Here is a 288,358-nt window from a genome sequence, read left to right on the forward strand (position 1 = left end):
TTAAAAACTAGACACCCCAAGGCATCTGAAATGCTGGTATTTTAACCCTTTGCATGCACTAATTTTACCACCACCCTTAGTGAAACTTTATGGTAGTAATTTTTTTTTGTATTTTTTTCACACGTGTTGGACTTCAGGTATAAATCTATCGCTCCTGGTGTATGTCCGTGTCAAACAACACCCCAATATGTGTTCAGTAACATCTCCTGAGCGCAGTGATACCCCACATGCATGGGTTTGTAGGGTTATTTGGGAAGTAAAATGCCGCCTTTGTGAGGTGTGTATTTTTTGCCATTTAGACATCTGCCCCATGTCCCATATTTGGGACATCTTTGAACCCGGCCAATTCAATTTACCCCATCAAATCATATATTTTTTAATACTAGACACCCTATGGGCATTTGTAATGCCAATATTTTAACTCTTTCCATGCTGGAATTTTTGTAAAGATAAAGAATTTTAGGACTTGCTTATTAAAAACTTTTTTTTTTTTTTTTTTTTTTTTGGTGACAGTGGGGATTTTTACATGTTACCATATTTTTTTTAATTTTTTTTTAAACATTTTTGACCAATTTTTTTTTTTTTTTTTATTACTAATCACTCTCAATAGTGAGCTGGGCTCCATTGACCTTGCATGGTTGGATGCAGTACCTGCATTCAACCTGCAGGAGGAGCTCGAGAGTTCTCAAGAGGGTCTGGATAGACCCTCTGTGAACTAAGATCTATCGTTAATGCCATCCTGTGAATGACGGCAACGTCATTCACAGGATGGCACTTGTGGTTGCTCCTCGGAGCAATCACAAGGCGATCGGGGGTCGGGGGTAGTGTTGCTACATGCCTCGATACTGAGGCATGTCAGCAACACAGTTTATGCTTAGGAAGCGATTCCGATCGCTTCCTAAGCAGTTTTAGCCGGGCGCCGCCGCGATCTTTGATGATCGGTGCGGCGGCGGCCATTTTTCTTCCGGGGAGGGCTGCCGAGGGCTGCCCTCCCCGGATCCACGGTCAGCCTCACTTGTGAGGCTTCCGTGGATGCTGCAAAGCCGCCGATCGCGGCGAAAACGCCGCGATCGCGGCAATGCAGCTATTTAACGGCAGCCCGTACATGTACGGGCATTGTCGTTAACCCGTTGCACGGCAACCCCGTACATGTACGGGGATTGTCGTTAAGGGGTTAAGGAAGATGTATTTATCTTCAGGTTAACTGGGATATAGGACACAACACACCATTCCTCTTATCAGGGCCAGACTGGGAATGAAAAGCAGCCCTGGAAATATTTGGACACCAGCCCCATGTGTTGTATCGCGTGGTCGAGCTCTTGTACCCACACACCACACCCCTTTTACACGCCTATCTGAGCTACACTATTTACCATCCAAATAGCTATAAATCATTCTTTTAAAAACTATATTAAATTGTTGCTTTACGACAACAGAATACCACATTATTATTAAAATCACAGGAACCAAAACTGTTAAAATGCCCAAATAAGTACCTGGGAATGGACAGAATGTTAACTCCTCGGCATCCATGTGTGCTGGATAAAGATGACATCAGTGCTAGGCAGATGTATGAGATAGAATCTTATGTGATGAGATTGGGAGTACATCAGTACACTAAAAAAAAAGCAATGATACACCTGAAGCCACAATTTAGTGCTACTATTCCTTTTCAATAAAATATGCAGATTGAAATAGAGTAAATAACATAAAACCTTTACTTTTCCTCTCACTGATTTTTGGGCCTAGAATGTTTTGTTCTCTGAAGTGTTATATTTATTCCTACAGTCAAGTGCCAGGAAATAGATGACCAAATACACACCAGGACAGGCTCTGCCACACCGACACCCAAACACACACACCAGGACAGGCTCTGACAGCCTGAACCCAAACACACACCAGGACATGCTCTGCTACACCGACACACTAGCACACACACCCCAGGACAGGCTCTGTTACACCAACACCCAAACACACACACACCAGGACAGGCTCTGCCACACTGACACCCAAGCACACACACACCAGGACAGGCTCTGCCACACCGACACCCAAACACACACACACACCAGGACAGGCTCTGCCACACCAACACCCAAACACACACACCAGGACAGGCTCTGCCACACCAACACCCAAACACACACACCAGGACAGGCTCTGCCACAACAACACCCAAACATACGTACCAGGACAGGCTCTGGCACACTGAAGCATAAACAATGTATTTTCTACACTGCTTTGTCATTGTTGCCCCCACCCTTTTTGTATTGGCTAATGTGATGCCCAACCACCCTCTTGTCTATTGATGCCCCCACTGCCATGTGTATTACCCCCAGCCACCCCCTATTGATTTTGTAATGCCACAACCCAGCTACTCCTCTTTTGTATTATTTAATTTTTTGTTCCAAGGCAATTCCTCCCCAACTCCCTTGAATATGGGTCCACTTTTCTATAACCCCTAACAATTTTTTTGGTAATACTTACATTTTTGTGGGGGGTTTTTCCTGCTGTCCTCCCTGTCAGGAGGAACTCTTCTGTGAGCCCACCCCCTTGAATGTCACATCTTAAAAGGGGCGGGAAGAAGAGCTGAGGCACTGCTGACACCGGGCGGTGCGGTGTGTGCATGTAGGCCACTTTAACTTTATTAGGCTTATAGACCTGCTGCTAATTTCATAAGTGATTTTCACTGTCCACTCTGCTGCCACCAAAAGAGTGCTTGGATGTCTCTTGTTGCCCTTACATGGGGGACTTAGAAGTGGGAGGGTTATATAGGGTTCTGTTTATTGCTATTATTATTTAATATTTTGTTTTACACTGCAGAGATGGAGGGGTGGGGCGCCGCATGGAATTGGGACATGCCTCCCCAAAGGGTTTCTTAAGACATTGTATCCCCTGTAACCCAGTGTGCAAGTGGGCATAGATGCCCCAAAGTCCATTTGAGTTATTTCAACCCCCATCTCACTGGGTATAAGGTGGGGTAAGGTGTAGCAATGCCATGGGGTATGTGCCTCTATTTGCTATTTTTTATACATTTTCACCCCCTGTCCTAAGCAGATAGTGATCATTTACAAATATAACTAAATTGTCCTTAAGACAGTGTATCAGAAGCGAGAGCCAATCAAAAACATGGCAGTAAAATGAGGTGAATACAATAAAAAAAGAAAATGATTTGACTCATTATTATGAGTCCAAATATAACTTAACTTTTAATTAATTAAATAACTAAAAAGCTTGATATGCCTATAAGATTATTACAAAATTACATGGGTGATTTTTGTTTTTAGCTATTTACTCTTCAGCATCAAGTTATCACATTGATAATAAAAATTTGGAGTACATTTATTGAAGAATTTACATATTATAATGAGTTTTAGTTTGTGATAATTGATTTTTCTTCCAATTCCAGATGTGAATTGGCTTTAGTATATTTGTGACTTGCACTTTTGCCAACTCGTGCAGGTTTGCTGCTGCACATAAAGACAGCGCTGCTTTTGTTTATACAATACAACTCAAAAATAGATATCATTTCTTTATGTAAACACTTACTGGCTGTGAAACTGGAAGAAAATCCATCATTTTCTTCCAGCACATTTTGCTTTTCTTTAGCAACATATCACCCTGCATTCAAATCTCTCTTATAAGTATGGGTCTTTGTATGTATATTAAATTCAAAGATGTTCTAAACATAGAAACGGACAGGCATCACAAATTATTCTTAAACAGAAGTTATTCAACAATGAGAGTTAAAGTTAGAAATCACATTTATAAATAACTATTGCCTAGTCCAACTAACATACCTTTTTTGTTAAATTACCCAACCCATGACCATTTTAGAAAGTGTTCTTGGATTTCTTCAAAAACTGTAATATCGCATGATAAAACCCTTAGGCATCACCACTGGAAAGATAATATTGCTTTTGGTTCATTAGCCTTTTTTAATTGGTCTGCCTAAGATATTTAACCCAGTGGGGAGTAATTCTGATGGTCTTAAATAATTCAGATTTATGAAGTGGAATTATTTAAGTACCCAAGAATTCTTTAAATTTTCTGTCTTCCTGTAGGAACCAGTTGAGATGAAGATATACCCGCTTTAACTAGTTATGAATTAACTATTCGACATATCTATAAGAAAGTGTTTGGGTACTCACAGTTTTCAGTTGCAATAGTAAATTTTGTTATGAAATAATGCTATTTGTTTGAACTAGGATACAATCTGGATCTTTTTGACCAATGATCTTGTTAACAATACAAATTATTATTTATGAACATTTGTGTTATATTTCATTACATAATAATCACAGTAGTTATTTCTGTTTTCAAATGGCTTTATGCATATATTTGTGTTTACCAGTGGAATCCCTTATTTTTAAACCCCTTAAGGACCAGGCTGTTTTTTAACTTTTGTACCCTTTGGGACCAAGGCTGTTTTAACACTTTTGTGGTGCTCGGGTTTAGATGTAATTTTCTCCTCACTCATTTAGTGTACCCACACAAGTTATATTGTTTTTTTTTCAGGACAAGAAGGGTTTTAGTCAGATATCATTTTTGATCATATTATCTATGATATAAAAATAATAATAAAATATGATGAAAAAATTGAAAAAAAAAACAAATTTTCTGACTTTTACCTGAAAAAGGCTAATAAAAAAACTGCTAAATAGATTCTACTATTTGTCCTGAATTCATAAATAGCCAATGTTTTTATGTTTTTTTTGCTTTTTTCTGCAAGTTATTTGTCACGGACCAGGTAGCCCAGGTGCAGAGGATACTACAGATGGGCGGAAAGAAAGGTAGCCCTCTGGATGGGGCGCACTCAATCAGGTCTGAGTGCTGCAGAGTGACAAGGGCGGCCACTGGTGGTTGGCAAAGAAATGAGCCGCACAGAGTGTAAAGAATTCCAGACAGCGAAGGGTGAAACATTACATTATTGGGCAATAAGTACAAGTAGCGTTTTGCTATTTCAAAACCATTTTTTTCCAAAGCTGCTCATTCTGCCCCATGTTCTATTTCGGGGCATCTTTGAAGCTGGCCAATGCAACTAGACACCTCATGGTATTTCAAATGCTGGTATTTTAACCATTTCCATGCACTAATTCTACCACCAGCCTTTGTTAAACTTTGTAGTAGTAATTTATTTTGTGTTTTGTCACTTGTTTTCCATAAAAACAGCTAACTGACCCCAAACCCTTGAACGTTATATATATATATATATATATATATATATATATATATATACACACTTCATAATTGTCTTTCAAACTGAAACAAAAAACTGTTGAGCCTCAATAGCAGTGATAAATTTAACAATTACTATACAGAAGGTTGTTTGTGTTGATGTTATTTAAAAAAAATAATCTTTTTGGGGTAAACAAATCATACACCTTTAATAGCAATGATGAATTATACAATTACAATGATAAATTATACAATTATACAAAACACATAAAAAGACAGGTTTATTTATTTATTTCATAAGAAATAACCGATTTGGTAATGTGCTTCGGAGATATCTGAAAAGGCCAACAATTTGTTTCCAATGCATGCTCCTTCTGATAGACTGAGCTAATAGAGGTTAAAGCACCTAAGAAGTGAAGCAATGCCAAAGAAATTTGCAACCTGTAGTGCTCCATAATTGCATGTAAATTAGGATAGAAAAAATTAAGAAAGCTTTGCAATTAACATTGCTTATTTACTTGAGCTGCAATTTGTAACAGCTGTTAAATCAGAAACCTCTGGTCCTGAAATTCTACTTAGATTGGTTAAACTCAACAATAGTAGTTTCTGATTTATCGCTTCTTAACGCATTGTTTAAGCATTTATAAAAGGTCATTTATTACATGATGCTGCCTAACACATTGCCAATTTTTCAATTATTTTATATGCATTTGTAATAAAATGTGCATGAAATTGTGCAGTGACCTCCAAAGGAAAACATGGTTTGCCTGTACAAACTATTTCAGACAGCTAAATAAATTGAATACGGATTTATACATACGCCCAATTTTGGAATTAAAAAAAGAAAGTATATTTGCACTTAATATACCATGACAAATGCAGTGATGTATCTAGAGTATTTCCCACCCAGGGTGAATCCTATATTTGGCACAATTTTGTATACTACTTTATCCCAGCTTTTTTCTTCCCTTTCTGCACCCCCAGGACTTGCTTAGTTTTTCCCCGATGGCGTTTCCCTAGTGGGGTGTTTTCATGAGGGGACTCACAATGGCACTCTCCAGACTCTTTGCCATCTTTGCCCCAAACAGTTTTTTGTGCCATCTTTATCAGTGCCCCAAGCAGCTTATCTGTGCTATCGTTGTCCCCAAACAGCTTGTCAGAACCCCAAAACAGCTTGTTTGTGCCATCGGTGTCACTGAGCAGCTTTCCAGTACCCCCAAATTGTCTGTGCTATCTTTGTCCCCACACAGCTTGTTTGTGCCATCTTTGCCCAAGACAGCTTTTCTGTGCCATCTTTTTTTCCCAAAAAGCTTGCCAGTGTCCCGTTAGCTTGCCTGTACTATATTTTCCCTGAACAGCTGGCCTGTGCCATCTTTGTCCCCAAACAGCTTGCCAGTGCCCCAAACAGGTTTTCTGTACCATGATTGTCCCCAAAAAGCTTGTCAGTGCCCCCAGACAGCTTTCCTGTCTCATCTTTGCCCAGAACAGCTTGTAACTATCCCCCAAACAGCCTGCCAGTACCATCTGTGCCCTCAAACAACATGCCTGTGCATATTTGCATATTTAGTCATTTATAACAGTGAATTGATGGATTCTAAATATACCAAAATATAAAAACACATTTGTAGCAATTAGAATAAATATTTCTGTAGTGAAAATGGGTATTGTCCAAAGTTTGTCCCATAACCGCTCTTGTCATAATGTGGTAGGCAACTTAGCAAGGCTTCCATTCAACATGGATGATCAGCTAAGCATTCCAAAATATTGTTTAATAAATATCATTCCATTCAGTATCTCCATAAGTGTAATATATTAGCTGCCACAAAACAAAACAACCTCTTCAACTGGCCTGTTTATAGCTTCCATGGGATGCATTACAAGGTGCCTAACGTCATATACCAGTGTTCTGCAGTGAGGGCAGATGAGGTAAAGTGGCGTGTGCCTATCATCCGCAAATGTCTGAATGCCCTACAGCTGCTGCACCTCTTTGACCATCCAACTCTTTTTTTAAAAAAATTCTATAATGAAAGGTGAGTTTCATTTTGAAAAAAAAAAAGTCTCACGAATGTCGTTTGAGCCGTACAACCAGGAAACAAAATGTGTTGCCTGAAAACAAACGCAGCAAAAAGAAGCAAAAACTTTTGTCCGAAGTGTTTTTGCTCACCGCGCACATGTCTAGTAAATATCTCCCTGCATGTGCTGTATTTTATATCAGAATTGTTTACCTAAAGGTAATTTAGTGCATAGACCCATAGATGCACTGTGGCTGGAAATTGAAACAAGATTCAGGGAGCCTCTAACACCAAGATGATATAAAAGTTGACAAATGAGAACATATAACTGCATACAGGTTCTCGATGCTGCCATCTGTTGACCTGGCTGGCTATGCACACAGCACTCAACACATTACACTTTCTTATCAACGAGTCCATTGCGCAAATAATTCTGAACTGGTGTACAAATTGATAACTAGGCATTCACATATTATGTAGGCAACACTTCCACTGTCTGTATATTATTTTCCTAAGGATGATGATGATGTTATTATTTCCATAACACTACCAAACCATTAACATTTTTGATACCTCACAACAGCAATCTTTGTGCTCTCTTGTTTGGTTAATAATAACTTCTTTCTAAATCAATCTACTTAACTTTATATCTGTTCTATTCTACTTGTAGAATTGCCTTCGTAATCAAGGCCACTACAACATATCATGACCCTATACAAGGTGAACGGCTAATCACACATCTCTAGTGTGATGTTCTAGCTGTGTTACTTTTGTCTTGAAATATTGTCTGATAGACTGCACAACTCTGCACTGCCACCCGGTGGTTTGATTCATTTTATTTTCCATTTTAGATTTTTGTCAAAGACATCAATGAACATAAATATATATTATTATTTGTATTCTAAAACCAAAAGGCAATATAACATAGATCAACGTTCTAGAAAGAAGTGGATTGCTTAGAAGTGTTAAAGGTCATCTATACTGCAAACAATATAATCCAAATATATAACTTTGGTAGCAGTGCTCTGTGTAGAGTGCATTCTTTGAGTCACAATTGTGAATTAAGTGACAGTTGACCAACCACCATAGTCAAATGTAAACAATGGGTTAGCGAATATTAATCGTTGTTATGGCCTTGTGCTTGAGTAAGTTCCTTTGTATGAACTCTGCGACATCACCATGAACATAATCGTAACAGGCACATTGTCACGATCAACCTCGACTGTGGGTGCTCCAGTGCCCACTACATACAGGGTCTCCCTCCTGGATCATGCAACGCTATCTGATGAAGGTAGGCCATAGGTCCAGGTCTATAGGTCCTCCCTACGACAGGCAATGGCCCACCCATCAGGAAACTCTTAAAGGCACCATGACTCAGTTCCAGGAAAAGCATGCCCAGAGGCAAGCACCACCCTATTTAACTGTGGACAGGTGCTCAGCTGTATAGTGTACCTGCACCAGCATTCTGTCCTGCTTCAACCTGCTTTCCCTATCCAGTGACCCTACAGCCTGAATACCTGCTCCTCTTACCTGTTAACCTGTTTACTTGCCTGGGATCCCTACCTGTTCGTTTGGACTTCACTGTAATGATCTTCACCTATTTCGATTGTGGTTTGTCCCTTTGCTGCTAGACCTCAGTTGCTGACCTTCTGGCCTGACTTGACCTTGCCTTTTGGACTACCCTTGTGCTCCTGTGACCCGATTCTCGCTCACGTTCTCATGTTCTTTCACATTCTTTTACACTCTCTCTTACGCTCTTCTCATTCTCTCCCTATCTCCCTATCTCTTATGATGACTGCTTCCATGTCCCTGTCTTCTTTTCTGCAGCTCTGCTTCTTCTCCTGATTCTTCTACTTCTTCTGTCTTCTTTCTTCTGTCTCAGAGGGTTTCAGCAAAAGGGCGGAGACTCCAGGCACACCCTCTCCCCTGATTTGAAGAACAGGGGAGAGGCTGTCCCCGTGGCACTGCCCCTTTGTAGAAGTACTCCAAGAAGCTAGAATAATGCGGATGAATCATGAGAGAGTGTCAGGTAGCTTGAGTGAGGAGAAGAGACAATCACACATTTTGTTTCTGAATTTAGTTCAAACTGAAAGCGCTTGAAACAAAATTCACTGTCCAAAAATGAAACTAAAAATGTGTCTGAATAGTTTTTGGTCCATTTGCACAGGTCTAATAATTATTATGTAGTATATGGTTGTGATCATTAGCACCTTTCTGTACTTTTTGTTAATTCTTATGCACTATTTCTTAAACATTTTTCCAGCACACAAACACCTGTCATCGATACTTAACTTTGTATTAAATTCTGGCGTTCAGTACAGAATTGTTGTTGTGTAACTGTGAAATATGTTAAATCAAACTCTTGAAGTAGTAGGGAACATTAGCTAATAAAAACACTTAAAATGTCTTTCCATAAATGTGCTACAGGCAGTAAGGTAAGATGGAAAGTCCTTGTACATGATTATTTCATTTGATGCAAACAAAGCCACTCAGAATCTAAGCTACCCAATCATAGGACTAACCTGAGCTACAAAAGACAAGGGTCTAACTATACGATCTCTCTCTGTTTTGCAAAACTGAGTTTCTAAATAAAGGTGTTGTTCCACTTAGACATTAGTAATTGAGCTCTTGTAGCATTGTAACTAAATATTGCTTAGCAGATTTGCCCATTTACTCTTTCCTTTCAAGCCTTAATAACATAAACGCCACACAGACGTTATTTGTTTCTATTTCTGTTGAATGAAACGAAGGGTATGTTATAACAAGATGTTTCAGTTGGGGATCTTATCCCCATATAATATTCCAATGTTCCTGGTGTCCAAATCGGGACACCTGTATTGGGGGGTGACTACAGGTAGGATCAGATGTGAGGGTTGGCAGGGTCAGAGGAGTGGGAACTGCAATAGAAGTCAGATTTTATAGCTTCTTTGGCCTGTCCGAGGAGATCAGAGAATTTCATCAACCAGCCCATGATACCTTCTACCCACAAATGCGGGGCAGCCGTGCAGGGTAGCCAATGCCAGATGATTATTTTTATGCATTGACATCACATTATATGTCATGTAACCTATTAGCCAACATATAATATGGGGCACAAAATAATATTACATGTACCACACTGCACATGAGTGGAAAAACCAGAACATGTACTACCAGACCAGGCTCCTCAAAGTATGGCTTACATTTATCTTTGTTTCTATACTGGATGCCTAATACTGTGTACTCCTCTGCATACTGGACTTCCCCTCTCGTCAGTAGACTACTAATGGGTTGTGACATTGCTGGCTCTGCACTGTGTTTATCGGGTAAAAGATGAACCTACTGTAGAGGCTCCTTTCTGCTATTGTCTGACAGTCCCTCTCATTAATGACAGGCAGCACAGTTTATGATAAGAGTGGTGAGGTACAGGCGGCTACAAATAAAACAAGTCTATTACAGGATGAATGCTCAGGGCCTCCTACCACTCCAGGGCCTTAGAGCATGTGTTCCATGTGCCCCATGATAAACCTAGCCCTGAGGCCAGTTATGCAGGACAACAGAACTATGCCCAAAAAGCTGTTCCTCAAAAAGGGGGAAACTTAAGAGGTATGCGAAATCTTGTTCTAGTTGTAAAGTATGCTAAGAACTATTTAATTCTATAAATTCTAATAACATTAAAGTTAATGTTTTTATTTTATTGCATTTTTTTTCTCCATTAAGGACATTATATTTTATAGCTGCTAATGTATACCTTTTAATAATGATGCTACTTTTAAGAAGGTACCATTCAGAAAATGGTGCTGACATTTCCTGACCCTAATTTAGGTAACTTTATTATTCTAAAATTAATCTATTATAGAATTTTATAATAATCCCAGTAAGAAAAAATGGTGCCAAATAAAATTACCATTCTTTATTAAATCCAACCATTTCTCCCTCTCACAGAATCTTTCTTTTTATGTGCTAAGGATAGTTTTGGCAGTTGTGTTTTTTTATTATATTGGTCTAATGCATAAGGAAGACTATTATACAATAAAAGTGGAGAAGAAATAATATGGTAGATATCAGGGGGTTGGAATGTTATTAAGGCTCAGGGGTTTTGGGATCAGAAAAGGGATTGTTTAGATATTTGGGAGGTGCCTGTACCAAGACTTGTGTTCTGAGAAAAGAGAATGTTCCTTATTGGTCTATGACACACATATGACATGCAAGGAATACTCGAAGACCATGTGGCAGTACTCAAAATATCACAGGCAAAGCTAGGTTTCAAAAAGATCTAAAATCATGATGCCCAGGTGTCCCTGTCACTCCACTGTCCTATGCTTCTGGAAGGGGGAAGTGATATGTCTGTTCTACATCATACATAACATCATACACTAACACACACCCACTCTAACACCATACACTAACACATACACAGACTCTTCCACTCTTTTTCCTCTCACTGCCACCACTAACCCTAGGGTCACACCTGACACTCTGACACACACGCACTAACATACACACCAACTGCTAACACACAAACTCGCACTCATGCATAGTAACAGCAAAGCTCCCACACACACTATCACCTTACATACAGACAATTTCTTCTCTCCCTCTCTCAATCTCACAGCTTTGCATCCCTCTTCCTCCATCTTACCTCACGCAGCACATAAGACAATATTTATTTGTCCCTGTCCAAATAGCTATCTCTTGCATCAAGCAATCAATCATTGGTAAGAAACATCACCTCAGAGAGAGGGCATTCTGCTGCAGCTCTGGAACTGCATCATCTACTGACGACCATCATAAGGCAAGGATCCTTCAGACTGAGGTGTTTATATAGGAACCGGAAGTGCAGATTCAAATTTGCCGGTATCAGGATTTGCGGCCATCTTGAGTGTGGTGTAATCTCCCATCATATACACCTGTAGTTTGGGAATTCGCCACTCAAGCGCTGAAGCAGGTTGCCGTGCAGAAGGAGGTCTCTTTCTAATGCGCGGCTCTTCAGAGGACTGTAGCGGTGGACGAAAAGAGGAGGTGGTCTCCCTCTCCTCCACTGTGGCAGCTGCGCCGTTAGTCATGCGGTAGAGGGAGGTCTCCCTCTCCTCCACGGTGGCTGCTGCTGAGGCGGCAGTTGTGCGGTGAAGGGGGGTCTCCTTCTCCTCCATGGTGGCTGCTGCTGAAGCGGTAGTTGTGCTGTGGAGGGGGGTCTCCCTCTCCTCTGTGGCGGCTGCCGCTGCGGTTGAGGGGAGAGAGGAGGTCTCCATCTCCTGAGTGGTGGCAGGTAGGTAACACTAAATAAATTAAATGAGTTTAAATAACATTTACTGAACAGATATGGTATAGCATAATTCCTATCACTATATACTGAGTCAGACATTGAGGGTGGTACAGCGTAACTTCCATCACTATACACTGATCCAGACATTGACGGTAGTGCCGCATAACCCCTACAATTATGCACTAATCCAGACATTGACATGGTAGGCCTCTGCCCATAAAACAGCCTGCATGTGCCACCGCTGCCCCTTTAGCAAAAAAGACCATTTGTTACACAAATATTATGACCTAGGTACAAAAGATCAACATTGTAAGTTCTTGATATGGTTGTCACCTAAATGAGACTACAAAAAAACTGTGAAAAATGATCCAGCAGGGAAAAATGTGTCCTGACCTCCAGTACTCAAAGGTGAGACACTTAAGTGGATATGATGCTAGTAGTGTCCTTTTACGTTAAAGTGTTACTTTAATTACAAAAACTGTATTACAACAGTGTTGCATACTTTATACTGAAGTTGGATGTTTGTATGACATATTATTAAAAAATTAATATACTAAGTATGCTTAGTATATATTTATTTCGCACTTTTTTGAAAAAGTGAAATAAGCAAATTCAGAGAGTTTTATATATTTATCTCTATTGCTCCAATACATCTTCTGATGCACCTTATCATCTAACTGCAACTATAAATGCTAATGGTTTGTAATCACCTCATTACCTAATTGTCTTTATAGTATACTGTCAATGCATCTGACATAATGAGCGTGGTGTTGAAAATGTCTTCATTATAAGTAGATTGCTTCACACTGGAATTAGTAAGGTAAGTAATTAGAATGAATGTAAGTACAGAGAAAAAAGGCCAAAAGCACATCCGCAGCTGTCCCTAATCCACAAATTTCTTTTAATTTAACCTCTTCATGATGAAGGAATTTTTACACTTAAGGACATAGGCATTTCTGCACTGTCAACATTTCTGCATTTCCCCCTTTCTTATTTTCTTCTTTTAACCATATTTATCTATGTATTAGTATCTTAGTATTAAAACAATATACATAGTGAAACAGTTGTTTTACAGTTTTACCAATTATAAATTGTACAAAGCTAGTGCAAATGAGAAATAAGAATGTACAAAATATATTCATATACCTGTCATGTGTTTGGCTAGGAAAACATAGGCCAAATCCATTGGCTTGGAAATGAATTTATTTATTATAAAATATGTGCTTATTTTTTCCAAATCTGGTATTCAGAGGCTGTTAGTTCAACAGTGCTTGCAGACCCTAAAACTGCAACATAAAGCAATATGTTTCTGGTAAGTAGACAACTCAGTGTATTACGCTATGGTTATTTCCACTAATCTCATCTAAGGTTAGCAGTAAAAAAAAAAAAAAACACTTTGCAATGCTATTTTGGATGTCTTGAATACAGAATATGCCCGTCTGCAGACACTAACATCAATTTGTGTTCTAAAATATGTCTCGAGTATAACAATACCCACATGCATAGATTTGTCATGTTTGGGGGAAGCTATGGGGCCAAAATTGGAATAGGGTTGAGTATGAGTTTTTGTACGTTCCTGCGGGAACAGGGCCCTCCATTCCTCTTGTATCTGTATGTCTACTGCTGTACTGTACTTGTCGTTATCTATAACATTTTCATCTTTGTACAGCACTGCGGAATCCAGTGGCGGAACTACTGGGGTCGCAGGGGTCACGACTGCGACCGGGCCCTGGAGTTCTGCCAGTCAGGGGGGCCCAAGGGGTGCCGAGCGGTTGCTGAAAACGACCGCTCGGCACCTCTTGGGCCCCCCTGACTGACAGAAATCCAGGACTCCTCTGCTCCCCGCCGCTGCTGACGCCGCCGCCACCTGCCTCAGCGCTGCCCAGAGTGCAGTGTTGGGAGCTCAGTAGTGAAGCGCCGGCACCCAAGACAAACGCCTCACGTTCCCAACACAGGAGTTGACGGTAAGTGACCTACAAAGGGGGTAGGGAGGGAGTGGGTAGATCGTGAGAAGGGGGGGTAGGGAGGAAGAGGGTAGATCGTGAGAAGGGGGGGTAGGGAGGGAGAGGGTAGCTCGTGAGAAGGGGGGTAGGGAGGGAGAGGGGAGATAGTGAGAAGAGGGGGTAGGGAGGGAGAGGGGAGATAGTGAGAAAGGGATAGATGGGTTTGGGGGGGCCTTAACAGATTCTCGCACCGGGGCCCTGAGGTTTCTAGTTACGCCCCTGGCGGAATCTAATACTTTTTTCACCATTTTATTTTTAACTTTTTTTAAATATTTTTTTTTTTTTGCACCATAACTAGAGAACCCAAGGATCTCTTTTGAAACAGGGAAACTTCTGATGACATCACTGAAGGCTTTTCCTTTCTGTCACTCAAGTACACAGTGCTCATAGAGCCTGTCACAGAGCTTGCAGCTATCTTCCTGTCACTGATGACACTGTGATCAGGATGAAGGACTATACAGCCCCGCTCTCCTGATTACACTGAAAAGCGTTATCAGCAGCAGGAAAACCTTCTAGGAGACCCTTAGTGTATCTGTCAAAGTGATGGGATCTCCCGGGATGTCTCCAGAAAAGGAAATGCCTGAATGGAAGTTCAGGCATTTAAATCTCCTGAATGTGAAAGTGCTCACTTTGAGTGCTGTCACATTTCATCAATCAGCTCGGGGGCATAACATTTGTCCCCAGCTAGCAGAGATCACACCAGGCTGTCGATTGACAGCTTGATCTCGTGTTCATGATCAGGGATTTAGGCCTGCCAATGCTTAAAGTGACAGGATGTAATATTTCCATCTCTGGCATCAATTGATGGTATTTGAGACATACTATTAAGTCCATCCTTAGGAAGCAGTTAAGTAACCTGGGTGACACTTTTGTAAAGAGCTGTTAATGAACAACCCATAATGCTCAGCAAAAGTTTGGTAATTTAAAACTTAGTTTTAACCAGAGCATACATTTAAACAAGAAGGTTACAGAACAAAGATCTAAGGTTATACTTGTAGATATGAAAATGTGAGTTACCTTTGACGTTAAAAATCCTTGAATATAAGAGAAATCATGAATATGCAATCAGAAAACAATTTTAGGGCCTTATAACCATCTCTGTCAATTACAGCTGACATGTACAGTGATGCTGTCTTGGTATCTGACAGTGATTATACCTTTCGGTGATATAGTGCCTATATTATGGCTGAGATGTTTACAAATAGAAGTGTGATAGCACATTCACTAAGAATGCGGGAGATTTTAGTCAGGGAAACAGTCTGCTTCTTTATGTAGCTAGGCATGTTGAAAGCTCTTGGAAATGGAAAACTATTAAGAAACATTCAATACCGTAAAGCTAGTTTGTACTACAAGTCTGTTTGAGCTTTGAGCAGCAATGCGAATGACAATTACATAGGAAATACAAGTATGATTTTACTTAAGTACAATTATAATTGATGGGATAAATATTCTAATTTGTTTATGCTACTTCAATTTTCTCCAGAAAAAAAACATATAAAATCTAAAAAAGTAAAACTAAAAATATTTAAAGCATCAGCTGGTTATAAGATATTCTATAATTTAAAATTATGAAGCACACGGGGATATAACATACTCGCAATTACACAAATACAGTATGTTTATGTTGTAATAAGTAGGCAGCAGTATGATGTCACATTCCTCTGCATTATGTCATCGGTGCACCACCACTTCATAGTTAGCTTATACAACATCCATGCCATCCCTTACACTGTGCCTACATAATGACTGTCCCAGATACTGCTGGAGATAGCCAGAAAGATAGGACAGTTGACATAGGAAGTTATTATACCTGTGGCTTTGTCAAGACTTCACTGATTTCACTGAAAAGTATAGTGAAAAGAAACACAATTTTTCCGATGTGCAAAAAGTATATGAAATTTCAGTGATCGTTTTTTTATATCCATCATGTTTTCTGAAAGTTTTAAAAAAACTTAAGTGCTCCAACACTAAATTATTTGGACTATCTACAGCAATAGCAGGTTTTCTGCAGATGGGTTAGAACTCAAAGACTATTTGCTTTCATCTCTAGACCTGTTGAAGTGGAAACTGTGCAATTTTCTCAGTGATCATCTTGCATCACTTCTGGCTACAGGACATCTGTTCTGTAAAATGGTGTTATAAACGACTACAATTTTGATGTAACGTAAAAACTTGGCAATCGTAAAATAATAGTCTATTTGAAAAGTGGTGCAATTTAAAAATGGTAAACTAAATGCTTTAAAATCTCATTTTAGACTGCTTTATGAAATTATACCGATCAGGCTTTGTATGTCAGTGATATATTTTTCTGGTGGAAAGGCCTATTTGGGAAAAAAAAATAATGTGTATTTTAGTAAACAAATACACAAACCGTACAAAAGCAAATTAATGTTTGAAGATTGATGGTATATATATATACATCTGAAGTCTCCATTTGTAAATACTAACTCCTACCAATTGGCTGAGACAGGCCCTGTAAGAAGTCTCTACTCCTGGCTTACCCTGCTGTTGCTCATTGTACCAGGTTTCAGCAACCACCACTAGACCCACATAATCACTTGTTACCAATGCAGTAACTTATTCCCTAAACTCCGGGCATTTGTACACACCACTACCAAACTACTATTTTTGAACCTATGTGTCACAACATGTTGTGGTTTAGCTTTTTCTGTAACTATGCTGATCTCACCGTTGCTTTCCCAACTTCTCAAAGCTAAGCCCTGTGTTGAACCTACACCAGCTACCCCTTTAATGCTAAAGTTTAAAAACTACTCCCAGCTCTCTTACCATCTTCTCCTTCTGTCTGGTGAGACCACTACAAAACATTAGTGTAATCTACAAATACACCTACTTACCTCTGAAGATGCTGTTGGTGAAACATGTGAATCAGGATGTACAGATTCCATAGGGGTGTATGGCCTCAGCAGGGGTCGGCCAGACAGCTGGGGTAGCTGGAGTAACAGCTCCAATTAAAAATTGTAATTGTATGGGAACATTTGGTCCTCCATGACCTAAAAAATCTCCTTATGTTGGGGATCTTGTAGAAAGTAATTTGTTGGATTTTTTTCCTCCCGACAATGGTATGTAACTCTACAAATTTGAAGATATTTTTCAAATATATGTTTTTTTTTAATGTTCTCGATTTTTAATATATTTTCCATACTAAATGATGAACTATACATATAAAAATGGTCTTATAGCCACAAAAAATCATGCACTTGTATAACAGATTCCCACTAACAGTTTATTTATTTTATTATTGCCATCAATTTCTGTACACAGATCTTCCACATTATTGGATTGCTGATCACCTCAATCAACTCTTATCCACATCACCCCTTCTACCAACACTATGCAGAGCCACCAAAAAGGGGGTAGCCCAGTACTAGTGTACCAGCCCGTCCAGGCCCCCCCTGCTTAAACAACTGGAGCGCCCAGGAGTCCTGTTCCTGAATATCCCAGCCGGGAAAGAACAAGGTAACACGAAAGTCATTGTTGGGGAAAATAGGGAGAGAGGGAGATTTTTAAAATCTGCTCTAAGTAGTTATCCCAGGGAGATGGGCAGTGGGTCACTGTACCCAGAATGTTTGGTAGACTGTTCTTGTATGTGTTCTTGAGGGCCAACATTTTTTATATCCTCAAGGCAGTTTACAGACCCTAGTTAAATATTCTGGGTAACCTCCTTTTTTCATTTTACCCTTCTTTCTATACCCATGATTACGTTTTTGCCTTTTAATAAAATGTCTATTTGTTACTAGCATTACTGTCCTATATACATTTGCTAATCCTTACTAAAGATCAAAATGTATTTACAACTGTTTGTATATGTTACAAATGTTTATAAAGATACATTATATAGATTATTTTTCCAGTGCTCTCTTAATTAATCTGATGATTTTGTGAAGTTATTTTAGGGATAACATTGTCTGAATACATATTGGGGGAAAAAAACATCTTTCAAGATATACCACGTTATTAATATTTGTTTCACCAAGCTACATTTTACAGAACATTGACAAAAGTTAATTGCATGGATATATTGTTCCAGAGTTAAACTGGCCAAATATATATTAGGGCATTAACTTGATTCAAAAGCTTGTCAGTAACTGACCATTTTCTCTGTGCATAATTAATATAGTGGAGTGTAAATAAACAGCATCAAACAAGCTTAAAAACACTTCCCAGTATGACTGGCGAGACATAAGTTTGCACTTTAAAAGAATAGCCTGACCTCACAAATGCTCTTTTGGCTAAATGTACACAAATTCACAGAGATATATGAGAACCTTCTCAGAAGAGATGCTATTATAGCAAGGGGAAGGGCACCTCGATATTAATGCTCATATGGGCACAAAAGTGAGTTATCCACATACTTTTAGTCATGTACCCATTGTACAGCACTACGGAATTTGATGGCGCTATATAAAACAATAAATAATAATAATAAAAATAATCATGTAGTGTATATGACTATTTCCCTTTAGAAAAAGAGCTTTGCCTCTATTAGTAGAATTTATATGACCATATCTGTCTTGTGCATGGATTAAATAGAATAGGTCCACCATTAAATGCATTTAATTTAAAGGAAAACTTCTTTAGTTCAACATTCTGAACACATTTAGACTCTTGTGTCCCTTTAATGGTCTTACAGCAGTACACTATCGCACCATTGTCTTTTTTATACAGAAAATAACCTACATGCCACCTATTATTGTGCGCCCCAATAATTAAATTGCAGAGGGATCTCCTCCACTCCATAGATATCTATCATGTGTGGCATAGTACAGCTTGCCTGTAGCGGTTTAACTAAGGTCTTGACCATCCAGGGAATGCACCCACAAGGGACCTTAGGCTTCTAGGGGAAAAATAAAAGGTCTTGACCACCTTGGCCAAGATACAACGCACGACAACATTATTTGACACCAAAATTTGGAATACGTCACCTAGGTAACCTATTTAAACCTAGAACACTAATTGTTTAGATGTTAAAACAATATTCTTGATATGCCAACCCCTTTCCAGATTACATTTTGTTTAAAATAATAATAATTAATATTATTATTGTTATTATTATTGCTTTTATTATCTGTCCTTGTTGGAAATGTCTGAACAGAAAGCTTGATAACGTAACGTCGTATATAGAACCGCATTCCAAGATTCCAGCAACTGAAGAGGTTCCTTACTTCCCTCTGAAGTTACTTCCCTTCATAGATGGTTTTGGCAAAGAATGATGAGGCCCTGTGTTTAACACATAAAACAGAAAATTGTGAAGTACAAAAAAACACAAAAAAACAATAAAGCCCAACATCAGTGGGAACTTGTATCTTTCCTAACTGTGTAGCTGAGATTCAGCCCAGTGAACACAAGAAGTGTGTATTACAAATCTAAAAGCTACACCATCCAGGAATCAACAACAACAAACGAGGGAGAAGAAGAAGCTATTTCGCTACAAGCTTCCTAATGACCACATATTTTCAGCCGCAGCAGGTTTCTGCTTGTTCCCTGCAGGAACATGACAAATGAGGGCTGTTTAATATTTTGCCTGAACAGTTTTTCCTTTCAGAAAACTATTTGCAATGCGATAATGAGAGGAGCAGAGCGGCAAAGAGCAGCATTTTGTAAGGCTGACTACCTTTCTAGGACATAACATCTTATATATATATATATATTTTTTTTTTGTTTACCTAAAGTGAATTATGTGGTTAATATGATTAACTGAGCTTATTTCGCTGTTATCATTTTTGCTAAGAAGTTAAATGCTTTTTTTTCTCAGTGTGACTTTCATCCCTGCTAAATATAGCAGACAATAAATCCAGAGTCAAGGCAGATAAATCCAGAGTCAAGGCAGATACATAAAGAAACGTGATATTGTTGGTTGCTAATTGGAGGAGGATGGCATTTAGTTTTATTTTTTTTTCCATTTTGTGGACACTACATCTGCATTTTGTTTAAGGACCCTAACATGTAACATGTTTTATAATAAAAAGGGGATGTTTTTAATATTTTATAGACGTAGGCAGATCTGTCATATTTTCCTTAATCTGATATTTTATAGTTTAATACATAATATTATAAATCTATGTAATGATGCTTATAGATGAACATTAGCATTATAAACCCATTGTATCTATATACGATGCTAGTTTGGTTTATGTTTAGTGAGTATGCATTTTGCTTTAAAAGTCTAGTCATTGCCAGGATTAGAAACCACATTTTTCAAAGATGTCGCAGAGTAGCCTTGGGTTGTCTCAGAAATCCACCATTTTTTTACAGACCAGGAAACCTAGAAAAATCTATAAATTATTGCTTCCAGTAAAACAAACTATCCATGCAATAAGAGTAATAATTTAAAAATGATTAGGATTTTCAGGGGTTTTAAGTGCATTCATAACCTTAAATGACCCATTAATTCTTTTTATTTGGTGGCAATAAAACACACATGCACATCAAATTGATTAATAACAAGAATGTATAAATATGTAAACTTAATGATACACCAATAATAAATAAAACAATGATAATTTATTAGCCGCCAACTACTTATGTGTCCTCATCTCCTTTTCCACAGCTCCGCTTTTTGTCTTGCCTCTTCTTGTTTTTTTTATTCTGCCTTCTGTGTTGTCCAGGCCTCCTGCATCAATTCTGCAACAATGACAGAGCCTCCACGCACACCCTTTTACCTGACTGGAAGAATGGGGGAGAGCCTAGCCCCATGGGGCACAAGGTGGCTCTGCCCATTTAGGGAAGTGCTCCAAGAGACCAGAATAATGGCGATAGATTCGTGGAGAAAGAGAAGTGTTCTCAGACAGGTGGTTCAAGAACACTAATTTCTTGCATGTGTTGAAGAACTTTCCACCTTTTACCACCACCAACAAAATGGCATTATGAACAGAAAGATTACATCTCTTCCTAAAAAAAACTTTGTCACAGTAACATTATTATAAGGTACAATCTTGTTTAGAGTGCATAATGTTAATATATGCATTGGAGAACTAGGGTTATACAATAGGTTTTTTGTAAGAAGCTCAACCGCTATAAAATTAGCACTAGTCTTGCGGGGTTTATCAGAAATAGAAGGCACAGCCGAAAAAGAAAAAGCAATAATAGTATAAAGAGACAAATACTTTAAAGGTCAGTTCACCAAAGCCAGAAGAAATCTTTATGTCACATAGTGGTTGCATATAGTTCCGTATGTAATTTGCAATATTTGGGTTATAAAAAGACCAGTGGAATTGGTAAAAGTAACACTCCTATTTTATTCAAAGCATTTGACCTTAATACACTAGAACGCACTATAGTTAAAAGCTACCATTTGATCAAACCATATTGGAGCTTCCTACAACACCAACTTCAAAAGTCACAGGGGGGGATCAGAATAGGAGGGTAATAAAATAAAGATAGAAATTTAAACATCTTGTTTAGATGACCCTTAGATTGAAACATATCTCCTATTACCTATAAACTGATGCAATGGCATAATCACCAAGAATATTTCATTGATTGCTATGGTAAAGTGGTTATAGGACCACTTTAAAAACATTGCACCAGAATGTCTTTTAACCTCTACTATATAAGTCAAGAAAGTTCAGAGATTATATATATATATATATATATATATATATATATATATATATGTATACAGTATTTCAAAAAAGTAAGAGTACACCCCTCACATTTTTGTAAATATTTTATTACATCTTTTCATGTGACAACATTGAAGAAATGAAACTCTGCTACAATGTAAAGTAGTAAGTGTACAGCCTGTATAACAGTGTAAATTTGGTTTTCCCATCAAAATAACTCAACACATAACCATTAATGTCTAGACTTCGGCAACAAAAGTGAGTACACCCCTAAGTGGAAATGTCCAAATTAGGCCCAATTAGCCATTTCCTCTCCCGGTGTGTTGTGACTCGTTAGTGTTACAAGGTTTCAGGTGTGAATAGGGAGCAGGTGTGTTAAATTTGGTGTTATCGCTCTCATACTCTCTGGTCACTGGAAGTTCAACATGGAACCTCATGGCAAAGAACTCTCTGATCTGAAAAAAAGAATTGTTGCTCTACATAAAGATGGCCTAGACTATAAGAAGATTGACAAGACCCTGAAACTGCAGCACAGTGGGCAAGACGATACAGCGGTTTCACAGGACAGGTTCTACTCAGAACAGGCCTTGCTATGGTCGACCAAAGAAGTTGAGTGCACGTGCCTAGCGTCATATCCAGAGGTTGTCTGGGAAATAGATGTTTGAGTGCTGCCAGCATTGCTGCAGAGGTTGAAGTGGTGGGGGGGTCAGTCTGTCAGTGCTCAGACCATACGCCGCACACTGCATCAAAATGGTCTGCATGGCTGTCGTCCCAGAAGACGCACAAGATGATGCACAAGGAAGCCTGCAAACAGTTTGCTGAAGACAAGCAAACTAAGGACATGGATTACTGGAACCATGTCCTGTGGTCCGATGAGACCAAGATAAACTAATTTGGTTCAGATGGTGTCAAGCGTGTGTGGCGGCAACCAGGTGAGGGGTACAGAGACAAGTGTGTCTTGCCTACAGTAAGCATGGTGGTGGGGGTGTCATGGTCTGGGCCTACATGAGCGCTGCCAGCACTGGGAAGCTACAGTTCATTGAGGGAACCATTAATGCCAACATGTACTGTAATATACTGAAGCAGAGCATGATCCCCTTTCTTCGGAGACTGGGCTGCAGGGCAGTATTGCAACATGATAACAACCCCAAACACACCTCCAAACTTGCTATAGAAGCTGAGGGTAAAGGTGATGGACCGGGCAAGCATGTCTCCAGACCTAAACCCTATTGAGCATCAGTGGGGCATCCTCAAACGGAAGATGGGGGAGCGCAAGGTCTCTTACATCCACCAGCTCCGTGATGTCGTCATGGAGGAGTGGAGGAGGACTCCATTGGCAACCTGTGAAGCTCTGGTGAACTCCATGCCCAAGAGGGTTAAGGCAGTGCTGGAAAATAATGGTGGTCACACAAAATATTGACACTTTGGGCCCGATTTGGAGATTTCCACTTAGGGATGTACTTACTTTTGTTGCCAAGGTTTAGACATTAATGGCTGTGTGTTGAGTTATTTGGATGGGAAAACCAAATTTACACTGTTATACAGGCTGTACACTCACTACTTTACATTGTAGTTGTCACATGAAAAGATATAATAAAATATTTTCAAAAATGTGAGGGGTTTTTGACCTTCACCTGTCTGATGCCCATGTCAGCCTTTGGTGAGGCTGATCTCACTCCTGTCTCATTGTAAAATATTCTAATACATTTTCTAACCTCAATTAAGAAATGGACCATATATAATTATTAGTATAGGCAATAGTCAAAGATATGTAATTATTGTTCATAAATAAATGATAATTAAGATATATTAAAAGGTTTCAATTATAAGCTTCAAGGTTTCCTTGACCTTAAATATAGAATGAAGGATTTGCTGAACATGCAGTCTATAGATAGGATGGTAACTTGCTAATGCATGGTATAGTTGTAACTCTAAAAGGGCATTACAATATACGTACAGCGACCACCTAAAATAGGGTTTGGGCGTGTAAGACCTAAGTGAACATGTTTGAACACCTAATTAGGTGAAGACCAATAGACTGACATCATTTTCAAATGATATATAAGCTTGGTGTAAGAGAGGCATGGAGGAGAGGTAGAGGAGAGATGTACTTGCCATCCACAGACTCTTCACGTCCCAACACTCCCTCCCTCCATCCTCAGGAATGCATAGGACAGATGCCATCAACTAAATTCCTTTCCAAGGTTTTGTAAGACTTGTTTCGTATTATTTTTGTTATCTTCTTTTTATATTCTTCTTTTATTTTTGTTCGTATTAAATGTTTTACCTTTGTTTGCATCTAAGTGACTCTGCCTATTTTTGACGCACATACATTTATATGTGATCCAATTATTTGAAGTTTGTATTGGCCATATATATATATTTTCTTACACTCATCCAGCAGATTTGATGTCTGATCTTGTGTCTCCTTGTTACTGAGTTCCTAAATCCAAAATTGGTATTACACAGATGATGTACATTATGTTCTTTCCACTATTAATTATGAAGCAATTCATGGTGTGTATTGTAATGATGCCTCCCCAGCTACTAATATATAATTATTCTGCTCATTTCTATGCAGCTGGGGAAAAGCTATGTTATATCCTAAGATATATTGCACCAAAATTCTAAGGATGTCCCAAACATGCATTTTAAAATAATTATTTTTACCATGCAAGAAATTATGAAGTCGTCACTAATACATGGCAATTATTTCTACAGTCAGTGAAAATCAAACTAATTACAATCAGTCCTTATGTGATTTACAGTGTAGTAATCTCTTTTTACGCTTGTTGTGTCTTTCATGTGTTCTTGAAAGCAAAGAACTGGTCATTAAGAATGAGTAGTGAGGCTAGAGTTTTTCAAATACCCCATTCATCTTCATTCGGAGTGAATAAATACTACTGCTGGCTGTTCATTGACCACTATCATTGTTTTGTTATTGATTGGCATAGCTTTTCTTCTGATTAATGAAAGAATATTGCAGAAAAAAGCATATTTGTGTATAGAATATATCTACATATAATTAATGTTCTCTATAACTGGTAGGCGAATCCTTTCAACATATTGACTGTGTGTATCTGAATTTTATGCATTACTTTTTATTTTGGAAATTCATTATTCTGTTTTTTTCATATAATTTTATTAAAAGGATAAGAAAGGGGTGTCATATCAGACTTTACATGGAACTGGTCATCACCGGAAGAACTAGTAATTACTTAACACTAAACCGGACTTCTCGATTACAACATTTCATACAATACAGTATATATATATATATATATATATATATATATATACTGTATATGTATATATATATATATATATATATATATATACATACATACATATATATGCGTACATATATAATTGACCAGGAAATCCATAGTGGATGATAATACCCTACAAAACTTTCTATCGGAGTCTCTAAGGAAAGGATAGAGTTATCTTTACAAATGTTACCTCCGGTGCTTCCTCGGGCAGGGGAGCTGAGACGTAGTCCTCGCGTTCAGCCCCCTGCTCGTCATGACGACATGTCCGCCGTCTGCGCTGTCATGACTATTCATGTACTGGTCTTAAAGGGACCTTTTTCTATTTTCCCCCTCCCCCTGATTAGGTGGGTAGGAGAGTTTAGAAGCCTGGAGGGACATTTAAACCCTTAGTTTGTATTTCACATTGCCTGTGAAAACTAGCGTTTTGATTATCTCTGAACCTTTTGGCTTTGAAGTTTGCTTGTTCCTGACTACAGCTGTTTGCCGCCTACCCTGAACCATGCTACCTGACCCTGACTACTCTTTTACCTGACCCTTGTTTATTGTCTATTTGTTCCTGACTTTGGCTTGGCTCCTGACCGCTATTGGTTCTGGTTCTGCTCTACGCTGCCAAGCAATTCTGTTGCCCACTGTATTCATCATTCAGCCTCTTCGGTTGATGAGTTTCCTGTTGACCGCTAGGAGCAGCCTTATCCAGTTTCTGCAGCAAACAGCATTGTTAGATTCAAATTCATCCCACTAGTTAGAATTTCTGTAGGTTTAGCTGAGAGGGAGTACAATTATGTATTAACGGAAGATGGAGATGGAAGTTTGTCTTATGACTTATTTTCCCACTGCTGGAAATAGCATGTTTTCTTACTTACTTTCCATTTGTAAATAATGAGGTACTGAATAAGACAATGACAGCGTTTGACATTCCCTACCCGAAAAACTCCAATAGGTGGCACTATTGTATATGAAATGTATTTTAGGGTGCACACAAAAAAACAAACAAAAAACCCTCAAAATTATTTAGAAATTACTGTTAGAGAAGTTTCCTAGAACCACTAGTGTCATCTTCTCTGAAATGTCATCAGACACAACATCAATGAAGAGCAAGGGAGAGTTCTTATGAATTATGGAGCATTCTGCAGCAACCAAAGTGGTCAACGGAGAAGCACTTGATAATCTGCCCAGGGAGAATATATTTATTGGGTGACATAACAAATGGGTTGGAAGAGAAAAGCAATTAATAAATACACAGATCTACAACAGTTTAGAAGTTCTGGAGGGCTGAAAAGAATTAAACAACATGTTCAGGAGAACAGCAACTATAAATTACTGACAAAGGTTGCACAACATCCCAAGGCAACGTGCAGGATTAATGGCTATGTAATAGACCTCTGTAGACTGAGTGGAAATAGAATTGAGCATTAGTAGTAACACTGTAAACAGAAGTTGTGTTGATAGTATCTTACATATATACAGTACGTAGCAGTGTATAGTGCTGTTATAGTATGGACAGGTTATCCTGAATGTTAACCTAACGTAATTATTATCCAAGGCCTAGACTGGCCATATTTCAAGATTCAATTCCTTCTCTATTAAGTACTGTGTATTGTGGCATTTCGAAACTCAAAACACATCGTTGGGACATTTTATATAAACTTTCACTGTATTAACTATGATCACCCAGTAAGGACTGCATTGGAATCCTACTGTCAGTCCACACAGGAAGTATTCACTTGTTTCCGGTACTCTATTTAAATTGTTTATGTCTCTAGTACTAGAGATTGTTTACAATTGTTTACAATTGTGCAACATCTGTAAAGATATGATCTCAAATATTTTGTTTAACCCTTTGCAATGTGATGTTGAATGTTGAATTTAACATAGATTGGTAGAAGGCTTCCCAAAGTTCCTGTTAATCTAAAAGTTAAATGGGCCTCTAAATGTTCATTCAAACAATTTGGTCACCCCTAAAATGCAACATTTATATAAAAATTGTGATAGCAGCTCCAAACAAGTGAAGAAAACCTGAAGGATCCCGGCTAGAAAAAGAACAATCAAATCAGTGGGTATAAGTAGCTCAGAATGTATTATGAGAGTGTTGTATGCCTGATTGATTTAGGTCATGGTATTTGTCAATCTTTTTTTTTTTCCAGGCAAAGTCATTACTGGGTACTGATCTGCCATGATACTGTAATATTTTACCTGATTACTTTTGTGCGCTGGCTGTTATATGCCATCCATTATCCCATGTATATTAAATGCAGGTGTTTTTATAATCACAGAAATAGGAAGGTGTGGGCTGCTCTGAATATAAATAGGTATTTCATATCATTATCTCACTTCTAAACCAGAAACCTTTCAGTGTGCAAATCAAGCTAAAGAGAGGAGACAATAAAATAATGTCTGCAGGGAGAATGTTCTGTAAAGGATACAAAAGACACAAATTGCTAAAGAAGGATAATCTTTAAATCCAGTTTAGCTCCCTCTAAACCTCTCTGCTAACTTTTTATACATCTGAAATGTTCTTAAGTCTATTAAATTACTTAGATTTAAGTGGAGGAAGACTGAACTGATGATATAAATTGAACAGCAGTGCATTGTGCAGATGTAGTGGTGTTTGGAAAAAATAAAAGTTTCATCAGTTTAACAGACTGTTGATATAGCATTGAAATGAGAGCTAATGTAACCTTGTGGCATATGATTCATTTTAAATATATTTTCCTAATATATAATACATTTTAATCCCACCACTAGCAGAGATGGATTATCCAGCTGGATAGTGCATGCTGTGTGAGCTGTTCTATGAGTAAATTAAGAGGTATCGTAAGAAAAGGTATAGCTGTGATGTTTGTCCACATAGTAAGGAAGAAATAAAATAATAGGTATATAAGTGCATACCATATAATTAGCCACCTTTCTGTATTTCACAAATATTTGACCACTATTGCAAAATGACAGAGAATGCACAGCTACAGTGCCAAGAAAAAGTAAGTGAATTTCCAGTATTTATATATAAATGTGTCGTAAAATATAATATGATCTCCCTCTAATAAGTTTTAATTATTAACACCCAACTTTCTGTATTGTTCTTGTCTATATTTCATACATTCATACATTCACAGTGAGTATTGGAAAAAGTATGTGAACTCCTAGGCTAATCACTTTAACAAAAGCTAATTGGAGTTAGGAGTTAGCAAACCTGTAGTCCAATCAATGAAATGTAACTGGAGGTGTATTTTAGAGCTACTTTGACATAAAAAATACAATAAAACATTTTGGGTTTGCTATTCTAAAGAACCATCTGCTCATGTTAACCATGCCTCAAAAAAAATAAATCTCAGAGGTCTGTTCATACAGACCTCATGTTTCATTGCAGTCTCTCTAGGCCAGTTTGATCTGAAGACATATCCTGGCATTCAGCCTTACTTGCCAGCAGTAGGGAAGATGCAGCCACCATAGTGAATAGAAACTAAATGCTGATCAAATGACCCAACAACGAATTAAATTAAAACTTTTAATATCAATCCCCAAAGGTGTTGTGATGCTAATAGATATAGGCACTTTTTACCTATTAACATTACAACATTTTAAGGGATTCATATTAAAAGTTAAGTTAACTTTAATGTAATTTGTTGTTAGGTGACTTGACGCATTAGAAGGGAGCAGTGAAACACAAGGTCTGTTCATCCCTTTATTTTGGGTCGGTTAGAGGGAGATCCATGATGAACAGACATCAGGCTCCCACCACAGGACCAAGGTAAAACATCGGATGAAAGGGGGAAAGATAGATAGAGCAGTTAGTAAGAAAATTTAGGTATAAAGAGAAAGCTATAAGGCAGGGATAATGAGGGAAATAAAGGAAAGAGATTGAGAGAAGGGAAGATAATGAGGAAGAAGAGAGATGAGGAAAAAGGGAGAGATAATGGGAAAGAGTAGTGATGATAGTATAAAATAAATCATAAGACAACGAAGAGATAAAGACAAATATATAGGGGATATTTTGGTTTTTCTGTGGGAATTTTTGCCCATTCATCCAGTAGAGCATTTGTGAGGTCAGGCACTGATGTTGGACAATAGAAGGGCATGGAGAGATAGAAGGGGATGATAATAAGAAAGGAGAGATAGAGAGAAAGGGGAGAGATAAGAAGGGTGGAGATAACGAGAAAGGGAGTGATAAAGAGAGAGAAGAGATTCAAGAGAAAATGGAGATAAGAGATAAAGAGAATGGAAGAGATAATGAGAAAGGAAAGTGAAAACGGTGTAGTAAGAAAAAGAGGCGGGTAGTTAAAGGGTGGAAAGACAAAGAAAACAAAGAGAAAGACAAAGGAAGGGAAGCAATAAAGAGAAAGGGGGATTATAGATAAAGATGAGGAGAGATAATGAGAAGAAGGATCAAAGGGAAAAGGAGAGTTAGAGAAAGAATGATGATAAAGAGAAATGGTAGAGATAAAGAAAATGGGAGAGAATGGGGAAAAAGAGATAAAGAGGTGGGGATATAAACAAAAAGGGTTGGGATAGGTGAAAGGGTGAAGTAAAGTTGAAGAGTAGGTGAGATAATTAGAACAAGGATTAAAGGGAAGAGGAGGGATAAAGAAAACAAGGGAGATAAAGAGAAAGGGGAGAGACAAAGAAACATTAAATAAGTTATGGTGGGTAAAGGTGATGGAAAACCCTTCCACTTAAAATTAAGACACCAGACAAGCCAGAAGGCTTGTTTCTCCCTCAGAAATCTCATGGTGCTTCCAGAACCACAAGGGATTCTGGGTAGGTGCATGCAAATAAGGTCAACAATAATCGCCTTTTGCCTCTATATCCACTTTATACATGGATCCTTAGAAAGTATAAATATAGATATAGTGGATATAGAGGCAAAAGGTGATTATTGTTGACCTTATTTGCATTCGCGTACCTAGAATCCCTTGTGGTTGTGGCAGCAGCATGAGGTTTCTGAGGCAAAAACAAGCCTTCTGGCTTGTCTGGGATTCAAAATGCTTTTTAGCACACACTTTTTAATTTGTTGGGTTTGTTTTTTTTTACTAATCTCACTGATTAGTGGGCTGGGCTCCACAAGGCTATCGGGGTAGGGGGGTTGTGTTGCTACATGCCTCGATATCGAGGCATGTCAGCAACACCGTTTATTCCTAAACTGTTTTAGCCTGCCACCGCCGCGATCTTTGATGATCAGTGGCGCGGCGGGCATTATTCTTGTGCGGCGGGCATTTTTCTTGTGGGGAGGGCGATGCAGCTGTTTAAAAGCAGCCCGTACATGTACGGGCTTTGTCGTTATCACATTGCACTGCAAGCCCGTACATGTACGGCTTTTGTCCTTAAGGGGTTAAACTCTTTGTTTAGGACCTATAGAAGACCTATACATTGAATATGTTTTAGGTTTTAATTTTAAGTATTCTAGATGTAATGTTTTGTATCTTATTCTTATAGATATAATCCAATAATCTCACTCTTTTTGGATGAAAATTCATAACATGTACATTAAGGGTTACTCTTTTTTATTCTGCTATCATCTCCCTTTTTCTATCTACCCTCTTATTTTCCTGCCATAATTTGTTCGGGCTCCACACTTATATACATACGTAAAATATTTGCCCAACAAAAACTAAAACACAAGTTTTCCATACTGGTTATCCCCCAATATTATTGGTATTATTACCATGCATACAAAAAATGCAAGTATTCTGAGTCTGTGACTCTATACCTTCTTAATCTATTTCATGGCTGAAGTGCACAGTGCCTTTTTTTCCGGATATTCTGTTTTCATGTTGCATCTATTTCCATTAGTTAAATATAATTTGCTATGTCAGTGATATCTATTCTTAAATATATTTATACAAATTACAAACCAAAAAAATACAAATATGAGTACATTATTTAACATACCTCTTTCGTCACTATCATTGCTAAGGTGCTTCATACATTGATGCATAATGCCGTATTAAAAATAATTATTACCAAAAATATAATATATAAAAGCCAAGAGTACCCTTAAAGATTCTTGTTAGTTTCAGCTGTTCAGTACATGTGTATTACTTGGATTATACAAATTTAGCATTCAAAATTAGTACAGTTACTTAAAAGTGAAATTACAAAAGTACTAAAACAGTGTCCTCTTCATATTTTTCATACCAACAAAAAAGGGGGCCTTTAATTATATATCCACTCTCATAGTTTTAACTCTCACTGGGGTTTGAATAGCCTAAATACTGACATCAAATAGCCATTAATCGATTTATATTTATATAAATAATACAAATAATCTGCTGTTTTGTTCAATGTCTCCAGTACTGATTTAAAGGATCTTGTCTGGTATTAAAAAATAAATCTTTTGAAACAATAACGTAGCGGAAAATGTTCTTGCTGCTTCCATTTGTTATTGTTTTAAACCAAAATTAGTGAATGACATCTTCAGCAGATTTATCAGACAGAGCTCGCTTTGTCCTGTGGGCACATAATCAGCTTTTATACAGATTTTGAGACCAATTTCTTGAAATTAATCTAATAAGAAATTTTGGTTTACCTTGTGTAAGGTCTTCAGATATCTCATATATTCATATGTTTATTTTCTATAAGATATCCCCTCCAGTTTGCAGAGTTAGCATGGTCTATACCCTTCTTGTTTTGTTTTCCATATAGTCTAGTCCTTCCCGTTTTTCCTCATTACTTTTGACTCTCTCCTAATAGCAACATTTCTCCTCTGATTTCTTCAAAATAGATTTTTAATTGTTTTTTGTTGTTCTAATTGAAGTTCAAGACAAGATCTGAAGAACTATCCATAAGCACTCCTGTTTCTGAAGTAGTAATGCTGGAGTATTCATAGAATCCAAGTTCTTTGCTGCTATAGGAAAAATAGGAAATTGATCTTTTTTTCATTTTTAATGAATTTATTTTTCTTTTTCTTTTAGCCTTTTTGTTTAATTTCAATAGCTATTTTAATAAATAACGATTCATTGTGTTGCCGTGGATATTGTTTCCTATTATTTGTTCTGTAGTGGCCAATACAGCAAATATGTTAGTTCATAAATCACTGGCCTTTTCTTTACCTTATGTATATATTTCTAAATGGCATCATAAGGTATTTGCATACACCAGTTTGTCTATAGATCATAATATTCCTCTCCAACAACAAAATATACCAGTCTGTTAGGCCTATGGAAAATCCTTTACCGTGTCACTGTTCTGATTCTTATGATAGATTTCGCCCTCAAAGTTTAAATTTCATTAGTAGAACATTCTTTGAGCAATATAAATGTATAAATTATCTGAGAGAATCACTGCTTTTTCCTATGATGGAGCAGGGTAGAGTCCTCTATGGCACTACTATTAATTTGTTTGGTGATTTTCAGTTTCTTTATATATTCTATTGCTGTGCTAAGCTTAAATTTATAGATAATATCAAGCAATCAACCAAAGTCAATATGCTCCTCTCCAACAGTGATATAATTAAGTCAAATTCTAATGAAAGCATTACATAAAGCTCTTACTGCTAAAATACGGTGATAAAGCTTCCTCAGTTATTATATTAATTTATAGTTATTTATAAAACAGGCACTTGCTTATGTCCTACCATAATATAAATAAAGCCAAGTTAAATGTACTCAACTGATGTTTGTAGATAGTAATAGTGGGATATAAGTTCTAATAGCAGGCAGTCTTCTTGAAAAAATATAAACTAGAGTCCATACAATCCATTCTAACAATGGGGCAGTACAGAGATCACTCCCAGGACCTATTTATACCCAGGACTGTATCTATAACAAGGGGACATCCTCTACGGCTGGAGGAAAGAAGGTTTCTACACCAGCACAGACGGGGGTTCTTTACAGTAAGAGCGGTGAGACTATGGAACTCTCTGCCAGAGGAAGTGGTAATGGTAAACTCAATAAAAGAGTTTAAAAGGAGCCTGGACGTGTTTCTTGAAAGCAATAATATTACAAGTTATGGATAGTAGATTAATAGGGACAGAACGTTGATCCAGGGATTTATTCTGATTGCCATATTTGGAGTCGGGAAGGAATTTTCCCCCTGGTATGGGGCAATTGGCATCTGCTTCATAAGGGTTTTTTGCCTTCCTCTGGATCAACACGGTAGGGACACAATATGTATATAGGTTGAACTTGATGGACTTTGGTCTTTTTTCAACCTTATGAACTATGTAACAATATAAAAAAAGAATTCCAATTTATTAGATAAGAGAGAAATCTGCGTGCTTTTGCACCAACTTACGTTTCCTTTGTTTTTGTGATATCCAAAATACCTGCTGTAAGTATATAATCTAGCTATTTCCATCTACAGCCCGTCGATAATGATTCTCCTCACATATGTAAAAGTTACCCTCTCAGCCACTCTATGCCTCAGCGGTACTGCCCGCTACTTTCTCCTGTGGCTAATCCTCAGCCGCCTGAGTATCCTGGCCCATAAGATGATAGTAAAGAGAAGATGAAGAACAAGAACATGCAAAAGTGGTAAGCAGAAGTGAAAGTGGCCGTCAGAGAAGGAAAGGAAACATTTAATGTTAGAGAAAATAAGTGAGTATGAGAGTGTGAAACCATGAATGAGAGTCAATGAGAGTGAATGTGGGCACCGGGCAATGCATATCTGAATTATAAATGCCCCCGATATCCGACCAAATTAAATAGGCAGGGAATGAAATTAGTTGCCCAAAAACCATCTTCATGTTAAATTGTTACATTTGTATCACGCTTTAGAAATAAATAGCTTTCATAGGGTTTGTTAAATTATATTTTCTGGTAGACATCTCAGCAATCTAGTAAGACTTATTAACCATATATTAATTCACAAAATGAGAAGGGAATAAAACAGATGCTAACAGTGAAAATGTGTTTTAAATGTAACCTATTCTATTCTGAAGAGATTCTGTTGAATTCTATTCATATGTAAAAAAAATTTAAAGTGTATAAGATGTGGACCCACTAGATGTAAGTAGTGTAGGTAGTGATTTTTCCATTTTACTTTTCAAATCTGGTCATCCTGCACCCATGTCCTATTTAGGACATCTTCAAAACCGGACAATTCAATTCACTCCCATCAAACCATATATTTTTGAAAACTATACACTCCAGGCTATTTCATATGCTGGTATTTTAACACTTTCCATGCACTTATTATACCATCAAAGTTTGTGGTCATAAATTACTACAGGCTTGAGAAAGACCTGTGTCGAAACGTTGCCTGTGTGAAATAAACTTACCTTACCATTTGAGTGCTTCTTTATTTTGGATTTATTGAAGGACTTGGTGGTACCCTGGCTCGTGCACCATCTCACAACCGAGTGCTGTATTCCACCCTTTGTTTCTGTGTAATTTACTGTGTGATTTATTCACACAAAATGCATTTCAGGTATGAATTTACAGCTCCTGGTATATGTCACTGCAAAACAACCCCTCAATATGTGTTCAGCTACATATTCTGAGTACAGTGATACTACATGCAAAAAGTTGCATGTCGGGTTGTTTGGGGCTAACAGGCAAAATTTGGGACATACACCTTTCAGTTTTTAAATTTTGACATCTGGTTGTCCTGCGCCAAATTTGGGAATTGCTCATAAAAATAAAAAAAAAATTACAGTTTTTATACATTATCTTATGGTGTCACAGTGACATCAATGAGGTATTTTTTTAATTGTATTACATTTTTATTTATGTTTTACTTTTTTAAATTTTTAATTGACCTGAATGGTTGGCTGTAGTACCTGTAGTCAACCTGCAGAGGGTTTCAGGAGGGTCTGCATTTCAGCAACATTGACTGTTGATTGCTTTTTTAACTCTTTTAACGCAGCCGGACACCACCATATTAAAAATGACAAATGTAATCCTTCCTGAGAGCGACCACACGGGGCCCCTACAACTTTTTGGTATTGTTGAATGTCTTAATATTGAAACACTGCAGCAATGCTGTTTGAGTGAAGAAAGGGATCTTTGATTGCTTTCTAAGCTCATTTAACTCTGTGTCATGCTGGTGAGATAGCTCAGTCTGTAAATGCCCCTAACTATAGAGTCTGTTCAAACTTCAGGGTTGTAGGTTCAGATCATGGCAGAGACAACTCTGTTCATCATCCATCTGATATAATAATAGCTGTTATTCAGTTGCCAATTTGGTTAATTCCAAGAGCGTGTGCTAAAAAGCGTTTTGAATCCCACTGGGAGAATATATAAATACAGGGACTTCATTAATCATTAAGAGGTTGAAGCCATATATATATACATATACTCTAACATTATATACACACACACACACACACACACACACACACACACACACACACACACACACACACTGACTCTAAGGTTCCTCTCTCTCCATCTAACCTCATGGAGACCTGTCTCCAATGTAGCTCGTACCCGCGCTGCTGCCTCTCTACTACATAATGTGCATTACATGACCCCGCTTGGAGCCTTGGTTACTGTGCACAGGGCCGGCCTTTGGGGTGTGCGACCTGTGCGACCACACTCCGGGGGGGCGCCGCCGCGCGGTACGCTGCCGCCAGTAGCGTACCTAGCGGGGGGGCGGTCCGCACCGGGTGCCGCTCATCAGGGGGGCACCCGGCACCCCTCCAGAGACGGACAGTAATGTCCGCCGCTGGAGGAGCAGGCTCGCAAGGGAGCGGTATCGGAGGTCTTTAACAGACCTCCGGCTCCCTTGAATCACTCAAGGGAGCCGGAGGTCTGTTAAAGACCTCCGATACCGCTCCCTTGTGATCCGCGCGGCAACAGCTGCTGTGCGCCGGGGTTTGTTGTCAGATCCCGGCGCACAACACTGAAGCCGCGCCCACCGCTGTCCGTGCACTCTGACCCGGAAGAAGACAGAAGAACTGAAGAAGAGAAGGAAGAGGAGCTGTAAGGAGAAAAGAGGAAAGGTAGGAAAACATTCAGTGAGAGTGGATTGGTATATATGTGTGTGGATTAGTATATATGTGTGTGGATTAGTATATATGTGTGTGGATTGGTATATATGTGTGGATTGGTATATATGTGTGGATTAGTATATATGTGTGGATTGGTGTATATGTGTGGATTGGTGTATATGTGTGAATTGGTATATGTGTGGATTGGTATATATGTGTGAATTGGTATATGTGTGGATTGGTATATGTGTGGATTGGTATATGTGTGGATTAGTATATATGTGTGGATTGGTATATATGTGTGAATTGGTATATGTGTGGATTGGTATATGTGTGGATTTGTATGTGTGTGGATTGGTATGTGTGTGGATTGGTAAATGTGGATTAGTGTATATGTGTGGATTAGTATATATATATGTGTGGATTAGTATATATATGTGTGGATTGGTATATATATGTGTGGATTAGTATATATATGTGTGGATTGGTATATATGTGTGGATTGGTATATGTGTGGATTGGTATGTGTGTGGATTGGTGTATATGTGTGGATTGGTGTATACGTGTGGATTGGTGTATACGTGTGGATTGGTAAGTGTGTGAGAGTGATGGGTGTTATGCTGTACCATTTCCAATGTCTTTTTCATGCTCTAAAAGTACATCATAACTCCCATCACTCTATACTGTTCCATACAGTGGCAGAGCTGGGAGGCAGAGGCCTTGCACCCCCACCGCAGGACTCCTGAAAGGTAAGTGAACTTCAAAGAGGGAAAGGGTAGATAGTTAGGAGGGGGTAGATAGGGAGAAGGGAGTGAGACAGGGGAAAGGGGGTAGATAGGGAGAAGGGAGTGAGAAGGGGTAGATAGGGCAATCATACTCCTATCATGCCAAGTCTGCGAGTACATCCTGGAATCTGGGTATGCCTGGGCATGATAGGAATGTGATTGCTGTTAATTATATATATATATATATATATATATATATATATATATATAATATTGTTATTTAATTGTTTTGTCCTATTTTGGTGTGTTACTTACTTTAAATAAAAGTGTTAGATTTTTTTATGGTGTGGGGGGGTCATATTCGGTTTTGGCCAGGTAAATGCTGCACTTTCGGTTACAGTCCAGAATTCGTTTCGGTGCATCCCTACTACTAAGCCAGACAATGAAGTGGTAGGCCTACACCACATCAATGTTTATTTAGTATTTAGTGATTGGGGTTTTGTTACAAGTTTTGTTACAAGTTTTTATTCCTTTCTTTTTTTGGGATGGGGGGGCGCCAGAGGAGTAGTCCGCACAGGGCGCCAGAACACCTAAGGCCGGCTCTGACTGTGCACATGGCTGCCTTGCACCTGTGGCACCTGCCTCAGCACCCCCTTGCTGGCTGGGAAGCCTGGCTCCCTTGCTCTTCAGCTTTAACATCACCTTATTTTAAGATAAGATGCTGTATGTTGATATTGCTCTTACTGAGCTATGGGTAAGCGTTAATAAATTATGAATTAAAAAAACCTAGTTTATTCTCCAGTCTCAATAAGCTACTGTTCCTTTAGGTTATCAGAAATATTTCTGTATTTTCCAAGTTGATGCAGTAAATGCTGATGCATCTCTTTAGAGATGAGAGCAGTTAAAATTGTCATGCTATCAAGTTTAGGCTAGCACATAAGACACTGATAGCATTGAAAGACACAAGATGAATCACTGCGGTTTGAATCCAATTTATTTAGACACTCTGCCACTGCTGAGTTATTTATTACTGTCATTACATGCTGTTAGTTCAATTAAATGTAAAAAGCCAATTTCTTTTCATTTTCTCTACAATTCCCTTATTTCCATCAGAACAAGAACCACAAACAGTTCTTCAGTTATTCTTAAAGAATTCTTTAAAAAAGCTGTTATATAGTTTTCATTTATTGTATTGGTGTTTCATCACCTAAATATATAAGTAAAATAAGAAATGTATTCTTTTTCTATACATTAGAGCACAGAATGCAGTATTATGTTAATTTTAACATCATTTCTGTTTAATCATTAACAATTTCCCAGGGACATTAACATGCAGATGTAATCAGCCGTTTATTTACCATCATGTGAACACAAAGTACAACAGTTTAACCCCTTCAGTCCCAAGGTGTTTTGGTACGTTACGTCCCAGAACTTTTTTGCCATTTTTATCACATGTGGGTTATATTGAGAGTCCCCTTTTCTATGTTTGATGTACCCACACACAATATGCATCCTTTCATTCGGAACAAATAGAGCTGCCATTTTTTTTGTTGCAATTTTCAGAGATTCTATTCTGTTGAACAATGATCAAACTTAAATTCAGCAACATCCACTGATTACAGACATACCCCACATACATGTTTTTTTAAAACTTTTTTTCACATTCAATAAAGCTCTTTAGGACGTACAGGTATGTCCAAACTTTTGTGCAGGGACTTCTCACTGCCGCTTAGCAGCTGAAAAGGGTTAGATCAAATGTCCTCTTTCATATGTGCTCAGAGTAATTGCTGGATATTACAGTGTTCTACTTTTTCTCAACTATACCATGACCTTAGAGTGGTTCCATGGCTCCTTTGGTCAGGGGGGAATAGAGGTTTGTCTATGGGGTTTATCATTCTGATCCAGTGGAGCAATTTCAAGGCTGATTCTCTCCAGGAGCTAGTTTGAGGTAGGCAACTACTAGAATGCCAATGATCTAATCAGGGGAATGTTAATTACCCAGTAGAAATAAGGGGTCATGGCTCTTGCAATAGTGTAAATAAGATGAAAAAGAGCCCTAGGTGACTCTATGGGCTCAATCGGGCCCAGCTCTATTAACTGGTGATGGAGCCACCCTGATTGGTCGGGGCACTCCAAGACAGACTTTGTGTTTACTGCAATGTAACCAATGCACCTGGCCCAGGTGCTAGTACGTTAAACATTTGACTGCTATAGCACCAGAAGATTGAAGAATGTAAATTGTATATGTAGATAAAACATGTTTTCCACTGTAGCTCAGTGTTGGGAGAGTCTGAAAAGATTGTTAAGGAAGAATCCAGGCAAATAATGTTTTGTGTGAAAGTAGAGACTCTTGAGAAAAGTGTGAAATACAGCTAGTTTTTCTTCAGGAAATGTAATTCAGCTTGCACACCACTGAAAAATCTGTTCCATAGCCTAGGAGTGGTTAGGCAGGGAAAGAGGGGGTACAAAAGTAATCACAGGTGCATCATCCGCAGATGTGTTCCTGACAAAGGTCACTAAGATGACACCACAAACCAAGCACACCTGAATGCCCCCATTATGCTGCCACTAAATCCTTCAGTGATGGTCTACCCATAGGGACCTCATGTACAAACAGGCAAGATATGGGACATAAAGAACTGTTGTTCCATTCCCCTTCTGGCAGCAGAATAGGAGACAACCTAGCACTTATCCGGGACATAATCTATTACATCAACGAGATCGCTTTTGTTTACTTAGTGAGCTCATGGTTAAAGTTTTGCAAAGGCTTAGATTGGGGGAGATGTTCCGCGCGTACTTTAGGATGACCAGACGTCCCCGGTTTCTGGGGACCGTCCCCAGATTGAGCACACTGTCCCCGGACATGACCATGGATGCAGGGCAGGATTAATGTTCACTTCCACAGGTGCCCTGCTGCTTACCTTATAGGAAGCAGGAGCCCAGCAAAGTCACATGGCTTTACATCATGTCACATGACTCTGCTCCATGCCTGCTTTCCCTGGGAGGGCAAGAGAAGTTGTTCGCATGGATCTGCACTTCAGGTAAGGAGGTGGGGGAGGGTGTATGAATGAGCATGCGTGATGGAGGGAATGATTAGTATCTGTGAATGAGGGAATGAATAATTCGTATAATTATTACTTATATAAATATGATTGTTAACAGCAATCACACTCCTATCATGCCCAGGCATACCCAGATTCCAGCATGATAGGATAGATTGGCATGATAGGAGTGTGATTGCTATATTAAATATATGATTGCTGTTAACAATCATCCCTAGTGTCGGTGTGGCAGTACCTGTCCTGGTGTGTTTGGGTGTCTGTGTGCAGTGCCTGTCCTGGTGTGTGTGTGTCGGTGTAGCAGTGCCTATTTATCTCTGGATAAATAAAAATTATTCTATTTATTCCTACAGTAAGTAAAGTGCCAGGAAATAGATGCCCAAATACACACCAGGACAGGCTCTGCCACACTGCCACACAAACACACCAGGACAGGCTCTGCCACACCGACACCCAAAACAAACACACCAGGACAGGTTCTGCCACACTGACAACCAAACACACACACACCAAGCGAACTCCCTGTGCTCTGTAGAGCCACTCCGCAGAGCCACTTATTGCACTTTTATGGAACATAGCTTGTCTACCTAGCACCACCTAGAACACATTAGGAGCATCCATGCATCCCACCCCCATGTCTATAAATGCACTTAGTACACCTAAGCCATGTTGCTTGCCCGAAGACTGTAAAAACTTTTTTGCCTTTAAAAGATAATGTCTTATATCCCTGGCAAAGCATTTATTTTAACCAGCTAATTAAGTTTAACTAAATTCATTGATCTGGAGGTACAGTAATCCAATGTATTGATAACTCTCCATAAGATTAATTGCATTAGTGTAAGCATTTATGTGGTTGTAGTGGAAGGGAATTTGTACATAAAGGAATGCCTCTCTCAGGCAATGAACGCCAAGCAACAGAGGCTAAAAGCAAGGAGAAACAAGCCAAGCTGGCTGCATAAAACACTGGCAATTCATCTTTCCGAGTGACACTTTGAAGCCTAATTATTGTTCAGCATTAAAATTAACATAAATAACAACATTGGAGCCTCACTCCAGGAATAATTGATACTTTTTCTCTCTCTGGGGAGTTGTGCTTTTGTTGTTTATAGAATAATATGAATGTGGGATTCCCAACCGAGAAGAAGCCTTTGTACAGCTCAGATTAAAGTCTTGAATCAGGTTTCCCATTAGGCTGTTTTACATTCTGCATTTTGATATTGCTCCTGCATCTCAGCAGGGTAACCAAGTACACATATCCATTTTGTTACAAGAAAAAGAGCTATGGCTGGGAGGTTATAAGGAAATCATGTGTTTTCGACAAAAGATTAACCCTTTTGACAATACACATCTATTGTATTCGTAATAGACAACAAAAGAAAATAAGATTTATATTTTAGGTCCTCAGAGCATGTTTGCTTTTTTAGCATATTTCTTCAAATGTGCAGTCTACTGCTTAGTATTTGACCTAGTATCTCAAAACACATCTGTCCAAGTATCTCAACGGCTAATGGCCTACATCTTTTTCTTACTGTACACAAGATTTTCCGGCCACAGAAACAGACTATGGGCTAAAATGTCCATTGTATAAAACCGCAACAAAATGTTTATCTTTATAATTTTTATGTGCTTGTCACAATGGGGGGCTGTCATAAAGGAACAGTACTTTGTGAACTCCCGCTAAGCAGAGATCATGTGGTGTACTTATCTAGTAGACCTCAGCCCAGATATTGTTTTTTCTGCCTCACTTACCAACTTATGCCCCATGATGAGCAGCAGTTTGTATATAATTTGGCAAAGAGCATTACCTCAGTGTATGTATGAAGTAGCTCCAGTAGCATCCAGCTAGGCCACTGTTCGCCAAATCTCCTTAAGGTTCTTCTATAAAAGTCTGCTCTAGTGCACAAACGAATCTTAGAGTTTTACATCCCATAGACAGGGTCGCCCTGAGGCAGATGCACAGCACCCAGGCGGCAGGGAGCAGAGCAGACAGGGGGCGAAGAGCGGTTATCACCAGCATAACTCACATCACTATATACTGTGCCGGACATTAATGGTGATAACCGCTCTTCACCCCCTCTCTTCTCTGCTCCCTGCCGCTTGGGCGCTGTGCACCTGTCTATGGGATCTAAAGCTCGCTGGATGCTCCAGTAGGATCCAGCAGCATCCAGCTAGGCCACTGTTTGCCAAATCTCTTTAAGGTTCTTCTATAAAAGTCTGCACTAGTGCACAAATGAACCTTAGAGTTTTAGATCCCATAGACAGGGTCGCCCTGAGGCAGGTGTACAGCGCCCAGGCGGCAGGGAGCAGAGAAGAGAGGGGGCGAAGATCGGTTATCACCATTAATGTCCGGCACAGTATATAGTGATGTGAGTTATGCTGTACTACCGTCTGTGTCTGTCTTGCTATATAACAAGGAATACACTGTACCACTCTGTGTCTATATAATGACTAAATAATAATGAGTTATACTGTTTTCACTTTCCTCAAAATAACCTCTTAAAAAAATATAGTGGGGAGGGCACAATTTTCTGTTCTTGCCTCGGGTGCAAAAGGAGCTAGCTTGGCGGCTTCTTTAAAGTCAAAGGTGCGGATGTCACTGACATATTCAGTGTAAAACTGTTGGGGGGAAATGTCACTTACAAGTTGTTTGTGTTGAAAAATGTCCCTGACAACCAGTTTAGGAACAAAGATGGCATTGGTACGTTGTTTGGTGACAAAGGTGGCACTGTAGGAAGTGAGTAACATGTTACATGGTAAAGTTGGGGGCCCAAAGAAGTGTAGTGGTCATCATAGAAAATATGGTAGTTAGGGTGTTATGTTGGTTAAGGGGGGAGTTAGAAATATAGCCACACTCACCTGGGGGTGCCAAAAGAAAATTGCACTTAAAAATCAGTGACCCTAGGCTTGACTCTGCCATGGATCCAGTTTACCATCAACCAAATTATCTATTATTGTCCTGTCCCATATGGCTATGCCCCCCAGCTTGCTAAATTGTGATTAAACTGTGACTTCTAATAATAACAAATCATTTATTGTAATGTGATAAAGAATTTGCAGTAGGTGCATTTTGGTGACATCACAGCAGCTTCCAGAGACTACAGAGAGCTATCTTTTAAAAAGACAGGCAGTGAGAATCCGCCTGTGTAAAGAATGAGACAGACAAACAAAACAGCACAGAGTAAATTATATACACAAGCACACACACACACACACAGAGAGCCTAAAAGAACTGACTGGAAGTTCATAGCTCAGTGTTATAAGATTTCATCGTCATGACACTTTCGCTACCTAAATAAAGTATGGTAATTTCATCAAAAAGTGCAACCTCAGACTGGGGTCCTTGTAGTGCTACCTCAGGTCTGCTTTAATTCACCAAATAAACACAGGTTCTATATTTTAAGACAATCTAGAATTTATAATATTTAGATTGTGATGGCAATTGTATAGTACGATATTGTATATTAAATTCATTTTTATTTTCTCCTGTGAGTTTTAGGCTGTTTGTTATTCAAGTGGGCCTCTCTTTCCATTTCTGATTTCTACATCTTAGAATTATTTATACAGTGCCACATTGTGAAGAAAACTAGCATCAAACTTCCTCCAATATGAAAAGTATATATAAGTGCCATACTGCAGTGAATCAAATGTCACACTTTGCTTAACATTTTCTAAACGTTTGCCTTACAAAACCTTATAGACATCCTTCACACCAAGAATGTAATTACTGTGCTTTTTAAAAAAGTTCATTTTATTATTCATCATAATAAACACATATGGTAAGGTCTAAACAACACTTTTTTTGTTGCAAAAACAATATTTTGATGAAAACAGAAACATTACAAATATAATTCCAAGTGAACTGAATCAGCATTCTAATATTAAATTAGTTGTGCTACCTCCACCTCCCGAGTAGGAAGTTTTTTGTTCTGTACACAAGTTTTTTTAGTTTATGATACTGTACCATCGACATTCAGTAGCTATCACAATGTAATTATATAGATGCCAATAATGCAAGGCACAAAGGGTTCCACAAAAAATCCCTGGCAGTCATATAGCGCTATCTAAGGTGTATTATACCTTCCATTTTACCATTTAGTGCAAGTGTCTGGAAGTAAACTGGTTAAAACAAAATGTTATAACATGTTATCACAAGCCTTCTTGGCATTTCCTGCCTTCATCAGAGCTTTAATTGCCCTGGCTCTCATCTCTAATTCGAGCAGCTCCAACTGCTGAGCAGAAGGCTGAATGTCTTCTGCAAGCACCGTCACCGAGGCAGACTGCTCCTCTTCAATTACTGGTTCAGCCAGCCCCAGGATTTCATTCACACTTTTTTCAATGTCCTTCACAAGGTCATCCTGCTGTCCAGCTGCTTTAGGGACAGCCACGGCAGGTGTCTCATGTGCTCGTTCCTCCGAGCCTGCCCCTTCAATATCACTGTCAAACGTATCAGCATTTATGCTGATTGCATCACAGTCTTCTCCCCTGCCTGAAAGAAAGCAGCAGAAAATATCAGGCATATTTTAGAAATCAGGAACTCCTCTGCAGAAATTGCTGCATGGTGTGAAATGTAGAGTCCTGAAATTCAAGTATTTTGCATTATGGCTACTTACTGAAACATAACACCGATCTAACCACAAATTCACCAAAACAAGGCTGACTTGATACATGATGTTGATAAGAGCACGAGGCTTTCTGCCAAACAGAAACATAAATTTGACAGCAGATAAGAACCATTCGACCCATCTAGTCTGCACATTTTACCTGATGTACAGACTTATACTTAATGTAATGCCGCTACCCTTTAACTTTTAAAACCCATGGTGGTAGGAGTGGATACTTCATTATGGACAATGCCTTGGTATATGCACTAGAAATATGCAAGGTCTTAAGTTTCTACAGTCACATTTCACCAGTTGTATAGATCACACGGTTGCTTTTATAGTGGAGGAGAACCATAAAGCTAGGTTTAGTTTAGTTCTATGATTGATTGCGTATATGTTCATTGTGGAGCATGATATTCCTGATCTGAATACTAAAAAAAAAACTGCCTAAATACTGAATTTTTGAAGCCATAACTTTTTGTAAAATTAAAAATCTTTAGCTTCAAAAGGGCGACTTACATAGAGGCAGCTGATCCATTTGTTCTTTTCCATTCTAAAAAAGACAAGATGTCCCAGATCTTCATAAACTCTTCATACCATTAGTTCTACACTATATTTTCTGGTTTAGTTCTCTAGAGGTAGGTCTTGAGTATTCCTTTTGTTTTCTCAGATAGCAAGCAAAAGTTTTAATATGGAACACAATATACTTACTTACTAAGGTGCTGTTAAGCACATGAAGTCTAATTTATCAAGCACAATACATATTGGTTTTAAACTGCTGCAGAGACATTATTCAGATTCTGAAGGAGAAGAAAGTTGGCATGCATTCATTTGAATAATTATTCCACCCTTTTTCTGCAACCTGATATTACCAAGGTAAACAACATAATATTAAATGCTAGCACCATATAATTATTAGCTCATAAATCAGTACGACTTTTAATATCCTTGGGAAACCTGCATCCATAATGGGGTGTTCAAGCCTCCCACAAGCTAATCACAACTTGTGCTTGTTTGTAAATATATTGTGGGTTTAACTCTTTATTTAATTCTGCCTCCACACAAATCATATTCATAGAAAACTGACAATATTTCATTTAAGAATTAGTAATATGCCTCAATTAAGGTAAGGTCAATTAAGGTAAGGGTATTGGTGTCCGAGGGGATGCAGTTGTGCTAAATAAGTTCATGGTATATAGGAGAAGAGATAAGGAAGATTATATGCACTTGTTGAATCCCCAGTAGTCTGTTAATTAAAGAGACACTCCAGCCATCATATGCACTTAAGTGCATTTAACTGTGTGGGCCCTTTTACATTTTTGTTTTGTTCTTATTGCAAATGCATGGGGGAGCCTGCACAATCATGTGCATCTGTCCCTTTCCCAACCCCCCAGCTATTTTCTGTGTAGAAGGAGAGGTACAACGGTGTTAAAATATAATTATTCTCACTAATGGTAGGTATCTGTTAATGCCTTCTTTGGTGTAAATGTGAAGTCACTAGAACCATTAGCTCATCGACTGTTGTGGAGCTACAATGTACATAAGCCATAAGATGTGCATCAGGAGACCCACCGCTTCGCTGCTTCTGTTGGAAAGCATCTTACCAGTCTGGTTAACCTACGAATTACTTGCCTGTTTTTGAGTCTGTATCATCTATACCTGCATTATCCTTCAACGAAGTAGTGGAATCTACATTGTTGTCATATCTGTTATAAAAATAAAAAATAAAAGAGAAGAATGGTTTTCAAATTTTCAAAATTTAAGTGTTCTAGCTATAGGAGTCTATTTGCTAAAATGCTTGATCATTATCTGCAACATAGCAGGGTTTCCCAGAAAAGAACCATATGCATACTTGAAACGTTTAACACTATACATTACGCATAGTCAACTCTTTACTTCTCACAAGTGAAGCTTGGGATTGCCCTTTATATAGAACACTGAAGCAGGGCAGTTGCTTTAGTGTTAACTAAAGAGGGAGCTTGTTAAAGAGCTGAACATTTTAAACTCTCAGATATCAATATTTATTATGAACGGCACACCCCAGTGAGCTTCTGCTAGCAACCGTCAGTGTAATGGCACTGAAAGCAGTGTAGGTACGTACAAATACAGAAGTGGCAAAAAGGGTATTTAAACAGTTTGTCTGTGACAGGACTGTGGCATCCTATGTATGTTTAAATTCCCTTACCAGGTTTTAGCTCTGATATCTCTTGAGTTACACATCTCAAATGACACAAACCGTGGAATTAGCCAAATAACAAGGACAAGATGGTGGTTTGAGTGGCCCTATCTACTAGAATAGCCTTAGCCAAGTTACAATGCCTAGTGAGGTCGCCCATCTCAAAGTATAAGAAAATGGACAGTCTATTTATACAAAAGATCATGGTATTGATTCTCTGGCTCTCCAACCCTATTCTCTGCACTTAAGCCTGGTAATTCCCTCTGATTATCCTATTGGAGAGCAGGTCTAGTTCGGAGAGCTTGTACTCAGGAGGTACGAGATACAAAACACCAGAGATGCAATATCAACAACTAGTAACTGCAGGCTAAACAACAAAAGCGGTTTCCAGGGGCTTTATTGTGTGCTAGTAGCATGCCTGCATAAGACCAAGGATAACCTAGAACACTGGTTCACACGCAAATAAAATGTTCGCTCCACCCCAAACCATATGAATGTATGGTGCAAAGAGGTGGCTTTCCAATGCATGTGCCTCGCAAGCCCCAGAAGCACTAGCGACATGTGTACAGACTGCAAAACACCCTCCTTATCGCCAACATTACAAGAACTATAATTTCCATCACAAGCAAAATAGGCAATAACCCACACAAGATGCCATTACTTGCACGCAAACTGAGATGGAATAGAGAAAACACGACCATCTGCTTTTCAGGTCCCTAGAGTGTTATTTCCAGACCACCATTCCATCCTTTAAAGCCTGTAGCAGACATATCATTTGCAGTAATAGAGAAGGAAAGCAGGGTGAAGAAGTTCTACAATGCCATCTAGTGACAGATATGAAAGCACAACTGAATTTTTGCATTTGCTACACAAGAGTTTTCTGGAAATGTAAGAATTCAAGAAAAAAAAACCAAAATAAATATGAAAATATAATAAAAAGAGTTAATGATTTTCATGGTATCCCAGGGAGAGAAGATGTAATAAGGGCCCAATTTCAGGGAGACGAGTAACTGCTGCAAATCCTCCAACCCCTGTATAACATTGCAACACTGGCCTTTGAGGCCCTTTTCCTCATCGCATTTGCCCTAGCACACATCCAGTAATACAAAAGTATGAGTAGTTATGGTAATGTAACCAGAAGTTGTTGGCTCTGAATGGGAGTAGTAGCATTCAGGTAAGATATTTTAGGGATTGAGAACGGATGTATATGGCCAAGCGTGATCTATGTGAAAGTGTGGTGTGGGTGTCATTCAGAGTACTGTGTATTTTATGAGCGCGTGTTATTTATTTTAAACTACTAAATGCCTTAGTTTAACTGAGAGTAGCATCTGCGTTTGCACATAGTCTGTTATTTTAGATTATATACACTTGTTGTGCTCCCAGTACTCTTAATAAAATGGACGCTCCAGCCATCATATTAGGTATATATTTGTTTGTTTTAGGTTTGTTGTTGTTTTTTTATAAAACATGCTCACATTGGTTTGCACAGGTTCCTGGTCTCCCCAAACTGCCTATACTATGCCTTGCCATCACAGCGGCCACAACATGCTGTACCCAGCACAACACGTGCTTCTGAGTGGAACACTGGGATATGGTCAATATCCTGCCACTCAGTAGGAAGGATGGTGGTTGCACAGGTAGGCACTAGGACATTGCCCTGGGTCAGACCTAGTGCAGCAACTGGTATTAATACACCATCGCCCAGAGGCCACCGCTTCCAGGAACATCTTTACTACACAGCACATATGTATATATTGCATTTCCTTCATTTACTTAGGATTTTTATAGTTTGATTTAAAAAAAACAACCAAATATGTAAATTTAAATGTTCCAGAAACACATCAGTACTGGGACTATGTTGATTGCCATGCCAAATAAATCTAAATGTCTAAATGTGCCATGTTTGCGCCATAATGGCCCCCTATGGCTTAAATAACATCACGGTCAACTCCCAGCAAACTGAACAGTGAACCTGGTGGTCTTTTAATACTTACTGAGCAGTTAAATCTGTTCCAGTCTTCACATGTGGATCACATTCATCTTCAGTGGCAGAATCTATACCTTGCTCACCTATGAACAAATAAGAGTTTTGAGATAGAAATCCTAAGAATATGTTGAAATGCCTTTCTTCTAATTACAGGATTTTTTGAATATGAATACAAGAAGAGTGTCAGTTTACCATTGCCTGTAATTATAAGCATTTGGTAGAGAAAATGTTGGTCTCACCTCGCTCTGAGATGAAGCACTTTATCTTAACAAGGAATCAGTGCTTAGTGAATGGAACACTTTGCTGATAATGTTTGTCTCTCTTTAGAGACAACTATGTTGATATTTCATACTATGTTTTGGGTTTTCTTACAGTCTCACAAAGATACTGGCTTTAGGGTTACAAAAATGTGCATGTGGATTTCAAAAAAATGCTTACAAAAAATAAATAAAAAAGCTTACAAACTCTTATAAATTTACTGATATATTAAAAGTGCCAACATTTATATAGGCTGAACTTCAAATGTTTAAATTATAATTTACATTTCTATATGTGTTGGTGGTATAAATAGGACAGGCAACATTGCCTCTATCTCAACCTCCTAGTAGATTGTAAGCTTGCAAAAGCAGCGTCCTCTCTTTCTGTCTTATGTGTGTTCGGGTTATCAACTTTAATAGTTGTAGTTATTGTGCTATAGGATCTGATGGCACTCTATAAATATAACTCAATAATTGTATATTAATACCTTCAAGAATTTTAAAAAGCTTCTTCTCCGACAACAGTTGCAGTTGCTCCAGACACAGCTGTTTGATCTCATCAAGTGAATAGTCCTAAAATAAGAGAAGGTAGGTTAAAAAAATACAATGCATAAATATAAATGAAATCATATCCATTCAAGTGCCAAGGAGATGAGCTCAGCAGTTTTCACAACCAAGGCTAAATAGATTTTACAAGTTACTAGTACCTTTAGTAGGTCAGGGAGCATCTTCTGTAGCTTCTTCTCTCCAACCACACGAAAGCACTGCTGAAGCATCTCCTTCTTGTCAGATATGTAAAAGCTAATAGGTTTAAGTGGCACATTCAGGTCTAGGCCTCCTTCCTCTATGTCACTCAAGTCATCGGCTTCATTCGCATTGTCGCCAGTAGGCAGGTGAGGGCTTTCTGCATCCTGAAAAGGTAAGGTCAACACATAAATGGGTTATGTGACTTCAAAGTACATATGAAAATGTAACTGGGGCGCTGCTGCATCAGTACTAAAGGAACAGTTTGTACGAAAAGTAGATAGCTATTGTAAGATTTTTTTTGTCACAGAGTCTTTCCTTCCTCTATATTGTAATCAATGTTTTTTTGCAACGTATTCTTGAGTTGTCCAAATTCTGAAAAATATTTTTACTTAGTTACCTCTATTTATGTTTAGATACATTGTGGCCAATCGTCCCTCTAAGGCTAAGCTGTGCGCACATATACTTTTTACAAGCGCACAACGGAAATGTACGGAAAAAGTTACTGGGGCTGGTCATCCAATTGTAAATGTGGCCGCAGCAGCAAAAGAGATACCAATGACTGCACAGATCTCTTCTCACTATGCGCCAGTCAGCGGCGCACTGGATATAAAACATCATATCTGGCACGGCACTGACCAGCAGACGCACAGAACAATTCACCACAGACTGCCAAATGCAGAAATATGATTGTATGAATATGAAGGGAGTGTGCTAAGGGAAGATGATGGAAATAAGGCTAGGTGGGTATGGAGATAATGAAAAGTTATGTTAGGTGGCATAAAGATGGAGGGCATCGCAATATGGGGCAACGATGGAAGGGAATGGAAATTTTGGTGGTTGGGGGATAATGATTGTTGTGAAAGCTGTGAATGAATTATGATGGGGAGTGGTTTGATGATGGTCAGGGACTTACACATACATATACACACATGGGTTCACTCCATCACCTTTAGCCAGGCATGTCCAAAGTCCGGCCTGCGGGCGAATTGTGGCCCGCGTTCCGGACTCATAAGGCTCCACAGATAAGTTGCCCAAATATAGATTTTTTTTTTTTTTTAATATTAAAGGCAACGTGATTTAACACCTGTTTAGATTTGTCATCCAAGTCACAAAATTAAAAGTATGCCGTTTTCAATAAACTTTGCATAAAATAGTTAATTTGCATTTAATTTTAATGGTTCAAAGAATGTCAGGCAAAATGGTCGGCCCTCGCACATGTTCACTTCATCAAATCTGGCACTCTTCGAAAAAAGTTTGGACATGCCTGCCTTAAGCAAACATAATCTTACAACAAACACCCCCACCCAATCTAACACCTTACATGTACATACACATACGCATTCTTACAACATACATGTATACATATATACACAGCAATTTTAACACCATACACCAGGGGTTGGCAAAAATATAGGAGCCAGCTTGTTTTTCCTCTCCAATCATATTTTTTTTTAAGCTATTACCCTCTGGCCTGTATTAAAAGGATGTTTATTGGGGCAATGCGACATAAAACACAGCTTTCTTCAGTGCTGCAGTTAACCTTTCATGACAAGGGGTATTTTACACCATAAAGACTTAAGCTTATATGTTTAACCATTATTCTTACTCTTACACACAAACACCATACAGACACACGCTAACACCTTATGCTCATAAACACTAACAATGTGCAGCAACACACACACACACTAACATTCCAAACTAATGTAAACAATGCTAACACCATACCCTAATAGACACACTGTAACATACACAGCACCATACATGCTAACACCACATTCTTATACACATGCACATGCTATCCAACACTTACACATACATAGACACACCCACTCTAACACCTTGCACATAATATATATTGGCAAGAAAAAGTGAACCCTTTAGAATTACCAGCATTTATATATAAATTTGTCTAAGTTACAATAATGAACAAACACAATCTGTTTTAATTGATAACACACAAATTATTGTATGATTCATGTCCATATTGAATACATTGTTAAAACATTAACAGTGTGGGTTGAAAAAGGTATGTGAACCCCTAAGCTAATAACTTTAACAAAAGAGTCAGTAGTTATGAATTAAACAGGATTGCAGGGGTGTTTTAGAGCTTCTTTGACATTTTAAAAAAATGGGTTTGCTATTCTCAAGAACAATCTACTGATGTGAACCATGCCTCACAAAAAAAAATCTTAGAAGACCTACAATTAAGAATTGCTGATTTGCATAAAGCTGGAAAGGGTTACAAAGTAATCTCAAACAGTTCATCAGTCCATAATTAGATAAATTGTTTCAAAGTAAACATGATTTAGTACTGTAGCTACTCTCCCAAGAAGTGGGCGCACATCCAAGATAACTCTAAGGGGTAGATCAGATCACATTAATGAACAATTAACGCACAAAAAACAGGTAATTCCAAATGTAATTCCATTGTATACACACGTTCGTGGACACTAGGGAAACATTCATTGATGTTTTATTTAATCGGACAACAGTTATCAAAGTTATCTGGAAACAATTTTCATTCTCGCAAGATGGCAGCATGTTCTTTAAAAAAAAAATAAACAAAGTTTATTTTTCCAAAGTTTCCAAGACGGTCTTTCCAGACCAACTGAGAACTCTGGTTCCCCTTGCAGGTTGAATACAGGTACCGCATTCAACCATGCAAGTCAATCAAGCCCAGCTTTCTAATCAGAATGTGATTAGTAAAATATTTTTTAAAAAGGTGGTAACATTTAAAAAACATTATGCAGTGATGTCACCATCAGGGGAACCATCCAGTTCCAGCAAAATGTAAAAAAATAAAGTTTATTATTATTATGAGCAAGTGCTAAAATTAATGCTGTGCCTTCCCAAAAATCCGACATGGAAAGAGTTAAAATACTAACATTTCAAATACCCAAAGGGTGTCTAGTTTTTTTAAAAAAAATGGTTTGATGGAGTATATTGGAGTGGCTGGGTTCAAATATAGGGCATAGGCACAGACTGACCAAAATGGGAAAAAAGCACACATTCCAAATGTGGCCTTCAGCCCCCAAACACCAGACAAACCCATGAATGGGGGGTATCGCTGTACTTGGGAGATGTTGCTGAACACATATTGGGGTGTTTGACAGTGACATATACCAGGGGTAGTAAATTTATACCTGAAGTACGTGTGTGAAAAAAAACCACAAAACGTTCCACCATAAATTTTGACAAAACTGGTGGTAAAATTAGAGCATGGAATAAGTTAAAAGACCAGCATTTAAAATACCCTGAGATGTCTAGTTTTCAAAAATATATGGATTCGATGGGGCAAATTGAACTGACCGGCTTCAAAGATGTCCCAAATAGGACATGGTGGCAGAAGGACCATATGTCAAAGCTCCAAGTTAAAAAATGTGCACTTCCCAAATGTGGGGTTTTACCTCCCAAACAACCCGACAAGCCCATGTATGTGGGGTATCACTGTACTCTGGAGATGCTGCTGAACACATATTGGGGTGTTTGAAAGTGACATATACCAAGAGCTATAAATTCATACCTGAAGAACAAATTGTGTGAAAAAAAATACAATAAAAACTACCACAAACTTTGGCAAAGGCTGGTGGTAGAATTAGTGCATGGAAATAGTTACAATACCTGCATCGGAAATAGCTTGGGGTGTCAAGTCTTTAAAAACATATGGTAAATTGCATTGGCCGGCTTCAATACCACCTGGGGCAGAATGACCAGATTTGGAAAAAAAAATGGTTTTGAAATAGCAAAACTCTACTTGTACTTATTGCCCAATAACTTAAAAGCATTGGATATTTCTAAACTCAGGACAAATAGTTGAATCTATTTAGCAGATTTTTTATTAGCTTTTGCAGATTAATAAAAGATTTTTCAAATGAAAAATTGGAAAAAAGCACCTTCTCTCACTTTTTTCTTATTTTTTTTATAGGAAATTAGATGGTATGATCCAATGAAAGCCCTTCTTGTCCTGAAAAATAACAATATATAACTTGTGTGGGTTCACTAAGTGGGTGAGGAGAAAATTACATCTAAATATGAGCACCGCAAAAAAGCCTAAGGTCCCAAGGAGGACCGCCTTCTCATCACCAGTCAGGCCATGAGTGGTCTTATCACCATAACAACTGATGAAATAGTCCATCCTCTCTGGTTGCTATGGTAGTAAGTCCACTTTTCAGACTTTAAGCCTAACTTTTTGGGGTTTTTTCATACCGAACCCTTCCATAGGCCTTATATAACAGATTTTACCTGTTGACTTTGCTCTGTGCTCCTTCTCTTTCTCTCCACATGTGCCCCAGTTTCACAAGAGTCTGACCTTCTCCTCTTCTTCTTTTCTTTAGAGCTTTTCTTCCCACCAGTCATGACAGCGTAAAATGGAGAACTGTATGTTTGAATCTAGAACTGTATGCGGTATGGATACAGTGCAGACAATGAAATAAATGGTTACTGACAGCACCTGTAAACAGCCACATAAACACTTTATTCTCAAAGGTGTAACCAGGCAGATCCCAACTCACCTAACAGCTCTGCTATAACGTACTCCCTCGTAGGACCACAACAGCTGCAGCTGCTGACCAATCAGAGTCCTAGAAACGCAAACACGTTCTACGGCGCAGAGTTAAAAACATTCAGGGCAAACTGGACGCTGGCGCTGACAACGGCGTCATTATGTGAGAAGCCCGTAGACCTTCGTCCGTTTTGGTCTTCAGATAAAGCTCATCTGGCGTTGAACTCTGTAAATCGCGTTAGGGGCACGTTTACGTATGCTCCTCCGTAGACGGTATTGCCTCTAGCGTTTAGAACATAGCTCCAAACGTAACAGCGGTTGCTTAAAGCGTCGGGCGCGAGGACACGTATACGTAAAAGGTGAAGCTAAAGTAGACATGCCTTATGAGGGCGCATGCATGGTGACTCTTAGGAGTCTGGTTGTTATGCATGCATTAAAATGTTTTTATTTATATCTATTTTTTTGCAATCGTCTGTATTGTGAAATAAATGTCAGTATTTTTAATTTAGGTGTTTTAATTGCGTACATCCCTAATCATGGCCTAGCTTTTACCCATATATTTAAAGGGAACCACCATGAAGACGTTTTGGGGGGTGCATAGTCTCAGGAGGTCTTGCAGCTGATTAAGCAACATACTTGTCTTTAAATCTAAAATGAGTTAATAGATTATAACCTATAGTGTTCCTTTTTTATTGTTTTCTATAGCACCATCATATTCTATGGCTCTGTACAACGCGTAAACAGGACATACGTAGTATATAACATAATTGGACTTACAGAAACAATAGGAGACAAAGGGTCTGCTCAAAAAGCTTACAATCTATAGACCCAGTGCAGGAGGAATCCATTATGGGGGACTTTAGGTTAACACTCAAACTGCCGATGCATGCTACTTCTAAAGCTAGGGAAGATGTCCCTATTATAAGTCAACAACTGCACGGAAAGCCATGGTCCCCTCTTCTGTTCTGCTACTCTGAGAGGGTAAGGTGACCTCAGAGATGGAATTATTGCTGCACGAGACCAGATGGGTTCAGTAGAGAAGGGCTGTGCACCGTGAGAGAAAACGAATTGATAAACTTAACTTGTGAGTCCAGTGATAGCAGTCCAAGCAGTGAGCATTTTGGCTGCATAGTGCTTAATGCAATAGGTAAGAAAACTTTGAAGAAATCACTCTGATTTATACAGGGCCAGCCAAGAGCCACCACAATCAGACTCTGTTCCAGACCCTAAAGGTTCTAGAGTGGCTTCAGCTTGTGGTGCTTCCATCTGAGAAGACTTATCTGCCACCTCAGGAGTCTAAGCGACAGCCCCTTTCTTCTCAGCTGCCACTGCCACTCAGGAGGCTGATGGAGTTCCTGCAGCCTCACCAGGCTTTTTGTATGAGGAGCAGCAGAAGCTCACAGGGTTTGGACCTTCATGATATACAGTGAAGCCACCACTCTCACCTCAACAATAACTTTAGTAGATAGAACCCAAAAAATAGATAGCAGGGTCCTGTAGACATAGCAGGCTTCTCGCTAGACATAACAAGCCCAAAAAGTTCCAATTTTGATTAATCCATCCATCCATATAATGTTCCAGAACTCTTGAGAAGCTTCCAGATGCTTGTTGGCAAACTCTCTGGAAGTATTCAAGTTCTTCTACAGAGTTTTCTATTCTGCCATGCATTCCTGGTTTCTCAAGTATCCAACAGTAATTGAGTACCATGGTCTTTGAACACCTCACCCTAATAATAATAGGCTGAGTATACCAAGGAGGGTGCATGAAGCACAAGTACTTTGTCACAACTGAGGCTTGCATGCTTGATTACCTAGCACTTAAATATAATAGACACCTCATATGTACCAGTATTACTACAACCCACAAAAACATCTGACCAATCAATGTGAAAGAAAGTGCAACAATGCAGAACTGGTTTTTTTTCATAGAACTGCAAATTATCACAATAGCTTCCCATGGGGAGAATTTACACTTTGAAAAAGAGGTGGTGAGTGCCTCGAAACATTTGTATTGAGGTTCGCTCGTGTGAATAAAGCTGTGATAGTTTCACAAGACAACCTGTGCGTCTTTCTATCGTGATGTATATTTCAGTCAAGAGGGAACAGCGGCTATTACTGATGGATACAGATTCCAGTCCTTTGCATTATGACCCTAACCTGTGGAACTGCAAATTATTTTGGATGTCTTATAATGAATCGGACTTAATCTGAAGCAAACTGCCTGAATTTCTTTAAAAGCAATACAATCAACAACAAGGTTTAGATTTTTTCCTTATCAGTAACACTATAACATCACAAGTTCAAGAAGTACGCAAACTACAATCAGTGCAAAAAAATTTATTTGCGGCCAATTTAAACTTTAAGACAAGACAAATGTTCATTATGTCAGCATTCATTCCACAGCATTAGCTTCAATGTATTTATTGTACAGTGTAGTAAGAAAACACTATGTGTCTCAGGAATAGGGTTTTTTTCCCCCCCTTTAGCAGTAGAAAAAAAAATGATTTACACTATATTTAAAAGGAGCCTGCAGCACTCATTAACTTTGGCTGGTTCCGCGACAGACATGTATTTCTTGATCTGCGAATTGACGCCAAGGGACTTTGCTAACTGTACAGCATTTTCATCATCGCTGATCAGTGTACCAAGAGCCACCAGCAGACGGAAAGCCGCTTCAGGGTCTTCCACAACTTCCATAACCGTACTGATGGCTGATAAACATTGGGCCTTTCCCTCCAAGTCGTTAATTTTATGTAAACATATGGCGTAGTTAAGCAACAACGTGGCTAGAGCAGTGTGGATATTCTTATTGTTTACTGCTTTCAGTTCTATCGCTTTAGTGATTACGGTGTCTCTATGGGATATCATTAGTCGCGTTCCCGGATCGTAGGAGAAACTGTTACATAATGTCCGCAGGGCTAGAAGCTGGTTGGCTTGTCTGCCGCCGGGATGCATGAACTTGAAGAGGTAGTTGCTAAACTGACTGCCTTCTTTTTCACTGCAGAACATTTCATTCACAGTGCGATTCTTCATGGACAAACGAAGAACATCTAAGGCTGGAAATACAATATCTGAAAAGGAAGAATACGTACAACAGGTTTTAGACCGGGGGACAATATGTATAACTGACATACTACTTAATGTTTTTAAAAAAAAAACAAAAAAAAAAACACATTCTTCCGCAGACTCTCATTAAGATGATGAAGACATAAGGAGTCAGGGTGCACGGTAGAGGACTGCACTGGGAGGCGGGTTCTGCGGGACCCGCCAAAAAACTTGCGGGCGGTCTTGCTGGGGCTGCGGGCGGTCAGGCACTGTACCTGCGGGTCCCGGTAATCCCGCAAGGCTGCCTTCTTGCTGCTCCCTTACAGTGTCTCCTAGCTTGCTCCGCCCAGGAACAAAACAGTGTCACGTGATGTGACGTCACTTCCTGTGACTCCACCTTGTTCCCGGGCGGAGCAAGAGAAGAGACGCCGCGAGGGAACAACTCGAGGGCAGCCGCGCGGGAAATCAGGTAAGGAGGCGGGCATGATTGGCCACAAATGTGGCGGGAGCGGAACACCCACATTGCGGGAGCGGGATTAAAAAAGTAGTCCCGTGCAGGGCTCTAGTGCTCGGTCTAGTAGAACATATCCAAATGGCTAATACAGAGCTGCCTGAAAAGGACTGTTTATAGAAAAAGAAAACAGCACAATACTTTTTAAATCTTACATTTACCTATAGGCAATACCAAAAATGGTATTTATAGAGTGCCATGACATGAACATAGTTCATAGACAACATATATATCGTACCTTCTGGCCAATTAACGGCTCTCCACAAAGTGTCTAGTTGTTGCGCTGTGGCTACTTCTCCTGATGGATTAATCACCACAGATAGGAGTTTTTCAAGTCGCATTAAATCTTCTTCAGACATCTTATGTTGCTCAGGAGCAGAGTGGTTTAGTTCTTTCAGTTTACCTACGAAGGCACAGAAAACAAAGGTCTACATACCTATACTCACAGCATGTTGACATGTCAATTTATTTTAATCAGTTAATTTTGTTTACATGCATTTCTTGGAAGACAAAGGGCATTGGTAAGAGGCAATGATGCATGGAAGACTTTTGACTCTCTTCTGCAACAAATTTGTGTCAGCAGTCGCTTTTTATTCACTAGATTTAGTATTGTGTCCCTGAATTGCCACTATTTATTTAATAGCAAATGATTAACAGTGGCGCAGTTCAGTTTATTCCAATGTATACTGAGGCGTTCTTGTACTGCGTCTTCCCTTGACCCAACGGTCAGTAGCAGCCGCCCTTCGCGATCCCAGCATCCATAGCGATGCTGGATTGCGCATCATCGATGACATACCTGGTACATGCAGGTCTGTGGGTGACACCCAACCAGGAAGTACCAGGTACGTCACCGTTACGGAAGGGGTTAATGAGATAAATGATGCAATCAGATCAATACCTCGAGTGAAACCACTAAGGGTTGTACAACATGAATGTTACTTTACGCTAAAGCCGCAAGTTAAAAATAAATGAATGTTGTTGGCATTTAGGTGAAAATGCTTAATGTGCCACTGAATTGGATGCAAGTACAGTCACCAGACCATCACCTAATTAACTGTAAATGATTCTTTATAATCCTACTTTTATTCAATATATTTTATTAAATAGATGGATGTCCACCCAACCTTTGATACACTGGTGCCAGCACTCTTGACTGCATTAGCAGACATCCATTCTGGTGGAATACGAGGTGTGCGTAAAAGAAAAGGTACCAGTGTACCAGTTGTAGCCAGAGAGAGAGAGAGTAGCTTGTAAGGGGTTAAGGTAAGTCAACTAATTTAATTGATGGACAGTAAAGCAAACAGAACATTCTAGGGAATGACGCTTTAAAAATAGATAAATCATAGCAAAAAAAAAAAAATCATGGGTCCTCGGACGCTCACCTGAAATTTGAGATGGGTTTGCTTGATCAAAAGTGAGAGGGTCTTTCTTTGGGAAGTAAATATTTGGAGTCTGAGCAGCTAATGATCGATAGGCGTTCTGTCCTGCAGAGGATTGTAAAAGAAGTCAGAAAGTTAATGTGATGACCCGCTTGCTTAAAAGCAATCATGTTGTGATAGAGTATAAAATTGCACAGCAGAAGCAATTTTATGCTTTTTTCCCCCCACACTACGTGTGTGAAGTTAAACTGCATTTCAAATTGAAGTGTCAGTCTGCAATTACGATTTGCTGTTCCGGTGTAGCCTCAAGTAATGATGGCTCTGTGATTGCCAGGTGACAGGAACGTGCTTTTTTTTTTTTTTACCTGTAAATGGATCCGATGCTCCAGCTGAACGAGCAGACTGCATCCCTGAGCCAGGTACATAGCGGCTACCACCTGTAAGACAGATATTCCAGACAACCAGAGTATTAAAGCATTATACATTAAAGCAAATGCATCCACTGTAAGAATTGTAGTTTGTGGGCACTGAAGTGATATGAAGCTTTGCTGCAGACACTGAATAGTGTATTAAACATTTGTTAGTTCTAGAAGAGCTAATCTGTATTCTCCATGGACTCAATAGAGATACTTGGCTGCAAGGGTTCAACTCACTGACATCACCACTGATTACAATGGGCCAAGCTTAGAGAGTTTCTCTTCCAAGGGCCAAGTACACTTGTTAGAGGAGATACAAACAATCCCGCTACTTTAACTATTATACAGGTGCAGCCCTTTTCCTTCTTGAAGAACAACCTTGCAGAGGTCGTGCCTTTAACAGTAAAGTAACGTTGAGAGGGAACAGCGCTTGAGTTTGCAGATAGCAAATATTTTATTTTAACTACACACACACACTGTTTAATAAATGAATTCCATGGTGATCTGGAAGATTTATTTTGGCTACTCTGAGCTTTTGCTCTTTCTTGGTGATACGCTGTAACGCGGTGAACGATGGAAAATAAGAATCACGTGTATTGCTATTTCACTTGCATGTTCTCTTTGCGCAGAACGATCTCAGCGTGTCCCTGCCATCACGCGAGTTAAAGTATTTCCTCTCTGGATATCTAAAGGCAAACTAGATGCTTTCTGTTTTTAGAGAGCTTGCTGGAATACCTGTAAACGGGTCAGCTCCAGAAACCGGACCGGGTGAGCTTCCTGGGATGTAACGACCTCCACCTACAAAAGGATAAAAAGGTATTAGCCGTAAACAAACCTGGCCTTTTCTCTGAAACTGCAGCCACAAATATAGGTGGTTTTCCATTTATGTCAGAAGGGGAAAAGGCTGCAATACCGCTAAACTCGGTATTGTAGCACTAAATAAAACAATTTTTTATTTTTTTTTATATACTCACACCCTTAGCACGGTCATAATGAATCGGCTAAGTGCAGGGTTTAAGTTCAGCGGAACACATTTTGCCTGTCGGTATGCACTTGCAGTATACCCACTACTAGCCAACTTCAGTGTTGGCTTGCAGGATAGTTCCAGGAGTTCTAATGAACACCCCGTGTGCACGCTCAGAAAGAGCTCCCTTTGATTTCAACGGGAAAGCTTTCCTGGCGCTGAATGGGTATTTCAAGCAGATAAAAGTGGCATGAAACCCGGCGCTCTGTGGGGACATTGCACTACACCTTTGGAATGGCAGCTTCTCCATAAAGTACTATTTTAATACAGACTATGCATTCTTCATTGGGGAGGGGGGTTATTTGTGACACTAGACTGTCCCTTTATGTTTAGAATATTCCATAGTTATTACCATTGCTATTAGCTGTACACTCTCTCCAAAGTGATTAATTCTGGATATTATTACTGTGGAACAACAGAGCAAAAACGGGTCATTTAACATTTACCTGTGAACGGATCAGCAAAGCCAGTTTGCGGAGATGCTATTGTTTGTCCACTGGAGTTGTCAATGATAAATTTTGCTACTTGATCTAAGAACATGGGATTCAAATCATTCTTCTGCAGGAAATTGTATGCAACGAGCCAGGGGTCTTCTGTTACATTATATGGCAGCTTATAAGAAGGTCCACTTTCATTCACATCAATTGTGAATACGTAGTCATATTCCTTGAATAGAAAGTAGTTAAAGGGAAAATATTTAATAAATACAATGGCTACATAATATTGTTAATAAATGGCACTGCAGATGCCATTTTGTCCATGAACTCTAAACACTTTGTTGCTTCACAATACATCTACGTGGAACTTTTTATACAATGGACTTTGTAAACAACAAAAAAAGAATAGGATTAGGTGGACAAAGCATTCAACAGCGGAAGGAATGTTTAATTGTGGTATTGATTTTGCCAATGGAACAGATGCTGACAGAATAAAAGGCCTATTCGCTTCACAAAATACTTTCTGGTCCCATAAAGGAGATCACAAAATGCCTGCACACCTTTCCTTCAAACAGGACTCTCCCAGAGGTTTGCTGTGTTGCACCTGATGATCCGACTACATCCCCAATTTTCATCCAGCGTCCTTCACTAATGCTCCACTGGTAGGCCTCAACTTTGCCATCTACATTAATGAGCCGAGTCTGTCCATCTTTAGTACCTGGTAACGCAAAAAGAAAAAGTCATTAAGGCACAGATTAATAAAATGGGAAAAAGCAAAGAGGGAAATACACTGCAATTCAGAAACAGGAAGTTCTACTTACCGAGAGCTTCTTTTCCCTGTCAATCCCTGGTGACACAAGGATAGACTCCTCCTCCGTACCTGATAGGGCAGGACTCCAAACTTTAAAAGGGCCCTCCCCTCCTACTAACACCAGTGAATATCAAAGACCACACAGGCAAAGAAATCTGATGCAACAAAGTTTATTGAAAAGAAGGGAGGGAACAAAAATGTGTCACCAGGGATTGACAGGGAAAAGAAGCTCTCGGTAAGTAGAACTTCCTGTTTCCCTGCCATCCCAGGTGACACAAGGATAGATTTACCAAAGAAGAAGGGCGGGCAAACTAAGGAGACAAAACAGCCTCAAGGACCTTCCGACCGAAAAGAGAGTCCTCCTGAGCCATATGGTCGAGACGGTAATGCTGCACAAAAGCGTGGAGAGTCCGCCAAGTAGCCGCCTTGCAGATCTGGTCAGGCGAAAGGCAACATCTTTCAGCCCAGGAAGTGGAGACCGCCCTAGTAGAGTGGGCACGGATCCCCACAGGAGCAGGTTGGCCGGCTGCAGAATATGCCAAGTTGATGGTTGCAACAATCCACTTGGCGATGGAAGACTTGGAGATACTGATGCCCCTGTTGGGCCCTGAAGAGGCCACGAATAAACGAGAGGACTTACGCAGGGGTAGAGTCCGTTCCAAATAGATGGTGAGGCATCTCTTCAGATCCAGAGTGTGAAGAACTTCTTCTTCAGCCGAGCCAGGATCAGGAAAAAAAGGTAGGCAACACAATCTCCTGGTTCTTGTGGAAAGCCGACTGAACCTTGGGTGCAAATTCAGGTGGCAGAGAGAGAACCACCTTATCCGGGAAAAAACGGAGAAACGGTTCCTTCGTAGACAAAGCCTGGAGTTCACAAATCCGACGAGCGGAAGTAATGGCTACTAAGAAGGCCGTCTTCAGCGATAATAGATACAGGGAAACCAACTGAAGAGGCTCAAAAGGAGGTAATGTGAGTCTTCGAAGGACGAGATTCAGGTCCCACGGAACCATCCTGGTGACTGAACGAGGACGTATCCTGACGATGGCCTTGGCAAAACGTCTGATCACAGGCAGAGATATAAGCTCGAACCCGAGGAGAGCACTGATGGCAGAAATCTGTACCCGGATCGTAGAAGGCTGAAGGCCACAGTCGAATCCTTCCTGGAGGAAATCCAGAATAGAGGCAGAGGAACAGGAAGTTGGCGAAATCCCCTTGGAACCACACCAACTGTGAAATCTCTTCCAGATCTTAATGTATCGCAGAGAGGTAACCTTCTTTCTACTCTGCAGAAGAGTCTCAGCCACATGACAAGAAAAACCTTGCGCTCTCAGCAGTCCGCGTTCAATCTCCAGGCCGTCAGGTGGAACACGGCAGGGTTTGGGTGTAGGAATGGACCCTGATGTAGAAGGTCTTTCCAAGCTGGGAGCTTCAGAGGGGGAGAGAGACCTAGAGCGATCAAGTCGGAATACCAGACTCGCTTCGGCCAGTCTGGTGCTATCAGGATCACAGAGGCGTGGTCCTTCTTGATCTTCTGCAGGACCCTGGAGATTAGGGCAAACGGAGGGAAAACGTATGCGAGACGGAAATCCCATTCCTGTGAGAAGGCATCTATTGCCAAGGGATGATCCTGAGGCCTGAGGGAAAAGAAGACCGGAACCTGAGCATTGTCTCTGGAAGCCATTAGGTCGATCTCGGGCAAGCCCCACCTTTGGACGATTAGATTGAAGGCTCACGGATGCAGAGCCCACTCGCCGCTTAGCACAGGAGTTCTGCTCAGGAAATCTGCTTGAGAATTCAAAGTTCCTCTGAGGTGAACGGCGGACAGAGTCATGTGATGGGCCTCTGCCCAAAAGGAAATCCTGAGCGATATACGGAGAAGTTGAGGACTTCTTGTGCCCCCTTGTCTGTTGACATAGGCTACCACTGCTTGATTGTCGGAACGAAGCAAAATGTCCTTGCCGGCGAGCAGATGCTCCCAGTGATGCAGAGCTTTTTCTACTGCAAGTAACTCCAGACAGTTTGAGGGAAGAAGTGTTGTAGCTGGAGACCAGAGACCCTGCACAAACAGGTCTTGATACGTAGCTCCCCATCCCTTGATGCTGGCGTCGGTGGTGAGAAGTACCTTGGAGACAAGAGACCATCTTTTCCCGGCTGCAAGGACGTTCCGTTGGAGCCACCAGGAGAGGGAAGCTCTGACCTGCGGAGGAAGACAGACACGCCTGTCCAGAGCCAAGGGGGTGTCTTCTAGATGGTTGAGGACAAATCTCTGAAGTATTCTCATGTGGGCCAGAGCCCAGGGCACTGCATAATTTGCGGAGACCATCTTGCCCAGCAGGGACATACATAACCGTAAGGGGCTGCGGTGCGCAGAGCGAATTCTGCGTACTAGGAATCGAATCCCCTCTATTCTGGCAGTCGGAAGGAAAGCCTTCCCGGAGCAGGAATCCAGGCGAAGACCCAGGAACACTAGATGTTGAGAGGGAATGGTGCAGGATTTGTCCCAGTTCAGAATCCAGCCGAGACTTTGTAATGTGTTGACCACCGTGGAAAGATGAACCCGAAGAATCTGCGCCGACCGGGCATGGATAAGCCAATCGTCCAGATAAGGAATGACTTAGATACCCTGAACACGGAGATGGGCCGCCACGACTGCCAAGAGTTTTGTGAAAACTCTTGGTGCTGCTGACAAACCGAATGGCAGGGCTTGAAACTGGAAATGCTGGACAGTTGAACCCCGAGGAATCGCCACTCTCAGGAAACGTTGATGAGACGGATGGATGGGAACGTGGAAATATGCATCCTTTAGGTCTAATGAAGCCATGAAGTCGTTGAGGCATAAGGTGTCGAGGGTGGATCTCACTGTTTCCATCTTGAACCTGATGAACTGGAGGTGACGGTTCAAAAAACGCAAGTCTATGATTAAGCGAAGGCCACCCGGTTTCTTGGGGACCAGAAAAACCGGAGAATAAACCCCCTGGCCTTGTTCTGGCCAAGGAACAGGAACCAGGACAATGATGTCTGTCAACTGATGAATGGTGGAAAACAGGACCGACCGCTTCACCTGGTCTGGAGGAAGGTGGGAGATCAAAAAATGGTCCGAAGGTCTGGTCCGGAATTGAAGTTGATAGCCGTGCGATACAACGGCTCTCACCCAGGGGTCTCGGGTGAGTGAGAACCAACTGTCGGTGAAAAAACGAAGTCTTCCTCCCACCGGAATGGAGAAGGCGTCATGCAGCGTTCTTGGGGTCTTGAAACGCTTTGGGGAAGGCGATCCTGTCAAATCTCCCCCTTCCCCGAGGGAATCTGCCTCGAAAGTTTTGCTCTCTAGACGAGGGGTTGAATCTAGAACTATGGCCTCTAGATTGTCCCGGGAAAAAAGGCCGAAAGGACTGCCGTCTTTTCGAAGGAGGCTTTCGCTGAGGCATCCAATGCTTGTCCCCTGTGGTCTTCTCCAAAAGGGACTCCAGCTCTTCCCCAAATAAAGTCTTGCCCTTAAAAGGGATATTAAGAAGCCTGTTCTTAGAGGCATTATCCGCCGCCCAGGCCTTAAGCCACAAGGCTCTTCTAGCTGCCACCGAAAGCGCCGAAGCTCTGGCTGTCATTCTGATGTTTTCGATTGAAGCATCACAGAGAAAATCCACGGCCAATCTCACGGCAGCAACATTCTTGAGGATAGTCTCCCTGGAGGTTTTGGCAGCAATATCCTCTTCGATCTGGGAGAGCCAAATCTTGACAGCTCTGGAAACTGAGGCAGAAGCAATTCCAGGTTTAAAGGCCGCAGCCGAAGCCTCGAAAGATTTCTTAACTGCAGCTTCGGCTTTCTTTTCCATGTGGTCAGAAAAATGAGAGCCATCCTCAAGGGGCAGAGTAGTCTTTCTGGAGACCTTCATAACAGCAGTATCCACCAGCGGGGTAGCGCAAAAATCAGCAAAGTTCTCATCAAAGGGAAACATGCGTTTAACCCGTCTGGACATGTTAACCCTCCTTTCCGGGTGGTTCCATTCCTGCTCGATAACGTCAGAAAGTGCAGGATGAACAGGGAACGAGGCAGACTGCTTGGAGAAGCTGGCACCAAAGAAAGAGTCATTTTTCTGGGTGGAGGCCTCCTCCAAATGCATAGCTGACCTCACAGCAGAAATCAAAGTCTCAATTTCCTCCACCGGGAACAAAAAAGAACTTTCCTCCCGGATCTCTCCTTCCTCTGAGGAACCTTCCTCTACCTCAGGATAATCAAACTCAGAGTCTGAGAACAAAGGCTGACGCCCCAGGAGAGCAGGGTCTTGTACCGCGGGAAGGTGATGATAGGCAGGAACAGGAACAGGAACCGTCTGACGGAAGGCAGAGAAGGTAGACTGCATCTCCTCTTTAAGCCAGACCAAAAATTCCCTACCCCCAGACGGCTCAGAATCCGCTACAGATCTCAGGCAAGCGGAGCAGAGTTTCTTCCTTGAATCCTGCAAAGCCTTGTGACACCCGGAGCATTGGGCATGTTTAGACTTCATAACAGCTTTCTTGGGCTTGTCCTCAACAGAGGGCGGCTCAGAATTATCAGGGGCCGACATGATGAAAGATGCAACAGCACCTGACCAAAAGAAGCAGCAGGAACACACACAGCATTCAAATAGCTTACCTTCCATATATACAGTGAAAAAGGAGCTGAAATTAGGCTGGAATCTGCAACAGCAGAGAGTTTGGCGCCAAATTTTCAAATTCTGACCAAAACGAGGCTTGGAATGCACAACCAGAAGTGCAGAAGCCCAATCGGAAGACAGCAGACACCATATTGGCCGAAGCCAGTAAGCCGCAACAGCGGCATCTAGTGGCTGAAACACAGACCGGCAGGCGTCCCCGGCTATAGGAGGTGCTGGCAACCTGCTGGCATCTCCGTACACACGGCCGGTGGAGCTGCCGCTAACCGCCAGGACGGCGGCCAGGATCACCTGCCGGGACGCCGGTACAGCCGAACACCGCCGGGGTGCCGGCACCGCCGCGATCACCGTGACGACGGCGCCGCCGGGGGCCGCGATAACCACCGGGACGACGGAGCCACCGCGGCCGCGAACACCTCCGAGACGACGCCGCCGCCGCGGCCGCGAACACCGCCGGGACGACGGCGCCGCCGCCGCGAACACCGCCGGGACGACGGCGCCGCCGCCGCGAACACCGCCGGGACGACGGCGCCGCCGCCGCGAACACCGCCGGGACGACGGCGCCGCCGCCGCGGCCGCGAACACCGCCGGGACGACGGTGCCGCCGCGGCCGAGATCATCGCCGGAACAAGCGCTGGGCGACGCAGCACCAGCCATCAGGCTGAGGTGCAAGGTATCCCCCAGGAATGGGGGCTTAGCCCGGGGAAACGGCTCAACCTAGAGCCTAGAAAATAATAAAAAGGTAGACGAGTCCCCTACCTGGTAGGGCAGGAAAAAACACTGGTGTTAGTAGGAGGGGAGGGCCCTTTTAAAGTTTGGAGTCCTGCCCTATCAGGTACGGAGGAGGAGTCTATCCTTGTGTTACCTGGGATGGCAGGGAAAAACATATACTAGATGAGGAATTACCAGGTTCAGTCAGATGTTCTTTTCCAGGAAGCTCCTCTATCTTAATGTCACCAAGATCTCCTGTTTTAGGATCAATTGTGGCTTGGGAGAGTTCATCTTCAAACACTTGTATTTCCTCTGGGCTGGCTGTGCGGTCTAGGGACTCTGTAAATACTCGGATTATGCCGTCACTTTAAAAAAAATGAAACGTATAAAAAATTACTGATTTACAATTACAGGTGAAACAATTCTTTTTAAAGTACTCATTTACACGTGTAGTGACACAATAGCAGATCTTGCTAAAAACACATTCTAAATATCAGCAACATAGCGTCACACACAGTCACCATAACACTCAACATGGATGGCAATGTAAGGCACCAATTGCCAAAAATTAGTTTAAGAATGTCCCAGTATTTTTTAAATAATGGATACCTTGCCCCGATAACAACGTCTCCATTATCCAGGATGCAGCAGCACCACACTGACTGGGCAGGGAGACGGATTGTCTGAAAACACTCTCCTTTCCTCCAGATCCGAACTGATCTGTCTTCTCCTGTAGTCACAAAATCTGGACAGAAGGATTACAGAGGATCAACAACAAAGCGGCGGGACACAAAAGTGGTAAAAATGGTAAATGTTTTATGGGTTTCGTGCATATTGCTTACTATTTCCTCTCACTTGCAACAGAAACCATTTACCTTTATGCCATGGTTCGGAAATATGAACTAAAAAAGCAAACCCAAAATGCTATCGACATTAGGGGGTACCCATGACGTTCAAGTCTTAATCTGCATAGTTTCAGACAAGTTAAAAGAACATTCACACATAATATGTTTCTAAATATGTATCTTCAACAAACAAACCGTCAACTGCCTTTGAGGCGTCTGCTCACACTTAATGCGGCTGTAAAAAGTGAGCAAGAGTAACTATCTCCCAACCCAAAAAATTACGTTTTTAAAACCCCATGTAGCAAGAACACATAAAATATCTGTTTACCTTGTGAATTTGGAAAGATACATATGCTATATATGTAATTCGTATGACCATAATAGACTTGTAGGCACTCCCCGGAGATTAACCATCGTCTAATGGTGGCATCGTTGGCACAGGAAAGGAACTCAGTGTCGCTTAGAATGGCCAGTCCTCTGACACAGTCTTCATGCCCTTAATATCACATTAAAAAAAGGTTATGCCTTAAAAGTATAAACCAATACATATCTAAATCATCTGCATCTAAGCTCCCTTACAGGCAAGATCCTTCTGCCATGGGAGAAAACCATAAAGGCCAGCCAGATGCTGTCACTAAAAATTTACATCTGGGGAGGTATAAACCAGGTATTCCAATACATCCAAAAATAACTTCGAAAGCGGAAAGACTATAAAGAGTTTACATACCAAGGAATGTATTTTCACACCTCCCTGCTTTCCACAGCTTAATAGATTTGTCAGCTGATCCGGTCAACATCAGACCCTGCTCTGGTAAAATCTTCACTGCCCAGACAGCAGCGGTATGACCCTACAGCATAAATACATAAAAAAAATAAATCCCACACAATAAAGTCACCTATGCAGCTTTCAGCAAATTTGATACAAATTACAATCAAATGATTAAAACTGTTACTTTGTTTTGTTTTTTTGTCAAATCTCACCAAGGGTAGAATAACCATTGCAAATTCCATTCCACTGTATACACATAAGGCAGATATATATATATATATATATATATATATATATCCCTTATTTCACATTAATAAAGACCATTAAATAGTTTACCAAGTATAGGTTTGCCTTAAATTACTGCTTTAGCGAGACACAAGGCAGGCGGATAGCATTTGTCTAAGCCATTGGAAACCTGTTAAGCCTGCCCACCCTAATTAATTTATATTTATATATATATTTATATTTATATATATAAGCAATATTTTAAGTGTCAAAATTACAATACACGATTAGCCCATGTCATGGCAACAATCAGCAATATGGAGCAAGTTCACTGAATACCATATTCCCGAGCGGAGCCCTACCTGTAAGGTCATCATGCACTTCTCATTGAGCCAGACCTTTCCAGTCGTGTCCCACGATCCACTCAGCAATGTGCCAAACTTTCCGGAAGAAAGACTACAAACTGCAAGATAACAACAAAATGGAAACAAAATAGCTATTACAGAGGAAAAGCGGTAATGGCGCTCACGGCCTTAACTTTATGAAGTGGAGCATTAAGTGCAAAAAATCAACTTTCACAAAGAGGATATGTTTTGAATAATTCTATTTCAATGCGGAGCAATCAAGAAGGACTATTCTCCATTGGACATAAATCTACCTATAGCAGTATTTTACTACAATGTGTGAAGTTAGCCAATCAAAAGGGGACAGCTAAACACTTTTTCTCTGCTGACTGAAGTTTTGGTTTCTGTTGGCTTTTGTGATATTTTATAGAATGTAACCCCAACAGAAAGGGTAGAGAAAATGCAAACACACTTAAACATAGCGAAACCTACCTGTGTTCTTGTGGCCTTTCAACACATAGAGAGGATTCACACTATCCAGACTAAATACACAGATGTTGTGATCGTTCCCCCCTGTAGCGATCAATCCCCGTGGGTAGATTTCACTCGGAGGTATGATGCACACACAGGAGACAAAGTTGGTGTGTCCACTCATGCGGTGTATTTCGTTGAAACCCCTGTGAGGGCTAAATGGGTAAAGATAACTATTAGGTTAACTATACACGTCACAATACAGCCAAATAAGATGACCACACCAGAACATGGCTCAAAGTCTGTTACCGGTTACCTGAAAATCTAAAGGCTTAATACTAAGCTCTGTCACTTTGATTTAACTGTGCCAATCTAAATTATGGGCTAAACCCTCATAAAGCAGTACTTTACTAACAGTAAATATTATCAATTTTGACAGCCCGCGAGCCTAATTAGGAAAGTACTATATGTAATAAGACAACAGGTAAACATGTTCCTCAAGGGTTCTCGAGCAACGTTCTAATCAGTGAAACTTCTATTGCCTTCGTCATCTAGATCCTCACACCAAAAGCCAAGCATAGCGGAGCCAGTGTCATGGTCTGGGGATGACATGACACATGTACATGGATAACCGGTCATTGTCGAAGGAACCACAAACTCTGCTTTTGTATTCCACACGACATTGTAAGATCATCAGTTTGTAAGTTAATGTGGAACTAGGTCACACAGAAAGACAATGATGAGAAATACTCACGTAAGTACGCATCACCATGGTCAAAGAATACAAAGGTTTAGGCATGGCTTAGTCCAGGGCTCGACAAATCCCAGGCGCCAGGTCGCCATGGCGACAGAGAATTTTGTCCTGGCGCCTAGGTTTTGTCAGCCTCTTACATCCAGAAAAAATTGTGGATGTAAGAGGCTGAGTCACCACACGGGGGTGCTGCTGCTGCTGTCTGCCCAGGAGTCTGGGCAGACAGCACAGCCACTCCGAGCCCGCCCCCGAGTCTGAGATCACTCCCACAGAGTGAGCATGTAGGCTGCAAAACCAGCAATCGCGTTTTCAGCTGCCACAGGCAGCTTCAGGGAAGGAGGTTGTGTGTTGATTGGGTCCCCACACAAGTGTGGGGACCTGACACAACACCCCCCTGCTGCCTGATCCCTCCATGAGAGCGACAGTGCAGCGTTAACCCCTTCAATGCCGCGATTGCGGCATTTAGGGGTTAATTCCCGTTTTGTATGGGGCTCTGCTGCTGGTGGTCTGCCTGGAAGCCCAGGCAGACCAGCAACAGCAAAAACGAGCCCCCACAAGCCCTTTGATGATTCCTGTAGGCATGAAAGCCTACAGCAGTCATCAGAGACTCCCCCCTGCAATGGCTGTTCTATAGACCAGCAATTGAGTCCCAGCTGCCAGAGGCAGCTTCAGTGACAGGGGGAGAGGGTTCTTTGGTCTCCCCATGAGTGTGGAGACCAGCCCCAACACCCCCCTGCTGCCTGATCGCTCCCTGGGAGCGACAGTGCAGCGTTAACCCCTTCAATGCCACAATTGTGTATGACACATTCGTGGCATTGCAGGGGTTAACATTTGTCCCCACAAGCTTGTGGGGACTAAATATCAGTCAATGCTGTGCTCCAATGGAACATCAGCATTGAAAGGGTTAAAAAAATAATAATAATTAAAATGAAAGTCCAGGATGCTTCCAGGTCAAATGCTGTGAGTTTAGTAAGTAGGCTGATGATGATCAGATCACTCCTAACCAACTGTTAGTTTAAAAAAATCTTGGCTCCTAACTTTTTTACCTGGCGCCTAGAGTCACAACAAATTTGTCAAGCCCTGGCTTAGTCAAAGTACAGACCTACAGCTCAATAGGTTAAAGCAGTTCTGCGTGGAAGAACGGGCCAAACTTTCTCCATAGGACCATGAGAGACTGATCATTAACTACACCAACTGCCTGAATGCAGTCACTGCTTTGAATTATGATGTAAGCATAAATGTGCTTGAGGGAATAATTATTTTCTCAATAAAGGACAAATATCTAAATTATGTGTTCTTTCTTCTCTCAGGTTCACAGTTATCCAAGGTATGCAATCACACAGAAAAAAAATCAGAGGTGGCAAATACTTTTTCGAGTTTAGGGTTTAACAGAAATAGCAAAAATGCTCAGACTACTTATGTCCTAACAAGATTATGCTTTGGAAATTTGGGGAAAAATGTCCTTATTAACTAATGGAACGGTCCAATCAGCAGGAACATTCACACGGATGTTATGGTGACAACACCACTTGGCAAATGGAAAAAGGATTCTGATGAACTGTGGAAACCGTCAGATCTAATAAGCAGTATCCACAATAACAAAGAAAGATGACTTGCCCGTCTTGCCCAAAACGCCCATGCCATCTCAAGAGCCCACATTAAGAATAGAGACAAGAAGCCATACACATCAATTATAAATAGAGCCTGGTGGCAGCATTCATGAGCACTCCCATCGAGAGACAAAACAATGGAACTCATTTCATATATTATTAAGAAAACAAGCAAGTGCTTGGACTAATATATATATATGGACATTCTGTACCCGAATGTGAAAATATAGAGCGCTGTACATTATAACGCCAGCCTGCATAAGAAATTCTGACATATGATCACATGGGGAGTCATCATGACCAGCTTCCAGCTATACTGTTACAAAGGATAGTGATCACATCCATGCTAATATAGAAGAAGGGGGCAGAAATAACTATATTATACATTTTTTGCTGGATTTGGTAACATTATTACGACCTGCTCTTGATAGGTTGCAAACTATTAGGAGGTCTAGGTGAACTGAGTATAGACAAGGAGCAGCTTGGACAAGGAAGAGTGCAGCAAGAGTCACATATGGATATAGAAGTCAGCAGACATTTCCAGACTGGGAGAACAGGTGGATTCTATGCAGAATGCAGGTGGTGGGCTGTTAAAGGGACAGACTGTATGCTTCTGTGAACAAGTGGGTTCTATAGCCAGTGTTACAAGCTAGAATATACCGTATTTGCTTGAATATAAGACAAGGTTTTTTTCAGAGCGAATGCTCTGAGAAATACCCCTTGTCTTATAATCAAGGTCATCTTCTAATCAGACCTCAAATGACTATGAGACTAAGATCCAGATCCCCCGCAGCGCTCCTCGATCCTCCTGTCTGGTAACCTCAGCTGCTGCCGGCACTTACACCGGGTGTCTATCACCGAGCGCCGGCGAAAGTGCCGGCAGCAGCAGAGGCTGTGTACGCGCGTCGCGCATACCTTCCCCGGCTGCCAGAGAGGAGAATTCCCCGCAGCGCTGCGGGGAATTCTCTTTTCTCCCAGCCGGCGAACGTCCGTTCGATGAACGCAGACAACACCAGGGGTTGGGGGGGGGGGAGTGTTGTATGGGTGTCATAAGGATTTTCTGGAGGCAGAGTGCCCCATATGCCTTTTAACCCCTGTATGCCACTCTGCCTCCAGAAATGCCTTATACCCTCTATATGCCACTCTGTCTCATGATATGTATTTTAACCCCCTATATGACAGAGTATAAGGCATATCAGGGAGGCAGAGTGGCATAGAGGGGGTTAAAAGGCATATCAAAGAGGCAGAGTGGCATATAGGGGGGTATAAGGCATATCAGGGAGGTAGAGTGGCATATTGGGGGGTATAAGGAATATCAGGGAGGTAGAGTGGCATATTGGGGGGTATAAGGCATATCAGGGAGGTAGAGTGGCATATAGGAGGGTATAAGGCATAGAGAGGCATATAGGGGATATAAGGCATATCAGAGAGGCAGAGTGGCAAGCCTGGGGGCACATGTGTATAACTGGGGGGCATGTTGGCAAATAAATACAAAAATATATATTTTTCTCAATCATAGCTTTTATTAAATATGAAAAAATAGTTTACATGAATGAAGAAAAACTATTTCCCTATAGAGTCGTCTTATATTGAGGCGTTTTCTTTTCCCCCTAAATATTCAGATTTTGGGGGGGTCGTTTTATAATCGAGTGATAGGCCAGAGTTGGATAAACCAACATATAAAACACGTTGCAGCTGTCAATGACCCCCTTGGTTATTGAGCAGTGAGACACTGGTAGATTAATACTATTCCTGAGTAATTTGGGTTAGGGGTCGAGAATACATTGCCCACCCCTTTCATAATACATCTCTATCAGTGACGACTTTTGTGCTACTTAATGGCACATCTTCTAGTTGTGCGCTTAGAGAAGTACCTTAATGGAGGGATGTAGGAGTCTATAGATCCTGATAAAGGTGCTTCTCTAGAAGACGCACCTGTTTCACGCCACCGGTCCCCTCTCTAGACAGCGAGGTCCGAACAACACGAACCGCTCTTACCTGTCCGGTGCCCAGAGGCGCGCGCTCCTGTCACGTGACACCGACACGAACCCATCTCCCGAAGGTATCGGGCAACGTACGAGCCCCCTGACATCCTGTTCGTGTCCAGGGATGGAACAGCGCAGCCGGTAACAACCGTCACCTACTGCACCGTCCTGCGCCATGACACAGCAACCAGCCGCTAAGCGACGGAAGTGATGCGACGGAAGGCAAAGCCCACGGACCACAGGAAGTGACGGAACTGTCTGTCCTCCCTGCGAGAGAGAATAAAGTAGTCTCGCTTCCGGGTTTACTGGCGTAAACTCCCGACAATGTCATATCCAGAACAGTAATCCCAATAGCGAATATAGTGGTTTCCACCGTGTAAACTTTTACATGTCACTAGAGGCCTTCCACAAACACTGCAGTATGGTGACGGGTGTTATCTGCGTCACGTAACCTGTTATTTCGAAACAAGCTGCTTAGCAAACATCCCAATGAATGTAAAATCCTTCATTCCGTCCAATTGGCCAGTATCTGACAGACCCCCGGCGTTTCACCGTCCGTGCGTGATGTCATTGCTGCCTCCGGCCCTGTCCAATCGGCTTACATGTATTAACAGTTCCCTAGCGTTCAATTGACACATGGAAAGCTGAGCTGTCGGTTGGGTGATGTAAGCACGTGACCAGGCGTTGCTAAGAGACCGATAGAACTAAGGAAGCGGAGGAACCTGGAGGTGGCTGAAGGTGGTATGTGATGTGTTTATAGCATTCGAAATAATACATCGATAGAAAATGACAGGCGACGTGTATGTAGTTGATACTTGTGTCTTAAAGGCGTACAAGGGTAAACCCTTTTACTTGGAAAGGTCTCCTGGGAGCTGTAGAATTTGACGTTAGGGCACCTCCAGAACTGCTGGGATGAAACTTTGGGACCAGGAAAGTCTCCAAGGTCTCAGAGGGCAATATCCTTCTGATAAGGAGATAAAATCACATTTAAATCGGTCCTGTGTAGAATGTTCCAGCACTGCTCCATATAGCAATCACCGGAAATGTCCTCTCCACTGATCCAATTTAGATCCTTTGAACATGTGGAAAAAGCAATAAAGAAACGGTTGTGTGCGTATCCAGTAAAAAGTGCTTTATTAAACTAATACACAGATCTGTGAGTCGGAAGCGTGTTGGCATGTTAGTGGTCAGCTTGGGATCTGTTTGCAGTAGAATTGACCTATTTGTGTTTCTCTGAGTTTATTTTAGTAATGGGAAAGGGAGACTGCTCCTTAAATTGTGTCCAGTGTGACAGTTTGCAAGTGCTGCTGTGATCGTATAAGACTGCTTATAATAGAACTTCCTTATTTACCTAAAATTGGCTCATTTGTATAATTGTAATGTTTCTCCACAGATTGATCAGTAGACATAATGAGCAACCAGCGGCCCCCTTCTGCTCGCCCTAGCTCAAGGAGCGGGGTCGGCTCTATACCGAACAGGCCTCCAAGTGGAATCCGTCCTCTCCCCACCGCAAGTAGGATGGCAACTGGAGTGAGTATCCATAGTTGCTGAAAATTTAATGTTATCAAAGTCTTTCTTATTGTAGGTACTTTATTGCTTACTTACTTTGGTTAGTGGTAGTAGCGTCAGTAATTTGCTTTTCCTTTCCCTTAGGTGCTGCCCACTACTGCCAGGCCTGGGACACGCGGTGGTCCGGTTGCTGCAGGTGTTCTGTCTGCTCAGATAAAGGTAGCAGATCGCCCCGTTACCCAGCAAGGCTTGAGTGGAATGAAAACTGGAATGAAAGGTAGTTGACTGCTCCAGCATTACCACCTTTTTTTTTTTGCTGACACTTTGTCCCTCCTGTTACATTAACATTTCACTATAATTTCCTCTCTTCTTTCCTCTGCCCCTTCGCTATAAATGAAACCAATGCACGAATCACTGATCTGCAAGAGAATGCAGCGTGTAAAGATTATATTGCTGAAAACACTGTCACTAAAAGCAGACACGTTTTAGCTTTATTTCAGATCTAATAAGAATGCAAAATATGACCCAGTTTAAAAATACTTTGAATAGATGACTTCTTATAGTAGATGTAATCCACTGTGCTGTTACGATCACCTATCTTTTTGCAAAGGTCTTAGTGACGGTTAGACAAAAATTATTTGGGTGCCATAACTAAAAAGTGGTCTTGTGACCATGGTAACCAAATGAAGAGTCCAGTGGTTGATTGTTGGTGATAAGATCACTTTTGCACCACAATTTCTTTTTATATAAGGCTAGGTTTCCACTTGGGTTTTTTTTTTTGCAAAAACGCCCATAATAACGCCAATTCAGCTACACAGCGTTTTATTAGTGAAAAAACGCTGCGGCCAGATGTTAGCTGTTCTTCAATAGGAAATCGCACAATGCCATATCCACTTGGCGTTTTTCTGTTTGGCGTTTTTTCAGTCCTCTGTGGCATTTTACTGCTTTTTTGGGCTCTGTGGCAGTTTTTCAAAATCGCAGCACATTGACACTGGCATTTTTTGCAAGGAAATCTTGGCGTTTTTCTCCAATAGAAGTCTATGGGAGAGAAAAAAAACGCCATGAAAACGCCATGTGGGTTTTGCCTTGGTGTTTTTTATGGCGTTTTTCCACAGTTACAATGCAGAGGATGGACCCAGTATCTGTGTGTCTTACGAGAAATAGGCTGGAAACAAACAGTTTCACACAAAACAAAGTTCATATTGAATTTTACACCATTTGGAACAAACATGCCATTACAAACAAACAAACCCGACGCATTAACTGGATCCTGCGTGCCAAAAGCAACAGCAAACATTTGCACCATCATTTGGGGCCAATCTTCCTAGAGGAGCAGACATTCGGAATAAAGCATGCCTTACAAACCACAGAAAAGAGAAAAAAGGGTCCGCCGGGGCATGTTTAAGTAGAACTCTACCAAGTAAATGACATCAGGAGGGGGCAGATACTTGCCATTTATCCTAATCCCTTTTAGCTGGGTGAAAATTCTAACTGGTCAAAAAAAGCAATTTCCACAGAAAGGCTAAAACGCCAGAAAAAACGCCAAAACGCAGGAGAATGCAGTGGCAGTTCTCTTGGCGTTTTTCATCAAGAAAATAACCCAAGACAAAAACCCAAGTGGAAACCTAGCCTTAAACTGCCCTTATGTCAATCTTGCCTTGAGGTTTGTTTTAAAGGAGACATTGTATCGTCAAGAAACCCTTCACAGGCCTGATTTTATTAATATTTTTGGAGGTGTATAAAAACTAAAAAGGATACATTTTTCATGTATTTTGTTAAATGTGAAACATTGCTTAATTTTGTGAATATTCCATATGAGTTTTACAGTCTGTATTCTAAATGTTTTTCTCTGGTATTATTTCCAGGTCCCCAAAGACAGATTTTGGATAAATCCTATTTCCTTGGCCTTCTTCGGTATGTTTATGAAAACTAGTACTCGAATACATAAATATGGTTTGACCTTGTTAGTGCTTTCATCACTATAGCGATGAATCAGTTGGCTTGCAAGACCATAGTTTTTTACAATATTATTGAAATAGTTTCAGTAGTCAAAAGTGCCACTTGACACAGTGTATGTTCAGTTCTGTTGTATCTTCTCAACTTCATTGTTAATCACAATGAATAACCAGAAAGATAGTGAGGAAAAACACATGATTGTTTAATAGACTAATTGAGTGGGTTTACATCTGTAGTTTATTCACATATGTATGTAATATGGTCTCAGTAATTGTTCTATATTTGCGTCATCTATTCCTGATTGCTTTTGTTAATTGCTTTTTGAATGTGTGTGTATTCCAGGAGCAAAGTCAGTGAGCTTACTGCAGAAATGAGCAAACTGAAAAAAGAGATTGACACATATAACCAGGAAAACTCTGTATATCTTTCCTACGAGAAAAGGTAAATCACGTATTTTATGCAATATGTTTATTTGATCGTTTTACACGTGATTACAAAATGTGGAAAGAACCCCCGCTGCACTGTGGTGATGAGATATGGTAGCTTTTGGATTTGTGCCTTTAGATTGCTTTTTCTATCTTTTGAATATTATTCACACCCAAAGAATCCCCTGGATCTATTACATTCTTAAAACAACATTGTGAAGTGTTCTTAGTCTCATATTGTCATTTTGGCTGTCCTTTAAAATTCACCAAAAAACTGTGACAGCTTTACTCAACTGAGCAAGGTGTATTTTCACAGTACCTAGAGCCAATGGGAAAAACATTAAAATAACATTGAAAAGCAAGCCAGGCTTGCCACACCAATATGGCACTGTGGCCCATGATATGCCTTTTAACCCTCTATATGCCACTGTGCCCCATGGTATGCCTTTTGACCCCCTATGTGCCACTCTGCCTCCAGAAATGCCTTATACCCCTATATCCCATTCTGGCATTTAGGGGGTTAAAATGCATATTATGGGGCAGAGTGGCATATAGGGAGGTATAAGGCATTCCAGGAGGCAGAGTGGCATTAAGGGAGTTAAAAGGCATTGTATAGAGCACTCTGCCTCCAGAAATGCCTTATACCCCTATATGCCACTCTGGCATTTAGGGGGTTAAAAGGCATATTATGGGGCAGAGTGGCATATAGGGAGGTATAAGGCATTTCAGGAGGCAGAGTGCACTATTAAATGCCCCCTTAACGCCACTCTGCCTCCTGAAATGCCTTATACCTCCCTATATGCCACTCTGCCCCATAATATGCCTTTTAACCCCCTAAGTGCCAGAGTGGCATATAGGGGTATAAGGCATTCCAGAAATGCCCTACACACACACACACACACACACACACACACACACACACACACACACACACACACACACACTTACACTTACCGGTGCTTCCAATTTCCTGCTGTATTGCCGGGGCAGCGGGTTGACGTCTCATTCCGCGGCAGCCGGAAGGAGGTGGAGTTGGCAGCGGGGGTTGTGTGTGGGGGGGGGGCGACGACAGGAGGATCCAGGTCCCCTGCAGCGGTGCGGGGGATCTGGATCTTAGTCTCATAATCAGACCTCTATTTGAGGTCTGATTAGAAGACGACCCCGATTATAAGACGAGGGGTATTTTTCAGAGCATTTGCTCTGAAAAAAACCTCGTCTTATAATCGAGCAAATACGGTATATATATATATATATATATATACACACACACACACTTGGAAGTACAACTGCCATGATACTGTATAAAATAAAATATTAAAAAAAACATCCTATTATTTCTACATCCCAGTGAAATCATTTTTTTTATTTTATGATTGATAGTCCTTTATACTGTCACATTTGTACATTTCCAGATATTTGTAGGTTCTTAATATTTGCTTATTATATTTGTAGAGCTGAAGCACTTGCTCTTGAAATCAAGGAACAACAAGGACAGCTGGCAGACTATAACATGGTACAGTTACTTTTGTAATTACAATTGTTAGAAACAAAATGCTAGAAGCAGAGGACTGCATTGGGATTTGCGGGACTTGCGGGCGGTCTTGCTGGTGTTACGGGCGGGAGGTCAGGCACTGTACCTGCTGGTCCCGGTAATCCCGCGCAGTCCCGCAAGGCTGCCTTCACGCTGCTCCCTCACAGCATCTCTTCTCTTGCTCCGCCCAGGAACCAAGCGAAGTCACGTGATGTGACGTCACTTCCCGTGACTCTGCTTTATATTGCAGCATTTATAGCCTGATACATACATAATTAATTAAAATGTATTTGTTTGGGAAACCCTCAAAGAGTATCTGTTACCTTTTTAAAGTCTTACATTTTACAGTTCAGTATACTTAATAAATGTATATAGTACATGTGTGTTAAGACACACACATGCACATACACATAATATATATATATATATATATATATATATATATACACCTTCCTTATTTATATATCATTTTCAGTGATATAATCTTCCTGTTCTCAGGATCCACATGATTATTCGGCCTATTTGGTGTTTCTAAAAAAAATGTCACTGGTCCCATCTCTATTGGGTCTTTTAAGCAGGTTTTATACTGATAATGGGAAAAATACACTGATTTGAAAAAAAAATATTGAAGCTGTGTTCTGCTCAAATTTCAAAGACATTGCCCTGTCCCAAACATCATCAAATTAGAAGCAACAGTGGACTGGGCCCGGGCTTCTTTGGAGCCATTAAAAAATCCATCCCTCCCTGGCCAACAGGAGGCTTGGGCTTTACTGAACTTCCTCCATGGAGGGACATGGTCCAGAACCAATAAGGAGTAGGGGCAACCAAAAGCCCAAGACGCACCACTCCCACCAAAAAAAGGCTTACACCCTTACACAAGGCTTACACAAAAACAATACAAAAAAGTGCATGTGCCATAAAATTAAATGAATGACCATAAAGGCTCCATCCTACAGGCTCGTATTAGCTATAGATATTTGAATAAATATAGTTAGTGAAACCAAAACCTCTGTAGATGACCTCACTCTTTTTTTGGCAGTAACTAAAATGTAAATTTTGTAAAAATGCTATAATAAAAAATGAAAGCTACAATTTATATTTTAGCTGGTGGACAAGCTGAATACCAACACTGATATGGAAGAAGTATTGAATGATTATAATATGGTGAGTAGAATGTATCAAGTGTAGTTAGTGTTTGCTTAAACACTGACCAATGTAACTTTGGTAGCTTGGAATATTTACATTTTTGTTTAAAAAGATTTGAGGACTAAACTGTCGATATCTCCATTCTGACCACTTCCAGATAAGATCTGTGAATGGACCACAACTGTAGTTCTGAACTAATTTAGTCTCTGCAGCACAATGAATTTAATGTTTCTATGCCTGAATGCAAGATGCCCCAAAAAATATATATTTCGAAATATTTACATTTAAGATCAAATATGAATTCTACATAAATAAAATAATAATCTCTTCTGTTGTTCTGGAATTTCAATTTATTGAAACTTTACAAATACATACTTTATAATATTGCATATAAGCTATAAGAAAGTGTTTTTTTTTTTTTTATTGTTTAGACCTTTTTAAAAAATATTTTGCCAATAAATACAGCAAACAGCTGGATTTTATTTTTAAATAATAGTTATCATGTTCTTGTAGCTAAAATCCCAGAATGATCGAGAAGAACAAAGCATAGACGTTATCTTCACGGAACGAAAAGCGTAAGTAGTAGTAGAGCCTTAAATCTTTATGATCGCTCAGTTTTCATTTCTTTTCTTTTGTAACTTGAAGGTGTGTTATTGACAGTAAGGTATTTACTGTGTACGGAGTCCTACTTAAAAGACTTGTGCCTATAGCAGGAGTTTGGGTGAATTGGTTAAACTTCCCACTCTGGGGTTAGTGCAAATATCCTGCACTAGGTGGCGCCAAATCATCCATCAAGCAACATGGGATTGATAATTACACAAATTTGAGAGTCCTTTTTATAATGGTATCTTATTAGAATGATTGGCTTTTCTTTTAATGGAGTTATGGAACATGTGTGATATATAAACATTATAGGTGCCGATAAAACATTAATGACACTCTCTAATATGTTGAGCAGATAACCCTTAGCAGTCATGTTTTAAGAAGTTATTCGGTTGCTCTGGCCATAACCAGTGCCTACTTTTGTTTGTCAAAAGTTCCTAGCAAAACATGATGAATGAGGCAAAATTTTAATTAATTAGGGAATTACTTTTGGGAAAGTTTTTTTTTTTATTTGCCATTCAGCTACTCTTTACAAACATGGTAAGTGAAAAAGAATAGGTGTAATTATTGAGGAAAATGTGGTTTTCTAATGGACACAAATTTATAGGTTCCGTGAAATAATTCTCGTGTATTTTTCCGTAAGTACAACCTCTTTTGTTTACATTTTTGAAAAACATATGAATTTCTTCTAAACAGGACTCATCCTGTTTTTTCCACTTTCTTTAGCACTTTTCGGTGCTTTTGCACTATCCGCTCTCAATGCTGCTGGTTTTAGTCCTCGTCCTTCCACACATGGCTTCTATTTGTTAGAGTAGAAGGAAGGAACTTCCCAGAGTGTAATAATAAACAATCACACTTGGCTCAGGTGACGATATAGAAATGCTTAACATGCGGAACAAATACAAAAGATTCCCATTGTTTAATATATTAAACTTTTTGCTATATTTCCTTTTGTCGGTGGGCAAATGCATCTTTAGATATTCGATTTTTCTGAAACAATCCGGAGATTGCCTACGCTGTAAAAACCATTGAAACAAACAGGAAACAAAACTTAATTAGTAATAACTGGTAACACGTATTTAAATAGCATGTCCAGAATGCTAAAATGCTTACGTACTATGATATTTATACCCTATACATTAGTATACCTTTTAAATGGAAACACACGCTATATATTTACATTGTAAATAAGAATTTTGGAGCGTTCTTCTTAACTATTTGCTGTTGCGATGCGTTCGTCAATGTATTTGTCTTCAATAAATCCATCGTCTTCTTCCACAAACGAATGCGTTTGCTCAAAAATCACTATGGTTTTGTCGGCGTCCATGTTTTTGTCAACTGTGCTGATATCTTCATCAACATTAAACTCTTCTTCAAACATGTAGGGCTCTTCTTCCTTCAAGCGGTGATGATTGTAACTTAACAGGTAGTCGTACCACCTCGGAAACTTAATGGCAAATAATATCAATAACGAGGTAATGATGCCAACAATCAGCACCCCCACTAGGAACCTCCAGGTGTTCCCTGTGGAGAGAGAATGATGTAACATCGGGTGATCTCATTCACATACTTATACATCATGAAGTGATATTTTCTAACAGTCTCAGTGTACGTAGACAGATTAGTCTAACGTTGGCTTAAAATTATTATTATTTTATTAAATCCCATAGCGCTGTACAAAATCAAATGTATTGATACATGTTTCAATTTAGTGTAAAATAAATGTGATGGAGCATTGTTCTGGTTTCGATTTTTTGACGGCCAGCATGCATAAAGGTAGCTTTCTGTGTATGCAGTGCGTTTGGTTTCTACAGACTTCCAGCGACATACCTTTCTTTGGCGGACTGGAAGTTCCGTTGAACGTTGTAGCCAAAAGAGCTGAAGTCAAAGCTGGTGCAGAGGTCACAGAGCCGTTCATGCTGCCAGTGCAGTTAAGCTGGTCGCTCGCTACGTCTTTTAGTGCCTTGATCGTGAGGTTTTGCATGCTTTGAGGTGTGGCACATAGAGTGGAGGCCTCGTTTTCTACAAAAGCAACACACTAGCAGATACTATGTCAAAAGTATTATTTATAGTCAGCAGAATTTAACTAATGAGTTACTAAGTAGATATACTCAGCTTGCCTTATCTGAGCCTCTGTTATACGTCCCACGTCTGGTGAAATAAGCTCAGTGTTTGTGGTTTAAAGTAACATTATCAACTCTAGACTCATTATGCACTCAGCTTGCCTCATGCTGTGAACTAGGTTTTCTACATGTTTATACATAAGCATTGCATATGCCCTGGAAAAAATGCCGTTGACGATATCTCTAATGGCACCTCATGGTATTCATTTTTATGTTCATTCATCAACCAGTGAATAACATTCATTCCCGGCTTACCAAGTATCACCAGGTCTTCATTCAGCCACGCTGACAAATTGAGCAGGGAGCAGTCACAATTCCATGGATTCCCATACAACCTGACTTTTATAGTACGGTTCAGTGTCTTTAGTGCCTGCGTTATATCCATGCCAGATATTTGGTTGGAGCTGAGATCTAAGATGTTCAGGTTTTCCAACCCGTCAAATGACCTTTCGCCAATATTATGAATTGAGTTATTTCTGAGTAGTAAAGCTTCAAGTTTGGAAAGTCCGGAAAAGAATTTGTCAGGGATGCCAGTGATATTGTTGTCACTAAGGTTTAGCTCCGTTAAATTGGGATAGTTGTTTAAAGCTTGTCGGTCGCACTCATCTAAGCTGATCTGTTTTTGAGCCAGGTTGAGAACGGTGGTATTCCTATCAAGATTCGTAGGAATTGATTTGTCCTCATGGGTAGAGCATTCTGAAATCTATGGATACAAATCAATGTTCATTCATTCTACGGAACATAACCATTTTATTTATATCACTGCTTTACCTTAACTGTTAAGAAATACTGTGTTTTATTGTGATGTGTATACAATATTTCAGTCCTCCACCACCTACCCAAGCTTTACCTAATTCCAGAGCTCCTTTTTTAAGTACCATATTACCCCTTTTTGCCAAAATAGTACCCTCCAATGTACAACTTTATGCTGTGCATCCTCTGTACCCTCTATACATTTTTCTTGGCAAATACCATTATATTTTGGAACCGGAGAGCTACCCTTTTGTTTATACTCTTTTCTGTCCAAGCACTGATACGTTGGACCAATGTTTCATGTAGGCATGTTCTTGAACTGTGTCGAGTGGACATAACATCAATGTTAATGTCTTTAGCTGGATGATTATGGGAATGCACGACCATAGCTCACAAGCATTAATAAACTAGATTAGCGAATGCTGTCGGACGACACATTAACATGGCCAACCACTATTTAGTAGTCTATTACAACCATCTTCAGTGGAAAAGTTTTGATGAGAATCTTATATATATATTATATTTTAGACTGCCTGCTAGTATCGTTGGAATGGCTTAGAGTGCGGGAGTGATAGAGGATCGACCTAGATTTTCACACCAAAACAATTACATGCGTTACTTACATTTGTCATTTGGGCAGCAATGCTTCCTATACAGCTCATCAGCAGGAGGATGTTCATATTCACAGCCTAATAAAGAAATGAAAGCTTGTAGGGTCCACACACAGTGATAGGAAGATACATGGAAAATATGTACTAATGCTGCTTTACAGATCACAGGTGAAATCTTATATATATATATATATATATATATATATATATATATATATATCGCACTGTGTAATTGTAATAATTTGAGAGCGATTTATATGTAAATTTATAGAAGAAAAAAATGGAAATCTGTCAAATAATAAAAAGAAATCAAAGAGAGATCTTTACTTTAAAAATACAATTTGCAGAACTAGAGGGCATGATTTATAGTTAGGGTATGGAAACATGGGGGTAATGTGGGGGAAAAAAAAAAACTACTTTACTAAAAGGGTAGTAGACATCTGGAGTGACTGTCCAGCAGCGTAACAGTGTGTGTATAGACTTCTCCTACAGAGCTAAAGAAAAGCGATTCGAAAAGGACAGATCAGATGGTCCAATTAGCTTTTTCATCACTGTGTTTATATCTGTGTATCGGATGATTTTAGTTTTACGGTTAAAGTAAATCTTTTGTTTGTTTTTAGTTATTAATATTTATATAGTCACCACTGGATGCTTCATTGGCTCCGGTCTGGCTGGTGTAATGTTTGAAAAGTGATCTTGGCGACATAACAACCAATGCACTTTTCCAGGTGGATTATGGTGATAATAGAAATTCTATACTAGAAATTATAACTTAACCATTATGTTCTCTACAACTATTAAAAATAAATACATTTATTTTATTCAGAGCAACCAAATAAATACATTATTTTATTCAGGGCAACCAAATAAGTCTGCCTTATTAAGCCTTATTTATAATCTATTCATCAGCCAGGTGCCACTTTATTAATTATAATAATATAAGAAAATATATTTGAAGTGGACATTTCTCCCTCCATGTCTCACAAACACTCTTTCTAGATGTGTAGGAAATTTAGCACGTCTCAATGTTACTTTGATTTAGCATTATTATACTTTTTGTGAAGTTTTATTCCTGTCTACGTGTTTTAGTTGTTTTACTATTTGCTATGACACAATCACAGCTAGTTCACACCGGCCCTACCCTTAAGTCACACAATAAATAATTGCTCTTTAGTTTGTTGACTTTGCTATAACTGTTTTATAGCTTTTATTAAAATTCCACCTAGCTAGCCTTGAAGGTTTGCACTCTACTTTAAGTAGTTTCCACAGCTAATAAGATCCTCCTTGAAGGGGTCTCGTCAGTGTACCCTGTGTGTAACCCTGGTGCCTTAAATGTATCAGGTGTCTGGGGGCCAGAGCCCTCTGCAATGTCACTGTTCGTGAAGGAGCTTTAGCAGATTCTGGCCGATCCTCTAAACGCAGCTTCCAAATTAGACTAGAGGAATGCCAGAGAATTTTTGCATTTTGGCTCAATTTGAGTCTTTGTAAGGTTTAGTAAATTACCACCATTGACTCAGAACATTCTGTGGGAAGATGAATGTCAAGCATGGTGATGTACTATGGGCTTGATCCAAAGGCACTGCGGTTTCATTGAAGTCCAATTCTGGACCTATATATACCGGTGTGTGTGTGTGTGTTTGTGTTTGTGTGTGTATATATATATATATATATATATATATATATATATATATATATACAAAAACAGTATATGACATTACACTTATTCATATAGCGCCAGTAGATTCCGAGTCAGAATATTTTAAAATCACCAGCAATGGCAAACTGGTACAAAAGGAGAAGAGGGCTATGCTAGTGCAAGCTTACAATATACATAATATCTATAGCCATACATATAGATACTTCAGCAAAAATCCATTCTTGCCAGGAAGGTATCCTCTGAAAGATCACCCAATAAAAAAAACATATAGTTTTATGTTTTACCTTCTTCTAGATATATATGTGTGTGTGTGTGTGTGTGTGTGTGTGTGTGTGTGTGTGTGTATATACACTTACAGACATACTGACACTTGTTTGAATAGCAGTAGAATAAGCAAATGCTTTATATCAAGTAGAAAAGGGTATCTTTACATCTATATTACATATTTTGATAAATAAGGGCATTAGACCCTAGATGGTCCCTTGCCTTTTATGCAATACCATTGTATTTCTGCATGCATTTGTAAAGCCATTTGTGCGCTCGCTACTACTTCCAAAAGGAATGAGTTTTGAGTCAGACTTTGCTTAGTGAAACCAGCTCCGGAGATAAGGGATCAAGCAGCCAAGCAAGTTCATGCTTTTCTATTTTTTCAGCGAATGGATCCAAGACAAAATCAAGGCTCACAAATGAATATCTTGACAGACAGATAGGAAATAACATTTGCATGCGATCTAAGTATTAAAATCACTATCATTCAGTGTCTTACCTTTTGGATGATTTCTCGCCTCAGCTCGACGTGTTATTTGTATATCGAGGCTCAACCCTGTACATAGACAAGGAGGATAGCAGCAACGGAGCGACACCTTGTTCTGCATTAACCTTTGTACTCGGCAACAGGTGGTTACACTTATTTAGCAAAAGATTGACTAGTTTCTTCTATTGCTATGCTGACCTTAATGCAATAAGCTGCCAATAAGGAAGCATGGGAACAGCATGATTAGATCTTTTGTTTCCTGACCTCGCAAACACAAATTGGGTTAGTTGCACCAAAGTTTATTATCATGTATTTTTGAAAATCGAGTGTATGAGATGTATCTCCTAAGCTGTGTTGTCTAATATAGATTTCATTTGCTGGGCGGTTAGGTGTTTATCAAGAGGTTTCTACAACCGTTTTTATATAGTAAGCCTCAAGTATTAAGCCAGTATCACAACCTCATGCTGACGAGTCCCATTAAGGACGAAACAGCTGTCCATGAGTGGTGATCTGGCTAATGCACCTCTTACCAGAGCTTTGTCTAAAGGCTTATACAGCTGGCAATTACTTTCAAGGGATCCATGTATAAAGTGGATATAGAGACAAAGGTGATTATTGTTGACCTTATTTGCATGCGCTTACCCAGAATCCCTTGTGGTTGTGGCAGCACCATGAGATTTCTGAGGGAAAAACAAGCCTTCTGGTGTTGCTGAGTGTTTATTAATGCTTCTACTACCCCCTTTTATAGTAAGGTGGATAGATATTACTGTATTTGCTCCATATATTTGAAAGTATCTGTCCTTAATCAAAAATCTGCCGCTTCTGTATTTAGATGGAAACTGTAGCGAATTATAAGCCACTTATTTACCCATACACATTTGAATTTTCAAGGCTGTATCTGCAAAAATGTACGCTACTTGCTAAAACACTTGCCCAAACCTTGCACATGAACCATCAAAAAAACAGTCTCGTAATTTTAGGACAATTTTATACGTTTCCCAGAGCAACAATGGAGTAGTGGACAGATTTCATTATTTTATTGAAATATAATAGAACATTCATGTTTTGTTACATACACAATGCTGTAACAGCAGAGTTGGCAGCAGAGTAGTGCTTCCCCGCTGTATCATGTATGTAAGAGCACAAAATAATTTGTTCGGAGACTACCGTTTCTGATGTAGTATAATTTGAAGCATGTGAAAACAATAATAAAGTGACAGCGACACAGTATGCCAAACATTAGGTTTATTTAGCATCTGTTCCTTCATCTAAATGTTATGTTTATGCTGCAATAGCTGAAAGAAGGCACATTTCCTCCTTGTCAGTAGGGAATAAGACTATCAGGTTTTACTCATCTTTTTAGCACAACAAATTCTATAAAGTCCATTGCATCGTAAAATGATATTAAAGTTATATGTAAACCTTACAAACATATGAACCCTATTTGAAGTTCATTACAAGTACGAATGTGTTCCAGTTGAAGGCCCTGTCTATTGGTTACTGTAGTGTAGTTCATGGTTTCTCAAATCAATAATTAAAAGGAGAACTGCCATATTGGAGATAAAAACCATGATTGATTGTAGAACTAAATATCTTCTATCGCCCACGTTAGACAATTTTTAAGGGATGTTTTTTTCCTTTTATATAGTTTTAATGCCTAGCTCTCATTTCCACCAGAGGCATAACCATAGCACAAATGAAATAATAACATGTCTATTGCTATTTAAGAGAAGAAGCACAAATAGATATAAGAACAAGGAGCAGGGGTAATCAGTAATGTGAACTTTCCCCTTGAATGGTGTCCATCTCTCCAATGTAAGCATCGAATGGTTTGCATATGAAAAAGCTGGTTGAGAAGATAAACATATGGTTTATTGCCTGTATAATAACGCACGTCTAGGACATTCCTCATACTCTACTAAAAATAAAGAGTGTTTGTATACGTTTTTCAATGCATGTGAAGGACAGACTGTCTACACGTTGTTTGAATTGTTGTCTAATTTAGCATTTTAATACATATTTAATGTCTCCTTTACTTTTATCCTTGACTGTCACGTCAGTTTTGTTTCTTGTTTTTAAATATATTTAATCACTTTTTTCATCATCTAAAAATATGACGTAATATACTCAGCTGCCTTAATAATTAGTTGACATATTTGATCTCATTGTTCTACAGGAAAGAAGCTCACATTCGCAGGGTGGAAGAAGATATTGACAACGAGAAACAAGCAGCTGAGGGTATAATCAGAAACTTGTCTGAGGAAAAACAGTCCATGTACCTTGACATGAAAGTAAAGAATGAACAGCTCTTAAAGGTGAGGGTGGTTCCCTGAAACCTTCAGTAAACAGAGGATTTCTGTTTTACATGTTGTTCCCTCTCAGGAGACACGTACTAGAGGACTGCATCGGGATGACTGGCCCAGCGGGACCCGTCAAAGAACTTGCCGGTGTGGGCGGTTTCTCGGGTGTTGTGGGCAGGAGCAGGTGGTCAGACACTGTACCTGCGGGTCCCAGTAATCCCATGCACTCCCGCAAGGCTGCCTTTGCGTTGCTCACACACAGCATATCTTCTCTTGTTCTGCCCAGGAACCGAGCGAGAAGAGACGCTGTGTGCGAGCAACGCGAAGGCAGCCCTGCAAGAGTGCGTGGGAAATCTGCAGTTTAGGTAAGAGGAGTTTAAGAATGAGTGAATGAATGTTTGTGAATGATGTTTGCAGGAGCGGGCGGGATTGGACACATATGTTGCAGGAGTGGGCGGGATTGGACACATATGTTACGGGAGTGGGCGGGATTGGACACATATGTTGCGGAAGTGGAATACAGACATTGCGGGAGCGGGCGGTAATGGTCAGAAATTCAGCGGGCTCTAACACATACCAGTGACTCAAGCACTTGGCATAGCCAACATGAGTGTCCATTCCATGGCTATGTAGTCATGGAAGAATAATGGTGCGTAGGACAGAATTGGCCTAATGAAATACAGGGGATTAGAAAAGACTTCGCTCCAAGCATTCGTGTAGAACTCAGGTGTCATTTCTCTAATAGAAAGGAATCAAATAAGCAAAACAAGGTTTGCTGAGAGTGTCTGAGTTGTTTGAGTGTAGTTATTTAAATATAGTTCTGTTCGTAAAGATAGTAATGGCCCAGTTTATGTACATCCAATGTAAAACATCATCTATATATATATATATTTATTAATCTTATCTTCTGTAACCCGTGTCCCTCTTTTGGTTTTCAGTTGTCCTACATATTCTGTTTTCATCCTTTTGCTGTGAATGTAATTGTGGGATTTTTTCCAGTCTCCATTTTAGCTAACCTTTTTTGCTTTTTTTATAAATTTATTTATTTGTTTGGGTTTTTTTTTTACAGATTCTTGTATTTTTTTGTAATTTGTCTGCTCCCCGTAACCCTATATTGGCAAATCTACAATTCTTATCTTAACAGTTCATAGTGTGGCCTTTTTTGTAATGAAGGCTATTGAAAATATTAAATGCTTTTTTCAGAGAATTTCATATTCATTCTCACAAGAAAACAGTTTGATTGTATCGTAAACTAATTTGGTGAATTTCTTTATCCTCAGGAGCTAGATATTCAGCAAAATGAACTGGATTCGCTCAACGCAAAAAAACAGGCTCTGGAGAATGTAAGTACTCACAGTATAGTGTGAGCTTTTCTTAACAAAATTATATATATATACACCGGTGTGTGTGTGTGTGTGTGTGTGTGTGTGTGTGTGTGTGTGTGTGTGTGTGTGTATATATATATATATATATATATATATATATATATATATATATATATATATATAAATATGACACTTGCACATTATATCATGCTGATAAGGTTATGGAAATGAATGCACAATGAGAAGTGGGTGATATGTTACACCTGCCTTACCTCCCATTTATCATACACAGATGCTTAATTTAACCCCTTGATTCTGTGTGACAACTCTACTCACCGATGTAATGGATACGTTAGGACAAATTTATGGCTCTGTCCTCTGCAAGTTGCATAGAGGCAGATAAACTACTCTGTTTTATGGACACAGTGAGGAAGGGTGACATGGCACTAGAGAGCACACTTTGTACACTATAATTGTGCAAGTAGAAAACGTTATTGGTACATGAGCTAACATTGTAATGGGGGGTAAAATGCGAATATATATTTTAGTAGCTGACTTGAGGTAAGTTTTACATAATGGCACAAATATTAATTCTTAGATACACTACATATCCAAAATACAACAAATATGCATAAGGGTTCGGATAAAACTGCAGCCTCCACCGAGTATACTTGAATGTGTGTATGTTTAAGTATATAACATATACTGTACGTGTTATACTACATAGTTATAGCATTACAGCGTGCCCACATATCATATATATTACGTCGGAAAAATACACAGTAAAATGCTGAAATGTGAAAAGGCCGTCAACCTTGAAAGGTTAAAAAAAACAAAACATACTTAACTGTCAGCAGATTATGGCAATAACATTTTTGAATAATCCACCCAGTGCAAATAATATTGCGTAACCATGGCCAGTTAAGTTTGTTTGTTATCATTGTAACCTGTCATTATGTATACCGTCCAAACTTTTGTATGCATTTGTACCTTATTTACTTTGGAACTTATTATGAACAGAAAAATGTTCCCTTGGCCCCTGTCACGTGTCATATTTTTCAAGATGTTTACTTTTTGCTACCACCAAAGTTTTTAGAGTATTGTGGACATCAGCCAGCCGTTTCAGTCTGACTAGATTCTTTCTGTGTTCCTTGCGTGGGTTTTCTATGCATTCCCTTTTGGTGACTATGCATCGGGCTGGAGTGGATATCGTGTATTTAACCTGTTCTCAGGCACTCTGTGATTATTGTATTGATCATGTTTTGGTATCCCCACATTTAAAGTTGTCAGCTTCCCGTGGCACTGTCTTTCTATCCTCAATTGATCTGTGTCCCTCCTACTGCTTAGTACCAGGATTTCTGATTACAAAAGCCTCTGATTTGTTAGGAAGCACTATATTGATTCCATAATTTAATACTGTTGTTTTTCTTTTTTCCCCAGGATGTTGCACATTCACATGTTAAGCAAGAGGCAGTCCATTTGTACGAGAAGCTTTTTGAGTTAGAGTCTCGACGGGACCAAACTATTGCTGAGGATAAAAGCATGGGATCGCCACAAGAAGAAAGAGAGAAGTTACTTAAACAGGTGATTTATATTACATTTCGGTAGGTTCATCTTTGAATAGAATAAAATCATAATGGCATTGAAGGTCTTGAACAAACATAACTGACATAGGTTAAGTAAAAGATTTCCAATAATTTGGGCCTGGTCACACCACTTGTCTTGTTTTAACATTCCCTAGATTCATTGTCTTTTGAGTATTATACAGATTGCTTTCATCAAGGCAACAAGAAGAGTTTATTGTACAACAAAACACATTTGGAGTAATAATTTTCGAAAGTGTCTTTAACTAATACTTTTGCTTACATTTATTTTTTAAGGTGAAAGAAGACAATCTGGAAATAGCAAGCATGGAGCGACAGTGAGTACCATATTAATTAAAACAAATAAAAAGTTTGACAAAATATATACCCTCGTTCCTTCCCACTACCTACAGTTACATTTCATATTGCAGGTGTCTATTTCAAATGAAGTGAATCGCACTTACTGATTATCAGTATTGGGAATAAGCCGTATAACTGATACAACTTAATTTCTAATATATAGTAGTGTTTCTATTCATGGTCAACCAGCAGGTGGACACAATGCTAGTATTTTATCTTAAACTCTGCTCATCAAATTGCACTTATATTTTAAATGTCCTTATTTCAAGGTTAACCGATATGAAGGAAAAGGCTAAGCATCTCAGTGAAGAACTAGGAAGGCTAGATATGGACTTGGAAGAGCACCAAGGTATATTTCTTTTGGTTTATCGCTAACAACTCTGAAAACAACTGCTACTTTAGGCTTTCTGTTAGTTTTCACAAAAATACATGTTTTGTTGTTGTTTGTTTTTTGATTATAGTTAAAGGCCAAGTTCTCCAAATTAAAATAAATTCCCAATAATGGTTAAAATGTATAAATGGTCTAAGCAGGTGAGCCATTCACATAATAGAATAGACCTGATCTATGGGTGTTTAAGTGGAGTATGGAGATACATAGATGAGAAACATGAAAGACAATGACAAAAGTTAGGTATGTAGGTGGCAGGTGTCTCTTTAAATGTTTTTGGCCTATTTGTTCTCTATTAGTTGTTTCTAATGCCCTTTTTAATCAGTATTTTTTGTCATGCTAGGCTTGCATAGGATACAAATTGAAGAAGTCTTAGTTACTATCTGCTTCCTCAGAATAGATCATGTCTCCCATTCTTTCTTAAATGAAAAATTGCATGCTCATTTGTCATTTCCTGTTGTATTTAATTTGGAATGCTTCTGTTTGCTTTATGGATTAATATTTAGAAGGTAAGAGGGCAAAGCAAAATACCATTTCATAGCCTGCCCATATTTTCCTGTAAAAAAAACATCAACCCCATTTGGTCCTTGGTCTTGCATGTTTAAATACCCTCATTGTATTTACCTTCGCCGCTTCTGTTGGAAAGCTCTTCTATTTATTCACCACCCTCGGAATGAAGTAATGACACCTAAGCCCCTTTGCTTCTAGGCTTAGGCTACAACCTTTTGTCCTAACATCTCTTCATTTTAAATACCCTTCCCTCCTGTACTTTGTTAAATATCTTTATATGTTTTATAAAGTTTCTGTCGAATCCCTCTCTTTGTCAGGAGAGTTTGCAGGAGGGTTGTGGTTTCAGCTCCTGAAGCAGGAAAAGCATGACCATGTATATTTAAATCAATGAGATTTCTTTACCCATTGAATTATGCGTTGTACAGAGACAACTGAGCCCTCAGGACAAACTTGCCAATGTTGGTCCTTCAAACCACAACTCTCCTGCTAACTCTCCCTTTAGTAAATAAACCCCATTGAGATCCTTTGCTCTTTCCTGATCACTTTCGTCCTGCAGAGCATTTACAGTAGTAGTTGTTCTTCTATGTCTGTATCCTTCCAAAGATTGGGGTCTTCAGAACTGTACACCTTAATCTATGTGAGATCTGTAAAGTGGCACAACCACCTCTCTCCTTCTGCTCCATCACCCTGCTTGTATTACCTGCCCACCTTTAACATTATACAGGAATGACCAAAACAGTAGGTACATCATGTACATGCTTGGCGTACTTAGGTTCCTCTGGGGAAGGGCTTTCTATAACCTTACCTATATTCTGAATAATGTGTAAGTGCTGAATTCCTTTTTTTTACATTAAAATACTATTTTAAAATATCACTAAGTATTATTGTTGCTAATTACCATAGAGTTGGAGATTTGTGGAAAATATGCTCAGTCCCTTCTAGAAATGGTCTAATGCATTGCATAAAGACACTGCTCAATCATATAAATCTGTGACATCTCCATTTCTAAAATACAGCAAAAATATTGTCCTCTATGTGACGTTTTTTTGGAAATCATTATGCAAAATGTATTTTATTTAGATTTACTTGCGTGTGTTGTAAGCATAAAATAGAACACCTATATTATTAGTTCAACATGTGAACATGTATATATGGCATGGGAAGTAGTATGTAGAAAGGATGCTTAAGCTAAGATAGGACCAATGAGAACCACTGGAATAGCACATGCTGTAAAACACTTAATTCAGTGCAGCTCAACACAAGCTGAGCACAGAATCAGAGCCGTTAATATAGTCAAAAAATATATATTTATTTATTTTTTTTGAGGTGAGGAAGAGCTGTAGATTTTTTTTTTCATATTTTCTATATAGAAGAAGGGAAGCCAGTAAGACATCCTACAGCTGCAAGGAAATCCAAGCCACGGCTCCCATTGGAATGTGTCTTATTGTTTTATTCTCAAGATTAAGGGAAGAGGATGCGGATGCAATCAAAATCTAGTGGCAAATGCCTTGTCAGCAACTATTTGTCTTTCATTTTTTAAGTGATTTTGAAGAGCCTATCCATATATATATACACATAACTTATGTAATGGTATTTCTCATGCTACCCCATGCCTCAAGTATTAAGCCAGTATCACAACCTCACGCTGACGAGTCCGTGAGTGGTGATCTGGTTACTGCACCTCTTCCCAAATTTTGTCTAAAGGCTTTCTTATACAGCAGGCAATATATCCATGTATAAAGTGGATATAGAGGCAAAAGGTGATCATTGTTGACGTTATTTGCATGCGCCTACCCAGAATCCCTTGTGGTTGTTGCAGCACCATGAGATTTCTGAGGGGAAAAAAGCCTTCTGGCTTTTTAATAATGTTTAATAATACTTCTACTACCTCTTAAATTTAAATGGAAGGGTTTTCCATAACCTTTACCCACCATAACTTATGTAATGGTGTGTGTATATATATATATATATATATATATATATTTTTTTTTTTAATACATATTTGGTATATATATATTTAGTAGCAAGGAAGCAAAAACTACCCTCAAATACAAGGCCAGATTTCTCACACGTTCAGTTTTGCCTCTGTGACACAAGATTGCCTGTTTTGACCAGAAGTCTGGCAAAAACCTTTTGAACCTTCTGTACATGAGAAGTTGATTAGGTTAGAATCTTTACATTTTATTAGGAAGTATTTCAAATTTTGTAAACACCCAGTGTGTATAGGTGAATAAGCAGAGGTATCAGTATTTGAAATGTAATAAAATTGAATTTTGAATTTAATTAGATCCTTGTGTCTTCTAATGCTTTTTTTTTCCCTTTGAGTATGGTGCAAAGAACTTCTTTTTGCAGGGTTTAATTTCTTTATTGTTGTTAATTTATTATATGGATCTGCTTTTACAGGTGAGAAGAAACAAAAATACATGGAGTTGAGGAAGAGAGAAGAGAGCATGGACAGTAAGTGTCTAGTGTTTTCTTACCCCCCAGATGCATGAATATTTGCCTCTTAATGGACATATACATTCCATTTATGTATAGACTGTTTTTTATAAGAATATAAATATATATTGCATTCTTTCTATTTTCTTTCTTTCTATTCATTTGAAGCTGGTTTCTTAGTAGTCGTCTCTGCACAATGCGCTCAACTGTAAGGTTTCCTCTAAGAGCTGTGATTTTCTATTTCTAAATGTTCTCTGTTTCCTGCATTTTTTTTACATACACTATTCACTTTGTATATGGTTTAACCGAACACAATAAACCAAAATCAGTTAATGGAAATACAATGAATAGTGTCCTTTTGTTTCTGTATCTTAGATTGTTAGCTTGCAATACCTCACGGATCTGAGTGCATTATACCTATGTACCATGTAAAGTGTAAATTATTGGTGCTTTATGAAGAAATTCAAATATTGGATATATCAGACAATCAGTAGTTATATTGGATGTGATATCAGACATTTGTCAGAAGTTCATGCATTAGTGTTGATATGAGAGTTCATGTAACAGCGTATTTTTTTCTGTTTACTTACTTACATTAAACACCATAGTGCCAACTTTGTAGTGTGGAGGGCCACATTTAATTGGGAATCACATTCCATTTACATTTATTGATAGGGAGGGAGATTACATTTAAAATAAAGCAGAGGAAAAGCTATGCATTCTTCCAAAAAAAAAAATTAAAAGCCGTACTGCAAAATGTATTTATTCCTCCATGATCTGAAATTTCTTGCCGCTGATTAGCTGCTTAAGCTGTCCATCAGCACTAAAGCACTTAAAATGAAATCAGTAGCAGGAAAGTGCACCCATTAAATGTATGGGAAGTGCGTTATGCAGCGTTATTATTATTATTATATTTTATTTATATAGCGCCAACAATTTATGCAGCGCTTAATACAATACATATATTCAAGGGGTATCGACAAGACGAGAATTGACAGACTAAGACAAACCGATACATTAGGTGGAGAGAGCCCCGCTCGCAAGCTTACAATCTTGAGCCATCGCTGGATATGGCTGGAGGCATTTAGCTGGGGCGGAGGGGCGAATGCATTAAGAAGGATTCTGCAGACTGTGCTTTGTTAAGAGCATAAATCTTATTAACCCTTTAAAAGTGGGGGCTCAAGAAATATCACCTACCTGCGACACTGGTCTAGTTTCCATATTTGTTCTCCTAAATATTTAGGTGACAGCTGTATAAACCATTTACATTTTACCTAAGGGAGCCTTTTTTGTCTGCAAAAGCAATTCATAGTTGCCTAGCTTAAGGCAAGCAGTTCATCCCACCAAGTGATTGAATGCAGAAAAATAATATTTTTTTTCAATTTGTACAATTATTTCCCCAATGTATGCCAAAGTAAATAATAAAAGTAATGAAAACAACAGCCCTCATGTTATTTGTTAATGCAAAGTGTATAACGTCTGCTTGTGATGGGAACATGGCTACCAAGTGGCTCATCACCCAATCGCCATCCCCACTACACACAGAAAAACTAAAATGAATTGCAGTTGGGGGCTAAAGGATGCTACTGTGTACAGGATGCATGTGTGGCACATTGGGTCCACTTTCCCAACCATGTTATCCATAAATGGTTGGCAAGGGATAATAGCATTTTAAAAAGGTTTCTTTTGCGTAATATATTTTGTAGGCGGACTAAGATTTGTACATATTCTATAGCTTTATCTATTGAATACCCCTTGAAAAAGGAGAACCGAAACGGCGTAGGGGAAGTGGTGGACAATATGGGTAAGGAGCATATCGCTCTTAGAACAGTATTTATATCATTGTATTGAACTGTAGACTTTGCATTGATGTCGTTAGTGCTTTATATATTTATCAAGTGAAGAGGTGCACTCCATAGTGAGTATTATTAATTATGCACTTTTTGAGGGTTATATATTTGATAGATGCACTCTATATAGAGTAATATTCAATTATATCCAAATGACTCAGCACTTTATGATTCTTATGTCGATTTATATGCACTTGAGACACTTTATATAACATACAGCCATATTTCCTCCATGTGCTCTGATTTTCTTCTTTAAATCTCTGTTGTCTATATAATGAAATACTTTATATATGTTTTTTACTAATTTTTTGTACAATAATAAAACAATATATTTTATAAAAGGGCTTTTGCAGAACTCTTTTCTTGCTTAGTGTACAAAGTTTATAGGAGTTGCCCCCCTTTTGAGGATGTGATCCTTATACATGCCACAATATTTATAACATTATGTTATTTGTGAATAGTGTGGTTGGATTCTTTTGTGTTATAGCTTTATCTATTCAGTCTGCTGCTATAGGTTTATACTTATATATTCATACTCTTTTAGGTTTTTTCGAAACTTTTGAAGAAAACAAGAATCGGGAGCTCGAGAGGAAGACTGATCTAGAGGCAAACAATGTGACTCTACTGGAACACATGAGCAGGGTCAGTTTTCTGGTTCTCTCCTTGTGAGCAACAAGGGCAAACGATATTAAACCATATATGAATAAAAAAAAAAAGTGAACAAAGTGCGCAGAAAAGGATTAAGTACTAAATAATCAATATAATATCAAAATTGTGTCAACCAATATATACATAAATACATACAATAAACACCTGGTGACTGTGCTACCTTCACACCCAATCAGTGTGAATATAAAGTGAAAAATTAAAAAGAATAAAATATAATAGTAATGTGTGTGGATACTACCTATAGCGGTTATGGAGAAAAATGTTCTTCAAAGAAGGATCTCACATGAAAAATATGAAAAACAAAGTAATAGTGTAATATGTAATAACTTAAAATAAAAAACAGAAAGTTGGTAATGCTCTTACATTTGGTGGGGCTTCCCCAAGCCCATATATATATGCGCATTTTCAAAACGAGTGCCCCTCCAAAAGTATGACTCCTTGGGATTAGTACACAGAAGTCAAAGTTGGGGATCGTGGAAATCTTTTAGAAATCTTTAATATAGCTTCTTCACGGGTTCATAAGGCAAAAGTGGAATATAAAATCAAACGGGAAACGGTAGTTCTTTCTCTCCGCAGTCTTTCTGATGCCCAATCACGGCGTCCCGCGTTCTATTATCGTTAAACCAGCGGCTTTGGAGAAACTCCTGGCTCTTCCTGATGCTGTCAGCACGTATGACGCGTTTCGCCTGTAAGGCTTCCTCTGATACCTGAAACTGACAATTCGTGTTCTTTATAAAGGGATCAGGGTGTTGAAGTTGATAATTACTTAAGTGTCTTCATTCAACTCTTCACTGTCTTTTATTGTTTAGTCCCAATAAACATACAGTGGCAAATGTCCAAATGCGTTAAATCAAAACATAAATACATAAAATACATAGAGATATATTGTAGAAAACATAATTTATCATAAATATATTGATTCCCATAAAAAAATATGTCTAAAACCATATTTTCGCAATACATCATAATATCTGCATATATACATATAGATACCATTCAATTAAATATTAAAATGAATAAATAATTTAGATGAATAGTTACAAAATGATTGTTATCCGATCGTACACAAAACCATAATAATATCTTACAATCCTGTAATTAAATGTCCCTTTTGTATTTGTGTTTATATTACTTACAAAAATGTACTTGTAGGCTAAAAACATAATAAAAAGTCAATAATCATTGGATACAAACTATTCCTTGCGTGTCTATGTCAAATCGCAACATATACTCAGAAAAAGTGACACAATTCAAAATCATAATTGAACCCATTAGGTATTAATGTTTTTAGAGCATAGATCCACTTAATTTCTTCTTTTCCTTGGAGATGGCCATAAAATTGAGATGTTTAGGGTCACCGTTATGGTGTGTTGCGAAATGCATTGGCACACTGTGATTCTGGGTACGATTTTTGAATGTTCCTTATGTGTTCTTCTATCCTTATATGCAGTGCTCTCATCGTACGCCCTACATACTGTAAACCACAAGGGCAATTTAGAACGTATATAACATTCTTTGTATGACAAGTTAATGTATGTTTAATGTTATACCGTTGTTTGGTTGTGGATTAAAAAAAACGGTTAGATAAATGATATAATCTGCTTTTCTTAGCCTATTTCCAGGTTTATCTTTGTTTTCGATTGCCATTATCTCTTCCCCACATCATTGTATTACAGGATTGTAGATGTTAGTAACTTTACAGAGTCTTTTTCTTTCTTTGTTGTTGATTGCCATTATCTCTTCCCCATATCGTTATATTACAGGATTGTAGATGTTAGTAACTTTACAGAGTGTTCTTCTTTCTTTGTTTTTGATTGAAATAATCTCTTCCCCACATCATTGTATTACAGGATTGTAGATGTTAGTAACTTTACAGAGTGTTCTTCTTTCTTTGTTTTTGATTGCCATTATCTCTTCCCCATATCGTTATATTACAGGATTGTAGATGTTAGTAACTTTACAGAGTAACTGCCACTCTTTTTTGTTTCAAAAGGGAAGCTGTTATTTTTGGAGCGCCCCCTCAGATTATGTAAAAGGGGAGTTATTTACTGCACCCGGACCACATTACATGATTGCTTTTCATTGAGAATGTGTATGGTTGCCTATGATGTATCAAAATAGATTTATCCAATAAATCCCAAGCATGCCCTCAATGCACAGCATTCTTTGAATAGTCCACTATGTCCCTAGCACTATTGTAAATAATACATAAAAGGTGATTAAACTGACATTAAATGGAAACCCCATTTCTCAGAATGTTTGATCCATATGTGTAATAGAAGTTAAACAAGAATAGTGCAGAATGCAAAAGAAATAAAACTACTAGAAATACCCAATCCAGTGATAGACCTTGGGATCCAAATAAAGTCATTTTTTTTTTGGCCAAAATGTTAGGGGATCCCACATAGCACTTGCCTTTTTGCTCCTGTTCTATATGCTATTTTATCTCTTCTTTATTGAGCTGGGGTAGTATATATTTATCCCCCCATTATATAATTTTATTTATATTGAAAACTTTTACATTTTGAACATACAACTGTATTGTTTTATTCTTATGTGAGCAGACATTACTCTGATTTAACATTTAACATGGTTTGGCTGTGTGGGAGCAACTTTTTGTAGAGTGCACTTTTCTCGGATTTAACACATAATATAAAAATATAATTTGTATTGGTATTACAATAGCATTTCTGTTATGCAGAATTTGAATAGAATGAAGCAAATCTCATCAGTGACTGCTCAGGACCTTAAGATTATCCAAGAAGACCTTAATTTTAAGGAGACTGAGATGAACAAATCGCAGAGTACTGCCAAAAATCTAACATCTGGTAAGTGATATCTATTCCTGATCAAATGCATTGGCTTTTTTTTATTATACTTTAAATCAAATATTATCAATATAATATCAAATACTTTATTTACTACTAAGCATCACCAGTTAGTCTAAACTGCCTGATTCAAAACCTAGAAACAAAAAATAAGGTTATTCCAGCCTTCAACTTTACCAAGAAATATCTGATCAAAACATAAAGTCAGTCTCTCTTATTGGTTTAAATAGTAATTAAATATAACATAAATGTTTACATTATCAGCTAAGAATACCATTAGAATGGCATTAAGGCTTTTTAAATAAGATGCAGGTATGCTATAAACATCATAGTGTTTAGGTTTATTATAGGCAATCATATGATTTCAGTGCGTCATTAGATATAGGCTTTTACGGATTTACCAATAGAAGAAATGAAGTGACATTACGGCAAGCTGATGTTGGAAAAACTCACCGCTTAAGCCTATTTCTGTTGCAGTTCCCTTACTCAAAATACATACTAGCGAGTGATCAAAGTTACACGACCTCTTAGGAATGTAGTTAATACTGTACATTTGTAAAAAAACATTCATATCTGCTCCAACAATTCAATTTAAACCCGCATGATTGCCCACTAAGAAAAAAAATGAATCCTGGCTATGTCTAATGCAAGTTATGCAATGGTAGATTTAAAAAAAAAAAAAGCCATCAGCACGGCTGTTGAAGAAAGAGGAAACGACTACGAGTAAACAAGATCACTGATGCTATTGTTTTAGATATTTTTCCTTGGGTCAAGAAGTTTGGTCTCAGGCTGCGCTGTTTTGTACACACACCTTCTGCTATTTCACAGCATATCTAAAGGAACTGGGCTGTATCCTCTTCCTGATTAGAATTATTATTTATTTATTTTCTTCTGCAGCAATGTCTTCAGTGTGTTCGTAAGAGTAACATAAATTATAGCTCGCACACATTACTTTTACCCATTCCGCCTAGAAGTGATCTTTACCTGTCTCTAGAAAGAAAATGTGAGCCAATGGAGAGACAGATCCTACATTTAGTCGGATGATTCTGTGATAGTATAATGTATGTAAAGGTGCCGTTCCACCTACTGCTCTAGATGTCCACGGATAAAAGGTATAAATAATGTTAATGCTGTCCTACTTTTTAATGGTGAGGGCCACCTATGGTGATATAGTAGAGCCGTGCGTTTGTTTGTTTTCCAGATTAGCTTCCTGGATACAAACAAATAATTACAATAATTGTAAGAAATAATACACAATAGGAGCCCTATAATGGAAAAAAAACGTGTTTTTGCTTATGTTTTTGTTTTAGAGAGTCAACGTTTGCAACAAGATCTCCAGAAAGTAGAGCAACTAGAATCAAAAATAAATAATGAACTAACATCCCTGAAGGAAAATATTAAGCAAATGTCGGAAGATTTAGCAACATACAGTAATCTGGATGGTCTAAGAGCATCCGCAGAAGAGAAGAAAAAGGTAAAGGAGTGTGTTTAGCCAATATAACGAGTTTATATGTATTTGCATGATTGCTTATCCATGCTTTCTAACCAACAAATGGCAGATGATAACTCCGATTGATGATCGGTGAGAACAAGGGAGAAGGGGCTTTTGTGTCGGCCAGTGAGATATGTGAAAGATTTTATTACAGTGATTGTTCACAGTGTTCCTGAAAGCTTCTATTTTTATTGTTATATTAATGTGTTTAGGGTGGTTCTGTCCAAAGTTTATTGTGCAGAAAAGAGGTTATTCAGGTAATAAAAAGTCGTGAACAGACTGGAAATTCAGAGTTGCAACGGAGGTTAGGTATCTCCCCCCTCTTTCTCTCTCCTCCTCTTTCTCGTCCCTCTTCTTTCTCTTTACCTTTTTGCCCTACCTCTCCTTTTTCGCTTAAATTTTTTCCCCTTTAGCTTTGATAAACTCTCACTATATCTCCTTTTTTATTTATCTCATCTCTTCCATTTCATGTTATCTCTCCTCTGATTTCACTTTCTCTCTCCCCACTTCTCATTATCTCTCCGCTTCTCATTATCCCTCCTACTTTTTATTATATCTTCTCTTTCTCCCCATCCCTCTCCTTGCTCATTATCTCTTTCCTCCTCTTTATCTCAATCTCTCTTCCTTTTCTTTATCTATCCCCTTTGTTACATATCTCCTCTTTCCCAGTAACTTAAATACGCAGTGGTACACATTTTTTCACACACTCTTACATTTGCATAGACTTACACAGATGCACACATGCTCACTAACATGCACTTATATATACACATCTATGGTCACACACCCTTACACATCCATGCTCACACACCCTTACACATCCATGCTCACACACAAGTATTCACATACATATACATGCTCACACACAAACATACATACATGCATGCATGCTCACAAACACTTATACACTTTCCCTCCTACCCTCACTCACCCTCCACAGCTCAACAGTAGATTTTCTTTGCTGTTCACACATTGTGACCTTGTGTTACGTGGCAATGCTCTTTTCCTTTCTCCATGGCCAGTATACCACTGATGCTAAGTGCTGGGATATGGCATTACATGCAAGTGCTCAGCATTAGTGTTGGGCCATTTAGAGGGAGATCCCTTGGGGACTTATAGCCCTTAATAGAGACTCTGGGGCTAAAGTATTTCTTAGCCCCAGAGTCTCCATTCGGGGCTATGACTTGGGGCTTCAGCCCCGGTAGCCCCCCAATGACGCCCCTGGTTTGAAGAGTGCAGGATTACTTTCCCTCATTGCACGTTTGTAATTAAGCAGCTCTTCAGTAGGGAGAGATCTCCTGATTCTTTGGCCTGAGGTTAAGGGTGCTTTTTCCTCCCACAAAGCAGGGGAAACAAAGATTCACACTGGTTACAAAGTACCCCATCTTTTTTTAAAACATTAATCATAAAAGCAAATTCTTCTGGGTTTTTTTCTTACTTCTTCCAGAAACTTCAAGAAGACAAAAAAAGCTTAACCTTGCGCAAAGACACCTTTAAGAAAACACTGGAGCAGTTGAATTCTGAATACGAAAAACTGAAGACTCAGCTCCAGGAGAATGAAACCCATTCTCAGGTATTCAGTGATCAATATCAAGAGCATATTCTACATTGATATAGAGCATATCTCTATCATAAGATATAGAGCATTATACATTGTAGGGGGGAAATATAACACCTGGTTATGCAATACAACCTATATTAAAAATATTAACGTATGTTACCAAATATTGTTTAATTGTTGTTTTTTTAAATTATGTTTTGAGAAAGTAATTCTGTTACAATGTCTTTAACCTTGTTGATTTTGAAGTGTGTGACTGGGTTGTCATGAGGAAAAATGAAAATTTCTATGCAAGCACTGAGGTGATGGGAGGATGATAGTGAGAGATCTGGGAGCCAGTCTTGGTGCATTGTTGTGACATGAGTAGCATTTGAATGGTTAAACCACTGTTTGATACAAGCAGTTAACTTGGTAAAAATGCTGGTGATTAAAGAATAAATTGCTTTGTTCGTATATTTCCCCTTGGTCTAATGAATTTTAATTTTATGTTTTCAGCTAACAAACCTGGAAAGAAAATGGCAACACCATGAGCAAAATAATTTTGTGATGAAAGAATGTATCCTTCTTAATATAAACAGCAGTGTTGATCACCACACTGATGAACAATGTTATCAAGACCAGTCGGAATTACTTTTACAGTTGGCAAATGCATCTGCTGCCATTTATATATCTTGTAGTATGCGTACAAGTCCAGTTAGTTGCCATTAATCATTTAACAGCATTTTTAGTTTACATTTAATATTTTTGAAGCACATGGGCTAATGTATAGGATTCATGTCATAAATGAGGGATAAGGTGTTCTTAATGAGCTTTCTTTTGTATTGTCTCCTTTCTTCCTTTCCCCTCTTTTGTCTGTTTGTAACATTTATCAAAGTACTTCACTTATCCTGTTTGCCCCCTTGGATTGCCCTCTTTTTACCTCCATTCTGCTCGTATCCTGACACTTGCATGATGTCAAAACAGCAGAAGAACCACTTTCAATTGAAATCTTTGCCTGTGTGTTACTGCACTGCTTTTGGTCATATTTAAAGGTACAAATGAGTCACTAGGGGTTAACCTAATTCATTACCATTGGATAAGGTTTGCCACATTGTTTGAACTGCTTGCTGTGTAGATGCTGGTGTGAGCATCCAGTCTATCCTTTTTGCCATGGAATTATACAATGGAGTTTGATCTCCCCAGCTAGCCACTCTCCCGCACCTGCCGGGTCTAGGCCTACTTGGCCCAGGCTACAATACACCACTGAAAACAGGGAACATAAAGTTAAGGGCTTTGTTTCAGGCTAAAGGCAAACTCAACAAACTCAGAATGTTAAGAAACAAAATAGTAACATATAATGGAAGAGATCAGGGAACCCAAGGAACAGAAAGCAAATCAACACAGTCAGATGATTTAGTGGGCAGACACTGAGGCTTTATATATGTCCACCTTCATCAAGAACACAAATTGTCATGAACTGTCATCTTTCTTTCCTTGACTTCTTGTTACAGTTATAGCTGCAAAGAGCCAGGAGAGCGACTACAAGCAAGTGATGAATACTGTCTCTAAACAGATTGCAGAATACAATAAAACTCTTATAGACACTCTGCAGAACTTTAGAAAGTAAATCCAGGCCGTGGCGACCAACCAGCAAATATCCAGACATACTGTCCACAAAACGAAGCTATAATCACATTTGTCATTGTATCATGGAAAATAAAATTCTTAAATATTTTTATTGAGCAGTGTTCGTGTGATCATTCAGAAGTGCTTTTTCAGTAGCTTCGCTGAAATAATATTTTTATAACTAAAGAATGCAATTTAGACCAGTGCCTGCACAAGTTACCACCACTTTCCACACTTTGACCATCCATCTGATGGATCCGGGTTTTTGTAAAATGCAAAGATACCAAATTATCAAGTAAGAATCGTGTCAGGCCTGTGCGCAGGCAGAGATCAAGACTAAGACAAAGGTGTACATAACTGTAAAGTAACAGCTGCGCATCAACAAATGTGTACAGCCCGGTAAACTTTATTTCAGGAATGTATTTCTATGCAAAATTACCTAACCACAAATGTTATTTGGAAAAGGAAAAGTTTTTTTATTTTTTTAAATTAAAGTGTTATTTGTAATTATGAAAAATTAATTACAAAGTCCAGATACAAGTTGGTTGAAACAAACATTTCATACTGAACAGATGGACCTAAATGATCTGTATCGGTGCCCCAGATTTTGCAGAACTTAGTGTTAACTTAACACAAAGGGTTAATGATGTAGGACAGACTGAGCCACAAAGTAACATCGCTTAACTAGAAGGGGAAAGTGTATTTGCCAAAATGCTTGTTAGGTGTGGATGATGAGAGGGATTTGATCACAGGCGGGGTGTGACAGGAAAAGGTGTGAAGGAGGCAGGGGTGATCACACAGTAGGGAGGGGAGAAGTGACATGTCACAGGAACAACACACCTACAGCAAAGGGTGGAACGGACAATAACGGGCTTTAGCATTGAAATAATCATGTTACTGTCATAGCTTTGAACCACATGCCAAATCTGAAAATAATTATACAAATTGATGATTAAAAGGAATTAACTTGAAAAACTGCTGCAGCACCGGGGAGTGTGGAAGCACCCACCAGGGGGGGTGTGGAAAGTAACATTTTTTAGGAGAATAATGATCTGTATTTGGCAACCTGTCATTCTCATCAATTTACTGTTTTGTCCTTGAACCTATTTAGTACCAGGATACAATACAACATCAGATGGTTATGAAACATGCAGTGTTATATAGGCAATGTACTAAATATATAAAAGGACCGTGTTTTTTTAAATAATTTCTTGTTAATGATACAGCAGGATCGGTATTTTGTGACTGTGGAGTAGGGCAGAGAATGTATTTAAAGAGGAGGAAGGCAGATCAGGAAGCTCATTTGGAGCCCACTTCCCCACTGGACAGAAGCACAATTCATTGACTTTTCTAAAGTGTCAGAGTATACTCCATTTTTTTTATACGATGTGCAGTAACATAATTGCCATAGTTTGACAAGTTGACTTTTTTTTCTAAATAACAAAAATATGATTTTTTACAATAATTATATAAAAAAACTATAAAAAGATATAATAAGCTAATGATAAAATGATATATTGAAGTATAGAAGTGTGATTAGACTGACTGTTTTCTAATACAATATTTTTAAATACGATGTGTTAAAATTAATTGTGGAATCTGCTGATTATAGTGTTACTTTGAAAGTAGTCAGACCCCTGAATTATCAAGATATCCTGTTAAATTGAGGACTTGCTGGAGTCCCCCTCAATTTCCTAAGAGATTGTAAGTTTTGCAAAAGCATGATTTTCTCCTTCTGTACCAGCATACTGGATCAATATGTCTTATATTTGTTTATTTTATTAGTAATTTTGTATATTGTCATCACTATAACTCTCTGTATGACTTCACTTAATGAAGTAATGAAAGCGCTTTTTATTATCTCAGAAAAACCAACTGAAAAGCCTAATTGAGCTCACGCTGGCATACACACCATAGTCCCCTCAGTAACTGCAATAGGAGAAAATGGATCTGTAATCTGTTGATCTCTCCATGCAGAGGGTGCAGAGCTGCTGTGGATGATTCACTAGAGACCACTGGATCCAAAATTTGCAGGAATGAGCCCAATGATACATTCATTAGACCCATACACAGCCCAAGTAGCAACCGCTTTCTAGGAAATACCAATCATGCCTAGTATGAAATCCTTTCCATGTTCTTTCCATGTTCTGTCGCATGTTGCCAGCCCACCCCCATTACATTATTAACTAGCTATTGTAGTTTCCCTTTCTATTCTCTTCATCACACACAGATGTAGGCACGTAGTCATATATTTCAAACATGCATCATGGCTAAGTGCCAGCAAGACTCATCTTTCCAGCTCCTCACACACCTGACACAGCACTGCTTCATCCTGTTGAAAGTGACCTTTGGGATATCCTGATGCCCGTGATTGCAGCTGCTGTAGGAGACAATGATTGTTGGAAGAAAGGAAGAAAAAAATGAAATGGTAAAGACCCTCTTACATACATAAAACCTCACACAATTAACAAAACTGTTACTGTAACTGCTGTGTGGCTGCTTTTGCACTACAGAGAACTTCAGAATCAGTATGTATGTCATCCTTCTCCTGATCTTTGCCTATACCTTACCATGTTTCTTTTATGTTTATTTATATATTTTTTATATATATTTTTATTATGTTAAACATTATTGGTTTATAAGTGATCCAAAAAAAAAATATATATATATATATAATAAGATGGAAATAATAACAAAGTAGAGTAACACATTGTAGGGTTTATAATATTTATCAATGCTTGACCTTGATTTCATGACCAATGGCAACAGTCATGCAACAGCAAAAACATTTCATGAAACATGGCCAAAAACTGTTATATTTGCCTTGGTGTAGGACCAAACCAACAACATAGGCGATCAAATGAGAGACCCAATTCACCTCTTACCAGAATAGCTTCAAGGGTTCCTCTACCAGCCATCTGCAGGTACAAAGTACGAAGCACGGTTGCGGACATGAAATCTCGTGAGACTCCAAGACATGTTTGTTTCTATACTAACATACACCTGGAAGTCTCCTACAACTGCAATATGTGCCATGACATTGTCTCTGTACTAGCAACTCTGCTCAATTAGGTCCTAATACCACATACAGTGCTGTGAAAAAGTATTTACACCTTACCACTTTCTTCTGCTTTTGGTTACACAAAGACAATGTGAGTAAACACAACATGCAGCTTTTAACCCCATAAGAACAATGCATTGTGAGCCCATACATGTACGGGCTTTGTCATGAAGGGTTAAAGATCATTTCAATGTATTGAGGGTAAAAAGTTAATCAAAACCTATATCACCCATGTGGAAAAACAATCCCCCCCCCTAAATCTAATAATTGGCTGTGTCACCTTTAGTGGCAACAACTGCAATCAACGTCAGTGATATGTAGGTATGCAATAACTGTCAATGAGTCCTTTACGTCGCTGTGGAGGAATTTTGGCTCACTCTTCTTGGCAGAATCCTTTTCATTCACTTGCATTGGAGGGTTTTTGAGCATGAACTGCCTTTGTAAGATCATGCCACAGCATCTTGATAGGATTCAAGTAAGGACTAGAACTAGGCCACTTCAAACCTTTGCTTTGTTCTTTTGAGCCATTAAGAGGTGGACTTGCATTCGTGCTTCAGATCATTGCCCTGCCGCATAACCCAACTGTGCTTAAGCGTTAGGTCACAAACTGATGGATGGTCAGTCTCCTTCAGGATTTTATGGTAGACAGCAGAATTCATGGTTTCATCAATTATGGCAAGTTGCCTAGGTCCTGAAGCAGCAAAGCTGCCCCAGACATCACACTACCACCACCGTGTTCGACTGTTGGTATGATGTTCTTTTTGTGGAATGCTGTGTTAGCTTTACGGCAGATGTAATTATAGAAATGTCTTCCAAAAAGTCCCTTTTGACTCAGTCCACAGAATATTACCTAATAAAAGTTTCGGAGTCATCAAGATGTTTTTTTGGAAAATGTGAGACAAGTCTTTGTGTTCTTTTTGGTTTCTATCTAATTGGAGAATTACGAATACAGATATTACCTGAGGCAAGTCAGGCCTGCAGTTCTTCACGTTAGTCTCGGTTGGTTCTTTTGTGGCCTGGATAAGTCATTGATGTACTCTTGGAGGAATTTTGGTAAGCAAGACACTCCAGGGATGGTTCACCACTGTTCCAAGTTTTCCCCACTAGAGTCCCACAACCATAGAAATGGCTTCGTAACTCCCCCCCCAAGAGTGTGTGATTAGTTGATATGGCAAGTAGTTTGTGTGCATTCCAAAGAAGGTATTCATTGATGTTCATCTTGGTATAATGTACTGCCCACTGCCAAAATAAAGGTGATGTATCTACATAATGTCACTTCTTGCAAATACATAGATTTCCATGTCTGATTTTGAAGTTAATATGGTATTAGGAGGGTGTTTGCTTTCTTACATAGTTTTGCCAGTCGTAATGATAATTTGCCAGATACGTTCTTATATGCTATATAACGTGCTTGACATTAAAACAACAAAACAATTACACTTGTTGTAAGCACTACATTCATCAGTAAACAATGGGAATCTTTGCCTTTTCAGTAATATTTGTCAGTAATAATTTGTCAGTAATAATTTCAACGTGTGCTTCATCTTACAGCAGCCCCCCCCCAAAAAAAAAATGATCGGAAAATATTTGTGGACAATGATTCCCACCTACCCACAATAAGTGCTACAGAATGAGAACGACAGGATGACAGAAATGCATAGAGCGAAAGATTTTTTTTAACTTCCCTTTGTGGAAGACTACAGTCAACGATTCACCCAGATCGATTAATGACTCTACAAACATAGATCATTAGTGTCCAGTACAACACCCCTCAGTCTGGGCTACACATTGTATGTTCTGCCAGGACTGCTGATACAAAAATGCCTTAAAGATCCTGCCTTTCACATCCTAATCTACAAAGGAAACAGGAAAAAGGAACTTAAACTCCCAGTGCTTAGACAGCAGCGAGACAGTTGTAGACTAGTGTCCATGGGAAAGCAGGAAAAAAGGACTGTGCACTAAAGCACCACTATAACTCTACAGGATAGGAAAAAAATAGGGGAGAAATATTATGTGAGCTCTACACCGACTCTATGAACTGCCGTGGAAACTGGATGGATGTATTTTGGAAAGCATGGATTTTTTAGCATATTATTTGCTTTTCATTTGCAAATTTCTGATTTCAGGTAAGTTTGAAATTCTGTTGTCAATGTAGGCCCTTAGAAAATGTATACAGATGTTATAAAAATACTGCCCTTATCTGTACACATATATATATATATATATATACTTACGAAACTAGTGATTGGCATGAAAAATGTTATCCATGACATTAGCTTTATATTATGCCGAGTAAATGTGACATTTCTTGTAGGAAAAACTAAGTATGGTTGGCTCTTCATAATACATAGTTATGCATAGTTAATGCAACTGACTGATACAAAGTTTTTCCTTCTCACTACAACTTAACGCTTAGTGAATAAACCTCACTGACTCGATGTTCGAGTAACACATTTCTATACAATGACTGTTTTTTTTTTACATGTCAGGAGAGGAGGAGTTACGCCTATTTTTATTCTTTATGTTCCTTCTCCTAATAATTTATTTTTTCCACTTAAAGGCAAACAATGAGCTTATGACGCTTAAGACTGATACAAACTGGGCAAGGGGGAGATGAAGACACTCCCTGAGGCTTGGGTGTAAATGTGAAAGTATCCCTAAATCAGTAGTTTTGGATTTTAGCCAACAAGCTTCCAAACCTAACCCTACACTAGTATGTGTCAGTATTCTGCTGCTACAAAATGTATAGTTGGACTTGCTATAATGTCTTAATTTACTGCTAGAACAGTGTTATGATGTCATAATTTGTGCTACAGCTATACGCACTGTGAGTGTATTCTTGGCTTCTTTAATAAATTATATATATATATATATATACCGTATTGGCCCGAATATAGGCCGCACTTTTTTCCCCCACTTTAAGTCTTTAAAGTGGGGGTGCGGCCTATATTTGGGGTCTAGCGCCCGACGCCCGGGACATGCAGTCCCGGGCGCCGGGCAGGCAGCGGGGTTAGGATACAGATCCCCCGCAGCGGTGCAGGGGACCTGTATCCTACTGTCTGATACGCTCAGACAGCCTCCCGTGCCAGCACTTCCCACGGGGGGGAGTACCGGCACGGGAGGTTGTCTAAGCGCATCGCACGGACGTTCACCGGCAGCGGCGATGCGCCGTTGCCGGTGAACGTGCGCACGATGCATTCTAACCCCCCCGACTTACCAGGGCAGACTCCCGGGTGTCTTGCAGGGCCGGCGGAAGACATCTACGCAATACGCATATACAACTTCCGGTGCCGGCACTTCCGCTGAGTGCCGGTACCGGGAGTTGTATGCACGATGTGCATAGATGTCCCCCTCCGGCCCCGTAAGACACCCGGGAGTCTGCTCTGGTAAGTCGGGGGGGGGACAGAGTGGCAGCATATCGCGGGGAGGACAGAGTGGCAGCGTATCTCGAGGGGGGGAGGACAGAGTGGCAGCGTATCTCGAGGGGGCGGGGACAGAGTGGCAGCGTATCTCGAGGGGGGAGGACAGAGTGGCAGCATATCTCGCGGAGTGGGGGAGGACAGAGTGGCAGCATATCTCAGGGAGGGGGGGAGGACAGAGTGGCAGCGTATCTCGGGGGGGAGGGGACAGAGTGGCAAGATGTTTTTTGGTGCTTTTTTTAAAGAAAAAAACTTTTTCTTTAAAAAAGCACCAAACTTTTAGGGTGCGGCCTATATACGGGGGCGGCCTATATCCGAGCCAATACGGTATATATATATATATGTAAATATGTTGAATTTCAACCCACCAGTGACCTCATGAGGTATGAGGCAATGAGGTAGCTCAGTTGGCCATATTATTTGTGTGTTATCACTCCTACTCTGCTGAATTAATAAACAGACATTACCTTGATCCATTCTAATAATAGGGGGTCTGGGATCCATTACAGATCCAAGGCAGGTGTGCCGAATGCCAAGCCTTGAGGGCCTGGGCTGCATCTCTTGTTCTAGCACATGAGGTCTTTTACCGGTCCTCCTTACCCCTCACACTCAGTGCCATTAAAATCCTTTAGAATTGGTATGACTGGGTTACAAATTGTGTCCACTGCAGCAAGGTGCCCTTCATAACCCCTAGAACAGTTTTTTGGATAGACCAAACAGAACACCTGAGAGTAGTAGAGGATTCTATGAAGATAAACTGTATTTGAGTATTGTCTTCATACCGGTGGTATATTGAGCAACTATATTAGGAGCTTGCTAAGGGCAGCAGTGTACAGTAAAAAAGTGACCAAAGGTTGATATTGAGGATACACTCACCAAAATTAGGAGTGAAGCGGTGGGGTGCGAAGGTTCACACACATTTTTAAACTTCTTTACATCTATTTTTGAGAAATTGTGGCTGTAGATACTTGAATATTCTACTCTATCGACATGGTCTTGCCGATGGGCCATTCTGTAATTTAGAAGGGTCTTGGGAAAGCCTCAGCTTATTGGCTTCCCCTACCCTCATGATTCCATATGCCCTTTTTTAACTTGGTGTCCTCAGTTAAGGCATTATTTCTTTCCAGCCAATGCTCATTCTTAAAACAAGCAGGACCCTCTCTATGTGCCTGCGTTAGATGTCCCCCATGTCCTGAGCCTCTCTAATCCCCCAAAAGCAGAGCAGGTAAAAATGTTACAACTTTGGGCACAAAGGGTGCCCTGTAGTGGATAGATCACTCTGCTGGTCAGTCTACCAGTCTGTTACAATTATTATTATTTTTTATTTTTTTTGAAAACTATATCAGCCTAAAAGCTCAAACCAACAGTCAAAATTATCATGGGCCTAACAATAAAATAGAGAAACATTACTTAGCTCATCAAATTTTCACAAAAATAGATGACCTTAAAATATATACTGTATTTTCATTTTTAGTTTAAGGGAATAAAATTAATGTTGCTTTGCGGTGGCAAAAGCAATGTCAAAAATAATCATTTTTAATGACATCAATTTGCCAATGACAAGAAAATCCAGCTGCAGTTAATTGTTTAAGTTCAATTTAAGCACTTTAGTTAGTCTCCATTTTGTGTATTTCTGTGTGTTTGCTTACACAGTAATCTACATTCAAGTTATACCATGAAATTTAGCCTTTCCAAGAAATCCGTAATCAGTAACCATTTTATCTGATATATCTCACTTTGTTAAATGTGGTTAATTTCTCCGCAATGAGTTCAGCTCATTGGTCATAGACTTCAGTTTCTCTAACAACGCAAAAAATTTAAATCCAATCCCTTTAGGCAGGGATCGGTCTATGGAACAGGATGCCTAATGTGGCTACTCGTTACCATGGTAATTTATGTTACTATCATACTGCCAGCTAATTTAATTTGAGATCATATGACTGGCATGCAGGAAAAAAATGGATGATCCCAACTAACCTGCAGAGATCAGTAGCTATGACATCACAGGGCGCCTCGACGGTTAAACCCTTCTAACTATGGCAAAATAGAGAAAAATTGCCTGGCCTCTCAAATGGTAAAATGTTACATGACACCCAGAGAAAAAAACCTCTATGATTATTACCAATCATATTATTAACAATAACAATACCGTAATTTTAGTCCGTCTATAAAGGCTTAACAAGCTACGTGAAGTGCATGGTCCAACAGTAACATTGTTGCCTCCCTCTCTTATCGTTCTAGAACATTTTGTTGTGGCACAGGCTAGTTCATTTGAATACCTTCTTGAACTATGTTTTGTTCTTTGTGTTATTTTCAGCTATGCTGTTACCATGTTATGGTACATATCTACTTGCCTTCATAGGTGGAAAAGCACCTTCAAGATTACTACTCATCTAAACCGCAGCATTACTTTTCCTTCTTTTGTTAGATGGTGATTTCATATTTCCTAAGGGCACAGGAGAAGACAATGCTAGGTTCTTGGTGAGGTCAGAAAAGCAGTTCTGACATTTTCTACATGCGGGGGAAGTAAGAAGGGCAAGCAAAGTGCAACATTTAGCCATGTACTGAGTTGGCAGTCTGGGTGTTCATGCCAAATACCAAGTATACTCCACCTTTGTTTTGACTGCTGTTCTAACTCGTTTACAAAGTATTCTGTTCCTTGGACATTTTTCAGAAGACAGATCTTTTTTTAGTTCTGCCATTCCCGGTACATCTCATATGCTGGCATTTGTTTCATTAGCCGTGATAAATAAAACAATAGAGGATTGCGTTAATCCTTTACAGCGAAGTGCCTCGTCTGTTCCAATGTGAAATAAATGGCTTTAGTCTATGGATACCAGTTTTCAAGTAAAATGTAACTCTAGATTAGGTAAATAACTGGTCCTACCAGGGGGAAACATTGAACTTTCTTCAATAGTCCGAAAATGAGTATTCAGAAAACCAAAAGCCCCCTATAGTTAAAAATACTTGAGCTAGATGGATTACAATGCACATGACAGCCACATTACAAATACACAAATTAGGGTTTTCCAAGAAAGGACTCGCCAAGGAATGTCCAGTAAATCATGAGCATGGTCATCCAGAGGTGAGAAATTTAATGTAAGGTAAAATGCAGACAGAATCAGTAGGAGACTTTAGGCAAATTGCATTAACATTCATTAAACTGCAATCAACAAGACACCAGAATTTGAAAACATATGTTAAAAATGCCACTGTCAAAAACAATGAGCCCACCCATAGATACTAGCACTCAAAGCCTACTATGTTACTTGGGGAATCACGTTCTGAGTGTCTCCTCCATGATGCCTTTTCCAGTTGGTCTTATAAGTTATTGTCATCGTTGAAATGGGTTTTACTGCTACTTAAATTAAAGAGTCTACAAAATGTACTTATATTTCAATGCATATTAAATACCAATCACATATATGTTGAGCTCTGCCACTACAGACATTAATTTAAAGGGGAGCTCATCTCTCCTTTACCCACCAGAGGAGCACGAGTCAAAAATCTCCTTTTCTAAGAAAAGTCTCCTTTTTCATAAGAATGCATGCATGCACTGATTTGCACGCAGTAAAGCGCATTAGAGCCCATGCAAAATGGATTCCAAAGATGTGTTTTACATGAATCTGTGGATGGAGTGTTCCTTTAACATTTACCTTTAACAGTATGATAACACAGTAGACGGTTCTCATATACCAATGTGATGCACTTTAGTATTAACCTTTTAATGGCCGGGGGTCTGGACACATTTTAACCCATTATGGTTGGAGGCCATTATCATTTAGTTTTGTTATGCTTAGAATAAGGTGACAATTCTTATAAACAACATACACTTCACCTAGGGAAACCTATATATCAAATTACATGCTATACAATAGTACAAAAAAGCAAAAAAAAAAACATTCACCCTATTGTTTTCATATAAAATCGGCTGAAGTCTTTAGTACATTTGTGATAAATATGCTGTTGTAAATACAAGTAGATTATAAACAGGGCCCATGTACCGACCATAGCAGAATGCATAATCTCACATAGTGTAGGATGGAGCAGATGTACCGTAATAAAGAGCGCCCTTTTTTCTCCATATGTGGTCTAAGGATACGATAGTATAGAATTAGCTAGACAAGAATTTATAAATAAAGAGACTGCAGTGAGCCCCTTCTCGAGAATGACCAAGTTTGCACTTTATATCATAAAGTTTATGTGGAAAGTTTAATTTTTTTTTCTACAACTTGCCTTTACAAAAATACAGCCGTAAATATTTCATCTTCTGAGGGTTAATCAAGATACTAAGGAAGAATGTCTTTTACTTCCTAGTCAGATGTTTTTCTTCCTGTCGCTTCTCCTAGGCTAGTTCTTTAGAAAAAGCATGTCCTGTTATTCTTTCATTTAACATTTTACACAGTTTTAAAATATTTCATATCATTATATATGCTTAAAGGGGCACGCCAGTGTTACAGGAAGACCCCTAAACAAACAATGCATATGAAAGTATATATTAATATATAATATAATAAAACATGTACCCACCTTAGGGAGAAGTGTCATCTATTCTCAGTTAATCTAGTTTCTGACGTATGAGCATTACTTAATGACATTGACATTTGGTATGATCAAAAAGATGTTTGGGAGCTGTCAGACAGCTATGCATGCGCTGCTGGACACGTTGCGGCTGATCTACTGTGCATAAGCAGTAGGTTGAGCATAACGATGGACATATGCAATATGCCTATTACAGGGTGCCCTGTAATGAAGCTCTTTAGGTCTAAAGCCACGACTTTGCCAAAGACAAAATAGGTGTTGTTTAAACAGATAGATAGTCCATGTGCTGTTGGTGGCCTCTTAGCTTAAGCAGCTGCTTATGAAACCCAGTTTCATGTTAGAGGCTGTGAATATAAAGTTGGCACACTGGAATAGACCATGTCAACCTGAGAATTGTTAAGACTTCAAGTAAACCAAATATCTATACCTGGGAATTTTCCAAGGCAGTTCTCCCTCTTCTGGGCAATATGTTTTAAGGGGCTGGCAGTAGTCACCATTGGAGACTGCTTGGCAAGCGGTAAATGGAGAGGCTAACTCTAGATAGTCTTAAGTGGGCGTACAGCGCGAGGGGAGTCCCCTTCCCGAAGAAGGAAAAAAATGACCCTGGAACATAACACTTTATTTGGAGACTCCAGGTCAAACCTAGAAACTTTCCAGGTAGTAAATATCTGAGGAGATCACTGAGACATGTGTGTTTGTATTACTGATTGTGGCTGGAGTATTGATTTAACAGTGTTTAGTGTAATGACAAAAATATGGATATAAACCAAATAGTCATTTATCTATAAATCAGACTTTTCCTGTTCTCATCAGAAGACCCATGAATCTTACAAAATCAGAATGAATTTACTTGCTCATCAGTCCTTGAAGGGTACTAATTACATGTCATTGACAAGGCCTGTAAAGGCTGACATACACGTCTGGGCATGATGGCTGCCCTATACCGAGGACATTTGACTTACATATCCCATTTGTTATGGAACAAGCGACCAAAGATTTGAGACATTCGTTTTAGGTTCATCTTGAGGCCATATGAAAGTTTGATAAACAAAATAATGTAAAAATGCACAGTTGACGCTGTTGCTTAAATAGATCCCAGAAATGTTTCCTTGATTCCTGCAGGAGGCAATTGCCCATTGGGGTTCACTTGCATTTCTACATATAGAAGCTGAGTGTCTCTAGTTCTATGGGCTTCAGGACTATATCTATTCTGTGCCACTTTTATAAAATGGCTAAGCAGTCTTATTATTACCTAATATTTTTGGGGCACTAAGTTGTCCCCTATGTTGAACAATGTAGTAGTGTGCGTCTACAAAAGGTCCATGGACTGCCTCTAAGGACCAGGTAACTCAATATTTATCCCTAGAGACAGATGAAAGGAAAATGTGTGCCTGAATGCCTGCTAAATTTAGTGTACACTACACACCCATGCATTTGTTCTCTTTATAAAATAAAAAAGGATGGGATTTAATTATACAGTACTCTGATAACATTCATTTTCATTGTGGCTGATCAATTCAATTTGATAAAATGGAATCATTTGAGAGTAGACTTCCTCCATTCTACATCAACAATGTACCAGCCTTCTTAACTGATAAATGTGCAGGACAATAGGCTGGTGGCAGACAGGGAAGGAAAATAATTCAGAAAGATAAACTGACAGAACTATTTACTCTAACTAGAAGTCACTTTAGTCAAGGTCACATCAGGTTGATAACCTAGTTCCTTTTGAGGAAAGGCTAGTGTGGTTCTCAGGCATTCCGTTCTTCCTCCTCCACCATTTTCCAATGCGTTGGCTGATGGAACCCAGCTAAGACAATTTGTGCAATAAATCAGAACTCTCTAGTCCTGTCCAAACCTCAATAACAAAAGTGAATGTTAACATACATAGAACACGGTTACAGAGTACATGCTACCCAAGGCCTTTGTTTCTGTGGCTGTATGTGGAATTGCAAGTAAAAAGCGTAATAAAGTTACCCAAAATCTTATAATTTGGGCTGTCCGGGAGGGATTTGCTTCTAACCCCTTTTCCAGTCATCCGCTAAGGAACATTTAATCGATTGCAATGGTGACTACTTCACTTTTACCTCTTTGCACTTAATATGTTTTTACAAAAATACTTATAATCTCATGGCCTTTTCATCCAGAAACCAAACAGGGTTTAATAATGTTAATAATGTTGGTAGTTATTTACTTACATTTACTGTCATTGTGTCTGGTGACGCAACCTTGGCTATTGTTTGTGCAATGAGTATTAGTTGTATTTGATCCTTCTAAATAAAAAGAGTTTAATAAAAATTCCTTATAAAAAGTACTGGTTATAAATCTAAAATGATTTACAAAACAAAGGGATCTATTTCTTAGAGGTCAACAAATAGAAAACAATTTAGGCAATAAATCTTTATTGAAAATACTAATTTATTTGATTTATTGAATGCTGAGCATTACATAAGAAGCCTGTAATTTGGAAAAAGGAAGATAAAACAATTATACATTTTAGATGTCTGTATTTGTTTAGACAGAATACTACTACTACACATGGTTAGTACCTCTTTGTGTCCCATACTTAAAGCAGATTTGTCCCTTTTCCTAAATCCTACATTGTATTTTATATATATATATATATATATATATATATATATATATATATAATTGGGAACTTTCTCAACCAGCGGAGCCTTAGATTATTAAACCATTGATACTCCATTGTGAGGATTCAATGTAGTGACTTGCCAAATGTGTTACCCAAATGGCTTTAATATTGGTCCTCATGGAAACTTTGACTTTTCATTATTTAAAGATACACTTTATTGAGTTAAATGCATTCAACCAGGGATATCATACTGTAACATGTCGGTTGCAAAAGCACCAATTGGGAGTTTTATGTGTGATCACAGCAGTCCTGAATAGGAAGGGACCAGTTATAGACTGTGTGACCCTGAGACTCTGCCCCTCCATCCCGAGACCCTGAAATTGAGGCAAAAACCTTGCGTCTCTGACTGTGGTTGTTTGGTGAGGACAGGAGAATGATGAATTCCATGAGTCACAGATCTTAGCTTTCATAAGGTGACTATCCAAAACCATTACACGGATTGGTAAGCAAATTAAAAAAACATGATCTATGCTATTTATAATAGGTGGATGTGATGTGTGATGATGTATGAGTTGTGATGCGTATGAGATGGGGTTGTGTATGTGTGTTACAGTAAGTATGTAAGTGTTTGTGCATGTATTATATTAAGTGTTTGTAAAGGAATGTTTATGTTAGCTACTTGGGAGGCAAGGGGCTACGTGGCCTCCTTGCAACAATTGAGTGCAGCAATATGATGTACCTTACAAGGTAAATGTATTGTTCTGCCCCTGACCCCATCTCTAAACACACCACCACCCTTAACAATGACCTCCAACGAAGGTGTCCAACTTTGTGTACCTTAATTGTTGAGTGATATGTGCACAGGTTTCCTAGGTAGCTCAACGTGTCCTAAAAATTAAAAATCTAGGTTTCCTTAGGTAAAGTATGTGCTTGTCACCTAAATCTATAGAAAATTGACATGATTTTCCAGGAGGTTTAAATGTGTCCTTACCCACAGCACCCAAAGGGTTAAAAAAGTGACATAAAATCAGTGATTATAATATGTAGAAGGAACCATAGCAAGCAAGTGATAAATTGGATTGTATTAGATTGTAAACTTGCAAGAGCAGGGCCCTCTTGAACCTCTGTACTAGTATCATCAAACTGTATATTGTCCATCTTAATGCTGTCGTTAACTGCCCCGCTATCGTAATTGCACCAGGAAATCTGCTGGCCCTCTATAAATAAATGTATGGAATGTAGTGTCATTAACGATTGCATTCAACTGGAAAAACTACACACTGTATTTGGTTATTGCCCTGGACACTGATATCCACAAACACGGCCACCTCCCTTATGTAAGGAAGTCTCTTGGAGTGAGAGCTCCCAGATCACCAGTGAAAGTTGAGTTTTCTAAAGTGTCAACCTTGAAGGCTGATTTTTTTTTCTTCCCAAGGAAGGAAATTCCAATGAGCAGGAAGGAATGGGTTTTCCTTTAGCTCTATTGGAACAACTCATAGAAGGAGTAGGCAGGGGGTGATTGAGATTCATTAAACTCTTTAAAAGTACACGCTTGCTGGGTAATTCAGGATTTCAAGAAATCATAAAAAAATTTGTCTTACTGGGCATTGTATGTTTGTCGGTGTTAATGTTAGTCTGTCAATTTTATTATGTTTGTATTATACTAAAAAAAACTTACAAAAAATTGTAATTAACATCGGTTCTCATTTAAGGTTTTTCCTCTTTCCCCCACTAAAAACACCAACATTTTTGTCAGTGGTCCAGCCGCAGAGTATTACTAAAACATAGCACTTTTTTTGTAGAGGATGCAGAGAGGAAGGGAGTTAGAGATAGCTGTGGGCATGCCAGGAATTGTAGGTTGTAAAGTGTAGGTGCTCCATGTTTAACCGTCTGAACTGCAGCAGAAAAGGACAAAGAGATTGTTTAAGAAACAAAGTAATAAAGTTAATCAAGTATGTTTCAGATTATTTTATAGTTTTTAGTTTTATAAATATAAACAATGTATTTTAGTGCCATTCTTATTTTATTATTGTTAGTAGAAATTATCTACCATTTCTGTAGATAGTAAAAATACAGTACATTTTTTATATTTTATAGAAAATATTATGGTTATAAGCAATTCTTGCTATATTTACCAAATTGATAAACATTTCTCACAATATATATATATATATATATATATATATATATATATATATATGTGTGTGTGTGTGTGTGTGTGTTTACACTTATAGAAATAAATTCATTCATTCATTCATTAACAATTAATAAGTGAATACACTTCACTTCTGTAGTTAACTTTAGTTGTAGGCAAATGGTTAGGGCTCACAAGGGCCCAGCATTCTATAGCTCATTGTACAAATATTTAAAGCACGGGTTTAATGCACTATTACAACTTTTTCAACCCATTACAGAAGAGAAGGAAGGGAAAACTCATGTACATGTATGATTCTTATTTTCTAGCAAAAGCATTAGTTAAATAAGCATATGCACAATCACAAAGGCAACCAAGTTATTTTAGTAAAGAACTTTTCTGGGGCTAGCCCTTAGGTAATTTACGCTCTATATATACTATATGTTTATTGCATTGTAATAAGTGAAACATTAAATTATCATTTCATTTATAATTAAAAGTAATGTACCTCCTCCAAACATGCAAGGCTGTGGTCCCTCTGCCATTTCTCATAAGTAGCAATCTCATGTTCAATAAAAGAAGACTTCGTTATAGCTCTCCCTCTTTAGATAATTTGTTTTGCAGCAGACACTGTCTTGTAAAGTGAGTCTGACCAAAAAGATGGCTGGTTATTTGGGAAGATGTGAACATGTAGTATCTGAGACACCATTTGTACGTCCATTCACAAACTACATCATAGGGGCGGTTATTGACCAGGTATTCCCTGGCCAGACATGAGAATGGGCACCCAACCTGGTTGAAAATGCAAATGGATCCTGTACCATCTTGGGAGTCCATTCAATGTCTGCCACTGATCATATATTTACAAATAGTCCCAGATAAAGAGATGATATTGGGGGTCTCTTCAACCTTACCAATGAAAAAAATATATGTATATTATAAAAAAATAATTCTGCACAATATTTATAATATACATAAGTGTTCCACAAACTCAATAATAAAACTATATTATTTTCCAGGTGGAGTGGAAGCTCTTCGAGATCTTATCATTGTGAATTCTCTTCCTTTCGTTTCAAACCCTGAAACATCTCTTACCTGCATAGCTCCAGACTGGAGCTCTCCAGACTCTATTACTCTAGTTAGAGACTTTGATGCTATTTTAAACCAGCACCAAGACCCCCTGGAAGTTACTCAAGATGACACAAGAAGATCAGCAAAAAAAGTTACGTGGAAAAAAGAGAAGGCAAATGAAGCTATAGGAGCCTATTACTGCGAGTGGAAAACCAGAGATGGAGTAACAAGGATACGAACAATGAAAATGTCAGAGCAAGGTATGGGTCTGATGCCTTTTAAACACAGAAGGGCTTGGCAAGTAGACAGAGTGATAGTTAGTTCTTGGGCCACTAGTCTTCCCTACATGTACTGGATCCTTAATATCTTTCCTCTTTGGATGCTCTTCTATGCGTCCTTCTTTAGTTTTGTGCTTATGGGCAGCATCAGCCAGAACCTTAGTTTACATTGTCAAGTGTTTAAAACAGCCACAGAGGTCAATGTTATGGCTGGCTTTAAACTTCATATAGTAAAAATGCTTGTTCCAATAGTTCTCAATGCACATTAAGCACTGTGATGTTCTTTTTATGTGAAACATTTATCAAATGGAACAATTGTTTGTTTTTTTCTTTTCAAAAGCATCCTTCATCCCAAACTCACTGACTGTCACAGCAAGCAAAGGGGACAATATAACACTTTACTTTGTGAAAAAGAACCCAACGGAAGAAGATGCCTTAATCTACAAAAACAGTAAGTACTCAAACAATCTATGTCAGAACAAAATCTTGATAGTGGAAACTAATTAGCATAATTCAGTGAAATCATCCTTTGGAAAATTCTGATTTACTCCTGATAAATGCTATTTAATGTTATTTTACTGGGTAAAATACTGAATATGCAAGACCAATTCTTCTTCCAGGAGAAACACGCCAGCCTTAGCCCTTTATAAATGTATAGTTAATACAGTAAGAGGAAATATTTTATATCAACTCATACAATTTACCGGTAATTTGGTAAATAGACAAACTCCCCAGTAACTTTGTTGGGTAAAATCTGTGGGCAGCTGTTACAGAGGGGTCGGTAGCCCCTCTTTCATATAAAAAGGGACAGATAGTCCTATTTGGCCAGTTGGGGATATCAGAGATCTGCTGTGTAACTGGTCCATATACTCTATGGAGGACCGTGCCCAGCCGGCACAGGCTCCAATGTGCATTTACTCTAAGCTGCACATGCAGAATATTGGGATATGACATCATATCCAAGCTCTCGGCTTAGATGATGATGGCCGTGGCAGTAAGTGGTGGGGTGCAGCTGGACTACTGCCCTGGGCCATCACTAGACTTCTCATACTGCATACTACTCAAAGTATACTGTTTGTGACTACTAAGGAAAATTGGAAAACATAAAAAAGTAATTTACAGCACAAAAAAGAAATGTTTTATATGATTTCATGTTCTGTGAACAACAACTTCAGCTAAAAGTCAACTCTATTGTCTGTTTTTGTTACATGCCTTTATTGATCTCTTGATCATTCTAGGGTCATTCATTCATTCTATACCAAAGCACGAAGTACCACGTTTGCTGGAGATTCCCATAACAAATGCTCAGCCCAAGGATGCAGTCGTGTATTCTGTCAGGTATATAGGAGGGAATCATTTTAACACCGCTATGACCAGGTTGATTGTGAGAAGTAAGTTGAGTTACATTTGTTTATTTAATAGCAAACAAGGCAAAATAGTTTTTTTTTTTCCAAACAGATGGCAATATTAAGTGTACAGTTGGCCTGGATGTAAATCTGCACCCATATCCAAAAAGTGTATATGTGACATCTCTACACTCGCTGGGCAAGGAGCAGAGTAGTATGGACAGGAAAGAAGAGACTGGGGTCAAGTTAGGATATTATCATCACCAGTATCACCCACTATGCCAGCCATAGTGCCATAGTGGACCACACTACAAAGAATCACCACTAGTATTGCATCAGGAAAGGAAACTAACCCGTATCCCAACAATAAGATCTCCCAGTCACCACGCAGACCCACTTACTAAGATAACCTGCAGTCATTGTCCATTCTGGACGCTGTTTTCATTTTTTAATGTTTGAAATGTATGTAAAATAATTGTATTTTTCTGGTGATATGTCATAATACAGATGAAAATAGTAAAATACAAAATATTGATGATCAAAAATTGTGAGTTCCTCGCCATCCCGCTATTAAAACTCACTAAAAAAATAATTTGTGTTACTACTGAATTCATATCCCACTCATAGAAAAATTATTGCTTAGCTCCAGTGACCACCGCAATTGGATTACAATTAATTGCATCTCTATAATATAGTCCCTTGGCTACTAGTACCATACTAGAGAAAAAAACCATACAGGCAGTTAAAAAAGACAAGCAAAATTATTGGTCCCTCATACTGATTTTTATTTAGTTGACATTTACATCAAAATATGGTGATAATCATCAAATCCTGATAATCATAGTTTATAAACACATACACTTAAAAGAGATCTACGTGATTCATTGATTCAAGGACCACAAGGTACCGTCAAGCAATTTGCAGACATATTATTTGTTTTAGCTCAATTGCTTTAAGTATCCATAGTACTGGTGTTACTATTGGACCTACATAAACAAGTACACTACAAGCACTATATGCATATACATACAATAAAAAATACAAGCAAAATTATGGGTCCCTCACCATCCATCAATAGACATTTATAAGTTTTAAATCAACAGAGATTTACAAATATTACTGACATTGCAAGTTATTACTTAACAGCTTAAGAAGTATCACCAAACCCCAACTCCACTCCTTAGCTTCTTTTCTTTCCTAATTTGTCACACTTCAACTTTTCTAATAGTCAATCTAATTTTTTAGCTATCAAACCCTACCGGCGCTATGTGAAAAATGTAATTTTCCCCCTTAGTTACTAAGTCCACCAAATGTCTACCAAATGTAATTGATAATTGGGTTCTATTTCACTAGACACACCTAGGCATGATTACTGCCGGTCCTGTTGAATCTACATATCAATTAAATAGAACCTGTCTTGCAAAGTAAAGCAGGCTAAAAGGTCCCAAGAAGGAGTAGATGATGCCACGATCTAAAGAAATTCAAGAACGGGTCAAAAACAAAGTCATTGACATCTTTCAGTCTGGAGAGGGTTACAAAGCCATTCCTAAGGCTCTGGGACTCCAACGATCAACAGAGACCAATTATCTACAAATGGGGAAAACTTGGAATAGTGGTGAATCTTTCCAGGTGTAGCTGACCTACCAAAATTCCTCAGAGAGCGCATTGATAACTTATACAGGAGGTCACAGGAGCACCCAGACTAACATGTAAAGAACTTTAGGCCTCACTTGCCTCAGTTAAGATCAGTTTTCACGATTTCACAATTAGAAAGAGAGTGCAAAAATTGGCATCCAGGAGAGTTACAAGGAGAAAACCACTGCTGACCAAAAAGAACATAAAGGCTTGTATCATATTTGCCAAAAAACATCCTGAAGACTTTTGACATAATATTCTGTGGACTGAATCATAGCATTCAACAATAAGAACATCATACCAACAGTCAAACACAGTGGTGGTAATGTGATGTCTGGGGCTGCTTTGCTGTTTCATAATTGATGGAACCATAATTTCTGCTCGCTACCAAGAAATCCTGAAGGAGAATGACCAGTCAGTTTGTGACCAAGTTCACCTCTGAATGGTTCAAAAGGAACAAAGTGAAGGTTTTGGAGTGGCCTAATCAAAGTCCTAACTTGAGTCCGATTGACATGCTGTGACATGACCTTAAAAAAGAAGTTCATGCTTGAAGACCCTCCAATGTGGCTGAATGAAAACAATCCTGCCAAGTAGAGTGGGCCAAAATTCCTCTATAGCGATATAAAAGATTGCAGTTAGGTTTAGGGGGGAAATTACTTTTTCACATGGGGGATAGTTTTTTTATTAACTCCTTAAAATTCCCATTGAAAAGCTGCATTTTGTGTTTATTTGCTTTCTCTTTGTCTTATGTTAACATTGGTTGGATGAAACCGCTAAATCTGACAAATAAGCAAAAACAGAAGAAATTAGGGAGGGGAATTTGGAAAGCTTTTATTGACTAGATATTAATTGACTTTTGAAATACAGGGTGTGAAGACCAGAAATGGGGGCCACAATGCAACAAAACATGTCCTATATGTTACAATGGTGGTGTCTGCCATGAGGACACAGGAGAATGTATCTGTCCTCCAGGATTTATGGGAACAACATGTGCAATGGGTAAGTTCCCCATATGTCAACAGAGAAGTAAGCACAAGACAAAAGGTGCTTTATAGGATGCAATTTCAATTAAGTTACTTGGAGTGGTTCAAGACTATTGCTCTTTATAGTTGAACAGGCCATGTTTTTAAGCAAATGTTTTCCCAATGAATTCCAGCATTGTACTGGTCTCCTGTAGTCAGTTTGCTTCTGTTTGTATTACATACATTCTAAATAACAATTTACTATCCCTCTTTATGTAGAGAAAATTGATTAGTCTTGTCTAGGTTATATATCCCCTAGATCGCTGCTTCACCAGTATAGCCATGGTGGTTACATGCATCCACCAGCTCATCCACCAAGCGGCCAGCAAAACAACTAGTCTCATTCTAGGACTTTATACAGTCCTGGAATGAAATGTGGTTTTCCTATAATATGTATATCTCTGTGCATCCACCAGAACAGTGCTGTGGACACATCAATGATCAAAAATACCACCTGAAAACCATTGTTGGCAGATTCCTCAAAACTAGCTATATTAGTCTGTCTCTGTCACCTACAAATGGGCGATTTATGAATAACTAACGATAATACTGTTGTGATAAAACTGTTTGGCTGCTAAAATGGTGCAAGTTATCCGTGATAAAGTCTCTAACGAAATAGTGAAATTCCTTAATGTAGATAGGAACAGAATATTATGTGACAGAACCATAATAAAACATGTAGGAAGGGATTTTACAGAGTACAGTAGACAAAAAGGAATATGCCATCAGGTTTAACAGCAGGACAATTATGAATAACATTAGCAAAAATAAACTTAAAAAAAATCCATTGGTCTCTTGTCCAGAAAATAAAAGACTGAACTTCTTAATCAGACAATTTGCAGACTAAATGGGTCAAGTGGTTGTTATCTGTCTGTCACGAAAACCCTAAAATGCTGTATTTATCAGCAAAGGTCTGTTAATGATTACACTAATTATATCACCGATCTGAAAACAGAATCAACTATGAAGAACTCAGCATCTCACAACCAATTTACCAACCTATAACGCTACCTTTAATTATATCTACCCTTTCCCTTTCAGCATGTGGTGATCACAGATTTGGCACAACTTGTAAAGAAAGCTGTGGAGAAAAAGATGGCTGCAAGTTTCACATGTTCTGTTTAACGGATCCGTACGGCTGCTCGTGTGCCTCTGGCTGGAAAGGGTTCATGTGCGACGAAGGTAATGCATGATCAGCAACACTGGAATGATGAATTGAATTCTACATTGAAGTTTATTTTTTAGGGATAAGTTAGATACCTGATTATGCTACATCCTGGGGTTTATCTATTTTTTAAGGGGCCCTAAGTAAAAAAATTCCATTGACCATTTCCATCATGACCATTAGATGTAAATACACACAAGCTAACCTGGGTTTTTTTTTAAATAAAAGGTAGCACAAGGATCACCAGAAATTAGGTGATCTCGCTTGGTGTTGAGCAGGCTTACGTTAATCTGATTTGACGCTGATGTTCTACGGTTTTTAGTGCGATGCCTACTGAGGAGTGCACATTAAGCATTAGGAGGTTTCCATTAAAAAAAATGGGATGTCCTCAACTGGAGCCTTTTCCAGGCTATCCATAGCACCATACAGCTGCATTGTCAACATAGCGTGACTCTCCTGGATATCAGTACGGAAACTAAACAATGTCATTAATATGTCCTCATAATTATTTGTTAAAAATACATTACTCTAACCAAATAACAATTATGATAAAATCAGATGGGTGACCTATAGATGAATACCTGTAACAGCCACTGCTCCCGCTTTTGCTACAAGCCTTTAGTGCGGAGATTTTGAGGGATAAGATAACCAGACTGCTGCATGTAGGGAGATTGAATTTTTTATAGCCTGCTGTACTATAACTAAATTATTATACATTATCAGAAACATAACATTTATACTTAGTTATTTAGTTATACTTTTAGTTATTAATGAAAACCCACCATCACAAAACAGGCCATGTATACATGTTCTCATACGTGAGAATTCTTCTCATCAGTTCAAAACTAAAATGGGTAGAGTACTGGCTATACCGTAGGATACTCTTATACAATGTATATAAAATGCTTTTATGTATATCTTAGCGTGTGCAGATGGCTACTACGGACCTGACTGCAAGCTGAAGTGTCTATGCAACAAGGGAACCTGCGACAGATTTAAGGGCTGTCTGTGCCCCCCGGGATGGAGAGGGAACCGCTGTGAGAATGAAGGTAAAGCAAGGTAACACTGTATTAAATCACTTTCCAGTGTTAAATTCTAGGGAGTCCATGCGCCTCACTGGTACCCACTGCTGTTGTATGTCATCTACTCACAGTTACGAGACTGAATGTTTTGCTTCTGTTTTTGGTTCTTTCAGTGGATAGTAAACAATATATCATTTTTCTTATTTTTTGTAATACTTTGTTTTCATTTACAACCTATTATAGTTATTCTTCCAAAAACACCTTCTCTATCACCTACATTCTGCACAATTTTCCCGATTGCCTCTTGTCTTTTTACATCTTATTCTATCACCTTGGCCATTGCTTTATTATCCTGCTTCTTTTTCTATTCTCCATCTGTTGCAAACCAATGGCGTGTTCCACTTGTTAACACCGTTTTTGCTGTTTTCTACTAGAAATGCTGTTTGTGTATGATCCCCGTTGTATTTGCATTGATGGATGTATCTCACGTTGTAGGTACACCTGACATACCACCACAAATACTGGAGCTGGAAGAAACCCTAGAGCTAAATGCTGGAACAGAAATTAAGCTAACCTGCAAAGCCAGTGGATACCCGCTTCCTGTAGCACAGCAATTCAAGCTACTGAAACAGGATGGCACTATGTTTCAGGTCGGTCAACATCAACATATATATATACACATATATATATACACAGTATATATATATATATATATATATATATATATATATATATATATATATAGTTTAGCTTTAATATATGCAGTGTATACTCTATAGTGTGTATAACGTGTGACATTATACGTTTACATCTTGCACAGATGTGGCTGTACATAATTTACATGGGACATGGGGGAGAGAGGTGGGAAAGGCGAATGGCGAGGCCAGGGAGAGATGAAGAATCAGAGAGGGAAATGCTCAAAAAAGCTGAAATGTTTTTTTTTTTCTGGTACAACATTTTAATGGGGGACATATATACTAGTCACTTTAGCTTTATGGTGCACTTCCACAGCGCTAATTTATAGTACTCCAGCTGTATCTCCATAAATTAGGCTTTTTAAATTCCATCAGTGTTGTTATATTGGATGGCTTTGGTGTGGAAAAGCTATTTGCCAGTCTGGACTAACCTTATGACCCTGAGTGGCATGGCTGCCACATGCCAAAAACTGTTTGTTACCTTTATGTTATTGTTTGAACCTATTTTCCTACCAGGCCATTTACAATACAAGGTTGTTTAGCAATGGCAATTTCCATTTAATATGATATTATAAGGGACAACGTACTACTTCTAGACCTGGAATATCTACACCATGTGAAGCTGAAAACAGACCTAGGCCCATCAGGTTCAACCCACTAATACAGTACTCTCTTCCACAGCCTCTCTCAGTCAGCGACAGCGATAATGCAGCAATTGCGCTGTTTAAGGTTGACAAGATGCAGCCCCGAGACTCTGGCATTTGGATATATAGTGTGAAGACAGAAGCAGGAATGACCGAGAAGCCTGTGTATATCTCAGTTAAAAGTAAGACGTATGACTGGCGACAATTACAGTTTCCATGCTACATATAGATCTTCTTCCCAAGGAAGACAAAAGGAGATACTTGCAATAATTGTATAATAGTCTGCTTGTCTATGTAGTGGCAATTGTCACCGATTAAGAAAAATGACTCTAAAAAAACGAGGGAACAAGATTTACTCAAGAGAGTCCAAGGTTTATTCAGCCTACAGTTAGCTGGGTGTCTCCATGATGAAACTGATCAGCCATCTGGAACTCACCTTGCTCTGTGGGTCCAGAAAACATAATCTCATTTTCTCAATACAGCTGCAAGAAGAGTTTGCTTTGTTTCAACATGTCTTCTATTAATTCCCTGCCACACAGAGACTAGCTAATTCCCATGGAAGAGAACATAGGAATTTTATTCACAGCCCAAATCGGGGCTTCACAACTCCAGTCCACAAGGGGTTCAAATAAGGCGTGAATTGTGTGTATCCTTGTATCTTGAAAACAAATAGTTCCTTTTCTTGAAAAAAAGTAATTTAGTTCATTTTCAACTGAGACACCTGTGCTTAAACCGGGTTATCCGAATATTATGGCCTGTTTATAGCCATCAAGGACTGGAGTTGTGCACCACTGGACATTCATGATGAAGGCAATCAAGCCCATACTAGCAGTGAGGCAACATGAGGCTCCCAGCCAATGAGAAGATAGTACACCTAAGGTGCCAAAATCCCCAAGGCTTTTCGGGAAAGAGGTAGAGCTCCATGGGACAGCAGGGTTCAGGACTGCAATCCTGTGGTCCCAATGTCATCCTTCAGCATCAGGGACACCGGAGATTGCATAATGCGCATGCACAGAATTCTGTCCATGCACAGTAGCGCTTCCTGATTTTCCAGGGTTATAAGTTGGGAGGTATGATCCAGCAAATAGTAACATTTGAGTAGGACAACTCTGTACAACCTGGACAATTCTTTTCCTGGGTAAACATACAGCTCTGAAACACATTTTGCCACCAAGTTATGCAGATATCATTGTATTAATGTACTGGGTGTGCAACACTTATGTGCAGCCATAGTTACCAATTGAAGCATTTTTACTACAGTGAGTTATTGCTGTTATTGCTGCGATTGGAAGATTGGAAATTATATGATGGTTTTGGCACACACTATACATGTGTTTAACATCTTTATCTTTTTAACCCCCTCCAGTGCCACCGTACCCACAGCTTGCTCCAAAGTTGAACAGCAGTGGACCTGATTACCTTAACATCCAAATGAATGGTGAGCCATACACTGGAGATGGGCCAATTGTATCAGTCACTCTTTTGTACAGAGCATCTACAAGATCAGCTTCGTGGCAGAACCTGGATGGTAAGAAATAAAAATTAAAAGAATAAAAATTTTGGATTTTTAAGAAACAAAACTGAACAGAATCACAAATGTCCTTTATTTGAAAAATAAGCTTTTGGGACCACTGAGATCTCTTCAGCTGAAGCAATATAGATACACAGCTTTATATCGCCACCTACTGGGCAAAGTAGGAGTAATCAGCAAAAACAAATGAATATTTTTTGCACTGCTCACTCAGAGGGATACTATAATAAAACAGATTTATTAAAAAAAAATACAATAACTTTTAATTTTTATATTCAGTCATAAAATATGAATTCATTATTTTAGCTGTTTTCAGAAAGGCAACCTTTCTGACCTTTAAGAGGGTCGTTTTTCCACTGCAATACCAAATCTTGGAATGAAAGTTCCACTTAGTATGAAACCAGTATCATCTGCAGTGGTCTTCTACTGCTTGTTGGGTTTATGATGTTGGCCCCACCAATCTTAGACTTAAAAACTATTCTCCAACTATGATGACATCCAGGCTCCTCTAAGTCTGCATTGAAGAACAGTGATAAAGTCATGAATGGGTTTTTATTTTTCTTACATTACACCACAGTCACTTTAAAACACCATCATTCTATATCATTACAGTATTAGTGTATTAGGAATATATTTCCCCACTTTAATTTCATCTGCAACAGACACGGTCATATTATCACCTTGTATGTGTTGTTTCCATTGTAATATGACTGTTATCTTTTATTTCCTCTAGTCCCTGTACATAACAAAATTGTGAGACTAGAACAGCTGGAGCCAAGAACGGAATATAAGATCTGTATTCAACTTGGACGCAAAGGAGAAGGTGGAACTGGACATCCAGGCCCAGAAGCCATCTTTACCACAGAGGCACTTGGTAATAACTGTATTTGGATCAGTATTCTTCATGAACTGCGCCAGCTCAGAATACTGTATAATATAATAAACCGTCCTGCCATGTGTAGAGAGAAATCGTTAGTTTGCTATGGCACCAGAAACCACCTAGCTCTGGGTGTTGTCATATGATTGAAACACCAGGTTCTCTATTTTAATTTAAATCAGAATGCTACTCACATCAGTGTGAATAGAGCTAGTCACATGGACTTCAGAAATCATCATATCACCCATTCAATTATAATAATCTAGATGGTGTATGGTACCTCTACATTCCAGACATGGCCCGATAGATGTGTTTGTTATAAATCGTGGTAAGGTCTCCCAAAATGCCTATAACTGTTTGCGAAACAGTAGAAAAGTTCCACAATGCTAGCCATCATAATGGGGGTTATGTGTAAAAAGTGATCCTGGTGCAAAATTGAAAACAACATACATTAACAACCATAACAACTAGAGGAATGATCCATTCAACAGAACCATACCATTGGTTGCTATTGTGATGAAATGACAGTATTTGCTTGATTATAAGACAACCTTGATCATAAGATGACACCCCAGAGTTTGGATCTTGATGAAAGAAAAAAAGAAATGCCTGAATATAAGATGACCCTATTCAAAAAAAACCAATACCACTATTTCAGCTGCTCACTAAATGCACACTTACAATCTGAAACTGACTCATACTGTACAGTCTGCTACTCACACACACACACTTACACTCATTTTAGTGACTTAACCATTTGTTTAATGTTTAAAATGTAGTAAAGGATGTGAAGAATGTGAAAATGAAAAAAATGTTTTATTGTTTTTATTACTTTATTTTATTATTACTTTATTACTTCTTTTTTTCAGGATCATGTCTCAGTAAGAGAGAGGGGGGGGTTTAACAACTCAGTACTGAATAGTCATTTATTGCATGGTACATTTAAAACTGTTGACTAAAAACATTTTTTATGCATAACTCATAATATTTCTGACTGGTCCCAGGTGCGCGAACACTTGCTTATCTTGAGGTTTTGTAATGCAATGTTTCTAATTATTGAAAGAATCCCTTGAGTACTGTCTGTAGCTGTAATAATCAATGTAATAATGGCTTTTATATTCATGCACCACTTTATGTTTAATATTTCTCTCCTTTTGTATGTGTACAAAACAATCAAGTTTGCGTTTGCTTCTTCTAGGTCTTCCATCACCTAAAGGTCTCACGCTGGTCCCTAAAAGTAAGTCATCTTTAAACTTGACCTGGCTTCACGAATTTCAGAGCTCCGATGAAGAAAAGGAGTATGAAGTCGAATACAGCAAAGTTAATAGTTCTGCTCAGCCTCAGACTAAAAAAATGCCTGGAAATAAAGCTGAAATTATTATTGATGGTCTGGAACCAAGAACGTTATATCAATGCAAGGTCCGGGTGAACACCAAGTCCTTTGGTGAATGGAGTGAGACAGTGTTTGGATGGACTTACAGTGACAGTAAGAAAGTCTATAATGCTGCTCAATTATTCTGAATAGAGATAATGCAATATGTATGGTTGTGTTTTATATTACTACTTAAAGAGGCACTTAAATTGTTTTTGTCCCACAAATACAATAATTTAATCTGTAGTATAAGACACAGACTGGCTATAGGGGAAACTGGGCTGATTACCATTGAGCAGGTGCTCAATGTCACCTTCTACATATCTTCATTGCTGCACACTTTAAAGGTTTAAGAGGCTGTGTGAATCCAGCAGGTGGCCGCATATACTTCATTTTAAAAGTCGCCAATTCAGAAGTGCCAATTTTAATACCCAGTCCACGCTAAAGTGCAAATTATAATCTTGAGCCCTGTGTAGTAAAATGTTATGAGTAACACATAAAAAATAATCATTTTTATCCAAAATTGGATAAAGAGATGCAAACATGTCAACTTCCAAATGTCCCAAAATAAGCAAAGTTTGTGATTGTTATCCTGAAAGTGAGTGAGAAGAGAATTGGTGGTTATATTATGAAAACAGTGGTCTGTTAAATTGTAGCCATTATTCACTTGCTGGAGCATAGACGGGACAAAAACATTGTGGTTGAGGTGGGGTGTGCTGAAAGAGTCAGGTAAAGAGACTTTCCTTCACGTAGATTATAAATATCACTCCAATTGTCTTATATCTCCAGAAACACCTCCATCGCCATCAAATATCAACATTTTTAACATCACTGATTCTTCTGCTATTGTCTCGTGGTCCATCGAGGAGGGCCATTCAATCTCATTGATCATTATTCGATACAAAATGTTTGGCAACACCGAGTACAACCATGATATTAAGATCCGAAATATTACCATTGGCCACTACCTGCTGAAGGGACTGGAATCCAACAGTCTGTACTTGGTGGAGATATGCTCAGAGAACAACGTTGGTGAAAGTACACAGAATAACATTAAACAACTAATGACGCGTCAAGAAATTAAGAGTAAGTGATGGCCACAAACACGCTATATTTTTTAAAATGTATGATGTAAAATATACATATCACTATGCTCCAATATGCAATATGAAGCAAAGAAACAGCATGTATTTCCCATTAGGAGATCAAAATGAGTTTTTTTTATTGAAATATAAAGTTAATAAAGTATAAGTTAATAGAAACAGTGTAGCCCATGACTGGGTGCTGTATTTTGTGCACATTGTAGGTTCCTTTGCTTATGTGTAACAAATATATCCCATGGGATGAAGCAGATTGTAAACATAATTACTAATGTATTTTCACTGGTCAACAGTAGTTATTGTTAGTCATTAGTAATTAACTACAACAAAAAATATTTTACAGCTCAGTACCTACAATGTCAAAGTCCTTCACCATGAAGTTGGAGCAGTTAAAGAATCCTAAAGCCGTAATAACCCTACCTAATATCTGTTTATAACGGATAATGCATTTATTTTAGATTTTGCTTATGTTTTCTTCTCCAGGGGGATATGAGTCAAAGGATGGAAATGTGCTTCTCATTGCTATCTTAGGCTCAGCAGGAATGACCTGTTTGACAATACTGCTGGCATTCCTTATCATGCTACAGCTGAAAAGAGCCAACTTTCAGAACCGGATGGCACAGGCTTTCCAGAATGGAGTGGTAGGTATTACTGGCTTAACTGTTTGGAAAGTTGGTTCAGGATTATAGAACACACAATTAGACTCTTAATGGTTTAATCTTTCAAATTCTAAATGCAGGCATACCCCGCTTTTGGGACATTCCCTTTAAGGACACTGAGGAGTAAGGGCATAGTTGCAGCGCACCAATTCTTATGTTTAGTTACCCTAGCTTTGCGAGAATTGACACATGACAGCATGGTGGCAGCGCATCAGTTCGTCTTTTGAGCATCTTTTGTGTCTTCTGAGCATCTTTTGGGCTTTTCGCATTTTGTGGTGGAAATGACCTGACGATTGCAGTGTAGTACATCCATTGATAAGTGAAAAAAAGTGATGCTTCATGTTAAGTACTTTTTTGTTGTACATACATGCTCTGGACCCCATTGTGTACATTCATTGTGGTTTGGTGCACACAACACTTTCAGGTAAAACATTGCTCATAAGAATGTCTACATTTAATTTCGTTATGTATATCTGTCATGTTGAAGCTCTGTTATTTTAGTCCAGACAAATAAACACTCGGACTCTTTATTATTCTGCCTTGTGAAATATAATAGAATGGCTCAGTCCAAATCAGCCAGAGTCTATGGAGGAAAGATGGAGGACTTCATTAGATATGCACAACTTCATTACCATAGCCATAAAGAATTAGTTCAGTGTGTGCAGGAAAGTCACTCAAAGAAAATATACACAGGCTTCACACGCCAGTAAGTAATTGTAATCTTCTTTAAAGTGCAGTAAAGTGCTGATAGGTAGTCTTAGGTAGTGCTAGTAATAAATAAGCACCACCTAAGACTCTTTGTGTTACGATGTATTTACATTGACACTTTGTGGAGGCACTGTTGGTCCATGTTACCCGTTTCCCCGTGCAGGTCCTACATGTCTGCAGATAAAAGGGAAGTTGCTGTAACACAATTAAATAAAACCCACTTTTCTTTAATGCTCAAGTATATTACTGTATAGAGCACTGTATTCAATCCTCAGATCATTTTTTCCATGGGTGTAAGGAAACAGCCCATGTGAGCAGTGGAACAAATAATGTCAATTATTCCATTGCTTTGGTATTGCTTGCTAATACAAAGAATAAACCCTTTAATTCCACCAATTGTACTAAAAGTCAAATGTCGAACCTAAACTAACACTAGTGCAACAAGTTATGAAGGTATGTAGTAAGTACTAAAACCTCCCACAAACTATGTAAAAAAAAGCCCACTAAATAACATATTATTGCAGAGGGAAGAACCCGTTGTACAGTTTAATTCAGGAACACTTACTCACCTAAAAAAAGCCAAGAATGGACCAGATCCTGTGGATTACCCTGTCTTGGAGTGGCATGACATTAAGTTTCAAGATGTGATTGGTGAGGGGAACTTCGGGCAGGTACTCAAAGCCCGTATAAAAAAAGATGGTCTACGAATGGATGCAGCCATTAAAAGGATGAAAGGTATGTGTTCTTCAACATGATTTGGTTATACTGAGGGAAAGAGGCTATCAGAAACTATCCACCCTCAGCCTGGGCAATTGATGTTGTTTAACCCCTTAATGACAAAGCCCGTACATGTACGGGCTGAAAATGCATTGTTTTCAATGGATTTTGGGACTGCCCATTGTCCTTAAGGGGTTAAAGTTTATTAGATGACATTTATTAATAGTGCGTCAACAGATTCCGTAGAGCTTTTACAATAGGGAGACTGTTTAACAATTGCCAGAAATGTCCTCTATCAATAGCTCCCATTGTGTTTTATTCACAGTCACTCTTGCCAAACCTATCATCAAACACATGGTTTCTAGCACCACTGCATGCCCTTGCTTATAAACTATGGAGAAAGCTGGACAGCCATCTAAATTATCAATAATTTTCAAACTGTACTTTTGAAGAAACGGGCAAATGCATAAATCCAGCTACAAGTATAGCCAGCTAATTAAATTTTGATAACCCAACAAATCAGATTTGCGGAAAGGCTTTTGAATGTTCTTCTCTTTACTGAACAGAATATGCATCTAAAGATGATCACCGAGATTTTGCAGGAGAATTGGAAGTCCTTTGCAAACTTGGGAGCCACCCAAACATTATAAACCTCCTTGGAGCTTGTGAGCATCGTGGTAAGTTTAGAGCGCTGCAGTAATTTTTGTCAAAACACACATGCCAGTTAGTGAAATCGTCCATGTTTTCTATACAGCCTGTTGTATACACCACTGGTTTTGTGGTTGACCTGAGTTACACAACAAATATTCTAGTTACTAAATGTGAATGAAGTAAGGTTAAAGATAAGACTAAGGTTATGCAGGCCCTACATTTGCAGACCAACTTGGCAGTCCAGACAACCACCTAGGTCCAGAGATTAAACTAACTCTGATCCAGGCCAGCCGTCTCTAAGGATCTACCTCCAGGGCCGCTGTCCTTTCTACTGAAAGCTGCAATATGGTGTCATATCACAGCATTCCAATCCACTTCAGAAGGACATGTGGCTCCACGTATCATATACTAAAGATATTGTTCCAGCTAACTATAGACCTCCATAGTGTAGATGGGTCAGTTAGGGAGATCATATATCTTCCATGTAACAGGCCCGAAGTCTGAACACACAACAATCTATTCAGCCATCTACCGCAGGTTTTACATTAGAGTGGTAGTGGGGCCTTGGCCCGTGTATACCCCTGGCACTGCCCATTTGTTTGGTTGAAGGAGACTGGACAAACATGTATCAAGGTAAAGAAGAGTATGATGATTGTGCTTGTGAGAGGGAGAATTAATGTTTATTATAAAATCATGAAAAACAAGACCAAGGACTGAATAACGCCTGAGTATTTACATCAGGTAAAGCGGGGAGACTAGATGGGCTGAATGGTTCTTATCCACCATCAAATTCTATGTTGCTGTACTACATTTATGCTCTAGTAATTCAGGCTTCCTCTTCTAGGGTACCTGTACCTGGCTATTGAATATGCTCCCCATGGTAATCTACTAGACTTCCTGAGGAAAAGCAGAGTACTGGAGACAGACCCAGCATTTGCCATAGCCAACAGTACAGCTTCCACATTAACTTCCCAGCAGCTCCTGCACTTTGCGGCAGATGTGGCCCGAGGCATGGACTACTTAAGCCAAAAGCAGGTTGGTATTTTGCACAAATAAAGCAACGCAAAACTTAACCCTAAGAAGGTTTAGGAATCAATTTCTTTAAATTGACCTTATCCTTTATTTACTTTTTATGATATTTCCTCTAGTTCATACATAGAGATTTAGCTGCACGAAACATTTTAGTTGGTGAAAACTATGTTGCAAAGATTGCAGACTTCGGTTTATCCAGAGGACAAGAAGTTTATGTAAAAAAGACAATGGTGAGTATGCCAGTTCCATTAACACTTACTGTATACAAATCCAAGTAGAACATTGTTGAAAAGAACAGCCAGTTGTTAAAGGAGAAGAAACAGCAAACAATGATGGATCATCTTCTAGTACCGTATTTGCTCGATTATAAGACGAGGTTTTTTCCAGAGCAAATGCTCTGAAAAATACCCCTCGTCTTATAATCGGGGTCGTCTTCTCAGACCCCCCAAAAAATGTCTGCTGGGGCCATGCTGCTTACCGGTCGCGAGCAGCGTCTCTTCTGTTAGAAGCAGGAGGACAGGAAGCTTGCAGCGTCCTCACAGAGCTCTATCTACCCCTCCCTCCTCTGGGGGCGGGGCCAGAGAACTTGCTCTACAGCCGGTCCCCTGCAGAAGTCTTCGAGTGAGAGATCAGCAGTTCAGGTAAGGGGGTGGGGGAGGGTTTTTGGGTAAGTATGTGTGATTAATGTGTGTTTAATGTGTGAAGTATGTGTGATTAATGGAATGAATGAGTATTTAAATGTGTTTGTGTGTGATAGCATGGATGTGTAAGGGGGGTGGGGGTTGTAGCATGGCATAGGGAGGCTGTAATCCCACTACTATCATCCCCAGGTTCCAGCATGTACTGGCTGCCTTGGCTTGATAGGAGTGTGATTGCTGTTAGCAGTTTGATATATATATATATATATATATATATATATATATATATCAAACTGCTAACAGCAATCACACTCCTATCAAGCCAAGGCAGCCAGTACATGCTGGGTTAAAAGGCATATCATGGGGCTGAGTGGCATATAGGGGGTTAAAATGCATTTCTGGACCTCCAGAAATGCATTTTAACCCCCTATATGCCACTCAGCCCCATGATATGCCTATATACCTCCAGAAATGCATTTTAACCCCCTATATGCCACTCAGCCCCATGATATGCCTTTTAACCCCCTATATGCCAGAGTGGCATATAGGGGTATAAGGCATATCATGGGGCAGAGTGGCAAATAGGGGGGTATAAAGCATTTCTGGGGGCAGAGTGGCATAACTGGGGGGGGCAGGTTGGCAAATAAAAGGAAATTTAAAAAATATATTTTTCTCAATCATAGCTTTTATTAAACATGAAAAAATAATTTACATGAATATTTACTGGTAAAACTTTTTTCCTATAGGGTCGTCTTATATTCAGGCTTTTTGTTTTTTTCCTAAATTAATATTTTGATTTTGGGGGGTCGTCTTATAATCGGGGTCGTCTTATAATCGAGCAAATACGGTAGTTCTCTCTGATAGTTTAGTCTTTTCAAAGTGACATCTAGTGCCTGTTCATATGCAGCGATAACAAACCTCTACAGTTTACACACTTACATTTATCATCCTTTAGGGTAGTTTAAATGTTGTCATCTCCTCCCAGAATTTCTGCAATGTTTTCGAAGCAATCAGGATAAACAACTATAGACTGACCCCAGACTTTAGGATATTCCCAATTAATAATGTGACAGACCTGAGAACATGGACACCTGCGTCACCTTATCACCTGCATCATGTCTGTCTTCACTGAATGTGGTTATATGATTTCATTTAGATTATAGTTGTTACCAAATAGAAATGAAGGTGCAGACATTTCCCACTGGATACAAAGTACAAAAACAATCTGTATTGCCCGGAACACACATGCAGTTTCCTTTTTTGTGAAGTTTCTACCTTGGAGCTACAACCCTAATACAAAAAAAAAAGGAAAATGTCAGAAGCAGTGTCTATATATATATATATATATATATATATATATATATATATATATATATATATGTCACTGTATTGTTGGTGATCTCTTTTCTGCAGGGAAGGCTTCCAGTTCGATGGATGGCAATCGAGTCTTTGAACTACAGCGTTTATACGTCAAACAGTGATGTGTAAGTCTAATTAAAGAAATGCATCAAGATTTGTATGTTTCTGCATTAACCTAAATCAAATATAAATTAAGAAAAATAAGTGGATATTTTAAGGTATTACATTAGCTGCAAATGTACTACATAATGTAATCGAACCATTACATGATCCTTGTAATGCCTCCACAACTTTGCCCACATCTAGGTTTAACGCCCTCTTTTACACTATCTAAGTCTCCTTCCGTCACAACATTTCCGTACCCCGGGTGATTGGGCTGTAAGTAGCTTCCCATTTTACCCAATCTTAAAGAAAGTCCAAGAAAGGAGCACAAAGCATGCAAGTGTAGAGATAAAATACAATATTTGGCAAAATTTGAGAATTATTTCTTTAGCTGACAAATTAGGTTTGGGCTGGATATGACTGACTAATGTTTTTTTGGCATGTTTAGCAGATAAACATGGTGTGCTACAAAAATATGGCTTTTGAAATCGATTGAAACTTAATGTCATTTGCCAATGCAATGGTCAAATCTACCCTTCACATTCAATGTATAAACGAGACTGGTCATTCTGGGGTATTCACATGATTTTGCTTACCCATGACACTACTTTTTCTCCAATGTACTAACAGAGCAGGAGCCATATCAAGTGCCCCTGGGCTTTGAAATAGGGGCTATCTAAAGTATGGAATATGGAGTTCCAACCTGTTTACACACACATTTAAGGGCACTTAAATAATTAACTGACTAGCCTCCTGCTCACCAGTACGCAAACTAAATGGCTGCTTAGGGACCCTGCTTGACAGAGGGACCCCCTAGAAGCCACTATGTAGCATCGGGATCCTTCAGTTTCTGGACAAGAGAGCGGCGATCAGGCAAGACAGTCTCTGCCCAAGTTCCATCTACATCCCACCCCCTATAGGCGACTCTAGCAACATTATCTGTGTACAGCACAGTGCTAATGAGATCATATCGCTTTATTTTCTAGATGGTCATTTGGAGTTTTACTATGGGAAATTGTGAGCTTAGGTGAGTATTATGACTTCATGTAAATAAATTGAAAGTATCGTGCATGTGTGTGCAGGTGGCACATCTATTTGTGGCTATTTTACAGCAACACACAATTTTACAGATTGCCTGGACGGTTTATGGCATTATTAAACCTCAGATTTAAAGTCAGCCATGGATTGCCACTTTGCAGGAACATGCAGACAGAATATTATTTTATTTTGTAAGAGTAAAATAGTTATGGGGTAACAATTAGGAACTTTCTGGATTTGTTTAGTACCAAAAACTAATGTTTTGTTTTTTTCTTACAGGTGGGACTCCATACTGTGGCATGACATGTGCAGAACTCTATGAAAAGCTGCCACAGGGTTACAGGCTTGAAAAGCCTCTGAACTGTGACGATGAAGTGTAAGCAATTGTTTTTTAATTCAATGCTGACCATAGCCATGAGTCCACAGCAGCTGGAGGTTAGTTATGGCATCCCACCTCAAGAGATTTGGTAGATGTCTCCACAGAAAGTTAAATTCCCATCTCTTGTTTACCACGATAAATGTAAAGCGAAGCAAACAGTGCTACCAATTTACATTATGGGAGCCTCCTCTTCTATCCTCATCTATCATAAGCAGAAGGAAAACCAGTGGATAATCACTAGAATTTGGACACATGAAAGGAAAACTGTGAATCCTTCCATATGGTATACTGTCTCAGAATACATTAAAACTTCTCTGACTATTTCTCTTTGAATTGAAGGTATGACCTCATGAGGCAGTGTTGGCGAGAGAAACCATATGAAAGGCCGTCTTTTGCAAAGATCCTGGTGTCTCTTAATCGCATGTTAGAAGAAAGAAAGGTGAGTGATCAGAGCCACACAGTATCATATGCTTGCACAAAACAATTCTTGGCATTGCTGCCCCTTTAAGTGAATCTAAAACACGTTATATGTTACTGTACATATCCATGTGATGCAGTTCGTTACTAGGGTAAGATCTTTCGGGACCCACTGTTGCGGTTCTTTTCAATACAGAACTAAAATAATATTGTTTTATCACTTGAGCAGGGCCAGATTCTCAAGCACAGCATATAACCAAAATACTAAAACTTTTTTTTTTATTATTCTTGTTACCTTTTAGACTTATGTGAATACAACCCTGTATGAAAAGTTCACCTATGCAGGCATCGACTGTTCTGCTGAAGAAGCCGCCTGAGACAAGAAAAAGCATTAATCCCTCAGTAAAGAAGTTTCCATGTGCAATGTCAGGATTCATTTGTGTATAAAGTATTTGTAGAATACATCATTGTTCCATTGCACATCCAATATGTAAATACAACGCATTTTGAGGTGAACATGCGTTTTTATGTGGTTTTGAACACTGATGAGGTTCATGGCTGATGTATTAACACTGAATGTACCATTTATATTTTTGTAGTTGCCATATAACAAAGTTTGTATGATCATTAAAAGAATGAATGATTCCAGCTGCTCCAAACTGAGTTTTAGTATAGCATGTCGAGCAAAAAAAACCCAACCCAAGGCACCTCTGAAACCAAAGGATTCAAGTTATCTCGGTATGAGCACAACAATTACATCATCAACTACTGGCACCATGGGTAAGCATCTGCTTTTGGGCCTCCACAACTTTGACCACATCTAAGTCCCCTTCCACCAGAATTCTTCTTTTCCTTCCCCGCTACCCACCTTAATCAAAAAATAAATATGTGTTGGGTTGAACAAATGAATTCCCCCCCCCACTAACTAAATGCCCTGCAGTAGATGCATTCGGCCAAATGCATCGCCTGCGTGATGTACTCACCTCCAGTGTACATATGTTAACTCTTCCCATTGATTTAATTGGGACCATGCTCCTGCCACCGATTGCCTGCTTAAGCTGTCAATCAGAGGCAGGACACATGCCCATGGATTTAACTGGGAATAGATCAAACAGCCAATCAGTGGCAGGGAATTATTAATTTGAATTGAATTCAAATTGTTTTTGTAAGTCAACATTCTAAAAGGTGCCCTAGATATTACAATTATGATGCAACAGCCACAAAATGTAATCTGTTAAAACACACACTGCATCTTCTCTGTGGAGCACATGTTCTTATGCTAAACAATACATAATCATGTCCTGTCTATCTTTCCATTATTGAACCACAGATAAGGAATTTAGTCACTACCTCACAAATACGTGGTGGCAAAAGCTTGTTTCTGTACCATTTTGTCCATTAAAAGGCTTAATCCAACCCTGAACTATTAACATTCATACACAATAGAAGATATTTAATGAATGTATTAATGTTGGGGCTAGCCTCTGGGCCAATAGATTGTTTTCATAGGGAGTGTGTATGTACCTATGTCACTTCTATACATTATATATATATATATATATATATATATATATATATATATATATATATATATATGAACTAATTCATTGACATTGGCATATGCAGCAACAGGCCAAGAACTAATTATTTGTGATTCATGCCGTTCTGAAACAAAGCCTTTTCTGTTCACACCGCCTTATCAACTAACTATAAGATAGTTTATACTACATTCTTTTAGCTAACAAGTTAGCCGGGACCTGGTAATTTATAGTAAAGATTAAAGATCATGTTAGAAGTTAGCATTACTTGATAATGTGAACTTGGTAAAGCAAATCTATACATTTCACTCAAGAATGCAAGTACAGAGTTTGGCGTACTCTCACTCAACCAAACACAGGGGAGTAAGCATAAATGACCATGAACAGGTTGACAGCTTTATATTTATTAAGTACTAGAGCCACACTGTTTGTTTTATACAGGCCACAAAATAATAAATCCTTTGTAAATAAACAGCGCTTGGGATAGCTCACTCACTTCAATTTTCTTCAATGAGACAGTTTTAGGCCCACACGCAGGAGTACCAAACCTTGGTACACCAGGGAACAGCAGTCCCAGAGAAAGAAGAAAAAAAAAACCCCACAGAAGTTGTTCAACTATACTCATTTGCTTGCATGCAAAGTAGTAACCCTGGAAAGCGACACCCATGTCAAGCACGCACCTTCAATTTGCCCCAGCTCCCTGTTAACTACATTGTTATTTAAACCTATCTTCATGCCCAACTTAAGGCACCGTATTGGAGACATAGGAATCTGTATTATGATGGTTTTTTTTTTTTTAAAGGAATACAGTGAGGAGAGAGGGTACACACATCCAGAAATCACAAACACAAGCCCACCTAGCCAATGGTGGCGATTTGTTTTTGTTTTTCTTACACAGAAGACTAGATGTAAAGAACAGTATGGCACCCTTCCAAACACATTGAAGACAGACCAGGGTATTTGCTCTCCTTTGCTTGCTCCTTTTGGATAGAGGTGATGAGGGAGAGGATCTTTCCACCATGGATTAACAGAAACTTAACGTAATAATCACTTCTTGCAGCATACCACTACATAGACTTGGGCTCCGTACCAGAACTACTTACACATGAAATGTACATGTACAGCTAAACATTCAAAATTACAAAGTGGGCGTAAAGAGTCACAAACTAAGGCTCCAGTTGTTTTGGACAAGATACAGCATCAATGCAACACTTAAATACTTAAATCCCAAAACCGTAACAAACACTACCCTGTACAAAGAAACAAATTCAGTCAACAAAATAACGTACCCATACATTATATCACTATCTTACATTTGCTTTATACAGACTTTTAAACCACATGAATAGAGACAAGAAATTACAGTGATAGGGCTCTGCATCAACACAATGCTTATTAAGTCATCTTCGGCCTTTGGTGTCTTCTTTTACTTTCCACAACATAAGTTCCATACAAGCTGCAGCATCCTCGCTAGAATCATGCCCGCCAACTAAAACAAAAAGAACAGTTATTTTCATATAATTGCATTTATGTGCATGTTACATGTGTTCGTATTTGAATGTTAAACATGAAAAATGCGACCTATTCAGAGTTTGAAAGAGCTAGCTGTTTCCTATCCATCCAAAGCCTTGGTGGCCCAACAAATTAGTTGCGTGAGTACATCTTGCCAGTCTGACCTGAGAACAGACAGGTGTCTAGCTACTAAAGGAGAATTTGATGACAACTAATAAACAAGTTGTTAGGAGAGTTTGCAAGAGTTGTGGTTGCAATTCTCACTTCTCTATTCATTTCATTATGAAAGGCTAAATCTCACTGATTTTACTATACAGTATACATCATATCCAGCTGTTCTCTTTCTGCAGTAGCAGCTCATTGTGGATGGATCTTATTAATGTTTAGTAAATCAAATAGGTGCATTCACTAAAGGGAAAGTTGACAGAAGTGTTCTGTTTCAGCTCAACCATCACTGTTGCTGCTCCTCTTTTCTAGCTGGAAGCCTGTAGATCCAGAGGGCCTGAAGCAGTTCAGTAATTTTAGCTCTATTACCAACAGTTAAATTAAAAAAATAAAAACAAAACCTGAGACTTTAACGTGGATTCAACTAGGAAGACTGGTTTATTGAAACAAGCCGCAAGTCGTTGTTATGCACTGTATAACGTTACATCCAAAACAAGACAAAATCAAGGTGCTTGGTTTATATTGGCCAAAGGACAAGCCTACATCAGCACACATCACTGGTAACCAATTAGATAGGAGGTATTGAATGTAGGAGCAGATGCTAAATGTCTACTTTTCCTTAGTGAATACAGTGAACTGGTGCAGGCAGTCGGGCTTAACATTTATCCCTGTGCCAACCTGCCTATAGTTCAATGCATTTTCTTGCATTGCCCTATAATAAACTGACCTAAGATTCAGTGAATGGAGAACCTACAGGGTGGCAAATAGTGTAAAAAGCCATGAATAGCGCAGTCCCAAAAATAAGTAGTTGTCGCCTAAAATACACCATGACCTGAAGATTTTTGCATTCTTAACGCTGAATATGAATTAGAGGTGGCCCCTCATCAAATAATCCTTGGTAGGACAAGTAAAGCATAAGGCTAAATAGCTAAACAGGTATGGAGGCCAAAGTCCGTGTTGATAAGGACGCAAAAGGGAAAACTGACTACTCATAACAGGCTCATAAGACTGGCAGACAAGATACTGGCCTAAAACTATTTAGACAGACATTAAATCTTGAGGCAAAAGGCAGCCCTAGTTACATGGATACCAATTACAACTACCCGGTAAGTCTGGCTCAGGGAAATTAATGAAAAGGAAATAGAACACTTAGAGTTTTGCCTTGCTTATCATCTGGCAGCATATAGGGAGATGTAGCTGCTCCTCATAAGCAGGGCAGAAGCTTAAAATATCCCAAACCTTCGCTTACCCTTTCAGTGAAAAAGCATGAGACGTGCCAGAGAATATACTTGTTCCTACCCAATAATGTATGAAAAATTATTTTCCCTAGCTATCCCCAGTTGCACATAGGGAGAGATATCGAGAATACTTTCTTTAGGATGAGGGAAAAATAGGATATGTCTTGGAAATTAAAATGCACCTGACATCGAGAAAAAAAAAACCCAAACATCCTGATGCTAGTCAGGAAACTTTAGGAATCTGGAAGTAGCTAGAAGGAAGAACAAGAAATCTGTGAATGCTGAACCTTCAGAGTAGAGGGAGCCTAAAAAAAATTATAAAAAAAATCATCCTGGAGAAGATTCAGTTAGGGTAATATCTGCAGTCTTAACAGAGGCCCCTCTGCCCTGAAAGCAAGTAGAAAACCTCCAAATCAAACATTTTATGAATCTCAAGGGTCTTCACCATACCTGAGGAAAGACTGGTCAGCCAGTAATTTTCACTCACCTGGTGGACCATGATTTGACGAACAGGAACTGATGCGGTGCATAAAAGACTCTTTAGCAAACACAGAATCTTCTTGCATGATGTTAGGAAGTTTTTGCATGCTACCATGTCAAAGAAATTGTGATCTCAGGCATGGCAGCAGATGAGACTTCTTGTGGTTTATAAACCAGCCCAGATCTTGCATCAATCTGAGGGCTTGGATAATGTGATACAGAAGAATGAGTAAATCTTATGACTGGTAGCAAAAATACTACATCAACATGAAATACAGCGCAGTTTCTAATAGGCCACATGTGCAGCGCCTCGCTGCCCAGAAACAGTGCCTTGCCCTGCATTCATGTCTACACACATACACGCTGGGCTGAGCAAGTGTGCTCAGCCATAACCTAAACTTCAGCCTCTCCCCAGATGCAGGCAGCAAGCAGGGCTGAAGAGCTGCAGCCCTAGGGCTCAGTAGTGGTGCCATGGACCATCCAAGGAGTCCTGAAAGGAAGGCACCTGTAGCTTCCCAGCTACTAACCAAGGGTGGAACAGCAGGAAGGAATGAAAGAATCCTTCTCCTGTCTGAAGAAACAATAAAGGGTAAAAGCTCCTGCCTCATGAAAGGTATAAACACAGGGTAAGAGGAGGTAGTCCAGGGTATACAAGTCTCTTGTTTCTGCCTTTAAAAGAGGGGAGCCGTGCTACTGGGGATAGCAAGGGAAAAAGACTCCATAAACAAGGGACAAGTTTGTAGCGATGTAGAAAAAGGTGCAGGACAAACACCACAAAACATACAGCCACCTTACCATTATCTTGAATGATACGTCTAAGGTAGTCAGCCATTAAATTTCTGAGTGCTTTTTTGTGCGGCAGACCTAATCGATGGGGAAACACTATTGAGGTATCAACAACTGTGTCATGCAGAAGCTGGGAAAAAAAATTAATATTTTCATTAGTGATAAACAGAAACCATAACATTGGCAGTAAACCTACAAAAAAACCACAAAAGGCATTTCAAGATTAAATACAATACCGTATTTGCTCGATTATAAGACGAGGTTTTTTTCAGAGCAAATGCTCTGAAAAATACCCCTCGTCTTATAATCGGGGTCGTCTTCTAATCAGACCTCAAATAGAGGTCTGATTAGGAGACTAAGATCCAGATCCCCCGCACCGCTGCAGGGGACCTGGATCCTCCTGTCGTCGCCCCCCCCCACACACACACACACACACTTACCGGTGCTTCCGGAGGTGAAGTTGGCAGCGGGGGTTTGTATGCGTCCGTCGCAAATACCTTCCCCGACTGTCAGAGATCAGAGTTCAAGAGTTCCTGATCTCTGACAGAAGGACGCATACAAACCCCCGCTGCCAACTCCACCTCCTTCCGGCTGCCGCAGAATGAGACGTCAACCCGCTGCCCCGGCAATACAGCAGGAAATTGGAAGCACCGGTAAGTAAGTAAGTAAGCGTGTGTGTGTGTGTGTGTGCGTGTGCAGGGCATTTCTGGAATGCCTTACACCCCTATATGCCACTCTGGCACTTAGGGGGTTAAAAGGCATATTATGGGGCAGAGTGGCATATAGGGAGGTATAAGGCATTTCAGGAGGCAGAGTGGCGTTAAGGGGGCATTTAATAGTGCACTCTGCCTCCTGAAATGCCTTATACCTCCCTATATGCCACTCTGCCCCATAATATGCCTTTTAACCCCCTAAATGCCAGAGTGGCATATAGGGGTATAAGGCATTTCTGGAGGCAGAGTGCTCTATATAATGCCTTTTAACTCCCTTAATGCCACTCTGCCTCCTGGAATGCCTTATACCTCCCTATATGCCACTCTGCCCCATAATATGCATTTTAACCCCCTAAATGCCAGAATGGGATATAGGGGTATAAGGCATTTCTGGAGGCAGAGTGGCACATAGGGGGTCAAAAGGCATACCATGGGGCACAGTGGCATATAGAGGGTTAAAAGGCATATCATGGGCCACAGTGCCATATTGGTGTCGCAAGCCTGGGGGCAGATGTGCGTAACTGGGGGACAGGTTGGAAAATACAAGAAATAAAAACAAAAAAAATATATTTTTCTCAATCATAGCTTTTATTAAAAAAAATAGTTTACATGAATTAACATTTACTGGTAAAACTTTTTTCCTTTAGGGTCGTCTTATATTCAGGCTTTTTCTTTTTTTCCTAAGTTAATATTCAGATTTTGGGGGGTCGTCTTATAATCAGGGTCGTCTTATAATCGAGCAAATACGGTATATAAAAAGGATTTTGGGCAACAATGTGTGTGACAGGATTAACAAGGAAAAGGAACATCGCGTTAATACAGATTTTAGTTGGTGGCCATTACGCAGCTTTGTAGTCCTTTGGTTGGTCTTAAATATCCAACTTCCTCCAGGTCTGATATCGCTTGAGCAGGAGAAATGAGAAAATTCTGTTTCCCATTAAAAAAAGGTGCTGTTTTTATCTATGCCATGGGGTGAGCAACTCAAGGGCTGCAAACAGGCTAGCGTGAGCATAATCCCAATTAGAAAAACATTGAACTACTTCCAAGGATACACCATTCCTGGGCTCTCTGAAGCTCGAGACCAGGACTGCACAGATCCAGTCCTTCACGTAAACAAAGTTCTGAAATATAACTAGGAAAAAACCACCATGCATATTCAGCTATTAAATTGACCAAACATTCTCATTTTAAACTGAAGATCGAGTGTTGGGGAAAAAAAACGCAGTTTAAGAAGGAGTCTTCATTCACCTTAGTTTTCCAATAACCGGGTCTTTATCTTAAAAGGAACCAATGTGTTCTTTTGATAGGATTGGATATCTGTTCTCATGTTCTAAAATCTTTCAAAATAACACAGCAACAAGGCAAAGCTTCAAGCATTATAACAAATTAAGCATACGGAAGACAGAATATGCTAGTCTTTCCCATATAGGATATTCTGTTGACTATAGATACTTGACCACAGATTCACACCACAAAAATCTACCCAAAATGTAGCTGTAAGAGAGGGCTTCCTGGGTTTGTAGCTCTTCTCAAACGCAACTACAATGCAATGCAACTAGCCATTTCTTATAGACTGATGAGCAATTAAATCCTCGCATTTCAAAAAAAACCTCTCATCAGCCATACTTTTAATCAATAAATTTGAAGACTAAAGATCAATGTTGAAACTGTTACAGCATGTGCCGTTTTGACATTTAGGAAGAGAAGACAAAGAATAATGGGCTGTGTCTAGCAATGTCCAAATATGTTGCCCTCTGCACAAAGCCAAAAATAATGTCCCTGTTATGAATTGTCGTTCTCAAAAAAAAACAAAAACTCCAAATAAGATTAGTTTGATACCTTGAGAGCTAGGAGATCATTCTCTAAACTGTGTCCAATTAAAATGGTATCCGCACTGAACAAGTTGAGCATAACTGCTTGAACATCTCGAATTGATGTTGTAACATTTGCCAAGTTATCTTCTGTAACACCAGAAAACCTATGAAAACATTTTTTTTTTAAACTCTTACTTGGATTAGAATTGGTTCACAATTTTGCTCTGGTTCATAATGTTGAATTAGAATATACACATACCTAGTGTTGTAATCTATAACGTCATTATCTGGCTTCACAAATGTATCATAAACAACTTGTAAGCTGGGATCAACCACAGTGACTCTTGTTAGCTCCAAGCCATGTGTTGTATAGCACTATGAATAGAGAAGACATTTTTAGAGTAAGACGCACGCGTTACCACAAACCAATGTTACAGCTTCTCCCAACAACACATACCATTTCACAGTCTAGAGAAAATACACCAGGATTTCCATCTGATGGCTGCAGTTTTACAAATGTTTTGATAAACCCATCCAGATTGTCCTTTAAACCGTCATGTACGTGAAGCTAGAAGAGAGAAAAAAAAAAGGCTGATTGTACAACTGCAAGAAACCTACTTGAAATTAGACTTGTGCATTCGTATTCTGGCAAACATGAAAAACATGAAGGGTGCGTTTTCGTTCATCCGGAATACCGAAGAAACGGAAATGACGGCAGCAAAACGTAGACAAAGACACAACACAAAGAATCATGTTCATCTTCGTTTACTAATCTCCCTGGTCCATTCTCCATTTAGCCTGCCTTATCTACACAGCATTGCAAGGGTTAACAGGAGCGGAAATCTGTAGGTTTGCACGAGGAGTTAAAAGTCAGTGCGAGCAACCAATTGGTTGATACTAGAGGAGGTCCCTGCCAGCGACCAAACAGACTTGCTCTTATGGATCTTTAACTCCTGACGGCAAAACTCCGCCTGGGGTAGCCATTGGTCTCCCCGCTCAAAGAGTTGAAGGTCCGTATGACCGACGTAATCGCCTCCTGGAGCATTGGCCTCGCCTCCTGGAGCATTGGCCTCGCCAAGCAGAGTTTCACCGTCAGGAGTTAAAGGTTTGTACGAGCGACTATTGGTGGCTGGCGGGGAGCGCCTCTGCCAGAGGCGCTCCCTGCCGGCAACCAATAGAGTGCACTTCATTGGTTGATGGCAGAGGAGGGCCCTTAGAAATTGAAAAGTTAGCAATAGCAGTACTTAAATGTTTACAGCATTTGCATGATCTGGGGATAAAAGTAAAATCTGTAATACTGTGAAAAATGTCTTACCTTAGCCATTTGGCACCCTGGAGATCCCACAGCTGCTTCGCAGCAACTGTAGCGGGTTTCCATCCCACCAGGAACTAAAGTAATTGAAGAAATAAGGTCATTTGGATTGCCATCAATTGCTATGTTACTAAATACAGTACAGTATATTTTTCTTGTATTTTTACTTAGACTATCCCAGTGAGAAATATTCTGTATGTATCGCATTAGAGACACTAGTAACCTGTCACATATCCATGAGAATAGCACAAAAAACCCTCCCACAAAACCAAAAGGACTGAGGTCAAATGGCTTTTTAGTTAGCATACCTCTGTGGCGAAGCACCTTGCCAGAGTGGTACGTGCACTCTTCCTTGCGTACATGCTTTCCTTGTGATGTGACTGAATAGATTTCTCCACATCGACAGCATACTCTTCTTAATGCTGAAGATTATATTTAACATTTTAATAACTTTCACTATTCAGTTTATCCAACGTACCGAAGCAGCCGAAACAATTACTCACCATCACTTCCAATAGTCTTTGTCACTCCATTGTGCAATAAAGCACTGCCCGGTTTCTCTAGATTTGGCCGAGGATAGCCGTTCTCTTTCAACTGCTCATCAGACAGCAGGTAATCTTTCAGGTAATTGTAAAGATTTATCCGAGTGATATCTGAAAAACAATATGGTAACATTTGCACCATGTGACAAGACAATTAAAAATGGAATTCTCATTATAAAATAAAGCAAGCACTACAAATGATACGTGTCATTGCATGACTGCCAGTCTACAGTGCAAAGACTAGTATAGTCATTTAGTAAAGAATTACATAGAACATGACATCAAGGAAGACATGAGCTCTCTTGCATAAAGTTTTATTTAGCAAGTAAAATTATGGGGGGAAAAAATGGAACTCCAATGAGCATATTCAAAGCACTAATAAAATTATATTTTGTAAGTTTTGCAAGCAGGGCTCTGCACCTAATGTATCGGTTTGTCTTAGTCTGTCAATTGTACTCCTCATACCCCTTGAATATACCGTACTTGTCTGAATATAGGCCGCACCCCCCCACCCTTAAAGTCTTTATAGGCCGCACCCCCACTTTAATCAGTGTTTAGTGCAGGCCTGCACAGAGCCCTGCCCTTAACACCTCTAGGATGAACTGGAATGTAGACTGCAAGCCAGACCTGATAGTCAGTTGCCCACATACTTTTTGGTCATATATGGTATTAGCTGACGGCAAGTGTGCTGCACTCTGCGAGGATTCCAAGAGCACTTTGGGCATGCGTGTTTTCTGGCAAGTCACACCCTTAAATGCTTGAATTACATGTTAATTTGATCAAAGTGTTGATGCTTGAAATCTGTTTATGACACTAAGCAACAGGTTAAAGGGCAAGGGTGCACTCAGGTGGTATTGACAAAGGCATACCGACCAGAAAAGAGAATGGTATTCAGTTTAGGTACACACACAGCAAATAACCCCCCATGGAACGCTTGTCAGAAATCTTTACAATGGAAAACAGTTTGGAAATGATAAAGCAGGTAGAAAAACCAGTCCACTAGATGAATGAAAAGCCCATTCTAAATGTATAGATTAAAATCCAATTCTCAACCAGGTTTTCTCCTTTCATGCAGTATTGGGGGTGCACATAGAGGCATTCGCCAAGGTAAGATTTTACTTGCGTGCCAGATTCGTGCATTTGGAGCAGGAAGACGCAGATAATCTAATTTCTGTTTACAGATTTGACAGTGTTACAGTTTGATACAGTTTTAAGATACATCCTATACTCACCACTTCTGTCATCTTGTTTTCTTGACCCAGATGCATTTTCTTTGCTGCTTGACGGCTGGGAACCTACAAGTAAAATTATGAAATTCAATGTCCATAACCATTTTGCCAATAAAAATTTGAAGGTTTATTAGTCCTACCATTCGGAACATTTCGCTGATCCCTTAGCTTTTTAAGGCTGTTAACAGCAATGTTAAGGTACATGTTTTTGCTTCCACAACGGTCATAAATGGATTTTTCTTCATTCAAGGCCTTCAAAAACAAAAAATTACAAGATCACATTACTAATGTTAACTAGGACAATAAAAACCAACCCCCCACCCCAAAAAACCCAAAACATGACTTTCCACATTTTTACACTGTTTCCTTAACCAAGATACATTGTTAATTATTTTTTGTGCACTCATATTTCTTTCATGCACAGATAGTCTATACATCTAAAAATATCAAAGAAAGCTCTAACATTTAGCATGAATAAATTCAAACAATGACCATTCAATTGGTCATAAAACCACAAAGATTCTAGAATAAAAAAAAAACAAAAAAAAAAAAAAAAACTTGCATGCACATTCCCCTTTCAAAACTAGGAATTTTATGTTATTTTGGGACAGCTTAGCGGCCCACCAGCTCAAAATACCCCCTATTTTTATATCTTACAACCCAGGGTACTTCACTAGGAACACTTATACAACCAGTCACCAATCCCTGGCAAAAGGGGGCTGTAGCATTAATTTTTGTTTATTTTTTTTTTCATGAAAAAAGATACTATATACAAAGTTCAGATAAAAAAAATAAAAAAAAATTAAAAAGCATTCACAAGTATGCCAACCTTCTTCATGCACCTGTTGTGTGAGCCACAATCATATCACCCTTATCAGCTTGACAGGGTGATAAGAGTTGTAGTAAAGGTCATCAGCACATTTCTAAAAACAAAATTTATTCACTTATTCTTATTTGGAATTTATTTTATGGATTTTAGTAGCAGGTGGGGGTAGGCAAGGCTGGCTGTGCCAAAATGTATGATCAGACAGATTTTTCAGTGAGCCAGCCAGCCAGCAGATCTAACTTTAGATCAGCTGGCAACCTGTTGGCACAATTTTTCTACTTGTCATTTGTTTTTCAACTTTTTAGGCCATTTTCTTCATGGCAGTTTGGATCATGAAGGTTTTAAAGGGTTAAAGATGAACCCATAAAAATGTTTTACCACTAGCATGAGGCTTAAAGTAAGTTTGGAACAGATTGTGCCAGGTTGCTGCACATTAACCATCTGTATGCATTCTAGCTATGTTAGTGTAGCACAATCTACTAGGCAGAAATGTTATGAAGGTATGTACTTCATTAGTATTTACACAAACAGATCAGTATTCATGTTATTCCTAGGTTAATTAGTGTAAAAAAAAATTTTCTCATCCCAGTTTGTGTCAACTAGAGGTTGATCTTTACCTTATCAAATGCCTCTTGAACAGTTGCAGAATCCTTCAAAAATTCTTCAACAAATGAATTAACATAACGTTGTCTTGTTTCTTGTGGGACTTTACATGCTGTTTCTTGGACAACTGAAGACTTTTTGCGGGAAGAAATCTAGAAAGGTTAACACATTAGCTTTCAACAGAACACAAATCTAATTTAGTACAGCCAAGAAAACAATTTTTTTTTTTTTTTTTTTTTTTTTTTTTTTTACAGAAAAGGCATATGCTTGTCTGACTGATAACCGGGAACAGAGCGCCCTTCCTGAAGACGAAACTCTGCACGCCACTACATAATGGACTCTTACAAGGAGATAGCTACATTGACCGACAAAAGAAGATGCACAGCAGACAAATGGTTAGAAATTCTATATAGATTTAAATCTATTGATGTCAAAGGTTAACGTTACCTTCATTGGTGGTGTTTGCATTGTTCTTTTTGGGGGAACGCAGGATTTTAATGTTGTGGCAATTGTTCCTCCTTGAAAGAACCCGCTAATCTGATTTCTGCCTTGTGCCACTGGCTGCACTTCAACCAGATTAAGATAAACTGGAAAAAAGTAAAATAGCTAGCATGAGCATACATTGTATACTTTTTTTTTTTACACTACATGCTAAACATTACTGTTCCACAAATGCAGCACCTTAGTTTGTCTAAACAAGGACCCTACGTTACGAACCCCAGATTCAATGCTAGAATGTGTAAGGACGTGCATGAAATAAATCGCCAAAGGTAGACTTCACTATACGTTATAAGGAGAAAGGCCTGGGTATTTGTTCTACAAGAAGGTCTGTGCTATAAACCAGTGAGTTTCGCAAGAACTCTCCCTAAATAAAGTATGCATTATGCAGGGCCAGCTGTTTGCACAGGAGACGTTCACAAAGACTGTCCTTTTATAAATGCACAGTAAAGTTTAGCGGTTTAAGGTTTTCATTCGCATTATAAAAAAGTGCTTACATTACTTACTTTTGTTAACCTTACCCACTCTAATAGCATATTGCAAAAGAATCAAAAGGCACATATCACGTCTCCATGGCCACAGTGCACTCTAGCAATTTTTAGACCAGGGTAAAACAGCATCAGTATGTGGCTTAGATTTTAATAATTTAGAATTATTAAAGTTTAGCCTACCCATCTGGCCAAAATTGTGAAAGGCTGGCGATACACATCCTGTAATTTTCTTCTGTGTTGATGCAACAAACGCCTGACCACTTTTAACTGCGGCAGTTATCTGCACAGCTTTTTGCTGAACATGAAGTATTCTGCCCTGAGGTATTTGCTGCGGAGCAGGACCACGATAAGGAACAAGAATAGAGCCGCTTGATTTGACCTAGATGGAAGAACAAACACCTTCAAGGAAAACAACCATTTCTCAGGTTTTTTTATTTTAAACACAATTATTCCTGCAATTCATCATTTACCATTCCTTACAATACAGAGGAGGACACAGTAGAATCATTTGAAGTAGGGCTGCAACAACTAATCGATAATAATCGATAATGAAATTCGTTGGCAACGAATTTCATTATCGATTAGTTGAATCGATTATTAAATGAGGGTTTTTTCAGAGCAAACGCTCTGAAAAATCCCCCTCATTATATAATCCGTTTAGTCTGACTCACCGTCTCACAGCAGCAGCTCCTACTTACTCCCCCTCCCTGTAATCACTGTGACAACTGGCCCCGCCCCTTCCTTCTCCAGGCCAGAACCACATGGCTGTGACACTCATCTAACTGTAAGTATATGTGTATATATGTATGTTTATATATATATATATATATATATATATATATATATATATATATATATATATTTGGGCTACTGAAAGTTAGGGGAGGTGGGGGTTAATTTAGGGGCAGTTATGGTTAGTGGGGTGTTTAGGGTTAATTTAGGGGCAGTTAGGATTAATTTAGGGGCAGTTATGTTAATAGGGTGTTTAGGGTTAGTTTAGGAGCAGCTGTGGTTAATGGGGTGTTTGGGGTTAATTTGAGGCAGTTGTGGTTAATGGTGTGTTTAGGGTTAATTTAGGGGATGCTGTGGTTGATGGGGTCTTTAGGGTTAATTTAGGGGATGCTGTGGTTAAGGAGGTGTTAAGGGTTAATTTAGGGGCAGTTATGGTTAATGGGGAGTTTAGGGTTAATTTAGGGGAATCTAAATCCTGGGGGCAGTGAAGTGACATATCTGGGGGTATAAGGCATATACAGTATATAAGGCATATGTGGGGAGGGCAGTGTGGCATGTCTGGGGAGGACGGAGTGGTGTATCAGGGTGTATAAGGCATATCTGGGGGTAGAGAAGTGGCATGTCTGGGAGGCAGGGTGGCATGTCTGGGGAGGATGGAGTGGGGTATCAGGGGATATAAGGCATATCAGGCACAGTGGCAGATGTGGGAGGCAGCGTGGAGTGGCAGATGTGGGAGGCAGCGTGGAGTGGCAGATGTGGGAGGCATTGTGGAGTGGCAGATGTGGGAGGCAGCATGGCGTGGCATATGTGGGGAGGGCAGGGTGGCATATGTGGGGAGGATGGAGTGGTGTTTCAGGGGGTATAAGGCGTATCAGGCACAGTGGCATGTGGGGGGTAGAGTGGAGTGGCAGATGTGGGAGGCAGCGTGGCAGATGTGGGAGGCAGCGTGGAGTGGCAGATGTGGGAGGCAGCGTGGAGTGGCAGATGTGGGAGGCAGCGTGGAGTGGCAGATGTGGGAGGCAGCGTGGAGTGCTGTGGTAGGCAGCGTGGCATATGTGGGGGGGGGCAGCATGGCATGTCTGGGAGGCAGCGTAGCAAGCCTGGGCTCAAATGTGCATATATTGGGGGGCTGGTTGGGAAATAAAGACAAGAAATGTATTATCAAAGTTTTTTTATTCTGCTGTTTGTATTTAACATCATTTGTTTAGTAAATTATTTTAAATAAATGAAAAATTTACATTCATTTTTTTTATCCGATTAATCGAAAAAATAATCGGCCAACTAATCGATTATTAAAATAATCGTTAGTTGCAGCCCTAATTTGAAGCCATTTATTTTAACATATACCGTACATCTCCTTTGTGTTTTGAATCCCTCTTGGGGAGAGGGGGACTGAAAAGAACGTTATAATGGGAGTAGTTGAAACATTTTTCTTGCTATGTGCATCAGGTTGTACCATTACGGTGACAATACCACTAAATAACGAATAGTAAAGCATTCCGAGTAATTTAAAGCACTAAAGTCTATAATAAAGCCTCCTATTGCGGACACTGTCTCAACTCATATCATACACATAAATTAGAAGAAAAAATGATTAAGTACACAATAGTTAAGTTTAGCGTTAGAGAAAAGTTGTGTTTGGCGCCAGACCTGCATGCCATCATTGACGTCAGTCATTGATATTTTGGATGACGTTACTTGCTCAAACATAGGTAAATTAAAGGGCCAGATAGTCACTAAACCACATTTATTTTAACATTTAATTTTTAGTTAAGCTGGGGCCAGTGAACAAAGTTTTGCCATGCAAAAATCCCACCTATGCATGTAATCTTTTCCTGTTGCCCAGCTACATGCCTTGCTAATGATGGTCACCTGAAGTCATCTTCTACGCAATGTGCATGGATGGGCACAAAACATTATTTCATTGCTTTATTCTCCTCACTACAACAGCTTTTTAAGGCGTCATTTTGACACATTTTGACGCATTTTGCTTGAGCAGAGAAAGTCACCCAAATATGACATGACAGCCTAAAAGGGGTCACCCTCCTTATCTATACTGAATGCTTGAAAGGATTTTCCATGGGACTCCCTTTAAACTCAATCCGAGTACCTCCTGTAATTTTTTATCCTTACATCACATTTTGCAGATGGATGGGCAACTCTTTTCTTCTGAACAGGAGCATCACTTGCTTTTGCGTCCGGTATGTCCATCTCTGACTGATCTTGTGAACTCTGAAGGAGCTAAAGGACAGACAGAGTAACATGAATCTTCATTATCTATGAATACATACATAATAACCTAAAGACACAGTGATGCGAAGATCTGCAGTGTGATGAGAGGGATAGTCGATTCACTTGTTGTGGACCACATGCTTAATTTTTGTACAACCTGCTTTACTTAATGTGAAGTTAAACTGTTGCACTTAAGTTAATTTTAAAGAGGCAGATTAAAACAATACATTAGGTAAAGAAGTAACTAGAGGCATTTAAGTGCATGTGATGGCCAGAATGTCCATTTAATCCTTTTTATATTCTGAGTAAAGGTTACGACATGTAGGCCTACCAATTACCTTTCGAACTGACCAAGAACATTTTTAAACAGAATTAAGCTTACCGTATTTGCTCGATTATAAGACGAGGTTTTTTCCAGAGCAAATGCTCTGAAAAATACCCCTTGTCTTATAATCGGGGTCGTCTTCTAATCAGACCCCAAAAAAATGCTGGCGCCATGCTGCTTACCGGTCGCGAGCAGCGTCTCTTCTGTTAGAAGCAGGGCAGGAAGCTTGCAGCGTCCTCACAGAACTCTATCTCCCCCCTCCCTCCTCTGAGGGCGGGGCCAGAGAAGTTGCTACAGCCGGTCCCCTGCAGAAGTCTGCGAGCGGGAGATCTGCAGTTCAGGTGAGGGGGTGGGGGAGGGTTTTTGAGTATGTGTGAAGTGTGTGTGATTAAGGGAATGAATGAGTATTTAAATGTTTGTGAATGAGTGTGAGTGTGTGTGTGATAGCATGGATGTGTAAGGGGGGTGGGGGTTGTAGCATGGCATATGGAGGCTGTAATCCCACTGCTATCATCCCCAGGTTCCAGCATGTACTGGCTGCCTTGGCTTGATAGGAGTGTGATTGCTGTTAGCAGTTTGATATATATATATATATATATATCAAACTGCTAACAGCAATCACACTCCTATCAAGCCAAGGCAGCCAGTACATGCTGGGTTAAAAGGCATATCATGGGGCTGAGTGGCATATAGGGGGTTAAAATGCATTTCTGGACCTCCAGAAATGCATTTTAACCCCCTATATGCCACTCAGCCCCATGATATGCCTATATACCTCCAGAAATGCTTTATACCCCCCTATATGCCACTCAGCCGCATGATATGCCTTTTAACCCCCTATATGCCAGAGTGGCATACAGGGGTATAAGGCATATCATGGGGCAGAGTGGCAAATAGGGGGGTATAAAGCATTTCTGGGGGCAGAGTGGCATAACTGGGGGGGGCAGGTTGGCAAATAAAAGGAAATTTAAAAAATATATTTTTCTCAATCATAGCTTTTATTAAACATGAAAATAATTTACATTAATTAATATTTACTGGTAAAACTTTTTCCCTATAGGGTAGTCTTATATTCAGGCTTTTTGTTTTTTTCCTAAATTAATATTTTGATTTTGGGGGGTCGTCTTATAATCGGGGTCGTCTTATAATCGAGCAAATACGGTATATCCAAACTGCAAAACAGTGAATATGGCTATCTTCCGTGGTAGACTTATTGTCTGTAGGATTTCACACACAAATTTTTTTTTTTTTACCTGCTTGGTATCTTTGTTTAATTCTCTCTCTGTGAATTCATTGAAAATTCTCAGACACTCCTCCATAGGATCCTCGGAATCAGAAAGGTCAGTGTCACTGTCCGTGTCTTCCGCCTCAGATGATGAATCCAAAACTATGACATCATTTACTTTTTCTAAAGGCTCTACAATCGGCTTGTGTTCCTGATCACCAATGCCATTTTCTAATTGTGTTACCAGAACATTTTCCTCCAATGCAGATACGTCTGCTGGCACAGTAATATCACTTTCCAAGTCTTGTAGACCATCAAGAAAGCATTGGCTCTGGGTTAAAGAATCTTCTCGGGGTGAGTATTTAACCTCATATTTCGGAACAGTAATTGTATCTTCCAACAGTGTTTCAGCCAGAATACTTTGATTGCAGTTTAATGGACTATAGTTTTTTACTTCACTTTGTTCTGGCACGAATGCTTCCTCTATGGTCGTGATAACATCTGATACAATTAGGTCATCATTTTTCAAATCAATTATTTGATCTACAGCACTAACCAGACCCTCTCTTGAAAGGTCAGCTACAGATGTTGGTTCTAATGCAGAACTCACAGACTCTGCTTTTTCTACTGGAGAAACATGTTCTGTTTTTTCCATAGATATATGTTCAGATGCTGCATTATCTACACTTTCCATAACGTCATCAGGCGAGGGTGCAGCTTTTTCTTCACTGGCATGAAATCTATTTGGTCTGTGCTTCTTCACAACTTGCTGCAGAGGTGGGGCATCGATAATTAGCACATCATCATCATCAGATTCTTGGAGTTTTATTTCCAGCCTTATTGGGGACACATCTCTGGGTTTCTTTTGAGGAAGGTGTTCAATCTCCTCCCCAGAATTCGAACGCTTTGATTTAGGCGTTTCACCTTCTTTTGTAGACCCCAAAAGACCTGCAGAATAATTAAGGAGTGGGTCATACTCTAAATCTGTGGCAGGACAGCGCCTGTCAATCACATATTTCTTACTACGTGGGGAATTTATGTTTTTATTTGAAGTTATGGCTGTAGTCACACTAGTTTTTCTTATAATCGGAGTGTGTTCTTCCTCAATGGCCAATATATTGCAATTACTATCGACTTTGGGTGCTTGGTGTTTCGTTGGGGAGTGTGTCACATTTCTGTATAGTAACAGCTTCTTCTGCTTCTCTTCTACTTCATTCTTTACTGCCTCAATAGCTTTGTTGAGTCTCTCAAGCTCCTGAATGCTTTTACCTAGAATTGAAAAGAAGCTTAGCCAGTCACCTTAGGTAAGCCGTCTACTATGCAGCTCAACAGAATCTTCTTACATTCTAACACGTACCCCTAAGTATGTGCGCATTACATTCAATTAGTCCTTCAAAGCAAAGTAAAACATTGATAAATTACCGTAATTCAACTGAGCAAAGTCCACATTGTAAAATATATTACAGAAAGCCCTAAGCATCTAATACCAGTCATGTTTCCCACTACATTGACATTTTATGTTCTTTAACAAAAGGGAAGAAAAAAAAAAAACGCTTTAGTCTTGGGGCTTCAGCTGACAAATCTAACATTTAGGTGACCTACCACATCTGATATACGGCAGGGAACGTTTATAGCCATAATTGTATTTAAAGGTTCTTCAACAGTAACAGTTTGGGAGTCATTGTTATTTGGCACTGGGTGGTGTAAATCCTTATGATGGCTGCAGACATCAATAGGAGCGATTTCTGTGAACGCAAACTGGGGCTTAACAACGCTTGAGCCCCCAATGTATGGGGGGGGGTTAAAGGTAAGACGCAGCTATCATGTGTTAGTCTACATGTAAAGGCTGGAGTCTTACAAAAAGCACGTAAAGAAAGGAAGCCATCAGTTGCAACATATGTACATTCTACATAACCCATATGCAGACTAGAAATTTAGTCCACATGACAGTTTAACAGCGTTTGCTTCGAAAAAGCCTTGCTTTTGCACCAATCAATTGACAAAAACCAACTATCTTATTAGCCATAACGACACAGGGGATACAAAAGATCACTTGCACCCTTGTGTCAGCAAGAAAACAGATAAAAAATGAAAAGCCATCTATTAGGGCATTATATGCAAGGAGCGGTAAAAAAAAAAACCCTGTAGATTTAGCCAACTCTGCAATATTCACAGAGGGCTTTAGATGACTAGGAAAAAGCTTAAACGCAGAATCACACTGACATTGAGGCAGAAGCGCAATAGCCAATCATACTTTAGATTAGCAAACCATCTACAAATCAGACCACTCCATGTCAGGGCTTAACTAGGGACTAGGTGGCCAGTTTAAGTGCAGTGGCAGCCAAATGACAAGTGTACATGCAGAAAGATACACAGGGATATACATTATGTTTTATACTCATGCCACATGCAGCCATAAATAGCCAGTCTGTGACCACACACTGTAGCAGCTGATATAGGGTGCTGTGGGGAGCAGCCCATCAGGCATTTGCCCAGTGTGCCAGATGGCAAATCCATAGCATTCATTCACTAATGGATTGTTACCATGAGAACGATTACGTCGGCTTCCTAACTTCACTATAATAAGGCCAGGCACTGGCAGGGTTATTCATCAAGAACATCGGAGCTGGCATTGTACAATGCATAATTCAATCAGCATGGTGTAGGGAACGCTCACCTATTTAACTACACATTATACAGGGCCAGCCAAGCTCTTCCTGCCCTTTTTAATGTATTGCTACCTCAAGAGGCATCATTCTCCTGTCCGCTCTCCCTATAAATTAATAACCCCTATGAGTGGGTGCTCTCTCTTAACTACAAAATGCAATAGGGTAGCATAAAGTATGTCTCAAAAACTAAAGTGGATTGTGAATAGAATGCCCACATACACATGCTTAGTGAGGACGCAAAATACGCCAAAACTCAAATAAAAAGTTATTTTGTAATGTATGCATAAGTATTAAATATAAACAACGACATTCTATATTTATGAAGGCCGGAATGAAAGTAGTGGTGAACTCTGGATGCTAAAAGCCCGACATCATGTAGCTAGTCTTGCCTCTAGACCCCTTACCGAGGGCTTCCTTATCACCCCCTGCGGCAGCAGAGTTCTTTTCGCTAGCCCCCTCGCTTCCCCCTTCAGGAGGTACATGCCGGAACTGGCAGTGGGGTCTTTGGCAGCCCCCGGGCCGGAGCCAGAAGGGGCATGGCAACTGCTGGAAGTAGCCGGCTGGGCGCAGCATCTTTCCATACAGCTCAAACCGCAACACCACAACCTCTCCCGCCAAAACGCGGAACCAAATATGGATGGGCGGAGCCATGTTTATAGCTGCGTCATTCGAGGCTAGTCCAATCAGAAGAAGCTTTTCCAAAGGGGGCCGCGTTTTGAGAAGTTGTTTGGCCCTAACCCCTAATTCACCATTTAGGCGCGCAAATAACTACCACGTCTACTACAGGCCTAGAGCACACGGTTGTGTGTTTTGAGTGAATATAGTTAAATGCTTGCCTATAATGGCGCAGTCCAAGTATACACTAAGACAACGTTTACCGCAAAACCACATTTACCTCAGTGACACCCAACGTTATGTAATAAGGTAAGGAAACCATTTCCATGGCATTTTCCTTTAAATATAAATATGGCAGCGCTACCTTCCCCCTGTTTTGTTGCACTGCCACATGAATTAGGAAGTCTTTATTTTTACTTATATGAAATGCTTTATTTAAATAAATAATTTCTATTTTGTGGCTTTTATATTCTGGGGCATCTATGGGAAAATACAAGCGCGCTGTCTATGGCAGTAAGGCAGCCTTATATCAACATTGCCGTTGGGAGCGATTGCTGCCTCTCTCTGCTGCTGGGGAGACGGGTAGTGATTAGAGTCAAAGAGGACAGCGGGCGAGTACCAGAACATTTCTATTATTTATTTATTTTTCTTGATCACTCTATTATGAAGTGATAAGCACTTTTTGACTCTAACATTTTTCATTTCTTTATTTTTTTGGCCTACTAAGCGATGGTTTATCTGTATACATGAAAAAAAGCCCCATCTATCCTAAAACAATATATTGTTTTTACTTACTGTACATCTGTATTTCATCATCTTCTTCTCATTATGTTTCACTGAATTGTTGTGAGAGGATCTGGTTTTATGTATTTTATATTTGGGATGATATTAGGTGCTGTTCTAAAATGACATACACAACAAGTTGATAACGTAACACTGTCCATAATAACATATGACTTATTTGTTTTGTAAATATTTATAAGGATATAATTTTGCAAAACATTGTTAACATTGACTTAAAAGTACTTAAATTACTTGTTTAATACATAATCGAGTATACAAGTAGATAGCGAGTAAAGATTCCATGAATTTGTACAAATACAGGTTTAAGAACTAGGAAATGATCCATAAAATTATTCAAATAATATACAGCATTTAAATGATTTTTAATGGTTTTGATCTGATACTACCTGTTTAATATGCAAATCGTTGTTTCTGCCCCATTCCTTTAACCTATGCCAGTAGTCACATTTGATCAAGGAGTGGAAATGAGTTCAGAAGCAGTCTCTTTGCATGCAATACAGTTGCAGACTTCATAGATTCGGAATGAAGCAAAAGCAGATGCCACCATGCAGGCTGCACCCATTACATACCACCAGTTGAAGTTACCAAGACAAAATCCTTTTGTGATACTATAAAATCCAAAGGACACCATTGCAATGAGAGAGATTATCTGAACACAGACAGGAGGCCCTTTGCTGATGCTGTTCATTCTTCCAACTTGGAATGATGACTTTCCTTTGTATACCTCTTAAAGTCTTTTGCGCACTGCCAGAAGACACTTTGCATTGGTAAACTTAATGTTTCGGCTGCTCTGCAAGGTCAAGCATTATCAACAAATCTCAGAACAAGAATATATAGCTGAGGGGTGTAGATTGGGTGGGTGTGTAATTGCTATATTTTTTCAGGAGCTGTAGCAGGATAGTCTTCTTATCCTAGGTAATCCACTCCGTAAAATAGTGTAATTAATAGCGCACGGCTTTTTAGAAAATAAACACACTGAGGGCTTCATAAAGCAAAGCCACCTAAAGTGATTTGCTTCTGTAAAATACAACACAATTGCCTAAGTCAATATCGGGGACCAAGGGGTCTGTCCTTGTTCTTGATGCATTATCCAATGGTCTGCCATTGGATGAAATGTTAAGATGTGTAGGAGGTGAGTAATGGCTTCCCCAGCCAGTTCACCTACATTTGCTTGCCTTCATCATTGGTCATCTATCTTAAACCCTTTCATAACAATGGTGTTCCCTTCTTAGTGACAGGAGCTGTTTTAACCATATGGTTAACTATTAATCATTTTTTTGTGGTTAGTGCACCTGCACACCATATATATATATATATTTTATTACTACTATAATATGTGTTGTCCAAAACTTCGTATAAGTAATAAAATAAAAAGTAAAAGCACCTTTTTAGCACTTTACATGGGGTTAGGCGCTGCTACAGAAGTAAAGCACAATTCATGTTCAGTAACATCCCCCAATTGCAGCAACATACTACATACCGGTACATTGATTTTTGTTTTGGAGGGCCAAAATGCTCCATTATCTGGTACGTATTTTTTTTTTCTAAACTCTTAGTGTAGATGTGTCTTTTTTAATTTTATTTTTTTAATGGGAGCTGTATGAGGTGTTTGGACATATTCTAATTTTACTTTTATTTCCCTGTTGGTGCAAATGATTTAGCAGACACTATTGCATCCCAGGTCATTTGGCAACTTCCTTAAGTATGTAATGGTATAACCTAATGTCACAAATGGGTTAAGGTATTAGAAAAGTCTTACTTAGTTTTACAAGAAAATTGCTTTTAGTAAGATTGTATTCTTTAATACCTGCTTTACTTAATTTGTAATTCAGATTTGGTCAGCTAATGCTATTTAAGACAAGCCTCATGATAATGCAATTATATAAATGACACACACCTTCTAATTAAATGTATATTCACTCTCCCCCAAATGGTAATTGGGAAAATAAGTCTTTAAATGGCTACTGAAGGTACGTATGTTTACCCTAATGTAGGGTATGTTTGTGATGAATTTAAAAAATATAATATAAATACAGAAAACAAGGCATTACTTCTATATAAATAATAGCCTCACTGTGCCATCTTGGTACTGATAAGCTGTTTGGGGGCACTGACAAGCTGGGGGCAAAGATGGCACAAACAGGTTTGGAGGTTAGGATTGCACTTCTTCTGTGGCAAAGGCACTCACAAACTGTTAAGGGGCAAATGTGGCACTGATAAGCTATTTGGGGGCACTGATAAGCTGGAGGCAATCTTTGCTTCAAACAGCTATTCTGTGCCGCCATGGCCCCCAAACAACTTGCCTGTGCCTTCTTTGCCCTTGCCCCCTTAATAAATACTTGTACATATGTGAACACACACAAATTTCAGACTCATACTCATTAACACATTCATTCCAACACACACTACATCTCACCCCACTTACGCATCCATGCTCATACACTCACATAGAAATCCATGCATACATACATGTCCCTTCCCCCTGCCCCTGCTTACCTCACACCTCTCCAGCAGCTTTCTCCCAGACTTCTCACATGCTGTGCGACCAGCCTCGGTTTCACAGTGGGGTCAAATTAAGTAACGTCACCCTGATATGTTCCTGTCTCCCTGTGCCGGTTTAAAATAGTTTAGAAAGGGCCCTTCTGATGTGGAACGATGGGAAGAAAAAAAGTATAGAGAAGGCTTGGAACGGCTCATGATCCGAAGCATCCCACATCATCTGTAAAAACATCAGCAAAGTTGGGACGGCCCTTCAGTTTACAGATGGACCATGACCCAAAAAATGGTGAGACACCACCCCAGGAGTTTTTTAAGGCAAAAAGGCTGAAAGACCCACAAACAACTGAAGACTGCTGCAATAAAGGCCTGGCAAAGCACCACAAAGGAGGAAACCCAGGGTTTGGTGATGTCCATGTATTCCAGACTTCAAGCATTCTGCAAAGTATTGAAAATTAACATTTTTTTGTACCCTTCGTGACAATGGCCGTTTTAACATTTCTGCGCTGCTTGTGTTTAGCTGTAATTTTCTTCTTTCCCGTTTACTGAACCCACACACATTAGATATTGTTTTTTTTCAGGACAAGAAGGGCTTTCTTTAGATGACATTGTTTTGATTGTATCATATTATTTACTACTAAAAAAAGTATAAAATATGGTGAAAAATTTAGAAAAAATGACTGTTTCTAACTTTTAGTTGAAAAATCTTTTACTCATCTATAAAAGGTAATGAAAAAACCTGCTAAATAGATTCTACTATTTGTCCTGAGTTTAGAAATACCCAATGTTTTTATGTTTTTTTGCTTTTTTCTACCCATTATGGGGCAATAAGTACAGGTAGCGTTTAGCTATTTCAAAGCCATTTTTTCCAAATCTGGTAATTCTTCCCCCCATGTGCCATTTCGGGTATCTTTGAACCCGGCCAATGCAATTTACCCCATCAAGTCATATATTTTTGAAAACTAGACAGCCCAGGGTATTTCAAATGCTAGTATTTTAACTCTTTCCATGCACCATATCTACCACCAGTCTTTGTCAAACTTTGTGGTAGTCATTTTTTTGCATTTGTTTTGTCACACACATTTTACTTCAGGTATGAATTAAAATGTTCTCGTTTATGTCACTATCACAAAACACCCCAATATGTGTTCAGTAACATCTCCTGAGCGCAGCGATACCCCACATGAATGATTTTGCCTGGCTGTTTGGGGGCAAAAGGGCCACATTTGGGGCATGCGCATTTTTCAATGTTGAACTTTGGCATTTGGGGATCCACTGCCCATGCCTTATTTGGTACATCTTTGAGCCGGGCCATTTCAGTGTGCCCAATAAACCCATATATTTTTGAAAACTAGACACCCCAGGGTATTTCAAATGCTAGTATTTTAACTCTTTCCATGCACCATATCTACCACCAGTCTTTGTCAAACTTTGTGGTAGTCATTTTTTTGCATTTGGTTTTCCACACACATTTTACTTCAGGTATGAATAAACAGGTTCTGGTATATGTCACTATGACAAAACACCCCAATATGTGTTCAGCAACATCTCCTGAGTACAGCGATACCTCACATGAATGATTTTGCCTGGCTGTTTGGGGCCAAAAGGGCCACATTTGGGGCATGCGCATTTTTCAATGTTGAACTTTGGCATTTGGGGATCCACTGCCCATGCCCTATTTGGTACATCTTTGAGCCGGGCCATTTCAGTGTGCCCAACAAAACCATATATTTTTCAAAACTAGACACCACAGGGTATTTTAAATGCTGGTATTTTAACTCTTTGCATGCACACATTTTACCACCAGCATTTTTTCAAAGTTTGCAGTAGTATTTTTGTGTGTGTATTTTTCCCACACACACCTACTTTATGTATGAATTTACAGCTCCTGGTATATGCCGCTATCACACGACACCCCGTAATGTGTTCAGCAACATCTCCTGAGCGCAGTGATACCCCACATGCATGGGTGTGTCATTTTTGTGGGAACTAAAAGGCCACATTTGGTACGTGTGCATTTTTCTAATTGGAAATTAGATGTGTGGCCATCCTTCCCCCCCGTGTTAATTGGGACGTTGTTGAACCTGGCCAATTCAATTTACCCCATCAAATCATACCTTTTTTAAAAGTAGACACCCCACGGGCATTTAATATGCCAGTATTTTAACTCTTTCCATGCGAGAATTGTTTTAAGCTAATATGCTAATTTTAGGACTTGCTCACAAAAATATATTTTATATATATATATCGTATTTGCTCGATTATAAGACGACCCTGATTATAAGACGACCCCCCAAAATCTGAATATTAACTTAGGAAAAAAAGAAAAAGCCTGAATATAAGACGACCCTAAAGGAAAAAAGTTTTACCAGTAAATGTTAGTTCATGTAAACTATTTTTTTTAATAAAAGCTATGTTTGAGAAAAATATTTTTTTTTTGTTTTTATTTCTTGTATTTTCCAACCTGTCCCCCAGTTACGCACATCTGCCCCCAGGCTTGCCACACCAATATGGCACTGTGGCCCATGATATGCCTTTTAACCCTCTATATGCCACTGTGCCCCATGGTATGCCTTTTGACCCCCTATGTGCCACTCTGCCTCCAGAAATGCCTTATAACCCTATATCCCATTCTGGCATTTAGGGGGTTAAAATGCATATTATGGGGCAGAGTGGCATATAGGGAGGTATAAGGCATTCCAGGAGGCAGAGTGGCATTAAGGGAGTTAAAAGGCATTGTATAGAGCACTCTGCCTCCAGAAATGCCTTATACCCCTATATGCCACTCTGGCATTTAGGGGGTTAAAAGGCATATTATGGGGCAGAGTGGCATATAGGGAGGTATAAGGCATTTCAGGAGGCAGAGTGCTCTATTAAATGCCCCCTTAACGCCACTCTGCCTCCTGAAATGCCTTATACCTCCCTATATGCCACTCTGCCCCATAATATGCCTTTTAACCCCCTAAGTGCCAGAGTGGCATATAGGGGTATAAGGCATTCCAGAAATGCCCTACACACACACACACACACACACACACACACACACACACACACACACACACACACACACACACACACACACACTTACTTACTGGTGCTTCCAATTTCCTGCTGTATTGCCGGGGCAGCGGGTTGACGTCTCATTCCGCGGCAGCCGGAAGGAGGTGGAGTTGGGAGCGGGGGTTTGTATGCGTCCGTCGCAAATACCTTCCCCGGCTGTCAGAGATCAGAGTTCCCCGCACCGGTGCGGGGAACTCTGATTTCTGACAGTCGGGGAAGGTATTTGCGACGGACGCATACAAACCCCCGCTGCCAACTTCACCTCCGGAAGCACCGGTAAGTGTGTGGTGGGGGGGGGCGACGACAGGAGGATCCAGGTCCCCTGCAGCGGTGCGGGGGATCTGGATCTAAGTCTCCTAATCAGACCTCTATTTGAGGTCTGATTAGAAGACGACCCCGATTAGAAGACGAGGGGTATTTTTCAGAGCATTTGCTCTGAAAAAAACCTCGTCTTATAATCGAGCAAATACGGTATATATATATATTTAATTTTTTTTTGTCTTTTTTAAAAAAAAATTTAACATTTTTTTTCAACTTGGAGGTTCCCCTGATAGTGACATCAGTGGGAAATGATTTTTACATTTTACTATTTTTTTTTCTATTTTTTACTAATTTTATTTTATTTTTTAATTTATTTTTACTAATCACACTGTGATTAGAAAGCTGGGCTCCATTGACTTGCATGGTGAATGCAGTACCTGTATTCAACCTGCAAGTGGAGCCAAAGTTCTCTAGATGGTCTGGACCATCTAGCGAAATTTTAGAATTTGTTGGTTCCTGTTACAGGGCAGCGGCCATCTTGCTTGATGGCGAAGATCATCGGCAGCTGCGGCTGTGACCGCTCTCCGGAGCGGTCACAGCCCATCGAAAGGTAAGTGTTTGGTGTCGCTGGATGCCTCCTGATCGAGGCATTCCAGCGACACCATTTAAGTTTAGGAGGTGATCGTCGATCGCCTCCTAAACGCTTTTAAAACGGGCGTCCGCCGCCATACAAAGTATGGCGGATGCTGACGCCCCGTGGAGGGGCCAGAGATGGCCCCTTCGTGCCGATCGCGGCGTTGCTGAATGCCTCGAGGTCGAGGCATTCAGCAACGTTTTTGGGGTGCAGAAAGCGAAAACAGATCGCTTTCTGCACCCGTTTAAAGACGTGCCGGTCCTGGCACGTCAATTGTCGTAAAGCACATGCTTTTCCGTGTCGTGCCAGGACCGGCAATTGTCGTTAAGGGGTTAAACTGAGCCCCAAAAGCTGCAAGCCTATTCAAATCACGTGTCATGACAAAAATGTACCTTCTATATGAGGAACCAGGTATAAAATATTGTTTAGCATAGATTTAATTCAATTCTCAAGTGTCCCACCTGGTCATACTGCACTCATGTCCTATTTGAGACATCTTTAAAAGCCAGTCCGTTTAATTTACCCCCATAAACCCATACATATTTGAAAACTAGGCTGCCCAGGGAATTTCTAATGCTAGTACCGTATTTGCTTGATTATAAGACGACCCCCCAAAATCTGAATATTTATTTAGGAAAAAAAGAAAAAGCCTGAATATAATATGACCCTATAGGAAAAAAGTTTTACTAGTAAATCTTAATTCATGTAAACTATGTAAACTATTTTTTTTTTTTAATAAAAGCTATGATTGAGAAAAATATTTTTTTATTATTTTTATTTTCCAATCTGCCCCCAAATGCCACTGTGCTCCATGATATGCCTTTTGACCCTCTATATGCCACTGTGCCCCATGATATGCCTTTTGACTCCCCATCTGCCACACTCTCTCCAGAAATGCCTTATACCCCTATATGCCACTCTGGCATTTAGGGGGTTAAAAGGCATATCATGGGGCAGAGTGGCATATAGGGAGGTATAAGGCATTTCAGGAGGCAGAGTGGTGTGTAGAGGGTTAAAAGGCATTTCTGGAGGCAGAGTGGCATTAAGGGGGTTAAAAGGCATATCATAGAGCACTCTGCCTACACAAATGCCTTATGCCCCCCATTTAAAACCCCCCTCACACACACTTACTGGTGCTTGTGTGTGTAGTCGGGGCAGCGGGTAGACGTCTACGTGTTTCGCGTAGGCAACTTCCGCTGCAGCCGGAAGGAGGTGCCTTAGCAGCGGGGTTGTCTGCGTCCATCGCGCATACACCCTCCGGCTGTAAGAGAGAATTCCCTGCAGCGGCGCGGGAACTCTCCTCTCTGACAGCCGGGAAAGGTCTGCGCGATGGGCACAGACAGCACCCGCTGCTAACGGCACCTCCTTCCGGCTGCAGCAGAAGTTGCCTACTACAAACCTTTGTCAATCTTTGTGGTAGTAATTTTTTGTGCTTTTTTATTTTTCTTTCCCATACTCCATGAATTTTCAGCCAAATCATAAGTGATTTAAGTAAATTAGAAGAATGGCCAAGAGTGGGGCAGTTTCAGTTATACGTCTCATACCTCTCAATACCCGATGATGTTTTAGGAACAAACAAGGCAGGCTTGACATCAGCCTGCTGAAGTCTCTCTGTATCCAAACAAGATTGTAAATTAATCTAATAACAAGTACTAAAATCTTTAAAACTCGTTTTAAGTTCATTCACTAACCTAAAACTTTTCTATTATTTAGTGTTTGTGAATAATTTCTATATCTTTTGGCTGATGCATTTACCTGCGGATCTCCAAAGCCTTATAGTGAGAGTCAATGGGATGTGGTAAGAGCAGGTGTGTGTTTAAATATGCTGTAGGCAGAACATTTTTATGTGCTGTGTATTCTGGCTTGCTGTGTGTGTGATTATATTCTATAATTAAATTATTTTAGAAACAACTGACACAAATTCCAACTTCTATCTCAAAGTACTGATCAACAGTAACTGTGATAGGTCCACAACCTCTCAATCAAGTGTTTATTTCTACTAACGGAGGATACGCTCAAAGCACCAAAAAGAACCTAGTGAGTATAAACACTAACCAGTGGCTTAGACATGAAAAACTCCTTGAAGTTTACCTTTTAAAGGAATGATTACCTATGTATCTCCTATGTGCTCTATGTTTATGTATAGTAAAGATAGTTTCTTTCACGTAGTTTCAAAGCTACCCTTATCACAGCAGACCATTTAGAAATAGTCTCCATACTTGTGAAGAACAGCCGTCTACATCCTCAGAAGTTTTTACGAAAGGGACAACACCGTCTAAGGACTCGCTGCAAGAACCATAAGCAATTGAAAGAAACACATTTTCTGTTGGGTAAGTCACCAAACGCATCGTCGATAAATGTTTCAGGAATCTTACATCATAATGCAGCAGTAAATGTAACAGCAATGGGGGCTGTTTCCCCACTTACCAAATAAAAATAAGAACCAAAGCCAAAAGAAAAAATAATGAACCACCCAATATTCTAAAACTTTAGAAGAATGTGTTTTGTGGTGTATGCATACAGCCTCCTTTTGGTGCTGACTGCTGATGATTTTAGGTTAGGGAGCCATTTAGAACAGGGCACAATCTGATTGGCATGTATTGACAATGTTACTGCACACTTTCGCACAGGGGTACATCTGTTTAATCCAGTGTGACTAGGCATGGCTGGTAGGGGTTTATCTCATAAGCAATTGCCACACAGACATATGACTAGCCAAGTCAGTTAAACAAGCAATCAAGACATTGATAAGTACAATACGTTTAGCACAGGCTAGAAGATTACCTAGAACAACTTCTGGTAGAGAGCCAAGTGTGACACCCAACAAGCAACAGACTGAAAATGTAGTCATAATACCTGTTTCACCCGCATCACAGCTACAGTGTTCACCAGCGGTACCCCCTAAGGTCTCCTACTATTGATGATAAAGTTGAAGTAGGGCCTGAAGCGCAGAACGCACATGATAGTGTAGATCCCCCTTTGTTTTTAGAACCTGTTAAACAGCGTCGCAGGGAACTTTTTTATATATTATGAAGCTTATAAATTTAGACCGGATACCATCATTTGCTGAAATAATTCAGACTGCACATGATGCTGTTCAGGGCCTTTTAAATAGAATTATGCCAAATTATTTTATCCAGTTACATCTGGTGCTGATGGGGTCAATAGGCCATTGTATTCTGGTAGGAGGTCTAAAGAGAAGTTAAATGTTAAAGACTTTTGAATGCTGTAGCTAACCTGGTTCAAAGCAACGCTGAAATTATTGGCAGTGAGTCATTGACGCTTGTCATTATTGTCAGGAATAACCCCGGTGGTGTTTTGACTCGTAGATGAGTCGGATCGACACCCTAGAGCCACATTATTGAAACAAAAAGGCGTTGGCTAAACAACAATGAATATAACCTTTTTGGCTGTTAGACTCTATGCCCTCTTAGTTGAGAAAGATACTGCTGTTGGATAGACCAAGGGGTATCCTTAAAGCTCTAGGTATCCATGATGGCCAATTAGTCGGCTTCAGCGAAATACCTGCATTTGAAAAGACAAGGTTTTACTTACATACCGTGAAAATTAGTATTATTATGGTATTAAAACTAATGAAATCATTCATTCGGTCAAACTACTTTTAGTGGTTACTGTCACACACTGTTTGAACACAAAAACAACCATTTATGCAGGTAGTTTTGTAAGGCTTTCCACAGACAGGACTGTGTAAAAGTGAAAACTGAGATCCCTAGATGCCTTTGTTGCCGGGCATTTTGTCATTCACACGAGTGCATAAAGCATCACCTAATCCTGGCTTCATCATGTACCGTAGTTTGCAAGCATAAATCACATTGCGACTCTTATGGACATTGCATAGTCGTATTCACTAATGAATGCAAAGGGTAGACACATTTGATGGCCATCTCGGATGCATGCGCAAATACACATCAGAGGACCCTACTGAGAAATATTTATTTTATGATTTTAAGTGCATGCAGAAAAATGGTGTCCAGATACCTAACTATGGTTATGCATCAGAGTTAGAGGATGGTAAGTGCTGGGGGTATCAGAGGCCATCATGTCTAGAAAATTGTAACAACATTTATAGACAAACGATGTAGGGACTATATGTTTTTAGCCCGTAATGCTGGTAGATATGACTCATGTTTTGTGGTGAACCCGTTGATGAAGGAGAAAATTGAAAAAATTGCTCAAGGAGGGAACTATGTGTGACCATGCCTTGGGCATCAGATTCAGACTCTTTATATTTTCTACCCGTAAAAACTCAGTAAGTTGCTGCAGGCTTTGGGGTTTGAGGGGTGTAAAGGATATTTTCCGCATTTCTTTAACACAAATTCAAAAGTAATATTGGTCCTATTCCTTGTGGGAGCATGATTGGAAACGCTTACCAGAGGCTTATCAGAGTGTACAGGGATTTATTCTTAAAAAAAAAAATCCCACAGCCTATGGAACCTTGTGATTCTCTGTACAGCGGCGCACACATTATAAAGGTGTACCACAAAGCGGCTCCCGGTGAGACCATGCACTTATGATTTCACTAGTCTATACCCCTTTGTTAATAAAAACAAAAACATACACTACAGGTGACCTGGAGATCATTTAGGATCATTTTAAGTCTTTGGACAGCTACTTTGGTATTGCTAAAGTAAAAGTCTACTCGCCCAGAGACTTACTTTTCCCAGTTCTACCTGTTAAAATGAATGGTAAGCTCATGTTTCCATTATGCCACAAATGTGCTAACAATAATCAAACAATTATTAGGGAGCATATGGATGAAGAGCAGACTCTCACAGGTACTTGTTGTACCATTGAAATACAACAAGCATTAACAAAGGGGTACAAACTGAGTGAAATATTTGAAATTTGCCATTTTCCAACAAGTTGTTGGAAGACTACATAAAAGTCCATCTCCGGGATAAACAGGAGGACTTGGCGTACCCGAGCTGGTGCACAAACAATAAGATAAAAGAAAAAAATCACCAATGAGTATTATACAAAACAAGGGCGTACAGAGGTTTAACCCCTTAACGACCATTGCCGGTTCAGGACCATCACGGAAAAATGGTCACTTAATGACCTTTGACGGTCCTGAGCCGTCAAAAAATTAAATAAGCTTAGAAAGTGATCAATGATGTCAAGGCATTCAGTAACGCCGAGATCGGCATCGGGGCCATCTCTGGCCCCTCCCCGGGGCGTCAACAGCCGCCATACATTGGCGGCGGACGCCCGTTTTAAAAGTGTTTAGGAGGCGATCAACGATCACCTCCTAAACTTAAATGGTGTCGCTGGAATGCCTTGATCAGGAGGCATCCAGCGACACCAAACACTTACCTCAGGATGGACTGTGACCGCTCCGGAGAGCGTTCACAGCCGCCGCTGCCGGTGATCTTCACCATCAGCAAGATGGCGGCCGCCCTGTAAAAAAAACAATCAAGTTTTAAAAGTTCGCTAGATGGTCTCCAATGGAGCCCAGCTTTCTAATCACAATGTGAAAAAAAATGTGCTAACATTTAAAAATAATTATGCAGTGATGTCACTAGAGGAACCATCCAGTACCAGCAAAATGTGTAAAAATATATAAAAAAAAATAAAATTAAAAAATAAAGTTTATTATTTTGAGCAAGTGCTAAAATTTCTAAAAAATCTCAACAAAGAGTTAAAATAATAGCACTTCAAATACCCAAGAGGTGTCTAATATATAAAAAAAATGGCTGATGGGGTAAATTGGAGTGGCCGGGCTCAAAGATAGGGCATGTGTACAGACTGACCAAAATGGAGAAAAAAAGCGCACTTCCCAAATGTGGTATTTTAAATCTCAAACAACACGACAAACCCATGCATATGGGGTATCACTGCACTCAGGAGATGTTCCTGAACACACATTGGGGTGTTGTTTGGCAGTGACAAATACCAGCACCTGTATATCTATAACTAAAGTACAATTTGTGTGAAAAAAAATAAAAGAAATTACTATTACAAAGTTTGACAAAGTGTAGTTGTATAATTGGTGCATGGAAAGGGTTAAAATAACAGCATTTGGAATACCCTGGGGTGTCTAGTTTTCAAAAATATATGGTTTGACGGGGTTAAATTGAGTTAACCGGATTCAAAGATATTCCAAAGAGGAGATGGAGGCAGAATGACCAGATGCTAAAAGTCTGTGTTGCCTCAAAAGTAGCCTTTTGCCAGCCAAACAATATAACAAACCCATGCATGTGGGTTATCGCTGTACTCAGGAGATGTTCCTGAACACACATTAGGGTGTTGTTTGACAGTGACATATACCAGCACCTGTATATCTATATTAAATTTACTATTACAAAGTTTGACAAAGTGTGGTTGTATAACTGTTGCATGGAAAGGGTTAAAATAACAGCATTTGAAATACCCTGGGGTGTCTAGTTTTCAAAAATATATGGTTTGAATGGGTTAAATTGAGTTAACCGGCTTCAAAGATATTCCAAAGGGGAGATGGAGGCAGAATGACCAGATGCTAAAAGTCTGTGTTGAAAACCTGAATTACGCATGCCCCAAAAGTAGCCTTTTACCAGCCAAACAATCTGACAAACCCATGCATGTGGGGTATCGCTGTACTCAGGAGATGTTCCTGAACACATATTGGGGGGTTGTTTGACAGTGACATATACCAGAAGCTGTATATAACCAAATTACAATTTGTGTGAGAAAAAAAAAAAAGAATTACTATTACAAACTTTGACAAAGTGTGGTTGTATAATTGGTGCATGGAAAGGGTTAAAATAACAGCATTTGGAATACCCTGGGGTGTCTAGTTTTCAAAAATATATGGTTTGACGGGGTTAAATTGAGTTAACCGGCTTCAAAGATGTTCCAAAGAGGAGATGGAGGCAGAATGACCAGATTTGTTAAAAAAGGTTTGGAAAATATAAAACGCTGCTTTACTTATTGCCCTATAACTTACAAAAAACAGCAAAAAAACATAAAACCATTGGGTATTTTTAACTCAGGACAAGTAGTAGAATCTATTTAGCTAGTTGTTTTACTTGCTTTTTTAGGTGAGTAAAAGATTTTTCAAATAAAAGTCATAAAATGTGTGTTTTTTTTCAATTTTTCACCAAGTTTTTTTTTTTTTTATAGTAAATAAGATGATATGATCAAAATAATGGTATCTGAAGAAAGCCCATCTTGTCCTGAAAAAAAAAATATATAACTTATGTGGGTACACTAAATGGGTGAGGAGAAAATTACAGCTGAACACAAGCACCACAAAAGTATTAAATGGCCTCTGTACCACAGGGTACAAAAAGAAAAAATGAGCCCGGTCCTTAAGGGGTTAAAAAAGACAGCTTGCAAGATAGTTTTTTAAAACTCTTTGTGGGGTAAATTTTTGGTCAGAAATCAAACTTGCAGACCACAAGTCTAGTAACCAATCATTTTTGCCTATACATTTTTAACTCCAATATGTGGTGTGTTCTTTAGCTTTTCTTAATTATGAAACAGCTATGCTAAGTTGGAAGTATGCAGTGGGGTGTCATAGTTTGGCTCATAATACACATATCTTTGGCAAATTGAATGAGAGATGCCTGTATCATGACAGCAACTGTTATTTTGTCAGCAAAGAGGGTGAGTGGTATTCGCCCCTGGGTGATTAGGTGAACTGACTAGTGAGATACCTGAGAACACATAATACCTGCAGTTTGTATCTGCTGGGCCAAAGACTTAAGGTTACAAATTGTCAACAGACAAAACATCTCAAGGTGAAAGGTATAACTCTGAACGCCACTTTAAAAGACTTGGTACTGGACTACCCCCACAACTCTGCCCCTGGCAAACTGAGTGGATTTTGGTCTGATAATCAGATATCGTCAGAGACAAATTATGTTGACAAATGGCCACTGCATAATATGCAAAAGTGTGTGCATATCAAGAGATTTTTAACAGGTAATTTGACCACCCTACCTGGAATGGACACACCTCTTTTCGTAAATATTAGCAAGTCCTTCTAGTTCAGAAAAAAGTTTTTTTGTTAAACAGCTTTTACAAAATGCATCTTTATTCCTGCTAGCATTGTCTGGTTTTATGCCTGCTGACAGACCCTGAATGATGAATTATCGCATACAATACCATGTATTTGATTTATTGAAGGTTTACCACAAACATTTAGTGATGATGAGTTGTTACCGCCAAGCAGTGTAAATTTGGTTGATGATCTAATGGAATCTGCAAGTTCTGAACTTGAAAAAGCTTTCATCGGATACGTGCATAACGGAAATCATATACCTTGTTCAGAATGTGTTTTGCCATGGTAAAAAAAGCAGAACAATACATTTAAACACTAACTACAAGGGATAAATTACAAATCGCTACTCTAGCCTGGCAAGTGTATCCCGGAAACCTGTAGGTTATATAGGTATCTGCTTGTAGACTTAAAACTTAAAATCCAGCTTTCAAAATGAGTTTGACAATGTATATGCCTCCCTACTACTTGCACCATACAAGAAAATCTAAGTAAAATAATGTAAAATTGTGTAAATTCAACCATCAGACATCATTGTGCTTAAACAGCTTAACAGTGCTATCTTTGTCCTCAGATTCCCAGTGCCATGTTTGTCATCAAACAGCTAAACAGTGCCAGCCTTCTCCATGTTCACACACTTATACATACACATTCATAACATGCATACTCACACTTATACATTCTAACGTACATACAGTTATACATATTTTCTCCCTTCCCTCACTCTAACCTAAACCCCTGCTTAAATAAACCCCCGAGACCAATGCAAGGGCTATTTCTGGGCAGGGTGGACTTTTATGCTGCCGGCGTAAGGTGCTGCCATAGGCCTAGATGCCGAGATACAACCCTTCATTTATATATGCTTGCTTTGAGAAGAAGTTCACTGGGGTTGGTTCTTCATATTAAAGTGTACTATATGACCAAAAGTAACCATTGAGTATAGGTGTTTTAGCCACACTTGTGGTTAACAGGCGTATGAAATCAAGCGCATAAGCATATCATCTTTGTAGACAAACATGAGTGGCTTAATGGGTCGCACTGAACCCATCAGTAACTTGTACTGTAACAAATCGGTAGAACACACACTCACAGAGTGAGGCCACTGAGTGTTGAAGCATATATTTATCACTACATGGTTCCAAATTGCCTCTGGAGACCACATGAGCACAAGCAGTGTGTGTCGGAAGACTCATGAAATGTTTCTATGGCCAAGCAGCTACACAAAAAACGAAACACGTATTAATGCCCATGGTTTTGTCCATCAACTCATATATGTATGTGATGGTCACACAAATCAAAATTGCAGTTGCCTCTGTGCCTGGGTTCACCTGGAATGTAAATCCAGCCTTGATTCACACTGTATTCTTTATTTGTATCATTTGATGAAGATGACCAGAAAGCGAAACAAGCTGTGTAACTAAGGATCTCTGATGGAATATAGTAGACACGTTAGGCCTTCAGATGCCTGGCCCCAGTAGCTTGTAAATAATCATGTAGTCATACATCTTCCACATGGTATTTTATTGGTTTAAGATGCCACTCATGTATTTAACATTTTTTTTTTCATTTCAATAGCACATAGTTTCATTTTGCTAATTTCATTGCAATTTCCAAATTGTTAATTCCCTAAATATAAAAAACTATTAAAAAACTAATCAAGGAAATGTTGAACTGTGAGAAAGCTCGACCAAACCAGTAAAAATATTAGAAATAATACATTTGCATTAAACATTCAGAGCTACAAGAATCATTATGAAAATTATTTACAGCTGTTTTCACCTGAAAATCATACATGTTAGCATCACATCAAGTTAATAAATAAAAGTCCTATGGTGAGGACAATTTCATACAAATTGAACTTTTGTGGAAATTGAGCACTAAAATAAATGAGCCTTTAAAATATGCTTTCTTTTAAACCACTGACCCTTTTAAGGCCTCATTTGAAATCTTTTATATAGATATATCTTTAAAATTACAAGACAAAAATAGGTACCCAGAGCAGACAGCTTATTTTTGATCACCCTTACACACCAATGTCCAAATCATTGATATTTCTTAAAACCTGCTAGTAGAGACAAAGGTTTTTATTTTATTAGGTAGAATTTCTCTTCAACTTAAAAACTACTTAAACTGATCTTGCTTTATTGTTGTGGGATCAGTACAATAATCGCTAGTTTATACATTTTAAAGTGTGTGCACAGCAAGCGTGTAGATTGACACAATAATTTACTGCATCGGTATTTTTAACATAAGATGATGCCATGTAATTGCCATTCATTTGGACGGTGTATGAAAAAGGACAGTAGCTAGTTAAGTGAATTGGTTTATGACAGTTAAACAAATGAAGTGTGTTTATAAATATACACCGAGAACTGTGGAGTGAGATCTGAGAGAATGAAAAAGAGTCTCCTTGTGGTTAATGATTGTGACAGTACCCTGAGATTTTGTTTTATTTTTTAAGTATGCAAAACAAAAAGTGGAATATTTTGATGTCAGACTCTCGAACTTAATATGACGGTCATATTTTAATCTCCTTGAACTGTGCAGCACTGACATATCAGACACAAAAAGTAAAAGTTCTTAGTTATATAAAAGATTTACTATCTTAAAATTTTTGTAGGCTCTACAGCTTTAGTCTAAAATAGTAAAGTAGTAAAGGACGTTTTGGGTGGGAAAAAAGCTATTCCTAATTTACCTAGGCTTGAATACGTTTTTTTTAATTAAATTGAATAGCCTTCATTATCTTCCTACACTTATTCTGTTAACAAGAGGTACAAAGACTAATGTTCAGTTTGGGCTGTAACATTAGGATATGTTCACTTGCTCTATGAACTATCATTTTGAAAAAGCTACCTTCTAACACACAAATGCTGCAAAGATTGACTGTGCTTGACATGCTTTGCAGGTTATTATTTATGATGTGTGAGTGTCTCTGTAATTGCACTTACAAAGACAGCTTCATTTTACTTATCAAGTGTTCTGCAATGGAATACAAAACTAAGCAGATAACTTACAACACATTAAAGGCTGTTTTCCAATTTCTGAAAGGCTGTCCTAGTAGGGGTTAATGTATTCTTGTGGACTAGAATATTAGTCTAGTATGGCAGTTTAAATGGACAGCTGAAGCATCAAAGCAAAGTAGTTAATGATGGTCTACTGTGTGTAGCCATAACTTCACAGATACCATTTCATGAGCAAATTTATACCATTTATCGTTATCCAATATTGCCTAACATGCTTTGCGATGGGCTCATCTGTGTGGTTGGTAAAGAGGTTTCTTTACAGTTGCAATGTTAGGTAAGACAATGATATTCATTTGCTGTGAATACCCAGCATCTTAAAATGTTGTGTAGTGCAAAGTTTGCTACAGTAGTTAGTTAATGGCATAGTAAAATCATGTTTAGGGTAAAAGAAACTGTCTTCATAGGAAATACATTTAATCATACCTACTACTCCTTAAGTCACGGGTAACAGGGCAATCAAACATCCCACAGGAAAGATGTGTTGTATATGATGGGAAAGCAAAGGGTGTTATAGGTAGTAGTTATAAGAAGAGATATTTCTTCAAAGACTTGTTGATGAAATTAGGCACAATGTAAACCCTTTCAATCTAAGGTTCCCCGGCTGCCCATTATATAAAGTGACTTTTTATATAACTTTGTCTGTTAAGGTATAGGCAGATGCATTTGTGAAACAGTTTTTTTTGACCATTATTTGTTGACCATTATTTCCTCCAAATAAGTAAACAAATGAGGTTGTGTTTATCACACGAGTCAAGTTATTTGGTGTGTTGCTGGCTAAATTGCTCCAACATCTGCACAATCCAATAACCAACGCAAAACAAAAATGACAAGAACATGGTGACTATTTCCATATCTACCTCGTTTTTATCTATATAAAATGGCATTTTTGGCTACAGGAACTACATAGTGCTTTTTTCTCAAAGACAAAAAGTTTTGGGAAATTATTATAAATTATTTTGACAACCAGCATTCTAGAGAAGCAGTGTGGTATAGTGATCATAGTAAAGAATGTGAATGCACTATGCAAGACGTTTAGTTATCTGGTCCTGCTGTCCCAAAGAATATTCTAGCAGCACTGAAGGTTTCTGGCCATTCAGTAGCCATTCCTGCCGTTGCATGACAGTCCTTTTGTCCACATTCATAACTTCCATGGGTGCATTGTGCGAAGGACGAACACAGATGGTTTTGACATTAGCACATTAGCATTTCTGAACTTCCATCTTCACTGGAACATTCGTAATGACATCTCTTTCTGGAGGGAGATAAAAAAAAAACAGAATAAAGAATTTTTTATTCGCTAAACCAACAGATTCAGCAATAAGTTTCCAGTTGCCTCCTGAAAACTGCCCCCCCCCCACACACACACACACTAAACAGTATCTGAATCTAAACAGAAAATGCTGCACTCGTTTGTAGTTGTGTGTATAAAATGATATATACATACACACTATAGGTTTGCAGAATATTGGAATAACATTGCCACTGCTGCTTTCAATATTTATTTATAACGCTCCTTAGTACATATGGAATGTTTCAACATTTACGTCATTTTTTCCAGTTGAAACTATAGTTTAATTTGTTTGGGAGACTGAATATGTGTTTATCACAAACTGCATGTTAAAAACTTACCACAGGGTGGCATCGTATGAACTCAAAACCAAATCTACACTGTCAAAGCTAAACCTTTATACTTAGTTTTAAAGAAAATACAAATTAAAACCTATGGCTGTATTATTGGCTCCTGTTTAATTTGTATAACATTAAACATGTAACTGTTTATATTTAGTTGTTTTAGAATCCCAGATATTATGGGCAACTAAGGACGCTTACAGAATATTAAAGACAGCCGTCCGTTCTGTAGCTACAGTGTAATCTTTAATAAAATTCATTCAAAAGGGCACAAATGTACTGGCTATTTATGAAAACGGACAGTTTGAGTAAAGGTGTAATCACAATGGCAAACAATGGAATGGCCCGATCAGCAGTAACGTTAGTGACAAGAATACTTTTCAGACTTTCAAACATTTGCAAAATAACGGTTCTTGGTAAAAAAAAAAATTAAAAATAAAAAATTATATTTAATTGCAGTAACTTTATTTTATGACCCAGACAGCCATAAACTTTCAACACTGTACTGTAATTAGTTTTCAGTATCATTCAATTACCCAAGCAATGACCTGAAGACTTTTAAACAATTTGAATCCATATCCTACTCAACCAGATGTTTTACACCATTTGACACATTTTCTGTACACTACACTGTTTTGCACTGAAATATTATGTACATGACTTCATCCTTCCCCATCAGGACACTCAAAAAGGTTTGCCAGTACATGGGTATCCCCAGAGAAGCCCCATAGTTAGCAGATTTCAGCAGCTCTGAAAAACTCACTTCCCACCCTGCTGTGTGCAGCTTTTTATTTCCCATTAAACTAACTGATATAAAGCTACGACTTCTGCAGCTGACTGTGGGGTTGTAGAGATTTCTTTCATCTCTTGCTCCTTCAACCATGCAATGAATTATGACTGCAGCGATAAGCACTTAACACAGAGCTGAGTGCCTGGGTTGCACTACACATAACATCTACCAGCATGGCTCCATTCTATATTCATTTAGCAGTTAGAAAAAAGACAATGAACAAGGTGAAATGTTTCTAGTCATACATGATTAAAAGGTTAAGTTTCTGTGTTTCCAGGCCAATGTTTCCATTTTATTTCTGGAATATTTGGGATAACTGCTTTGGACATAAATCCTTGCGTGTCAAATTCACATGGCTTGCTCACTTGCAGAATGATTGGTCAGAAAAACTGCAGTGGAATATGATAGTGCTATATAAAACAATAATTAACTGCTTGGATTGTTTGAAGTAGAAAAAGGAACCAGGTCCCAACCTTTTGGGCTATCCCTTATTGGTGTGTGCCTCATGCAGCAAGGTGTAACATCATTCACTGCCCAAGCACACCAGTGTTGTTCATAGTACCATATTTGCTCGACAACCCCCCAAAATTTGAATATTTAATTTAGGAAAAAAGAAAACGCCTGAATAAGACTACCCTATAGGAAAAAAGTTTTACTAGTAAATACTTATTCACATGTAAACTTTTTTCATATTTAATAAAAACTATGATTGAGAAAAATGCATTTCTTGTTCTTATTCCCTTTTACTTGCCAGCCTGCCCCCACCCCCCGTTATGCACATCTGCCCCCAGGCTTTACACTATGCCTTATACCCCAATATGCCACTCTGCCCCCCTGTGCTCCAGACTCCCCGGTGTCTAGTGGGGGCAGCGCCAACAGAAGGGCTGAGCAGCAATGAAGGTTGTCTGCGCACATCGTAAGGATGTCCACCAGCTGCCAGAGAGGAGGATCCAGGTCCCCTGCAGCACTGCGGGGGATCTAAATCTTAGTCTTATAGTCAGACCTCTATTTGAGGCCTGATTATAAAACAATCTCTAATATAAGCAAATATGGTATTCAAGGAGACCTAAAAGCAGTTTAGTCACTTTATGTATCCCTGCTTAACATAGGCATAGTTCAGCTATAAGTGAAGCAGATTGAAACCAGTAAAGGTCCATGGGCAGCTGTTCTAGAAGCCTGCAGCAGGTGAAATAGTAATATAAAAACAGTCTGTGCTGTTATTTAGATTGTACGCTCTATGGGAAAGACACATCTTACCTATTGTACTGCTGTTGCTAATTAATCACTTACATCATATTCAGAAGCACTGTACAAGGCATTTCCTCTTTAAGTACACTTTAGTACTATAAACATGAAAATATACGCGTGTACAGGTATGTAACATTATCTATCTTAACTCATCACAAAATAGCAGGCCAGTGGTCGTGCTCAACCCTGTATGAATTTTATGTTTTGTTAATAAAACTGGGTAGTCTTGGTGTGTGACATCATTACATAGGTCTTCCATAAACAAGCTTCCTACTCAGCCAAATATGCATCATTAAACTGCTCATATGACTTCCTCCAGGCCTGTAGGCAGATATGCTGCATTCCTTAACATCAGTAGGTCTTAAAGGGACAGACAAAGTTTACTGTCCCTGACAGTCCCACTAAAGATGAAAGCATATTAAACAGTTTTGTGTGTACTTTATTCAAAATATAATTGACTTTTGTAACTTAACTAGACTGAAGTGTCCCTAATACAAAAATAACTAATAACTATCCAGTATATAACTGGATAGAAACAGTGTACCATACCTAAAAAATATAACTTAGTTGTACATTGAAATTACCTGTGCAGACTTATCTACAAGTCCAAATCATGCCAACCTATTTGTATAGGGTAAACAGAAGAATATGTTCATAAGAATAAGACATCCAGGTCACCCTTATATAGTGGCAAATGAATTATGTTTTTTGCAATTTCTATGTCATTTCCTGGTCTGTGTGACTTACCCTCTGATCCCGAAAGGGTTACCACAAGCCAATTCATTATTAATAGGTTCCCTTGTATATGTGTTATGGCATTACCATGATATATTCCCTTGGCAAGTTCCTAAAATAATAACACAACGGATCTTTACAAAAATCCACTCATGCGGACATCTGCTTCTCTCAAAGGCTTAAATATATCCAGAAGGGATTTAACGTTATGGCAGGGACTGTCCCTCATTTGTTTTTTCTCCAAGTTGTTTTAACACAACAAATTACTGACCCGTATCATAAAAAAAAAAAAGGCCCACTGCTGTTTTGTAAAACGGCTCACAGCACCATAACTCGAATGTCCAATAACATTTAGTGTCCATTATTTTAAACTCAATGACTTTCAAAAGAAACCAGCTGTGCACAAAAAACCCTGTCTGCCACGCCTGCCCTAGACTTACAGCTGGTTAGTCATTAACTCTCCAGATGTGAAACATAAACTGCAATTACCCAAGTGACTAACTAGCATTTGTGCACTAAATACAGGTTGTTGGTTTTGTCTTATGTTTTTTTTCTTCTCCTTCTGCAAGTAGTGGTTAACAATGACATATTCATTATATCGATGGCAGGGTGGGACGAAACAAAAGTAACATTAGCTGGGTACTTAGAAAATAAGCAAACAATATTGAAAATGTCATGATTGTGTATGGTCTCCATACTGCTTAACCAACAGCTGGAACCTCAGCAGAAACCATCATCTAATCATATCAATTATGGACCTGAGAAGAGAGGACAGAGCAGTGCACCCTACAAACAGCAAAACCCCTGCAGTTTTACCCTGCCATTCAGATAATGGCCCTCTGGTCACTAAGGGATGTATCCCATTGTCCCTAGTTCCCCAATTGTACTAACAAACAAACTGTAAAGGTTTTTTATTTTAGTAATTGCACAGTATATTACACCTCACTTCTGCTTATTTAGCTCTGTGATAATGGCCCTTCACTTACCTAAGATGACTGCAGCTGAGCCTAAGTATGGTAGAATGCCAACTACAACAAACAAGTCCACGTGTGATTGTGTGGGATTTCTAAATTCCATGCAATTGCCTGCTTATTAATAGGTTAATTAATAAAATCATAAAACTAGAGATGGGAAGATTTTTTTTTTGTTTTTCTGGAAAAATTGAAACAAAATGGCGTGTGACAAATCATCTTTTACAGTGATAATGTTTATGACATGGCATTCAAACTATATTACATGAATGCCTTTATGAAAGATGCAATGTGTCCACCTCTGACTGGCACAAATAACGCCAGTTACATAACTTTTCCAGTTGTAGTTGGTGCTAAGGTACAAATTGTGATTTATTTGTAATGCACATTGACATAGAAGTATGCCACCTAGTTCTAAAACATGTATGAAATCATAATGTAGTCATTGATGGTGTGGTAGCTGAAGTAAAATAAAGCTGCTTTGGTGAAGGATGGTGGGTTGAAGCCTCGGAGAAACATCATACACAAATAGTAGTGAGTGAGATCATACAAAGGACTAGCAGACTGATGTCTAGAGGCAATGCTGTACACCTGGGACTGGAGCAGTCTCATTAGTAATTATTTGCCGCACAGATTTATGAATGATTAAGCTATCACCTGTCACTTCTGTTGCCTTAAGAAAAGTTTAGCAATGATACAATAATTAGCTGCCAAAAAAGTCTTCACTGGAGGAGTATATGTCCTATTACACTTTAGTATTTGTTAAAGTTCCATGGAACTTTATAACTATATTTTTATGATTTTAGAAGAACAGTGTTATGTAAACAGAAACGTGAGGTAAACTGAGAACCACGGTCAGAGACAATATTATCAGGTAATTCATGTAAACGAAAAACATATTTAACCCCTTCGTGACCTTTGCCGGTTCAGGACCGTCATGCCAAGAAGGTCACTAAACGACCTTTGACAGTCCTGAACCGTCAAAAAATTAAATAAGCTTAGAAAGTGATCAAGGATCACTTTCTTCGCTTAAACGGCCTTGCTGCAATGCCTCGATGTCGAGGCATTCAGCAAGGCCGAGATCGGCATCGGGGGCCATATCTGGCCCCTCCCCGGGGCGTCAACAGCCGCCATACATTGTATGGCGGTGGACGCCCGTTTTAAAAGCGTTTAGGAGGCGATCAACGGTCGCCTCCTAAACTTAAATGGTGTCGCTGGAATGCCTCGATCAGGAGGCATCCAGCGACACCAAACACTTACCTCTGGGTGGGCTGTGACCGCTCCGGAGAGCGGTCACAGCCGCAGCTGCCGGTGATCTTCGCCATCCGCAAGATGGCGGCGGCCCGGGAAATAAAACAATAAAGGTGAAAAGTTCGCTAGATGGTCTCCAGACCCTCTAGAGAACTGGCTCCACTTGCTGGTTGAATACAGGTACTGCATTCAACCATGCAAGTCAATGGAGCCCAGCTTTATAATCACTATGTGATTAGTAAAATATTCAAATAAAAAAAAAGGGCTAACATTTAAAAATAATTATGCAGTGATGTCACTAGATGAACCATCCAGTACCAGCAAAATGTGTAAAAAAATATAAAAAAGTATTAAAAAATAAAATAAAATTAAAAAATAAAGTTTATTATTTTGAGCAAGTGCTAAAATTTCTAAAAAATCTCAACAAAGAGTTAAAATAAAAGCACTTCAAATACCCAAGGGGTGTCTAATATAAAAAAAAATGGCTGATGGGGTAAATTGGAGTGGCCTAGCTCAAAGATAGGGCATAGGTACAGACTGACCAAAATGGAGAAAAAAAGCGCACTTCCCAAATGTGGCATTTTAAATCTGAAACAACCCGACAAACCCATGCATGTCGGTTATCACTGCACTCAGGAGATGTTCCTGAACACACATTGGGGTGTTGTTTGACAGTGACATATACCAGAACCTGTATATCTATAAAGTACAATTTGGGGGGAAAAAAATAAAAAAAATTACTATTACAAAGTTTGACAAAGTGTAGTTCTATAATTGGTGCATGGAAAGGGTTAAAATAACAGCATTTGGAATACCCTGGGGTGTCTAGTTTTCCAAAATATATGGTTTGAATGGGTTAAATTGAGTTAACCGGCTTCAAAGATGTTCCAAAGAGGAGATGGAGGCAGACTGACCAGATTTGTTAAAAAAGATTTGGAAATCATAAAACGCTGCTTGTACTTATTGCCCTATAACTTACAAAAAACAGCAAAAAAACATAACAACATTGGGTATCTCTAAACTCAGGACAAGTAGTAGAATCTATTTAGCTAGTTTTTTTACTTGCTTTTTTAGGTGAGTAAAAGATTTTTCAAATAAAAGTCATAAAATGTGTTTTTTTTTCAATTTTTCACCATGTTTTTTTAATTTTTTTTATAGTAAATAAGATGATACGATCAAAATAATGGTATCTGAAGAAAGCCCATCTTGTCCTGAAAAAAACAATATATAACTTATGTGGGTACACTAAATGGGTGAGGAGAAAAGTAGAGCTGAACACAAGCACCACAAAAGTGTAAAAACAGCCTCGGTCCCACAGGGTACAAAATGAAAAATGAGCCCGGTCCTTAAGGGGTTAATGAACAGAGCGGCTGTTTCTGAGGCTGAAGGGAGATGTCCATATGGAATGAAGTGTGCCATCTTAGTAAATCGGTCAACTACTACCAGTAAAGTAGTCAGGTGGTTTGAGGATGGTAGATCAGTAATGAAGTCCATTGATATGTCAGTCCATGGTTTAGAGAGGGTTGGGAGAGGTTGCAAAAGACCAGTAGGTCGTCTAAGTATTTCTTTGCCACGAGCACATGTAGAACAGGAAGAAACAAACTCTTTAACATTTTTTTTAAGTGTGGGCCACCTGAACGATCCGTTGAATCAAGTCTTGGGTCTGCGTGATTCCTCCATGTCCCGCGGTAGGCATGTCATGGAAGGCATGCAGGATCTGAACCTCCGGAGGTACGTAGATGAGGTCATTACGATAGTAAAGACCTTGACTATGCTGCAAACCTGGAATGTCAGGAGGAGTGATACGTGCAGAATAATGGTGAATCGTTTCCCAAATAGTGCGGGTCACAACAATAAAATGTGTTGGCGAAAAAACGGTGTCTTGTTCTGAAGAGATTATAGTGGGGACATCGTACATGCGGGAGAGTGAATCTGCCTTTGTGTTCCGAGACCCGGGGCGATAAGATATATAATTGTAATTGTAATTGAAAACTGGTAAAAAATAAGGCCCACCTTGCCAACCGGGGTTGTAGATGTTTGGCTGAACAAAGGTACTCTAAGTTCTTATGGTCTGAGAATACAGTGACAGGGTATAGTGCACCTTCAAGATGTCACCATTCCACCAGGGTCAGTTTGATTGCCAATAACTCCCGTTCGTCCCCACACAATTCCTTTCGGCTGGGGTGAGAGTTCGAGAAAAGTAGGCAACTGGGTGCAGCTGTTCATCTGATTCTTGTCTTTGAGACAACACAGCACCTACAGCAGTGTTGGAGGCATCCACCTCCAAGGTGTAAGGGTTCTGAGGGTTGGGAATCTGGAGAATGGGTGGTGAGACAAATTTATTCTTAAGGTAGTCGAAAGCCCTCTGCAGCATCAGTCCAGGTGAACTCTGTATTCTTTGATGTGAGAGCAGTGATAGGCTGTATGTGTTTGGAGAAGTCTCTGATGAACTTTCGGTAGTAATTAGCAAAACCAACAAATCCGAACGGCATCATCAGATATTCAAAGTTGCCATAATGACATCTAAACGCTGTTTTCCACTCATTCCCTTTGCGGATTCCCACTAGATTGTATGCCCCCCGTAAGTTTTAGTGAAGACCTTGGCTTCACTGTGATATTGTTTAATTTCCGATAGTCAACACAGGGTCATAGTCCACCATCCTTTTTATGGACAAAAAAAAGATTCCTGCTCCTACTGGGGAAGTCGAGGGTGGTATAAATCCCTTAGCGAGACTGTCGTTGATGTATTCTTTTAGTGCTGTGAGTTCAGGTCCAGGTTCAGCCAACGGATATATATGGCCAAATGGAATGGCAGCTCCTGGATACAGTTCTATGGGACAATCATAAGAACAAGAAGGAGGGAGTCTTTCAGCCCCCTTTTTCTCAAAGACATCCTTAAAATGTTTATAAGGTATTGGTAATTCTTGGTGTGAGGTGGGCGAGATAAATAGCCAGGCTTAACTCTCTTAAACAGTGAGTTTTTTCTTATATACTCGAGGTGCAGTGGAGATTGCCACTTTATTATTTAGTTTTTTTCTGTAGTTTTTATATTCGTGTATTTTATGTATATTTGTTTTATTTTTTTATATATTCATAATAAAATGATTTAAATATTTATGTTTTAGCGCTGTCTTTCTTTAGTTTAACTTTTGTCATTATAGGTTTCCCCCAATAGGTGGAACAGTTTTTGGTTTTTTTGCCCTTCAAGATTAGCTGCTTAACTATCCTTCAATATTGATTACTGGATATTGCTTCCTTCCATCAACCTTTAATACTCTTAATATATTAAGATTTTCTAAGCTGTAATTACCACTTTACCCATTTATTACGGTTTATGGGAGGGGGGAGGAGGCAGAGGGGTGTATGGGAGCCACCCTCCCATACAACACTCTGCCTCCTCCCCCATCCCATACACCACTCTGCCTCGCTACCCGACTCCCTGGTGTCTTGTGAACCTCCGTTGCTGACAGGAGGCAGAGTGGTGTATGGGAGGTGGGAGAGAGGCAGAGTGGTGTATGGGAGGTGGGAGAGAGGCAGAGTGGTGTATGGGAGGGGAGAGAGAGGCAGAATGGTGTATGGGAGGGGGGAGAGAGGCAGAATGGTGTATGGGAGGGGGGAGAGAGGCAGAGTGGTGTATGGGAGGGGAGAGAGAGGCAGAGTGGTGTATGGGAGGGGAGAGAGAGGCAGAGTGGTGTATGGGAGGGGAGAGAGAGGCAGAGTGGTGTATGGGAGGGGGAGAGAGGCAGAGTGGTGTATGGGAGGGGGGAGAGAGGCAGAGTGGTGTATGGGAGGGGGGAGAGAGGCAGAGTGGTGTATGGGAGGGGGAGAGAGGCAGAGTGGTGTAGGGGAGGGGGGAGAGAGGCAGAGTGGTGTATGGGAGGGGGAGGGGAGGGGGCAGAGTGGTATATGGGTGAGTTATAGTGGTGTATGGGGCTATAATGAATTTCAGGGAGGCAGAGTGGTGTATGGGGTGTAATGAATTTCAGGAAGGCAGAGTGGCATATCTGGGGGAGTTAGAGTGGTGTATAGGGGGAGGTAGAGCGGTGAATCAGGGAGTATAATGAATTTCAGGGTGGTGCAGATCATTTATGGGGGGCGGAGTGGCATATCAGGGTGCACAGTGGCATATAGGGAGGTATAAGGCATAAATGGGGGTGCATAAGAGATATCTGGGGGTAAAAGGTATATCAGGGGGCTCAGTTGCATATCACTGGCATATAAGGAGTATAAGGCATATCAGGGGGCACAGTGGAATCTCTGGCATATAGGAGGTATAAGTCATATCTGGGGGCAGAGTGGCAAGCTGGGGGTCAGATGTGCATAACTGGGGGCAGTTTGGTAAATAAAAGAAAATATAAACAAGGCTTTTTTCTCATAGTTTTTATTAAATATGAAAAATAGTTAACATATGAATATTTACTAATAACTTTGTATTATAACCTAGTTTGAGAAACACTGTGTTTGGGGTCTTGTAGCTCTTATTATTATGTCAGTAAAATAAGAAGGTGAATTTTTTATCCGATTAATTGAAAAAATAATCAGCCAAATAATCAGTTGCAGGTCTATCCTGTTCTGCCAGCTGATTCCTATCCTTTACCCTTTTTCCCCCTTCTCTTTTCACTGATGTTTTCCTTTGCTAAAGTTGGGTCCCATTATGGGTTCCGCAGGATTTTGCGAACTGTTGAACTACTGATAACTTTACATGGACCCGGGACTGTGCGGCTGTATTATGTGTGCCTTTTGACCTAAGCGTACTTGCTGTTCAAACCAGGACCTTGTATTATTAGCCTCTGTCTAACGTTTATGTATGGTTCCTTGATCTGTATGTATACTTTAAATCTGTCCTGATATGCCTGCTGCTTTTGAAAGGCTTGCTGTTTATGTTTGCTTGGAATCCATCTTCTGTACTGGACGTGGTCCAGGTCCCTATGAAGGGGGCGGCGCTTTGGCACGCCGCTCTGAGTTCTTCTCCTCCTGCTATCTGTGTGCAGGAGGGAGGGGGAGGAGTGGAGGTAGAGGATTCCCCCGGAGGGGCGGCACCTCTGGTGCCGTCTCTCAGGAAAGAGGCGGTTGGGGGCGGAACGGAGGGTGGAGATCTAGACGTGACGTCACGTCTGAGACCTCTATAAAACCTCCAAGCTCCCTTATGTCGGCGCTCAGATATTCTGAGACACTCTGTGCCCTACACAGCGTTCCCAGTACTGTGCTCCTTTCCCTGTTTGTATCGTGATTGTCCCTATCTGTAACCTGATCTCTGCCTGTGACCTGATTACGTTATTTGAGTGCTGTCTCAACCTGATTTATTTACTCGTGCCCTATCTCCACTATTATTCTGGACTGTTCCTCATAACCTCCGGTAGTCCTGCATTCTGGGCTCCTTCTACCTTGCTAACACAGACACTTGCTGGTGTCTGACAGTATGAGCTGGAATCATATGTAACTGGCAAATGAACTTAGACGTGAGCACATTTTTTTACATGCACCATACAGTCTATATTAGTGCTTGCCTTATAGCTTTTATTAGGATAAGGAATAGCAGGAAATGTTTAGATTTGAAAAGACTATATTAATTGCCTATCAGTGTATTCTACTAATGTGCATTTATAGCAAGATTTACACAACAAACATAAATATCCTTTTCACACAAGCAATAGAGTCCAACAGGCACCCTACAGGCTCGATGTGGCCTTCTGGAGCTTGTTTTATTAAGAGATTTTGCTGAATTACATAATAAATAACGGCTGATTCCTCTGTCTGTGGGATTAAGATACACATGGACTGCTAATAGACTGTGTACAAACAGTGATTGTGAAGTTTAACCCCTTAACCCCTTCAATCCCAGGGGTTTTTGGTACCTCAAAGCCCAGAGCAATTTTGCCATTTTTGGGGTATGTCGGTTTAGCGATTATTCTCTGTTCCTGTGAATAGGGTACCCATATAAACTATATATTGTTTTTTCAAGGAGAGATAGAGCTTTCGTTTGATACCATAGTTGGATGATTAGCTGAAAATTTAGAATGAGAAATTTAGTAAAAACTAGCGAAGATTAGAAAAATAAACTAATTTTTTTTTACATTTTCCCTCTGAATCCTCACAAAATTAGGTAAAGTGATGGAAAATCCCATCCAAGTTTATCAATTCAGGTTTCCTGATTTCAGAAATACCTAATTTATATAGATTTTCCAGACTTTCCCAGCACCAGAGAGCATACTATTAGGTGCACAATTTTGTATAATTTTTAACGGGTTTGGGGGTTGTGAACGGGGGCAGGAGGGTTATAACGGCTAGATGTTATGCTAGGGCAATGGGATGTAAGGTTTTTTTAAGAATTTTTTTATTATCTTTTTTTAAAAAAATTTTTATTTTAATTTTTTTACATTTTTTTTTATTTTTTAAAAAAATTTTTTACACAGTAATGGTAGGAGCTCCTCCTAGGGACCTCCTGAACATGCCAGTGATGTCACAGTGACATCACAGCTCACATTATAATTTTTTTTTGTATTAGTTATATTATTATTTTAATGATTTATTTAGTATTATTTTTTAAATGAATTAACTTTTTTTTTTTCAGCTTTTCACTTACAGGACGGGAGGGGGAGTGAGAGAGATGGTTCCTCGCTCCCCTCCCCACGATCCCCCTGCACCGATCACACTGTGATCTCTATGCAGGTCCTCACAGACCTGCATAGAGATCATAGCGTCTCTGTGCCTCATCGGAGGGCAGGATATCCCCGCAGGGGATATCCTGCCCTCCGATGACCTTCCGGGTTACGTCAGCAGTGACGCAACCCGGAAGGGAATGCCCGATCGCGCGTTTGCAACTGCGCGATCGCGCGATCGGGCAGTTTACCGGTAACAGCTTACCGGCTTTCATGCCGGAAGCTGTTACAGGCAATCGGACAGCAGAAAGCCGGCAAAGCCGGCTTCTGCTGTCAGTGGGGAGTCCAGGCTGTCAAACGGCAGCCTGGTCTCCCGTGCAGCGGCAGGGATGTGTCCCTGACCATGCACGAAGGGCTGGACGTACCGGGACGTCCATAGGGGTTTCTTTGTGGGCGTTTTTTGGACGTCCCGGTACGTCTATAGGGGAACGAAGGGGTTAAGGACAATGGGCGGTCCCAAAACCCATTGAAAACAATGCATTTTGAGCCCATACATGTACGGGCTTTGTCATTAAGGGGTTAACCAGTTTCTGATTAGGTGCTATACTATAAATATATGAGCTGTGGAATAATACTCTGCATATTTAAAGCTTTAGTAAAATATTCTGCTTAAGGCCATATGTGACCATCGATGATCATAATAAAAAGGTTATCTGCAGCACTCACGACATACCTTGTATGTCATTGGTTAAAAGACCATGTCGCTGTGAACCACAGTGCTTGTAAGTACTGCTTATGACTCTGTACTCTGCATCTTTCCTTCTCACTGCTCACTTTGCAGTGCATGTAGCTTCTAGCTAGTACTCTCTCTACTTACCAGAGGTTCAAGCTCCTTGCGGTCTATGAGGTTCAGTTCTGTTACAAAGTAGTAAAAGTGCTTGTAGCATGTGTTCACGTGTGCTTCTGCTCCCATGATGATGATACGGTCAAAGTGATGGATGTAGACATGCACAAAGACCCGGAATAGCCGACACAGGATCTTCTTGCAGATCTGAAGAAAGTTTTTAGGAAAAGGGACCCCTAGAAGACCAATCAGAAGACACGTTAGTTTGTCTTTTTATTAACCCCTATTAGTGTATTCTATTAACGTTCATTTATAAAAATATATGTAGGTAAAACATAAATACACGCAAGAGCGCTGGTGTCCAACTGGCAACCTACAGGCTGGATATGGCCTACCTCCAGTTTCTGTGGAATACATAAGAGATAACGGCTGATTCTCCTGCCTCCTAATAATAAGAATTAAAAGGGCCTGTTCTATCGCCTCCAACAGTGAAGACACAAAGACTTGCAAATGACACCTGTAGTGCTGGTCAGAGATGTGTCCATGGTCGCTACACAAATAGCACAGTTACTCTATGGAACACTAGAAGGCAAGCAACCGTCCAGTAGGGGCAACGATATTGGCTAAATAGTATGTCAATGTGGTGCCTGATATACGTTTGGTGACACAACACACCCTGTGGACTATGTGGTCCTGTCTGGCATGCATTCTCCAGAAAGTATCTGTCAAAAAAAGAGCACAGAATGGATCCAGTAAAAATGCTACTTGTGCCTCTAGATGGTTACATACAAAAATTCTAAGGGAAACAAAAGTATTCTGTCAGTGGCCTACAAAATGTTGACATTGTAGATTTGCAGCAGCCCAAGAGTCAACTTCCCCCTTGCCCAGCGATATAGTTTGGCTGGGCATTACCCTGGTCCGCAGCCACCCAACCCCACCACCACACACCTCCACAGTCGCTGTCCTCTATGCTGAGTACTGGAATAAGGTGCCATATCCCAGTGCATGGTATGTTAAAGTCACAGGCATAGTCCTTTATAGCATACATGGTCCAGTAACAAGTGAGATCTCCTCAAACAGCCAATTGAGCAGTAGCGCACTGGGGAGCTTGATTACACAACATTCTGCCCCGGTCATGCAGAGGGGCTGCCGCCCTAGGCCATAATACACTACACCACTTTGCGTATGTTGCCAAAAAATTTATTACACAGCCTACATAAAATACCCTCATAAGAGCGCAGCCAGTAATATCTAGAGAATCTTTACTTCTATCTATCAGGTAGGATTGTAAAGAAACTTTACAATTATACGAAGCTTCAGGAAACCATTTGCCACTCCAGCCATTGTTTAAAAGAAAGATACATTGCTTGTGACTGGAAAAATAAAGAACCAGGTTAATCTGAGATTATTCACTATGAGCAGGTTCTTAGGCCTACAAGGAATGCAAACCGATAATGTGTACATGATGCAATGCCTACTGATGATTACTCTGCAAATTAAATAAATGTTGTATTTGCGTGTTTACCACAACACCAGGCTATCTCTAAATAGTCTGATTTATTCAGCTTGCTTCTCAAATAATAAAACACAATGGTGGTCTAAATACCACATTCTAAGTAGACCCCACTCCTAATAGGTATTGGCCAGTTTGCTACCTGGTAATTTTCACAAGCTGGGAACCAGAAAATTCTATAAAATGAAGTCACTATACTCAATACAGGAGCATGATGTGGGGACCCATCTTGGTAGTGCATTAAGATAAATTGAAATCTTCTGGTACCCGCATCTCTCTAACGTTTGTCTACTTATTTCATGAATTTACCCCATAATACAGATATACTGTTGAAATATTAACAAACTCTTCAATGTACTTGAAAAAATACAAAGGTAGCTGTTTTTAAAAGTAAAAGCTAACAAACAAAAATACGGATCTGCTAAGGTTTAGTTGCTTTACCAAAGAGTCTAACGTGTGGTCTAAAAGTTAAACAGCACTTTTAACTATACAGAGATTTTGTGAAACTACAGCAAGGGAGATGATGTAACATACCCAAATGAACTCTAGGGGACATAATACAACCATTCTTCTTTGGTGAGACTGCCTGGGACATTAAACGGTCCCTTTGATTACTCTGGGATAAATAAAGTTTTTCCGGCTATGTATAGATATTCCCTAACTTAAACTTCTTCCAGTACCTTGTATTAAATATTTTCATGTAACAGATTGAATTGGAGAATATAATGGGATTTTCTTTAAATAATGTGCCTAATGTGACAATTGTCAACACAAATTAATCTATTTTCAGACATAATAGACTTGGCTATTGTTTTGTAAATGAAGATAAATATGACCCGTAGGCCTGGATTCCCACAAGGCTGACGAGAACAAAAGAATGTGCGATACATAAAATACCCATGGAACAGCAGTTTGGAGCTGGAATGTACATACTGTGTGTAGGCCAGGATGCTTCCACATTTCTGACACTGCTTGGTGTGCAAAACACTATCAAGTATTTATGTAATAATCCAGAAGGGGTTCTGTGGGTGGCATTTGCATATTCACATGACTAGCATCATACATATTGATTAAATGGCACTAAATCCAGGGTCCATGTTATTTATCACAGCCTTCTATCGCAGCTATTCTATCAGCCATTCGCAGTTACATGGGATTATTTAGTAGACTAGTGCACCCATAGTCTTACCAAAAATGACAAATTTTTACCTTTCTTGTTAACCCCTGCAAGAAAGACTGAACTGACCTATTATAATACACACTTTAATCATGCAGTCCACAAGGCTTCCAAGCTCCTCTTGCAGGAGTATCCCAGCAGATATTAGCCCTTAATAATACATAGTAAAATGGATGAGTTGAAACAAGAACACTCCTGGACCCAGACCTGCAAAAACCCCCTTTAGTATGTGGGAGAATTTAGAAACCTCTAATATTTCCTGCTCCCAGGAAGCTTATCTGAGTTAGGCTACCATCTGAGAGGGGAAAAGGGGTCAGCCTACCAGTCTCCAAATTCTTACATTACCTCAACTAGTTTAGGAGGTTATAGGAAGCATAAAACTTAGATGCCAGCTTAGGTCAAGTAGTTTAGCCCAGATGTCTAGTTCCCAGCTCAAGGAAGGCAGTGTCTCGCTATGTCTGCCTGCAAGATCACAAATTAACTTTGGTAGCCTTATGGTCTTCAAGTCCTAAATGTAAATTCTAGCTCACTTTATAGATACAGACTAATGCCAGCATTCAACCAACAGATGAGATTTGATTTTCTTGACATTCTTGAAATAAACAATAAACAAATGCAAAAAATGTAAAGAACACTCAAACCACACAAGATTAAATGGGGGATGCTGACTTTTCAGATGGTACCCATGAAGATGTAGACACTTGCTTCTTACAAGAAAAAGCCATGTGTTTGATATGAAGATGCTCTGGCTCATTGCCAGCGATCAGTGACCGGCCTCCACGGCAGCTGTTTGCCGGCTGAGCTGACCCGGCTTAAATAAACATTTAACTATTCACACTTTTCTACTACACCACTGAAACAGGTACCCCTGTTCAATTGCTGGTTAACAAAAATAGCTAATCAGCCAATCACAGAGCAGCAACTCAGTGCATTTAGGCATGTAGACGTAGTGAAGACAACTTGCTGAAAGTCAAACCGAGCATGGGCTACAGCAGCGGAAGACCACACCAGGTGCCACTCCTGTCAGCTAAGAAGAGGAAACTGAGGCTACAGTTTGCACAGGCTCACCAAAATTGGACAACGGAAGACTGGAAGAACGTTGCCTGGACTGAGTCTCCATTCCAGCTGCAACATTCAGATGGCAGGGTCAGAATTTGGTGTAAACAACATGAAAGCATCGATCCATCCTGCCTTGTATCAACAGTTCAGGCTGGTGGTGATGGTGCAATGGTGTGGGGGACATTTTCTTGGCACACTTTGGGCCCCTCAGTACCAATTGAGCTTCATTTAAATGCGACAGCCTACCTGAATACTGTTGCTGACCATGTCCATCCCTTTATGACCACTGTGTACTTCTCTTCAGATGCATATTTCCACCAGGATAATGCACTGTGTCACAAAGCTCATATCATCTCAAACTGGTTTCTTGAACATGACAATGAGTTCACTGTACTCCAATGGCCTCCACAGTCACCAGATCTCAATCCAACAGAGCACCTTTGGTATGCGGTGGAACGGGAGATTTGCATCATGGACGTGCAGCCGACAAATCTGCAGCAACTGCGTGGTGCCATTGTGTCCATATGGACTAAAATCTCTGAGAATTGTTTCTTGTACCTTATAGAAAGTATGCCACAAAGAACGAAGGCAGTTCTGAAGGCCAAAGGGGGTCCCAACCCAGTACTAGCAAGGTGTCCCTAATTAAGTGGCCAGTGAGTGTATATAGAGATTTAAGTTTTATGCATTCTTTATACACAAAATCAGACGGTTCGTGCAAAGAAAAAAAATAACAGAAAAATGTACAATTGTAAACAATATATTCAATGGGGAAAAAGCACTTTAGAAAATAATGTCAAAAGTGTGAAAAAAGGTACTGTGTCTGCTCAGACAGAGAAATAAAGGCTTATCACTCCAGTTAAGCATGTATCAACATGGCTATTTAAACCACATAATGCAATGCATGTGTCATTATGTGTGATGAAGGAATGAGAAGCAGCTTGCATGTTTGTTTTGATGACGGTTATAGGCTTGCCATGACCCGCAAAACAAACCGCCTACAGCAAATGTCTCGGGTAAGTGGGATACCAACACTCACACATACACACAAAATACATGTAACCCACACAAACATACATCCCTAGCACAAATACTATATAAACATCTCCTATGTACACAACCCAAATATACATATATATACTTTCTGATGTGGTCTGTCAAATTCCTTCTATGCCTAACTGTGCCCCTAGACCATATGCAAGTAAAGACTTACCAAGTATGTCTTAAAAGCTGGTCTTCTGTGAGCAATGATGTACATGATACCTTGGAGGGGATAACATAAACAACGCTGTTTGATGCTGGCTTTCAGTATTTCCAAGGTTGTTACACTGATGGCATACAAATCCTCTAGCAGATGTTCAGCCCTTTTCCTTCTGCAGTGTCACCATCTAAAGGGGACTCAGTAATGTAGTTACAAGAAAGATCCCTGAGGTCTACAAAGGTCCCAAGGGCAAAAGGCATAGTAAAAAGGTTTTAAAGGTAAAGCCTAAAGGTTTTAAGCCTTTTATAATGTTATTGTACATTGTGATTTTAAAATCCATCCTGGTACACGGAATCACATCACTAGCCCCTGCTAACATACAGCAATCGCACATTCCATCTCCCAGACACCTGTCAAAATCACCCTCTTCAGAAATAGATAACCATTAAAAAAATAATGCTTTAAATTCAACAAAAAACATATATATATATATATATGCATATATTTTTTAAAAATAAAATAATGAGAGCATTTGTGGATTAAAACTTCCAACATCCTCGGTCAAACTGATAATCAAGGTGATGAGTTGTAGTCCACAGAAGTAGGTGCAACGGTGGCATTATTGTGGAAATGTGTATTTGCTCAAACCCTGTGTCCCTTTAGTATATTTATGGCACTTAACCATTTCTTGTGTATGCCCACCCTGCCATATGTGCATTGTTATGTATATGCGTTACATGTCCAATCTTATTTCTAGTAAGAAGGGTCAGGGATTTTCATACGAAATATTTAGCTTTTGTTTTTATCTGGTTTGGGACATAAGTTTGTTGGACTGTTCATATAAAAAGAAAGCCCTATCTGTCCTTGAAAAACTATGTATAATTTGTGTCCTTAAAGCTCCAAGTTTTAAAGGAACAATATACCCTTAGTAAAGAAGGGGTTAAATACTTACCCCAACCCCATGCACAGTTTTCTGTATCATCTAACATAGTGGTTTGTCTAAAGTGGTACAGAACCAATATAACATTAATACCAATGCTAATATCTAATGAAAACCATAAGCTAAATTTATTTTAAAAAATCTCATCTCAGAGTTATAACTTTCTTAATGACTTTATTATAGTAAATACCTTAAAGCACGTTTCCTAGAGTTCTTTTTATACTTTTTTGCCACAATCAAAAATTACAAGAACTTGCATGTCCAAAGATTCATGCCGACTATCTAATTTTTCTTTTCTGGAGAAAAAACATTTGTGGTTCTTATGAGAAATTCTGTGGTCACAGGGCACAAAAAACTACAAAGCATAGCTTGGAGCTTCTGGCTTCTGACAGATGTAGACAAATAGGCCTCCTGAGGACACTTCAGGAAGTGCTTTTCGGAAGCATTATTAACCCTTGAAAGAAAATACATCACAATTACTATGCAGAAAACGGTCTATTATTATTTTCTCTCAGTATAGGAAAGAACTACGTTGTTGCAGTGTATGTGGTGAACATTATGGAAAAATGTTCCAATCGTAGCTTTTAGCATAAAAAATAATAATTTAGTAAAACTACCGTATTTGCTCGATTATAAGACGACCCCCCAAATCTTAATATTAATTTAGGAAAAAAAGAAAAAGCCTGAATATAAGACGACCCTATAGGAAAAAAGTTTTACCAGTAAATGTTAATTCATTTAAACACTTTTTTTAATAAAAGGTATGCTTGAGAAAAATATTTTGGTTTTATTTCCTTCTATTTTTCAACCTGCCCCCCAGTTATGCACATCTTCCCCAGAAGTGCCTTATACCCCCTATATGCCACTGTGCCCCATGATATGCCTTTTAAGCCTCTAAATGCCACAGTGCCCCATGATATGCCTTTTAACCCTATATGCCACTGTGCCCCATGATATGCCTTTTAACCCTATATGCCACTCTGGCACTTAGAGGGTTAAAAGGCATATTATGGGGAAGAGTGGCATATAGGGAGGTTTAAGGCATTTCAGGAGGCAGAGTGGCATTAAAGGGGTTAAAAGGCATTTCACAGAGCACTCTGCCTCCAGAAATGCCTTACACCCCCCATTTAACACTCCCCCTCCCTCCTCCAAACTTACCGGTGCTTCTGAGTTGGGGGGGGCGCATAACACAGGAGGGTCCAGGTCCCCTGCATCTGAGCCCCAGGTGCTTAGTCCGGACAGCATGTAGAGCTCCACGCGAATCGCGTAGAGCTCTACACGCTGCCCGGACTAAGCACCGGGGACTCAGAAGCACCGGTAAGTTGGAGGGGGCATAACACAGGAGGATGCAGGTCCCCTGCATCCTCCTGTGTTATACCCCCCCTCCAGCTTACCGGTGCTTCTGAGTCCCCAGTGCTTAGTCCGGGCAGCGTGTAGAGCTCTACGCGATTGTATCGTGTAGAGCGCTACGCGATTATATCGTGTAGAGCTCTTCACGCAGCCCGGACTAAGCACCGGGGACTCAGATGCACCGGTAAGTTGGGTCGGGGGTTAACACAGGAGGATCCAGGTCCCCTGCATCTGGGTCCCCAGATCGCGTAGAGCTCTACACGCAGCCCGGACTAAGCACCGGGGACTCAGAAGCACCGGTAAGTTGGGGGGGGGTTAACACAGGAGGATCCAGGTCCTCTGCATCGCTGCGGGGGATCTGGATCTTAGTCTCATAATCAGACCTATTTGAGGTCTGATTATAAGACGACCCTGATTATAAGACGAGGGGTATTTTTCAGAGCATTTTCTCTGGAAAAAACCTCGTCTTATAATCCAGCAAATACGGTATTTATTGTTGGTTTTTTTTGTTCTCCTTGCCAATCACTGCAGTTCTTTTATTATTATAGTTTGCCTCATGAAAGCCAACGTGCTGAGGTTTCCTGCCTTCATAAACCATCCTTACAAAAGCTGTCTAAACCAATCAACAAGAACCAGTAACGATATCATAGGTATAAGAATGAAGAGAAGTAAACATACAGACCATGAAAACAGGAACTAAAGATAACTCTTAATGTAATATACACATGGGGAGGGCTGACAACTTCTGACCTGGGGAGCAAGTATATCTGAGTTTATACACACACTCACTATAACACACACACACACACACACACACACACACTCTAAAACAAAAAGAAATACTCCCTCCATCACAAGCCTTCCCCACACTGAGCTCTAGCCTTCAGGAGTGGGTTAGTCCAAGTATTTTGTACCAGCCCAGGAAGCGATTGCCCCCAGGCCAACGGTATACACATTAGGTCAGTGTTTAATATATATATATATATATATATATATATAATCTTGAACTAACACGACTAAAGTATGATTTGAGGTCTGAGAGTGGGTAGGATCAAATGGCAGACAGTAAAGCTGCATACTGACACTGCCACTCTAGTGGCAGATTGGGTCCAGCAATGTGCGTATCGTTCCGACGGCTGGATTTATATCACATGGCCCTAAAGCGCTAGGGCCTCCTAGTTATCCACAATTCACCCCTGGGACTGCTATTTAATTTACCATTAAATTTGATGCATATATATGAAAGTGTGAAAAATAAGAAATGTGAAAATAATTATCTATGTGCTATCACTATACCTATGGCATGTAACAGCTGCAATGCCAGGGGCATGTTCTATAAATACAGTGTGTTCATTCTAAACTTCCAGGGCCATGTGTCATTATTCAGAGCTACAGAAATAATTTCTTAGATGACTATTTGTATAATAGGTAGTTTGTCTGTGGACATGCCCTTAAGAAAAATGAAATATGGTATTTTAATAACTATTTCATTTAGTTACAGAAATTTTGCATAGATAACTTTAAGATGCAAAACATAGTACATTAAGATAAGAACAGAATAGGGCCCAGAGCAAGGTGTCATAATTCCACTCTTGTTTGAAGAAAGCATAATAAAGCATTAAAGGGCAATGCAGTTTCCAAAACGAAACACACATAACCATATACCTTTCCTGACCATACTGAAAAGAACCACTCACTTATGCCATATGACATTTCCTCTTATCTAACTTAATAGGATAACACTGAATCATGTTTTCCTTAAAGATCCTTACATAGTACTACGTGAAAAAGTAATCACATTTCCTAATTGGCTCTTTTCTTCTGTATATACTATATGGCCAGCTAGACCATTTTCCCCAGTGCATGAAATCCCCCTTTTCGCTATAAACTTCATTTCTTTTGCAATTATCAAATATCAATTGAAACACGGTCGTAACGTCTTTGTCTAGAGTGACAATAACATTCTAACAATATATTAATATGTGACAGAAGAATATAGAGATCATTCCTGGGTGCCACATTACAGGTTGTAATGAAACTTGAAGATAAATTGTGCCTGTGGTGTAAAATATACTGATATATGAGGGGTGACCTCTGAAAACATGTTTTAGTTTCAGCCTGCATTGGATTATAGACAGGAACACTGTCTTGTAGTAAGCCATCTAGGCATTTTAAGCTCTAATGTATAGCAGTCATAACACAGAAAGAGATTTCTTCTTCCCAGCATGCATGGTAAAAATTTAGAATTCATATATAACCATGTCTTGAACACTATCACTTTTGGTACCTGAAAGGCAGCACCATTGTATATTAAGAAACAAAGTACTTGCTAAATAATAAAAGTGGGCACAATAATCCATGTCAACTAGTTCTATCAGAACGGTGTGGTCAACCCAGTCGCTCCAGGAGACTGCCCTTGGGATAGAGAGCTGCCCACCCTGAATCTCAACACATTTCCTGCAGGCTTTTGTTCTTGAAACATTATCTTTAACCTAACAAACATGTCTAAAACATATACCTACATGGCAATGATAGGTTTTCTAAAACATTTCTGATGATTTTTTTTGCAGACGTAAATTTATTAAAAGTGAAGCTGTCGTCAAATGTAAACTTGAACACATTTCTGAATCAATATGCAAACATGTGTAAGCAACCAAAATGTGTTTCTGGGCATGACATGCATGAGATGTGTCCACGTAAGTTTATTTTATTTTGAAAAAACTACCTGAATATTATGTTTTGTAGAAAGCTAAAATGTGCTACATCATGTTCTATAAAAGCTTAACAAAAATCACAATCTACAATGGAGCAAGGCAGCAACCAAAGGAAAAATACATGGTAGCAGGCAGATTTTCATGAGAAGGCAGAGCCAATCCCTTGGTTACTGTTAGTGTTTCTTCTGGCGCATCTAATCTCCAAGAAAACAACATTTTGGAATCTAAAAATACTCAATAACTGGAGCATGTGGTTGCAATTTACTTCTCTGCACACTTCGTAAGGTTCTGCACTATGGGTTTTGAGATCCAGATGAACAGAAACAGAGAGCAAGGTGGGGTCATGTTCAGTAGTCATTGGGTGTAAGTTGTGTATAAAACAATATGAAGGGACAGGGTAAATTAATATGTATTGCCTGAAAGCTGTTATGTGATGTTAAACCTGTTGTAAAGATACAAGATGGCTGCTGCTTCCCTGGGTCTCTGTGTCAGTTTCGTCTTCCCAGGCACATGCACTTCTTCACCTCTAATCTGACTCTCTCCACCTACTTCTCCCTGCTCAATGTCTGTTCCCCTCCCATCACTTAAAGAGGGAGAGCTATGGGTAGCCCATCCTGGAAAGTTCCCAGGTATTATATATATGCTTCAGACTTATTAGGAGATTTACTGAATTTTGCATATAATGTTTATTCCAGTAAGGGGCTTCTTAAGTCTCTATAAAAGTATCGCCAGATCTTTTAGACGCCACAGCATTTTTGACTATGTTTATCTGTTAGGCATTTCAGGTATTCACCTGCTTGTTGGCACAGGTCAGTAATGCTTTTTTGGGGTTTTGGAGAATTTCACACCTGATCACTCGGGGGCATTTATGAGTCAAAGGGTTATTTCTAATGCTAAAGTTGAGCCTATATTACCTATATTGTGTTTTAAAATGACACTAAACTAAATTAACTTACTGAAACTACATAACATGTGATATGCTAATTGCCTGCAAGCTACAGTCCTGGCTTGCCAAATGTTGCAGGAAGGGTCTAATGACTGACACACATGGAAAAGCAGAAATACCTGCTTAAATACAGATGTAAAAACATTTGGTCAGCATGAAAAGACCATTAAGGGACATGAAATACATTATAACACTGTTAAAGATATATATATATATTTTATATACACATAAATAAGCAAAAATCTGCATTTCATGAAAACTGCCAGTATTTCCAGCTTCGTAAAATGGTAGTTATTAATGGATATTAATAAGAAGTACAAAGAACATATATTTGTGCAGTACCACACAAAATGACCACAAAACTGTTGAGTACGGACAATTTAAAAGGTCTAGGGCTCCAAAGTTAAATTGGTATGTATTGACTGACTTTGCAAGATGGTGAAAATACCTGAAGTGCTTTTGATGTCATGTGAAGGTTTCATTGTAACCTTCAACTCTCAAAGAATATTTGTTTTCAGATAAAGCTATCAACTAAACAAATGACTGTAGGTAGGTGAAAAGCTAAATTCGTAAAAAGGGACAGCCAGCCTGGTGTACCATAAATCCTACAAACGAGTAAAGTGTATTAAAGTACTTTGTAAGTACCTTCTTGTGCATTATTTACCTGTATAAAAGAAAAGAATAAAGTACTTTCTTTTAGGAGAAGTTGCAGCTCCAGAACTACAACATAGTACCCCCCTCTGTGGTTCTGTTTTCATACCACTCCTTTAAAGGTGCATATTAAAGTGCATATGATGACATTATGAGAGGGAATCAGGGAGCAACCCCCCAGGCTGCTCTGATTTAACCATTCTGGGCCACTGGCTGAAGCTTGTTCTTCTTGCAATTCAACATGTTACCTGGGCGGTACGCATCGAGCATACAGATATGCCTTGGGCTGCTTTATGGCATGCCACTTGGCTGGACTTGCCCCACAGGCCAAATGCTCCCAGCCCTCCCCTTCCTCAAATGCCTCTTGCCATACCACATAAAACAAAAGTGTCCATCTTTGGGCCTTTTGGAAATGCAATTTAGACCAACTCCCTACATACATCAATACTGCAAATAATATTAGTAATGCTTGTTTAACAAGAATTGTTTCTTATATAAGAAAGTACAAGAATGGATAAATAAAAATCATAAAATGCACAAGTCAAAAAATTAGTCACTTTGGAGAGCAGGACAATTAAGAAAAGAACTGCCATTTTACTGCTTGATGGCCATGTGAAAATCTGCTCAAAAGAATTCACCTCTAGTAACACAATCTAGCTTAACCAGTAAAAATCCACCTTCTGCCTCCTGATTACACACATATTACCAGCAGACAGTCATCAGATCTTCTATTATGTTGACAGATGTTAACTAAATAAAGGGAGCATGGCACAAGTATGCGGCACTAATCATTTTACCACGTTCCAATTTAAAAAACCTGTCTTGTACGAAAAAGACAGCTGACCTTTTCCCACAGGGTTTTCCCTTAGGTCCTGTAGCAGGATTGGTTCACAAATATTTACAGGGTGACAGCTTGCACAAGTTAAACGTCAATTTAAACTTGACAAAAAAGTGTCAGATTCACCAGAGTTTCCAGGATTTGAGATTGGTGGGCGAACCGTCAGAGTGGTGGCATTTGCGGATTACTTACTTTTATTTGTTCAGAATCCTTTGCAACATGTGTCCAAAGCCTTGGCCTTGGTACAATGTTGGGGCACGGTGACCGGCTTTGCCATTAACGTATCAAAATCCAAAGCCTTATTACTGTGCTCAGATCTGACTCTACGTGCTGGACTTCCCAGGGACATCATTTGGGAGCAGCAGGTGCTGACCTGTTTCAGACTGAATCTCCCATCTCCCAGGGATTATAGTATTGCAGAGCTGACCAGCTATGCGATAGATTGAATAAAACAATCCAATCTTTATACCGACGTGTTTCAACCCTAGATTGATAGCCTAGGCTTTCAGGGTGGTAGGGCTGTCCAGGTGTTTAAGCACTGGAGCAAGTCCCATGTACACACTATTGTTGTGCTATGGAATAAATCTGCCACATCTTTGGTGACTTTGGCAAACTTTTGGGGGCCTTTCCCTGGCCTACATGTACAACACTTTACTTACTAGGGAAAACCCCCTAGACCTTTAAATCTGAACTACAGATGAGGAAGGTCATTCCACTGCGATTTTATACAAGTTGTTGAGGGAAGACAAATACTTACGTGCCCTAATGGGTCAGGTTAAGAAATGAATTCAACATATGCCTAACCTGGAGATCGCTGATGCCTATGATGCAGTAAGTGTCGCTTATCGAGCGTTGCCAACCTCCATGTATTCTGATATGCGTCATAATATTGCCCACCATGCTTTTTACTCTCCTGCAAGATTCTACAAGATGGGGTTTAAATCGGATGACCGTTGCAGCAAGTTGGCGTCCCCAGGGGCAGACTTGTATCACTGTCTTTGGTAATGCCCCTCCATTTCCTCCTTTTGAAAAACGGCTAACGAATATGATAAATCCCTGGGCCTTTCTAACATATCGATAACCCCACAATTGACTATTCTGGGCATCATAGCCGATATGTATAGGGGTAATAGAAAACAGCTGCACATTTTTGTGGTGGCAGTCCACAAAACAATTTTACACCAGTCGGTGCACCCGACGCCTCCTACCCTGTTGCTATTGAAGAGAAAGCTATTGTACCTGATGCAGATGGACTGGCTGGAGGCCAGGGTTTTATTAATAGTCAAGACAATGCTTTAAAAATCAAAATACAAACAACATTTCGGTATTCATCCTGGTACTGCTTTACATCAATTACACAAGGTCTGCCCATTATACTTTCTGATTGATACTATTCAATTCAGGTGTATTATGGCACAGCATTTTCTGCATCTTCAATGTTTGGAGGTTCTAGTTCTACCTTATCCTGGGTTCTCAGTTGGAAGGCGGGCTGCATTTTTGGTTTTGGTTTCACAAGCCTTTCAATACTGCTATTGTTGCTTCCTGAACTACCCTGTAACCTTCTATATTTCATATGCAGTAATAGTTTTCCTGTTGCTGTTTGTTATGTACAGATAAAAATGTAAGAGAGAAGTAATACTTAAATAACGTTTGAGTTATCACACGCTTGCCAATGATATTCCCTCAGTTTACACAATTTTAACGTTTTATGTCTGTTTACTCATGGTGGACTTTGACTTTTGTTTTGTGTGCTCTATGCCTGCTCACCTGTGTCTGGAAGATCCAAGACACATCTATATATTGTGATCGGTCTCTCTTCAATAAAAATTCTTATAAAACTTTTTTTATAAAAAGGTGTGCTTAATTTTATGTAATGCTTTTTTGGAGAAAATTGTATTCCAAATACCAAATATAGCTGGTAATTTTTATTTTTATATAGTATTATTGTCCTTACATTTGACACAATCAACAAACACAATTACCTAACCTGCCAACTATTCCAAACTTTTAAATGTTATGTTGAGAGTGAAAATAATTTATTATAGTTATCCCTATAATTCAAATTTTGCATTAAAGCATTGAAAAAAATAATTAAAGAAAAAAAAACAAATAAATATAACATTAGCTAAATATTTAACATATTTTGGTAGACAGCACCCTTCTATGTGACAGCATTCTTGCCATCCTGCTGCCCATATAGTTCATGTGGTGCTGCAGCTCAAGCATCACATTCAATGCTTTGATGTCCAATGGTGGCCTGCGCGAGTCAGCTTTTCTTCCCTAATCCAGCCCTGCTTTTCATACATTTGCTGTAACACTGACACCAATATAACACTTTTATGCATATACTTGCTGATGTGCCCATCATTTAAATTATGGCAGGGAAAGGGGAGGGGGTCCCCAAGAGAGTTCAAGCACACAGTGAGATCCAGGTCTAGAGGCTAACACACAACTCTCGTGTCAACTGTCCCTTAAAATAATAGACCCAACAGTGGCTAATCTTAAATATAACTAACTCCCATTCTGTGTTGAATATGTGGTACATGTTTTCTGCGGCCTAACATTTTTGAATACAGGATTAAATGGGTTCCCCCAAACAGGCCCTTTTGACAATCCAGCACACCTGATTTCCAGTTGTAAACCATTGTTGCTAACCTTAGTACATGTAAAAAACCATAGTCATTAATGGTCATATAAATATAAACTGTCATTATCATATTGTATCTTAATTATATGTAGGACAATAAGAAGCAATGAAAATGTGTTTTCTTAAATAGTTGCATTAGCATTTAAGCAGAATGAAATCTTCATCCCATTATTCTTTGTCCATAATCAGAATGTTAACCGGACCTTAAACTGGACATTCTGTAGAAAGCTGAAAAACAAGACTTACCCACACTTGTAGGGAATATATCTTCGTTGTTGATTTGCACCTCAATCCAGTCCATAAGAAGATTCATATAATTAGGTGCTGGTAAGGCAGTAGGCTTTTTGTATTTCAGATCATCTTGCCACCTGTACTCATATTTAGGGCCTCCGGACATAACTGGGCAAGTCCTTTCCGTGCAGAAGTCACAGATGGTTCCATAAATGAGGTTAATTCTGTTGAAAAAGTCCACAACGTGAACTGCAACCCAGTCGTTGAGATCCTCTCCATGGGGCAATTGAACAGCAGCTTTCAGGTCAACTCCTGAGGTCAAAGATGCTTGAGCTCTTTTATGCAGTTCAAACCTCTGAGTGCCCGGGTCAAATTTCCGTTTAGGCCTGAAAGTCTTGTCTTTGTTGAACACTTGCTTTAGTCCAATCGACATGACTATGTCCTAAAAGGTCTACCTGATGTAGCTCAATTATTTCCTTTAGTTTGTTGTGTTGCGTCTTGCTTTGTTTCTGTGTTTACAAGCAAGGAATATTTCACCTGCTATGAGGGAGTCTTCATAATCCTGTACAAGAAACAAGAAGCCCACGTTTTTTTATTTAAAAATGCACACAAATTAATTATCTACACACACACACACACACACACACACACACACACACACACACACACACACACACACACACACACACACATATATATATATACTATTTGTAATACATACATGTTAGCAGGTATTAGGCTTATTACTAGCATGTTAGCCTCACAATAGATGCTACTACTTTTTTAACACAATGAATTACTTTAAACATAGAAACATGTGACAGCAGATAAGAACCATTCCGCCCATCCAGTCTGCCCAACCTCTGACTACTTTCCTTAGTACCTGCCCTTATCCTATGTCTAGCTTGACCTTATGCCTATCCCATGCTTGCTTAAATGTCTGCACTGTATTAACATCTACCGCTTCTGCTGAAATGCTATTTCATGTATCCACTACCCTTTCCATAAAGTAATATTTCCTGATGTTACCTTTAAACCTTTGCCCCTCTAGCTTAAGACTATGCCCTCTTGTTGTGGTAGTATTTCTGCTTTTAAATAAACTCTCTTCCTTTATTGTGTTGATTCCCTTTAAGTATTTAAATGTTTCTATCATACCCCCCTGTCACGTCTTTCTTCCAGGCTATATATGTTAAGATCCTTTAACCTTTCCTGGTAAGTTTTATCCTGAACTAGTAGTAGTCTCTTCTTAACTTTCTCCAACATATCTATATCCTTCTGGAGATACGGTCTCGAGTACTGTACACAATACTCCAAGTGAGGTCTCACCAGTGATCTGTACAGCGGCATGAGCACTTCCCTCTTCCTACTGCTAATACCTCTCCCTATACAACCAAGCATTCTGCTAGCATTACCTGCTGCTCTACTGCATTGTCTACCTACCTTTAAATCCTCAGAAATAATTACCCCTAAATCCCTTTCCTCGCACGTTAAGATTAGGACAGTATCAAATATTCTACACTCTGCCCTTGGGTTTTTATGCCCTAGATGCATTACTTTGCATTTATACTCATTAAGTGCCAGTTGCCACAGCTCTAACCGTTTTTCCAGTTTATCTAAATCATTTGCCATTTGGCTTCTTCCTCCAGGAACATCAACCCTGTTGCAAACGTTTGTCGTAGTCAGCAAAAAGACATACCTTTACATCAAGGCCTTCTGCAACATCACTAATAAAAATATTAAAGAGAATGGGTCCAAGTACAGATCCCTGAGGTACCCCACTGGTAACAAGATCTTGCTCCAGGGCCGTAGGAAGGGTGAGGCGAGAGAGGCACTCGTCTCAGGCGCAGCTGCAAGATGGCGTACAGCCACCCGATCAGCAGCTGCAGCACTGGTTGGGGAGATACCAATCCCCCTCTAACTTGCCCAACATTAGGGAGCACGAGGTCTGTCACCTCGGCTTCCATACTTTCTAATCACTATGCGCCAGCAAAAGGATATGGAGTCATACCAACCCCCCCGCGCTCTGCATCAATAGCGGGTCCATAGTGATTAGGGAGCACTAAACCAGAGGTCTGAAATGACAGACATTGCGCTCCCGCGACAGTATGAAGGATGACAAAGGTAAGAGTTGGGGAGAAAGGGGTGTAAGGGCAGTGTATGTGTATATATGTGTGTATTTGTAAGCTCATGCATATGTGTGTGTGTAAAGGCAGGCAGTGTATGTGTATATGCATGTTAATGGGCAGGCGTGTGTGTTTGAGGGCAGTGTATAAAATAACCTCTGTAAAAAAAAAAAAATTGCTGAGGGGGCACAATTTTCCATTCTTGCCTCGGGCGCAAAAGGAGATAGCTACGGCTCTGCCTTGCTCTGAATATACGCCATTGACTACAACCCTCTGTTTTCTGTCACTCAGCCACTGCCTAATCCATTCAACAATATTGGGATCTAAACCCAGAGATTGCAGTTTATTGATAAATCTTCTGTGTGGGACATAAACCCAGATACGCAATGTCTACTGCACCACCTTGATCAATTACTGTAGTAGCAGACACATTAGGTATCCTGCTCCATGGGCCAGTTGATGCCTAAAGGAAATGATTTTCCCTTTTTTATATAGTGAGACAAATTGCTAATCTGTTAGAATCACACATTTCCTCCTGCGACATGTATTTTACAATTTGTATGTTTTATTTATGCGTGTTCAATCTGTGTTCAAGGTGGAGGGGTGGACACGTAATTGTCACAGAATTTGACACAAAAACGGGTGCAGAAACTGAAAACACGTTATTAGTGTAACAACAACGTTGTTAACACTTACTCAAATGAGAGATGACTTGTTAATAGATGTGATTCATGGAATGTAATAAAGGTGTTCATTTTAAAAGGACACATTTTATATCCAAGTTAATGTTAAGCATTTTATGTTTTGTAATTCAAGTGTTTGTTTTGCAAATCTCCTTATTAATCACTACATGCTGCTTGCCAACTAGATGTGAGCACCTACATTAAAAATGTGTGACATGACTATGCCATTCAAAAATTTCAGAAGCCCCACGCATGACCCACTGCAGTCACTTGCTGACACATGTTTTTTTTTCTGGTTCATTTCTGCTGACACGGAGGAGGGGGGTGGAAGGAAATGTTCTCCTGACTACAACAAAGTTTGATCCTTCACCTACAAAGGCCCTCACACCCTTGCCCTTTGATAGGAGCAGCTCTGTCTTGCTTTGAGACAAGTACACATCCCTTGTTCAGAAAGTGTGTCCGATAAACTGCTGTGTCTCAGTGGATCCTACTCATTATCGTGCTCTGTAAAATAAGTTTGGGAATGATGCACATGAGTTTCTTGTCTCTCATTTAGGAGATACATTTTTGTCTGTAAGCCAAAAATACACATATTTATATATCTCAAACTACCCGACAAAAACACGTTGCGTCAGGTTCTAAGATTGTTCCAGTTCAATGTGGGATATCTCAAAACCACTTCAGACTTCTACAAATTGAGTCTTACGTTTGTTGTTGTCCCTGGCCATTATTTAGAGCACAAGACCAGCATTTATCTAAATGGGTTAGGCTGCCATTTTACACCTTAAAGAAACTAAGTCTATAAGAGATCTAGTAACTATGTTCTAGTGACACTACACAAGCAAGTCTCTCAACTTACTGATATACATACATGTCGTTACAAATTCATGTAATATAGTTCACATTGTTTTCATTTGTAACTTACCAACATTGATCTTATATCATACATACAATATTTTCCTCCTAGCACTAACCTATGTAGGCTGACACAGTAACACATAATTTTGTATTATCATGGAATTGTCAAATGCTAAAACATTTCTAACAGCATGTGACGCATGCTTATTTTAAACCAACATTCTGGCTCCTGCTGATAGCTGTAAATGATTTACTGTAATGCAAACATATATATGAAAGACATATATACTTTTTTATTTTATGAAGCAAACGACTTGAACACTACTCTAGGGGAAACTGGTTAATTAAGAATATGTCATGTTGGGTAATACAGTTTATCTGTTGGGAAAATTTACAGCTCAAAGACTTAAGTGACATCTCCTGTGCCTCCCTTATAATGCTATCTTGACAAGACGTATCACAACTGATCACAATGTTTAGAGCAAATTGTCACAACCACAAAACTCAGCCCCAAAATGGGATCTTTTGTCAAGTTTCAAGCAAATATAAGGTGGCTCCTTCTATACCAGTAAATTAGTAATTGTTTTTTGTTTTGGTTAGAGGCTGCTACTTGACAAACCAAGCAAGTTATCAGATAGGAAAGCTTAATTTGCAGTTTTAATGTAACTGTAGGAGAACCTCTGGCAGAATTAAGGATCTGGTCACTTGTGGAAGAAATTAGACTAGAAAAACATCTCCTAAAAATATGCTTTGGAACAACCCAAAGTTCTCTAAAGTTCTGGAGAAGTTGGTTTGCAAGAAGCGGGCTAGTCCCAGACAGCATTAATTGAGTTGCAAGTAGGAGGGGAAGTGGGTGGGCATGGACAGAGATCACTCCTCTGGAGAAAGTGACCCTGAGACCCAAGGAAGTAATACTTTACCCATAGACTCCAGGTCAAACCTATACAGTTCCCAGGTATTCCTAGAAAGCTGGCCTTTTAGGACGCCACAGAACCTCTCAACCAAACACTACAGAAAATCCACATGCATACATCCTGAAATATCATTACATTAAATTGTAAACTTTGTACGACAGAGATGTCATTTCCCAATGTATTCATACCTATTGTACCCTAATTAATCTCTATAGACCATTATACTTATTATATAACAGCATTTTGTTACCTCTCTTATTATACTGTAGATTGTGCCAGCTACATCTGTTAGCACTTAATAAATAAAGAATATACATACATACACACATATATTATTACTACGATAACATTTGCGAACAAGCAGGACATGACATAATAGGAGCTAGTTAATATTTTCCCTATGAGGGATTACCTCAGCTATTGGCCTATATTCTCCATGCACTTTTAGCTATGGCACACCCCAGTCAAGTAAACTTTGAGTTTGTTGTCGGATTTTCTTCATTGGCAGAACACAAAATCAGTATTATTCTCTTCCTCTGAAACAGATGTCTTGCGAAAGTCTCAAAGGAGGCACACAAAAAACAACCAGTTTGTGTAGTCTGCAATTATAACATTGCCAGAAGGGTCCTCAAAAAAAAATCAATCAGCTGTGCATTGGATATTAGGCAGCTAATGATAACATACAGTAAACACGCTATGACTTCAGAAGTGCAAAAACTCTGGTCAGTTCAGAGAAAAACAAAGTGTATTACTTTTTATTTCTGATTGCCAAATGACTTAATATACACTTGACAATTAGAGGAGGAAATGAATTGGACAAGGATTAAATGGTTCTACTGTAGGGTGACCAACCACATGTCCCAGGTTGACCGGGCCAGTCCCGCAACGGGACTTTATGTCCCGGGGACCATGCGTGGTCCCGGAATGAGAACTCTGAGTGAAGAAGATCTCAGTCAATCATGAGAGACTTCTCAACTGTCCCTCCTTCATACCAAGCTCGGTGTAAATTGCAGACAGCAACAGGTATGTGTGTGTGTGACTGCGTGTGTTTATGTGACTGTGTGTTTAATGCCTAGTAATAGAGAGGTTAATTGTCTGAACCTGCTCATGTGTGATAATGTTTTATGTGAGTATATATATATATATATATATATATATATATATATATATATATATATATATGCTTGTATGCTTGTGTGTGAATCAAATCTGCTATTCTACGGCCTAAGGGCATGCTAAGTTTTCCTTTTCATAAAGTACTTTAGCTGCCACTTTTTGCATAAGGACCTCAACGGAATAATTTAAAAAGAATTGGAAGAGCCATAAATAAAATTGTTTTGATTAAAGGAAGCAACAGTAGCAAGAAGCTCCTACTGAGAAACTCAAGTTAACTGAAAACTTCAGTTTCCATGAAAATGACTTTAGAATCCAGTAGTGATTTTTTTGTATTATCAAATAGATTCCTTCAAAACCTCTGCTGATTTAACCCCTTCGAGACAAAGGCTGATTTTACTTTTTGTACCCTTTGTGACAATGGCCTTTTTAACATTTCTGCGCTGCTTGTGTTTAGCTGTAATTTTCTTCTTTCCCGTTTACTGAACCCACACACATTAGATATTGTTTTTTTCAGGACAAGAAGGGCTTTCTTTAGATGACATTGTTTTGATTGTATCATATTATTTACTATTAAAAAAATTATAAAATATGGTGAAAAATTTAGAAAAAAATGACTGTTTCTAACTTTTAGTTGAAAAATCTTTTACTCATCTATAAAAGGTAATGAAAAAACCTGCTAAATAGATTCTACTATTTGTCCTGAGTTTAGAAATACCCAATGTTTTTATGTTTTTTTGCTTTTTTCTACCCATTATGGGGCAATAAGTACAGGTAGCGTTTTGCTATTTCAAAGCCATTTTTTCCAAATCTGGTAATTCTTCCCCCCTTGTGCCATTTCGGGTATCTTTGAACCCGGCCAATGCAATTTACCCCATCAAGTCATATATTTTTGAAAACTAGACAGCCCAGGGTATTCCAAATGCTAGTATTTTAACTCTTTCCATGCACCATATCTACCACCAGTCTTTGTCAAACTTTATGGTAGTCATTTTTTTGCATTTGTTTTGCCACACACATTTTACTTCAGGTATGAATTAAAATGTTCTCGTTTATGTCACTATCACAAAACACCCCAATATGTGTTCAGCAACATCTCCTGAGCGCAGCGATACCCCACATGAATGATTTTGCCTGGCTGTTTGGGGGCAAAAGGGCCACATTTGGGGCATGCGCATTTTTCAATGTTGAACTTTGGCATTTGGGGATCCACTGCCCATGCCCTATTTGGTACATCTTTGAGCCAGGCCATTTCAGTGTGCCCAACAAAACCATATATTTTTGAAAACTAGACACCCCAGGGTATTTCAAATGCTAGTATTTTAACTCTTTCCATGCACCATATCTACCACCAGTCTTTGTCAAACTTTGTGGTAGTCATTTTTTTGCATTTGGTTTTCCACACACATTTTAATTCAGGTATGAATTAAAATGTTCTCGTATATGTCACTATCACAAAACACCCCAATATGTGTTCAGCAACATCTCCTGAGTACAGCGATACCTCACATGAATGATTTTGCCTGGCTGTTTGGGGGCAAAAGGGCCACATTTGGAGCATGCGCTTTTTTCAATGTTGAACTTTGGCATTTGGATCCACTGCCCATGCCCTATTTGGTACATCTTTGAGCCAGGCCATTTCAGTGTGCCCAACAAAACCATATATTTTTCAAAACTAGACACCACAGGGTATTTTAAATGCTGGTATTTTAACTCTTTGCATGCACACATTTTACCACCAGCATTTTTTCAAAGTTTGCAGTAATATTTTTGTGTGTGTATTTTTCCCCCACACACCTACTTTATGTATGAATTTACAGCTCCTGGTATATGCCGCTGTCACACGACACCCCATAATGTGTTCAGCAACATCTCCTGAGTGCAGTGATACCCCACATGCATGGGTGTGTCATTTTTTGGGGGAACTAAAAGGCCACATTTGTTACGTGTGCATTTTTCTAATTGGAAATTAGATGTGTGGCCATCCTTCCCCCCCGTGTTAATTGGGACGTTGTTGAACCCAGCCAATTCAATTTACCCCATCAAATCATACATTTTTTAAAAGTAGACACCCCACGGGCATTTAATATGCCAGTATTTTAACTCTTTCCATGCGAGAATTGTTTTAAGCTAATATGCTAACTTTAGGACTTGCTCACAAAAATATATTTTTTATATATATATATATATTTTTTTTTTTTTTTTTAAAAAAATTTTAACATTTTTTTTCAACTTGGAGGTTCCCCTGATAGTGACATCAGTGGGAAATGATTTTTACATTTTACTGTTTTTTTACTATTTTTTTCTAATTATTATTAATTTTATTTTATTTTTTAATTTATTTTTACTAATCACACTGTGATTAGAAAGCTGGGCTCCATTGACTTGCATGGTGAATGCAGTACCTGTATTCAACCTGCAAGTGGAGCCAAAGTTCTCTAGATGGTCTGGACCATCTAGCTAAATTTTAAAATTTGTTGGTTCCTGTTACAGGACGGCGGCCATCTTCCTTGATGGCGAAGATTGCCAGTAGCTGCGGCTGTGACCGCTCTCCGGAGCGGTCACAGCCCATCAAAAGGTTAGTGTTTGGTGTCGCTGGATGCCTCCTGATCGAGGCATTCCAGCGACACCATTTAAGTTTAGGAGGCGATCGTCGATCGCCTCCTAAACGCTTTTAAAACGGGCGTCCGCCGCCATACAAAGTATGGCGGATGTTGACGCCCCGTGGAGGGGCCAGAGATGGCCCCTTCATGCCGATCGCGGCGTTGCTGAATGCCTCGAGGTCGAGGCATTCAGCAACGCTTTTTGGGTGCAGAAAGCGATAGTAGATCGCTTTCTGCACCCGTTTAAAGACGTGCCGGTCCTGGCACGTCAATTGTCGTAAAGCACATGCTTTTCCGTGCCGTGCCAGGACCGGCAATTGTCATTAAGGGGTTAAAGGTGCCAAGGTTGCATAATGATCTCAGTAGCTAGGCTGACAAACAATTAATAAACCTCAATGCAGGTGTGGTGCCACCATATAAGAAGATTAAGCAGCTGCTTAGGGCCTCCTACGATGTGAGAGGGATGATACAACAATACCTCTTAAATTGATTATATATATATATATATATATACACACACACACACACACACCGGTATATATATTGAGATGTTATCATGGATAATTATTATACCTAGGAGGAACACTCCAGGTTTGACCTTCAGTCTCTGGGTAAAGTGCTACTTCCCTGGGTTTCCAAATCACTTTACTCTTTCTCTTGATGCACTCCACATCCACTCCACCTCATACTTCCAGCACGTTTAAGGGTGCCTGAGGCTAACCCTGTCCCACATACACTTTGCTTCATGCACATCTAGGCCTGCTGCATTCATGACTAGCCCTACCACTCATGTAGTTACTCACCCTAAGAGGGAACACACCAGGAAGCCTACCCAGGGAAGCTCAGGGATAATAATTATCCATTTTCATCAATTATACTTTCAGGGGAAGCCCCATGGGGGAAAAAATATTTTTTGACTGTTGACTACAGTACTGCTTGCAAGCAAATGTTCTGACCGCACTCAGAAAAACATTGCAAGAAACAGCCTAAGACAGCTTTTGCTAAAGCACATTGAATAGGAAATGCGTTAAATCATTCACCTTTTTTCCCCATTAATGCACTTTGCTAATTATTTCCAGATACTGGCACCTTAATAATAGTGAGTTTATGATTTTACTGGATATATGTTTCTTGCTATTTTGGGAGTTTTGTTGGAACATTAGCAGGTTGATTTAAATGTGGACTGAGCAGGCGGTAATATGAATGTTCAGTATTGTAGTTTAGCATTGAAGATTTTTATATGATTTTGCTCCAGCAAACTTTATCTGCAGGCCTGAAGGCTGCCATTGTGGTCAGTTATGTGATATTTTGGGTGACTTTCTTGCTTATACACCACGCTGACCTGATTCTTTATGGCAATGCTAACGAAGTCCTAATAAATTTAATAGTGATTCAAGGCATTTGTCTAATAACTATGGCTAAAATAACAAAACCAGATCACATATATATCACATATCATTTTTTTTGTTGTCTATAATCTAGCACCTTTTTAAAACAATGCAATAATGAAACCTCATTTCTAATGCAATAGTTTTAATACAAAATGGTGGGAGTTCCTTTTTAAATAGACCCTCCTAAATGTTTTTGCTTATATTGCCTAAAATCTACAGCCACACCTGCATCAAAGACTCTATTGTTACATGGGAATTGTCACCTTCATAGCCTCATTGAAGAGATTCATTAGAAATCTATAGCTTGTGCTTTGTCTTTGTTGTTGTATTTCAGATATTTGGTCTTAACTTACCTTAACAGAACAAAGATCTTTGTCAAAAGAGTTATCTGACCTGATGTGCATATAAGTAAATAGATAAGGACAGTGATTGTCTCCAAAGCACCACATTCTTTATTCAAGTAGCTTGGTGACTATAACCACGCGTTTATCTGTCTTCCAAAAACTTTTCAGACTCTTAGTCTGTGAGAGTCCAGTGATTTATTTCACTAAACATTAAAATTAATGACAGGTGGCAAAAATGTTTCTTTGTAATCTAAAGTTAGTACAAAAGGAGGGTAGTGTCTGTTAGGGGAATAATATTTGCAACTTGGGTATGTGTTTTTACTCTAAATCTAAACCATCAGAAATTCTGCTATTTGGAAATCTGCTTGATAGGTCATTAAACACTTACTAGCTGCTCTATACCCCCCCCCTCATGATCTGTAGTCACAAGAAGACACTAGGGTGATGCTCTAGACAAAGAAAGGACATATTTGTGCCGGCAGCTGCAGAATAGAGCCTGTTTACAACTGCCAGAATCAGAAAGCTTTTGTCAGGTCTACTCCACCCATTGCGGTTCACGGCTGATCATCTGACAGAAGATACTAATTCTCCAACAGTCTCAGCTGTCAGCCCCCATTAAGTTGAATCAAGTATCAGTGACTAGGTTTTTACAGCGTACAAAGGAACTGCTCGCACGTTGGTTGCGTCAGTTGTCTTTGCTACATGTAATGGTGGCAATTATAAGACCCAGACAGCTACCCTCCTGATAACAACAGGCCATGGTCAAAAAAGTCACACCTTATATTATAATAACATTCATGGAAAAACACAAAAATGTTTAATGAAATGATTAAAAAAAATCATAGATGGTTTGAACATGTTGGAAATCATGTTGCTGGAATAGACATTTAATAAAACAATACATGCTATGAAAATGTCTTACAAACTGCTGTACATTTAGATAATGTTTGCACAATACAGCTGGCTCTATGTTAAAGGACTAAAAGTTACCCACCCTCCCCCGCAGGTTAGCTAACGCATCTATTAGTAACTTTCTAGAAGATTTCCCTATAGACGACATTTAGTACAGTTCTTTCTTTTAAATGAGCAGTTGGGGCAAACATCTCTTGACAAGTTGTGGTCAAAAACTGAATTTACCAAACACTCCTTTATACGTTCACATAGAAACACTCTGCAGAGCTGCTAGACTTTGTATTTATCAACGATCCAGCATGCTAGATTCTTCAGACATACAGCATGCCAAAAAGATGGGACGGGCCACTATAGGGTTCAATCCTGAACTTAACTAAAGGACAATGAACTAGGTGGACAAAATGTACACTGTGATGGACAAGTGATAATAAATTTCCATATGTTTCTAAATCTTGACATTTATTGTTAGACAACAAATGGTAAAGGCCATCATCTACTAATAACAAGAAGACACACAGTTTTTGCTACCTTAGCAGACATAGGCACAGTAATGATAATTTAAGTTTGTGCAGTCAGCAATGGATAAGAGAAAAGCTTCTTTTCAGCAGCCAGGCCAGCTTTAGAAGATTTGCAATCATGTAATCATTACTCTAATTCCTAAATTAGATACTGAGTAGTGTTAGAACCAACCCTGTCTTTATCCACACACTTTAAAATAGTATTAGTTAAATTACTCACTACATGTTACTTAAAACTCTTTAGAAACGTAAGTTTACTCAGGTTACAGAGGTACAGGACATAAAATCATTATATTATGGCTCTGCGAAGCTATGTGTAAGCACAGAGCCTTTTGAGATTGGTAGGGTGGACAAGCCAGCTTTTGCAGCTGGAATGTAATCCAGTCAATAGTGTCTCTGCTAACACAGGTTCCACACTTATTATTTTACTTAAAAATAATAATACAACAATAATAACACCCCCCCCCAGATTCTCCTTTTTTAAAGCTCTACTGCCTCTATCATCACTGTATAGTTTCCATGCCTACTTTCTCAGCTTTTCGCTTGACCTCCTCAAAGTTTATTTATACACTGCCACTGCAGGGGTGAAGAAGCACATAGGTAGCAGTTAGGGGTCAGGACAGGGCAGGTTTGTGTGCAGTGGAGCTTTAAATCCCTTAATGTGCTGGTGAAGGTTAAGCAGTTGAGTGTGTAACATGTGGGTAATATGATGTATCTCGTGTAGCACTATTAAATGTGTGTGGGAAAGCAAACATGCAGTTTAGAGATGCTATATATGTGAATATGGTGTCAGTATAAGGTAAACAGTTCATGATACCACCTAAAGGTGCCTTACTGCCAACCAGATGGAATAAGTGTGTGGAAAGAATAGCCTGCACTCAGGCATGCAGCACCTTGGCTAACCTCAGACACAGTGAGAGGAAAGTGAGACGCATGGGATGAAAATATATTTAGATAGATGTATCCATCACTGTAAAAATGTATCCATCACTGTAAAAGTCACTGGACGTTCTACACTGTAGGCTTTTACAAGCCCCATTGATTTTCTCCAATAGAATTCAATTAATTTAATTTATTTAGGTATGATGCTGATACCCATCTGTACCTAGAGTCCCCCCCTAAGGTGTTGGCATTATATCTTGCTACCTGTTGTAGGCCAGCTATTCTCAAAAAGTAGCCAGTAATTTTTCTTGTACATGATAGACATGTACTGTATAATTTTCAACCACAGGGTATTTGTGTTTGGACAGTGAGTGATGTTCCCAGTCCTCCCATGACTAGATCCAGCTGTGATCCCGTTAGATGCATAGATAGTAATTAACTTATTGTGTGTAACAGTGCCCAATGTTTTCCTAAAATCCAAAAACCCAAAATGTCTGCTTATGTACCTCATCTATAAGCAGCTTATCATTATGAAATTAAAAGCTGTTTTCAGTGATTGATGAAGTGTTGTAGTAGGAGACTCACTGTGCCCAAAATGAATAGAAGATATTACAAAGTTAGGAAGGATCACTGATTGCACACCAACTGATCAGCTGGGATAGAATAGGCACAGAGAGCCCGGTGTATCTGTAGAAAAGGCCACACTTTCTGGAAACTCTAGCTGCAGTTGAAACAATAACTTTAGCTACTTTCAGAGAACTGTGCCAATTTGGTAGGCCTAAACAGTATACCATGCCACAAACAGGCTTTGATGGGAAAATATCAGTTTTAGCACATTTCAAATACCTACAATCTAAAAAGTTAACTTTCACAAAGTTCCCAAAAATTCCACCAGATGCTATGATGTATAACTTTACTAATCTATACTATGAATTCGGGAGTAACATTTGTTTTACACAATTCTTGCAAATGGATTCATGAAATATTTGCCTACTGCCACTTAACTACTATGCAGTTATTTGTAATTTTTTTCCAAAATAATAAAAAAATAAAAATAAAATAAATATATTTATAATAGGGGTAGTAGAAGCATTATTAAACACTAATCCACATATACCAGACAAGCCAGAAGGCTTGTTTTTCACCCAGAAATCCCATCATGCTGCCACACCCACAAGGAATTCTGGGTAGGCGAATGCAAATAAGGTCAACAATGATCACCTAGGTAGAAGGGTTTTCCATCACCTTTATCCGCCATAGCTTTTGTTATTGGTAAATACGGTATATATTTAATGGGAAACGTGCACAAGAATGGGTCATGTCTTTTACTGAGAAACCTACGCTTAGTATGATACCTAGGCTAATACAACTAAAACAAACAACCTCTCACTGTTTAGATTAAATAAACCAGGTCTTCACTGGTTTTTTTTCTAGAATTCCTCCAGAATTCATTGTAAGCCAGCCATAAACTAGGATCGGCCCACTTATATTCCATGACTTGATGACTTACTTTATGCAATATACTGTTACTGGTTGAGTGACCCAGCAGCATTCCACAGGCAAATCTCTGTGAAGAGTAGACTTAGTCTTAAAAAAAGCGAAGGGGACAGTGGACCTCTCTAGACACTTAACATAATGCAAACTGGCTGTTCCAGTTCGATTTTTTTTTTTTTTTTTGGAAATGCCATGTTCTCACCAGACAAGTTTAAACAGAAGTTAATTATTCATAAATATCTGCAAAGGGTCATGTTCCTTTGACTACTTGGGCAAAGATGTTTCAAAATAAAGCTATACCTACACCCATGCAGTAGGTAACTGGCCATTTGAACCAAGCAGGGAGTAAATTATGAGCTCCCTGGTGCACCCATGAGCAAAAAGCTTTGAGAGATTATTTTAACAGACTCAAAGTGCTTTTCTCATTAAGGATAGGGTTCAACAAGGAACCCAGATCTACAAGATGTTGTTAAAAATATTAATTATAATAATAAAATTAGCTTTTTGACACAATCTATAAAACATTATCTCTGGATACATTCATGTAGCAAAGTAAAAAAAAATCATATTAAAAACAGTTAAAGTGTTTATAGATATTGAAATATTATTAAATCCCAGCTAATGTCTGTATTTATTATATTGTTTAGGCTTGTTAATTTATGCAAACTCATAATCTGGATAAGTAGCTCTGATAATCTGATAAACACAGGATAAGAGTCAAGTGGAAAAAGAGAGTTGTAACCTAAGAGCAAGCATTTAGATATATGTGAAGGTTAGATGTATTCTAGACCCTTTTAATTTAAATAATAAGGTCTGGGACCCACCACCTGATGCCTTGCTGTAGAACCTTCTGTCATTGTGCACAATTAGTGAATGACTCATGATAGAGTGGTGACATGCCATATGGCCAGAGAAATCATTAATGAAATGGACAAAGCCAATGGAGAATGTAAACATACATACCTAGTCTCATAACTAAATCCTAAGAAAAATGTAACATTGAATGCTTATTTTTAGAAGTTTGTGTATTCAACATAAACATCCTAATTGTTCAAGAACCCATTAAAACTGCACTCAGCAAGGCTTTTTGTGTGGTCGTACCATGATCTGCATCTCGGAAGATCCATCTGTAATGTTTTACAGCCCCAGAACAGAATGGGGAGATACTAACGTTTTATCGCAACCTCCAGCACTGGGAAACTACCCAGCAGAATAGAGTTAAATACCAAACCCACCTCCCTCCACCCTCCAGATGTCCTCTAGACAAGCTGTGACCCTTTCACTACCCATTTGAAGCCTGACAAAAGCCTCTTGTACCCTGCTTGCTGCAGGCAGGACTCCCAATCTACTGTAATCCCAATCCATTATTATCTGCACAAGGGGAACCCAGCTCTCTGATCTCTCACACGTGTATCCTGACTTCACATGTGTTTTTAGTATCCTGGTTCTCCTACACTGTGGAAGTCTGGAGTTTACATATGTTATAGTTGCATGCCAAGTTGTGACCCTTGTTCATATACCATCTACAGTAAGCATACATTGTTAGATGCATCCAAAAGGTATAACCTCGTGTAAAGTGATTAAGGTGCGGTGTCTCGATCTGTCGGCAACTTCGAGTTTATGATAAGAATGATAGCTATATGTTATTTTGAAATTCGTGTAACAAAACTACCCAAGTGTTGTTGCAACATAAACATAGCTTCTCCTCCCAGTTTATAAAGAGGTATTGAGCAATCATAATGACTTTTTACATTACCACCCCATCTCACAAACTCCAGGTGAACTTTTAAAGAGCCTCTAAACCCTTAGAACTTGAATTACCTTTTCTTCAAGGGATCTTACGAACTCTCCTGCTCGTATCCTGTGTTTTCCGCTCTATGAAACTCACGATGATGTATCCTTGGGGGAGAGAAATGTTAAAGGGATTCCCGTGATAGTCCAGCAGAGGATGAAGTGATCAGCCCCCAGGAAGACTGGAGCTTGTAAATGCCACTGGGTGTTTCATTTTCGTTCTGTACAACAGCCTCGCTTGAGTTCTCACCTCCTCCACCTACTGGTGACTGCTGGGATTGCACGCCCTCTAGTGATAGAAAACAAACAATGGCTCCCGTCCCAAATAGGCTTAGACAGTTAACTCTTTAAGTACCGCTGTGATGCAATATTAATCTTTACTGCCCAAAGGAATCCACAGGATTCCTGTTTGTCATTTTAGTTAGAAATCTTTTAATCCAACTTAATTTTTTGTATGTATGTACATGTGTATGTACTTAAGGTACATTTATAAAAATAGCCAGAACGAACTATTTAGAAACAATCATTAAAGTTGTAATAGTGTTTTTCATGGGCGCAGGGTCTGTCCTACTAGATGTATAAAGGTGAGGTATGAATGCTTTGCTAGCAAGTAAGTGCAGAGTGGGGACACTAAGGACATACACTATATGGACGAAGTATTGGGACACCTGATCATTACACCAACAGAGACTTTTATAACATTGAATTCTAAATACATAGAATTTAATATGAATTTAGTGCGCCTTTTGCAGATGTAACAGCTTCCACTCTTCTGGGAAGGTTTTCCACAATATTTTGGAGGGCTTCTGTTTCTGTGGGATATTTTGCCAATTCATGCAGTATGTGTCCCAATGCTTTTGTCTATATAGTGTAGCTCAGCTAGGGTCAGCTCTACTGTTTCATGTAGGAATTTTAGTCTCTGCTACTGAGAAGAGAGAACAGGCAGATGACCCAACTGATTCAAAGACCGCTACTTTTAAATCAGTGCTGCCTTGTATGATGCATTATTCATAAATGTCCTTGGTTAAAGGCACCATTTGGTCACCCTAGTTCTGGCAATGCTTCCACCAGGTCCGAAGAGAAATGCAGGCAACAACCCTGTTTTTTTTTACAAATGGAAACAGTCCCTTTATTTGTTATAGGCAAGGCTAACAAGCATATATATTAAATAAATAAATAAAAACAATGACAGGACTGTTCCTATAATCTTAAATCTTGATGTGTTCACATATAAAAAAATTAAAGTTTTTTTTTATTGTTTATATAGTAACAAATTATTTTGTGCTTGTCTTGTTATTTGCACAACTTATCAGTTTTTGTTTAAACAAATGAGAAATGGTTAAAAAAAAATAATGAAAGTGCGTCTAGAAGGAATAAGTCAAAAAAGGGACGCTTCAGCCATCATATGTATTTTCTTGCATTTGATAGCTGAGAAGTCCCTTTAAATTTACGTGCTGTCCTTCCTTGCAAGTATATAGGGGATTCTGCTCAATCAACCCATGTGCATTTACCCCTTTGCTCGCACCCCTAACTTGTCCGAACACTTCTCCTGGCACATGATATACTGCCAGTCATCTCCAGCTCTGGCTTGATGAACATCATGGGCATGCACTGACAGCTTTTCCAAAAAGTACTTTAATATGTAGTCTTCTTTGGTGAGGCTGTCAGGGACATTAAACTGCCCGTTTAAGAATAAAAGCTTTGAGGGAGTACAACAGTTGAATTAGCATGTGACTCCACAGTACAGCACTAAAAGTAAGTTGACTACGCACCTTTAATTATTGGTGGAATCATTAAAGAATGGCACGTTTTTGTAAGTAGTTACAAGTATTAAACAGATGCAGCTGAATGCAGCTGCTTAAACATGTATTTAACTTCCTCTACTATAAAACCTTAAGATACCATGATTGTGTTGCCCACACTCTCAAAACCTTGGCTGTAAAATTCTGTCTATCAGACTTCCAGTCACAGACCATTTATGGACTAAAAGCTTTTTCAAAAACAGAAATGCCCAAATATCTTAAATAAACATTCAAGCTTCTCATCAATATTGAGTCTTTAGTCAAAGGTGATCTCTTTTTCTGACAAACATAGAAAAAGATGCAGGGTCACATAAGCTTTTGGAAATTCAGGGGTCCAAGTCATGTTAGAGCAGTGCCAGACCTTGACATAGCTAGTGGAGCTGGCAAACAAACTGAGCTGGCCAGATGCATGTCATGGAACAACACTGCAATGTCAATCTGCTATTCCTAACATTAACACTCATATCAGGAAAAGCATATATGAGATCCAGCACCTCGAAATAAGATTGGTGCTAGTCCTCTTCCATGTTTTTTTCCCCTGATTTTTGTGTTGTGACTTGGAGTAAGGGGTGAAATGTTAGGTCTCTGTATCCAGGATAAGAAATAAAACTGGAGCCTATGGTTGATGCATTGAACTAAGTAGGCCAGTTGGTGATTTCTTAATTCATATGGGACCAATAACTAGATGTGTTGTAGCAATAAATAAATACGTAACCATGTTAGGATCATCTAACACATACAAAGCAATACAATCTTTGTGAATTGTGCCACATTATGTCGCTGTAAAACCGCTTATTGTGGATCATGTAAATCATGCAGAACAGATAATAAATGAGGACTATTTAACATTGAGCGAAAAGAATACAGTGTAGAAAACCAAACATTTGTAAAATACAAAGTATTGGGACAATTAGCTAAATTTAGGTTCTGTGCCTAGAACTCATCTCATTTCCATATAATAAATTGAAGTTTTAGTATTTCTTCGACACTTTAAAATACACCAGATTAGAGGATTCACCAAACTTTAGAAATAATACAAAGTTTTCAAGTTCATCAATTTATCAAATATTTAAGTATATTTAAAAGAGAAGGCACAGGCAATATTTTAACAGCTTTTTTAAAAATACGGTAAGATTCTTGTATTCCTGAAATATTACATTACATTGAAAAAGAAGTGTTGCTTCTGCTCCTGGAACAAGGAATTTACTTAGTTTACTATTAAAATACAAAAAATGAGTCCTACGGTTGCATAGTAATTAGTAGGGACTGCATTCCATGACCTAATTAAATGCATTAATAACATAACATGACCAGAGGCATAGCTAATTTCTTGCCGTACTTTTAATAGAGGCTATTAGCTTTGATGGTGGGCTAATTTATCAAGGGGCAAGTAAATGCTGAACTATCACAAATTCAATATATTGTATGGTACATTGAAGGGGAAGCGTAAAAAGTATCACTCTGACAAAAGCAGTGCCCTGCAATAAATATAATTAGCATCTGAAAAGAAGCATAAAATGAATACCGCAGCGATGCGCTAAAATGGGGGAAAAAATAAACGGTCTTGTTATTATTCAAGAAATTTTTAGGAGGGTCAGTTACAGTAGAATTTTCTGCTGATGTATCTGTTTTTTTCATCAGAATTGAAACATGCATGGGATAGGAATATGGTTATCCTGAAGTCTTTACACCAGCTATAATGGGCAGACTAGATTGTCAAAATATCTTCTTTTAATGTAGTAATTTGTATGTTATGGTAATGCCATTAATCAAAATAATCTCTGCACGTCTGAATGCTAATTCTTAGAAAAGTGCCCTATCTCCAGAGGTGGCACTACCATATAGTCAGAACAAGCAGCTGCTATGTGGCAGACGTGAGGCACAGATCCACCTTAAATATAACTATATTTATCATATCTCTCATCTTTCTTAATTTTCATATAGTTATCATTTCCTTCACATACATCTGGGAGGTGTCCTTTCTCTCTCTCTCTTTTCACTTAGGATCCTTGAAAACCTAGAGCAGACCCAATCTCAGGAGGGCAAAGAATAAGGTGCCCATCCGATTTTCTTATCTTTGTGTCAAGATCTGGCCAATTCCAATGCATTCTGTCCTCAGATGATGATGGTTTACTTATCATCCAGAGAACAGATTACCAAGCACTGTAATATACAGTGTTTACTGTCTTAAAAGCAAACTGTTTTGTATTAAATTAAATATATCCCATATGGTTATTTTTGAACATAGGGTTAATAGTTTATTTCTATCCTGCTTGTAAAAACATTGGCTAGGTACCACGACTGAGTACATGCTTACACTCGAATACAGGATGTTATAAAGAGTAGAACGTAACAGCCGCAGGGGTATCTCAAATATAGTATACGATAATATTAATGCGAATGGGTAATTGAATCCTTGGACCTGGAGGGTAACTGGATTGTGGGTATAGTAGAACATTTTGAGCCCTGGGGTGCATGATGTACAAAGAAGCAGGAAACCAACGTGATAATATGAAGCATCTACTAAATCGTGACATATCATTTATCTCATCTTTCCTCTGGCTAAACAAACACGTATACAAAGCTAGTTTTAATAGCATCAGCCGCTACCTTGATAAGAGAGGCCATTCAGAGATGGTGCCAAAGATAATCCCCAATGTCTATGTGTTATTGTGCTTTGATCTATCTAAGATATCTGTTACCATGAGTAATCTGTTTTTGATACATCTATATAAAAATATACAATTATGTTACGTGTAACTTCATGTTAAGTGTATGGTTGCATCTCAGAGCTTCTTGCAGTTGCGAGTAAATGGAGATGTGCAACTGCAACCAGACAGGGTTAGGGCTCATGAAACTAATAATACAGACACCCAGCCTCTCTGTGAACAATGCGCCTTTGTTGTCGTGGTCCAAGATTATGTTGATCCTAACCAGCCCTATTATCTGCTTCAGTAGCTTAGAAAGACAGTATTTTACAGCCTATTGTTTTCTAAGTCCACTATAGCATTCCTCAGACTGGGGCATGAATACTGATGCTGTTTCATAAATAAGAATACCGAGGGATGAATACATGTATAAGTTTTCCTAAAATTAACCACACGTTTTTTGTTTTAATAGTTCTGACTAATTAATTATTACAGTTTTGACTTGCTTTCTGTTCTGAGAATCGTAAATCACCCAACCACACTACAGCTGATGTGATATAGTTTTACAATTGATCAAAAATGGAACTATAGCCTATAGAAGCCCGATTCAAGAATATTTCAATATACTATTGCGTGCATGCAAACACTACCCATGATATTGGCAGCGGCATATTCTATCTGAGGCCAGGCGATTTGGGGTCAGCTGCAGCTCTTGTGCTGTTTACCTAGTGTTCCACAGTTCTTAGTGGGCCAGAAAAAGAGATCAGAGATCTCCTCTAAAACTGGCTCATGTTTACTGCAGTGTTCTCTCTAGAGTTCTGTAGTTTGTTTTCTGCTCTACCTAAGGCAAAGCACTCTGATATAATGTTATGTACAAAGAAGAGGACCTGCAGAGGTTTTGCACAGTAGGGCCGGGGCACTGTCCTGGGTCATGCCTAATAAAGCAAACCCCACGTATACATCACTGAACACTGGGCTAGGTTACGATAATGCTACTAGATGGAAGGGGTGCCATGTTCTACATATTTTGGGTCTGCCACTGCTGTCTTCCACATCACCTCATGTATAGTGGTGTGATGTATCCAGGAAGTTGGTACCCCTTAGGAATTTGGCATGCCATCCCACCATGTGAGATGTCTGCAATTTATCAAGTGTATTATATCTGGTATACAAAGTATAGATGTAAGGTCCCAGCTATCTGACAATGTCTGCCAAGATGTTCCTCAAACATACCTAGAATTAGCCTGCAGAATCAGCCTAAGACCTCACTGGAAGAATATTTTATAAGACAAAAACAATTTTGTCCAGTGATCAGAGGAGTAAAAATGAGCTTGCAGTATTTTTTTCTGTTTCATCCCTGCTGTCATTTCCTAATGTCCACTCAAACTGATATATATCACGATGCCGGAAAGGATAATACATTTTCAAAGTCTAGTAAGAGCACATCCTCGTTGGTGGTGTCAAAGAATAATTTATAAATCCTATGGGAGTGTCAGTGCTTTTGAAGCTGTATTTATTAAACTCTACTGTGAACAATACAATTAAAGTTAGGGCTCACCTAAACTGTGGTACATTGATGTAGATGTGAGCTAAGCAATATATTCCAATATAACGTGACCAGATGCATATGTCTTTAATTTAAGGTTGTGGTTTATAACAGTTTTGGCGTGTTTCTTAGTGTGTGTTATGGGGATGTGCCTTTGTGCATTTTTCTGTTGTAACTGAACCCACATGCACATATGATTGGACATGGGTTTAAGGTTAGTGGTGTATTCTCTCCTAGGCTCAGGGCTGGGGTGGCTGCCTCTCTGCCTCATAATAGCACATCACCCTATCTCCACATGTAACTGGCCTATACACACCATGGAGCACTGTGCTTCATAATGACCTTACTCCAAATCACATATACAGGGCGCTGCGATATGAAGTCATATCCTGGCCTTCAGCATGATAGACGGTGACCACAGAGGTAAGTTGTAAGCAGGCAGCTGAGGAGCTGCTTCTGGCCAGGCCTAGGGCAGTGCCCAGCCAAGATATGTCTCTGGTTAAGATGTGTACATGCAGATTTTGTTCTTAAAACAGATTCTCTCACTGGCTAAACTAGAGCTCTCTGAAATAGTTTTGGCATGATAATATTTAACTAGTCTAAATTGGAGAAGACTGCAATTTAAATTTATAACAATTTAATGATTTAAATGTTTATGGCAGACATAATCATTGTAGAGAAGAAAAGTGCACTATATTTGCTAGAATAAATAAAAGTAGCAATGGCGAGAATGCACATACTTACTCAATGACTAGTTCCCATAAGGAACCATATAACCTGTTTTTATGAGTACATTTATGTATATATACACTATGGCTTGTATTAACTAATTCCTACCTTTAACCTAAGGAAATATCACAGAAACGTGTGTTGTATAAATGTACCATTTGTTGAGCATTTCAAAACTTCTGCAGCTTCAGTTCCTACTGATTTCCAAAGGTGACTGAACTCACAAGAGCAACTAGTGACAAGGTGTTATTCAGTTATCCACTCTCCACAATATTTTGCACAATGCTTTTGTATGGAACTTCTCTAGGTTTGATATAGCAAGGAGCCTGGCCAATGGAAAGGCCAGGTTGTCTTTCAAACTGCTCATGTTCATGGCCCAACTCCATTGTTAGTGAATATACCCCCAAGCTTGAAGCCTAGTAGAGACAGGTGCTAAAATTCAGCATTTTGCTTCCATAATCAGCCCTAGTACAATTAATGGCAAATGTGTCTGTGTTACTATAACCCCCCCCCCTTTGAAATCCATAATGCTCTTTGTTAAAACATGTCTGCAATAATCACTTTATTTGGTACTTTGGGAGTGACAGTTTAGTGGGTGAAATTGGAGGGTGGCATACTGTTCGGGAGGCATAAGATACTGTAAGTGTGTGTGTGAAAAAAAATAGTGGATGGAATTATCTGGAGTTGGGTAGAATTTTTGAATTTGGGGTTGGTGGCTTTAGCATGTGGCAAGTTTAGTCGGTAGAATTTAGAGGGGCTTGTTTTAGGTCTGATTAAAAAAAATCAAAGCACAGAATTTAAATAAAAAAAATGTTTCATTTCATAGTAAATGAAAATGGGTGAATGTAGTTTACACAACTTTTTCATCCCGGAGGCTATTTTGTACACTGAAGCTCATGATGCTTGTGATTACAGTTGAAGAATCAAATTCTTAGCATCTTGTTCCAACAAGGTATCTTTTAAAACAATTTATGTATTAAGTCTCCTGGTAATAATGGTACATTCATTGGTCATTATGAATTACCTATGTGAGTAAGGTGTATGGTAAACACAGCACACACTGTGAGTGAATGAGCCAGCTACTTCAGTCTCTTCTAATGCCTTAAGCTTGCCAGAAGCTTTTTGTATATACTCCTCTATTAATTAATTTTTTGGATAATTGTTTTAATGTACACATAAAACTAGGGAACATTGAGTATTTAACTGGTAGCATATCATTTTGGTTTACTAAAGTAACACTTATGAAAGTTATGGTTTCTTATAAATGGAACTGCACCCCAAAATGTGAATATTTTCTATAATGTTCCATTACTGTTGAATTCCACTAGAAACAGGCCTAAACCCCCTCCAAACAAATAATAAAAAAATAGATTACATTGAATTTACTTTGCAAGCTATAAAGCGGGGTCCTCCACATTTTCTTTAAAGTATCAATTTATGTATAAACTCATTTTCCTGTGCTGCAAAGTGTTTTGCTATACAAATAAAACAGAATAATTTATAGCTCTTGATATCCATACACACAATGATATAAAGAATTATATATTTTCCACTTTGTTGTTTCCCCCATATGAGATTTAAACAGGTTTGATTTGTTCCGTTGTTATTAAAATGTTTTATTGGTATCTGTGTTTAATGGAACTGAACCTTTTATGCTCTGCCAAGCAACCTCAAATAAGAAACAGCTTATGCTAAGTGCTGAGCAGAACGGTTAATGAATAACTTATTGATTTCTATAAAGAGCAAAGAGAACCATCTGAAAAGCAACAAATGGGACAAGGAACAGCTAACACAAGCCTCCCTGTTTATTAGCATGGTATGCTATCAATTGTTACAAAGCTTTCTTTTTTAGAAAGAATAAATAAATCACAGCAAAGTTTCTGAACCTGGCCAAGTCCATTCTCCTTCATCTAACACTAGGCTGTTTCAGCCACAAAACACACTTCTTTGATGTCATTGCTATAGTAACCCATGTGTTTTAAAGTACTAAAAAAGAAAAAAAGGGTATTTTTCAGTATTAGCTATACATACATTTTTTTTGCTTGTGGGTTACATTGTAACATTATGAATTAATAAATATTAAATAATAAAAATACATAACATGCTTAAAAGAAATATTGACAATAAATGATGCCAAAAACAAATTAAAGGCTGGATTATTTTGTTGTTATTATTAGCAGCTATTTACACGAGGCAAAAAAGCAAGTTACCGTAATTGTTATGAGTAAATGGTAAAATTGGCCCTGGCTCGTTGAGGATAATGGACATGCGTACTGCCACCTACTGGATACATGTGGCTACACAGGAGAGGACAGAATAGGCAACATAAGTAGCAATAAAAGTACATCAGTCACTTTACTGATTATTCATGAGGGCTAACTTAACCCTTAGGTCACAGAGGGTGGTCAGCATGTACTTTGGACTGTCCATGATTTCTTGCATGCGACCTGTCAGCTCCTCTATCAGCCTTCTGGTCAATGTTTAACCTTCAAGTGAAATCTGTCACCTGGAAAGACCTCATTTTGTTCCAGGAACTCATGCATTTTTTGTACAAGGTAAGTAAGTAGGGGGATGACCTGGCCCAAAGTGGCAGTGCTCGGGTTTAAAAAAACTCCTTGAATGGCTTTAGGATCACCACCACCTGCCCCATTAACGCCCATTCCCTCTGCCCAATGGGCCAGAAACCCTGATGTTCTGCTCAGAGGACACTGAGAGAGCCACTCCAGCCGCGGTCATTCAGTAAGCGCAGCCGCGGCTCGCGGTCACTATGGGGAGGGGCTTGTGGGGGTAGAGCCAGGGGGCGGCAAATTTATGGTTTGTCTAGGGTGGCAAACATCCTTGCACCAGCCCTGGAAAGACCTGTCCCTTCTCCTGCTCCTCCCTCAGCTGCTGGCTTGACGTTCATGCTGCCAGGCAAGGTTACAGCACATTTCAGTTTCGGCAGCCTACACTGCCTGTCCGTTTGAATAGCTGCCCTTACCACCATGTAGTATAAGCACTGCACAATGCAAACCCACAAAGTCCCCATCTTTAACTGCTTTTACCATGTTTGCCCTGTCAGTCACCACCAGTCCCATTTCTATACTGCTGCGTCTGCCCATCATCTTGCCAAGAGCTTCCAAAGTATGAGTTGATGTGTGCTGCTGATCTATGACTTCAGCATAGAGTAGAAAAGATCTATACCCCTCCTGATATGCTAATGGAGAGATCGCCTCTGTAATGTGTAATGGCGTAATGTGAGCAAAAAACGGTGATGCCCCTCCTGAGTAGGCACATTCCTATAGGACAGGCTATTGTCCCTGTCCATTCCCATTCTGAGATGAGGCTCCCATGTGTCTCTCGCCTTTTGGTTATACAGAGTATGCCCAGTCGTGTGTCCCTGCTCACTGCAGCTAGAAGGATAGCAGCCATACCACATTGACAAATGCAGGGGGCGGACCTTGCTATTCATTTTAGGTCTGGACTGCCCTGATGGTTGGGACCGGTCTGATATGCTAATAGAGAGGACTCATTTGTAATGGTGCATGTGACCAAAAAAAATTGCCCATTCCTGAATAGGTACCTTCCTGTAAGGGAGGTGGGGGTCATCTGGGCTCGTTTTTTGGTCTTTGTAAGAATCGCCAAACTTATCAGAATTCAGTACATTTGCAATCCGAATGCACAAGTCTATTAACTAGGCTAGGAGTACATTTGGGAGAAGGGTAGTCTAGCAGTTTACCGTATGAAGTAAAGTAAAGATATATAATCGGCTAAAAGAGTGGGTAGAAGGGTTGTTGTAATTTAAGAGATCTAAAAAATAAAAATAAAAAAAAGACTGGAAAGGTATAAATTCTAAGGAGCAGATCAGCTGCGTAGATTGCAATTTTCAAAAGCATGACATTTATTCTAATTTAACTAGTTAATTACCAACTTAACAGGTTTTACCTCTTTGCTTTACGTCAGATTGCAACATTTATTCCAAAGAGTTATCAGAAAAATGTACGCAAGTGCAAATCAACAGGTATATGAGACTGCTACCATACACAACATAAATATTATCACATACATAGCTGGTGATATATCCATTTAAACAGAAGGAACAGTAAATATACACTAGTATATAGCATTGTATAGTATGCAAGATTATAAATAAAAATTTAATAATTATCTAGAACAAAAAGCTTACGGACTGTAAATAGTAAATATAACTTGCTCGTATGTGCCAGTTAATGTTTTAAATTTGGTTTTGGTATTACTAATTTTATTTTTCAATCCCTCCCTGACATACATATAACATTTTTCATATAACACATAGTGTTTAGGCACTTTATTTGGTATAATGGGTGTTTTACTAATAGATCATGTCACTTACATTACATATGAGATTTTAAACTCTGGAATGGACACTTCTGCATGTTTCCAGAGACCAATATAAGCAGTAACATTTTAGGAGCCACAGCTACCTGCCGTGCATACATGTACTAAATACATCATTGGGAAGTCACTGCAATGGCAATACAGTACAGTATACAATGACACAATGACATGCAAAGTGATTTCAGTGCTAAGTCCACCCTTCAACAGAGACCTCTTCAGTACTGAAGGTAGGCTGTTACTGTCCATGGCACGGTCTGTTTCTCTTCACATCATTTTTAACTTTGAAGGATATAGTGGATCTGATGCATTAAAGCAATTATACCAAGTACACCACTTATTTAATTAAAATGTCATCAGTACATCCCTCTCTTGTATGCTGGTATGCAAAGATCTTCCAAACATGAATGAGTGAAGTCCAGGTTTAATCTTTTCAGCCAATGCCATTATAATGTTTAGATCGCCCTCTACTGTCAGGTCCAGGTCGGTTTTCAAGCTACGGATAGATTTAAACGGTTTCTTTCCCTTTTGTCTGGCAAAAAAGGATAAAAACAAACAAATGAAAAACAGTTACACCGACTCTGCATCTCATTTATAAATGATACTGCAAATGCCTGACATTAAGGAAAAAACGCACCTTTACAGTAAATTACAACTATACAACTAGCTGATTTGCGTAATAGTCTATAAAAGTTGTTTTTATATACTGTATGTCCGAGGTTCTTTTTTTTCGAAACGGAATCATTTGAATTTTAATATGGAATTGGCATATACAGGAGGCAAGGAGATGAGTAGGTAGGGAAACACTGAGAGGGAAAGTATGAGAGAGCGTGCGTAACAATTAATTTCATTTCGTAATTGAAAATGCCCTCCAAATTTCATCCGAACCAAAAGGGCAGAAAATGTGTGCCAAATGAATGGACAAAAAACAAGAATAAGACTTTTTGGTCCATTTGTACAAGTCTAAGGAATAGTTGTACTATTCACATGCATATATTCCTCTTTTCACTCATATAAATGGAGATTACAAAAATGTAATTTCTCCCAGGTATACAGTTTAAATAGTGTGTTGTATTATATGTCAGCAAAGTGCTTGCTACTAATTAATATATCTTACATTTGACATTTTAAGTGCTTGGTTAATACGCATATCCTAAAGCTAAAACTGTAATAATAAGAGGCATCAAGGCAGATTAATGTTGAGATCTTCCCAAGTGCTATGTTTGTCTGATGAGTTTTTACCAACATATTAAAGGCTGTGAACCTACGTGTCATCTTCAATATATTTAATCAGGGTCAAAGCCTTCCTGTGAAGTACAAGGAGAAACTGCGCCAAGAATGTGCTTCTTAAGGGTAAGTTAGGTTTCAGCTGGAAGACCTAAAGAGTAAAGAAACACAACCAATTTATCAAGTGTCCTCAACAAAACGCAAAACTGAAGTCAACAGAAAGCTCCAGCATTGTTAAAATTGCCAGAATATGTTGCTACCCACAAAAAAAGAGTGCTACCTGTTTGTTTACACAAACTTATAAATAGCAAAATGAAGCATACTACTGAGCTTACTATGGTTTAAACTAGATCACCGTTTGTAAAAATATTGCTATATTTTGGGGGTTCATTTGAACCTTCTCTAAAGAGATGGAAAATGATCGGGTATTGAGAAGCGGGACAGGAAATGTAACAGCATACCCGTCACAAATATCACAACGCTTTAGCATATGTTAACACAACATACATACATTTATTCTACAGATTCTATTTTTTTAACCTCATATGTAACTATAACATGTACTAGGCAAATACATTTTTTTTTAAATTACCTGTTCCAGAAATGTCTTTACAAATGTGTCTCTATGGAGAATATCCTGAAAAACATTTCTATAAGAAAAAACCACACAAAACATATAAGCCATTTTTCAAATAATTCCAAACTGATTCTAGCAGAGATTTTCTCTTTGAAGTTGTATTGTCACTAGAGAATGAAAAACTATTATCTTCAGTGTGCAGGTCCATTTATATTTGTTGGTTCTTTTAGTGGGACACTAGTAGATATGGCACAGTGTGCTTTCTTCTTTATTTGATTATTCATTTTACGCATTCTGCATTAGAAACAATGAAATACTATTAAATAAAACGTAATACTTGCCTTCTCTTTTTAAATAAATAGAGTGAATTAGATATTCCAGATAAGTAAATTAACATTCTAGCCTAGATAATGAAAATTCTGATGAAGTAATTTTGCATCTGATCATCTAACAGGCTAACTAGGTGTCTCCCATAATCTAAATATAAAATTAAAAAAATATATACAATAGGGATGCCTCCACCAGGTTTCCATGGTGCCTCGTTATTAAGGTTCTATACAATGCCTAAGGAGTATACAATTTGTATCAATCTCTGCTTACAGATTAGGAGTGAAGTTCTCATCTGTGTGTATAATGGAATCTCCTGCCATGTCCTCATCAGAAGTGGCCTTCCACAGAGCTGCCAGCTCTGCCCTCATGTACCTCCGCTGGTTGTATGTGTGCTCATGACATGGGGGCATCTGCTTCACGGTGTTTACATCCACATCTACATGAGTGGCAGGATAAGGGGCATACATGACCTGACGGAATGGTAACACAAAGCTTCCTGTGGAATCCTGGGGGAAAAACCCACAAAAATATACTTATTATAAGCTGTAGATGCGGACAAACCCCAAAAGAAAAGAAGCCATAACTCCTATTTTACATCTGCCATCTTAGTACTTCTGAGCTTTCTATAATATAATGTTACCTCGCTTCTAAAACTGCCATAATGGCTCACAAACTTGAGCCACTGAGTAAAGCTGTCCAGCCATCATGTATGACGTTTACTGCATAGCCTCTAAACTACTGAGCTATACTTAATAATTCTCTTGGACAACCACCTTTTTCACTGTTACTGCAACAGAGCCACCAGTGGTTGTTGAGATATCATTTCTGCAAAGCATTGTATTCTACAATGTATTAACAGGACATATCAAGCAGTGCATTAAACAGAAAGGTGATGAGGGTCCTGCCAATGAGCTTTCAATCTAGAAGATGAAAAAATCACACTCCTTTCATAACCAGGCAGCCAGTACATGCTGGTACAGGGTGGCTGTACGTGATGTGCAGACCCCATATTGCTGGCAGCATCAATACACAAGGGGGGCAGCTAGCTAGGTTTCAGCATGTACTGGCTGACTTGGCATGATAGGAGTGTGAATGCTAACAACAATCACAGTCCCATCATGCCTAGGTTCCAGCACTTACACATCCAACCAGTAAATGCTGGAACCTAGGCATGATGGAACTGTGATTGCTGTTAGCAATCACACTCCTATCATGCCAAGTCGGCCAGTACATGCTGGTACAGGGTGGCTGTAAGTGATGTGTAGACCCCATACTGCTGGCAGCATCAATACACAAGGGGGGCAGCTAGCTAGGTTTCAGCATGTACTGGCTGACTTGGCATGATAGCAGTGTGATTGCTAACAGCAATCACAGTTCCATCATGCCTAGGTTCCAGCATTTACTGGTTGGATTCAAACACCCTCCCCACCCCCCTTACCTGCATTGCAGCTCCTCGATGCCGCTCACAGACTTCAGCAGGGGGCGCGGCCTCCCTCTGCGTTCTCTGGTACTGCACAGAGGAAGCGTGATGTGATGTCACGTGAACTCTGCTGGGTTCCGCTTCCTCTGTGCAGTACAGAAGACCCTCCCACAGGTAAGTAGCAGGACTCTTGTTGTAGCAGGGCTCGAGGTGCGGACCTAGAGGTCTCGCGGGCCGCATTTGCGGCGTTTCTATTGGGGGGTTCATACGGCCCTGGGGGGGGGATTTCTTCATTATCGGTCCCCCCGCATGAGTTACTGGGGGGGGATCTATCCCGCCCGCCCCCCCCCGGTTCCTACGCCCATGTCCATATGATAAATATACCACAAATGCATATCTACCTTCAGAAGCCCTTGGACAAAAAGTCCAGGTTCATACTTAAAAGAAGATTCAGATCTACAGAGTCTGGAGCATTTTCTTTCTGCAGGAGACAGAAAGAGACACAGTGTCCTCACCATCTATAAAAGAGAAAAATGTATTGCATGCAGATTACATAAATAACATAAAATGCAGCCATGCAGTTTTTTTTTTATCCAAGTTGAACAACCCAAAATGTAAGATGTTAAAAAGGCAGTTATGCAGAGTTCCAATGAGCAACAAATGTCCCTATGGAAATGGGAACTGTGGTACCCAAGTATCTTACTGTTCTATTGCTGGAACGCTAACCTAAAAGGAAAAGTATGAAGATGGCTTTTTAAATAAGAAATACCTGTATGTATACAACTCCACAAAAAATAAATAAATAAAATAGTTTACTGTGGAACTGACTACAGAAGAAAGGACAGGTAAAAGGACTAAGCAAACAAAAACGTATTGTGTCTGTGTGTGTATAGACACATATATCTGCTGCATCATCTTTTCATGGTAGGTTTATGGCAGTCGGATTACAAATTATATCTCACTATATTGTGGCGAGCCAACTACTCTGGTACGGTTTTTTTTGCAAGAATGTTTGAGACCAAAGTCACACACCTTCAATAGTTATAATTACCTTGTTGACCTTCTCAGCACTGCTTCCCACCACCACAGAACACCCACAGGTCTGTAAATGTGAGCTGATAGCACTGTAAGAAAGAAAGAAAGAAAACTGTAGAGAAAGAATGTAATTTGTAAGGAAGAAAGAAAAAAAAAGAATTATAAAATGTTACAAATAGAACTAGAACACACAAACAAGCAGGTATATATAGGTAAACATACTGCCTGGTTTAGTTTCATTAAATGAGTTATTCAACTAATACATTACAAAATGTATTATTATATGTTATATATTATATCTATATTGTTTTGCAAATATATTTTTAATGCGACAGCAGAACACAAAGTCTAGACTTCAGTTTTTGAATTGCTCAATTGCCATTCTTTGTTGTACAACTATTACAAGTAAATATGGGCTGCTTGGTCTTTGTAACACAAGGTCTAGCAGAGGCGTTATTAAGCGCTCATCTACATCCACCAGACAAGCCAGAAATGTTGCAGCTCTACCACAATTGCAAGGAATTCTGCGTAGGCATATGCAAACAAGGTTAACAATAGTTTCATGAGGACAACAAATACCAATCTGATCAGAAAGGGTTAGGACGTATTTAAAAGTGTACTGTTCAACCTAATCTGCTGAATTTAACAACCTTGTAACTAAACGTACCATTAAAAACATTCTAATACTGTTATAAATGCCCAAACCCCTTTCATGTGACAAAAAAAAGGCAGGCACACACATAGCTTGTAAAAGAAAACGGAAAAAAGGTTTCTGTGTTGCTTTTATGGGAGTAGACCCAAAGACAGATCTGCTTATGTTTATTTGCTTAACATAGTATAGAGCTTCATTCTTCATTTGAACAGCATATTTAAAGTATTGCTGCATGTGGCTGCATAAAAGTCGCTGTAACGCATCAGTCCCAACGTGTAGCAGGGGCTGCAGTTCTCTAAAACTCTGGTTATAGTGCATGTTACTTTTCAAACGATGAAACTTGCTGCGTCTGCCGGCCCTGAAGTGCAACCATGTTATTTTGATTGAACTGGTGGAGTTTGTAGTTTTAGAAAAATTGCTCATGCTGTGTGGGGAAGCTTTCAAGCACTGCTGTCCATGCTGAGCAAGAATCCAGACTACACAGAGGGCCATCAAAAAAGCTACAGGAGACCAAAACGGGCATCAAAGAACTTCAGGGTAAACAAGACAGCCAGAAAGCGATAAGGGACATTAGCAGGTTCAGAGCCACTTCTTTGAGCTGCGTCTACAAAGCTATAGTAAGCTATTACTGAGCTCTTACAATGTTTGGTGTCCATTTAACTCGGGGTAACAAAGAGCAATTACTTGCAGTCTATAGGGGTAAATTTGCAGAACAACTTATACATCACTGAAGAGCAGTGAGATTAACTCAGCTCACATAGGATATTGGGAAACACTAAGCAGAATCAGGTGGGGAGGTAATTTTTTTTTCTTTTCATCTTGGAACTGTTGGACCAAGGTGGTTACATTTTTCTTTCCATTCAGAAATTGAAACACTTCTCGTGAATCCAGCTTACAATATCTCCAATTATATTTTTAGTAGACAAACAATTCAATTTACATCACCCTGAATAAACTTCTCATGAAATGGAACACAATCTTTATAAATAAGATCGACTGGCATATTCTTACCTACAGTAGGCCTAAGGGCAGTTCTAGGGGCCAACAGCCCCTCTTCAGCATAACTGGGGAATGGCTGCCCTATTGGGTGATCAGGTCCCCAACGTTCAGTCGATTGGGGCGATCAAGAGATCTCCCTTGTATCTTTCCCAAATACACTATGGAGCACTATACCTAAGCAGCGCAAACTTTATAGTGACCTTATTCTGCAGTAATGGGAGGATGGGGTGCTGCTCTGGGTCAAGCCTAGGGCAGTCCCCACCCAAAATATGTCTCAGTATATATACATTTGAATATTGTAAATTCACATTTTCACTTTGGTAGTTATATTTCCAAAATGAAAGCACAGAAACAACTCTGTATATTACTATATATTGTACTATACACATAAATGTACTCGACTCGACAAAACAAATGCCCTTACTCTCTCAGTGAACAATGTTCCTATTGGCTACATTTAGATGTATTTATATAAAAGGGACACTGCCATGCAAATGTGTGAATCTAAAAGTTCTCTCCAAAGAAGCTAAGAATTTAAAATGACATATGCTCTTTAGGGTAACTAAACTGGTCACAGTGATGGAGGTATAGATATACCAATAGCAATGCTATTATACTGAAAGTCAGATAACACTGGGCACAGAACAGGGAATGTTTTTGGGAAGTAAAGAGCACATATTTAAGCAGAATATGAATGTACAAATCCAAAACTGATGCTGTGGAAACAGGACTATTCATAGTGTGTGATTCACACTTTGGATAACAAAATAGATTTAATATAAAAACGTACTTGCTGAGAAAACCTTCATGGCAGCTGTCACCAATGTCATCATCATTAAGCATGGTGGAAGTAATCTGTGGAATCCAACAGACAATATAGTGGAAAATTATTTAGTAGATCAGTTAACTTTTATGGCTTAAAGGCATAAATAGAGAAAGTGTTAAAACAATTGCTGCTTTCACTTTGCACACAAAAAATTGACACTTCAGACATCTTAAAGAAAGCCTGCCACTTAAAGGGTTATTTATATCATTCAGATAGTTTTTCAATATAATGAGATGATGCCCTTTACAAATGTGTCTGAATTATGTAAATGTGATTTAATATACACTTTCAGTGTATTAGCCAGTTGTATGTATTCTAGCTCTGTGATCTTACTAGCCAAAAATCCTGGCTCCTTATCATACTGCCTGTTTCAAACAATTCAATGGCTAAATATTAACCACCCAGCCAGACATTAACGAAAATCTAGGAAGGTATGGGCTTCATGAGCACTGCCATAAACGATCAGCTCAGTGTTGTCTTCGCATGACTGGCAACAATGGCAGCCTCCAGGTCTACAGATAAAGGAAGTTTATCGGAACAAAAGGACATAATCTGATGTTTATCAATGCTATACTACATTACTGTATACAGCACTGCATTGTATGCTCAAGGAGAGAAGATTTATTTCCAAGGGATCTCCCCTTCAATTTCTCTCAACAAAATGACTTACATCTATATCCTCAGGAACACCGTGTGACTTCATGGATGAAAGAAGTTCCATTATAGGGATAACTTCCCCAGTTAGCATGGGAATTATGCTCTGGCCCTGCAGAGAAAAGTGAAAGAAAAGTGTTTTTGATTCCAAAATAGAATCCAACTCTGTTTAGTGAATAAACCCAATGTACTGACTAGTTTAACAATGCTGTAAATGGGGAGCAGCTACAATAGTCTTGTTGAGATTAAGACATGACACATCTAACAACTGGCCACACGGGAGGTTTTGGAATGGTGATCACAAATTGTGATCTACTGTTAAAAAATGTTGGTCCCTAAATTATTATAAGTTTATATTTTCTATTTCATGAACCTCATTAGCCATCTTCTCCTTATTTTGTCTACAGCTACGCCCTGCTCTTGTTACCGGAGCCAACAAACAAAAGTTAAAGCGATACCAGTAAAAAATACGAGGGACAATCTATCTCCCAATGTAGCAACACAAACAAACGATGCATGCTACAGTACTTTGAAAGTATTTTCTTACATGTTTTACTTGTGATAAGAAAAAAGCTGGGGTCTCCCATCCCACATTTAGACATGGGTACTTAAATAAATTAAAACGTAGAATTGTAAAAATGAAGGGTATATTTTAAACATTTAATTCACATACTGTGTTATAGTGTGTTTTTGGGTTATCTACAGTATTATCTACAGTAGATAATTATATCACATCCTTCTTTCAGACATGTAGTGTGGGGGCTGCTCAAGGGCTACACAGCTGGAGCCCCCTATGTTATAATGGATGTTTGATCAGAAATACATGCCACTAAATCTGTAATTTAGGCACTAACAATAATACTTGGTAACAATGACTACCTTGCTTCACAATCCATCCAGCGTTAGGTGAGAGAATTACAGTACACCTGATACAAACAGCGAATCATGCATTGAATTACAGAATTTCGAATGTCATTGAGGAACCCCTCAAATTCTACCAAAATACGCTTGTTAAAGTTTCCATTTTCTCAAAAAATATGCACAAGTGTGGTTATTATTTCAAACAATCTATTTAGGATATTGTCAATTATGTGCTAGAATGCTTGCATTACTATGGAGGAAAGAGATCATACTTTGTGCATCCATATCCGGCCTTTTCTGATGATGTGGGTGAGACGACCTACGCAGACCTTATGCAAGGGCAGGTAAAAGCACAATTCAGTTTGTGGCAGGATTATGGAAAGTCCATATGTGCTGCGGTCACCATTCCAGTTTCCATCAAATATGAGTGACACAATGATCACTCCCTTCTCTGCCAGGACAAAAAACTTGACATCAATGGCTCCACTCTCTGCATTACGCAAAATCTCTCCATTGAGTGTGTGATTAGCCAGAAAAGTAACCTCTCCATCGCTCAACACAACCTCATCCGTCTTGGGTGCCCAGATGTGCCTCACTCGAGGTCCAAGGATATTGTCCCAGTAGGCAAACGTAGCAGCTAGCAGTGGTGAGTAGCCATCAATGTTTATTAGAGTCTTGGCCACGGCCGGAGAAGGAGGAGGACAAAGAGCAGCCATGCTTACATGTCAGAGACAAGAAATTGAGATCCCCCTGAAAAAAGACAAAATTATTAAATGAGACCTAATCACTTGAAAATAAAAAAAAAATAAGATTATTATTATACGTTATGTCCACAACATGAGAACGGGTTGTATCGCCCTATCAACCTTATTTTTCCTTAATTTTCTAATAAAAAAAGAAGATATGCTGAAGAAAACAGATTCTTAGGAAAGTAAGGAAGCATCTAATGCACGCACAACTACAGGACTCGGCAAACTATTTTAAACAGAGAATATATAGGAATATTGTAAGAAAAACAGATATGAAAATAACGTTCTTATTAGGGGATACACCTGAGGCCCCTTTATTCATTGGGTATCTGCGCACTCACAATACGCATGCCCAAGCAAGACATAGGCGGCCGACGTGTACTATTAGCAGATATAATAAACCTTGGGGGTCACTACCTATATAAACCATTATAGAAACAAAGATGTCTGATCCTTAGAGAGGAAGCAAAAACAAACTGGCTATTAAGCGTATTAACCCAAATGTCAAAAAATTAAATCCACAGCACACTGCAAGGGTGGATTTTTAATTTGTTTTAATCATGAAAGATATAGGGGATACAGATAAAGGAAACATATGCATATATCTAGCGTTTAATAACTGATGTACATAAAAAAAACATTGGTAAACATAAGCACTCAGATATAAATGATATATTAATTAAGAAGGAATTCAGGAAAAAAAAATATAGAAATACAACCGGGTTAGTATAATACTGGGAACCAATATGTCCCCACCTTTAATATGAAACGCTTACAGAAATGATTCTAATACCAAAGAACATTTTAGCACCACCCGAACAGACGTGTACCCGACTCTATCTGGAGACAGTGAACAATCTCGTTTAAATGCCGCAAAATATACATATAAAATAACCCCTCCGTTTTACTTGCCCGATCCGGGGAAGGATTTCTGGACGGACTGGTCCTTTTTCCCAACGGCGCATGCGCTTGGCGTCACTGACGATAGGGGGCGGTGAAGGAATCACATGACTTCACCCTTACTACAGACAACAGTGTGTTGTGCATAGGGGGTTGAGGAGGAACACGTAGGAGAAATTGTTCTATCTTTGCTAAAGTTTGACTATATATATATATATATAGATAGATAGATAGATAGATAGATAGATAGATAGATATATTTATATATCTATCTATCTATATATATAGATATCTATCTATCTATCTATCTATCTATCTATCTATCTATATATATATATGTAACAGCTTTAGTGCTTCAGGTATAGAATGTATCCACCTGAGCTTTAGTATTGGGAGATATGTTGTGTGGACTTGAAAGTAAAAGTAAAGACAGCTGTTAATCATAGCAGTGTGGTTGTAATAATACTTACCGATATTTGAAATGGAAAAAGAACGCTATTGTTTGAGACGTGTGCTTTACTGCAATTTCTTGTGTGGCCTTGCAACCTATTCAGACGAATAATGTATTTTTATTAACACAATGTAAAGGGGCACTTCATTTTTAAATGCGTATGATAGGTTAGTGTTCCCCTTACATAAACATTTTTTTTGTTCCCTTCCCCTATGTTTGTTCCCCTTTTTCTCTGCCTCTCGCCTTCCTGCAAGAGATGCATTCTGCTGACCAGTGTGCTCACATGCTTTACTCATTGCACTGGATTGCGATGAGAGATCCAAGAGAGCTGAGATATACGTGCATGAGAGTCTATTTTTCCCTTGGCTTACTTGATTATTGTCTAAATTCTCAGACTCTCCTTATGATCATAACAACTCTGTTTCCAGACCTGACGCTGAGGTGTGTTTACCTGTATAATGTGTAATTAAATCAGTGAGGAGACCCAAACAAAAATCCCCCACCATTATCTGTGCAATATGCGTGGCTAACTCAATATAGACTTCGATAGCAGATTAGAATTATTTGGCCTATCTAGTCTGCTTGTTTTTCCTGCTGTAAAAACTCACACCTTAATCAATCTTTAGTCTCGTCTTAAATTCAGGATAGCCACACGTGTTTCCCATGTATGTTTAAATTCCCTCACTGTATTGCCTTCTGCCACTTCTGCTGAGGGGCTGTTCCATTCATCAACACCATCTCGGTAAAGTAAAGCTTGCTTACATTACATTTAAACTTCTGACCCTCTAGTTTAATATTATGACCTCTTGTAGTAACATTTCACCGCTTTTGAGATAAATGGCCCTCCCGTACTTTGTTAAATTATTTAATGCATTTAAATGTTTCTATCACCCGTAAGTCCAATAGGCTGGCTTTCTGCCCACTGATGAGCAAACAGTTGAGTGTAATGCAAGATGGAGTGCATTAATGTAATGAAGCTGTAATAGAAAGTTTCATCATAGTATTCTTTACTTAAAGCAGAATCATATATAGTTTTTTTGTTGTTTTTGCAGATAACCACTATGATGAGAAGTAGTTTAAACCCTTAGAGTGCTAACCAAATATTGTATACGTGGTTGGCCAAATCTACCCAGGTTGCCTTCTCCTATCTGCCCATCTGAAGTATTGTGTGTTTGTGTACATGTAAGACTTATACTTAGCTTAATATGATGCTGATTGATGGCTAATGAGTGGTATCTCTAAGTGTAAAAAAGAAACCAGAACCCTGCCTCTAGCTAGACATTGGTGCATGTAGCAAGCAGCCCTTTATCGCTGCTTACCGCCATGGCACTGCTTACAGAATAAAAAAGTGCTGTACAAGTACAAGCTGCAGCAAAGACAGGACTCCACGTGAGGTAAGGAGGGGAGGGAGGAAGAGAGATGTCTTTTAGCTAAATGGATAACCAAAGGAAGAGTGAGTGTGTGTAAGTGTATGGTGTCAGAGTAAGTATATGTTAGTGTATGTTGTTAATGTGTGTGCATGTGTGTCAGCATGTAATGTGTTAGTGTGTGGTGTTAGAATTAGTGTGTATCAGCCTATGGTTTTAGAGTGTGCGGGATGGGTCTATGGTTAGTGGTGTAAGGGAGAAGAGAGAGATAGTAAGTGTCTATACTGTATTGTTAAGTGTATGATGAGTAGTTGTTAAAGCGAGTTTATGTGTTAGTATTCATCAGATGTGAAATATGTGTTCTGAGCTCCGACTTAAATGTGAAAAATCTTCCCCAAAATATATTTGCTGAGAGTGACAAGAAGGTAATCCAACACATAGGTTAGGGTAAACACAACAAAACAAGAGATGACTACACACCCAGCATATACCATTAAGCACCTAGTCCATTACACTATATGTGCGTGTATTGCTGCTCCTACATCAAAGTGCTGAGCTGAATCAGTGGGACTGCACTGTGTTTTAACCCACTGAGACCCTCCTCCATAAGTGCTTTTAAATGGCAATTGCTGGGTGTGCTGATCTCTTGTTTTGTTTTGTGTTCAAGTTGTTCCTTGCAGCAGCACTTTGGGATATGTATGTGTATACTTTTCAGAGTCTGCTTCCTTTTCTGTATTTTTTGTACATAGGATAGGGTGACATTGTCTCAAACTTTCAAATGTTCTAATCGCTTTGTGATATATATATTTATCTTGGTTCTGTTGCAAATAACATTTGAATCCCTGCTGTAGTTGATGAGGGGTCCATGGGGTACAAATCCTGTAATTCTCATTTTAAATCCCATAATGCAGTCCATAAATCCTATAATTCACACCTAAATCCTATAATTTATACTCTAAATCCTGTAATCCAAATTGTGTAACCTGTAATATCAAGATGACTCTAAACCGGTTGCCACAACAGAGAAATTAATGTTCTTTGTTACTTTTAAATAAATCAGTTTCTCCTTTTAACTGTTTCTGTTTATTAACCTTTTGAATACCAGTGATAAAATCAATACGTTAAACAAATCATCTTTAAATAATAAAACAATGAACAAAAAACAAAATATGTTGGCCACACAGTAGACATCCACCAATTTTATTTTTTTTATAATTCTCACCAGACTGTGTGTCCTAAACGAAGGAGTTGCAAAATGACTTGAGATTAAATGGAGAGGCTCAAGTAGGGAGCTTTACTGGGATTTAGAACATTGAAGTGGCAACCTAATCTTAGATCTTGAAGGACTAATTCAGTATATTATTTCATTCCAAGCATCAATAAAAATCAAGAGCCATAATATGTATTTATTATTAACATGTATATCTTATATATATATATATATATATATATATATATATATATATATATATATATATATATATAATGGTTGGATATATATATATATTTATTATACTTGCACAATGTCAGGCAGATAGTTTGGTGTATGATTAAACAATGCACATAAAGCATACATATGCATTAAGCTCAAGCCACTGATTAAGCAACTGTAGTTAATGCCCAGTGTCGCCTGATCCAACAGCCTATACCATCCAGCTGATTTTTTAGCATTTTAGTGGCGTCTTAGTGGATTATTAAAAAAGACATGCAGATTATACCAGTATTTGTTACTTGAATCCATAGAGTATCAGGTTAGGATTTCTAAAGTCCACAATAGAGACATCAAAAATGAGATGCTACCTCCCATAGTATTCAAAAATATTTTCAACTAACAGTGAACATTCTCGCCTTGCCTGGGTTTTCAAGTATTTGCCAAAAGGAAAAGTACCAGTGCTATGGCAGTTATAACTGCCAGCTTTCATCTCTGACCTGGCAATCCTGCATATAAGAACCAATGGTGTCTGTGTGGTTTGTCTTAGTCTGTCAATTCTTGTCTTATATTTGTATTGTATTAAGCGTTGTGTAAATTGTTGGTGCTATATAAATAAAAGATAATAATAATAATCTTTCCCATTGTAGCAATGATTTGCTAACCCAATTATAGCTGGTTGAGGTAAAGGGCTGCAGAATACTATGACGCATTTAAATCCAGAAAACATACTGAGCTGCTATAAAAGAGAAGTTGAAAGCAGGGCAACTGGGATTATACTTGTTCTCCTAAAATTAAGCATAAATGACTAAACGTCGTAATTTGATTCAGTTTTTTAGAAAACACTGGTTATATTTTTAAGTCTATTAACAGTGTGTCTGACTTGTTGTGTGTGGTTTAGGGAGTATTGCTTTTAATGAGATGTGAAAAGATCAGTGGTTCAGAGACCATGTGCAGAAATGTTAGCCAGATGTTGACCCTGAAGATGTTTGGCAGGTCCCTGTGCTACTGTTTATGTTGCACTTGATATCTGATGTAGGATTTAAGTGCTTCCTCTCTCCTAGCATCAGTTAGTGCATACAGTACAAGCCTCCTTAGTACATTAAATCCACACAACTGACTAAATTCTTAATTAAACCAGACAAGCATAAAAGGTTTTAATGTTTTTAATATCTCTATGGTTACCAAATCTATTAGCTAATTTCATTGACGAGAAGTCTACTTCATTGGTGTACTTATCCTTGAGGAAATTAAATGGACCAGTACTTTCATACTCTATAATTGATTCCTAATTGCTGTACTAGATATCAGTGGACACATTCTTTATTGAATAAAAGCAAAAACATCAAAATCTGGTTTGACAGCATGTCTGTACTTTTTATGAGTGCCTGCACATTATTGATTTACAATTGTACCATGTTGGATTATTATAAAAAGTAGCAGATTTATGACAAATGTGTTTTCTGGTGCATGTGGTTGTAAGGGATATGTAACAAACAATCAACATAATACAGATAAAAATAATAATACAACTCAGAATTCAACAACTTAATCCCAGCTAACCACCCTTAAAGCCAACTGGCAAACATATAAATGAACCAGTTAACCAGTTAATTTGTTAAAACAGCAACCATTTGTGGCCCTACCCCAACCAAACCGCAGCCTCTTCCACCACGCATTGCAGATTCTAATTCAAGATATTACAACAATCTCTGATAAATGTATACCATCAACTCTATATATGTCACGCTCTACCCAGGCTGCGGAGCTGCATGTCTTTTGTTTCCCTGTCTTGCTGTGGTCCATTTTTGGATTTCTGTATGTTCTGTCCTGAATCTCTGATTCCTTGATCCCAGTCTTGCTCTTTGCTTCAGCTCTGTTTCCTTTATAAGGTATGCTCCACCCATGTGTTCTGTTTGTCTCAGTCAGCAGTCTAAAGGTATGTCGTTCTTGGTTTTGTGTATAGCTTCAATGTTCAGTTTATTAGTACTTCCGTAGGCAGGCCTTAGCGTTAGGACCCACCGTCATTGGAGTACTTTGGCGTAGTGGTGGGCTAAGCATACTGTGGCCATTAGATGTGACGGAATCTCCAATAGTTATCATATAGTCCTAGGCTAGTTCCTGTATTTATGTGTGTCAGTCTGTGATGTAACCTGTGGGTGTCCTGACCTGTCTTGTCGTGTATCCCCCCGATAGAGGGGTGTCCTGTCGTGTTACCCCGGTAGAGGGGTTTCCTGTCGTGTTACCCCGGTAGAGGGGTGTCCTGTCGTGTATCCCCGGTAGAGGGGTGTCCTGTCGTGTATCCCCGGTAGAGGGGTGTCCTGCCTTGTATCCCCGGGAGAGGGGTGTCCTGTCTTGTAACCCGGGTAGAGGGGTGTCCTGTCCTGTTCGGGTCGGATCTTGAGTATTCCTTGTCTTGTTCCCTGTTGTGCCCTGTATTATGTATGTCTTGTCTGGTTATGCTCCTTGCTCTGTCACCCTTGCTTGCTATGTTTCTCCTGTACTATGCTTAGCTTCCCTACTCTCAGCCTGCAGTATCCTGCACATTATTCCAGTGCTATGTCTCATGCCTGCTCCAGGGTGCATGCAGGATATCTCCAAGTTTTGCTCTGTTCTGTCATCATCCACTGCTATGTCAGGGCACTGGTGTGTGGCTGCACAACCCTAGATGCCCACCGGGGGAGTGCTGTAGCCCTGCGCCGGGCCCTGTCCAACTCTGCTACTGCACCGTAACTCCTAAACACAATGTTTGAGCGCTCTGGGTCTTTACAGTCGTCTGTATGGACCCGGTTCCTGACGATATAGCCCTTCACAACCGCCATCCAAATCTGTGTGTCTGAAACTGAGACCACCTTTTATTAACATAACTTTCTCCATAGACCTAGTTAATTTATGCCTAACCCTCTCCAAGGCTTTTAAATCTGGTCTTTTAACCCAGATTAACCTCTGACCAAATTAGCAAAGCATTGCTAATGAATGCCGTAATATCCTTAGCTCTACAGAAAAGCAACAAATGAGTTGATTTTATTTTGCCTATATCATTCCCACCGAAGTACATAATTATACAGCTAGGCCATGGTAACACCTCAGCACAATCCAACAGACTGTCTTTTAATTGACAACCCCAGGCCTAATACGCAACCATAATATCATAACTTTATTTTTGTAAAATCCCACGTTCTCTCTATCGCTTCATCCTGCAGCTCTTCTCTGTGTCCAACATTCTAAATTATTTTAGGGTTCTGACCTAAAATAAAATATAGTTGGATATAAATCTTTAACTGGTAATTTTCTGCGCACCAGAATGTCACAAATCCAGTCGGATATTGATGCAGGTGTTCCAAGAGACGATATCTTGAAGCAGTTTAAGACAGCTCAACTGGCTGTGGAATTCCTTTCAGATGCTGCGCCTCAACATCTGAAGCTAGGCTCCAAATCTATGGCGCTATCTGCTCCTTTAAGGAGACCCCTATGGTTAAAACCCTGGAAAGCGGACAAAGCCTCCAAATTTTCGCTTTGTGGGTTGCCTTATGAACCTGGCAAGCTGTTTGGCAGTGAGCTGGACAGGATCATGGAGGGCCTTTCTGACAAGAAAGGCAAATCCCTCCGCCAGCAGGCTTCTAGAGGCAGACAGTCCAGAGGATCCAGGTCCCAGGGACCTTCTAGATCCCAATGGCGTCAGGGGACTCAGAAGAGAGGAGCAGGTCGCTCCCACGGGTCCTTTGAGAAGAGAAAGGACATTTGACGCCGAGAGTCTGGCGCCAGAGAGTCCGGAGGTGACCCCTCCTCCAGTGCGAGACCCCCCGGTGGGAGGTCATCTAAATTTTTTTCTGGAGGCTTGGGAGAGGGCCATACCAGACCTCTGGGTGTTAGATGTAGTCCGGTCAGGCTACAAAATAAATTTTGTTTCTCTACCTCTTCTGAATTTTGTTCTTACAAGGATTCTCTTGCGCGAGAGGCAAAGAATCCTAGAGGCATCTATCCATGCCTATATACAGAAGAAGGCGGAGGAAGTTCCTCCAGAAGAGCGTAGATCCGACGTCTATTCACCAGTCTTCCTAGTGCCCAAGATCACAGGAGACTGGCGGATGATCATAGATCTTCGCTATTTGAACAAGTTCATATCGAGAAAGAAATTCCGCATGGAGTCCATCCGTTCTGTAATAAATATCTTACAGCCGGGAGACGTGATGGTCTTTATAGACTTGAAGGATGCTTACCTACATGTTCCTGTTTGCCAAGCCCACAGGAAGTATCTGCGTGTGGCTGTATCCCTTTGTGGTGAAGTGAAACTCCTTCAGTTTGCTGCCCTTCCCTACGGAATCTCCTCTGCTCCTCATACCTTTACCAAGGTTGTAGTTGCCGTGGTAGCAATCTTGAGACTAGAAGGCCTAGACGATTGGCTTCTAAAAGCCGCTTCTACAGAAATTCTGTATTCTCATCTTCAGCAGGCTCTGGTTTTTCTCCACCAGTTAGGGTGGATAGTAAACTACCAAAAGTCTGAGTTAGTTCCATCCACTTCCAGGAAGTTTCTGGGGTTCATAATCGGCTCGACCCGGATGACTCTCTCTCTGTCTCTCGACAGACACAATCGGGTTGTCAGAGCCACAAGTTCTCTAAGGACCCCTCAGTCGGTGTCCAGCAGAACGCTTATGAAGATGTTAGGGCACATGTCAGCGAATGCAGTCCCTTGGGCCCTTTGGCACCTATGCCCTCTCCAATCAGAAGTTTTGGGTATTTGGAATCGCAACCCATTAGGGTTGAACAAAATGTGCACCCTGTCTCCTAAAGTCCGTCGCTCCCTCAGTTGGTGGGAGCATCTGAAAGATGAGAGGTCCTTGATTCTGTTGACCACGGACGCATCCCTTCTAAGTTGGGGAGCCCATCTAGAGGACATTCCAGTAGGAGGTACTTGGTCCCGTCCAGAGAGCCTTATGTCTTCGAACTTCAGAGAGCTCAGAGCAATCAGATTGGCGCTCCTTCACTTTGCTCCTCAAATCCGCGGCAAAGCGGTGAGAGTTCGTTCAGACAACATGACAGCGGTTTATTATCAACAAACAGGGTGGCACGAGATCTCAACCTCTTCTCAAGGAAGTGGGAATGATCCTATTATGGGCAGAGCAGAACCTCTCCCACCTCTCTGCAGTCCACATTCGGGGATCTCTCAATGTGGTAGCGGACTGAGTCGGAGTCTCAGTGTTCCAGGCGAGTGGTCACTAAACCAGGAAGTTTTTCATCAAAGTACTCTTCGGTGGGGAATGCCAGAAATCGATACAGGGAGGACAATCCTTGGGCGATAGATGCGGTGTCCATCCCTTGGAGGTTCGTGCTGGCTTACATCTTCCCTCCAATTTCCATGATACCAAGGGTATTGATGAAGATCAGACAGGACCAGACCTCGATTACTGCGATAATTCCATTCTGGCCAAAGAGGTCGTGGTTCACCCAGCTCATGGGGATGAGTCAGGGTCTGTACTGGAAGCTTCCAATATCAGAGAACCCTGTGTTTCTGGGCACAGGTTCTCGCCTAGATCTGAGAATTCTCAATCTGACAGCCTGGAGAGCTCCCTATTGAAGGATAGTGGACTTTCTTCTGGGGTCTTGAGGACTTTGTCTCATTCGAGAGCGGAGTCTACTAATAAAGCTTACAACCGGATTAGACGCTGTTTTTCACTATGGTGTGCAAAGAACAAAGTGGGTTTCTCAGATCCCCCCATTTCTTCCATATTACAGTTCCTCCAAGATGGACTGGATAAAGGCCTGGCTCCCTCTTGTCACGTCCTACCCAGACCGCGGAGCTGCATATCTCGCTCTTGCTTCAGTTTCCTTGTTTTGCTTCGATCCATTCCTGGATTTCTTGTTCTTGTTCTCTGTTGTGCCCTGTGTTATGTATATCTTGTCTGGTGATGTTTATTCCTTGTCTTGTTCATTGTTGTGCTCAGTAACATGTATATCTTGTCTGGTTATGTTTCGTGCCTGGTCTCCCTGTCCCTTGCTTGTTATGTGTCTGCTATATTTCTCTGCTTAGCTTCCATACTCCCAGCCTGAAGCATCCTGCACATGAGTCTTGTGTGATGTCTCATGCCTGTTCCTGGGTGCCTGCAGGATTGTTCTGGACTACATCCGCTGCTATATCAGGGCGCTGGTGTTTGGCTGCACAACCCTAGATACTCAACACCCAGGTGAGTGCGGTCACCCTGCAACCAGGCCCTGTCCAACTCCACTACTGCACTGTAACTCCTGCACACAATCTTTGTGTCACTGTAACGCTGGAGTATTAAGGAAGATCGTCCCCGCAGAAGTTCTTCAGCCCAAACTGCTGCTACTGAGAGCGAAGATCCCGGCAGCAGCAGCCCAGGACTTAGATGATCCCAACAGTGGACAACCTCCCACCAGCTGGAGATAGATACTGAGCGGCAGCAGCGGCAAGGCGCAGTACGAGACAGGAACACAATACGGGTAGTCAGCCAGGCCAGGAGTCAGATTCTCAGAGCGGGTAGTCAGCCAAGCCAGGGGTCCGATACACAATACGGGTAGTCAGCCAAGCCAGGGGTCCGATACGCAATACGGGTAGTCAGTCGAGCCAGGAGTCAAAACCAGGAGTCACAGGCGAAGGTACAAAATCGTAGCGCAAAAGGGGAGTCAGGCGAGCCAGAGGTCAGAGCACAATACTGTAATCACGAGCAGAATACTAAGGACTTGAGACCACAACAGGGTGCCTGTGAAAGGCACAGCCAGCTTTTTAAAACTGGCGCCAAACACAAGCCCCTCCCGGACCTGAACAAAAGACCACGCCCCCCAGCCGTCAATCAATCCCCAGACGAGCGCGAGCCCGGGAGGCGGACCGACGACCGGAGGACGGCTAAGTACAGAGGCTCCGGGAACCATTGTTCCCGGAGCTTAATCTCCCCCGACGCGTACCTCGGGCGGATGATTGTCCGCTGCCCGGGGAGATGTCCTCCCGGGAACCGCGGACAACCCTCTGCCCGCTACTAGCCCTAGTGCGGCGATCGGAGGGCCGCCCGCCTTCCCGAACGGCCGGCGTTCGAGAAGCACGGCCGGTTCTCTTCCTGGCGGCGTCCAGAGCCGCCGGGATAGAGACACTCCCGGCGGCGTCCGGAGCCGCCGGGACGGTGACATTACCCCCCCTTGAGGGCCGGCCAAAGGCCGACCCCTACCAGGTTTATGCGGAAATTTCCTATGAAAAGCCCGGAGCAAGGTAGGAGCATGTAGATCCCGAGCACGTACCCAAGACCTCTCTTCTGGACCATACCCTTTCCAGTGAACCAGGTAAGAGATAGAGTTCCTAACTTTCTTGGAATCTAAAATAGATTGTACCTCATATTCAACCTGGGAGTCCACGACAACAGGGTGAGGACGGCGAGGCAATCGGGTAAAGCGGTTACAGGTGAGAGGTATTAACAGAGAAACGTGAAAAACCCTGGGTATCCTAAGGGAGGAGGGGAGAATTCATAAGCGACCGGATTAATCTTGCGTCGCACTCGAAAAGGACCAATATAACGAGGGGCAAGTTTCATAGAAGGAACTTTAAGTTTAAGGTTCTTAGTGGAAAGCCATACCCTATCACCATTCATAAAGGAGGGACCCAGTCGGCGATCTGCATAACGTTTATAGTTACGGGCAGCAAGAACCAGCAAACGGCGCACCCCGTCCCAAACTAACGGTAATTGTTTTAAATATAGGTCTACGGCAGGAACTGGAGAAGCAGCGAAAGAGGAAGGCAAGGAAGAAGGGTGAAAACCATAGTTACAGAAAAAAGGACTAATCTTGGAGGATTCATGAACAGTATTATTCCTAGCAAACTCAGCCCAAGGTAGAAGTAAAGCCCAATTGTCTTGATGATCATTAATAAAAAGACTTAAAAATTGTTCAAGAGTCTGGTTTGTTCTTTCCAATATACCGTTAGTTTGGGGGTGGTAGGCAGAGGAAAAGGCCAAGGAAATACCCAGAGAGGCACAGAAGGTCCTCCAAAACAGAGCTGTAAATTGTACCCCCCGATCGGACACAACCTGGAAAGGGAGACCATGGAGACGAACGACATGATTAATAAACACAGGGACTAACTCCGGGGCCGAGGGTAACTTGGGGAGGGGAACAAAGTGAGCCATTTTGGAAAATCGGTCGACTACCACCCAAATAACGGTGAAACCCTGGGAAGGGGGAAGATCAACAATAAAATCCATAGCTAAATGTGACCACGGGCGGGAGGGTATGGGTAAGGGTTGTAGTAACCCCGAGGGTTTGGCATGGGAAGCTTTAGCAGTAGCACACACAGTGACAAAATCATCACAGTCGATTTGCATGGTAGGCCACCAGAATTGGCCACGAAGGAACCTAAGGGTCCGCTGGGCATTTGGATGACCCGTGGTTAAGGACGCATGAGCCCATGACATAACGTGTTCCCTGTCTCGCTCTAGCACAAAGAGAGTGTCCATAGGCCATTTACTGTGGACAGGAGCTTTAGACTGGGCCGAGAGAATACGGGAGACCAACGGCGAAGATAGGTGAGTGGTGATGGAGGCAATAATCTGAGAAGGAGGAATAATGGGCTCTGGTTCAGACTTGAAGTCCTGGTCGGAGACAAACTGCCTGGATAACGCATCAGCTTTGACATTTCTTGATCCAGGTCGGTATGAAATGACAAACAGAAATCTGGAGAGGAACAACGACCACCTGGCCTGCCTAGGGTTCAGTCTTTTAGCGTGACTAAGATACTCCAGGTTTTTGTGGTCGGTGAAAATTGTGATGGGATTTCTTGCCCCTTCTAGAAGGTGTCTCCACTCCTGAAGAGCCATAACAATACCCAGAAGTTCTCGGTTACCTACATCATAATTCATCTCAGCAGGAGAGAATTTTTTTGAGAAAAAGGCGCACGGATGAAGCCTGTCATTGAAGTCCTTCATCTGAGATAGGACTGCGCCAACTCCAACCTCGGAGGCATCAACCTCCACAATAAAAGGTTTAGAGGCATCTGGATGTCGCAATACCGGGGCAGAAGCGAAGGCCTTCTTAAGGTGGGCAAAGGCCTGGACAGCCTCTTTTGACCAATTTTTGCAGTCAGCCCCCTTCTTAGTCATGTTGGTGAGAGGAACTACAATCTTAGAAAAGTTCTGGATACATTTCCTGTAGTAGTTCGCAAAACCTAAAAACCGTTGAAGGGGACGTAGAGCCAGAGGTTGAGGCCAATCTGAAATTGCCGCAAGTTTGGTAGGATCCATTTCAAAGCCTGATGCAGAAATGATAAAACCCAGGAAGGTGACTCGGGGAACCTCGAACTGGCACTTCTCAAGTTTGGCGTAGAGACGGTGCTGGCGCAGGCGCTGTAGGACGATACGAACGTGAAGGCGATGAGACTGTATATCCGAGGAATGAATAAGAATATCATCTAAATAGACGATAACAATCTGAAGGGAGATATCGCGGAATATATCATTAACAAATTCCTGGAACACAGCGGGAGCATTGCATAGTCCAAAGGGCATGACAGCATATTCATAGTGGCCCATACGTGAGTTAAAGGCCGTCTTCCATTCATCGCCTTTACGTATCCGAACTAAATTGTACGCTCCCCTGAGATCCAGTTTCGTGAAAACAGTGGAACCTCGCAATCGGTCAAACAATTCCGGAATGAGGGGCAATGGGTATTTGTTTTTGACCGTGATACGATTCAAGCCCCGGTAGTCGATACAAGGTCTTAAGCCCCCATCCTTCTTTTCTACAAAGAAAAATCCGGCACCGGCTGGAGAGGTAGATTTTTGGATGAATCCTCGTTCTAAATTATCTTTAATGTACTCTTCCAATGCTTGAGACTCGGGCAATGATAAAGGATAAATATGACCTCAAGGTGGAAGTGTCCCGGGCAAAAGTTCGATAGGACAGTCGTAAGGTCTGTGGGGAGGTAAAACCTCCGCTTGTTTTTTGTCAAACACGTCCTTAAATTCGGAATATGCCAGGGGTATTGATAAAGTGGAAACGGAACGAATGGGGGTGGAAGTTGAAAAACATCGTTGGGAACAGTCAGAACCCCAACCTAGGATGTCTCCAGTGGACCACTTAATAGCCGGATTATGGATGCGGAGCCAAGGAAGTCCAAGAACAATGGGGCAGGAGGGGGATGAAATGATATGGAAGGAAATAGTTTCACGATGGAACAATCCCACAGACAGAAGCAACGGAGACGTCTGGTGCGTGATGAAGGAGGGTTGCAAGGGTCGGCCGTCTCTGGCCGAGACGGCAATAGGAGGGTGTACTTGGACGAGAGATATCTTCTGGAGGAGAGCAAAGGATTTATCAATAAATGAACCAGCGGCCCCAGAGTCAATCATAGCGGAGGCAGAAACTTTCCTTCCGTCCCATTCCAGCGAAGCAGGAACAGGTAAATTGTTACTAAATGTAGGAGCTGTACAAAGCTCACCCGGACAAGGCTTCTTTACTTGGTCCGGGTGCGAGCGTTTCCCGGTTTACTGGGGCAAGTGCGAACAAAATGGCCCTTAAGGCCACAGTAGAAACAAAGTCCCTCAGATCTACGGCGAGATCTTTCCAAGGTGGATAGTCTGGTGGCTCCCAACTGCATAGGTTCTTCCGAGGACTCAGAAGACATAGAAGGATTCGAAGGAGAGAGGGAGCGTACTTGATGAGTCAAACTGCGTTCACGTTTTATAGCCTTTTGCGACAAACATTCACGGATCCGATTATCAAGCTTGAGAGTCAAGGAGACAAATTCATCCAACTCAGCAGGATGATCCCGGGTAGAAAGTTCGTCTTTAAGCCGTTCCGATAAGCCATCATAGAAGGCCGCAATAAGAGCTTCGTCGGACCAATTAACCTCAGCTGCAAGGGTCTTAAACTCAATAGCATATTCGGCGACCGAACGAGAGCCCTGGATAGTATGAAGCAGAGACAAGGACGCTGAGGCAGCTTTACCTGGGGTGTCGAAGGTCTTCCGGAAGGCCGAAATGAAGGCAGAGCAGTTGTACACAAGAGGAGAGTCTCTCTCCCACAAGGGAGAAGCCCAGGCTAGGGCCTTACCAGATAACAAGGAAATCAGGTATCCCACTTTGGCTCTTTCTGAAGGAAACAAATGAGGAGTCAGTTCAAATTGAATGGAGCACTGGTTAAGAAAACCGTGACAGGAATCCGGTTCTCCATGGTAGCGAGCGGGAGCTGGGAGTTTCACAGACGAGGAACCAGAGGAAGTCCCAGTGTCCGAAGGAGGAGAAGTCACAACCGGAGAGGAAGAGGTGGAAACTGACGTAGCACTCCCGGAACCAGGATCAGATCTGGCCACCAAAACTTGAATAGCCAGAGCCATTTGGTCTAGGGTGTCCTGTATACTGGAAAAACGAACTTCATGGGAATCCAGTCGTTGTCCGTGGGAGGAAAGCACCTTGCCAAGCTCAGAAGGATCCATGACCCTGTTGTAATGTCACTGTAACGCTGTAGTATTATGGAAGATCGTCCCCGCAGAAGTTCTTCAGCCCAAACTGCTGCTACTGAGAGCGAAGATCCCGGCAGCAGCAGCCCAGGACTTAGATGATCCCAACAGTGGACAACCTCCCACCAGCTGGAGATAGATACTGAGCGGCAGCAGCGGCAAGGCGCAGTACGAGACAGGAACACAATACGGGTAGTCAGCCAGGCCAGGAGTCAGATTCACAGAGCGGGTAGTCAGCCAAGCCAGGGGTCCGATACACAATACGGGTAGTCAGCCAAGCCAGGGGTCCGATACACAATACGGGTAGTCAGTCGAGCCAGGAGTCAAAACCAGGAGTCACAGACGAAGGTACAAAATCGTAGCGCAAAAGGGGAGTCAGGCGAGCCAGAGGTCAGAGCACAATACTGTAATCACGAGCAGAATACTAAGGACTTGAGACCACAACAGGGTGCCTGTGAAAGGCACAGCCAGCTTTTTAAAACTGGCGCCAAACACAAGCCCCTCCCGGACCTGAACAAAAGACCACGCCCCCAGCCGTCAATCAATCCCCAGACGAGTGCGAGCCCGGGAGGCGGACCGACGACCAGAGGACGGGTAAGTACAGAGGCTCCGGGAACCATTGTTCCCGGAGCTTAATCTCCCCCGACGCGTACCTCGGGCGGATGATTGTCCGCTGCCCGGGGAGATGTCCTCCCGGGAACCGCGGACAACCCTCCGCCCGCTACTAGCCCTAGTGCGGCGATCGGAGGGCCGCCTGCCTTTCCGATTGGCCGGCGTTCGAGAAGCGCGGCCGGTTCTCCTGGCGGCGTCCGGAGCTGCCGGGACGGAGACACTCCTGGCGGCGGACGGTGACACTTTGGGCGTGCTGGGTCCTTTCCGTCATCTGTTTGGACCCAGTTCGTGACTCCTCTACACTCAGAGTGCACACCTCAGCCATATCGGCTTTTTTAGGAAAACCTGTCCCCCCTTCGAGCCATTGGAAAGCGTGGACATGGAGTACTTTTCCTGGAAGGCTGCCTTCCTAGTGGCGATCACCTCTGCCAAGAGAATTGATGAGTTGCAAGATCTGTGCGCCTTTGAGCCTTACTCCCTATTCCTGCCTGATAGGGTTCTCCTAAGGTTCCTGTCAGCTTTTTTACCGAAGATTCCTTCGTTTCAGAACATTAATCTGCAGAGATCTACAAAGATCCAGTGTCTTCAGGAAAGATAAAAATCTCTTTCTACAGTTTTTTGGCAGGAACAGAGAATCTAAACCATCCCTGAGCAGGTGGATAAAGGAAGCCATCAGAGAATTCTTCTCAGCTCAAGGCTTGCCTCCTCCCGCCTTTGTCTACGCTCACTCTAACAGAGCGGTAGCTACCTCGGCTGCTGAGAGGGCCCTCATCCCTCTTCAACATATTTGTGCTGCAGCCTCCTGGAGTTCTAACTCCACTTTTATAAGCCATTATAGGCTAAATTTAAGACGTTTGGAAGACACAGCCTTTGGGCGTTCTGTTCTGAACGTCATTCAGCCGGAAGACCCTCCCTCATAGGTAATCTTCTAGCTACTTCCCCTCTTGTGCTGCCAGTTAGGAAGTAAGGGAATCGTTAATTTCTAACGATAATTTGTTTTCCCTTAGTCCTAACGGCAGCACACTAATATCCCTCCCTCTTATATTTTTTTATTATTCTTGTTATAGCACACTGTTGTTAGGGGTGGAGTTCCCTTTATAGGGGGGTAAAGGGGGTTTATTGTTTATTTAATTTTGTAAATCATTAATTTTCCTAATTGTTCACAGGGGCAGTAATACCCCTCTTGTGCTGCCGTTAGGACTAAGGGAAAACAAATTATCGTTAGAAATTAACGATTCTTGTTGGGTGCTACTAATTCACTGATTCTGAATGTGGCACAAATGCCACAATAAAAGTTAAATTTGTTCCATCAAACCTTAACTAAGACTTCTACCAAACCTTAGAGCACCTCAAAATCTAATTTATGTGTTCTGCTTCCACATCCTTTTTAACACCTGTTTAATCCGGAAATCTTTCAAAAATTGGTTGTCTACCTACATTACATTTATATAGCGCTAGCAAATTCTGTAGTCAATGAAATCATTTAAAATCACACAATAACTAGAAGAAGAGCGCCCTGCTCTTGCGGGTTTACAGTCTAGTCCATGGTACCTGACAATTAAAAAAAAAAAAATCTGTATTTTCCGGTATTTTCTGCCTAAAAATCTCATTAAAGTTAAACCACATCATAGTTAAATTCTTATATGCTTCCAGCACCGAATGTTGAAAAACCCCCCAACTCCTCTCCTTATTTATTTTCACAATATACACATGGAAATATACGCAACGCCTGCAGCCAATTGTTTAATGACCCGACAACTTTCCTATGCCTTTACTCATCCTTCTTATGTTTTAGCAAAAATGCACTGGAAGCGGAGATAATATATCCAAGTATTCGTCATTCCATATTTTCTCCTTACTTAAATGAAAACCCCAAGGAGAGATTTCACATGAAAGAGCCTCTTTGGCTCTTAGATCTCTGTGGCATTTGTGATGAGTCTCAAGAGAGATCAGATGGGGCCCCTGACTTTTTTTATATTGCTGAATACGTCAATACCAAGGCAATTCAGCGACTGAGCTTAGGAGGCAATTGTTGAAGCTCTTTTTAATCAGTTGGCCATCACCATATTGAATAGGGCAAATGTGCCCATCCTTGAGACCGATCACCTTGGGCCCCTGCAATATTCTTTTCAATATCGAGACATTGCAGCAACTCCTTTTGAGTGATGAATAGATTAATTCTTTCTCGTTGTTGACTCTGAAATGAGTAATGAATGCCAAGAACAATAAACTCTAAGGCTAAAATACACTATGTATTTTAAACATAACCTTTATCATAGTGAGGAAGTACAAAATATACACTTTATGGACAACAGTATTGAGAAACCTGACCATAACATCAACAGGGACATTACATTCCAAATACATAGATGTAGTTGGTCCCCCTTTTGCATCCATGCATATGTAGTTGGTCCCCCTTTTGCATCCATAACAGCTTCCACTGTTCTGGGAATACTTTCCACAGAGTGTTTCTGTGGGATTTTTTGCCCATTCATCCAGGAGAACATTCTTGAGGTCAGGCACTGATGTTTGACGAGAAAGCTTGGCTCCTAATCTCCATTCCAGTTCATCCCAAAGGTTGAGGTCAGGGCTCTGTGCAGGCCAGTCAAGTTCTTTCACACCAAACTCATCCAAGTATATCTTTATAGACCTTGTTTTGTGCACAGGAGCACATTCACGCTGGAACCCAAAAGGGACAACCACAAACTGTTCCCATAAAGTTGGAAGCATAGCATTGTCCAAAATGTCTTGGGATGTCCCTTTCAGCATGCTATGCTTGCAAGACAGAAAAGCCTTCCTGAATCATAACACAAAGCCTGCTACAGCTATAATCCCTTCCCATTTTACTTTTAACTTGTTTTTCTTATATCTCTCTCTTCCCCTCTTGTAGCCTTCCTGTATCATTATAAACAGCCTGCTTACTAAAATCTAAGACGGCTTGGTTAGAGTGCAGGCTGAGTGTTAAGAGGGAAAGGTTGCACGCTTCTCAAGAATATGGGCGTGGGAAAAGGTAATAACGGTAGATGCTGGTCATGAAGAACAAAGGGCTGTTAGGGGTGTATTTGGATAAGATGGTAGACATGTAGGGGGGTGCCGAGTTGTTAAGGGCTCTGTAGGTTGGAGTATGATGTTTGAATTTAATTACTGGAAGGTGTGGGAAACCAATGGAGCGACTGGCACAGTGGAGCAGCAGATGAGGAATGGCGACAGAAACATTAGTCTAGCTGCAGTGTTGAGAATGGATTGGAGCAATAAAAAGGGGGAGGTACAATAATCCAGACGGATTGTATTCAAACACTATAATTTAGGCTCCTGAATGTTGGTAGGATCTTAAATTCCTGTTCTAAGGATATTCTTGATTTATTTTTTTTAATATGTTAGTCTTCCATTTTTGAGATAGATATTAATAATAGTGATAGAGGCAGGTAATCAGTTGAGACAGCCGGGTGCTTCAAGATGGTCACTGATGTCATGGGCAGGTTAGAAAGATCAAACCTCTCCTCTCTCAGGGTGCAGCAGCAGACCATTTGAAAAAGTACAAGTGTGTTTTTTCTTTATTTTTTATTCAAATAGGACACTACAGACAAGAAAAGTTATTTCTATATCTCATAAATTGAGGCTATTGATAGACATCTCCATTCTAAGTTTAAATGATTAATAACAAGTACAACAAAAATTCAGATTTATAATAGCATTCCAGGTAGTTTATCAATTTGAATTTCTAAATGAAATTTAATTCTGAGCATATACCCCAAGAACATTTCTGAAGCTAGGTTTTCCATATACCAGAAAAGGGGGGCATTCTCTGATTTGCCATATAACCCCTTTTCATCAAACAGTGTTTGAATTTGACTATTTACCAAAAAGCCAGGACATTTTGTCATCTGATTTCCAATTTTGAATTATTATTAATTTCATGGCCATGAAAAATTATATTGCCTAAAATGTCTTATAAATTTGAGAGATGTTGATGCCCGTATGCAGGCGTGTTGCTAGGTCTCCAAAATATCCAGGGCTTGAGCCCACAGGAGATTTGATAGCAGTGAAGTCCGCTTTGGGTGGTCACTGCTCACACTGTAAATATATACACATGCACATTCAAATATTTGCAAACCATTTGTCAGGAACCTATTTTTCGCTGCCTGAACCATGGCTTTTTCATACCTGTGGCATTTAAGTCTGCTACCACTAGTGGCCACCCTCTGCCCTCTGGAGCGCTCAGAACTCAATTACTAGGATCAGGTGTATCTTGTTACTTGGGTTGAGCCCTAGTCAATACATGCAGCTGGGCCTTGTTACCTGGATTACCTTGCCTTTATGAACCTGCCCTGCCCTTCAGTCAGAGCCTTTGTATTGAAGTCTATGGACCTTCCTGCTGTGGCTCTGCACCTGTACTGTTCCTGGTTCCCTGCTTTTGTGTCCTTCCAAGGGGACTCCCTGCTATTGTGTCCTTCCAAGCGGACTCCCTGCTATTGTGTCCTTCCAAGCGGACTCCCTGCTATTGTGTCCTTCCAAGCGGACTCCCTGCTATTGTGTCCTTCCAAGCGGACTCCCTGCTATTGTGTCCTTCCAAGCGGACTCCCTGCTATTGTGTCCTTCCAAGCGGACTCCCTGCTATTGTGTCCTTCCAAGCGGACTCCCTGCTATTGTGTCCTTCCAAGCGGACTCCCTGCTATTGTGTCCTTCCAAGCGGACTCCCTGCTATTGTGTCCTTCCAAGCGGACTCCCTGCTATTGTGTCCTTCCAAGCGGACTCCCTGCTTTTGTGTCCTTCCAAGCGGACTCCCTGCTTTTGTGTCCTTCCAAGCGGACTCCCTGCTTTTGTGTCCTTCCAAGCGGACTCCCTGCTTTTGTGTCCTTCCAAGCGGACTCCCTGCTTTTGTGTCCTTCCAAGCGGACTCCCTGCTTTTGTGTCCTTCCAAGCGGACTCCCTGCTTTTGTGTCCTTCCAAGCGGACTCCCTGCTTTTGTGTCCTTCCAAGCGGACTCCCTGCTTTTGTGTCCTTCCAAGCGGACTCCCTGCTTTTGTGTCCTTCCAAGCGGACTCCCTGCTTTTGTGTCCTTTTGTGCATTTTGTACCCTTCCAAGCGGGCTCTCTGTCTGTCGTGCCCTTCCAAGCGGGCTCCCTGCCAAAAGACTTATTACCTGTATTTATTTTGCCATACGTCCGGTAACTTGCTTAGACTATATTACCCTTATTTGCTGGTCCTGTTATATACATAATATGCACTGCTTTACCTGGATTTCTGTTTGTGGTATCTTTGTTTGCATAATCATGCACCGTGGGTTACATACTGAACCCCAAGTATCTCCTGCGCATGGGCTCCTACCCGACCTGATCACCCGAGTCCTGACACCATTTCTAATTTAAAGTTCTGATTTCTTCATTTCCAGCAGCCTCTGTGAAATATGCAACCAGTCTATCTGCTTTAGACATCCACATTTATCATATGTACACAAGGACTTGCCCCAGCACCTGAATTCTACCACAAGACTTGCCCCAGCACCCATATTGCACTCCCACAGGATTTGCCTAGATTGCATCAACATGACTCCTACAGTGGTAGAGTTGCAGGTCTCCACTTGACCCTCCTTTTTTCTTCATCCTAACTCTCCCTTTGCTCTTAAGTTCTCCTCTTTGTTTTCCTTTATCTCTCCATTTTCTCTCTATCTCTCCCATTTCACTTCATCCCTCCCCTTTTCTTTATCTCTTCCCCTCTCTTTGATACCCATTCTCTTTATCACTCTCCCTCTTTCTGTTTTACCTAACATTTTTGCCTATACCTCCCCTTTCTGTACATCTCCTCCTATTTCTTGCCCCTCCTCTTCCTGTCTCCTTTTTCTGCCTACCTCTCGTTTTTCTCTTATCTCTCCCCCCTTCCTTTGATCCCCATTTCTCATATCTTCTCTTTTTATTTCTCATTTCTCTTTATCTCTCCTCTGATCTCACTTATCTCCCTTTCTCTCTACTTTATCCACTCTTCATTATCTCTCCCCTTCTCAATAACCCCTTCTACTTCTTATCTCTCCCTTTTCTCCCCATCTCTCCTTTCTCCTCATCTCTCGTTATCTATCCTCCTCTTTATCTCACTATCTCTTCTTTTTCTTTATCTCCCCACTTTGTCCCCATATCTCCTCCATTTTATTCTTTCCTTTCTCCCTATTTCTACTTGAATTGATTATTATATTTGGCAATTTTTTCAATCTTTCCCTTGCCCCTCTCCCAGTAACTTACATATGCAGTGGCACAGACTTACACACTCATACCAACACATATGCACATATACTCACTAACACTCACATATACACATCCATGGTCACACACACATACACAACCATGCTCACACACCCATATATATACATGATCACACACATACACATCCATGCTCACACACATACACATCTATGCCCACACACACACATTCATCCTTACACACTTAAACATACATACTCACACACACTTATCCATGCATGCATGCATTCATGCTCACAAACATTTATACACTTTCCCTCCTTCCCTCCCTAACCCCCACAGCTCAACTGTTGCGTTTCTTCACTATTCGCACGGTGTACAAGCAGCCCCACTTTACCTGTGTGGTCACGTGAACGTACGTTATGCAACCACGCTCTGTTCCGCCCCCTAATTACCCCACTGTTGCTGAGCCTGGGATATGGCTCTGTGCAACGAGAAGTTGAGACTTCAGTCTTCAACCCCAGTAGACCCCCCCCAACAATGCCGCTGCCTATATTTAAAGCTTTATTGAGGTGAGGCAAAGTAATAATGTTAAGTATGTCAGAAAGTGTGGAAGATTTGGTGTGTATGATTTTTTTTCCCGCATGACCACCATATGTGTAGAAAACTGCCTGGATAGTTGAGGTTGGGACCAGATACAATCTGTACAAAATCTTAAAGTGAATCTCTTGAAGATTTAAGCAGTGAGTGTCTTTTCTGGTTAGATTCCAGGAATTCCACCATGACTCTAATTCTATCTGATCCCAGTTATTCCATGCTTTTGCGTTAGATTCAGAGACTAAGCTATCAATGAATAAATACCATTTTCAAAGTAAAATCATATTATTTTTTTTTAAAAAAAATAATCTTTCAAGTTTCAGGTTGTTATCATTTCACTTAGACAAATGCGAGCTCAGATAATTCTGAATCCGTATTAGGTTAAATAATTTGCTCAAAGGAATATTGAGATATTCTGCTGGTAGATATTGGAAGGTTTTCACTTTATGGGCTATTTTTAATCTGGTTTTATAAGGCCACTTTGTCAAACTTAGATTCTAGATGTTATTTTCTAAAGCTACTAAGAGAGCTTGCTTAATTATTTTATCTTTTAGTGGGGATTTTATTTAAAAAAGTGATCAAGCCTTTGAAACATTAGAAAAAATAGGAAATTGGAGCCTTTAAACAATATTGAAATTGAGAGCCAATTCCTACTTTGCTTTTGTTTCTGTATAGGAGATTTCTAACCATTCTTGTTTTTTTATCTAACCGTATAAACCATTTTACCAAGTCCTGAAAGTATTTAACCCAGAGTTTACTTAAAGGGATGGAGATCGAATGAAGACAATAGATCCATTTTGGCAAAATGTAAGCAATCGTTATACTCATTCGGCCCATCCAGGTAACGTTAAGACCTTTCAGTTTTTCCAGCTGATGTTAAGTAATGGAGAATAATCAGTTTTAAAATGTTCTCAATCCCGGGAGGGATAATTGTATCAAGTTATTTAATGCCAATTGTAGTCCAACTAAATGTATTGTGTTGCACTTTGTGCCATTCTGTACGTTGAACTACTGTAAATTTATGTTTTTTTTTGCAGAAGGCACAGTATATCAGGCTATTATGTTAATTAATTACCGTATTTGCTCGATTATAAGACGAGGTTTTTTTCAGAGCAAATGCTCTGAAAAATACCCCTCGTCTTATAATCGGGGTCGTCTTATAATCAGACCTCAAATAGGTCTGACTATGAGACGACTAAGATCCAGATCCCCCGCAGCTGCAGGGGACCTGGATCCTCCTGTCTCCCCCCCCGCCCCACTTACCGGTACTTCTGAGTCCCCGGTGTGTAGCTGAGGCAGCGTGGAGATGTCTACGCGATTCACGTAGACAACTTCCGCTGCAGCAGGAAGGAGGTCTGGCTAGCAGCAGGGGTTGTCTGTTCTGACAGTCGGGGAAGGTCTGCGCAATGGACGCAGACAACCCCCCGCTGCTAGCCACGCCTCCTTCCGGCTGCAGCGAAAGTGCGTGGGATCTACACGCTGCCCCGGCTACATGACAGGGAAGTCAGAAGCACCGGTAAGTTTTGGGGGGGTGTTAAATGGGGGGCATAAGGCATTTCTGGAGGCAGAGTGCTCTGTGAAATGCGTTTTAAACCCCTTAATGCCACTCTGCCTCCAGAAATGCCTTTTTAACCCTCTATACGCCACTCTGCCTCCTGAATGCCTTAAACCTCCCTATATGCCACTCTTCCCCATAATATGCATTTTAACCCTCTAAATGCCAGAGTGGGATATAGGGGTATAAGGCATTTCTGGAGGCAGAGTGGCACATAGGGGGTCAAAAGGCATATCATGGGGCACAGTGGCATATAGGGTTAAAAGGCATATCATGGGGCACAGTGGCATTTAGAGGGTTAAAAGGCATATCATGGGGCACAGTGGCATATAGGGGGTATAAGGCATTTCTGGGGCAGATGTGCATAACTGGGGGGAATGATCTATTTTCTCTAATGTCAACAGTTGCAATGTGGGGAGCTGGTATTGATAACAGTTTTTATAAAAAAGGTTTGAAAAGCTGTTGAGTCGGGAAGTTTTGTTGAGCTGTAACCCTGTGAATCCCTTAGATTCCGGAACGACAAAAGAAGTTCTCTTGTGAGATTCGTTTAAGGTGAGGTTTTTTCAAATAGATAATTAAGTACCTGATTTTCTGTTGCATGTATATATATATATCATTATATATCATATAACATTTCATAAAAGTCTTCAAAGGCACCCCAATTTGATCTGGACTCATATAGATCTTATCCCCACTTATGATCTTATGGATTCTTTGATTTAAATTAAGTTATTTTTATTTATTTATCTGCTCGACTGCCCATAGAGAACCATTTCTGTTATATTCTGATTAATATTCTATTAGCTATTAGATTCCAAAGACTTTTTAGTGTGTCTCTATTCAGATTATTATCTAACATTTAGTCTGCAAGATTAGAATTCTGGCTTCCTTAAATTGCACCTCCGGCATAATTATATGGCCCCTAATTACACTATGGGTAAAGGGACATTAATTTAAGTTTTCTTAAAATAAAAAAAACTCTAGATATCTTTAATATGCTGTTTAAATGTTCTTGATTCATCAGTATTAAGTCATTCGTTCTTAATGGTCTGGGTGTTTGCATATAATTAGTCATCACCTCGAGAATCACCAGTTCGTGGTCAGACCATGTCAGTGATCCTATTTTAATATCTTTAAATTCTCTGATGGATTTTACATTTGTCGGGATCGTATCAATTCGAATAAGAACTATGACGATGTGAAAAAGTGTAATCTCTTTCATAAGGCTTTAAAGTTCTCCAAATACTGTTTTAATTTATTTTTTCCTAAGGATCTAGATAAACCCAAGGCACTGGTTTCTAATTTCATGCCACTAGAGTTAGATTTAGCTATCTCTTGATCCCCAACACAGTTTAAATCCCCCATACACAAGACGGAGAAGTCCCCTGAATATAATCCTGAATCTTGTTTGAAGTACCTTTAACAAAATGCATTTGTCTCTTATTCGATGCATATAACTGAAGTATTGAGAACAGTTTATTATTAAGTCGACATACCAGAAAGATAAACCTGCCGTTATGATCTTGCAGTTTAAATATAAACTTATATTTAATATTTTTGAAAACAAAATTACCTCCCCTCTTTTTTTTCATGGATTGGAAAGATGAGTGCTCCAAAATGCTTTGTTGGAAAGCTCGTCCATACCACAGAGCATTCAATCCCTGTATGTTAAGAATAATCAATTGTAAAGAATAATTGATATTAGGCTATATGTGATTTTTTTTAATCTGTCTGAATTTCGCACCTTTTGTAGCACACAAACCACCAATATTATAAACATATAACATTTTTGTGGGCTAAAACCCATAGTTCTAGCTCATTGGTAAGTCCCAACCATGCTCTTCTCATACCCAACCATAATAGAAGAGAATCACAGGGTCAATAGATGAAAAAAGAGTGAAAGAACTTGGTGATAGAAACACCTTATATAGTGAAAATTATCCTAAATGCTCATCTGGAAACTAGATTTGTACATGCTACATCTACACAGTGTTATGAATATTATCAAAATAAAATAATGATGTGTTCTAATCCATGCAGTTTAAACTGTAAAAGTGAAAGCATTTAGCAAATTCTCCAAACTGCTGAGTGTTCCATTTAAATATCTGTATAGAAAGATAATCTGTTTTGGCTGTTAATTTTAAATAGGTAGTCCTCATGAAAAAAAGATATAGGTATAAGTTCTAAATAAATAAAATAAGATTGTGTATTACTTGATACCTGCTGTTTAACTATGACTCTAAAGTGCAAATACATATTAAAATACCCCATATGTTGACTCTTTCTAACTTTATTGTTAAAAGTACTGAATTCTTTAGTTATGGGGCTTGGATATACCCTAGAATAATAAAATGTGTCACATCATGCCTAAAAAGATAATAAAGTATGCTTCATTAAAAAAGTGCTTATCCAGCAATCTTTGAGCCTTAGAAATCGAGTAACCAAGGAATACGTTTTAAACGGAAGCCCCAAGCATAACATATTTTTTGTCACCGTCTTACACCACCAACCCAGCACCTGCCACCAGACAATCAAACTCCCTCCAGACTCTGTCATTTGCCGCCCATGTCACTAGAGCCAGGAAAGACCTCAACCATCCCACAAGCATGAGGTTCAGAGAGAGTCAGGAATCACATTCAAATAACCAGTGGCATGCCTAACATATTTTTTTGTTTTCTTAAAACCGTGGTGATAAAATTAGATGTCCTCCTTTTTTGTCTAGTCAAAGCTGAGAGATTTTGAAAAAAATATTAGTTTCTTGAATCACTTGTTCTTCACTTAAAAGTCCCTTGAAGCCTTTAGGATTGTTTGCTGAATTTGAAAGGTAGTAAGTCTAATAATGCTGTCTCTTGGAGACTCTTCTGAGACATTTAAAGGTTTCTTTGGGCCCTTTCAAGTATATCTTGATTTACAGCTTCCGTAATCCTCATCGTTTTTTATAAATCCAATAAATAATTTGTGATTTTACTTTGTTCTGATATGCCACAGATACGCAGGTTCTTCCTGCCAGCCCTGTCATTAAAGTCAAATAATTTGCTTTTCAGTGCATCAATTTTATTCTGAACTGAAATTTTGTCCTTAGGATCTTTTGATTGAAATTCGAGATTTTGAATTTAAATTTATTTTCTTTCAACTTGCTTTTTATATATCATCTCTGAGTTCCTGAAGTAACTTTACAAATGTTTTTTTTTTTTTTTAATTTGTGTTAAATTGTTCATCTAAACACAACTCTAGATGTTCCTGTGTAATAACTTGCACCTCAGTTGAGGTTAAGGAATCTTTTGCGAAGTAGTGGAATCCAAATCCTAATCTGAAGAAAGCATTCTATCGTGTCCATACTATTTTTATGGTGTTTTGAGAAAATAAGGATCCAATTTTTTTATTTTTTAGAATTTTGTTTGGGCCATATTTATTGTCGATGTGTAAGCTCTATAACTCTCACTGTTTAAATCTATGTAAATATACTTGTCAAACCATTTTTCTTTCCTTTCAATTTTTCTGTTTGAATCACCATTAGCCACATGTAAGGGCTTATAACAAATACAGTAGGCGCATATGTATCATCAGTTATAACAATGCAAGGTTAATCCCAGATGTCATTAAAGTTCAGTAATTCAACCAATATCCGTTGAGTATATAAATATATTCTTTAGACATGGCATTAGCTCTTATTCGGTAGTTATGTGATGTTGAGACAAGCAGACAATAAAAAAATAACACCGGTTAAGTATCTGAAAGTACAGACATTAAATAACAGGATCTTCTGTTGCAGTGTAATGTCTTTAGTTGCTCCTGACTCAGCAAAATAATAGGTGGCAGGTCATTTGTTATATGACTGGACTTTGGAATCAGGGGTCTCCTGTGACCTGCTAAAATGGAATTCAGTAACCCCTGTGAAACAGCAGGTGTAGCAGGACTCGATTGATCCCCATATTCAGCTGTGTCTCAGCAATTCAGCCATTAACCAACCATCTGTTATAAAGGATGTCTTTTGGATGGATTTTGGAATAAGGATCGGTTGTAATTCAATAAACATTTAATACAATGAATAAAGCAAGTATAAGACCGCCCCCCCAAAAAAACCAAAAAGTGTAATATTTTAAGGTGACCGTATTTCAGTAATAGATAGCTATCAGCTCCATGTACAAGTTATTACCACGCAACCTGTAAACATAGGTTTGTTAATAGCGACAATGACACCAAAAACTGTAAACTCCCCCAAGCTTGCCAGGGCATCCCAGGGTCACACCAAACACCTTATGCAAAGGCCACCCCCTCTCTCAGGGAATGCAACTTATCCTCCCTGGAGCAGACAGGTCCCTTTCATGGGATCAATCTCCAAGCCCAGAAAACTCAATTTTCTGTGATGCCAAACGTACCTTAAAAGACTATGCCACTGCCTGCAGGCTGAGTAGCAGATGCATGCACCTATCAGAGCCCTTCAGACCCACACACAGAACGTCCTCAAGATAACCACCAGCCTTTTCCAGAACAACTCCTTCCAAGAAGGAGCTGAATTTCTCAAAATAGGCAAATGAGATTGAACAATGTATGGGGAGGCACAAACCCTCATAAAACGCCACTGTCGAACCAACATCCCAATAGATGCTGACAGGGTGAAGTGTTTCCTCCTTTGCAATCAATGCCCCTGAACCCACATTACGCACCAAATCCACTGCCCTATCAAAAGAGGTATTAGGACGCAGAACTTTGCCAATGTCTTTGTTGACTGAACCCTCTTTCGGATAGGACAAATGATGGATAATTCAGCAATCACCAGCGTACTGTTAAATAAGAGCACACTGCATCCAGCAGTCGAAACAGCTCAGGGCCTCCGGGGTCTAGACTGGATATGCTAACTCTCTAGAATCCACAACTTAAAGGCATAGGAGAGTTTGCCCGGAAACTCTTCACATGGTCGACCCTCTTAGTGTCTTACCCCACATCATGCCCCACCAAGTATGTGTGTAAATGTATAAATGTAAACAATAAATTAATCTTTACGTTAGTAAAGTGACACCTAATAGTTTGGTGTTACATGGGTAATTTTTTGCCACAATTTGCTCACGGTTAGCAGTATTCTGGTCTATGTTTACAAGATCTACGCCTAGGATGACAGGCATCTGGGGGCAGTAGCTCTCTCTGCTGCATAATCATGCCCTGGCATAGCCTAACCAGCGCTGTTCCTGTACAGGAGCTTATATCATGTTTTGTAACTTAGAATAGAGGGCATGTAGCGTGAGGAAGGTCTTGGGGAGGTGGAGTAGCCCTGGGTTATGCCCAGGCAGTGAACCCTATAAACATCAGCGGGACTGCCCAACATAAGCAGGGCCCCCGACTGACTCTAAATACACTATTTAGCAGTAGAAGAAAATAGATCAGTACCAGCTAAAACACAAATTTCACTTAAGGTAAACCACCGGGTATTGTAGACTGCGTAGAAACATGGAAAACATATGCACCTCGATGTCTTGGTTTGGAAAGGGGGTTAAAATCCTCTTAAATGTTTAATTCATTATAAATTGTGTATTTGTTCAATAACAGAATATAATATTGTCAGATTAGCAAGGCTTCTTATAAAGCATTTTGTAATATTTATTTATTTAAAGCAGTTAGAAATGAAAAAGAAAACCATCATTACATGTATTGATTTTGTATTCAGTTCCTTTATTATACTACGCATTAGTGGATTTTTCCTTTTAATTGCCAATAGTGGTGTTGCTGTCTTGCGAATCAGGCAGGTAATACTATATCATAGAGGTACTGAGCCATGCTGGACAGTAAGATCAATAGTAACGTGTTGTGAGATTGATTTTTTTGTATTCCTGTAAAAGAGCGTATGGAGATTAGTTTGATGCATAAATAGTCTGCTAAGGGATTAACACGCTACTAGACAACATAACACACTAAAGTACAATAATACAATATAAGTTAATACATCAATTAATGTTCACAGCCAAGTTAAAAGAGAGTTTTTACATTTTCCTTTTTTTCCTGCGGCCAGTTTTATTTCCTTTGAACTATACAAATAAATGGGAGAGAATGAAAAGACAGGTTAATAGCTTTCAGGTTATAACCTCTACCAAATGATCCTACATTATTGCACACTCCAGCATGCAGTTGCTGGTTCTGTGCAAATATGAATCTTACCTCTAAATGCCCTGCTCAGTGAACATTTTAAAAACTCCAAATGTGTTCTGAAGTTGATGAACATGTTGGCGGAATTTATGAAATATGCAACCAATGTTTCCACTAATCTATGAGCGTGTGTGCGTGCACAACCGTTTTATGAGAAGCGCACAAAAGAAAACTTACATACACAAAGGTCGCTGGAGGAGCAGAGTTGGTTGGGGAGATCATGGATCTCCATCTAACCAGCACAAAATAATCACTGTTCCCTTCTAATATCTAGCACTCAGCAAAATGAGAGGTCTGTTTAGTGCTTCCTTTATTTTGTGCCAGTTAGAGGGAGATCCATCATGTCTCCTTCAGCATACCAAGGCATTTTGGACAATGCTATGCTTCCAACTTTGTGGGAACTGTTTGGGGAAGACTCCTTTCTATTCCAGCGTAACTGTGCCCCAGAGCACAAATCAAGGTAAATAAAGACATGGTTGAATGAGTTTGGTGTGGAAGAACTTGACTGGCCTGCACAGAGCCCTGACCTCAATCCAATCAAACACCTTTTGGATGAACTGGAACTTCTCGTCCAACATCAGTGCTTGACCTCACGAATGCTGCACTGGATGAATGGGCAAAAATCCCCACAGAAAAACTCCAAAATCTTGTGAAAAGCCTTCCCAGAAGAGTGGAAGCTGTTACAGCTGCAAAAGAGGGGGGGGACTACATATTAATGTCTATGTATTTAGAATGCCATGTCATCAAAGTCCCTGTTGGTGTAATGGTCAGGTGTCTCAATACTTTTGTCCATATATTGTATAGCGCATATAATGCCAGATAAGAAGTGATTTCCAGCTTCTTTATAAATAGCCTGTGGCTTAGCATGCTGGTGCAGTTTTTTTATTATTTCATATAGTTGGTTGGTTTTTGACATGAGTATCAAAGTCTGAGCATGTGGAAACAGTATGATTTATAGTAAGGTTGCTAGGCCTACCTTGACAACGGTAGCACTTGTATATGATGATAAATGGGAAAAAAACAAAGCTGACATGTGTCTTTCAACAAACACAAAATCAGAACTACAGCGGTAGTTCCATGAGAATGTTTTGAGTGATCTCACAAGAGTACACAAGAAAAAAGTGGTAATGTTGACAACTTGTAATGTGAGTTTCTATGGGAAGCTGTATCATGCATGAATGTTGCTTGTGAATCATGGAATATAAAGTGTATAGCGTATGCTAAACACCTCCATTACATACATTTCTTCCACTGGTTTGGATGTATTTGTACTTTACTCAGTGCCTGAGAATGTTTAGTACGATTTCCTATTGTGCAATGACCTGAATTGAGTCAGAATGCCTGTCTCAGTTTGGCCTATTATGTGATGGCGCAAGTCTGTCATGAAATTATATATATATATATATATATATATATATATATATATATATAATGTGACCATCATTATTTTGCTAATATAAATCCTCCTCTCCTGTTGAAATCTACATTATACAAGGCCAGGTTTGCCTCTCCTGTTGGGGAAACTTGCTATAGTTGGCCGTTCATAATGAATAGCGAAGTATGAAAATTGAAACTACAATGAGGGATGCACCGAAATGAAAATTCTGGACCGAAACTGAAAATTCAGGATGAAACCTGAAATTTAGCTAAAACCGAAAATGGCTCCCCCCACCTTTAAAAAAATGACACCATGTATATATCACACTCCAATCATGCCCAGGCAACCAGTGCATGCTGGACATGGGCATGATAGGAGTGTGATTGCTGTTAGCCATCATCTATCTGTAATATAGCAATTACACTCCTATCATGCACAAGCAGCCAATAAATGCTAAAACCTGGCTAGCTGTCCCCTTATGTATTGATGCTGCCAGCACAGATAAACTGCTTCCCTGCAGGATGGAGTCTGCAGATCACTTACAGTCTCCATGTGCTATGCCCCCCCACTTATATATCCACGATATCACATATCATTCATTTACTCATTCATATACTCATTCACAGATATTCATTCCCTCATTCACAGATACTAATCATTCACATATACTAATTAATTCCCTCAATCACGCATAGTCGTTCATAACCCTCCCCCACCCCTTACCTTAACTGTAGATTTCCCTGTGCCACTTGCAGACTTCCGCAGGGACCGCTGGTTCTCTCTATGTTGCGTTCTCTCAACTTCTCTTGGCCGCCCAAGGGAAGCAGGAACCGTGCACGGTCAGGTGGTGTGATCTAAATTCACTTGACTCTGCTGGGTTCGTGCTTCCCCTGGATGAAACAGGAGATGTTGCTCACACAATGTGCCATTTTTTATTTCGATATTTTGCAGATAATTCCATTTTTGGCCGATAATTCCATTTTCGGCCGATATATTTTGGCCACCGATATTTCACTGTGACTACCCCTTTATATATCATACTCTACGCATAACAAATAAGGTGAAGCCTTCTCAGATGCTGGTTCATAATTCCATTTAGATTGTGTTTTGAAAACATGCACATGAAAGTACAACATATTCAAGGTCAGAATACAATAATTAGCTCAAAACTGACAATTTGGATACACAAATCAGAGCTTTCCAGACAGCTAGTGTGTCTACTTGTCTTCATGGAGAAATTAAATGGATTTACGATTAACATTAAGTGGGCTTTCATTGTTTCCAAGCTACTAGCCACTCTGCTTGTTCATCTGTAATTACCAGCTGTGTCAACACACTTAAATTATTACAATCAGTTAAACTAATGGAGAAAGTAAAAGCAATGTACACTTCACGTAATGGGACGTTTGGATGAATTAACAGCCACCAATGAGAGTATCAGTTGCTAATGTGCAGAAATGTCAGCTATGTAGAGAACGGGACCTGATGCGGAAATGCAACAGTACAAGTCGGAAGGAGGAGATTAGTAGACCATCCAATGTTTTCTCTACATAGATGAATAGATAGTGACAGCAGAAGAGAACCAATTGGACTAATTCACTTTTAGCATGTTCATTTTTTTTTACAAAAGCACATCCCAAGAATTTGTTACTATGTTTTTCTCTACTTCTACTACCCTTTCTGTAAAGTATATATATTTTAATACCCCTCCTACTCGGTAAATTGAAATCATGCCCTCTAGTTTTGGCATTCCTATTTGTATTAAAAATGCTTTGCTTCTGGACTTTACTTAATCCCTTGATATACTTGATGGCTTCTAAGATGAAACAGAAAAATAACACCCTTCCATAGATTTATATTTAAGAAATTATGTGAAATACAGTTTCACTGGGTAGTTGAATTATATAGCATGTATTATTATATAAAGTGTTAACATATTCAGAAGAGTTGTACAGCCAGGTTATATAGAATAGCTGTCATTGAGATAAGTGAACATTTGCTAAAATAACATAAAATGTCAACACTGCGTTCGCTTTTAATACAGATATATATCAAGGCAATCTTCGTTCTGCAGGTAAAGATTATATAAATAATTTGATAGAAGTGGGACCAGTACAGACTTGTTAAGCACAGTTGAAATCCTGCATGCTTTTTTAGACATAATCGCAGGTCAGAGAATCATTTGTGACTAGCTCCCTATGAGAATACTCACCCCAATACCCAATCAGGGATTTTCTCAGACTCTGTCCTCGTAGCTTCAATCCTGATGTTAAATTGGGTTCACTGTGGCATGTCAATTTCTACTTGGGTAAACATTACGAAAATGGTTTCTACAGAGAGTAAAATAGAATGATTGTGGATATATTTATTTGAATTAAAGCTGAAGAATAACCAGGGCAAGACACAAATGAAGAGTTTGACTTATTGCTTCTTTAAGCCAAATGTCGCTAACATTTATTTAAAGGCACGTAAGTAATATGTATTGGTGTAACTTCCTTGGAAAGCTGTAATGGTGCTTACATGAAGGCTTTTCCTTTGCAGTAGTGGATTCCATTTTCTCAATGGTCTCTCATGCGTATAATTAAGTTGCCTTTATCTGTAGGTGGAAATGTATCAGTATAGTACAAGTAGTGTTTACGGCTCTTTAAAATATCTATGGTAGATAATGGAGAAGTTCATTTTAAATAATGGCATCATGTTCTTATGCCAAAATATTTAGAATGAGTAGTGTTTCAGTGAAGGGCCTAACTAGTTGATTAGACAGTTTAGTCACATATTCCAAGTTATCAAAGTAGGGATATTGCTTCCGGTCCACATTTGTACATCTGGGCAGGCAGTGGAGGTACTTGGAGGCATAATCTTTAGTGTTTTAGAGTGATGCACCTCAGATACATATGACTTCTAATGTATAATCTGAGGGGACTGAGTAAATCTAAGGTTGTGTGTGAGTATAATTTCAATCTGCCGATAACTCAACTAAAGTACCTAATAATATTTTCTGTTTACATGAAACATTGTCCACTTAATACGTCGTTAAATATGTTTCACAAGATCTGTTACTACTGGCCTAAAGATGGTAGACACATAGCATCCGCATAGTGGATAGATCATTTTTTCTTGAAGTTGCCATTTATCAAGCTTTTGTTAGTTTGGTAAATATCATTATCTCTATACATGATAAATGGCAATACCCCCAAAGTAATGTGACTTTTAATCCCATATTGTCAAAATCTATTGTAAATCACTTTATTCTTTATGAATTCTTGCAAATTTAATGGCACAATTTTAAATAGTTCCAGGACAGTAATAGATAGATAGATACTGGAATTAGTCATGATCCGCTCTGTTCTCTTTCACATCCTTCATGATCATGAATCAGATGGTAGAAAGTGCGATACCAGTTTAGAGGAGTATTAAAAACGATTTCTCCTAATCCACTGTACCAAAACATTAAATAATAGCCTTTACCGGGGATTTGTCAGCCCTACTGAAGACAGCTGAGGGCTGAACTGTTTACTCCACTTTTCCTCACTGAATCTCTTCAGTAAATACAAGTGTCTGCTCCAGGTCATCATTTTGCATTATTGTTTTTATATTTTATCTGTCTAAAAAGCTCCACTTTGATTTTCCCAGTGTAGACGTGAAAATAGTGATGCTATTTGAATGGATCAGAACTTGTGTCATTTTTTAATTCTCTAACAATTAACTTCTGTTAACACCTACACTTAGCACATGCTTTGAAAGAAAAAAAAAACACGTTTCTCTTAAAGGTTAAAACGCCATTCATTTTTACTCAAAATATGAGCCAGTGGTATGTTAACAACTAAGGTATTCTTAATATTAATAATATTATTATTAATAATAATAGCATGCCTTCCTGAGATACCAAAAGTAAATCTATACGTACACGTAGATAGGTATGACACTCTACAAATCCACACACTGAATCGTCAAGCTGGAGTAGGGTGACTACAACAGACATTTTACCAGGGCATGTATACATTTCACATGTTGCTGATCTGCCTTTGTAAAGTACTACAGTATGTTGGCTATATAAACTCACCGAAGCATATCAGTTGCTCTGTTATACAACTTACATACAGTGAATGTAGTGTGTAGACAATGTCAAGCATCTTAAAGAGAGCATGATAAAATATTAATATTAAAAAGATATATTACAGTTCATATAGGTATAGAATGAGTTAAAGTGAACTAGCCTAACTAAAGAACATTTGACCTGTTGATTCAATACAAGATTTACAAAGCTCACAGGACAGGACAGGCAGAGGCTTTTTTCCATCATATTTACCGTATTTGCTCGATTATAAGACGAGGTTTTTTTCAGAGCAAATGCTCTGAAAAATACCCCTCGTCTTATAATCGGGGTCGTCTTCTAATCAGACCTCAAATAGAGGTCTGATTAGGAGACTAAGATCCAGATCCCCCGCACCGCTGCAGGGGACCTGGATCCTCCTGTCGTCGCCCCCCCCCACACTTACCGGTGCTTCCGGAGGTGAAGTTGGCAGCGGGGGTTTGTATGCGTCCGTCGCAAATACCTTCCCCGACTGTCAGAGATCAGAGTTCCAGAGTTCCTGATCTCTGACAGCCGGGGAAGGTATTTGCGATGGACGCATACAAACCCCCGCTGCCAACTCCACCTCCTTCCGGCTGCCGCGGAATGAGACGTCAACCCGCTGCCCCGGCAATACAGCAGGAAATTGGAAGCACCGGTAAGTAAGTAAGTAAGTGTGTGTGTGTGTGTGTGTGTGTGTAGGGCATTTCTGGAATGCCTTACACCCCTATATGCCACTCTGGCACTTAGGGGGTTAAAAGGCATATTATGGGGCAGAGTGGCATATAGGGAGGTATAAGGCATTTCAGGAGGCAGAGTGGCGTTAAGGGGGCATTTAATAGTGCACTCTGCCTCCTGAAATGCCTTATACCTCCCTATATGCCACTCTGCCCCATAATATGCCTTTTAACCCCCTAAATGCCAGAGTGGCATATAGGGGTATAAGGCATTTCTGGAGGCAGAGTGCTCTATATAATGCCTTTTAACTCCCTTAATGCCACTCTGCCTCCTGGAATGCCTTATACCTCCCTATATGCCACTCTGCCCCATAATATGCATTTTAACCCCCTAAATGCCAGAATGGGATATAGGGGTATAAGGCATTTCTGGAGGCAGAGTGGCACATAGGGGGTCAAAAGGCATACCATGGGGCACAGTGGCATATAGAGGGTTAAAAGGCATATCATGGGCCACAGTGCCATATTGGTGTGGCAAGCCTGGGGGCAGATGTGTGTAACTGGGGGACAGGTTGGAAAATACAAGAAATAAAAACAAAAAAAAAATATTTTTCATATTATATCATAGCTTTTATTTTTCATATTATATCATAGCTTTTATTAAAAAAAATAGTTTACATGAATTAACATTTACTGGTAAAACTTTTTTCCTTTAGGGTCGTCTTATATTCAGGCTTTTTCTTTTTTTCCTAAGTTAATATTCAGATTTTGGGGGGTCGTCTTATAATCAGGGTCGTCTTATAATCGAGCAAATACGGTATATCAAATCACAGTTGACACAAAATTATAGAATGCGGTGCAAGCGAGGATGCGTACACAAAAAGGATGACATAGTATAATGTAGGCACAGCAGTACACTTTTTTAAACCAGAAGTGCTCCCAGGCTCCCTTGCTGGAGCATTGAGTTTCCGGACCCCCTCATTGTTAACCGCTGCTGCAGTAGAGGAGATTGTCGAGCCGATAGTCCCCATTAACCCTGCTCTCATGGATGCTCTGATGGAAGTTGATGAAGATGAAGGATAAAGAGGCGGAGGTCAATCCTGTTTGGCACTGCCTCTGGAGGCTGAAGTGGAGGTCCTGGGAGACAACCCGGAGGAGAAGTAGAGTTTTCCAGGAGCTCTGGAGATGACTCAGGTCAATCATCAAAGAAAAATTTAGAGCCAGGAGACCTGCTGGAGTTCTCTGTCCGGAAGGTGGCTAGAAGCATACAAATCTGTGCTGGTGTTGCTGAGATGAGACTCTCTCAGTCTGATCCTTTTTAGATCATGCATTACGGCAGCATTTTAGAAGTTTCGGACTCTGAAGGTGACATTTGATAGAGGAGACGTTGATAGAAGATACTAGAGCTTTTATACTGGATCTCACCATTGCCTCACTCAGTGTGAAGAGTCCGTGGAGCCCTGTCAAAAGGGCTGCTTTGTTTGCATACTTATTGACTTCAAATGTGGATGTCATTTTCTTACAGGAGTGTGCAAAGGATCAAGGACTGTTTTATGGACATTTAGAAGGACTAGCTTTTTTCTGGCCTGGGTCAAATGATAATCCACTGGGGTTGGAATCCTTTTTTAAGAAATGTGGCTTTAAATTCTCTTATTGAAATTGATCCCAGAAGAGCATTTTTAATTGATATTGTTTTTAAAGGTTTTAATGTTTGTCTCATGATTGGGTATGCTTCACCAGGTAGGAATAAAAGATTGGACATTTTAGAGCTTATCTCCTTCTTTGCCACAGGTTCTTTCCCTTTACTAGTAGGATATGATTATAATTGCGTAGTACCAGACAAAAATAGGGGAATAGTGGAGAGGTTGAAAGCCATAAGGTAGATAGATCTTCCCGCCATCTTAAAAATTGTATTATTGATTTTAAATTGAAAAATACCTGGAGGGATTTAAAACCTCCCGACCCTGGATATACATGGTCTAGTGACCAGGTCAGTTCCCCACATTTACGTTCTCCTCTTCTGTTTTTCATTTTCAGGACATGTATTTAGAAGATAATGTTTTTTTAGACAATTAGCTTTCAAAAACTAGCTTTTTAACTCCAAATAAATCTAAAACTCAGAACGGTCTGTGGAAGCTTATTTACTTATATACAGTTTTTAAAGGATTGTAAATGCATGGGTTCGTTGATAGCAAGGAGACTTTGGTGCCTTAATATGTGGAACATTTTACTTGAATTGTACTTGTAAATGTTTTAATTTGTTTTATTTTGTAAATGTTCTGGTATAACCTTTAAAGTGTTTTACATGTATTTATTTATTATACTGTTATACTGCTTATAGCTAATAAAAGTGGTCAGTGCTTGATCACTTTCATTCACATAATTCATTCACACAATAATTTATTCTCTCACTCATTCACACAATCATTTACACATATTCATTAATGCATTCTCACAAATTAACTAATTCTCTCCCTCATTCAGACAATTCATCCACACCTCCCCCTTTTTCTCACTATCTACCCCTCTTCCCCTTTTCTCACTATATTCCCCCTCTCCCTCCTTTCCCACTATCTATCCCCTCTCCCCTTCTCACTATCTACCCCCTCTCCCTCCTTTCTTATTATCTACCCCTTCTCACTATCTACCCCCTCTTTCCAACTTCTCATTATCTACCCCCTCTCCCTCCCTTCTCACTATCTACCCCCTCTCCTCCCCTTCACATTATCTACCCTCTTACCTTCCAGAAATCCTGTGGTGGGAGCACGAGGTCTCTGCCTTGCTGCTCTGACGCGGTGTGCCTTGCTTTACGGATGGCATCGCGACCAAGCTAGAGGCCTCACCAATACAAATGCAATGCCATTATCCCTAGAAGAGTACTGTGTCTCCTCGTATACTTTACAGTATTACATTCCGGTTATATTCTGGTTACATCCTTGTTACAATACCTTTTTCTATTTTCAATGGA

At 39.6% G+C, this 288,358-nt stretch overlaps 8 protein-coding genes across 12 annotated transcripts; 2 read left to right on the plus strand and 6 right to left on the minus strand.

Moving 5' to 3' along the window:
- Window positions 1-43,665: 43,665 nt before the first annotated feature.
- On the minus strand, window positions 43,666-54,452 carry CAAP1 (caspase activity and apoptosis inhibitor 1). Its single transcript, XM_053465918.1, has 7 exons — window positions 54,227-54,452; window positions 53,958-54,110; window positions 49,673-49,876; window positions 49,454-49,538; window positions 48,716-48,791; window positions 46,174-46,251; window positions 43,666-44,426 (listed from the first exon to the last, which is right to left on the minus strand). The coding sequence occupies exons 2-7, from the start codon at window positions 54,069-54,071 to the stop codon at window positions 44,078-44,080; spliced, it is 906 nt and encodes a 301-aa protein (XP_053321893.1). The 5' UTR covers window positions 54,072-54,110; window positions 54,227-54,452; the 3' UTR covers window positions 43,666-44,077.
- A 2,085-nt stretch (window positions 54,453-56,537) lies between these two features.
- PLAA (phospholipase A2 activating protein) lies at window positions 56,538-74,436 on the minus strand. The gene is made up of 14 exons (XM_053465913.1): window positions 74,213-74,436; window positions 69,875-70,068; window positions 69,401-69,501; window positions 68,772-68,892; window positions 68,373-68,540; window positions 67,809-67,944; window positions 67,395-67,564; window positions 61,588-61,745; window positions 61,037-61,256; window positions 60,302-60,364; window positions 59,516-59,587; window positions 59,154-59,255; window positions 58,010-58,174; window positions 56,538-57,286 (listed from the first exon to the last, which is right to left on the minus strand). The coding sequence occupies exons 1-14, from the start codon at window positions 74,374-74,376 to the stop codon at window positions 56,721-56,723; spliced, it is 2,400 nt and encodes a 799-aa protein (XP_053321888.1). The 5' UTR covers window positions 74,377-74,436; the 3' UTR covers window positions 56,538-56,720.
- Window positions 74,437-75,592: 1,156 nt separating this feature from the next.
- IFT74 (intraflagellar transport 74) lies at window positions 75,593-106,286 on the plus strand. The gene is made up of 19 exons (XM_053465914.1): window positions 75,593-75,729; window positions 75,853-75,985; window positions 77,574-77,622; window positions 78,007-78,105; window positions 79,542-79,602; window positions 80,725-80,784; window positions 81,280-81,341; window positions 89,444-89,582; window positions 90,848-90,910; window positions 92,333-92,476; window positions 92,773-92,813; window positions 93,105-93,184; window positions 96,137-96,190; window positions 98,567-98,664; window positions 101,393-101,519; window positions 102,830-102,993; window positions 104,459-104,584; window positions 105,065-105,125; window positions 106,060-106,286. The coding sequence occupies exons 1-19, from the start codon at window positions 75,610-75,612 to the stop codon at window positions 106,173-106,175; spliced, it is 1,797 nt and encodes a 598-aa protein (XP_053321889.1). The 5' UTR covers window positions 75,593-75,609; the 3' UTR covers window positions 106,176-106,286.
- Window positions 82,087-87,419, minus strand: LRRC19 (leucine rich repeat containing 19). The gene is made up of 6 exons (XM_053465917.1): window positions 87,280-87,419; window positions 84,869-84,934; window positions 83,748-84,195; window positions 83,200-83,391; window positions 82,542-82,893; window positions 82,087-82,444 (listed from the first exon to the last, which is right to left on the minus strand). The coding sequence occupies exons 2-5, from the start codon at window positions 84,923-84,925 to the stop codon at window positions 82,580-82,582; spliced, it is 1,011 nt and encodes a 336-aa protein (XP_053321892.1). The 5' UTR covers window positions 84,926-84,934; window positions 87,280-87,419; the 3' UTR covers window positions 82,087-82,444; window positions 82,542-82,579.
- Window positions 106,287-111,021: 4,735 nt separating the features above from the next.
- Window positions 111,022-144,029, plus strand: TEK (TEK receptor tyrosine kinase). Its single transcript, XM_053465912.1, has 23 exons — window positions 111,022-111,361; window positions 122,943-123,254; window positions 123,613-123,723; window positions 124,511-124,663; window positions 127,121-127,252; window positions 128,317-128,457; window positions 129,364-129,489; window positions 129,958-130,112; window positions 130,839-130,983; window positions 132,168-132,329; window positions 133,066-133,206; window positions 134,408-134,695; window positions 135,371-135,667; window positions 136,165-136,322; window positions 137,573-137,783; window positions 138,332-138,442; window positions 139,261-139,451; window positions 139,565-139,678; window positions 141,500-141,570; window positions 142,534-142,574; window positions 142,865-142,961; window positions 143,304-143,403; window positions 143,684-144,029. The coding sequence occupies exons 1-23, from the start codon at window positions 111,310-111,312 to the stop codon at window positions 143,756-143,758; spliced, it is 3,384 nt and encodes a 1,127-aa protein (XP_053321887.1). The 5' UTR covers window positions 111,022-111,309; the 3' UTR covers window positions 143,759-144,029.
- Window positions 144,030-146,318: 2,289 nt separating this feature from the next.
- On the minus strand, window positions 146,319-164,884 carry LOC128496032 (RNA exonuclease 1 homolog). Its single transcript, XM_053465919.1, has 16 exons — window positions 164,716-164,884; window positions 161,671-162,911; window positions 159,994-160,092; window positions 157,309-157,507; window positions 156,587-156,726; window positions 156,154-156,291; window positions 154,851-154,962; window positions 154,714-154,776; window positions 153,443-153,592; window positions 153,248-153,361; window positions 152,943-153,016; window positions 152,085-152,195; window positions 151,887-152,002; window positions 151,653-151,791; window positions 149,110-149,230; window positions 146,319-146,408 (listed from the first exon to the last, which is right to left on the minus strand). The coding sequence occupies exons 1-16, from the start codon at window positions 164,882-164,884 to the stop codon at window positions 146,320-146,322; spliced, it is 3,075 nt and encodes a 1,024-aa protein (XP_053321894.1). The 3' UTR covers window position 146,319.
- Window positions 164,885-184,115: 19,231 nt separating this feature from the next.
- MOB3B (MOB kinase activator 3B) lies at window positions 184,116-228,323 on the minus strand. Of its 3 annotated transcripts, none has more exons than XM_053465920.1 (5): window positions 228,191-228,323; window positions 212,550-213,096; window positions 197,304-197,506; window positions 184,415-184,455; window positions 184,116-184,360 (listed from the first exon to the last, which is right to left on the minus strand). In XM_053465920.1, exons 2-4 carry the CDS (start codon window positions 212,965-212,967, stop codon window positions 184,426-184,428), a joined length of 651 nt encoding a protein of 216 aa, XP_053321895.1. In that variant the 5' UTR covers window positions 212,968-213,096; window positions 228,191-228,323; the 3' UTR covers window positions 184,116-184,360; window positions 184,415-184,425. The 3 variants fall into 3 exon arrangements, with proteins under 3 accessions (XP_053321895.1, XP_053321896.1, XP_053321897.1); XM_053465921.1 differs by lacking the exon at window positions 228,191-228,323 and adding an exon at window positions 227,471-227,557; XM_053465922.1 differs by lacking the exons at window positions 184,116-184,360; window positions 184,415-184,455 and having other exon boundaries at window positions 197,280-197,506.
- Window positions 228,324-239,190: 10,867 nt separating this feature from the next.
- On the minus strand, window positions 239,191-248,567 carry C9orf72 (C9orf72-SMCR8 complex subunit). 3 transcript variants are annotated; one of them, XM_053465923.1, is made up of 9 exons: window positions 248,092-248,567; window positions 246,975-247,070; window positions 246,269-246,333; window positions 243,844-243,916; window positions 243,194-243,310; window positions 241,643-241,878; window positions 241,058-241,115; window positions 240,507-240,616; window positions 239,191-239,770 (listed from the first exon to the last, which is right to left on the minus strand). In XM_053465923.1, the coding sequence occupies exons 1-9, from the start codon at window positions 248,533-248,535 to the stop codon at window positions 239,584-239,586; spliced, it is 1,386 nt and encodes a 461-aa protein (XP_053321898.1). In that variant the 5' UTR covers window positions 248,536-248,567; the 3' UTR covers window positions 239,191-239,583. The 3 variants fall into 3 exon arrangements, with proteins under 3 accessions (XP_053321898.1, XP_053321899.1, XP_053321900.1); XM_053465924.1 differs by lacking the exons at window positions 239,191-239,770; window positions 240,507-240,616; window positions 241,058-241,115 and having other exon boundaries at window positions 241,740-241,878; window positions 243,194-243,273; XM_053465925.1 differs by lacking the exons at window positions 239,191-239,770; window positions 240,507-240,616; window positions 241,058-241,115; ... (1 more) ...; window positions 243,194-243,310; window positions 243,844-243,916 and adding an exon at window positions 244,835-244,979.
- Between the last annotated feature and the right edge of the window lie 39,791 nt (window positions 248,568-288,358).

The sequence above is a fragment of the Spea bombifrons genome, chromosome 1 (assembly GCF_027358695.1).
Source record: "Spea bombifrons isolate aSpeBom1 chromosome 1, aSpeBom1.2.pri, whole genome shotgun sequence".
In the NCBI taxonomy this organism is placed as follows: domain Eukaryota; kingdom Metazoa; phylum Chordata; class Amphibia; order Anura; family Pelobatidae; genus Spea; species Spea bombifrons.

Bases quoted from the DNA above. Each gene is read 5' to 3' on its own strand.
- CAAP1 (XM_053465918.1), bottom strand. From the start codon at position 54,071: ATGACTGGTGGGAAGAAAAGCTCTAAAGAAAAGAAGAAGAGGAGAAGG. The intron at 48,792-49,453 runs GTATTAATATAC...ATTTGTTCATAG, and splicing joins GCTTTTTAAAATTCTTGAAG to GTGAGCAAGGTATAGATTCT. The intron at 46,252-48,715 runs GTAAGTATTAAA...TTTTTATAACAG, and splicing joins GGAACAGATTTAACTGCTCA to ATATGACAACAATGTAGATT.
- PLAA (XM_053465913.1), bottom strand. From the start codon at position 74,376: ATGGCGCAGGACGGTGCAGTAGGTGACGGTTGTTACCGGCTGCGCTGT. The intron at 67,565-67,808 runs GTATCCATTATT...TTTTTTTTAAAG, and splicing joins GACGTTGTTATCGGGGCAAG to TGACGGCATAATCCGAGTAT. The intron at 58,175-59,153 runs GTGAGCGTCCGA...GTGCCTTCGTAG, and splicing joins AAACCCATCTCAAATTTCAG to GTAAACTGAAAGAACTAAAC.
- IFT74 (XM_053465914.1), top strand. From the start codon at position 75,610: ATGAGCAACCAGCGGCCCCCTTCTGCTCGCCCTAGCTCAAGGAGCGGG. The intron at 92,814-93,104 runs GTGAGTACCATA...CCTTATTTCAAG, and splicing joins ATAGCAAGCATGGAGCGACA to GTTAACCGATATGAAGGAAA. The intron at 98,665-101,392 runs GTCAGTTTTCTG...TCTGTTATGCAG, and splicing joins TACTGGAACACATGAGCAGG to AATTTGAATAGAATGAAGCA.
- LRRC19 (XM_053465917.1), bottom strand. From the start codon at position 84,925: ATGAACATCCTCCTGCTGATGAGCTGTATAGGAAGCATTGCTGCCCAA. The intron at 84,196-84,868 runs GTAAGTAACGCA...TTGTATCCATAG, and splicing joins TTGCTGCCCAAATGACAAAT to ATTTCAGAATGCTCTACCCA. The intron at 83,392-83,747 runs GTAAGCCGGGAA...TTGCTTTTGTAG, and splicing joins TGAAGACCTGGTGATACTTG to AAAACGAGGCCTCCACTCTA.
- TEK (XM_053465912.1), top strand. From the start codon at position 111,310: ATGGATTTTTTAGCATATTATTTGCTTTTCATTTGCAAATTTCTGATT. The intron at 127,253-128,316 runs GTAAGTTCCCCA...TTTCCCTTTCAG, and splicing joins GGGAACAACATGTGCAATGG to CATGTGGTGATCACAGATTT. The intron at 135,668-136,164 runs GTAAGTGATGGC...TTTCTTCTCCAG, and splicing joins GACGCGTCAAGAAATTAAGA to GGGGATATGAGTCAAAGGAT.
- LOC128496032 (XM_053465919.1), bottom strand. From the start codon at position 164,884: ATGCTGCGCCCAGCCGGCTACTTCCAGCAGTTGCCATGCCCCTTCTGG. The intron at 156,727-157,308 runs GTAGGCTAAACT...ACTTTTTTCCAG, and splicing joins TCACAATTTTGGCCAGATGG to TTTATCTTAATCTGGTTGAA. The intron at 154,963-156,153 runs GTAAAGATCAAC...TTGTTTTTGAAG, and splicing joins TTCAAGAGGCATTTGATAAG to GCCTTGAATGAAGAAAAATC.
- MOB3B (XM_053465920.1), bottom strand. From the start codon at position 212,967: ATGTCGATTGGACTAAAGCAAGTGTTCAACAAAGACAAGACTTTCAGG. The intron at 197,507-212,549 runs GTAAGTCTTGTT...TTGGTCTTCTAG, and splicing joins TATATTCCCTACAAGTGTGG to GGGTCCCTTTTCCTAAAAAC. The intron at 184,456-197,303 runs GTAAGTAGAGAG...ATCTCCCTCCAG, and splicing joins GCAAGGAGCTTGAACCTCTG to AAAGAGATGTCATTACGAAT.
- C9orf72 (XM_053465923.1), bottom strand. From the start codon at position 248,535: ATGGCTGCTCTTTGTCCTCCTCCTTCTCCGGCCGTGGCCAAGACTCTA. The intron at 246,334-246,974 runs GTAAGTCATTTT...TGGATTCCACAG, and splicing joins GTGTTCCTGAGGATATAGAT to ATTACTTCCACCATGCTTAA. The intron at 240,617-241,057 runs GTAATTTAAAAA...TTTACTCTTTAG, and splicing joins TAAAGACATTTCTGGAACAG to GTCTTCCAGCTGAAACCTAA.